This window comes from Streptopelia decaocto (assembly GCF_964273445.1).
Source record: "Streptopelia decaocto genome assembly, chromosome: 9".
NCBI classification, from domain to species: Eukaryota; Metazoa; Chordata; class Aves; order Columbiformes; family Columbidae; genus Streptopelia; species Streptopelia decaocto.
This window is the reverse complement of record NC_138664.1, coordinates 14971510-15259867: the sequence shown is the minus strand read 5'-3', so window position 1 is coordinate 15259867 and position 288358 is coordinate 14971510. Positions and strand designations below refer to the sequence as shown.

The following is a 288358-nucleotide window of genomic DNA, read 5'->3' as shown; positions in this document are numbered from 1 at the left end:
ACTAGCCAGTTGAAAGCCTATGTTGCTCTCATATACTGCACCTGTGGAAGGTGTTTAGTGTTAGAGGACACTCTCTTGTTTGAATCTTTGAGCTTTTAAGATGATGATACACCTCTGCTCCCCCATGCCCTGGTGCAGTACAGTGGATTAAAGTCATTGCCCAGTTCTGTCGTGACAGCTGGGTTGCAGAAATACTGTTACCTAAGCAGTACTCGTCACTTTGGTTTAAGTGGAGCTCTATTCCAGTGGGAATTGTATGAAGGAAAAAAGAAACCTCTTTTTGCCAAAATAAAGCAGGTGGTTTTGCTGACTGCAGGAGAGGACCAAAGGGAACAGGCCTTCCATCATGTTTAATGTTTATTGTAGAAGCTGTTGTCAGTTTTTTTTGGACATTGAGTTAGTACAAAATCTATGTCAGTAGATAATCGCTGTTGTTTTTCCCTTCGGCTATGGCAGTATTGAAATACATGTTTAAACACTTGTCCTTGAAAACTTGTATAGAAAGGGTTTTGATGAGTTACTTTGGGAAGTGTGCCCACATTAATCTCCATTAAAGAGTACAGGAAGCCAGTGGCCTGCCATGCAGCACTGCATTGAATTGCAGCGGTATCGTCACTGGACCACCAAGACCATCTTCCTTTGCTGCTGGAGTGCATGGGAGAGGGAGATACACATTTGTCTGTGGCTGGCATATCAATTTATAAGTGTGTTTTCTTTGTAAATAGATGGGCTTATAAACTGACACTGAAATGCCTTGCTTTTATCTGTACTAACAAGTAGTGTGGGGTTTTTTAAAATCATTCTTCTGTGTCGAAGTCTCATTCGAGTCTTGAGGAATGTCAGTCTTTCTTTTAGAATGCTTAACCCAAACCAGAGAACTAAGTAACAGGCAGAGATATCTCTGGAGTTCCCTGGGAATTATTTTTATCCCATTTATAGTTCTGCACATAGAGAATAATGCTACAAAAGCCCTTGGAGTCACTGTAGCCGAAGTCTGGAATTGAGCCCTGAGGATCTCAGTGGTAATTTCAATGGATGCCTGTGTTATATTTATAGATAAATGTTCCAGTTAGTATCTATTCCACTGCGTGGGGCTTTACTTTAGAAAATTAAGCATCTCTGATAATAGTGGATATGAATAGCTACCCAGAAGTTAAATATTTAGTCAATCTTGACAGGACTATGTTCCCCCTGGTAACTTGGATGACCTATAGTGATTCCCAAGGACTAAGAAGGCTTCCAACAGAGGTTGGCTAACAAGTTTGAAAAGTGGTTTGGTTTGACTTTCAGGGTGCCCCTGTACAGATACAGTTTTATCACTTGTTTGCTCTGGAACAATGTGCGAGTATTCCCAGAAAGTATTATTATTTGGAGGTATTACTTATGCAGGGAGATGTTTCCTTCACTGATACTCCAAAGAAAATATTTTGTTTCTGAATAAGCAAGCAAAGATTTCAAGTCCCCATTGTATACTCTCTTCTCTGTTATTTTCTAACACTGGTACCCCACGCACCTCAGAAATCTTGCAAGCAGAACAGAAGGAACTTTGTGAAAGCTCATATTTGGAGGTTATACCTGTTCCAGTAGTACCTTGACAGGGACACAATTTTTTTTTTCTTTTTTTTCTTTTTTTTTTTTTTGTTTGTTTGTTTGTTTTAGTTTTTGTGAGGACAGTGGTAGATTTAAGCATTCATCTGCTATTTAATTTCTTCCTTAGAAAATCACAGCTATAAAGTTCAGAATTTTTTATATTGTTAGAAATGTTTCTGTGTGTTCACAGAGCCTTGCTGGCTCTTCACACTGCCCTGTTAGTGTGAATCATTCCTCATTTAGGGAATGGGCACTTTCACATCAGGTTTTCTATTTGTGTTGGAGCCATGCAGTGAGTTAGCTGTAATAGGCTAATGATACATCTGTTTACCAGTACATAAAATATTTCTTTCAAAGGGTACCTTGTCACCAGGATCACTTGATATTCACCCCTGTATGCTGTTGAATGTTGCTTAATACTCAGGCCAAAAATTTTATTCTCTGAAGCACAACCTTATATATATATATATATATATATATCTCCATATATATATATTATTGAACACTGTGAAAGTTAATTTTCATGGTAAGCAGTTTAAAAAAAGAGGAAAAACACCTTGTCTTCTTCCAGACAGGCATTCTCGTTAAACAGATGACTGAAAAACAAAGTTTCCTCTTTGCAAAGGAAGGTAACTTCTAACTTAACAATAATTATGTAATGTATGTTATTTTTCCTTGATGAGAGGGGTGTGTCCCATCTGCGTTACTAAGAAATAGCTGATTATATTCTTGAAATATGTCGTGTGTTACTTTCCTTGTACATGTGCCTTCAATTATCTTTGCTGCAATATTTGTTTTCCCTGACCTTTTCAAATAGGATGTGTTATAACTCTTCGAGTGAGGCTGGTGGGTCCTTGGTTTTCATGTAAAAGATGGTAGGTCCTCAGAACCACCATCCAGCTCTTGATGTAAACTCCAGCTAAGTGCTGTTGCAAGTCTATGTTCTGAAGAAACTCAGACAAAGATAGGCTAAAAGTTGGAACCTTTTCTTTGATTTCAGAGACACACCTTGTTTTCTGAAAACAGCCTTCATTAAGCAAGTTATGAAAGCAGTGTAAAAAAAGCTCACTTTTGACATATTTACAGGTAAAGAAATTAGTATGGCTGTAGTTACTAAGCAGAATTTTAAAATAATGGCAGAGATTTGGCCAAAATTGCACAACCTGTCAACTTGAAATATTGAAATGAACGTAAGATAGATTTGCAATATATTCCACACAGTTACATCCCAAGAATCTCTCTGTTGATTTGAAGAGATGTATGATCTATTTTTTGTCATTCATTTTACCTTTTACATAATTGTAAACCACTGGAAACCACACTTGAGAACTTTAAATTCAGTGTTTGTGAGAATTAGCTAGAGCTTTCAAAAGGTGAAAGGGAACAAAAGACTAGAAGTGGCAATTTCTGTGCAGCCTGAATCTTGAGAAAGAGTCATCTTTCTGCATTGTTATTTCAAATAAGTAAAAAAGAACAATTAATTCTTTTTTTTGGCACTCAATTTGATTTTGTGTTTTCTAGTTTTTGTTTGTTTTAATAAATCTGGTTTTCACATAAACTACATTTTCAGGAGAGTTATATCAGAATTACTAATTGACTTAGCACTGCACGTGCCACAACTGTATACTTTATTTGTTTATCAAAACTATTACTATGGTGTTAAATCCATATTTAAGCTGATTATTGAGCTTAAGAGATCTTTAGTAAATTTTACATCAGGTTCATTGTTACAGTATTTTCACTTTTATTATATTTTTATTACTAGTGCACATTCATCAAATACATAACCAGTATTGTGGACAAAGATTAAGAAAGATGAAATCTAGAGGAAAATTAAAGAAACAAATCGTACAAGTCATATATAATATGACTGCAGCTCACCACCTATAGACAAGCACTTTCTTGCTTCTCCCCTTTACCACAACCATTGTTAGATCTTTAATTGAATGATATGTGCTTCAACAAAGACCAGAGCAAAATTGTTTGAATTTGGCATCCTCCAGCATAACAGTATTTTTACAAGCCCAAGTTAGCATCTTGTGAATGGATATTTTGGGAAATTTTATGTAGGATCGCTGTTGGATTTCACCAACCTGGCTTTGTTTCCTAGATTTTTGAAGGACAATTAAATGTTATAGAATTGAATGCCAAATAATCATGTTACTCATTTTCCACTGAATTCCAAAGAAATGAGCTGAAATTGTTCTTTGAGAAGTGGAATGTTCACTGAATTAAGAAACGGCTATAGAAATGGGACCATAATTTCAGATTGCTCCAGGATGGCCCTCAACCTCACAATTATTTTATGTAGTGTCTTGGGTGCTCCCATGTATGACACCCTGGTCGCAGCGCAGGCGCTGTCACCGGTTGGAGTGGGTGCGGCGGGTGCCGGGCAGCGCCTCTGCAGACACTGTTGTGTCACAAGTGCCCGTCACGGGACAGAGTCGCCCAGCAGCTGCACCACAGCACATCGCTCCCCAGGGTTTAAAAGACAGCAGCTGCACCTATGAACGTAAGAGGCTTGATTGTGTCTCTGTGTATGTTGTTGTTTGTGGAGTAAACTTACTGGTCTGTAAGGACTGTGGTTTGGGCTTTTTTTGGTGAGATTTTAGGCAAAGAAATGAAAACTTCTGGATCTTGATGAAGCTTATATTGGAGACAGACACTGAGCTTTCTTGGACTGCAGTAGTTCTGGACACACCCAGAAGGAGAACTTTAAAGTTTTCAAAGCATTTAAAGTAAAACAGAGAGGCACCTTCAGGGTTAGATGGAGTTACCTGCAATATTTGGTTCATAGAAATGTTTGCTCCATGTAAGCATCAGAACTTTTCATCGGATCTAGTGCTAGATTTCTCTGTTATGCGGCTTTCGGAGACAAGTGTATGTTTTAATGTAGTTAATGAATATTTGAAGAGATTAAAACTCAGGTGTTAAGTGTCAACAGCTGCAGTGCAAGCTGCTGAAGGTATGCACAAATTATGTAGCCAGATAAACCTGGTGCACTGTGAAGTGCTTTATCAAAGTCTTGTGAATGTAGTGAATTTTGAATGCAATCCAAAGGACTTGCATTGAGCATTGTTTAGTAGGTGTGAACAACTAAGAGATAAGCTATACCAGTGTACAAAGCAGCAGATTCAAAGACAGTCTTAAAGGGTATAATATTTTTTTGTTTAAGCTTTTCTAATTATAATTTATTTTATTTTTTTTCCCCTAAGTAATAGGAAAAGAGAGCTTTGCACATCAGTGGAAATATGACTTCAGAATGGTAATCAAGTTTCATAGTTACTTCAGGTTACCATGATCAGTAGCTGTGACAGGCTACATAATCTTACCAGGAAGATAAATATTGAAGCAAATTTCTGGGATTGCCCATGAGTTTACTAGATTATTTTTTCCTGAGTTACTACCATTATTAATTTCTGCTCCTTTTTGAAATCTACAACACAAATTAGTGGTTTTGTTTTCTAATTTCACTTATTCATCCGAGCCCTGCTGACAAAGAGCTGCAGTGTCTGACTACAAGAGGGCTGCCAGACTTAGATGATTTAGGGAGACTCCGCATGTAATGTTGGGAGTGTCAAGAGTAAATGTCAGTAAATATCAAGACAAGGGATAGTTATGATTAGCTTATGACTTGCCAGCGTAACTGCTGAGACTGGCAGCAGCAGTTTGAAGGTGTTAGTATCCCCTGCAATGTCAAAGGGGAGGAGACTTTAATCAGGTCCTTTTTATCTGGTCTCATTTTCTGTGGCGTGATGCACATTTTATACGCAATGAAACGCCCCTCCCTTTGATTGTCGTGCAGTGGTTGTTCTGGAGGGAAGGTTTGAATTTCCTTCCATCCTCTGGCGTGTGTGGTTTGGGGTTGTTTTTTGGTTTGGGGTTGTTTTTTTGTGGGGGTGGAGGATGCATAGGGGTGTGGGATGTGTGTGAATTTTGGTTTTTACCCTTCCCAGTTTCACAGACTTTGTTTTTTGTCTCATTGGGAGGTGAAGTGGGGAAGATTGTTGAAGTATCAAATATTTTAATGTGGTGGAGAAAGTCTTGCAAACTCTGCTGAAGTACAAGAGTGTGGGTTGTTCCAGTTGACACATTAATATCTCTTCTGTTAGAAGATTCTAGAAATTCTTTTCCTAGACAGGTCTATAGTGCTTTTAAGCTCCTTGTGGGAAGGTAATTTGACTTTTACTTTTGCAAGACTTACTGCAGTGACTAACACATTGTACACCTCATCAGGCTTTTGAAAGTTTTCCATGCCAAAATTCATGTTATTTAATCCTAGTGTTAACTGTCTAGCCATTTCAGGTATTCATTTTGCCCTGGATCTTCTGGAGGGAAAATGATTGTCACGTTTGCACTTTTTCGTATCAAAACCACCACTGCCAAAATGATACTTCTTACAATAGGCTGTAAGCACCTAAGCACTTCAATAGTTTTGAAAACAAGCTCTTAAATTGCTTAGGTACTTAGCAGTTTTTACACTATGTGCTCTTAATGATATTTCAAGAGAAACGCGTCTATGAGTTGCAGTAAGAACTGCTTTGGAAAAAACATAGAAATACTGTTGAAAGTTGAGTTTGTAATGCAACCTGCCATTGACAACAAAGATACAGATGAACTGAAAAAATTGGAAACATATGCATGGACTTGAAGCATTCTTTCTAAGAACAATCTCCAAAAACACTGGAGGTCCCTCCCCCACTTCTTCACAAAACTAAATCTATAATAGTATCTTTTCTGCTTTTCAAATGAGGTGCCATTTACAAAGTGGATTAGGGGAGTGCATATTTCTTTTTCTGTGAGTTTGTATCCCGTAACAATGTTCTGCTGAGGTTGTGTCCCTCCGTACAAGGATGTTGGATAAAAAGGTTATTGTGGAGTTAAAAAAAAATGTAACAGAGTACATCTGGAAAAAAAAAAAAACCACCACAACACCCAAAAACAGAATTATAAAAGCTGGAAACCAGGTTGGTTACAATCCATGTTACATGCATATTCTCCATTTTCAATAAGTGATAGAAAACGCTTGCCTCAGTATGTTTGGTAATTAAGAGTCAGATTGCGGGAAGCGAGACATTTGTTTCCTTCACAATTCAGAATGTCTGTTAGTAAACAGCATCCCAGAGGATCTGTCTGAATGCTTAGTGTTAGAGCTGTGGATGTGGACTTGCCTGACCTTTCAAGGCAGGCAGCTTTTTCTGAAACTGTGTGCTAAAAGCTCAAATGGTGTGAAGTGTTGCAGATCTAGACTTAAAATCTGTTTGCAGAAGTGCTGCCCATCTTTATAAAACAATCGTACAACATTAAGTGGTGAAATTGATGAATAAGTTTGAGAAAGCCTCTTATATCTATTGACGACCACGGAACTGCAGAAAGGATGAAGTTTAGCTGAGCCCTAATGCTTTCTTCCTCATGACAAACTCAAACTTGTGACATGCAGTACTTACATCATGATACTTTTCCACGTACTCAACTTGTAATGCTTTCCATGTAAAAAACCAAAATATTGAGCAATTAAAAAAAAAAAAAAGAGGAATTTTCTTTTAAAGTTGTTAAGTATTTTGTGATTTCCTAAAACAAATTTGTTGTTCTTTGAATTTTAGTTGGGAGGACAATATTTACTTTGTCCAGTTACATGCAAAGAATCCACATTTTCTAGTGGCAGGATCTGTACTTTACTTAGCTGCAAATTTCTTAAGTTCTTATAATCTTGTCCATTTCCAGGCACATTTGAATTATCTGGCTGCCCAACAGAAATGGAGTGCCCTTTATCTAAGCACAGTGATTTTCTCTTGTTTCTGTGCACCCCTCTGCATTTCACTACGTAACCTCTTGTAAATGGCAAGATACAGACAGTGGCTGACCACGTTCTGAAATGTATGGATTTAGGTTCAGTCCTAATACTGTTTTATTTCCTCGCATCTTCCTTGCATCTCCGCCCTTCCACCTGCACCCCTCAATTTATATTGTATTTCTTTACTGCAAGGATCTCTCTCCTGCCTGAAAATTCCAGTGCAGCATTTTAGGTGTCCAGCACATGATTACAAATTTATCAAAATAAGAACTGCTCTGATGCCTGAAGGTTTGAGAGTATTTCCAAACCCTACCCTCTCAAGGGCTGGTAAGGGCTTCTATGCATTTGCTGAGGTCATGGTGCAATGATAGTACTTAGAAGTAACGAGCAGTTAAATTTGCATTCAGAATGCTGTTTAACCCCAGATTTCCACCGTGCCTGTGGACAAGGCATTTAACTTTGTTGTGGCTGGGTTTGCCATCCGTAATAGAGAGGGAACAACACTGCTTTTCTCTGGGTTTTTTTGCTTGGTTTGCAGACTGTATGAGCACTCACAACAGAATCATCCTTGCATTGCTCACAAAACGGAGAGTGTATTAATGATATTACCATAGAATAGAAGTTGTTGACCCAATTTCATTACTATGAATTGTATTAACACAAGACCTTAAATAAAACTGTTTGCTTTATTGTCATACCAGTGACATACCAGGAATTTGAGATAAAAGGGCAAGTAAGTTTAATATCAGATTTGCATCCTTGGGAATCAAATCAAGACTTTGCATCCCGCAGCCTCTCAGCAAAGCACTTTGGCACTGGTGAAGTCCTGTTGCAAAAAATGGGGTGTGTCCAGTCTATTCATGTAACATGCACTGGATTTCCAGTTTGAATTTCTGTGAAGTCCCAAGAACTGAGGAAGAGATGACTAATTTAGGTCTGATCCTAGTTTCATAGACATCCTGGAAAACACTGAATAAGCTGTGTTAAATGATTTTCTCTTTTCTTTCTTTAGAATTTGTGTGTGATTGGCATTTTGCTGTACCACTGTGAAGAGGTATTTTTCACTTCAAGACACCTTGCATTAAAGGAACATGGTAGACAGTTTAATAGTTACTTTGAGGTAAGTGATGCAGTAAAACATTTAAAATCTTATTTAATATGCTCTTAACACACTGCAGTAAATATCAATTTGGTTGTCTCTTGCTTTGTTGTTAGAAATGTTTGTATCATAGAAGGAAAAATAAAAATCTTGTCCAAAGATCAAGTAGTCGAGTACATGCATACCAGACATAGCATTCTTTGGTGATAGTAAAAAAAGAATGTTCTCAGTGTTTGTTTATGTTTAAAGTATCTGTTAGTGTGTGCCAATGTGATGGCATATGTAACTGGAAACTTCTTTTTTTTTTTGATGAGGTTGCACAACTATGGTCAGTGTGCTTAAATTATGATTTACGTGTTTTAGTACCTCTGCTGCAACTCATTCGGGGTTTTATATTATGCATTCCTGAAAGAGTTTGCCAGTGGGCAAACACAGGAAAGACCTTTCAAACAGCTTTCCTGACAAAGGAAACATTCAACTGTTTCTAAGCTGGTCTGTCCAGTTCTGTAGTTGGGCAAGCAGATTCAGAGAATGCAGGCAGCTGTGATGCTACACAAACAGCAGCTGACCTCCTAGGAGGAATGAGAGCTGCATGCTCTTTGATTTGTGTGGGGATACTGTCAGTAATAGTTCTGATATAACCTTTCTTCTTGGGGATTTTAAACATTGATCTTTGAAGTGCAATTCTGACACCCTCCTAATGTGCCAGGGCAGATTCCACATCAAAACTGATCTGTTACGTATTATTGACACGACCTGTGTTATTTTTCCTGTTGAGACTTGTCCCTGCATATCTCCTCCCAAGCTGTCCCAGACTTAGGCTGTTTTGCAGACTTTTATTTGAGAGGAAGTCGGGAATATGAGACAAGAGCCATACTGCACTGGTCAGTACTGATCACTTGACTAAAATGCTTTCACTCCTATCTGGGCAGTCTACAGTTGGCCATAGTAGCCCTTCATAAAATACAACTACCATGGATAACAGCCATGCAAGAAATCAGTTTTGGTACCCTCCAGCTTTGTTCATGGAGAGCTAATGCTCACTGCCATGACAGAGGAAGATCTCTGAGAGGTGTTCCTAAATGAGATGTTAAATAACAAACATTTTCCTCCTACTCCTACGATAGAGCTGATACGGCTTCACTTTGCCCGCAGTTAAACAGAAAATGGTATTGCCAGTAAAAGAAATTGTGCATGTTTGCTCTTTGTAACTTGGGTAGACTGACAGTTTAAAGCCTGACTTTGCTTTAAAGTAGGTACTTGGCTCCAAATAGTGCCATAACTGTGAGAGCATGGGCTGTATCAGCACAGTTCTTACACAGAGGCCTGAGTTAAACAGTCAGCAATCAGCTGCAATTGGTACCTGACCTGTTCATGTAGACTTGAAAAGTTTTGCCTTATTTTGAGGACCACTTGCTCTTTTTGACTTTTCTGCACAGTAAGAATACCTGAAACAAACCCAGTGAAATTGGAGAAGCCTATGTTTGTGGCTTGGGAGGCCTAACATTAGTCAAACATGACAAATAAAAAGGCCTAGTCCAGCCAAGTTAGCCAAAACAAGCTACTGAGGGAAATAACATTAAAAAAATGAAATTGCTGCACACTGATTTGAAGCAAGAGGCTTACTTCAGGGTAGCTTAAGGATTCCTGGCAGATTTCCTGTGTGTTTGAAATAGTAGGTTGGTACTGTTGTTTCTGAGAGATTCAGTTGCAGGTACAGAAGGAAATTTGAAAACTAGCTTTATTGTCCTTGAGCACATGCATACAGATATGGATTACAGTGCAACCTCATTAAAGAGTGGTCAGGAAAAGCTTGGCACAGAGTAATCACACATATAATAAAACTTTGCATTTTAGAACTGAGAACTTTAATCTGGTAAGTAATTTCCTTTGAAGATTACAGTCCTCACTGAGTTCAGAACTCCCAATCTTGTGCCTGATTTCAGAAGAACTTACACTTGGGACTCTGTAGTCTTTCAGACTGATCAGAAAAATCCTGACCTGTTGAGGATGAAAGCGTTCATTTCCTTATGCCAAGTTTCAACTTCCTTTCACATGCATTGAGGGATTATAGGGAACAGAAGCCATAAAGGAGCAGCGAGAAGGTAGGAAGATTCTGAAAAGGAAGTTAAATATAATTTGCAGATGATGTAGGCTGGGCCTGCCAGAGACTGTGCTCTGCCTACATAGAAGCTTGTCATGTTTTCATTGAGAATAGTTAGGAGATCACTGAGTGCTTGAAAAAGGGAAATGCAGGTCAGCTAAAGACAGACTTGATGCTGCCATTTTGCAGTTTGGAGGACTGAGTTTTGTTTCTTTTTCTACCTTTGATTTCAGGTGTGATTGGCAAATCAGTTCCTTCATTCATGCCTTTGGCTTCCATCCACCACTGTGTTATTTGGCCTTGCTCTTAACTGCACATTTTGACTGTTACTGCGGTTTCTTTATAGTGCCGCACACTAGCTCTGATTTCAGCCAGCTCCTCTGTATTTTGCTTTATCACAAATGATAACTTTGTGAAATATCATACTTGCTTCTAATGGACTTTTAAAGTGTTTTAATTATTTTTTTTTTCTATATTGATGTAGTAGCAGTAAGGAAGTAATGACTTTTTCTTGCCTTTGAATAGTTTTTTGCTTTGAGAGAGAGGGGCTTAGACTATGATGATGAAGTGATGATAGGCCATGTGCAATCAATCCTTCCCTGACGATTCCTTTTGCAGTATGTTAGCAAGAATGAATACAGAAAACTCAAGAAAAACATTCTCCCTCATGGAAGAATATTTGTATGGGTGATAATGAGATGCTTAGTATAAAAAACCCCTCTTTCTGTTTAGGAGGTCTGTCTCTGAAAATAACTGAAACAATGAGAAATATTTAAAGGGTTACAGTGTAGGGAGCAAGGGAAGGAGCTGTGAGTAGGAAGCACAGCTGGATTTTGTCTGGTCCATTAGTTTGCAGATGTATTTTGTGTCCAAATCCATCAGTTTTACTTCTGCACTGTAATTCAGCAAATCATTAGCAGCTTTCCCATTTATAGAGGATCCAAAGTATACTCTTTGTAGACTGAAAACTCAAACTCCTGGTAGAAATAAAGATATCTTTATTCTACTTCTCATACCTTTCTGTTTTCTGATGAAGGGGCTTGCCAGAAGGGGGCAAAGCAGTCCCCAGTGCAAACTATAGCAAACAAAAGACTGAGCTAACTGAGCCTAACTTGTAATGGGCTCCTAGGAGTCATTTCAGTGGTGAGGCTTGACAGAACAACGTTTGTTTGGGCTTGATTCCCATCATGATTCCTTTCAGACTGAAGATGTGGGGACTGGGGTGATGCTTGGCTGCTTATCCCGAGTCTCTGGTGAGCTGTCCCCACTACTTTCCATCTTCTGTGCCCATTAGGTTATTCATTTTCCACAAGCGTTAGGCAGCTGGGGAAGAACCTATTTTCTGCAAAATTATGGTGATTCTTTGCATGTTTCCTGTGTGCTGGAGGTGAAGTTTTCATCTGTAAAATGACGAGTCAGATCTTGAAGCAAACTTGGTCCACAGATGGGTGAATTCTAACTTGCAAAGCATATGCCAGTTTGACACTGCATGCCAAGGTGTTAAAATACGCACTGCCAAAAATATTTGAGTTGAAACATAATGTTATGTGAAAAACTACCAATGGATTATACTTGGTGCACTTCTGCTTTATAGATAAATATATGTATGTACCTGGTACTGCTTGCTGTGAAGAGAATGTCATAAGAAGGTTTCTTACAGTTGGAGAATGTTTCATACAGTTTAGTGAGTCTGCTTTGGTTAGTAATGATATTCAAGTGTCTACATCAGTTCCTGCAGTATGAAGCCCAGAAACAAGTTGTAGATATGTGGTTTGTATTAGTGGTAATGATATCTTCTGTTTCACTGTTTGCTTTTTCAGACTTCTCGGTTCCCTATCAGTGCTGGGATTTCAGTTTGTCATCCCACAGCCTTCAATTGAACACAGAAAGGTAAGCATTACAAATATTCAAATTTTGTATACTTAAAGGTAAATGTCAAAAACATTAGAGTAAGAATCATGAAGCAATGCAATCTAAATCAAGTATATATAAATATAAACTTAGTTAAAAGAGGCTTATTTTGGTTAATTAGCTGAGTAATTATAGGAAGTGTTGTAGGTCACAAATAGGTCCATGTTAGCTTACTGAATCTTTGGAACATTTTCATCAGCTAAGACAAAAGGGAAGAAGAATTCAGGTTGGCGAGAGCAGCACTCAAACATGGAGTCATTAGCAGAAGCATCCAGTTGCTCATAGGTGGCTCTTTCTTGTACAGAGATGGAGATGTCTGAAACAGAGGTCGGATCCAAACCACACTCTGTTGCTAGATTTACAGTGCTAGAGATCAGAGCTGGAAACTGCTGAGCTTCCCTGTTGTGCTCTTGTGAATGTTCACTCACCATCGACAGTGGCATGTTGAAGGCAGCTTGCAGCCTGCACGCCTTCCATCCTGCTCAGCATTCTTGGCTGGAATACTTTGTTTTTTGCACTTCTTTTCAGGAAAGTAGTGGGCAGTTTGGGAGGAAGGGGAAGGCAACAATGATTATCCTCAAGAGGCTTTAAAATCTCACCTCTGAGGGAAGTTTGAATGAATTCAGGTTGTTTAGTCTAAACCAAGCCTGGTGGGAGAGGCAGATTTAATCTCCAAATACTTATAAATGCTGAAGAGAAGGCTATTCTTTCTGTCTGTGGTGGAGTAGGTCAGGCTATTCTTTCTGTCTGTGGTGGAGTAGGTCAGAAGAAATGGATTTACACTGGGGCAAGGGAAACTTAGGCTTTATGTTAGGAAAAAACTTATCGTGGTAAGAATATAAAGAAGAATAGATCATAGTGAGTGGATAAATCTAGAATTTCCATGATGGATGTGTCTGTGAATGTGTTGGACAAACGTTTGTCAGGAATGGTGTGTGGGTATTGCTGGTTCTGCGAGAGACCTGAGGGGACAGCCCTTGAATACTCTTCTCTTTATGGGCTCTGATCTTGTATCAGTGTTGTTCTCGTCTTTTAATTGGTATTCGAACACAACTGAGTAATTATAACCAAGTAATAGGTAACAACCTATTTTTTAAAAGTTTGCTTTTTATTATAGATTTTTAAATAATAATGGAACATGCATATTTATTTTTAAACTGTACTTTTTAAAGGAGATAAAAGGCAAGTTTGTGGGGTTTCCTTTTTTATGTGCATATGCCACTGTCTTTGGGGTAAGAAATTATTTGGACAATAGCTCTGCAGGTATGGACTAGAAACCTGAAGTCGTCTGATAGTTGTAGTCCCTGAAGAACAGAGCTGGCATGTTCAGCTACTTGTGCAGCCTAATTATAAGACAAGCTAAATTGAGGTCAGTTAATGATGAAGTCTGAAACGGAGACAGTCTAGTCTGCAGCATTTCTTAAGCTGCCCTAGTGCTCCATTCTAAACCTGAGTACACCATAGGATTTCTCCCTATTTTAGATCTCTTCTGTTTTTTTGTGCAGCTGAGATGGTCATGCTGCTGCTTTTTTTCAGTACTTTGTCTAATTAGATGTTCTTTTGTAACATTGACAGTGGAGAGATGCTGCAATCCAGTTTCCAAATGGCCTTAGGGGAAAAAAAATCTACTAACCAAAATAGAGTAAGTTGGACAAACAATTGCTTCATTCTGTGAAGCTCCAGAATTAATTTTGATAAAATCAGATGCTTTGTTTTCAGCTGAATGAGAAATGCCACGGGTCGGGAGTGTTTCTGTACTCGTTAAAGGGAGTGCAGCAGGGCACTAAGGGCCATGGTAACCACCTTCGAGCTGCTCTTTTTACGGAAAACAAGAGAGGCAGAAGTCTCCTAGTGACGATCTCCTAGGGCTCCGAGGCTGGCTGTCATTCTTACACTACAGGAGAGGATTCTATTCATTCCACACTGTTTTTAGACTGGAAATCTGTATTTATTAAACCTTTGAGAAACCTTCTGACCCACCCATCAGCTCCAGACGTGAGGGGCTGATAGTAGCTCTTCAGGCCAAGTCAGACATATGTCTAATCGTGTGTAAGTTCTCAGCGCTGTAGCTCTGGAAGTTGTTCCTGTTGTTTTATGCAGTAACCTGGACATGTGTGTGCTGGCGTACCTAGCCAGCAGCTCCTGGGGATTTCTGCATGGATCTCTCTGCTCTTTGGCAGAGTTCCTTCTATGTGAGAGGAGCTTGGTTTTGTCGGAAGAAAGGGAGAGGAGGAGGAGAGAAGGATTTGATGAAAAATGTGTCATTTTAACAATGTAGTGAGTAACTAAAGTGGTGTTTAGTAACTTTCATGTACACACTCAGAGGGTGTAACTTCCATATACACACTCAGAGGGTACAGTAAATGGAAACTGAGTAACTAGAGCTTATAATTATAATAAAACATTAGCTTATACTCAGTCCTTATTGTGTGTTTGTTTTGCAGCTGAAAGTTAAGCATGAATGCACAATTGGTGCTTGAACATGCAGTTTTGGAGAGTGTTTGGATTCTCTCTTGTGCACCCTGCATGTGGTTGCTTTTGCTCTGAAGGCTATAGACAGGGAAATAAGATTAGAGAATTGAACTTGGGTATTAGGCTAAGTAATTCTTTAAATATTTCCAAATAGCCTAGATTTTTTTTTTCTTATACTGAAACTTTTGGGAAAATGAAACAAAACTCAGGACAACCCCCAAAGCAGTTGATGGAAATCCAGTTGTAATTGTCTCTGGACACCCACAATTCAGCCGAGATGTTATTTTTTTAGGACTTCAGAACACTTAGAAACATATGGAAATGTTTTCTGTTTGTTTTTAAATCTTGCTAGATTTTAATTTTTTGTTTCTTCTTTTTTTGGAATCCATGTTTAAAGTCAGAGAGGCTGATATAATGTCAGATTTTGAACCAAAATCTATTTGTATATGCCTGACTCTTACTTGTAAGAGTTTTATTTAGCTTCAGTATATTAGAACTATTTAAAGTACTGTTTAGCTAGTCTTGACTTAGTGGCATATGCCTTGGACTTGAACATGAAGAAGTTTATCTTATCAGGCAGCACTTTTTTTTATTATTTAAGGGAAATTTCATCAACAAAATCTGGAAGAGCAGAGCTCAGCAGGTTGCTTTCCTCAGATGCACACACACAAATCTCTCTCTGGCATGACAGCCTGGGGACTGTTAGCCAGAACAATGAGCCAAATTACTTTCATAGCAGGGAAGTGCAGATAGTGGAATTAAGACTTGGGGGGGATGACATGACCAAATGGTGTTTTTTGGTTTCCCCTCTCCCCCTTTTCCTCATGTCAGTTTATTCTGTAATTCTTCTGGTTTCAGGACCAATACCCGTCATCCCCAGACTAAATGCAATATTACTCCATTTCAGTTCCCCTTCTGTTGTTACTCTGGGGAAACTGAAGCTTGGCCGTTAAAGTAAAAATCTTTTCAACATTAGCTAGTGAGAAGATGCTTTTTTTGAGGAAAACATTTGACTGGGCATTGTTTTTTACTTTTAGTTTTATAATTTTGGAATTAAAGCCTTGGAACCTTCTCTGTTATACAATGTCACAATTGACCAATACAGAATTTCTAGTTTCAAAAATACCTGGCTACCTGTTTTTTATATAGAAGTAGCTTTTGTGCTTTTTTACTTTAAAGAATGCGATCTCTCCTGTCAGAAGTGCACAAAATCTAAAAACAAAGAGCATCTTTACATCTTCCTACATCTGAGCTTATGCACTGCTCTGTTTGTTAATCTTATCTTTGTAAATAGCACAGGTTTGCATGATGATACAAATACATTAAACATGGTATGTTCATTAGATAGAAATTTTCTTATGCAAAGGCTTTCGTGGTTTCTTGCTGAAGACAGGGATTGTAGTATTGATCAGTATCTTCTTGGAGGTTGTTTTTTTCCATTATCTAACTTACTTATTCCTTATTCATAGTGTATAATTTCTAAATATCAAGTGTACTCCACCCTAAGGCCAAAATAGTCATCAATACTAGTAAAAAGGGAGGTAATGTTATGTGAAACCAAATAATTTACTTGCATTTAAAAATCAACCAACCTGACTGGAAATGTTTGAACTGAAATATTTCTAAATATTTTAACAATTAACTTACCTTGTCCATCAGTACTGGACATATGAACAGCCCTCCTCCTGCTCATCATGCAGTCAGGCTCTCTGTTCTCCCTCCCTGTGCTTGTTTTATTGAATAAATATTATTTAACCTCACCTGATAAGTGTCATACTGTGATCAACAGAAGGTTAAACTATGAAATGTAACAGTCCTTCTCCCAGGCAGCCACTGATGACGGTATTCCTAATATTTCAGAAGCCATTCCTGGCTGGATTTTTAATTACTCATATGTTGCTGTGTTAAAAAAGTAAGCTGTAGATGTATTTATGCCTTGTTTATTTTAGTAACATTGGTAACATAAATGGAAGCAAAGTTTGTCCAAATAAAATGTCTGATGTAAATATTGCTTTGTTTTAACATCTTCCTTCTGTTACAGCATTAAATAGTAGCATTAAAGCAATGGAGTTGCTTTGAATGTATCCATATCTTTTTGTCACTCAGTTGTAGATTAGTATTGACTTTAATGGAGGTACAGCATCTTAGCTAATAATTTTCAATCTGTGGAAGAAGTGTCAGGATTGAGTTTTACAAGCATTTCATTGGGGCACCACAATATTGTTGAAGAATTTTGGGCCTCTTTGAACTTGGTGGTGTTTCTTTGTGCTAGCTCTAAGTTAAAGAAGAAATAAACTGTGTGTATCTCTTGCTATCAGACACACAGCATCTTTGTGAAAAGCAAGTATGTATCAAGTGAATGTGACTATACTCCCCACAAAATTTGGAGATGAATATACTTTAAGATGTGTGGCGTTGGGGTTTTTTGTATATGTATGTTTTCCCCCCTCCTCTTTCTTGTGTTCCATATGAATATGCTTGTTGAATGGCCATCACTGTTAAGTCAGGAGAAAGAAGGAACGGGATCAGGAGCAGAAGCTGAGGGAAGGGACAGGCACAGGGGGAAGGGAAAGGTGGCCGGGATCTCTCACCTGGCCATGGTGAGCGGTTCGAGCAGCTCAGTTACTTGTGGAAATGAGTAGCAATGCAATGTAATGGCCAAACCCCATCATTACTCAAATAGCAGTTCTGTTCATAAAAGGGAATTTCTACAATTAACATCTGCTTCAGAGCAGCTTTCCTATCTGTAGTATGCTGGTTTTTTTGAGAGGGTGAGTTTTTCTGGTTTGGTTGGAGGTGTGGGTTGGTATTTTGTTTGTTTTCAGTAGACACAGAAGCTTTCCTTACCTCAAGGAGGAGTAATTTCTGAGTTACTTCTGTTTTCCATTTTCTCCTTAAATCTACCACACTATAGCACTGTGCTGATTGCATTGGCAGAATACATGAAATTGAATTAGGACCTTATCAGAAGTTCTTTTAAACAAACTAATCTGCCAGTGTGGTTGACCGTGAGGATCTATGCACTTTCACTTTGCTTCAGAACAGATTAAAAATACTGCATCTCCCCTGCTTGCCTCTACCCATGCCCTTCTCTGAAGTTTTAAATTGCTTAACATCTACATTTGTTTGCTGTAGGATAAACCTTTTTTCTGGGCAGTCATGTACCTCCCTAAAGTTTGTCCTAGGAATGGAACATGTATATGTGACAGGTAAAATGAAGCACTAAGACTTAAAGGAATTCTGGCATATTCTCAGATTAATTGGACTACCTACTTTGGGGGACAAAAGCATGGACACTAGTTATGGTTTTGCTGTCCTCTGTCTTTGGAAAAAAAAATCAATAAGTAGCTCACTGATGGATTTTCATCTTTCTGTCTTTCCATCTTTGCTTTCCCTGGCGATCTTGCTTGCTTGCTCCGGTGCGCTGCAAAGCGCTTAAGGTGCCAGGAATGATTCCTTCTACGGGCTGTAGGAACAGGATGGTGGAAATGTAAAGGTGAAGGTAGAGGGAGAGTCTGCAGAGAGGGTGATAACTTTCAGAATGCTATTTCAAGTTATAAGATTTTGGTTACTAAATCTGACTATGATATCATTTTTAGGATTCATATAGGAAATTCTGTGTATAAATGTGATTCTACACCTTCATTTCTGTTGTAATAATGACAGTGAATGGCAATGTCTCTTCATTTCCATTGTTTTTTTTACCCTACCACACCCCATAAAAGTCACTATTCTGTTAATTGAAAAGGATACAGCTGCCTAATACATCTGCACATGCTATAATAGAGTAAAATGTGAAGCATGAAGCAAGTCTGCTAGATCCTTGAAACTCTGGAGGGAATTGGAGTTAGACAAAGTAGTTAATATCTAAGCTTGGCTTTTGGCCCAGACACCAGGGCGAATGCCTAATAGTTGTAAGGAGTCCCATGGGATCCCGCCACAGCTGCTCACCACCTTACTTGTGCAAATCCTGAGAAGGAGAAGCACAGAGTGGAAGGCTGTGTTCTTCCTTGCAGTCCAGGTAGAGAGAAGCTCTGCCCTGAGTTTGACAGTGACTGACATGTGTAACTTGTCAGGACTTGCTGAGCAGGAACTCAGCTCTTCCTGACAGCCCCACTGCAAAGTTATTATGGTTCTGTCCTGCTGGGCTGTGTACACTAAACTGTATTTTACTAGAGCAGCTTAGTAATCACATATCTGTGTACAGCTGCCGTGTATGTGTTCCTTGCGACAAGTGCTTGCGGGTGTCACCATTTTTGATATCTTGTAATGTTTTGTTTATAAGATAACTGCTATCCATTATTGTTGTGTTTCCATACACATCAGTTCCATCAACACTGCCAACTGAAATGTGGCCCGTATTCCTCTTGCAGTTTTCCAGTGGTCAGTATATCCACTTGCCTTCAGTACAGTTGTTTAACTGTATAGATATACCTGCTGTTGCATTCATTGAAACTTTGGTAAAATAGAGCCTTTCTAGCTCGCAACATTGCTATTCTAATCACAGTGATCTTTAGGAAATGGGAGAGATGACTTAGTCCATGCCAAGACTTTTCCTTTAAAATTGGCCTTTTAGGGCAACAGAATATTTAGAACAACAGCTGAAAGAATTTTCTTGTTACCTCTGTGTTGTTACTAATTCCCGTCCTTGATGTTGTGGGTTGAAATGGTTAGAAAATAAAATTCTTCTTTGTTTTGGGAAGGGAGACAGGATAAGTATACATTATTTTATGGAAATATATTCTGTGAAAAATGGAGGCCAATGTTTGTGTTATTTTTAACCTGCTTTATCATGGACCTCTTATTTATTTATTTTAAATAAAAAAATACTGACTTCTTTAAGCTTGGAGCATGAGAGGCTTAAAGCTCCTTCTGTGTTTCTCTGGAAGAAATGAAAGGATCTTTATTCCAGTTGAATTCCAGAGCAGGTGAACTTACAAGGTCATAGATAAGCTTCTCATCTTCCTTCAGAGCAGCACTGCCTGCTAGTTCTGTCCCAGGCTTTAGATCAGAGCAATGATAAAGGTGGGAAGCTTTTTGGTTTCACAGATGAGTTCTTCTGTAGGGAGTGTTTCTTTCTGTTTTATGACAGCTTGTCCTCTGCTTCTGGAGTGATGGGTGGATGACTCACTGAGAAATCTTGAGAGAGGTGTTATGTCAATTGCTAAATAAATAAAATCCGTATTTCCACCATATGTGGATCCCAAAGAATTCTTGAAGTGTGGAAATACGATAGACGGGCAAAAGCTTTGTGACAGCTGAAGGTGACTGACCTGGAAAAGGCCTAGTGTAGTATAAGCTGAGTGACTTCGGTCACAGATGATAGTCAGTGATGAGGAAATAGTTTATAAAAATAAAGAAGCCGAATTTTTGATATGGTGGGGGCCTGATGCTTATCATCTTTACCTTACTGTAAATCAGGAGCAATCCTCCTGTAGATAAGTGATTGTATAGAACTGGTAGGAGTGAGGTCAGGAGTGAGCCATCTGTTTACTTGGAAGAACTTAATGGTGTCACAAAAAAATGGAAAGAAACCTCTGTCTTAAAACACTCGGCTCACAGAGCGCCATGGAGGTGGTCTTGGTGTGAAAAGAATTAGCCAAACTTGGAGGAAGCTTCAAGCTCTGTTGGCACAAAAACTGTTCTGGACTTTTTTGAGAGCTGTTTACTTTCTAGACTATTTAAATAATGTTAAAGTTTCTTCAGATGTGGTCAAAGTTGGTTGAAGGGGCAGTTAAGCTTTCCAGGCATTGTAACTCCCTTCAGTGATTTGTGAATACAAAGGTCTTCTATTTCCAGGCTTTTTAGCCCTTTAATCTTCACAGGCACAGATGTTCAGACAGAGTTTTTATACAAAGAAGGGAAACCCAAATCGTTTAAGCTGGTAATATTTACACTTACCACGTACTGTAAAATTCAAACGGTTTACTACATCTCTGATTAAAGGCTTCCAAAATGCACTGAAGGATTAAAATAGCTGAGCATATGAACCAGGCAGACATGTACACATTGTGTCATGATGTTTTGCTTGGCCTCTGCTCCATTTTTCTGCTAGCCTTGAGAGATCTGAGAAGTTGTTATCTGTAAGTTTTAGGGCTTCTTTGGTAGATTGTTCTTTTATCGAGCCACCAATGTTCCACATGTTTCTTGTAAGAGGCATAAAAAATATGGTTGTTGCAAATGAACATCTATAAAATGGACTGTAAAGACTTTCTGCTGGGAAATTGTCGTGGCTATATAGATATGGCCTTTATTGGAAATCAGCTGAGCTAATACTGCAAGAATATTCCTTTAAGATGCTTAGACTGGTGAAAGAATTAAACCAGTTCCATAGATGTGTTTACAGCACTGGCAGGGAAATGCGATAATGTTACAGTGGAATAGGTTCTAAACCTAAACTATAATTTCCTCAGCCTGTTCAAAATTTGGCATGCTCTGCTCTGAACAGCACTCCAGTTCTAGTTCCTGTGAGTCTGCCTGCTTTTGAAATTCTAAGAGCACAAAGACGAGCTCTTACTTTGTGGGATTGATCATTGATCAATTATATAGGAAGACAATGAATGTTCATGAAGAATACTGTGATCATCTCATCCCAAATATGACATATGCAGTTTTAATAATAACTATCTGAAGCATCAGTCAGGCTGAGCCTGGCTGCCATAAAAGCTGCCTGCGTGTCTTCTGTGACAGGCTGTGCCCCTGCAAAACCTTCAGTCAGAACTCTAATGTAAAGGAGGTGTGGCCCTGGGGTAATAGAATAAATAAGAAGAGCTCATGTTTTCCAAGTTTTCCACTTCTTTAATAATGCTGGTGACGGTTTTGTGTCATAGCATGGGTTATCATGTGTGGTGTAATGAGAAGGACCATGGAAAGCACAATGAAAAAATGCCTGAAGCCTGAAAGCTGTTGAGGAATATTAACAGGATTAGGGCTCTTTGCTCTGGGAAGTACAGGACAAATGAGATAGTAGTAGTTTAAAATAAAAAATGATGTGCTGCCTTCTGCTAATTCCACTTTGCATCCAGCTTATAAATGGGAGTTTATTGAGTGGATGGCACTGGTAGCATTTTTCTGAGCAGGTGATAAAATGTTCTTCTGGATACAATTTGTTTGCTTTTGAGTGAAAGTATACCATAAAACTTTGCAAAACCTACCTTTACACCTGTTACATCCCTTTCAGATGTATAATTAAGAATATGATGTAGTTAATTTGTTTGTGAATCCATTTATAAAGTCAGGGCATTTAACCAGGAAAAAGAATTACTGCATAACATGTTAGAAATGAAATATACGAAACATAATATTATTGTATGTAATCTGAAACAGGAAAAACAAACGCATGCAGAAATGTCTGGTTTGGTTTAGATATTTCCAGGTTAAAGTTTGCCATTGCATCGCATCCCTTTTCAGTGTTGAATTTGCAGTGCTATAATGTGCTCAGTACCTGGAAAATGCTTAGTGGTATTGGCTGCGGCTATAGCAGCTTACTTAATTCTGTAGCTGGTTAAAAGGTGTGCGTGTGTATATATATATGTGTATATATATATATCCTGTCACCAAGCATTATGAACATTATTACTGTGGAAGTCCATCATTAATTCACATTTGGAGTACTGTGCGTAGTGTTGCAAACCTGTGTCAAAATGTAGGAGTGGAAAAGGGGCTGAAAATGAGGACAGTCCAACCTCTGGCCTGTTTTCCTTACAAAGAGAGACAGAACAGACTGGGACTGCTGAATTTCAGAGACAGATCCTGGAACTGGGTTGCGTTAGTGATTTCAAATCAAACATCATGATGTGGTGAGAATGATCATTCTTCATTTACCACAATGAAAAAATTTGGGAGACACAGTGAAATTATCAGGCTGCACGTTTAACCAGAGGAAAATGAAGCACTTTTTCAATGGAAAATACAGAGTCTTTTGGAAGCCAAGATTAGAAATATGTTTAAAAAGGGATTAATTGTATTCATGGAGATTAACTCCAGTAGTGGATATAAAAAACAATTGGCATATGTTGTTTAGCTGAAGGAGGCCCTTAAATTACTGATTAGCTGGAAGCGGAGCATCCTTGGGTGTCTCTGGGCATGTCTTGGTTCTTGTACTGGTCCCTATACCTTTGCTTCTTCCACACAGGCAGAAATGTAATAGTGGGTTAAATGGGCCTCTGATATATCCACTTTTTTCCTCCTTTTCTGAACAGTTAGTTTGTATGTAAGCTATAGTTTAAGAGGGTGAAGTATCCAACAGTATTTAAAAACCGGTGTGCGTCAGATCAGTACTGCTTTGTCAGTCATTGTCTTCATGCACAGCTAGTTGGATGTGAAATATTCGTGGCTTTCAGTTGATATGACATTTCTTCTTCAGGGACATTCTTACCTAGTATAGTTTCAGCAACTGCTGCCGAAATCCCGAGATGCAGATCTCATTTCTGAATTCTGACAGAGGCGCTTGTTTATTCCTTGGTATTGCTGGAATTTTTGATTCAGGATCAGAGCGATTGCTGAATTATATGAATTCAAGATGAACTGTTTTTCTATTTAACATGCAATCTGTGTCAACCTACTGGTAGCTTATTTAATTCAATAAGATCTAATGTTGTAATGTATTGAAAGTGAGGAAAAACTCAATGCTTAAGTCTAAAGCTGCAGGAATGACAACATTAGGCAGTGATTTAATGGAGAATTAGTCTGCTTAAAAGCTACTAAACATGTTAAAATTCTACAGGGTAACTTTAAATGTCTGAAATCCTTAAAATTTGTGAGTAAGCAAGTAAAGAATATAAAGATAGATCTTTATTTCTCCTCCCCCCCCTCCCTGAAAATAGTGAATGTAATTAAGGAAGCAAGAGATGTAGTATTCCAAAGTATTCTGCTTTGAGGGTTTTCAATTTATTACCCATGATATGCAGGTTGGGGGCAGGGGGAAGAATCCAAACCTCCAGGAAACAGAGAGGTTCTTAGTATCTCTTAGGACGATAAAAAATAAAATTGTAATGCCATTGTTCCCTGGACTGCCTGACCACAGTGGTATTTTTTAAAAGTTTTTTTGGGAATTCTCTTATCTGCTTCACTCTGCCTGGAACAGACTTTTAGCTGGTTTTGATGTTTTCTTCTCAAATTATTTCTATTTGAATGATCCCGATATTGAGAAGTTCTGAGCTTCTAATTGGTTCTGATTAAAACAGATCATTTCTGATGACTTAAGGGTGTTTTTCTGGCTTTTGGTTTGTTTTCAGTTCTGTCAGGTTCATTTAGGTAAAAAAGTGTGTACTTTCTGAAGTTTTAGTCTTTATATACTTTTTATACACTGACCTCCTATATTTGTTCTATATATGAATTATGTTTTTGAAAAGCAAAGAAAACCCAAACTGCTTTAGAAACTTAAAAAAGACGACTGTTAGAATAAAACCTGAATGTAACACAGCTTATGTTTATAAAAGTAGCAAACTAGCAGCACAATACACATTGTTCACTATACAGCTGTACCTAGTGAAATGTATTACTTCCACTTACAAACCTTGTCCTGCCAAATAACTGAAAAATGTATAGGAAAGAAAGAAAGGGCTGGAAGTATGGGGTGAAATTACGGGGAAAAGTAGTTCAAATTTGTAGAGCAAAATGTTGATTAACTTGCAGTAAAGAGAAATCTTTTTGATGGTGCATTTTTAGTTAGAATGAATATTACTACGTCACCTAGAGGAGGAATCAATCACGAACCATGGGAAAGTAGATTAAATGGGTTAGTTGATGTCTCGCTTTTGCAGGCTATGTGATTCTATTAATTACTTTCAAGACTGAACTTGGCAAGGGAAATTCAGTATGCTTCCCTTGTTCCCCAGTGCAGGCTCAAACTCTTCCCTTTAGAAAGTGTGCTGTGTAATGGGCGATTCCTGAAGGCAGAGGAGGAGGGACCTAACGTCAGGAATCTCCAACTCTGCAGTGTTTCTGAGGTGTTCTGGAATACTGCAGCTGTCTCCCCTAGCTACCTGTAGTTTTGGCTGTATCCTAGGGCTGTTCTAGAATCGTTACTCCGGTACAGAGTGACTCGGAAATCACGGGACCAAAGGTGGGGAAGTGACCTCTGAGTCCTGTAGCTCTGCTCCTCTGCCCTGGGGAAGGATCGCTCAGACCTTAGTTGTTCCTGGGAGAAGTTTGGGATCTGCCTCCCTCTGCCAGGATCTCCTCAGGCAATTTGTTCTTGTACTTTGTTTGCCTTTCCACTGAGTAGTTTTTCCTACTAGCTAATTTGGATCACCTCTGATTAAATTTAAATCCACTGTTACTTGTGTGTTGGCTATGAACATGGAGAACTATTTGCTGCAAGGATAAAATGAACAGCTCTTTTTATTTATTTATGAAAACTCTTTGGAAGGCTCGTTATAGCCCCCTTTGTTTTCCATTCCTTAAGCTAAGCAACTTCAATTTATTCAGTCTTTTGTAGTAGGTTTTACTGAGTAGATTATGCCATTAATCATGTTATCTTTCTCAAAGTAAGAAAACGGAGACTTTAAGGAAAAATAGAAGTGCATAACCTGTTTTGCTACTGAAAATTCCCATTTCAGAATTTTGTCATCTTATAACTAAGTGGTATTGATGAATTTGTACATCAGTATAAGGCATTATATTGTTGCTTTTTGGTTAGTTTTATGATTATGTTTTTACTAACTAGCTAGATTACACCTTCTTGTGCTACGTCTAGAACTCTTATACTGTAAAGTTTAAGTGGTGCAAAATTACTTTACATTGCCTTCAGTCATTTAAAGTATCATTTTATCTGAAACAGTTAGTCCTGCAATGAAGTTTGGCAGCCACAAAGTTCTCTCTGCAACAGGTCAACACTTGTCACTATTATATCAGTTTCTATTTCTGCATAATGAAATATTTCTTATGTTGGTGGTGACTTGAGTTGCTTGCAGACTAATGGATTTTAGTTGTTACCTGCATAAGCATCAAGGTGTAGTGAACCATCATAGAATAGTCCAGACAAATGAAACCTGACTTATCTGATAACAAAGGACTATTTCCTTCATAATAAGTAGATTTTTACTGCAAACTGGGCTCAGACCAGAAGAGTGTCTCCTTGTAACCATTGTAATTTCATATTTGTGGTAGAGCTGCATTAATGTGTAGTGTATGTTTGAACAGTGAATATCCACTGAAAAAAATCAAAACCTGAAGAATATCTTGTTTATCTGGTCAAATTGTGAGCCAGTAGTGTTCTGTTATTGGGTATGAAAGCAAATATAACAGCCAGAAACCAAGGCCTTGTTGCATGTTATTCATAATTTTGACATTATGTGGTATTAGGTTGTCCAGGCTATTGGATTGAAAAGGCTGATGCCAAAGGGGATACCCAGAGGGGAAAAAAAAAAAGACATATTAAATACAGAGACATCTGCTCCTGTTTTCAAATAATGTTGGAGAAATGGGTAACATATCACACTAATGCAGATGCCTTTTATTATACACAACTTATAATTAAATGCAGTTTTTCCTGTGGTTGGTGATGAAAGTGTGAGAGCAGCCTCAGAGGGGGGAAATGTTTCAGATTATGTAGACCACAAGTGACTATTGTACAGCAGCACCACAAGCCCCGTGCTGCGTGGCTCTCCATATGGTAACGGTGCATCGAAGCCCGTGTTTGCGAACCCGTTCCTGCCACGCGATAGCCAGCTGCTCCGTGCTGCCCGGCTCTGCCGTGGGTGCCTCGCAGCTCCCGCAGTCACCGCGCGTGTCAATCTTTTGCTATCATACAACAGTGTTTGAGGCAAAGCTGTTAATGGAAGTTATGTGTTTAGGAGGTCACCCTTTGAAGGGGGAGAAGTGACATACATGCAGACAAGGCTGTCTTGCCAAAGCTCCATTTTGAGGTAGCTACACATTTGAATAGGGCTGGAGAGGTACGGCACACATTTGTTTGTGGACAGTGCATTTTTTGTCTCCTGATTGAAACGATATGCATGTTTGCTTGTTGGTAGAAACATTATTCAGAATATAAATAAACTATTAAAAGATGCTAATTTAAAATAATGCTCTGCATATTAATAATTGTGAGAATCAGACATTGGAAGCCTGCTTTGAAAACCTAAACCTATGATTCAGCCAGTTGGACTAAGAAAGCAATAGAAAAATCTTGCGTTTAATGAAAATTGATCTAGTTCCTGTGCGACAAAGCTTAGCACTCTGCCCAGTGCGAAACACTGTGAAACCCTGACTATGTCTAGCACCAGGGGTGGGTAAAGCTTGGGGCACAAGTCCACAGGGAGATGGGGGTGGGTGGTTGTAACTTCTGGGCTGTGCTGATACCTTGCCAACCACAAGGTATTAATATATTTGGCCACAGCTTGAAGGGTTAACTCTCCTTACAGTAACAGTCCAGCCTTTCCTAATCCTTCCTAGCTTCCTTCAAGTGAAACCCCCCCTCTTTGGGATTGTTCTTTGTTTCACTTTCCCTGTGCTGCTGAATGGTAACTGTGGGCTAAGTGCCGCTGCACACCTGAGACCAACAATTTGTCCTGTCTTTCAGTGAATTTGTTGGGGATTTCTGTGAATGTAGGACTGGGCAGATCATCTTGAATCTCTCTTTTTCTTGAAGCATTAATATGGACAGGGGGGGAAAAGTGCTAATATAAGAATTAACTGTTGCAGTATTTTTAGCTGGTTGGGAATCAGCCTATTCTCTTTCCTAAAAAGGTCCACATTAGATGTGAGTTCCTGAAATGTTATTGCAACCACTAGCAATCTCCATTGTTGAGGCGCCAGAGTAGAAGAGAGCAGTCAATGTCTGTTGACCCAAGTTCATCACCAAAAATGAACTTACCTTCTGACTTTGCTAATATTCTAACAATTTTCAATGTCCGCATTTCCAAGATTTGCATTACTCAGTGTTTTCCATTACTGAGAACGAAAGAAAATTTATTCTATTCCAGATGATAGTCAAAAAAATACTTGCGGTTTGAATGGTTGATTGGCGGTAGGAGACCTCCTCCTGTACTGGTGGAATAGGCAGCTCCTTGACAGGGAATGAAGAAGACAAGTTACTTCCTGTATTGTGCGGTTTCACTTGTGACTGCAGAGTGAATGGCTTAAAGGATATTAGTGCTCCCCTCATATTACAGTGTGAGCTCTTGTTCCTAAGGCAATCTGTTGTGCCTGCAGGTTCCCCAGAGGATAGAAGAGCAAAGCGATGCACCTGAGGACAGCAGTGCTGGCATCCCAGGCGTGTGGGGAAGCTGGGGCCCCTGGTCTGCCTGCTCCCGGAGCTGCAGTGGTGGTGTGATGGAGCAAACGCGGCCCTGCCTCCCCGCCTATTACCGTGACCGGGGCTACCGGAGGCCAGGGCGGCAGTACCCGGCCTCGGAGAGAGCTCATCAGAACTCCCGCCACCACGAGGACTCGCTGACTGCCTATCCCGGCCATGTCATTTCTGCCATCCGAACATCTGTGCCGCTTCACAGGAATGAAGAGCAGCTTTGGGCTGGCCTTCGGGCCTCTGCTTCCTCCGGGGGCCACAACAACAGCCATCTGAGCAGAGGGGCACTGAGGGGCAGCAGACATTCTCAGTCCCAGAGGCAGAACGCCAAGCCAGAAAAGAGGTATGTGTCTACGCACACGTTTTATTCTTGCTATGAATTACGTATGTTAAGAATGACATGTCAGATTAGAGTTGGTATGTTTTAAATACTTATGGAAAAGTTATTAAAGACTAAGACTGAGTTTTACAATGTTTACCTTCTTCTGTGGAAGGCTGTCCTCCCTCTTGACTACTTACGTGATAATATCCAAGGACAGATATAATTTTTCTACAGTTGTACAAGGCAAATGATCCTATTTCTGTTCAAGATTTGTTTTATGATTTATTGAGATATTGTTCCTTTTCTGCTACATTCTCATTTGACGTTTTCATCTTCACCATAATAATAGAAATCAGAACAAGTAACAGGTCTATAATGAATTCTTAACCTTGGCCGTTCTGATATTAATAGATTGAAAAAAAAATTCATCAAACTTCTTTCATAAAGAATGGCCAACTTTTCTAGTCAAAACTCTAGGTTTGTTTTGTATTTTTCAGAGAGTTTTGATTTATGGGCTTTTTGTTTTCTCTTTTCCCTTTTTTGTTTTCTACCCCTTCTTTTAGCAAAATTTTTGAAACTAAAAATGTGGTTGTTTAATACATAGAAGATTTGAAACACTGTTTATATCAGTTTCATAATATTAGCTGTCCAGTTTTAAGGCTGGGTGTAACTGTGCTGTCACAATTAATTCCAATTCTACAATTTCTGGAGAAACACTTTATTCTCTTCTTAGATACCAATCTCTAAGGTCTTTTTATGTATGTGTGAGGAGAATGAGCACGGAGAACCCCTGGGAGGGAGTGCTCCTGAAATCCCTCTCTCTTTCCTTAGAATGCATTTTCTAGCAGGTGGGAGTTCTCTGATTCTTTCCCTCCCAGCCCTCTTTTCAGAGATGCATGGAGAGATTTTTGGGGGTAGTTAACAAAAAACCCCAAACAAACCAAAAAGAACCCAAAACCCAGCACCAAACCCCCCTTCTTCATATCATCTGCTTCTTTAAGATTCTTAGGTGAAGCACTCAACTGTAATTCCTTTTTTAAAGACATCTTGCTGACCCAAACAAAAAGAAGAATGTTACCTTGAGGCAATATTCCAGCCTGACTGCAATAAGACAGTAGGACTCTGTTGCTGGTGACAAAGACATCCTCAGCCCTTGCAAGAAACTCTTCATCCAGAAGAATATTTGAAAATAGAAATTATCCTGTGAACCTCCTGTTTGCCTCAGTGAAGCATAAATTTCAAAAAGTAGGACCAGCCAGATGTTGATCTTTCTAAGCAGTGGTCATTTCCTTCAATCACTGCTTTGTCTTTCTTTCAAAGCTGTGCAAATGGGTAGCCTAGACCTATGGAGTATAACTTCAATACTACACTGGTGATCTTGTAAAAAATCAGAGAATGCCAGAGGCAGGCTTGTAGTAGCAGTGTTAACATGACTGCATTGAGGCAGAAGTCATATTTCTTTTTCTGTTTTCTTACTTAATCATTTACTACAATGCCCTTCTGTTCTCAGCTGCGCAGCATAAGAGATACAGGTTGTACATAGCTGGGTTATTACTAATACTGGAAGCTTGGCCTTGAACCATCAGCGCAAAGTCATCCAAAGCCTGTTTGCTCCAGCCCCTTGGCACCCTTGGTCTCTGAGGGAATCCCAGCTGGCCTGGCCAGGGCAACTGAGCGGCTGCCAGGCTGCTGGCACCCTGGGCGGCCGCCCGCCTGCTGTCCCTCGCTGCTCTGGTGGCCTCTGCAGGCCAGGAGAAACAGAACAGTGTGGAACCAGCCCTGCACTTGTGGCTGGGACATGAGAGGACAGTGGGCAGAAAATAGCATTGACTGTGTGCAGAAGTGAAGCGATGTCCTTGCTAATAAATGCTTTGCCATATGAAATATTAAAATGATCATAATGCTCATTATGTCTCCCCTGGATGATGGAGGCCTTTGCTTTTGAAAATTCTTGTGCTTTCCTAAGCACAGTGCAAACTTCCGTACCGCAGTCTATTTTCCACCCACACACACACTGCCCCTTGGCAAAACACTGTGGATTCAAGGTCAGTGTTTTAATCTCATTTGCGTAATAAGTTATTTCCATCTTGTGTTAGGAGGGTCCCTGGTGGCATTAAAGCCTGTTGTATTGCATAACTTTCAGATTCTTTGGTGGTGACTGTAAAAACAGAATGAGAACAAAAAATGTTATTTGAAAATGAAATTATTAGAATGACAAACCTAACAGTTTTCCTTAACACAGAAAATCTGAAGTACAAACCTTCTTTACAAAAGAAATGACTGGTTCTATCAAATATGTGGAAAATGGATTTCAAAATGTAGGTTACTCTAGACATAATTTTTATACTGTAGAACAGTGTTCGATGTTCACTAAATGGGTGCTGTTGGAAATTGGTGTCAGGCTGTTAAAAAATATAATATCTGTGTTTTCACAATATGTACAGTCAGTGTAAACATTTTGGGATATTCCTTTTTACTACGCTGCACTTTATATAGAAGCTGTAATTTTAGCAGACTTCCGTAAAACAATAAAAGAGGAATGGACATTTGTGACTGAGATAAGCTCACATTTGATAACACAGTAAGATGAAACTGGCTGGCTTCCAAGGCAAATCCATTTTGACAGCAATAGCAAAGAGGCCAAACGTGTTTGTATCATTTAGCAACAAGTGGAAAAGTTCTCTACCTGCTTCCAGGCAGCTGACAAAGAACTGTTCAGTTTCTTTGGCAAAATTCAAAATATGATTTATATGTAATAAATTTTTACGTACCTTGTCTGTGAAGAGGATATTCACATTTTCAGCTTTTGAAAGTTATTTCCCGTGTGATTCAGCTGGGCTTTAGAAACCAGGGCTGCATGTGAAGCTCGGGGAGAGATTTGAGGTACGTATGATTAGAAGCCTAATTTAAAAAGTTTAAGTGGTCCCCTTTTTATCATAGTGCCGTAAGTAGAGTTGTTGCATAATTGAAATGTGTTTAGAAATTATAGTCAGTCACTGGAATGAGGGTGGAAACACAAAAGGAAAGCCGATGGGTCTCTGGGTTGTCCGCTGGCAAAGGGAGGGAGCTCTGCTCAGCTTTGAGAGTTCAGTTCCCATCACATTGGCCTTGGTTTTCAGTTCACCTACAGAAAATGCGTGGAGCATACCATGCAATAAGAACAAACAGGAACGAGGAGATAGGGAAAAAATATCAAAGCATTTAGACATCTTTATCGAGAGGCACATATGGAAAAGTAATAAGGACATGAGAAAGGATAACATGCTTTAAGAGAGAAAACACATCTGAAAAGGAAATATCATTCATGGGCTAGGTTTTAGTACTACTTAAATGTTGTTTTTCCATTACTTTATTTTGGTGCTAGAGAAGACAAACCTGCCATTTTATATAGATATGCTGAGTGTTAGAGTGCTTATAACAACCACCTTCACTTTCTCTGGGTGGCAAGGACTTTCATGGTGGAGCAGCAAAACTTCAGTGTCCGTTTCTGTAAGCACAACGTATACTTCATATGTGGTTCTCAGGAGCAGAAAGAAAAAAATACATTTATCACCAGAATAATGAAATAAGTAAAGCAGGCTTGCAGAAATAGTGCAAGATTAAAGAAATATGGTAATAAGGAAAGGGCTTCCCTAAAACTCTTTTTGGATTCGGAAAAGAAATGAAAGATTTTCACTGAGGAAATAATCCAAAAATCATCAACTTCTCACATGGCTGTGGCTCTGTGGACTTTATTCTGCCGCCAGTGGCTGATGTGAAAGTCTGCTGTGCTGCTTTGTACCCTGGATAGGGTCAGTTTGCATTTCTAGGCCTGTGAGCAATGGAAAGGAAGAGTGGATCGTTTAATGTTAAAACAGAATTTCCTTTCTCAAAGTATTTCTTTTGCCCTCTCTCACAGATGCTTTGACCAGGCAAATGTAGGTCACTCAGCTGGCAGGTCTACAATTAATCTTTAAAGGGACAATTTGGTTGTTATGTCCTTAACCAATTTAAGCATCTTTAGCTGTCTGTTCTGATGTATTTTTTTCTGACCTGTTTTAGTCAGTTCCATTGCACAGAGGTGGACTAGTGTGTGACTGCTGGACCTTCAGGTTCAAGAAAGTATTCTATTCTCAAGTTCTGAGTCTTTATATTTATTGGCGTGGGTGTTTGCTTTTCTTAATATTTGGAATTAAACCCGGCTCACGTACTTAGCCATCCCTCCTTTCGTTATTTCTCTAACAGAATGAAAACGTCATGCATTTTACCCCAAACCCAGTATGGTTATAAAAGCTTACTGTGGCTTGGTGTGTATGCAGGAGGAAGACACAGGGAGAAGGACTTGATCCTTTTCTAAGGATAAATTTTCCAGAAAAATCTGAAAGCAGCAGCGGTCATCAAAGAATTCATTTTGGTAGCACTTGGGAGATTTAAAGCTGTATGAGAAAGATGTTTATTTTCCTTTGGAATAAAATTCCAAACAGGTTCTAATAGCAATAAAAATCACGTGAGGTATTTCCTGGCAAAATGAATAGTGAGCTGGGGTGGTTGTGGCCTCAGGCTGACTTTGTGTTGTCCCACCTCATCTGCTTATTAATCCCCCTGATAGGCTCTAGGTCTCACTTAGTATTACCTAATCAGTATCAGCTTTTATTATGCTACTGTGAGCATGCTTTGAATGGTATTACCAGAAATAAAAACCTAACATGATACTATAATTACAAGCCACCCGAGAAGCTTTTGTAATCTCAGCTGCTGAACATTTCGGCCCTTCCTGAAGTGGGTCGACTGAAGGAGAGGAGGGGGAGTGAGGAGGCTGCTGCGTCCAGCCAGGTGATGGGCAGCGCATTCTACCAGTGAATTATTGCTTGCTCAGGAAGGGACAGAAACACAATGAAGCTCCCATCACAGTTGTAATGCATCTCCACAGAGTGATGCGGTTCCTTGCTTTGAGTTTCTGCTGGTTTACCTGCCAGCTGCGTGGTTAGATCATTCAATCAAACATGAAGCTAAGGGGAAAATCTTGTAGACTTGTAACTAAATTTCCTGGGATCAGAGGCGTTATTCAACTCATAGAGAAAGAAGACTGCAGTATTTGGATTCAAATTGTGGAATGCTATCTTGGTGTGGAAAATGACAGAAATGAGGTTATACAGCACTTGCTCGGAGGTCGGCAAAAGCCAATATAGTAAGTTATTGTGCTGGACATATTGCAACTATGCCAGATAGCAGTATTAGTAGTGATCTCTGAGGATGGAAATCTTAACTTCAGATAGTCCACATGTATCTCTCTTACATTAATCCAATTAATTAAACCTGTTCCCAAGAGGCAATTTACTTAGTGACCCTATTCATTAATTCCGCTCTGTCAGAAAGATGTTTAAGTATTTTTTTTTGCCCCTACTATAATACAGAAATGACATCACTCCTGTGGTACGATCCATTTTTCTACAGGAGATGCACTTTCTAGTTATAATTGCCTACTCTGTGTCCTCTAGCAGTTGAAACTTTTAGGTCAAATGTAGTTTTAATACTCATATGCTTATATCATACACGGGGAATAGTGAATATCTACAAATCATGGTGTGTTTACTGAAGTTACCAGAAATGTAAACCAACCTAGTCAGTTCCATAATGAAAATCAGTAAAATGAAGCGAATGCCTACACCGATTTAATTGCAATGAAATGTGCTGATGAAGTGTGAATAATGCGCTATAATGTGGCAAAAGAAGTTTGTGATCCTCTTTCCAATGTGTGATGTGCTCCCAGAAGGAGTGGTTTAACTCTCTTGTGACCAAACATTTGACAAAGATAACTGCTCACCGTTTTAAAGCTATTTTCTAGGTCAGCGAACAGATAGGCACGCATTTTCATAACATAAAACAGAGTCAAAGGGCTCCCTTCTTTCATTCATGTTTAAGTGATTTTCTCCAGATTGATTTAGAGCTGGTGAAAAGTGGGTGTGTGGAATGCAAAGCTGCACAGAGCCACAGCACAGTACTGAGGCGATACGTAGTGGCTTTTGATGTGAATCAACCCAACTGTTGAGAGCTCTCCCTTCTGAGCAGATGGAAATACATTCCCAGCACCAGTAAATCATTCATTTTTGTTCAAAATGACACTTGTGAGAGTCTGCTAAAATACTGAGGTTTAACCTTGATAGCAGTCGTGACCAGGATAAGACAGTTTATTTTGTGAATATATAAAACCCGAAAGAAAATTAAAAGCAGTAGGAGGGCTGGAAAGCAAATGGTTGGATAGGACAGTTGTGGGGCCAGTTGCAGTTTTGAATTATAGAGGAAGTGCCAGGGATTAAAAATAAATATCTGAAATTATTTTAAGGATACTATTTTAGGAGTAATAAAAATAATAAAGTACATTAAAAAAATATATATCTGTACCTATTCTGTTAACAGAAACTTAGGTAATTAGGACCTGTTTTTTCCATTTGTAGTTATAATTTTGTGTCTGCAAAGGCTTCTTGTTCTCCCTTTATTTTTTTTTCTTAATTATATTTTAAATATTGGAGCGATATTTCAATAACTTCGTTGCTGATAGGAATAGCAACTTCCAGTTTTTTGGAAACAAAATCAAGGCAACTCTAACTACATTAAATACTTGAACTGTATGTAAATGAGTAGTGTCCTTTAAAAGGTGTCAATTACAATAATGTAATGCTACTAATTAGATCTTTCGCTATGATTTAAAATATGATTGCTGTATTGCCAGGGCAAAAATACAACCAGCAACACTCGAGGGACTGGGTTAGAGACAGCTGCTTAATTCCCAAGTAACAAGGGGCAAGAGCCTGAAGAACGGTCTGGGCACCCAGAGCACCCAGGCCACCTCTGCACTTAGCCAGGGCTCACCCATGGGCTGAGTTTCCTTAGCACATTGGAGGACTCATCTGGTCATTCCAGGACAGGATTCCTGGTAAAGCATCCTCTGAACGTTTTGAAAAAAGCTGCAAACTCAACCAAGCTCGCAACAAAATTGAAAGAAAGTGCTGAGCGTTGGTTTCACATCTATCCAAATGCTCTGTGATGAGATTCTGTTGTCTCTCATTACAGTGTTGTTGTGGCTGGGCTTGTGGAATAATTTCTGGCAAGAGACAAAAGAAAATTTTGGAAAAAATATCGTGGAGCTTGTATTTCTTGAGCAGTTTTCCCTCCTCATCTCTGGTGGGACTGGTGGCTGAAGGCTGGTACCTTCCCAGAACATTACATTACTCCTTGAGAAACAGAGTGAAAGGTCATGACTTGGAAATTAGGGAAACTGGTAGTTGCTTTGAGTTCATTCTAAGAAAACATTGCAACAGCAGGACAAGAAGTCTTCTGTGGTGTCATAAATGAGAGTTTTGCTGATGTTCAACCTTCCAGTGTTTCATTTACAAGAGAAGTATTTTGATACTAGGAGATAAGTTGAATGAAATACTGCAAAGCTCATGTAAAATACATTCTTTATTCTGTCAGACATCAGAAGAGAAAGAAAATGAGCTATGCTTGAGCTGGAAGTGAGCCAAGGAACCTCTGTTTAGAGAATGGTGGGAGAAATGTAAGGAGAAAGGAAGTGATGAAAGAAGGGGAAAAATGAAAATATATGTTGGAGAGAAGCTTTATAAAGAGCACTTCAGAGAACAGGTGGAGGCCCAGGAAATCTGTAATCTTAATTGTGTATTTTAAAGATGCTGCATATCCTTGGTTCAAAGAGGCTTTCTATTCAATATAAATAACCAGCCCACCAGCTCCGAAAGTACTTGATTCTTAGTGAACCTCAAGAACACTTGAGGTTCAAAGCATTGGTCTTAGCATAAACTATGAGGCAGTGATAATGCATTTATTTGCCTACCAAGGCACATGTATGCTTATGGCTAAAATTAGAAAAAGTTACTACAACACAATTCCTTTTTGTCACTCAAAAAGTGCTGCAAGGGACAAATTTTCACTATTCTCAGCTGACTTATCCTCAGCATGAGATAAATTGTTAATAGTTAGACCAACAGGAATACTAACTAGTAATCATTAGTTTAAAATATTTGCTACAATCCTTATACTAATAGCACAAAACCTGTTTTTAATACTTGTCAGGGCAAATGTATTTTTGAATTCAATGGTATATTTAGGTTGGCTGGAGTTTAAAGGGGCCCATCATTTTTGTTATCAAGATGCTGAACAGATTTGTCTGAACAATCATGAGGGGGGTGTATGTGTATGAGAATTATGCCCAAAGAAAGAAGATTGCCAGATCAGCGTTAAACAGCTGTTATGCCTCTACTTGAGATGAACCCAAGAGATCAGAGATGTCTCCTGGGTAGGGTCTGACATGAAACACTTAATGCTGCTACTTGTTTTTCAACATATATTTTTATGTTAAGCAGTAATTTGCCCTTATATGATAACTCTGTTCCTGGTGGCATTTTTCCCCTTTTCCTTGTCAATAGTACATGCAGTCTTCATCCTAACTGCAAATATTGCTGATTACTTTTCTCATCTATTTATTCCCTTTTTTTCTTCTTCGATCCAGTAAAGAACTGAACAATTTTTAATATTGTGTTTATTTGATACTAGACAGTTTAGCCAGACAGCCTAATAGGTGGTAGAGCTGGTGATATTTACTTATTGTTGCCTTTTTGATACGTTTTCCTTTCTGTTACTTCTAATTCTTGAAGGGATATTGAAGACCGTTCTCCATGCAAAGTAACATAGACAATCATTGATTGACATCTTTTTATTAGAAGCAATTAAATAAAAGGCTTGGCCTATGGATCAGCAGTGGCAGAAATCCTACTGACATAAAGATATACAGCCAAATGCCCTCGTGTAAAATGAACTGGCGTGGCTTATAAGAAACCCAGGAGCATGTTGCTTTTCTGGCTGATGTAGGAGGAGGAACTTTTCTCTAAATGAAACAGATGTAGGATATAAATGTAGCTCTCCCCAGTCCTGAGTAGTCTCTGTGTATCTAAGGACTGTGTGGACTCTGAGAAGGAAGTACACCTGACAGACCTGTGAAATTTCTGGCTATGAACGTTAATTTACAGGCAGTGGAAAATTAGCATGACTGTTCTGCTAGTACAGTCATATTTGGTTCAGCTGAAAAGGGGCCCAAGTGTGTGCAAAAAGAGCCCTGGATTTGCACAAGTGAGAAACACAGAGTAATCCTGCAGAATGAAGTGCCAGGGTTCTTTTTCCTGCCCCTTTTTTTTCAAACAGTTTGTGTTTTCTCTCTGGGAGTTGCTTTTCTTTTGATTTTTACCTATTTATTGTGTATTTCAATGAGCAATGAAGTTCTTTTGACTGCTTCAGTTCTGAGCGTTACAATGCTCGTATCTTAGTGCCAATGGTTGACTTCTCTTACCTATTGGAGTGCAACCCTGCAATCATTCTCATGACTGGTGCTCCAACTTACAGTTTCAATACCTAAGTAAATCCATTTATAAACAACATCTGCTCTTCAGGCACTGTGTTTGTCAGAAGGAGCCTAAGCATTATTCATTATTGCTGTTTTCATGTAGGCTATGTGAAGAGTTTGTACTGACGCAGGCGTATCCTTGATATGTCAGTGCAGTGCAGCATGTTGCAGGTTTTGGAAATATATGAAAATCTTTTCTAAATACAGCTGTTTTGGGAATTGTGCCGGTGGAAGGAGTGTGGGGCTCCATTCTGCTGCCAGACTCCTGTAATTATTTCTATTAATGCTAGGGAACTTGGTAAGACAGAATCTAATACTTTGCTGGAAAAGCTTTGTCAAAGTTTTCTAAAACTTGGAAGTCTAAAACCAAGCTCTTGCTCAAATCAGATTTTCAGAGTTTGTCTGCAAGCTGTTGACCATGGTTCATACACTCAACTTCACTCCTGTAGCAACACATACGCAACATCCTATTCAAATGTTCTTCTTAACCGTTGCTGCGTTAAGAAGGACAACTCTGTTTTTTAGCATACCTGAATATGTAAAATCTAATGCTGCACTCTTCTCTAGGTCTGGCTAAGTAGGCACAAGGCTTAGGGGTGTGCTGTTATTTGCCAATTCATTTTTCTTCCTTTATCTGTGTGTTAAAGGAGAGTGCATCCCAACTGTGCCCTGGGTGGTGACAGTGATGATGGTGTGCATTTAAAAAAAAAAAAGAGCTCCCAGGCCTTGCTGTGGGGAGGAGTAAGTGGCTTATAATGAATATAGGTAATAATAAATGAATGACACATAAGAAAAAGCCGTGCTGGCAGCTGAAAACTCCCAACAAGCCATCAGGGCTTGACCTTTTTCCATCAGAAAAAGCAGATCAAAGCTGGCTTGATTTAGCATAAAGCAAACCGATTCAGCAAGGTTAATTCAATTCTGATCATTAAGTTAACAGCAGATCTTGTCTGATTTTCCTCCCCCTTTTCCCCGATTCCCTTTTCCCCATTGTTTTCTCATGTGTGGATCTACATAACACTCCCTCACTGCTACATGGCATCATAAATTCCATCTGACACTCCCCAAGAATTATAAAAGTTAATTACCACCAAGCTATTTTTACAAGCTTCTTTATTACATTGCAACAAACTGCATTCCTAATTTATAAGGATGTTGCCAAGTGAATAAAAGATGCTTTAAGGCAAAACAGACAGTGTTCAGAATAGTTTCAATCCAGGCAATATTGGTTTAAATGAATGCATGAACACTGATAAAGATGTTAGTAATTAGAGGTCGTGTGTTACACTTTGTTTCCAGCAGTTTGTGTGTTGAAAGAAATGTGATATTTCCAGCTACAAAAAGTTAACCTTCCGTTTCAGAGGAAGTGTGTTCCCATGAAAATTCCAGGTCACATTTACTGCACAGCCTGAGCACACTAAAACTTGTGTTCGGTGCTACATGATGGTGTCTCGGGTTATTCTGGCCCTGACTGTTACAGGGGAAGAGGCAAGGGAGAGTACTTGCCCCGGTGAGCCTTGCTGCAACCACAGCAATAGCATCATAAGGGTGCTGGAAACTTAGGCTGCCAGAAGCGGTGCCTCATTTCTTCATCAGTGGGGACTCCAGCAGCATTTCCAAGTTACAGTGTAGAAAAAGCAGCCAAGATAAGACAGGAGCTAACAGTAAAATTGTTGTTATTGCTTTCACTTCTTAGGCACTCTTATTGTGTGCTTGTTGCAGTGATCAACCATTTTAAAGGAAAAAGGTCTGGCTTCCCTCAAAAAAAAGTTTTTCTAATTTTTGTGAATAATTTGATGAGACTCCAGCAGCTTTTGGACACTTGCTGCTTTCAACCATGAGTCTTTCTTTCAGATACTAGTTTTTCTGTGTTTAAGACTACTGTACGCCTGCCCACTTAATCATTTTTTCCAGGCTGAAGAGTCTTAGTTTATGTCACAATTTCTAGTGTGTCTTTCAGTTCTTTTCAGTTCTGACTCATGACCCTGAACTGGAGATTATCAGTCAAATGTCAGTCTCATTTTTTGACCTTTTGCATAACCTGTCCTAGTTTGCCAGGCAGCAGTTCTTCCAAGGGGGTCAGACGATGCACTAGGTGTTCCTCTGAAAGAGTCTAGTGCTTGTTGCTTCATATAAAGTGGCAGTGAGAAGGCTGTGACAGAGGCATATTCCTCTGGTCTGCACGTGGCTATTGCTCAGTTGTTAGGAGCTTTCTCCTCTTGTTGATGAAAAGTGCAGGCAACCTGACTGTAGATGATAAATTCCAAAGGATCGTTTCAATAGAGCTGCCACGCTCTGTCCACCCCTGTGAATACCACCCTGTGAACAGCACCCCTGTGCTCCCCGCAATGAAGCAGGAACTTTCTCAATGACCCGAGTTGTTGCCAAGGTTGGTATTTCAGACACTTCAAATTTGATGTGGTTAAAAATAGCAGCAACACAAGGGAAATAAATTGATTTGCACATTAAAACAAACAAAAACCAGAAAACACAATCAAAAAACCACAACACAAAACTGTGTTCATTTAAATGAGGTTGGCTTTAGTCTCAACTTCAGAAATAATTCCCATTCATAATTTCTCTTTCCTCTCCCGTCCTCTTACTGGAAGCTTTTTTTATCCTCCCTTAATGCCAAAAACCATTAGACTACTTTTTTTTTTCTATTGTAGCTACCAAAACCCTACCTCAACAATGACCATCACTGTCACAGAGCAGATTAACGGGTATAAACAGCTCAAGAGTGCTGGTTGCTTATCTGCCAGGGTAAATCAACACTCTTGTTCGCACATCCTTGAGCCAGGAAGACGGATTAAAAGCCCCACTTGGCCATTAAGCTAGAATGTTAAGTAAATGACTTCCAAGGTTCCTATGTAACAAGAGTATTGGGAAAATATAAGACTAGGGAAGAAAACAAACACAAGAATAAACAAACCCAGAGAAAAGTCTCTTTAATCTAGTGGCTGTCTGACATCTCTAACACTTCAGTTTCTACAAAATAAGTTAGTCAATTTATAAACTCTGGTTTTCGCTGCAGTTCAAGTCTATTTTATATATATTGAAAAACATAAATACATTTTACGGACAGAAAGAAAATGACCTTTTCTTAACGGTGTGTCCCTTCCTGAGCTGCAAAGGTTGCCCAAAGCAGCTGTATTCACACATTGCTCTGAAGTGGAAGGAATCCTTTTTGCCATCTTGTTCTCCGTGGCATTAGAAATCAGGGCACGGTGTGATGCTGAGCCGTACAGGATGGCAAGAAAAGTCTATTGCTTGCAGATAAAATTCCAGAATTGCTGTCTTAAATGCTATGACCCAAATGCAGTATTATTCATTTTGTGATTTTTCACTTGTAATTTGGAGCGGAGTTTCTAGACTGAGTCCATTGTGTTGCTGTGAGTGTGCAGAGGACAAACCTACCCTCCAGGAGTGCCAGCTGTTTGGGAGCACTGATACAGGTGTTTTACAGCCCAGAACACTGGGGCTTCAGTAAGAAAGAAGAGATCTGTGCGCAAGAGAGCAGACCTGAGACTTCTGTGGTTAGTGCTGGGGACTGTCAGGCTCTTGTGTATGTTCTGGTAATGTACTTTTATCCTGACAACAAACTAAGGGGTCATGACTTATTAATTAAATGTATGGCTAATCCATACTTTGTGCATACGTGCATATATATATATAGTAGTACATCTGCTGGTCAAAGAAAAGATAAACCGTGTACCATAAGAAAAATATTTTCCTGCATTTGTCATCTTTTTCAGAGGTATCTCAGTAATATTTTGATGTTCCTTATAGTTTTTCTGTTTCCACTTTTGTTTCTTAAGTAGCAAGTGAAGCAGAACCACAGGAGGCCTTTTAAATAGATACAAAATGTTTAATGATCTTCACCATACTGGATTCAAATTTTCTTCTGTCATTACTCAAATCTACAGCAGGGATTTCCTGCTATTAAGTATCTCAAGCTCCTCAAAAACATGGTTATGAATTTTAGGAGTATACAGCTTTGATCCTCTGAATTTTGATTTTAATGGAGGGTCCTAGGGATTAAAAGAACAACAGCCACCTTCCACCAAACTGCTACCTTATACCATAACTAACCGTTTCCTTTGCTAGTTGACACTCGGTGACTTCCCTTGTGACTCTGGGCCAAAGAGGACCCAGAATTTAGTTTAACCAGTAGACATCTTCAGAGATTCCCAATAGGCCAAGCAAGACTATAGCTTATATATAGTTTCCATAAAATAGACTGAAATTTCTGGTTACCTGTTGCTTCACAGTGAATAACTGACTAATAAAAAGTCATGTAAGTATCTAGCTGCTTCTTCACTCATGAATTCAGTAACTATTTTCTCTCTTTTTCTCTCTTTTTAGAAGCAGAAACAGAAATCCTATTGGTCCGGGAAAGTATGGATATGGAAAAGTGCCATACATTTTACCTTTACAAACTGATACTGGTCAGGAGCCTCAGAAACTTCGGAGACAGCGGCAGTCATCAAGGAACCATGTATTTCATCAGAGTCCAGGTCTCATGAATACCTACAGCCAGGCAGCTAGTCCTTCGTTTCCACATGGGAATCTTTATCAAGAAGAAGCTGGGCCTCAGGCTGGGCATCAAATCCTGGGGCCCTCAGTTTACCAGTCACCTTCGTTTCCTGTATCTCAAAGCCTGTTTCAGAGCAGTGACTCGAACCATCACGGCTCTGCATCACCCCAAGCGGTCCAGGGTCAGCCCCAGCCTCAGCAGGCTGCAGCAATCGTCTGCATTGGCACCTACAAGCAATACAAACTCTGCAACACAAATGTAAGTTTGCTTTTCCTATATTTAGTTTGTCAGACAGCTGGTTTTCCCTAGTATGTTAAGTGCTCACATAGTCAAGAAGTTAAACTGAACATTGCTTTTTGTTAATTCAATGAAATTTTGTGTGTACTTTTTTTAAAGTGTTGTGGGGAATATTGAAAGTAGATGTGTAATATCATAGTTACCTAATACCATATCTTCAAGGATTTTAGACAGTCACTAATCCTACCAATGCATACAATTCTAATTTGACAGAAGGAAAAACTGAGTCGCAGACAAGTTTAAGATTTTTCCATGTAAGAAATGGAAAAATGGAGTTGAGATAGACTACGTTATGAAGACTTCCTACTTCTCAATGCCGTAAGGCTATCCTTTTAGCAGTGCTGGTCGTGCTCTAAATAGCATATAGAGCCAGCACCTCATAGACTAGATCACTCCAGTATCTTTCCGTGGTGTGGTATGTGTTCTGTGACAGATGCTTCTTTTACCAGTGTTCAAGCTCTACATGCTTTGATTTTGGCTTCCTAGTTTATTGAAGAGAAAATCTGTTCTGTGTTAATTTTTAAATAAAACTTGCTGTGTTATTACTTCATTCAAAAGTGCTTGGCTGGGTGTAGCTCTGTGCTCTGGGGCAGTCTCCCATTGTATGTGGTTGGCTAGTGAGGTTTTGCTATTTCTCCTCACAAGCAGCTTTCATCTTGCTAAAATTTTCAGTTTCTAGCTCTGCCACTTTAGTATTTCCTAAATTATCTTTTCCTAATATTTGCATCTTATTTGGGCTACTACTCTAACTTACTGTTGCAAACGTCAAGAAGCTCATATTTGAATATTAGAAGCAGGGTGTTCAAGAATGGTCTCAATATGTTGACATAAGAGGACGTATTTTTCTGGGTGGGTGCAAATCTAATGCCGCTGCGTTTTAGAAATGCTGTTTTGTTTAGTGGAGATGTAGCAACAAAACATATGATCAGGATAACAAAAATACAACCTAAGCAAATCAGATGAGTGCCTTTCTGCCTCTTAGTATAGCAGTTATTGCATTCGCTTTATTTATTAATAAAGTCCATTTATCGAGACTTGGGCAGTTGATTGAAGAGAAGTAATGTCAAGAAAGTCTTAGTGTTATTTGCCTGAAATGGAAAACATGACAGGGCTAGTTTGAGCCTCTGAGAATAGTCTCTGGTACACATTGCTCTTTTGAAAAAACACTTTATGTTTTTTGAAGGAAATGGGAAATGAACTTAGTGCATGGGCATTAATTTGGAAAGTTTTCTGTGCTGAGTTTGTTCACGGGTGTCCAAGCGATACACAAATGTCCCAGTCTTTATTTCATCCCTTACTGCATCAAGGCAAAATGTTGAACAGTATTCTGCCTGACTTAAGACATGTAACAAAATAGTTTCCAGGAAAAACACCTTTTCACAGAGCAAGGGGTGAGAGGTGAGGAAGTTAGAAATGAGGTGGAGGAAGGAAGCAATCCCAGGTGGCTGAGGTATGGAGAAGGAGGGTTTGTACAAGAAATTTGTTGAGAATGACAAGTGGCTGGAGAGAAGAGGGCTGTGAGCTTGTGAATTAGCCAGTGCCAAGACATTCAGGTCAGTATGATGAGTGGTCTGGCCACTGGCAAATCTCTTTTGGTAGTAGAGGAACAGAAGTGAAAGTATTTTCGTGTTAATTTTAGAAACTGTTGTTTAAACAGAAGACTTGAATAGATGAAGAGGAAAAAATAGGTGAGCATACTGTCGCTGCATCTTTGCTATTGTTGCATGTATAAAAGCAGCTATAAAGAAATTATCATTTATATTACAAGAAACTTTTAATAACAAAGAGAAATGTAGGTTATGCAGCTCCTCCTAGGCATGGAACTCTACATAGTGCTATTATTTATTTAGTGACATTTCTGTTACCCTCAGAGAAACTGTAATGGCTACTCAGTGTTATTTTTCTCCCTAGAATGTGGTAATTAATATAATTATAAAAAAGAAGTTGCTAAGAACAGTTTTAGTATAAAGGCTGGGACAAGAGCAAAACAAGGCCAATAGTGTTTCACTTTGTTTGCTTGTTCTTCCTGATTAAATGCTTCTGCACGTGGGCTTTAATTTAATTTATCGGCAGCGACATGTACCAGTGCTCTTGCCAGCATGCACAGAACAGTATATTTTTATTTCTTTTTTAATTCTTCCTGGAGCATACCAAAAATGAAAATCTCATTTATTGAGAAGAAAGTATTCTGTTAATGGTTATCTCAGTGTTTGGCCACTCCCTCTACAGTTTCTCCTAAGGGCAGTTAATTAATAACAAATTAAGTCAATCTGCTTTGGTCCATTAGGTCATTTCCTCATTATCTTACATTTATTGTTTTTTCATTAATAGCTGAACTCATTTTACATGACTGACAGCTTGATTCATAAAAGTTAAATTTGTGGGTTTTGGTTAGGGAGAACCTGGGAAGGGCTTGTATTTGTTCAAGTGTTCCTGCAGGTCATTAAACTTATTTTCTTATTGTACAAGTGGCTTCCCCTCTTCAGCACCTTGCACATAGGTCTGTACATGCTCTCCTCAGAATACACAGCCACCTGTCCCCTCTTGGCAGGCAAGAGGCAGCAAACATCTGTCCTTTACACACAGACAGTACTGACACATCTTGCTGAAACCATAAACGGTTCACAATACAAGATTCTACAACTGTGTGCTGTGTTCCTCCAACATGGGGGTGTGATGAGTAAATCTTCCTTACTTCCCCATGCATTAAAGGAAAGAGAATTATACAGGCATATGGGTGAAGTAGAACTTGAAAGCAAACTCGTCTGCGTTGTTTGTCACAAGCACAAAGGAAGCAACTCAAATGGAACACTTATTTACTGAGCACTTTTTGTTATTAATTGTCTCAAGCCTTGCCAAGTCACTAGCTCTTCCTGAGTGCCTGAACGTGTGAGCATCAGACTCAGGGTTGCTTGTGCAGTGTGCACAAGTGATGGTTCTGGACATTCCAGCCTGCTTATTTTGCAGTTTACATTTGGTGATACAGAGTGCCCCTTTTAAAAGTCAATTTTATCTGATTTTTTTTTTTTTTTGTAAGATATACAGCGAATTATGGCTTATTGATAAAGACATGAGTTCTTAGTATGTCTTTGTCCTTAATATATGGAGACCTTATTGCAGCCTTTCAGTACTTAAAGGGGGCTTATAAGAAACAGAGAGAGAGACATTTTACCAAGGCCTGTAGTGTCAGGACAAGGGACAACCATTTTAAACCGAAAGAAGGTAGGTTTAGATTGAACATAAGGAAGAACTCTTTACGATGAGGGTGGTGAGGCACTGGAACAGGCTGCCCAGAGAAGCTGTGGATGTCCCAACCGTGGAGACGTTCAAGGCCAGGCTGGATGGGTCTTTGGGCAACCTGGTCTAGTGCAAGATGTTTCTGCCTAGGGCAGGGGGGTTGGACCGGATGACCTTGGAAGGTCCTTTCCAACCCAAACCCCTCTATGATTCTGTGCTGTCCTTGGTGGTGAGTTCAGGCTAGAAGGCTCGGCTTACTCTGCCAGCTTGTCACCTCTCCTCTTCTGCAGTTCCCACTTTCCAAATTGCACCAATACAGTTGAGTCTGAAGTCACATAGTAATCATCACTACTTAAATGCTCTGGTTAGAAAACCTGTAAAGTAAAATAGTGACTGTTTTGTTGATTCAGTTACGGTGCAGCAAGGAGTATGAAAAAATAGGCAGAGAAATTCATGTGTGAGTTTCACCATGAAGAGCAACGCAAAACGGATGTAAAATCTAAATTGTGTTTATCTATGGACTTAGGTATGTTTTTAACCAAGTCTATGCCTTTACTTCTGTATGAACTTGCAAAAACCAAGCCAAAATGTATGAAAGATTAATTGCTGAGAGGTCAGTGAGATATCTGTGGATGACATTTTGCTGAGCTTGTCCAGTTTCATTCACAGTTGCTAGTTTGCCCACTGATTCATACAGATTACTGTCATGTCTCCAGTTAGACTATGTTGCCTATCCCAGAATGTTATATGACTACTACTTAGCAAGAAGTCCGTTGTGTTTTGGAGAATTATCTGGATAGGATCAGAAAGCAATGATTACTTTTACTTTCTTATCCCTGACTCCTCAGCTATACGTACTATTGCTCTGGTAGCACAGCTATGGAAAATCCAGCTTTTGGTTCTGAATAAGAGTTCTCGACTTGGATCTGTGCTCCTGTGTGCAGAGCACTTGAGAGTGGCACCTGTGCAGGGAATGTAAGGTATCTGAGAAGACAATTTGGAAATGGAAAGAAGTTTTATGGTTGAAGAGATGAGGTGAGGTAAAAGGCGCAGAGGCCAATCCCCAGCTCTATCATGATAGGATACATTAATATATTTAATCTCCTAAAGAATGTTAACGATGATGGTACTAATTTTGACTGGTGTGAGTTAAAACTTTTCCATTGGAAGGCTTTTATGGATGCAGAACCCTAATTAAATAGGGTTGAAGTGTTCTTCAGGAATGTGTTGAGTCCATTAAAAACTGATGTGCTGTTCTGTCACCTAAGTGTATAGGTAGGCATTGGCAGGCTCCCTGGGTACCTGGGATCTTGGCTGTTTCGCCAGCTTGCTGGTATTCTGCCCAACCATTACTGAAAGTTTTCCCCTCTAGAAAATTAAACATTTCCAGTGTTTCTGGTTTTAACAAAGGTAGGAGTGGAAAAGATTAATTTTGTATGGAACAGAAAATGTCATTCCCAGACAAGTCTTTTTCAGAAGTGATATGGGGGGCTGCAAGGATGTGTGCGCTCTGTCACGTGGTTGGGATGCTCAGATACTGAGGTAAAGATAAATAGAAGAGTACATATTTTTAAGAGAGCATTTTTTATTTTTTTAACTGAAAAGCCCCTTCTTATTCCTAAAGAGCTACTGTGTGGTTTATTTATCCTCGGTTTGAGATTTGTATAGAGTAGGTGTTTGACATAAGTGGCAACGTGGGGTTATGATGACATATCTTTTCCTGAGGAAATTTAACCTTGACTTTATGTGAAGAATTTTCCCTGTGAACACTGTGGGATTGTATGTACATTTGGTAGTCTGACATTCCGTGGGTGTATAGGAAACTTTTTAAAAGCTTATATTACTTTGGGTTGTACTGGCCTTTCTTTGACAGTTTTGATGTTTGTAGCAGAATTTGAAAAATATTAATTTAGAATGCGTTGTCATGAACACGGGCTTAACTTACAAGGTACGCTCTTAAAATGTCCATCATTTGATCAATTGTCCCTTGTATACGAAGGGTCACATAGAGACATCTTTGATGAAGCTTTTGGACCACAGTTGTTTCCTCTACATCTCTGCACTGTGGCTTTATGACATTGCCTTCAACAACTGAGAACACTGTATTAGAAAATATTCTCTTGTCTGCTCTTGGTGTTTATATGTGGTAGACAGTTTTCATATTTATTGTAAGATTTAGCCAGTTCATATATATTTAGTACCATTTGTAAGTTTGGGGTTTAGTTTGACCACTCTGGGAGCTGAGTTTTCCAGAGGCTCTGTCAGCTTCCCCATATATATTTTCTTGATTTTTAATGTACAGAAGTACTTCAAAAGGTATGGTTAACAGTAGTACTTCAGTATTCTGCAATACTGCAGGAAGTATTGAGCTGCATTTTTCTTCTGTGAGGTTTATTTTGAAGTTCTGAGCCTGTTAATTGTGTTGCATGGTGAACTTGGAGAAGCATACGTACTGGCTGAACTTGAGTGAATTTGTGTCTAAGAATAGCTGAAGATTCAGACCCTCATACTTGTGTAGTAATAACATGATATAAAAAAGTTAATGTTTCATCTAAGTGCATCAAAATCAAACCCCCAATGCATCTCAATTAGCTAAAGCATTTGTTGCCTAACTTCCCAGTGAATTAGGAATGGTAGGTTTCATGTAGCAACTGGAATTGTCTGAGGAGTTACTTTTGTAATTGTTAGAGTAAATGGAATGCATGTGTCAGGGAGGAGAGGAAAGGAGGAAAAGATCCATAGTTATCCGATCACTTCATCAGTTTTGAATAGCAGCATTAGCACTTAAAACATTGAGGAGTGATTCGGAAATTTCAGTTGGATTGCTTGTCAAAATGATTTTTATGTTGTTCTGCAATAAAACATGACTGCAGGGTGATTTAGATGTGTTGCCTGGTTATTGTTCAGATACAACCTCTATGCCAAGTTTTAAAGAGGAAGCTAATCAATGAAAATTGTGACTTCAGAGTTGCAACCAGACGGTTGCATTCCTGACATACTTGTAGATTTGTTTAATAGGGTATTGTAATTTGAGTGGTTGTCATTTATCAATATAGACAAGTGTTGTGGGAGATATTTTAAGACATTCCAGCTTGTCTGTCTTTCTTTTTGTCAGTTCACATTGGCAAAAGTATTTGTCTGAAATTCCGGTGCACAATTATTCGACACTCCTATAATTTGAACAAGAAATTTGCTTTTCATTCATATGTTAGTTTAATTGTATCCAGGTTTTTGAGGCAGAGGAAGGTGTGGATGTCTAGAAACTTTGATTGGGGGAAATCGCTTGAATTATTTTCTGGGTTTTTTTATGTTATTTTTGTGAATGTTTGTTAACTATTCCCATTAATTACAGGTATAGAAAACACCTACTGGCAGATGTCAGCATCTGCTTTGGTACATGAAAGGAGTCATTTTTTCCTGCTATTTTTAGAAGATTAGTTCAGTACTGCTGATAACAATGAACAAGTTCAAGGTGCGTTTTCAAGACAGATAGCAGGAGAAGAACATAAATTACCTGAATAAAGGAACTTTCAGTGAAAGTACCCACCAGGACAGTCCCAATCCTCTCTTGTACTGACCGAGGTGAGTGAAGGAAGGAAGCGCAGGAGAAGCTGCCAAAGTTTCACAAAGGGTGCTGAAGAAGTGGTCTGTTAGCAGTGCTGTTGCTAGAGATTTTAGTTTTATGGGATTCTTAATTTTAGATTTTTAAGTGGGGCTCGAAAAGAGCAAATGGCCAAAATTCATGTTGAAAGCTGGAAGACAGAAATGTAAGATTACCTCCAGCAAGCACATGCCTAGCCACAGAATAGTTGTGCTGAAGGATGGTGGTCCAAACTCTCTCCCCAGAAGGTCTGAAAATGGAAGTTGGCACTATGTGCCCTGTGATGCCCAGAACAGTTAAGTAAGACTTTTGCATATGATATGTTAAGGACTAACTGCAGAAATAAATAGAGCAGTGGTGATACCAAAGAAAAGAAGCGAAAGAAAAAAAAAAGAAAAAAGAATGAGGCTGTGGTGCTCTGTCTCGTCTTTGCTAGTACTTCATCAAGTGTGCTGTGTGTTTGTCCAGAAATAACACCTTTGCAGGCAGCATATTGCACACATAGAGACATGCAAGTGTAATTAATAAAACAGAGTTTCTTTGTAGTGATAGGTTGTTAAGGCTGTTTATCTTCAAACTCTTGACTAGTATTTGTGGAAAGGCCAATCCTGTGGTTTTTATATCTGTAAGTGCAATGTTAGAGAGGCAATGAGGGATGTGTAGGGGGAAGGAGCCAGGGAAACATCACCTGCCTCTTTCTGCAAACCACCCTCGGTTTTTGGCTTCAACATACAGTAACTTCCCAGTGTGCTGTTTTATTTTTCTGTATTTGTGTTTGTGTAATCATTTGTTAAAAGATACCAGGAATACTAATGATCTTGATGGCTGTTTTGAGACCTCAGTTTGGGTCACTTTTTGATGAGAATTTTTTGTGGTGGTATGCAGTTTTACTTTGAACAGCAAAACTCTCTTAATGTGGCAAAGTCAAACCTGCAAAGGTTTAGAGCTTTCAGAACTAGAGTTTTGTCAACAATCCTATGGTAGGTCTTGTGTGTTAAGAAAATTATGTAATTACTTGATAATATATTATTTTACCCCAGGGTCCCTGCATAGATCAACAGCTTAGTTATTAGTGATACACTTACTCAGTGTTATTCTCTTTATTGTTCAGCCTTTGCCTCCCTGCCTTAAAAATGCTCCTTGCAGAAGATGAGAAGAAATGGCTTCTCTAAGGGCTAGTTGTTGATAACTCTTACTGCAGTGTTTAACAGTCACAAAGCTGCTGTGTCATAGCAAGATCTAATCTCTGTTGTAAGAAAGGGAGCTGAGATATGGAAGAATGAGGTTTGAAAGAAATGTTCAATAATTTAATGCCCCATGTCAAGGAATTGGGATCAGATTTTTTATTTTTTTCTGTGTTCAGTATCATATTTATTACTTGACAATAGTCAAAGCAAATTTTGCACAGGCCAAAACTGTGGTTATGATTTGACAGCTCATCTGCAAACTGGATTCAGGTATTTTCAGTCAGACCTCCTGTTGTGGTTTCACCCCAGCTGGCAACTAAGCCCCACACAGCCACTCACCCACTCCTCCCTGCTGAGGTGGGGGAGAGAATCTGAAGAGTAAAAGTGAGAAATCTCATGGGTTGAGATAAAGGTAAAGCAAAAGCCGCTCACACAAGCAAAGCAAAACAAGGGGTTCATTCACCACTTCCCATGGGCAGGCAAGTGTTCAGCCATCTCCAGGACAGCCGGGCTCCATCACACCTAACGGTTAGTTGGAAAGATGAACACCATCCCTCCAGATGTCCACCCCTTCTTCCCCCAGCTTTAGGTAGTGGGCATAACAACATATGGCAAGGAAGAGCCCTTTGGCCAGTTTGGGTCAGCTGGCCTGGCTGTGCCCCCTCCCAGCTTCCTGTGCAGCTCCAGCCTTCTCCCTGGGAAGTCTTGAGTGGCTATCAACAGTGCTTGGCAACAACTGAAATGTCAGTGTGTTATCAACATTCTTCTCATTCTCAATCCAAAACGCAGCACTATACCAGCCACTAGGATGAAGATTAACTCTATCCCAGCTGAAACCAGGACACCCCCATAACGGAAAGTACATCGTTCACAAACTGAGAAAGGATTGGATTACATAATTTTCACCAGAGGTCACTTTTTTTCCCCTGAAACCTAGTAGAGTGGCTAATTCCAGAACCTGCAGACCATCTTTCATGTTCCTTATTCTGTATTGTGTGTACTTACTGCCTTCTACAGTGAATGAGACAGAGGTTATATAAGTAACTCTTCTAATTAAACATTCGTGATTCACCCCAGAATAAGTCCATTCTGCACACTGAATGAGTCATAGATCATATGGAAAAAATTGTATGTACTCATATAGTTGAAAATGGACCTCACAGGCAAAAAGAGCTAAATGATATAGTAATTGCATGGACAATCTCTTCTAAGTCGAGATTAAACATTCTTTTAATGTCCTGTGACTTACTGTATGTAACTTTATAGTTTTAAAACAAAAACCCCTTCAAAACCAGAATGCCATCATGTGATATGTCACTGTTCACAGGACTCATCAGACCATTGCAGTTGAGCCAATGGTAGAAGGAATTTACCCTCTACGAGTACTACAGGGCAAAGAAAATGCTTTGCCGTGGTGTTCGGAGCTTTTTCTCGGCACAGGTGTTTCTGCCATTCCTACAAATGCAGCCCATCTCTGCTCTTTCCTCCTAGCAGAAGCTGTCCCACTGTGTTTTCTTGCTCCATCACACTTCTCCCTTTCTTAGTGCCTTGTCTAATATTTTCCATCTCTTCTCCCGATCTCTTCTGCCTCCAGTCTCTCCTTCTGTTGAGGTTCTCCAGATTCTCTCCAGTTCCATCCAGTTTCACTTTCTTCTTCTCAGTATCTTCTTCAGCTGACTTGCTCATGCAGTCTCATCTCTTAAATCCCAGTCCCAAGATGTATCCAAGTTTTTCCCAAAGTATTCCATGCATTTTAGGTACAGGCATTTCCATTAGGCTGCTTCCTTGCTTATCAGTGCTTCCTGCAGCAGGCTCATGGGGTTGCTAAGAGCAGAAGAGAGAGATGCTTGTGTTCATTTCCAGGGCCTGCTCCTAACACCCACCTCAGGAGCACATACCAATAATTGCTGGAAAACTTCTCAGCCCCTTGTAGCCTCAGATGTGGAACACACTTCCTGCAGATAGATTGTTCAAGTAGTTCTGCTGCAAAACTTTAAAAAGTTTTGACTGAACATGTATGAAGTATGAATATGACATTTTTTTTTTCAGTCTCTTTTGACCTGACTATATTTGGGTATATTTCCATCTAAAAGGGAGAGGATGCATTCTTGACAAAAACCCCTTGCTTTCATGGCTGACTTAATTTCACTCATTCAAATAAAACAGGCGCTTATAGTTTGAAAAAAAAAAATCAGAATATTTGAAGCATGGGAAAAATAACAACACTTCTTCCCTCTTATTTTCCTTCAGACTCTTATTGAATCAAATACTTCAGTCAAAAAAATGAGACTAAGGCAGACACCAGGACTGGAAAGTTTTAGTCTGAACAGTTAAAGTTTGATGAACTCATAAGTAAATGGACAGTGCTGTCCGTACAGCTGCTGCTGCACCGAAGCATTATAAAATATGGTAAATGTATCTGCTAGTTAGTTTAAGGTGCCTTTTTGGTAGTATGACTGAGGAAGAGAGAATATATTGCAGAAACAGTGTAAGAGTGTATTGTATCAGAAACTCATTTCTGATGGAATCAAGAACTCTAAATATGAATAATGCTTCAATTTCTGTTTCGCTTGGCTCCTGCAAACTCCCAGTAATTTTTAAGCTACATTTATGCTGCTCTACAGCTATTATCTTTTTTTTTTTTGAAAGCAAATTTTTCCTCAATGTAGGTCTTTTTTTTTTTTTTTCTTTAAAAAAAATAAAGCAAAATGCATTGTCTCAATGCACTTACCAGAATTTACCCTGGACGTAGTAACATCTGTACATTTTGTACATTTGTGCCTCATATAACACTGCATAAACATTTATGTTGCCTGGTTGTCACTTAAAATAGAGATTCTTCCCTAAGAATATTGTGGTTATTGCTGTAATAAGAGTTTTTAATTAAAAAATGGAATATTATGGTAATACAAATGAGAAGCTTCCCTAAACTTTCAGTCTTTCTGCTGGGACCATTCAGGTAGTCCCTTCTCCCACGCAAAGGCCAGTCATTTAAATGGAATGCATGCAATTGAATTTCCATTGAAATTAAAACTGATAGAGGATTATTCCCACTGAGGAAGCTGGTATAATAAAAGTGTAAAGTAGTGAAAACTACGTGGCATAAAGACTGCACTCCAGAAAGAACAGGCTGCTCCAAGAGCAGTGCTTTTTAAAAGTGAAGTACAATACTGCTGGAAACACTGGAGTAGATGTTTTATCACATTGACATAATTTCCCTCAAAATGCAAGGACTTGATATATGATCTTTGCTTTACATCTGTTGATTTTACTAGAGCTGCATCAAGTATGAGTTTGTCTCAGGGTCTTTCAAACCTGGTATTGGTGGTGCCTTTCAAAGCGGTTTGGAGTGGCTGATTTTTCTAGTATAAAGAATGCTACTACTACTATATGGAAGCAACTATCCTTAGTACATAAACCTGATGTTTTCTGAGGAGGACTATTAAAACATGCTCTATTTTTCAGATGTATTTGAGCAATGTAGACAGATGAGACACTGAATCTGGAGCAAGGCTGAAAGCTTCCATGTTAAGGCATTCTTCAGACTTGGAGCCAGGTTGTGTAAGATGGAAATAACTTTTCATTGATTTCCCATTAAATGAGGCAGTAGTGTGTAGTTTAAGCACCTTGAGCATTATGTAGTGTTTCTATAAATAGATATTTGAATGGAGGGATTCTTGTATTTGGTGGAATTTTTTATGCAGTGTATTTATATAGAAAAATGATACCCCTGCTGAGACTGAGAACAGCCCTTGTACAGAGTAGTTAGGATTTCTGTTGCAAATGCCAAGCTCCTGATGCTTGATTGGGATCACGTAAAGAATATCCTATGCACACTCCAGTCTCGATGCTGAAGTACTTCCCTCAGGGAACTGGGCACTAAAAGAAATTTGGGACAGTAAAATAGTAACTACATTTGGGGAAAAAAAAATGGCTTTGGAATGAGTTGATAATCATCTGGTCTTTTGCTGGCTCAAGAAAAGACGAGCAGCAGTCAACAGGCTGGGTCATTGGCAGGTGTGAATGCAGCTCTGACTCCCACAGCATACTTGCCTATCACTTTACACCAGGTGATACCTTGGTCCAGCATGGTCTGTTTTCAGCATTTCTCTTCCATTTTCTGATTGTTGAACTTAGATCTTGTAGAAACCAATAATTGTTTCTCAGGTCATTTTTTTGTTTGTTTGCTTGGTTGGGGTTTTTCAGAATAACATTTGTAAAATTTTAGCAATAAAAAGAAATAGCTGATTGCCTTGACACGTTTTTGGTACTTACTGAGGAGTGGTACTGTTAATTTTCCTACTGTAGCTCTTTGGTGAGCCCTTCCTTTGCTTATAGTGCCAAATGTTTCCAGTCATGCACATTAGATCAGTGTACATGCTTTGTGTGGGATGGATGAGTGGCTAACATTCTATTTAAAACCAAAGCTGGATTGAATCCTTTGCAAGTTGTTGAAAATCTTAAATAAAAGAAGTTATTTCAATCTAATCAGATGGATCTGTCAGTAAGATTTTTTTAAAAAGCCACAAACCTGTAAAGTTAAGCAGAAGTACTTCTTTTTCCATCTGTTTGGTTGATCTTTCTTCCCCATTATTAGACATACTGTGTTTTCAGCTGTAAAGTACAATAGAAGGGAAAAAAAAGATAAAGCAGTAATAGACGCACTTGCCACATTGTGCATTATGTCTTATTTGTCTGATACATTGCAAAGTTAATAAAGATGAGGTTTGGCTAACACTTTGAGGACTTTTCTAGTTAAATTCAGAGGACTTCCTTGGCGCAAAGCTGAAATCGTTAGTGGAAAAAAGGGTTCTTAATTTCCAGACAGAGATGGCGGCAGTTCCCTTCCCCATGGCCGCGGGAGCCAGGACGTGCCCTGGGTGGGCAGGCGCCAGCGTGCAGCTCTGCAGCGACCGTCTGCCTCGCTCCAAACACAAGCTCATTGCCAGCTGGATGGGATCTGGGGAGAAATATGATGATTTTGTTTTTTCCCATCTGTGACAGGCAGCCCCTTGAAAGCAGCGTGGGAAAAGAGAAAGGCTGCGACGCTGTGTGACTCGCTCCCTTGGACTCTGCATCACTTCAGCATCTCTGTCTGGCTAGTAAAGAAAGTAGTTGGTGATGATTGTCATAACTGAGCTGAATTGCCATTGCAGCAGACACGGAGGTGTAAATTCATTGCTTGAGGCAGTGCTGAGATTTCAGCAATACAGGTGCTCATTCCTCGTAAACTTGCCCAGATACTGCTGCATTCACAGATGTTAATTTTCATTCCATGTCAAGCCAGACGTTTATAGTGTCCTGTCTGTGGTCATGGACTGTAACTAGAGCTGGCTAGCACTACTTTTACTGCTGTTCTTCACATCATTTTTAAAATTTTGCGTTTTAAAGTTTCTTGCGTATTTTTGTTTTTCAAAAGCATCAATTCCATTTTTTTAAACAATCTGCCTGATATTTTGTGCCACAGATATCTAGACACATTTAATATACCTTCTTTTTTTAGTTGGCAGACAATCGTCTTCATGTTCTGTTATAATTTTAAAAAATCAGAACTATTAGGGGAGTCTCCAGTAGTTGGAATGGATGTGTTGCTGTGTTCCAGTGTGTGTTCAGCTAGACAAAAGTGGGTTACCTTGATTCTAAGTAACAGCGATGTGTGCGTGCATGTTCTGTGGCAATGCAAAGAGAAACAAGTAAGCAAGGACATACCACTTTTAAGAGTATGTTCTGGAAATGAAAGTGTGAAAGAAGAATCTTTAGATTACTGTTTCAGAAACAAGTAGTTTTACTTTCTTTGGAGATGTGTTTATCTTTTGGAAGGTCAAAGGATTGATATGATTAGATAGAACCACTGCAGAAATGAAAACTAGAGTACAACTAGATTACCTCGACTTAATTTAATATATAGTATTGCACACATAGAAAATATTAATCATTAATTATGCCTGAACCTGGAGAATCTAGAAGGACTATGGGGCCTTGGAAAAAGAGTTTGCCAGTTACTGTAGGTCATAAGAATGAAAAAGTGCCAAAAATCTTAGTCAATGTTTTAATTGCCTTTTGAGGTGGTTTGGGGATCAAAACGACCCATTTGTGCATGTCCAGAAAGGCATTATCTCAGTGCAGCTTTGAAACAGCTTTGCTAAGGGCAGGCGTGCGTCCCGTGTGAGTGCACATCTGCTGCTGGCTGGTCATTTGCTGGGCTTTTGCCAGCACTTGCTTAATTAGCCAAAGTGTCAAATATTTCTTAAAAACCTTTGCTTTTTGAAAGTTTCCCAAAAGCTAAAAAGCAAGTAGGGTGGTTTCTTTGTGTTATAGTCTTGGCTGTACTAGCAGCTCATTTCAAGCAAGCTGTAACGGTACATGACAAAGAGAAGTACTGTGTGTTGCTGTCCTTCAGCATACTTTCATACCTGCATATCTCAGATGAAATTAAGGCATAAGTAAAGCTACTGTTTCAGAAGTGCAAAGTTTCTATCAACTGCAGACACAGTGCATTTCAAGAAATTTGGCCTGAGGTCCCAAAACACACAGGGACACTTCTGAGCAGTTTTGTCTGAAGCGTTGCCTGCCTCATCAGTGCAGTGCTGGGCTGCTGCCCTAACTTCACGTTCGGAAAGTACGGGAGGGAAAGTTGGCCGGGATGTGATGATAATCATTGGAACAGCCACATCAAAATGCAGCAGTGGAAGCTCTGAAAGCATCTTAGCTTGTGTGAAAATGTCCAGCACTTTGAAGGTACTTAGCTGTATAAAGTCCCCCATGCTTCATTTACAGCATTGTTTTTTCCAGTCACCTAAAAACATACAAAATTATGGATTCTAGACGCTGTTTCTCATGTTATAGTGCACAACTGAAAGAATAATAATAATTATAATAATAATAAAAAACCTCTCCAAGCATAAAGTTTTCTAGATAATTGATGCCTCTACATGGTGGGATCTGAGACTTATCTTTGTAGATGCAACATATATTTTTTTTTGCTGATCTTGGCTCCACAGACCTGGTTTAAAAAGGAGATTTTTTTTGGTTTGGTTTGGTTTGGTTTTTTTTGTTGTTTGTTTTGTTTTGTTGTTACAAATATCCAAATAGGTCATCCTGTTTTTATATCAAGATTTACTCAAAATTTTAGTTTACAATGAAACTTTGATGAAAGAAATGAAGGAAGGACAATTGAGCTGAGACTTTCAAAGTAGCAGGGATGTTACTGAGCTGAGGTTTTTAAAGCAGCAGGGGCGCTCCTGAGTTGGCCTTTTCTTCTTGATCCACCCAGTGCTCAGTGTATTTGTCAGGCCTTTGTCCTTCTTTAAAGCAATGGGGCCTCAGTCCTGTGGGCAACTTTCAGTACGTTTAAAAACAGAAACTGTAGCTATATAAAAATTATCTTAGAAGAGGTGAGTGTCACTGTTTTTTGGCAACAACAATGAATATTTTGATCCCTTTATTCATACATTGTCTGCAGTTGGTATGACGGGCTGTACAGGAAATGGTTTATGAGCCAGAAATACTGGTACACAAGAGCATGAGCTCAAGGCTCAGAGAAGGAAAAGAAGAAACAACAAAACTTCACAATAGACTGTCAGAAAATATGTGCCAAAAAATAGGGAAAAGTGTCCCTAAAAGAAACCCTTCAGGCTGGGTTCTTTGCTGGTGCAAAATGATGGCGTTCTGCTCTAATTTAATGTAGTGGCTGTAATTTATGCCAGCTCAGGTTCTGTCCCTTCACCTTTACGATGTGTGCTATAATTGGTTTCCCTGAAAAATGTAAGCTGGTGGTTGTGGCCGAGTTCCCTTTGCTGCAGTGCTGGGTCACAGCCGTGAGGATGTGTATCCAACCGTGGGAATATAGCTTTGCTTTCTTCATTTGGCACTAGAAAGACTTTTGGTCCCACCCTTCCGATGTAGTTTGGTGGTTCATGGTCCTATTTTCAGGGAAGCTTTTGTTTTTATTTTTTTATATTTTTGTTACAAGGTTTTTTTGAGGAAAACAACATTAGTGTGTACTTGGAGCTCTCAGAAGGGTGGGCGAACAAAGCACAGATGGCCATTTGGCCAGGAACATTGTTTATTCTAGAAGATTTGTTACTGTGATTCTAATAGAAGATAAAGTAGTCCGTGAACCTTCCCCCAGGCGTGCCTGTGGTAGTTTATGGCCCTCTTGAAAACTCTTGACTTCGACGTCTCACTGATCCAGTTACAACATCTTTGTATGTAAATGGTGGGTATAAAGCAAGAGCTCCTCTGGGACCCGCCGTGCAAAGATGACCAGACTTTCCCCTATACAAATATAGAACTAACTTGCAGTTGCAACAACAGCTCTTCTTACTGATTCCCTTGCTGCTCCCTTCAAAGGCACAGTTAGTTAGCCATGCTGCTTTCATACAATATTGTCTCTAGTTTTCCCTTGAAATCTGTCTCCTACAGAAAAAAAATCCTGTCTAGTTCTGCGTGCGGTTTCTGCTGTTCTTGAATAATGTTTTTTACAGCCATTTTGGTCATCTAAAGGCTACCTGAAAAAAATACATCTGTGACCAAAGCTTGTCTGTTTTCTTCAAGCATAGAATTAACCCCACACGTTTTCTAGAAATCTTTATCCCCTTTGTGTGTGCCCACACATGGAGGAGTCTGTTGCCGTAGCTGCTGTAGTGTGAGGATACAGGCAGAGCAAAGCGATTAAATCTTTTAAGTATTTAACTTGTATTTACTTTTGAAATCTGCTTCACATCTAAACAAGGCTTGTCTGCCAAAGGCTTGCACTGCAGGTGACCTAATAAAAGATGTTACTTCTGTCTGTAAAACTTGCCCTGCCTCGATATGTGTGTGTGTATGCACGTACCTGTATAGAAGAGGCGCTCCCCACTATTTAGCTTCAAGAACTCTGATGCTAGCATTTGAAGGCACAAGTTAAAATACAAAGAAATGCAATGACTGTAACAGCAGCATGTAGAAATAAAAAAGTGGTAATTGAAGCACAGGATGAGAATTAGAAGCTGGTGTGGCCAGCTTTTAATAACTTGTGGAAGCATGTATGTTTAGTGTTTCAACTGTGTTGAATCTGAGCCCAGAAAATTAATAATGAAAAATGTGAAGCTATTGGGGAAAGGAAATGATTCAGATGTAGTTTATTGAATTTATCTTGAAGTGTCATCTTTTTGCTGAGGAAAATGACAGCTCAATAAAAACATTGCTTTTTTTGCAGAACTGTTGCTCTGTCACCTCTGCAAATTCTTTTTGTTTTACAGGCACATTTGATACTGTTGCTTAAAAGCACGCTGTTACCTGTTTTAAAGAAAAGGTGTCTCCTGATGTTAATGTTAGTCACGTGGATTAGAGTTTGGCAATGCCCGAATTAACCTTCTAAAGTGAATTAAGAAAGCAATAATAACATTACTGTTGATTATAAAGTCTCTGGGTTTTTTTGTTTAAACAGATGTGTCCTGAAAGCAGCAGAAATATCAGAGAGGTGCAATGTGCATCGTACAATAACAAGCCATTTATGGGTCGATTTTATGAATGGGAACCTTTTGCAGAAGGTAAGACAACTTGGTTTCGCATTGTTATACACATTGTGTTTTGGAAAGGCAAATGTGATTTTTACTCAGTGGAAGCCATTGGGCTTTGACCGTTTGAGTCTTGCTCATTTTGCTCTGTCTGCTGCATTTATTAGTGGCCAGACAATTAGATAAACTCACATAAATATTTCTTATATTTTACAGGAATGAAAGCATGTAAGTCCTACTTTGACTGTTATATATCGTTGGCTCTGTATAGTTTTGCAACAGTATTTCAGCTACTACACTGTTAACTATCAACAAAGGCTCAATATGGCCCTATTTCAGTAAATGATTTCTCTCTTTTTTATGCCAGTTTAGCATGTGACTCAGGGTCCTTATGCATTCGTTTCAGGACTCTCTAGCTGTCTAATTTGTATTTTCTGATGGTATGTTTGACTGTTTGGATGGGGACAATGGGAGGGATACCCATGCTGTGAACTTCCCCAGCTGCATGTTGAACTGATTGTCTGGAACCCAGAGCAGCAGCAGCTCTGGTAGTGGTCTGACAACCCTCTGGAGTCCTCACCCTTGCAGGATAACATTTCAGTCAGTTGTGGGTTATATATTATTTGTTTTGTTTGTCTTTCTGTAAACAAAAGCAACGGAGTTGCACCTCAGTTGAGATTTATGAGGTAAATAATTCTTCAAATATGCCTCTGGATTCAGAGGAATTTAGTTCATGTCTTATTTTTTAAATTAACTTTTTAAAAAAGTTGTTTTCCACAAAACTTCAAAGACCAAAGAGGATTTACATATAGCTGGTCCACAGTATGTGGACTTATTTCTCTATCTTTGTTGTTCTGAGGCCGTTCTACCACTGGGTGTGAATCACTAGCAGAGAGTGCAGTGACGACTCTTTTACCCACAGACTCCTTCACCCCCAGGCTGCCTGCGTTCTGTGCCACCTGTTCTGCGCCATCTCCTCTCCAAATGGAGACACAGTCTCACCTTAGAATTTTAAAATGCAGGATATGGGCCCATCTGCTTATCCTTTCTAGATTTGAGAAGAACAAAGTAGAAGGAAGATAATTTAAATATATTTTTAAAGCGTCTCTTGAATGTGGCTTTTATTGCCATCTGTGTAAGTAGCTACATATAATACAAAGTCACACAATTAAATAGAAGTAATACATTATGTCATGGCTTACAGCCAGTGTTTGCAGGAATGCCTCTTGCCAGAGGACTTAATCAGAAATAAAGACTTCAGTGTGCTATGATTTGTCTTTATGGCAATGCTCTGCCCCTGTATGTCCTAAAATTGATGTAGTGGCAAGATTTACCTGATTACGCACATCTTCACTCTCAGTGATTTGCTCTGGGGCAGCTGGTGCTCTGCATGTGTTTTAGTTTCCTATAGTCTTTAACTCATCATGGTAGGTTGCTTTCCCAGCTCCAAAAGGAAGGTAAAATAAGGGACTAGAAAAGGAATGGGCCGGTTTCTTTCATGATGGAGGGATTCCTCCTGCTTCTCATGTTTTTATTCCCCCTCCTTTCATCCTGATAGGTTTAGGAAAAAAAGAGTGATAACCACTGGAGATTTTTTGCTGTTAATAAACTGAGGTCATATCTATCCTGTAGTATAGAGCCTGATGTTAAGTACAGAAGTGAAAGCAGCGACCAGCACATCTGTAGGGCTGCAGCTGGGCCCGCTAGCTGGAACACAGCGCGTGTCGCTGTCACTGCATTGCTCTCGGGGACCCAGGGAGCCCCTTGCTGGACTGCATTGTGTGAATAGCTCGCTCCGAGCCAGCTTTCAGGGTTCTGTGCCTTGCCTCATTGCACAAAGGCAAAATGCCTGTTTCGTAACAATGAAGACCCTTCCAAAGATGTGCTGTAGGAAGTATTAGAAGTCATTGTTTATTTATTTTTCAGGGAACTGAAGGAGTGCTGCAAGCACGTGAAGTTCCTTTTTCCTGTACCCAGAAATGGACATTTCCATGGGTACTTGGTGTGCTGGTGTGCTCTATGTAGGTCCTTTAGTTGAACAGCTTTGATCCACAGTTGTTACCTATTGCTTACAGCTCAACACAAGTCAGTGCAGATTCAGGTAGGCCCATATCTGACTTCAAACTGATCTAATAATGTTTATTTCTAATGTAGTCATGCCTCAGTCCTGGTTTGGTCTGTTGTGGGTATAGTGAAGACTTGCAGAACTATGCCTCTTTATTTTAAATTGTGAGTTATATACTCACTCATTAAAGTCATGTTAGACATTGTAAAGTTGCCCAAAAAGAAGTTTCAGAGCTGTACAGGTTTGGCACTTTGCACCATGCATTTAGGCAGAAAAAATAATTTGGTACCTTACGGCTGAAAGCATGTTCTGCAGACAGCGTGACTTCTCCTACAATGTGGCCCCAAAGGCTTACAATGTATTAGCTTTGATACATCCCTTTTCAAGGTGCTATTGAGAAGACACAGCCAATGCTGAGCCAGCTCAGCCCACCTCCACCTCCATCTCCTTGCTTCAAACACAGCAGCTTTGACTCACCCTGCCCTCTGCCAGGAAAGATGACTCAGGGGATCTAAACCATGCCACAGTAATTTCTTTTTCTCTCCCCTGCATAGCACAGCTTGCTCCTAATGTTTACACTGGATCGATAAGGGTAGCTAAACCATAATTTGCAACCCTGTATTGATGGCGACTTAAGTGTAGTTATTATTATTTTTGAAAAATACATGTATTTTTATTTCTCTCTTGTTCAGATTGGTGCAGCTGCATTTCTAACCCCTGTTTTATCTGCTACTGGTCCAACACAAACTTTTGTCTTTATTAAAAAAGCCATATTAAAGGGACTATAAATCCTACAAACTTAGAGTATTTAATGAAAAAACCCTAGCTTGTGTTGGAGAACTAATAGCACATAATTACTTTAAGGGCAGGATTTGAGAGAAAGCATCCAGTTGTGACAGAGGGAAAACGTCACAGTAACATGACCATAAGCCCTGTAAGGAAGCTTAAATCTACAGAAGCAGTAAATGTTTTAATCATTCTGGTAACTGTACTCTTTAAATTTGAACTCATTATTTCAGAACACTTTTATTTTTAATTGTGGTGAAAAACTCCTAAACTCAAGTGTTTGATATTTTGATGGCTGTATGAAAATAATCTATTTAAAGGAGAAAACATATTGGCTCATTGCAAAAGGTAACTCAGTGGGAATCTGACCACAGGAGTCTCTCTTAGTGAAGAACAACTGCATTTTAAAAAGGAGGGAGACAACTGGGGATTTTTTTGGTCAGAAATCCTGTATAAGGCTAAAGAAGAAATAAAGTCCTCTCCAGGAAAATCTGTCTGAAACTTCCTCTTCAGGAGGGTATCTGGATAGTCTTATGCATCCAAAATACATTGTCAAATAGAGTCTTTTCAAATCAACAACTGCAGGCCCTCTTGCTTTGAGTTCTGTTTGATAACGACAGCCAGGCTTTTGTACCAGACAGTGGTTTTTCTCCCGCAGCCCCAGCCGTGGGGTGCTGTCACAGCAGCGGGATCACCCCTGTGCAGAGGGCGAGCGGTGGCTGTGCAGGGCGCTCTGCTCCGCGGGATGCAGAGTCCCGCAGGGCGCTCGGCTGTCCGCCTGCGCTGCTCTGTGCCGTGGGACCGGCCAGGGCAGCCGCGGCAGCGCCTCTGCCTGCTCTGCAAGGGCAAGAGGCCTTTGGAGTCTGGGAGGAGCTGTCATTGCATCTCCGTGTCAAACTTGAAATAACTAAAAATGTATTATCTGGGGACTTGGCTTTTTTCTTCCTTTTAAACGTAGCAATTTACGAGCAGAAAAAGACTGCAAAGTCTGAGCAGTTTCTCCTGAGAGACAATTTCACTTTCTTAAAAAAGAGGATTTTGCAAATCAGAGCCTGGTCCACTGAAAGTCAGGCATGTTTTGCCTCTAAAAGATACTGAGGCTTTGGTCTCTTCCCTCATAGTAAAAGAAATGCACAATTTTCATGGAAATAATTCTGGTTTATTTTTTGAAAATTTTTTCATTTTGTTATTTTAGAGCAAAATTTCAATGGGAAGTTTTCTAAAATGCAGACTTGACCAAGCATTTCCTCCAAACAACATTTTTGTTTGCTTTTTGTTGAAAACCAGCTTTTGTTTCCATACTGACCTTCCAGGTGAATGTGCTTGTTTGCAGGGCAGTGCGCTTATTTACCTGCATCACACTGACAGCAGGGATTCTTGCTGTTTCAAATGTGCTTGTTATTTTCCATATGCAGCTGTAACTTGTGTTAGAGCTCGCTGGACACTATCTAACAAAGCTAATAATAGGAATGAGGACGTTGGTAAAGGATCATCATGGTTGTGGCTGTACAGATGATTTAGTTCCACTTGGTAATGTCAAGATGTCTTTGGCTTAAAGCGCTGTATGGAGCCAGAGGAGTTTCTAGGAACAGAGCCATGCTCAGATGTTGAAAGCTGTTTGGATGGTTTGTTGCTGGCAGGCAGTGGCTGGAGCTGCACAGCACAGGCAGAGGCCTCTGCTCCCTGCAGGGTCCCGCAGGCCGGGCTCGGGGCAGCACCTTCCACCTGCGCCGGGACAGCTCCAGCAGCGAGAGGCATCTCTGCCAAACCTGGCAGAGTTCATTTGTTTCCTTCCACTTGCCATCCTCTTAGGACTCCTCTTCATTTTTCTGTTGGATTGCTGAGACACAGGAGTTGTGTGGAGCCTGTACAGCACATCGCCCCTTGGAGCAGGGCTGGAGTGAGGCTGATCTTCAACTGGGATAACAATGGCTGCAGCTGGAAGCAGCAGTAGTGTATATGAAGTGGTGCTAATGTCACTGCAGCATTTTCTGTGGCGTGAAAAATGGGTCCCCAGTCTCCTCCAGTCCTGTTGTTGCCAAACCTGACTACTGATGGGCACCCTGATGTGTGATTCAATATCAAGCGGAGTGAAAGAGGCACAGGGTGTCAGCAGCCAGCCTTGTGGCAGGGCGGTTGGGCAATTTCAGCCAGCTTCTCTTTGCTTGAACTGTATCAGAATCCAAACTCTGAATTGATGGAAGGAGATTTGGTCTGCATCAGTTTTATGCTGGGCTTCGTGATACTCTTTCTTTAAAACGTCTTTCCTGTCAGCTCTCCATCCTGAAGCCTGTGTTGTGTTTAAAGGAGAAATCACTGTAGAAGTAGATCTGTGCATGCTGTAAAATCCTTTCTGAGTTTACTCTTGTTTTAAAATACCTTCTAGTAACCTGACTTCTAGCTATGGATGTCTCCCAGCTATAGCTGTGAAAAATGCAAGCTCTGAAGAAAATGAAAGGTGTAACTTCCATGGGTGTCTAGGAAATACTGCAACTTGAGTACGTTGTGTCAGATAAGAGGCATTTATGACTTACACTGATTTCGTTTTTGCAGTTAGAATCACAGAATCATTTTGGCTGGAAAAGACCTCTAAGATCATCAAGTCCAACTGCTAACTGAGCACTGTCAAATCTACCTCTAAACCATGTCCCTAGGCATGTCCTCATCTATGTGTCTTTTAAACACCTCCAGGGATTAGGATGGAGACTGAAGACTAATGCAGGGCCACTACATTTATCATTTATTTATTCATGTTTTTTCTTGCTGGGTTTGGAACAACAGATTTCACTCATTTTGAAGGACAAAATACCTTCTCATAACATATCAAAATGTAGTGGCCCAACTTGAGATGTTAAGTTGCCAAGGAACTTCTCCAGGCCTCTCTAATTGATGGCACTGAAGTCACTGAATGAACTCCGATTAATATGATTTAAGTAAATAGAAAATGGAAGAAAAACCTAATTGATCTTATAAAAATCTTGGACTTTTAAAAATGTTAATAGCATTGAGCACTTCTGGGATGCAGCAGCCAGCAGGCAGAGAGGGCCAATAACGTTATCAGGTCAGTGCAGACGCTGCCTGCAGATCCTCAACAACCAGCTGTGGGCACAGAGTAGTTTTGCTGATGTTTCAGGGTTTGGGAGGTTTTGGTTCATTTGCTTGGGCTTTGTGCAGACAAGGGTATATAGACTTTTGAGGAAAACATTTATTCAGTTCTAAAGTCTCATCAATAAGATGTTTTGTAGAACATTTTCCATACCGTTAGTCCACAGAAATCATCCACCAGAACTAGTGAACTTCAGGACATCCCTCTCTGGGAGTGTTTGTAAGTCTGCTAAATTAATATCAAAGTTCTGACAAGTAACACTTCTCTTGTCAGATTTCTGGAAGTCGCTTTTTTTTTTTCTTATATGTGACTATTTGTACATAGATACCAAATATGTGCAAATAATTTGGCAGCAAGTTTTGGGGCCAGATATAAATGTGGCCTATTGGATGCTGTGTGAAGTTGCAAATCAGTGAATATTCTGGGCCAACTCTGAATATATTATACTTATTTTCAATTGTTTAGTTTTTTCTTCTGTTAGATTATGAGATGTGTATAAACAAATTATTATAGATATATATTGTTTATATGTACATTACTAGTGCAAGCATTCATTCAGTGTCTATTGTTGGATTTCATTACATCTTACCATTGTAGAAGCATTATAAAGTTTGATATATACAGAGAAACATAATATTCGGATCATCTCTATAGGTTACCTGAAAATGGGGCTTCAGCTTACCGTAATGAGAGGATTCACCTTTGAGTAGGATTAGCGAGGTAGGCGCTGGTGCCTGTGGTTTCTTGGCTAGAGGAGCACAGGCCTTGAGAAGCAAAGGCGACTGAATCCCGGCTTATGAACCCTTGGCCCTTCCTCATTTGTAGCTGCCAGCTCCTTGTGGCTCAGGATACGCTGTGCTGAACTGGTATTCTCCTAGTTTGCTGTGCAATACTTTGACAACCTGATTTTTTTCACCCAGAGGACAAGGAGAAGTCTTAACTGTTTTATTTATACTTTCTCTAGTGAGTTGCTTCTAGTTAGTGGACATACAGATGTTTGAGTATATACACAGTATCTCAAGAAATAATCCAGCTGTGCTGCAGTTCATCCAGCTGCACGGTATTATATTCAGTGAGGCAGCTGCTTGAAGTCTTAATTTCTCATTGCGATAGACCATACTTCTCTGCTTTTTTGTTTTTTTTCTGCCTCTACCTGTTAAAAATCTTCTTGATTGCTTTTATTCCATTCTGTGGCTAGCTGGGCTTGAAGCTTGTATTTTAATTGCACATACTTTGTTTTACAGGACAATTTTTTGTTTGTTTTTTTTTTTTTGGTTATTCCTGTTTCATGTGAAATGCTGTAGCCAGACAGATTCATTGAAGAGGCAACAGAGTTTTGGGAGATTTGAAATGTAATGAGTAGATGCTGTTTGTATTTGTTGATTAGCTACAACTCAAATAGTGCACTCTTATCTAATGATAGGAAACAACAGAATATAGGTAATAACAGAATTGATATTCTTATATATCATCACAAAAAATGAAGGGATTACTACCACCTGTTTTTTTTCCTTGTTTGTAGTATTTATGTAGGAAAATAAAACTGTCTAGGAGTTGGTCTCTGTGTCTTCCTGCAAACCAAAATTCTAACCCTATGCCTATCAATTAAAATATGTGTTAAACAACTATGCTGATATAATTCCCTTCTACATGCTTTTCACACGTACATTTCATATGCACTTTTCTTCAGGGTTATGATCTAGCGTGATTTGATATTTAGGAAATGAATTTGGAAAAATTTAGTGAAAACTTTGTCCTGTTTTGTATTTTCTGAGAACTGATGACTTACGGTCTTCAAATACAGTGTGGATTGACACATGAAACACACTGCAGCTTGCTTTGCTTGGCCTTTTCTGTTATCTGTTGGGCTGCTTTTAACTTGCATCAGTCTTAATGTCTACCTGTTTCAGCAACAGTTACTTAGCAAATGAGTTACATTAAGATGAACAGGAAGCCAGTAGCAGTTTAGTGTAAGATAAGGCATCCTGAAGCATATACCTGAAATTACTGTCAGGCGCTTAAGCACTGTAGGGGTACAGTTTCTCTTGACTTCTGATGCAATATGATCTCTGATTTCCTTTAGAGTCATGGTAAATCCTATTCGAGGCAGTGAAGTATCCATTTTTCACACATTACTGAAAATCTCATTTTTAACTGACATCTCTTTGAAATGTTTCTCACTTATGAAACTGAAATTTATTCAAATGCAGTGGAACAAGAAGTTCATTTATACTATGTCTCTTTTTTCCCCTTTATTCCTGTTTTGTGAATGGATCACAAGAGAAAGCAGATGGAAGTTTGCAAAGCTTTAAAAGTATGGTTGTGTTAAAGTATCTGAGGCATTTCTTTGACTTCACCAATAAATCTGCTTCCTGAACATCTGTTGTGTTGAGCTTGACCTGGAAATTGTAAATATCCTGTGTATTACTGAAATATGTAACTACTTCTATAGAAAGCTTTAATAAAAAAATATACTTAGATACTTATATATATGGAAACCTGATGCTTCCACATGGCAACTTACCTTTTATAGTTACTCCTCCTATGTAATTTTATTAATACACATGTTTTGATTTGCATTTGTAAGCAGCTTAGCAGTATCAGAGCCTGGCTTTTACCCGGGATTCTGTGGTTTGGTACAGATCAAATGATACTGCATACGTATTCTCAACTGTATTGTTTAAAGCAGGGACTATACTCTGATATACAGAGTCAACCATTTCCCTGGGATAGCTCACGTGCTTTGCATGTTCTTGTGTTTCTAGTTCATCATGCATACCTCAATTTCTCCACTTTTCTACTTGGTATTTGGAGGAGAAAATGGGTTAAGGGGGATGAGAGCAAGAAAATGTGGGTGTTTATGGATGGACACATGGATGACCCTCAAGAATCAGAAAAAGGTTGTTAGTGCCTTTAGGAAAATGAGAAAGGATATAATCCATTGAATGTTATCATTCACCGGTAGACTCAGTACCCTCCAAAGTGGACTTGAACATAAACCATGTAAACAGAACGTATTTTTAAGATGACAGGAAAGTGAGAGAAAGGAGATGAGCTGACAAGCCGTCTGTCCTAATCTTACAGGCTTTAGATAAATTTAGCCTAGCTTTGGTATAGAAGAGATGTTGTCTTCTCTATCCAGGTGACCAATATTTACAATTGCATTTTAGGGCAAGGATGTCAAAGTCATTTTCACCAGGGGCCAGATGAGCCTCGCAGTTGCCTTCAAAGGGCCAAATGTAATTTTAGGACTGGATGAATGTAGGAGTAGCTACATTTATTAAATACTAAAATTACATTTGGCCCTTTGAAGGCAACTGCGAGGCTGATGCGGCCCCTGGTGAAAATGAGTTTGAGACCCCTATTTTAGAGTATCTAACCTGCCTGGTTGCATTAATTGTGAGTTGGGTAAACATTTCAGGAAAAATGATGCCCTAATTTCAAAGCATACTGCTTAGTTCCTTTGGTGGGAGCAGAAAGTTAAGGACGGATGTTGTGGCTTTCAGGCTCAGATTTAGAAACAAAATTGTATCCAGATTGAGCAGTAATGAAGATTGTTAGGCTAGAATAGAATGTGGAAGGAAGATTTGATTTTTGTAAAGCACACGTGGAAGTGAGTGGTGTAGATACTTTTAAACTTACTTGGATAAAATTTCTCTCAACTCTCTCCACTTGCTACCAACAGCAAGACCTCTGTGGATTCAGATCAGTATTTGTATCTGCGGTATCAACACATTACCTGATACTGTGCAAGTGTCTCTGAGAAATGCTGTGCAAATGCGTATACTTAGGACTTGAATGGGAAAAAACACTAAACAACCCAAACACGTTTGTTTTTCCACTAGAATATTTTCTAATTTTATTTGTTCTTCTGAAAATGAATAAACTTCTGTTGTCCATGGGACGACTCATCTGTAAGCTTCAGAGCCAAAAATGTCACTCCAAAAATTTGCCTTTGCTGTTGAATTAAAATCTTTAACTTCCTTTAGCTTCTTCATAACAAAACGCCGATGTAAAGAGGGCATCCTATCCTGATTCTTGCGTCTCTTTTGGGATATGAAAAATGAATCTTAGTCTGAATTCTCGTAAATCAGTTCTTTTTGATGGTAGTTCCTTTTGTAGCAGATAGAGACAAGCAGGCTTGGATGCTCTGAACAGATGTATTTTACAGCTTCACAAGGAAACTATTTTTTATGACTTTTATGATTGTAGTCCTAGGAGTCCTTGTCACGCAGATCTGCACAACCATTTCTTGTAGTCTAGTACACTAGAATGGAAGAAACCTCAGAGCTAAGAGTGTTTTGCAGGTGTGCACTTCTTGCACAAACCCCAGCAATCCTACCATGTCTCCAGATCCATGAAATAGTCTGGAGAATAAAATAGAGCTGCTAGGTCAAGACTGTGTAATCATTTGAGCATATGTTATACATTAACTTTGGGGAATATTGAATAAACAGGGCAACAATTAAGCAAAGGATTATCAACATGTGTTCCATCTTTGTTGTGAAATGTATGAAATAACTATTCAACATATTTCTTGTACAATTTTCAATTTGTAAAGTCAAGTATGTAATCTTGATTTTAAACACTTTCTTCTATACAGTGGGGCTTGGTTAAGCTAGAAGGCAAAATTGAAAAATGCCTGGTAAATATTCTTTTCATGTTTAAAAAGAGATGGACAACTGAGACATAAGGAGAAAATACATAAAGCGAGTTTGGAATGTGAAATAGAAAAGAGGTTCCCTACTTTATTAATATTTTCCATGTGTTTGATTTCAGACAAGCTTTCCCTTTATCTGCTCCGTCAGCAGGGATGTCCTGACGTGGCGCTGCGTGTGCAGCAGGCTCAGAGCTCCCACTCAGGGCGCTGCTGAACTTCAAGGGAGGCGATAGAAATATGACTTTCTATAGGTCCTAATGGTCCAAGAGTTGTTAGTTAGGTTAGTGGGAGTTTTTCTCATTCACTTTGGTGGCTTTTGGATGAGGTCATTTGGAAGAAAATTCACCATGTAACTGAAAACGTGAACAGAACTGAGGTCTGACCTTGCAAAGCTTTGTTGCGGGTTGATAATATCCAGATTTCATTGTATTCAGAGAACTGGTATGTACCTAATTCAGTGAAGGCTCAGGCATTCACTAGAAATTGTCACAGTTTCTTTGAAAAAAGATGACTCAGTTCAGAGAATCCACCTGTGGTCCTTACTCTGTCCAGAGGTTCAAGGAGCGTTTGCTGAGTCCGTGCCTGATCTGTGGGTGAGCATACAGGTGGGGACTTGGAAAGGAGCAACGTCACTGTGAGATTCAGAGTGTTCTTGCTTTCCGTGGACAATTACAAGTGCACAAAGAAGGGGGTTTAGAACCATCTCAGAGACCAAATTACTTCCTTCTTCAGCCCTTCCTCAAATGTGTCTTTTGTTTTACTGTATGTGTTCCTGAGCAATTAAAATTGTGAATACTAAATGAAACTTTTATTCTACTTTTGAACCTTTTAGGAATTAACAGTTCTTCTAAAAAATAAAAATACTGTATATATTCCTTGTTCAAAAACCCTCCAAACACTGACGTAACTCTTGGAGAAACGAACTATAAAAGGGTTCTAGTAAACACAACCTCTTTCCCATCTACTTTGGGAGACTGATTTCTTCTGAGTATTTTTCGTTGTGTTAGAAGAATTACGTATTAAGATACTTTTCATTTATGGTTTGTTCATTTTGAGCCAATTCCAGTATCAACTGATATGAAAGGGGAGATAACATTAACTTCAGAGGGAGTCAGATGTGAATCTAAACATTTATATTCGTAGTTTCCATTTGTGTACTCAAAAATTGCGTATGCGTACTCTCAGGAGTAGAACGTGCACTTTTGCTTTCTGGAATATGTAAGCACAAAGTTCTCTTTTCTTAATGTACTTTCTACGATATTGTGTGGATTTTAGAAATGAAAACCTACATACACTGAAAAGGTAGATATACAGGTTCTAGTTCCTGTAAAATGTGTGGATTTTACCTGATTAGCTTTATAAATGTTTTAGCTTCAACTGATGAGTTCGTTCCCAAGGTGAGGTTTGGGCTGGTCTACAAGTGGGGCCAGAAGCAGAATGGCAGTGTGGGGGGAGTTCACCTGTCCAGAAGCTGTGGCTGGCTGAAGAGTTTAGGAAGCCTGCTTGACTACAGAAGATAGTTTCAGCTCTGGCAAGTCTTTTAATAGTAGGTTGGCTTAGTGGTGGTTGACATTTAAGCATGGCCTAGGGCACTTAAAGCATGAGTGTTTTTTCCCAGACTAGAAAATCCAGGCTCCCTCAGGTAAGGCCCTAAGTGCAGGTTACCGGTTTAGGGGACACCTGGGTCGCTGCTGGGGGTGTCCCTATGTCTGCTGCAGCCCCAGGAGCGCTGAAGTTTAAGACACGCGTGTGAGTTACAGCTGCTTAACAATGCTTAACGTGCTGACTGGTAAGATCCACACTTGTAGCGTGTGGCAAACAGAAATTAAAAGTCATTTGCTGAAGCCTCTCGTATCCTGATAAAACCTCTTTCTGTGGGATATGACTTTATCTTTTGTTTTATAGTACAGGATGAAAGCCTGCAGGGTTAGTCCCTGGAGCTCAAGCTGACTACGGAGACTCACCAAGCTCAGTCTTAGTCTGGAGTCACTGTGCAAAACTTTTAAGAGTGGGGAGGGATGGGAGGTTGTGAAGATAAACTGCTACAGAGGGTTCCTAAGGATTAAGTGTTATAGCCCATTTTCTAACATTGCATTCCTTAAGAGCCCTCTGACTGACAATTTCGAACTTCATCTCCCAATATTTCAAAGGAGCACAGAGTTTACAACTCTCATTGATCTCACTGCTAGAAAAATGAGGTTACTTATTAATATGACCGTGAGTGCCTGTGCTGCACATAATTATTTAAATATAGGCATGCCTGTGTTTCTGGAGTATTCTGTTAATGTTTTTGGTAGTGCTGAGTGTTATGAGGGGAATTTAAAAGATTTTGCCAGTTCAGCCAGCATAAGTAATTGGGACTGGCATTTATTATTTTATTATATATATGCTTGATATTCCTTCTTGTTATGATGAATTACTATTTCCAAAGCAAGCAAAGTCTTACCCACTGTGAAAGAAAAGCTTATAATGTGGATGAACATCAGAAGAAAGAGATTCCCAGTGGTAGTATATAAAATGAAAAGCAGAACTGGCTTCTATTGTGCTCTGTTTCCATTAGACATCTTGGAAGTTTTATAAGCATGGCGCATAATAAATATCTAAGCCACAGTTTGAGGTCTTTTACAAAGGAGAGACAATTCTTGCTAATATTTTACTGGATCAGTTCTCCATCTTATACCCAGATAGATACAAATCTCTGGCATTTGTCCACAGTGTCAACTTGTGAATGTGTTAATTTGCTTTCTATATTGCACTGTATAACTCTGAATTTAAATCCAAACCCACATATTTAAAATTAAGTTTGAAAGAGCCAGAGAAACTGTGCATTAAATTAGCTCATATATCTGCAAAGAGAAGAGATCTGCTTCTGAATAATTTTTGTCAGAGGCCTAAAAATACGGGGGGGCAACTCACTATGGTTGGTTCTGCTGAAACGGAGCAGTGATCCCTCTGGAGAGAGATCACAAAGAGCTAACTGTTTGGATCCATTACACCACTAAGGTGGATATCAAGTATAAAACCAGAAACAGACCTCAAAAAGTTGAGCCTGATCTTTTTTTCTTTTTTTCAAATATAATAATGTAAGTCTGGTGACATCATCAGATCTGAAAAGTAATATAGACTTTTACTGTATTTTTTTTTCATTACTCCAATATAAATGTATCCCAGTGTATGTAAAATGCATTATAGCAAATCCACAAGCAATTTCCTTCATTGTAACAAATACTGTATCTCATTAGAGCAAAACAAGCCCCCAGTTATGTTGCAGAACATCTGCTTAATAATTTCAAGTTCCTCCAGCAATGCTGCCAAAACAGCTAAAAAGTCAACATCTAGTCCATTACTTTGATCAACTGAAGTAATAAAATTATAAATAATGCACCAAATGCAGATCTGGTGAAAGGCAGCGCAGGGTGCTGGCCCTGGGCTGGGGTGGCTGGGGCTGATGGCGATGTGGCTTCAGGCACTTGGACCTGGTATTCCGAGGAGGGTGGGATGGAGAACCAGATATCTGGCTTGCATAGATTTCCTATCTAATAGTGAGAAAGTGAGATAATCTTTCTGTGTCCAGATCCAGACTCTAAATTTCAGTTTAAAATGCCCTTTTTATACCCCTGGGCTTTCTGTAATGCATATGAAGTGCTTTAACATTACTGACGCGAGCAAAAGCATCTGTAAACAAACAACAGATCAAAGTTTACGTAAAATTTGGCATGAGTTGTACTGATACTTATTATTTCTCTGCTTTGTGATGGTATCGGTTTTTGCTCTGTTTGCCTTAGGGAAACAGTCGCTGTGTGCTGTTGCAGTGTTAACATTGTGGCTGCCATAGGAGTATTTGGTGGAACTCCACACCAGTGTGACCAGTCAGGACCAGAGGGCTACGGTTCAGTACAGATCTCTTGGAGCTGACCCTGTTGGTCTGGTCTAGTTAAAACCAGATCAGGGATGTAGCAGTTCCTGACTGCGTATATTATGGACAAAAAAGCTTTTTGTTTCATTGTTCTTCCACTGTGAGAATTTAACTATTGGCACTAATTAAGGTGTCAAGAGTCAAATTACTTTTGTTCTGAAAGGCACACCATAGTTCATACAGACAAATGCAAATCCTAAGGGTTTCAACTGTACAACCACACTATGCAGATGGCAGGATTAAGTGACGATGCTGGACGTGTGAGGGATGTGATAGCCGTAAATCTTTGAATCTGAGGTTAAGAAGAAATGCTAGAATAAAAATCGGCATTTGGAACATTACCTTTGAATTCATTGCGATTTGTAACTTCTGTGGTGCCTCAGAAAGAGAAGGGAAAGAACAATAAGAAACAAAAGTGGTTTTTTGTTGGTTTTTTTTTCCCACCGTATGCCCTTAGCATAGTAGGGATAGAAGGATTTCTGGGTTTTGAAGGGATCCTTCTCAGGAGGTTCTGTGTGCGGGTTGCCTCTTGGCAGGAGCAGCTTAGACAAAGATGAAAAGATATTTCAATACCAGAGTAACAGTACTTACTGTATTCCCGAACTTCAGTCATTTCCAAGAGATTCCTGCACATGGCCAGTCATTTGAGAAAAGAGCAGCCTGATTTTGAGGTGGTTAAACTGGCACTATAAAAAGAGAAAACAAGCCACTAGTTTATTTTCACCTGTTGGATGCATTTCAGTTGAGGCTGCTTTTTAACTACCATCATGTTCCAAAGCACTTGTACAATAATATGGAGAGTAATTTGGTGTGTCGTGTGGCATAGTTTCTATTTTCCTCAAAAGCAATTTACACTGGCATTGTAGGGTCAGCTCCACCAATTCCCTTGCAATATTTCCTGGGCTTTTTCCCCCAAATTTTCCTCCTCTAAATGCTGCATTTGTAACACGTTTGTTTAGACCTTGCAAAACATGCTTTGCTTAGTTAGGTGCCCAGAAGGTCATCCATCAAGGAAATGATGCTGTTTGGTTGATGCAGCGCTCTGCACTGGTTTAGCAAGAAAAGTGTTTGAACTGAGTTGTGTCAGAAATTCAAGTTTAGGCTTCTCACTGGAGTAAACATGTTACTGTTTATTCTTGGGTGCTCTATTCTTTATGATTTGGTTAATAATGTTACTGTTATGGTTAATAGTATAACGTATCATTCAATCTGGGTAATCTGCATTGATTAAAAATATTGCATAAAGAAGAAAAATTGCTTTTGGCCCTTTTTCTAATACACACTGTTCTGTGAGGGCAGCTCTGGCTCATCCAGTAGTAACATGAATTCTGTATTCTTACCAGTGCCAGCCCAGTCACAGCAATGACTGACGTTCTCAAGGACAACACGTTTGTAGGTTTCCGTATGAAATAATAGGAATGGTGGGTTAGTGTCGAAGACCTGCAAAATACAATTCAGCATAAATGGAGTGGAAAAATCAGGAACTTTACAATGCCTGGAAGTTTAAAATCCCAAGCTGATAAACTAAAATTCAGTTGTAGCAGCTTTTAGTAATCAAAAGCATAACAAAAATATGGTGGAAAACTTTAAAAGTATTTTCAAATTCGAAGTCAGGCTGGCTATCTGACTTTACAAGCCCTATGAGTACCGCCCAAAGCATGCAGACTCTTGCAGACAAAATTTTTTGTACAAATAAGCTTTTGCTTTTATTCTTACATGTTGATATTCATTCTCATGAAGTGTACCTCTATCTGTTTATCTGAGTTTAATTTTCATGGCATAAATGTTTACAAAGAGACAAAAATAAACAGTTACCAGTAGTCAGCACTGAAATATGTTTTTTAGTTCACTGAACTGTGCACAAACAAATTTTGAAACTATGTGGCCAGGCCTAATAACAGTCTTGTCTTATTTATACACTGGTAAATCCACCCCCACAATTTAATTGAGGAATTGTGTGTGGGCAGGCTTGTGTGGTGTCGGTATATGAAGGATGTGCTGGATGTATGTACAGCTCATATCATATACCCTAAATGTTAATCAGTTTACGATGTATGAAACTGTGCTGCAATATGTATTGATATTTATTGCAGCGTTTAAAATATTGAAATATTTCAGTAAATTATTGCAATGTTGCAATAATTTCACTAAATATTTCAGTAAGTGTTTATTGCATAATTGGCTACTGAAATATTTATGTCATTCACATGTAAGCTGATGTTTCGTTGACGAAAGCACCTGTTTCCATTGGGTGTTGATCACAGTTGCTGCTGGCTGCTGAATCTGGAAGGCACAGTGAGGGCAGGACATGTTCCATACTGGCAGCACTCTAATCCACTTAACATGGGCATCAGTTGCAATGAAAATATGATGACCTGAGGATTTGCCTATATTGGCAACTGGCATATGCACCTACACCATGGACAGCTTAAAATCTGTATACATTTGTCTTCACAGCTGTTTCTAATCATATTAGCAAGACTGATCTGCGAGTACGTGCCAGAGGCTGTACCTCTGCTTTCTGCCCCAGCCATCCTCCACAGACCATGCAGGGCAGGGGCCTGGATTACAGACAGAGATTTGAAAGCAGGTGTTGAGTTTTCAAAGAAGAAAAGGCTGTGTTGTTAAGAACAAATCTGAGTTTCAAAAGGATTTTTCTACAGCCCCAGGGTACTGGATCTCTTAAGATAAGACTCAAGTAGTTGTGAAAGTACAGGTTTCATAGACATGTCCTGCCATTAGCGAAGTGCCACTTCATTAGTGTCCCTGTTCTGCTGATTATTCTTTTGTGTTTTTCTACAAATTCCAACAACAAAAGCTACCAGCTTTCTTCTGGGAAAAAATCTCTGGGCTTATTGCTTCTGAGATCGTTGCCTCTTGTCAGTTTTTTGAGATGAAGTTTGTATATGGACAAATAATTTACACGCTGTAACCTAATAGACATTTTTTTCTAGGATTATTCATGGTAATCTTTTTTTTTTTTTCCTGGAAAGCCTGTGTCCCAAGAGGCCCCTGCACTTACGTCTGACATTGTGAGACTTCAGTAAAAGCACGCATTGTATTCCTGTACCTCACTTGCCTTTAGCCCCAGTTCATGTGACACACCTTGCATGTTTAATCATTTTGTAACATATAAAACTGTACTGCCGTAATATTAATTTTCAAATATTAGACATCTCATTCCAGAGCCAGTGCAAACAGGCAGGCACCGAAGGGCCGGGTCAGCAACATATTTGGGTACATAAAAAGTAGTTAGATAATAGAAATGTTAGTATTATTTCTGAGAGTAAAATGTCTTTATCATTTAAGATGCAAAACTTTTGGGTCTTCAACATTATCCAGGTATATTATCTGCATGCAATATCTGAGAAAATCTTTTTAAACTATGAGTTCACCTGAATTTCTATTTCATGAGGAACAGAAATCAGGCATACGTATCTAACAAGAACATCTGTAAACTATATCTGATATGTAAAATAGAAATATATATATTTTAAAATAATGTTATTTAAATCTATTTGAAAGTCTCTATAGCACAAAGAATCCAATTCTATTGAAATTTTAGTATGGTTTGAAGATTGATTAATTCTTAATTTTTAAAATTTTTAATTCAAACTGCGATGGGAATTTCCTGTGTTCTTATATCTGTTTTAAAAAGTCCAAGAAATGTATTTAGTAAGTCTAATGTAGAGCTGTGTTCCGTATCTTAACACAGAATGCTACAATTTCTGCACAAAGCAATACTATAATGACGTTGGCTTTGTCTGCATGCAATGGGAGTGTGAAAGTTTGTAGAGAAAAATGTTGAGGAGGCAATATTTACTGTGTATGCCATTTGGCAGTTGTTCTTTAGGTTAGCTGTGGTCTGATCCCACGTACTTAATGCAATTTATCAGAAGGAGAGTGTCTTCCAGGTTAATTTGATTTGAAAGGAATCCAGTTTGCATGCTTAGAGATTGCTTGGCAACATGAACTGACAATGGCTAGTAGGGATTTTGGAGGGAGTTTTGAATCAAAAGGGAATTCCTTATCCAAACTAATATTATAATGTAGATACATCTATTGTATTTATTAGCATTTGAAAATGGATGTGGTGTCATTGAGAAATCCCAGTTTCATTAGGTCAGGCTCAAGAAGGGTTTTCCGGAGGAACCGCAGCTCCCTTTGCTGAGCCGCGGGGTCTCGGCTCGTGTTCTCACCAGCGCCCCGAGAACAGGCTGCTCTTCCTGGTGGAAAACAGCAGCTCCCCTCTGGGAATGGGAAGGAATGTGAAGAAGCTGTTGGGAACACATCCAGGATGCCCTTTGCATTTGGTCCCTGGCCAAAGGCGACCAGCCCCAGGGTGAGTGGCTCTGGTGGCTGATAGCCGGCGGTGAGCGGCCAGGGCTCCCTGACAGGCGGCTGCTCTCGGGGAATGGGGAGGCAACAACAGCCGCTTGCAGGGAACGTTGTTAAAACGCAAACTTGTGCTTCCCCTTTCGTGCTGTCTGCTCCACAGGGACAGAGAGTTAAGTGCAATCAGAGTCTGTCGGCAGCTGGTGCTGGAGGAGCTCAGAGCTATGCTGAGGTGATCAGAATTTTTAATCTGTAACTTCTCTGCATTTGAATTTGACATATTCTTCAATTTCATAATAATATATTTTCAAATAGATTTCATCGAAGTGTAGGGAACAATTGTCGGTTATGTTAAAGCTTGACCCCTTGTGCTTGTAATGCTTCCTTATGGTCTGTACACCAGGAAAGCCCGAAAGAATACCCGGCTTGTGTGAAAGGAGGACTGAATTATATATGTATTGAAGATGAGTTCCTTAATAGAATTGTAGGTTGGCATCTGATTTGGTTTTTACAGGTAAAAGTCAGTTGCAACTCCTAAATTCAATGGATTTACCTGCTGTAAAGAAAGAGTTGTCAGATCCAAATCACAAGTTATTCCTGAAAAATCGCAAGAACTGAGAAGATGCTCCTTTTTGTTACTGACAGATAAACCGATGTTGTATTTCTGTCTTCATAAAGGAACGATGTTCTCTCTTAAGTGTGTAATGAGGAGCCCATTCAGATGACTGCATACTTCTTTGTCCAAAAGGTCAAAGGATATAAGACAGGATCTGAGACGATGATTTCAGTTTAATTTGGCCCAAGGATACAAATACACTTTATTTTTTTTGCCCTGTAGAACTGTAATTATTTGGAAAAAGTATGATGTTGAAGACAGCCCGTGAGTTTTGGTTCTGGATAGAGAAATCAGACTTAATGCCTACAAGTCCTCATATTGTTCTAGAGACAAACCAACACTTAGCGATATAAAAAGTAGCGCGCATGATAGCACTTTTACAAGACAAGCTGAATGTGTAAATTGAATAAAATTAGAATCTGTGGCAATAATGTGAGGTGAGCAGCTGAAGTACACTGGGTAGAGTGTTGGAGGAGCGGGCTGGAGCCGTGTGCGGGAGCGTGCAGACACAGCCCGTGCTGCCGAGCGCTCGGCTCATCAGCCACACCGCACTGCAAACCTTGGAACGGTTTGGCTCACATGAGCTCACCAGTTGGAGGGCTGCCGTTCTTCGTGTCAGGGTGGAGAAGGCATGCAAAGTATTTAGGGTATGTGTCAATGCATGTCCTGTAGATCGTGCTCTGTGTACTACAGCAAGGAAAAGCACAGAATTGCTTTTCAGAACAAAAATATGTGTATTTCCTTTTTCAGGGTCAATTTTTTTTCCTCAAGCCTCTTTTACTGCACCTTCTGTCATGTGGATAGTTGTTTTACAATATACATAGTCAGACTAAACCCTTGAAAACATGACCACTGCACTGAAATTACGAAGCCTCAAAGATCGCATAATGGGGAGGAATTTTTGTTCACCTACTAATTTTTTGGTATTTTAATGAGTTACTTTTAAAAACATTGTCTCTGCACGTTTGAAAATCAAAAATCCATTTTTGAAATGGACCTAGACACTGTCTTGTATTTATCTGTGGCTTCAAGAAAAGTACCAAATATTGTGACATTTAGGATAAAGCCCAAAGAGCTGGGAAAGCACTACTGGCTGCTTTTGGTACAGAAAGTCATACTGATGATAAAATCTGTAGGAGTTAGAACAAATGTGTTACCCAGCAGAGATGTTTCTGACTTACTGTCTGGAAGAACTGAGGATGCAGTCCTGTCCACCAATCTGATGTCTGGTTTAAGAAACTTCAGAGTGAGTTTTATTGCCTAATTTTGGGCACTTAACCTAAAAAAGGGAGCTTTGACTGTCTGTATTACTGTTTCATATTCCGTGGTACGTTGCATGGAACGATGACTAATTACTTAGATGCTGTTGTATGTATGTCTTTGTAAGTACAGTACACATGAAGTTTTTTTGGCAAGATCTCAAGACAAGGTGGTGTTTTTACCAGTAACACCGAGTAAGTTTTCCCTACACAGAAGGGGAAATCTGAAAGAAAACATAAGCTAAATGGAACTGGGGTCTTTGGATAGAAATAAAGGCTGTTACCTGCAGCTGTAAGTCACAGAACAGTTGAGGTCAGAAGGGACCTCTGGAGATGGTCTGGTGGGATCAGCTACAACAGGCTGCCCCACACCTTGTCCAGTCAGGCTCTGAAATAACAGATTCAAGAAAAAACAGGCCCATTTGCATATCCCAGAATAACAATAATTTTAAAAGCTTCTTTTAAAGAAGAGACATGAGTGATGTTTTAAGGATGGTACTTCAAGCTGAGTGCTTGTAAAGTAGCTCTTGCACTCTAACAACAATTACTTGTTAAAGACATTTTCATAAGGAATTTTGTTAGTGGTCCATGCCTTAGTAGCAAGTATGTATTACTACTAAACACCTTAATAACTCCTTTTGGCAAATACGTATTTTAAAATCATTACCCAGCCATTTAGAGGTCCAGTGGGGTTTCGAACTGCACATGCAGCCTTGAATCCAGTAGCAAAGCTTTCATTCACCCTTGTAAAGAGCTATTCCTAAAACTTTCTTACATCAAAAAGGGTGCTACAGGAGGAGTCAGTTTTCAGACACACATCAGGTAGGGTCTTTCAGTAATAACAGACTAATTAGGTTAGAATCTAACCTAACTGTGGTGAATCTTTAACCAGGGGATGTTCCAGTTACTTGCCACCTGCAGGGGAGGGCTGAGGGAGGGTTGCTGAGTTGAGCACAGAGTTCCTCATCTTTCTCTTGGCCCAAACCTAAACAAGCTGTGCTGGGGAAAGACCATCCCAAACAAATCACACAGGTGTGAAAAGTTCTGAAAGGAGAATGTCTCCCAAAAGACTTGAAAACAATTATGAACGATTTGCTAGAAAACAAAGACACAAAATTTAGTTACTTTTTGAGTCAGCCAGAACAGGTAATGTTCTCTTAGGCCCTGTGCAGCTAGATAGTGTGTGCAGCTAGATAGTGTTTGCCCAATGTTACACTCTTTATTTCTTACAGTAATAAAAGAAGGATCTTCTGTTTCATGTATAAACTCACTTAGGATCCAACTGCTTCCATCATAGTTGATTATAAAGCTCATAATGAATGCAATAGCATCACAATAGGGCCCCTAAAAAATGTAAGCATACTAAGAAAAACCTTTACTATTCAGACTGGAGTTGTGCCTGTTATCATGCTGCTAGAACTAAAACCCATCAAGACAAAGCACCAAAGATGACAAAGCTTAATTCACATGATAGATAATAGCAAGATAACAATTTTCATTATTCCTTCTCCAGAGACTTCTTAGCTTATCTGTCACAATAATATTTGGAAGAGTGTTTCACATACTTGTAAAAAGCATCATTTGCCTTTGACTAGAATGAAATTTGTCATTACAAATGCCTTTGAACAAACCCTTGTCCCAATTCAGGGAACTATTTAAGCAAATATTTAATTATAAGTATACATTTAATAGCAATGTGTACAAAACAATCTGAGCATGCGATTCTACGCTATCCAGAATTGCAATCAATCTCACTATGTGTTAAAAATCCAAACATAGGTGAAGCCCAAGTTGCAGACATATGCAAATAATTTGAATCCATTTTACTTCACTAGAAGAGAGAAGGCCTATCTGCACATACTGTGCAGTAGAAATTCTTTGCTCTGAGAGTCCTACAGAGAGAGGCACATTGTTCACATCAAATATCTTGATTATTTTGCCTGAATAGGCGCAGTGCTCTGGTAGGTGCTCCCTGGCACGCTTGTTGTGCCAGGCACTCCTGGGTAGATGGGAAGGGGTGGAGCACGATGATGTCCTTGCTGTGGTGACAGCTGAGGTACGTTCACTTTCTCTGACTCTTCCAGCCCTGCTGCACTAAGTGCCATAGATGCCACTTGCAAGAAAACCATGCTCCAGAAAAAGAGAAGACTCCTGAGATTGTTTTTAGCATCCTCATTTTTAGGGCATTGAAACTTCTTAAGCGAATAGGGCATTTTATTGAAAATTCCTACCTCATCACTGGGTTGCTTATTACTTTCCATGTTGAGTTGATTATTCTACTAGCAGCTTATAGAGGGGAGTTCATAATTTCCTGTTAGTATTAAGGCTGAAATCTGCTGTTCAGCTTGTGCATCTACAATGTGGTTTATATCAGCTGTTTAATAAAATTAGAAGGCTTTTAATGACAGCAGTGATGTATCACATAATTTAAGTATTTCTGCACAAATGAAGGTTTAGGCAACTTACCATTATAAGTGCTCAAATCAGATATTTTTTCTCCTTTTTGCTTTTTCAAATGAGTTCTTTTGCAAAGAGCACTGGTAACTGTTTCAAGCGTTTTGGAACAAATTGTGTCTCATCAGCAAGCAAGACCTGGAGTTTTTGTTTCAAAAAGTTTACATGTTTCATGATTAGTGCTTTTTAAGCAAGGTATCTAGCACTTCTGGTTTCTGTGGCTGGTGGAGACTCTTGGCCCTTCTCCCCAGCCCAGGAGGAGTTGACACCACGCCCAGAGTCTGAATCAGCCCCTCTTCTGCAGAGCTTAATTTATTACTTGGACTTAAGACTCGCTCTGTGACCTACCAGAGGAATCAAGAGGCTCCCTGTGGATTCACTCCTCCTTAGGTAGGAATAATAATTTGGTTCCCTCTCAGTCATATATCGATAAGTGATTCCTCTGCCTTTTTCTTAGATGGGCAACACATGCTACTGCCATTAGATGCTGGCTTGTAGGACTATGAAATTTGTGTGGAATAGTCCATTGTTGTCATATATCCTACACTGAAATTCATGAAAAAAAGGAATTAAATGTGTTCCTCGACCTTGCAATTGGATGTTTCGGGCTAGTAGGTCAGTTTCTGGTAAGGCCTCAAAGAAAAATGAAAAAAAATGCTTAAAGAGCCAAGCATGGAGCGGGTGAGGGACCAGAGAAAGCTGGTAATTTTTTTCGAAGAGACCTTATATGCAGAAAGCTTATGTATATCAAATACATACATTTGTGTTTTGCTAAACAGTTGCCTTGACTTCAGTAGTCTGTGCAATAGAGGGAGGCGTATCAGTTCACCTCATCATGCTGCCGTGCCGTACAGTGTAGGTGGACACCTGGATTGCATCCAGCCAGCCTTGGCACTCGTGTCCATCACCACACACCTGCATGGCTGTGTGCCCTGTCCCTGCAGGCCAGAGAGGTGTTAGGGGAAGGAAATGCTCCGTTTGCGTCCCACTGGGGACCTGATCTAGTCCTTGTGGGAGAAGGCTTCCTGTAGTTGTTGTATGAGCTGCATCAAGCTCTGTATTTCATGATGGTTTATCCCTTGGCAATGCATTCTGTCTTCAGGTGGCCTTGGGAAATGGAGCTCAATAGCGTAGTCAGCCCTGCACCTGTGATTCCTGAAAGGAGTTTTGTGAAGGGCCACTAGATATCTCCAACATACATATGAATAATTCCTTTGTCTCTTATTATCAAGACAGGGAAAGTCTTGTCTCTTCTTCTGAATGCAAGAGAAGTATGGGCTGTCAGTATCTTGAAGGATGGAGTGATATTTTTTTGCTTCCTGTGAATAACAAAAAGAAATAAGTAATGCTGTCTGTGTCATGTTGTCCTGTTGTATCTTTTTAACCCTTCAGTTTGTTAATATGTTGGTGTGGTTACAATTATCGGGAATTCTGATGCTATCTAGATGGTTACACAAATCTAAGTTATTGAGCAAGTGGAATCTCTACTGAATATGATCTTGTTTTAGATTCAGAGAGTGAATAGCTTGCCTTTAATACTTCTAATAAATCACAAGTTGAAATGACTAATTTACCTCATAGAAAGACGTGAATCGCTCATTGCAGCTTCTTCCAAGAGTTGCCTCACTAGTTCTCAATTTGGAAGTGTTTCCAGTGGGCTGGAAATGCTTTCTGAATTGCTAGATTACCCATGCACACTTCTGCTATGCAGGCCAGATCGGGATTTATTTAATTCTAAGACTGCAGTATTTTTTCTGCTACGTAGGTGTCTGTCTGCAAGGTTTGCGCTACCTTTAGTTTAGTGTTGTGGTGCTGCATGTTTCCATGTGCATTCGTGTATTTTCTTTGAAGGAAACAATTCAAATAAAGGAGTAAAAATTTATGTCAAACAAATGACCTACATACAAGTGATGATGGGCTCACAGCCTAAGAATGTAAGCTGCAAGTAGTAACCATTTTGCGGAATGCCTATCTTGTCAGTAAGCACATATGAAATCTTTTAATATTGGTATCCTTTTAAGGGCCATATGGGTAATTTTTAAGCACAGGTTAGAGCCCCTGTTCTTTCTGGTGTAGATGCTGGTTGCTAATCCCAGCTGAGCCTTCCACAATCATGGAATCATTTAGGTTGGAAAAGACTTTTAAGGTCATTGAGTCCAAGTCAAACTAGTCCACGAATACAGACCAACTAAATTCACTGTGAGGAAAAAAACCCCATGTTTTTCAAAAGGAAATGACCAGTAGAGAAAAGCAGTTCATTCTCAGACTTCCAAAGGCTCTTGCAAAGGGGCAGCTCTTAAAGAATAGTAACTAAATACTCAAAGATGTAGTTTAATTATGCAGTAATTCTTATTATTGAGAAATACAATAGAAGAAAAAAAAAGGTCACTGAGTCACATATTGTTTTCAAGCTCTAGAAAAGCAATGAAGCAATGTAAAACAGAAGAATGGGGGAGAAATTGAGCAAGCTTTTAGGAAGGAAGATTTAATTTTGCCATGTGATTCAGCATAAGGAACGGCAGGAACGTGAGGGAGGGAAGTCGGAGCTGTAATCCTTGTGGAGCCATTTGCTTCCCATGTGACCTTGGTCAATCAGCTTGATCTCTGTGAGCTTCAGTAAATGGAAATAGGCAAAAAAACCAAGCTCAAACACTATGCTGTCACTTAACTGCAATTTCTCTGGTAATCTACCACAGAGGAAAGAGAAGAAAACTGAGTTTGCGGGCATCCTAACAACGAAAGCAAGAGCCCCTGAAAGTAAATGTTTCTTATTACCCTCCTCTGTACTTTACTTTAGTCAGATAAATATTCCGAGGAAATGAGGGACTGTTAATGTTCTAGAACTAAGCATGTATAAATAAATTTGTAGAATCAAACTCTAAAAATAAAGCAGCAAATAAATCAGAGTGCTGATTACTTTAGGATTTTATGTTGACTGCTCCCAGTAGCCAAATGTGAGGTCTACAGGTTAGCCTAATGTGAGGTCTACAGGTTAGCCTAAAAACCCCGAACTCCCAAACTGGAGATACTTTTTTGATCTGCAGACTTTCTGAACTTTAGTGCATGCAGTAATAGGAGTCCTGACTTGCATAAACATGTCATTGTCTGATCCTCCTTATTGGTAGTTGACATGTGAAAAGTGGAGTACCCTCTTCGGATTTGCCTTCAAAGTCTCAGTTGGCATTTCAGAGGGGGAACCAGCAACAACTGAATGAGCCTTCCTGCCATCTCATTTTCTTGTTTTACGGCTTTTCCTGTGGTTACGCACTGGCTAAGTGTGGCCACCTCAGCTTACCATCGGGAGGGGACGCAGTCCCACAGTATACAGGATCCAAAATTGAAATCTGAGAAGGTAGGCAGGCTCCACCCAATATCAAATCCATCAACACTGATCATCAGAAACAATGCCACTGTTGCTAGTGTTTTAAACTTAAAATCACCTTTCTGAGGCTGAGGGAAGAGATGAACATTGCAACCACCATCCTGAAGTAATGTTACCTTCTTTCCTTGTTTTGTATTTGCTGATATTTAAGAGCTGGTGGCTGAAGTTTTTTGTATTTTTATAGAAGATGTTTTCCTCAGGTAGTTGCATCATTTGCTTTCTGAAGGACCATTTGACTCCACATTAAATAGCCAGGAAAAATCCCAGTCTTTGGGTGTTGTAAAGTTTCTTACCCATTCTTCTCCAATGCAGTGTGACCACACAGGTCATTGGATTTGGCAGTGCAATCAAACTAAGATGACCCTGTCTCCTGAAACTTATTCCCACAAGTGACAGGGGAGAAGGTGGTGATATGACAGAAACCTCTGAAGGTGACTTCACGACTTAACAAGAATCAGGTAACAACATCCTTGCGAGCAGCATAAGGTGCAAAAACGAAGGCTTAACTAACAAGACACTATTTCAAAATAATCTCTGAAGTAAATCTGTGCTTCTCACCTAACCCAGTTTAAACATTCAGCCTAAAAGTTCAAGCAGATGCTAGATCACACAACGGAAGGGTCAATGGTATTACCTAAGTGGCTCTTTTTTTTGGAAGCATGATATTAGTGAGCATTCGCAGGTTTACTGGAAATGTATATTCCTAGATATTTATAACGAAGGAAATGAATTGTATTTGCCTTTCACTTCTGTAAGAAAATATGGCTTTAAAGAGGGATACTGAATGACCAGATTTCTGTAGAGTTTGTTTATGTATAACTTGTTCAAATGGTAATCTAGGAAAGTAATACATAAAAAATATAGTAAAAGCACCTACAGTTTTGTGTCATCATTGGTTCCTTTTTACCCTCTGACATGTATTTAATATACAGGGTGGATTATGAACTGTAATCTATTTTAGTCACATCTCTTGCTTTGAAATTGTGGAACCAGCTTTTTAACCTTTGCTCAAACACTTCAGATCTTCAGTGTAAATAGTTCAGGTTTATACCTGCATAACACAACAAAAAGTCTGATCTCACTGTGGTTTTCTCTATTTCCTGAAATTTCAAGTGCATAAAAATCTTAGTTATTTCTAGAAGTAATTTATTTGAGTAATGCAGACTAAATTGTCAATATTAATTTAGGTTGTTGTCAAGAATTGTTTTATTGATAATTGTGAAAACATACATTTTTAATGTATATTATATTTATATTATTATGAAAATTTGCCATCCTTCTTTATCTCCACAAAAATAAGTGTGAGAACCAGGAGATCAGTAGCTATAAATAAGCCAATACCAATTTCTTAATGGGAACAACAGGCGATGTTTACACTTCTCATTTGTTCCCAGGCAGACCTAATGCCTTGTGTCTGTCCACGTCTCCTCCTCATTTCCGAGTTCAAGCACTCTTTGCAATAGCATCCTGGATGTGACCTGAAACTGTGCTGGGAAACTGGCCGTCTCTGTTCCTAATGACATCAAATGCTCTTTAAAATTTCCCATTAGAACAAAAATATTCAGTCACCCCCTGAGATGGGCTACAGCAGGGACAACCCGACATGCCAAGGTTGAGGCTTGTGAGTTTTCTTTGCCAGCTGTGAATGTTCAGGTGGTTGGCAAGGAACTCCCCAACACCGCAGCAACAGGACGGCTGGTGCTCGTGGCTGGAGTGCAGAAATCCTACTAGAAAACTGTCGCTGTCTTTGGTGTGGGTTCACTGAAAGCAGGCTGGTCTGAAGTGCAAACAGTAAACCAGAAATCACCTACAGAAGACAGGTGGTATTGGCAGGTGTCGCAAGCTGCTCTGCTTGGCGGGTTTTGCTGTGCCTCCAGTGCTGGGGCTGTGGTGGCACTAAGGGCAGAGATTTGAGAGACAGCCACCCCTGTGATCTGATATTGCTTCCCGGGCTGAGCAGAGCACAGCAGAGCACAGCAGGTAGGTACCACAGCGTTTTCGTCCCTGTGGTTTTAATTTTATGTGGTTCACATGTGAACCCAGACTTTCTCAACTCTAGCAAGCCTCTGCTTTCACACATTTCAAAGCCGTGACACAACACAATGTAGCTGATGAAGCCCCCGGACCAGGCAGGTTTCAGAAGATAAGGATGGAGAGACACTGAAGGACAGTGGATGATCCCTCACAGATCCTGTGCCCGCTTCAGCAATCCTTACTCATGTCAAATGATTTCAATTACTTGAACTTCAGGCTCTTCCCTTTAATTACAGAGTTTCCCTTGAACAAGGAATGCATGATTTGATTTCCTTCACTGCCATGTCTCAATTTAATCAGCTTGGTAGACACCCACCATTTTTGGAGGGATTTGGGGGAAGGAGTGCTCTCATCCTTTCATTGTTATTCAATATAGTCACATGAAGAACCTAAATATAAACAGATGTCCGTTTTTGAAAAGTCAGCATATTGCTGAAATTGAATATTTTTGTTAGCGTCACTGTCAGAAATTTTATTGCAGAACATTCAATCTCTGGTTTGTGTTCAAAGAATATTAAGAGATTGTTGCTGCACTGAAATTTGGAGGGTTTTCAATAAGATCACTCTGCAGCATTCACTTATTTATTTATTTAGTGTCCGGACTGGCAGAAACTGGAATTACAGCGTTCCTTTGGCTACTGCTACTCACCTTGGGGACTGGGGTGGGGTGAGTGACCCGTGCTCTGTCTTCTCCTTGCCTGTTGCGCACAGAATGAGATGGCATGCCTGACTGCGTTCTCCTTTGCGTCAGATCTGTAGAGGAAGCATGAGGGTTTAAATCAGATCTTTGCAGCATAACCAAGGGACTTCTTTATTGAGGGTGGTGGCTGGATGAAGTGTCTTAGCAATGCGTGGTCTTTGGCAGTGCAAGGGGGATATGCACAGGGGCTGGGTTCCCGTTCCAGAGTGGGAGCACAGGGAAAGTGTGAGCAAAATGAACCAGGAAGAAATAACCAAATTCTTTTGGGTATTGTACAGGTTCGCTAGTTACTGGTTCAGCAAAGCAATATTTAAATACTTTGTGTATGAATCTGAATAAGTCAAAACCAGCAGGTTTGTTTTCTTGTGTATATGTGAACTTGGTGAGGAGAATGTCAACCACAATGGAGTTTGAGTAGGTCCTGTTAAAATCAGTGGTAGTTATACAGAAAAAAGTCTTCAGTCATTTCTCAAGCATGTTTGCAGCATCCTCATTTTAAAGAAAAAATTTAAACTTTTTTTCAAGTGATAATAGCGAAGTTGGAAAGTTTAACTTTAAAATGTCAAAGGTCCTATTGTCTGGGGACAACAGCATTTGCTGCATAAATGTGCATTTGGCAAGGAGGAAAGTTCTTACGGTTAGCTGGATCGACACCTTTGGCCCTTCTGTGACTCAAGCTCTGGTTTTATTTGGTGTGGGAGCTGGGAACAGAATGAAGATGCAGCATATGCAGGAAGAAGGTGGGCTTACTAAATGAAAAGCTTTGGTTTTCTTTACTAAAATAAAACATTATCTTGATGGAAACAGTGAACTTTAGTCACTGGGAAATTAAAGAAGATATTTGAAGAATGTTGGATCTGTTCTATGAAAATCAGTCTAGAAGTCATCAGTGGATCAAGTCTCCTTGGGGTATTGCAGGAACACTGGATAAAATCCAGCTTAAAATGAGGTCAGATTATACTTGCAATAATATCCAAACTATGGGGTTGGTTTTTCCTGCCTAAAACAGCTGCAGACAGAATTGATGCTGTGTGTGCTGCATGAAGGTGAGGGTTTGTGTGCCGTGCTCCTTCTCAGGTATTCTTGCTTTTAAAAGCTACACCTGTTTTGAAGACCCAGATTCCAATTTTGTCATGCTTTCTCAGTCTGAATGCTGTTTCACTCTGAACAGAAATCTGCTTTGATCACAGTGATATCTGTCAGATATGATGCTACACAATGTTGGGGAGCAGGAGACTCAACCCATCTGGATGCTCGTGGGGCTCTCATCACAGAACTATGTGATCATCCCAGCAATTATGGGAGTACTTCTGTGAGAAGGGAAGCTTTATCCTGATTTTGTAGTTTGTAATTCATAGAACATGACTGGTGAGTATTTTGTCCAATGCAATAAACAACTCTTGGCTATGGCAGGATCTAATATGAAGCATCCTTCCTAAAATGCTATTTATTCTATTCTTATCCATCATTCTTGATGCCATTAAAGGAGAAAATAATTGCCATTATTAATTTAACCGTTACAACTATAAATGAGTTTTTGGTTGAAATACTGATGAGGAGGAGTTGTGTTTTGGAAATTATTCTGAAACCATCACAACTGATTTCAGTGTAAATACAAAAGAAAAATATTGTTAATTTCTCATCTTCACTGTTAGCTAGTTGATACTAAATTAAGCATATTGCATCAGATATAATATCAGCAGGCTCCTTCTTCCTATTTCTAGTACTACTACATTGTGCCAAGCCACACGTCAGTACCATCAGTGCTCTGTCTACCAACCACCACCAAAATAGAAATGATTGTCTTTCAATGGAAATAAAAGATTAGATCAATAATGATTTTCTGACTCCAATTATCTTCTAACATGCTTAGCTCAGTTGAAATACATTTCATTCACATCTCATTCCCATGAGCCATCCTTATTGTCTTCTGAAAGACTTGGAGCCAAAGTTAAAGAGATTCTGTGGGAACTTTCTGTGACTGTGTATTTGCTGCCCGTTGCAGACTGGAATCATGGCCTTGTACTTAAGGAGAGGTTTGCAAATGGAAATGGACATCTAGCATCAGTAAAAAAAAGAACCTGACCAAACACATGCAGACTGGAGATTCAAGAAAGGTGGAAAATATTTAGAAGAAAAAGCAGTTTAAATGACTATATGTATTGTAAAATGCAGTTAAATATCTACACATTTGCGTCTAATCTTCTGCCAGTTCTACTTTTTTTCTGGAGTTTATACAGATGAGTCTGTCTGTAGGCCCTTCCAACTGCATTCTTATAATTTCTATCAAAACTGACACAATTGGTCACAATTGCTGTGAATTAGCTTGTTACTATATCATGTATTTATTTTTGGAATTGGAGAGGCAGCCTAGATATGAGTCTTCTGTGCTGTACAAGTAGTGTACAGAAACTGAAATCCCACCAAACCTCACGGGTAGAGACCTGGCCTGGTGTAAGAAATGCCAGCTAGAGCATCAAGGCTGGCTGTGACTCTTTCTCCATCCCATATAACAAGCCATGCTACTCTACGGCATTTACTTAGTGGTATAACATAAAGCTTGGAAGGTGTTTGAGTCAGAATAAGGGCTGTCTTTAGTAATGAAGGAACCACAACAATTTTCCTGATGCATCTGTGCCTCCCAGGGCAGTGCAAGTGTCTGGATCAGGCCCTCATGTACACTGTAAATGCTCTAATGCTAAATATCATGCAGTATGTCTGTGGCAGATACGTGTCTGCAGCAGTTCCCACTTGTAACTAATACGTCTTCCTATTTAGTATAGCCCATAGTCAAGGAAAATACCTCCATATGTTTTGAATTATATTGTGTCTTCACTGGAGTTCTCAAGAGTATGCTATTAATTTAATATATGATTTTGCTATACATATGTGTTGTGTATAAGCTGGTCAAGATACAGACAATAAGTTTTGGAATAGCTGAGTGTTAGCATATGTGAGGTTTATCTAGCACAAATACTTGGTAGGGTCAGTATCCACGGGTATATTGTAACCGAAGCTCACTGGTCTTTTAGAGAGCTGCAAAATTCCAAATATTTATTTCATCAGTAATCTCCTTCTCAGAATCTATCTGAATAGGTCATTTGCTTGGCAATAACTCTTGTGCAGTAATTATTAATTCCAGGAGAAAAGCAGCTGATGCAACTTGAGAGATGGTGTATTTTCTCTTTGTCTTTTCTCTGTTTTCCTTTGAAGAAGCAGTCACGGCACTAGATACAATTTTGCTGTTCCCTTGCAATGCTCCGGTAGTGCCAGGTCATGTCTGTGCCCCTGTTTGAAGAGTATTTTAGAATTTAGGAGAATGCCTAAGAGAATATTGAGTCAGGAGGGATATTTAATTGCTTTTATTAGTCTGGATATTGAATAACAGTGCAAAACCCTCTTGTGTTGCTTGTTAAGAGAAGCAGTGGATTTTTTTCCCCAGATCCTTGATTACTCACTATGGGTTGGGCGTCACACTGAGTAGGCTGCTTAGAGGACTTAACCAGCTTATTTTCACCAGAGAGCAGGCAGTAATTCAGAAGGGGGAGGGCGAGCTGCTGAAAGCTTGTATGTATATGTAAAGTGCTCCAGTCAGTACAGAACAGTTTCAATGGAACATGGATAATGGTTAACATCAGTCTTTGTACAGCTGCTTTTTGGCTAAAAGAGGGGTAATTTATATTTAAAGTCCGAGAGTGTGATTCATTATTTTTCACAATAGTGCTTTGCTGAAGTTTTCCCTTCATCCCCCTTCAGATTCTTTACAGTTAGTAAAGCTACCTTGGCTATTTCAACACAGTTTCTTCCTCCATAAGGTCTGTACCAGGTGAACCCTAAATTACAAACTGTGCTTGCCCTCGGTTTTTGGATAATATTTGTGAATAGCTAACATATTTGGCTGTAGTCTTACTGCCAAACTTGAAAGGATTGCTGCATTACTATGTTGCATCAACTCCAACTTGAGGTAGCGGCTCAACAGCTTTAGCAAATTGTAGGGGAGCTGTATTAATGTGTGTCCCTCTTTCTATGCTATGTTAACAAGCATCAATTGATGCAGACATTTAAAAATGACTTGCACATATAAACATTCATTTCCTCTCCCCCCTAATTGCTTTGGGAAGAATGAATGTAACTAGGCTGGACACGGTTTATTAATTTAGCTTTCTTGCGGGTTTGGAAACATTTTTGCAATGTCCCCCGTCTCCACTAAAATTCTGTATTGTTTGGTGTCTAGTAGCCTGGCTGCATGGACAAGAAGCAGTAGGCTGGTGTGCCTCACACATTCATTGTAAGGTGATGATAAATTCTGGCTTTAACATTTTAAAATTACATTTCACAAAAGTGAGAAACTTCATTGTTTCAGATCTTTGAAATGGTTCTGATGCTTTCACGCACAGGTAACTGTTGGCTACTGTGGTGGGGAAATTAAAAATGAAGCTTTAAACTAACAAGCTCTGTGTTGCTGCTTTATGATGGTAATGATTATGTTACCATTCAAGAGAAGGATTTTTCTAGTTTTGAGGGATGTACTTGCCTAACAGGTTATCATCCTGATATTTTCGTTATTAGAGATTCATGGTTTGACCTCAGCATCCTATTAAGACATTTCCACTGGGGTGGCTGAAGGGCCGATTCTAAGGCTGATAGAAACTAAGGTGTTTCAGAGTATGTAAGATGCTTTAAAGTAGTTGCAGCATATTTAATTATTTAAGAGTAATTTTCTTATAAAGTAAGCAAATTATGAACAGCAGCTTTTAAATCAACAGCCTGAAACCCAAACATATGTGTTTGATGTTATCGAGGCATTTGATGCAGTAGTTACTGTATAGGTTATTTTTGGCATAATGGTGATATTTCCATAAAGATTTTTAAGCACTCGTACTTACGTCGCTGTTACTCTGATAGATTCACAGCTGTACACTGATCAAGCTGAAAATGCTTTCCATATACAATTTTGATGACAGAAAACTATGTCTTTTAGTGATGCTCGCTGCAGTCCAGAGCTAGAGGTAAGATTTGCAAGACCCTGAAATTTCACAATTTACTGCCTTCCAGAGACAAAACCTGACCTTTCAGAAATAATTTTACAATTAAGGGCTAATACTCCTCGGTACAATTCTCTGGGACGGAGTCCAGCCAGGTGCAAGAAAATCTTCCTCCTTTTTCATTGTGAACTCTGAACATATGTGTATCTAGGACTGCACTCGAATATTTACATTTCTTTGGGGAGAAGCCACAGTGTGAAGTTTACTGTGCAGAAACTGCTGCAAACTGTTTGTATTAATGGTAATGATTTCCTTGATGGTAAACAACAGCATCTCAAAGTTGACTGTATGACAGCAGAAATATTTTGAATGGAAGCTACTGCTGTACCTATTATAACTAGGCATTACAGAAGAAAGAAGAAGTCAGTCAATAAACACAGGAAGGCTTGTGTGCTCTGGGGATCCTAGGTTAGGGAACTGAACCCTTTCAAAGAGCACAGGGACTTCATTCCGTTTGTCCCAGTGCCAGTCTCCAGTGGTGGAGATTCTGCAGTCTCCAGAAGTAAATGGTGCTTAATTATTCCTTCCAGATGAGATTTTTCTGTGAAATATAATATAAATCTTCCATGCTCCGACTCTGGCCCATTACCTCCTGTCCTGTTCACAGTGCACATAGGAATACTTTTATTCCCTTCTGTACTTTGTCTCCACTTAGAGACTGTCATCCCTTCCGTTTTTTCAAAATGGCACCATGATTTGAGTCTTCCGTCTTTGGTCCCGTTTTCTAGAGCGCTGGTCACTGCTCTGGATGCTCTGCGCATGGACATGGACCTGTGTCCAGAAGTGGATGCAGTGCACTGGCTGAATCTTGGAGTTACTGATGTGATTCACGGACTACCTTCTGCTTTATACCTCCTTGTATGATACTTGCTTATTTTTTGTTTACTCCTTTTGACATCTCACATTAAATGAGATCCGCTGTCACTGCTCCAGTTTCCATGTGTAATTAGTGCTTCCTCATGAATTACTCAGCTTGTGTTTGTGCAGGTGGTTATTCTGTCATAAGTGTAGGATATTGCACCAATCTCCATTACATTTTATCCTGCCTTTTCAGACCCTTCCCCAAGCTGTCAACAGCTTTTTTGAACTCTAATCCTTCCCTCCAATATTCTTGCTGCCTTTCCCAGCGTGGTGTTACCCGTGAATATCATCTCTCCATTGCATCATGTACTTCGTGCATGAAAACATAAGCTGGAACTCTATTTAGGAAAGATCTTACCAGTTTTCACTCAATAGATCCCAAAACCCAGCCAGTGAACTACTGAGTATAGTTTTCGAACCAATTTTGCACATCCCTTATAGCAGCTTCTTCTAAGTGGTGTTTTCCTAGCATGCAGAAGTGTCAAACACCTTAGAAAAGCCAAGCTAAATTGCAGCCACCGCTTCTCCCACACACAGAGCCTGTTTGTAGAAGGAAATTAAATGGGTTTGACAAGATTTTTATCTTGACAAATCCATACTGGTTGCTGCTGCTGCCCTGATTATTTTACAGGTGTTTATGAACAGTGGGTTTGAATTCTTGCGGAATTTTTCCAGGAAATGAAACTCAGTTGACTTGTTCAGCATTTCTCAGTTCCCTCTTGCCTGCACTTTGCAGCTCAGAAATTGTCTCTTTCTAGTTTTCTGTCACCTGACACACCCTCCCAAATTCTCAAAGGTAACAACTGCTCTGAGTTTGCTTCAGTAATTCCTGCAAGTGCCCAGGGCTGAGTCCATTAGGCTCAACTGCTCTGGTACTCCAGGTTTATCTGCAGGTGACATGGCCTGTTGTCTGACCACTCGAGGGTCTGATGGCAAAACCTCCATCATCAGCTCATTCTATGATATTTCTATCTCAAGAAACAAACTCAGGGAGAATACAGGGAACGAGAGGAGGAAGTTGTGTTTAGAGTATCTAGTTCTATTTACTGCATGTAATGACACTATAATTTCCCCCCTAGCTGAGAGATACAGGAGGTGAAGAAAGAACTTAATCTTTGTTATTTTGAAGTCTGACTGTTAAGAGCACAGAGGCTGGTAGTGCCAGGGTCAGAGGTGGTGCGGACCAGCTCCCTGCATCAGGGAGCAATAACTGGCTCCCTGGCCTTCCAGCTACATTTTCCCAAATCCAAGCCCACTGCATTGGTACCTTTCAGTTTTTTGCAGGACTGTTAACATCTAGCAATCAAAGCATGAAAACTTTGAAAACCTAAAGAAACAAGAAAAATTAGAAACAAAGTTCCTAAGAAATCTTGAGTCTCAGCAATGATCATTATAGTCTTTTATATAATAGTCTTAAAAATAAATGTAATGTGAAACCAAATATCCAAACACTGAATATCTGGGACTTTATCTGCTAGCAGAGGGAGAGCAGCTTTCAAGTTAGCTGACTGAGCTCCAGATCACTGGCATTCTAGTGAAAACATTGTTCTAACAAACATTCATTTTCTTAACTAATGTTTATGAGAATGTCGGAAATAAATATCTTTGATGAGTATGTAGATAAAAGCACATAATGTTTTAACTAATCCTTAAGAAGTTATTTGCCTATTAAATGACTGTGGCAGGAGGCCACAGAAATACACTTAGGACATTTTAGAGCAAATAATAGCTATATTAAAATTTAAATAAGTACAAGTCTCTTCTAGTATTTTAGAAACACTCATCACCCTGTAATAGTTTTGTTTTTCACTTAAGTCAATCCTTAAGTCTATAAGGCTCAGTCAGAACACGTTGACATGTATTTCATAAGGGACAGTGACCGTCAGTCTGGGGCTGACTTTTAGCTGCTGCTTGTTTCTGATTTTGTTCTTTCTGCAGCGGCTTCTCAGGTGGTAATTTCTTGGTGGTGTTCAGAGCAAAGAGTCCTCAGTTAGAAACCCTTAAAAAAGGGATTTACTCTCCTCTCTTGCTTTGCCCATTGACACATGCACGTGCTAAGGATCCTCTGTACATGGAGTATGAAAGCAGATGCTTGCTTTCAGGTCCAAAGCTGTCATATGCAGCACCAGCCTCTCTCAGGAGCAGAGATGGGAATGTGTGCTTGGGTTGGTGGCAGTCTGGGCTGCAGGATGTTCAGTCATTTATGGAGCTGCTTATTCGAGTGTACAGGAGCAGCTGGATAGACATAAAAAATAGTTCATTATACATATTTATATTTGCATTCATTTACACACAGATGATTGGTATAACAGCAATGCATTTAGTGACAAGAACAGCATGGTTGGTTCAGGAGTACATGGTGTCTGCGGTCCCCAACAATACAACAGGCATCACAGAGAAGCAAGATAATGTGAGCGCTTTTTTGTAGACTCTGAAACTGAGCCCATCAGCTTGATTTACTGGGTCTTCCTTGACCCGCCCCTCAATTTTAAATCTCTTTGTGTTTTATTTCCTTTATTTATTCATCAGCACACACAGACGCATGCTTTTAAAGAATCTGCATGCCATCCTTTCTCAGTAATGACAGTCTAGTCTCTTCTAGGTGTTTAAGCTTTTCACAAAAGCTTATTTTATCAACAGTTTGCTTCTGAAGAAAATAATATTGCTCAATAAAGCAAACTTGTAATCATTATGATTTTAAAAATGCAATTTATTCTCACATTGTGTAAATCAACTGTAACTTCATTTAGTTTACACAAGCACAGGTAGTGGATTTGAAGCCTGTATTCATCAAAGCTGCCATGTTCATGTCAGCACTGAAAACTGTAAATGATGAGGTTATCGGCCAGGGAGATACTACATGATTTGCAGTATGCTAATCAGCCCAGGAAAGGGATTTGTGGACAAAAAGATGTGTTTCAGAGTCATTGTCTCATCTTGCAGAAAGCAGGGGGCAAGAGGGGAGGATTTTTCTGTGTTTATCCAAAATGATTTGGCTGGGAAATTTTGGCAAATTCAGTCTGCTTAAAGAAGCTAAAACACATTGTGGACTGAAATGACTGAAAACTTTATAGTCTCTGAGTTGTATAATTAAAGTAAAATGAAAGTTGATTCCTAATTTTTAAAAGATACTGTATTATCATTTTTGCAAGTAATGATGTAACAATTTTTATTTTTAAAAGCAAATGATTTCTTTTTTTCTCTCCCAAGCTAAATAACTAACAGAAGCATAACTTCAGGAAGCATTTAGACTTTAATGCAATCTGTACTATTCAGTTTAACAAAGAAAAATTTGTTGCCAATCATGCAACACAATGAGTCAGTGAGAGCTGGCTCAGTTGGTACAGGAGCTTGAAAGCAAGAAACAGCAGTGTTGTGTTCCCTCCTCCCGCTGCTCTCAGCTCGGGAGGTGATTTTTGGTGTCACGTAAAGGAAGGCTGGGATGCACTTCAGTGCGGAGCGAATTCCGACAGATGCAAAGCTGTGCCGTTGGTGCGCAGGAAAACTCCACTGGTGCACAAATGTGAGGCAAGACTTTCTGCGGCTCCTTGTTAGGAGTTTTATTGAACACTAGAGATCTGGATAGTATATGCATGGCCTTTTCATGAAATGCATTACTTTGGGAATTTTTAGTGTTCAAATACAGAGTTAATTTTTTATAGGAGAGAGACTTCTAAGACATTTAACTTTGTAAGCATAAATATACTCCCTTAAGAGGTGACTGAAAGCTTTTGTCTGGAATGTTGCTGGGGGCTTCACAAGCCCGAACTTGCATCTCCTTTCTTCCCATCTACCTTTGGCATTTATTATTCTGAAGTGTGACATCAAGTCCTTCTTCAGTAGAACTGATTTGAATAAAAATGGCCAAGCGCTTTGTGGAAAGCCTGGAGGCGGGATCTGGAGGTATATTTACTCACGTTGCCAAAGTTTCGATTTTGTACATTTTTACATTATTTGACTTAGCAAATTGTTTTGGGGTACGAGTGTGCTGATGGAGATAGAATCATATTTTGAAACACAGATCTGGATGCAAGCTGAGATTCCAGAGGCCAGTAAGATTCTAACAGAGTCAAACAGAAATACTCTGTGCTTTCAGGTTTTGAAGACAGACAGAAAGCAGCACTAAGCTCCTTTCAGAACATCCCAAGCTAACAGCAGTTGGGACTGACAGTTCTCTGACTCCCTCAGGAAGTGGCCAGCACTTCATGGTGTTCTCCAGATGAGAAACTGCACTGCACGTAGCAGGTTTTCTTTGATTAGTGCTAGAGTTTTTAGACAAAAAAAGATATGTAGCTGGAAAATGAGGTTGTTTAAAATAGTTGTATTTTTTTTTCTGTAGTTTGTGCTTCACTAGTATGTTCCCTAAATATTTTATTTTTAATAAATTCTGTACAATATCCCTGCAAGACAAGGCATCTTCCATGAAATCCTAATATTCTAAGAATCTATCTTCTACAAACAGTTTTGAGGGGATGTCAAACCGTACAATTACTAAATAGTTGATTTAATCAGATTTACATCAATTAGCCAGTTACGCCAGCAAAGCGTAATATGGTGAGGAGAAAACCCGTGCTTGACGGGTTTTGGATAGTCCCTCACCTGTCATCTTATGAGGGTTTTACTGATAGAATTTTAGCTGTTGGTGGACATAAAGGGAAGCAAAAACTTCTGAGCTTAAGCAACTGCTGTTTGGTTTTCTTTTACTTTTCTAGTAGCATTTTCATAATTTTGATTTGACGTACCAGGAGCTGTTATTCAAAGCTTCACCAGAAGTGCAGCCCACATTAAACTGCCACCTCCTGGCTGTTCTGAGGGCCAGAGAGCAAGTCTGTGTGGCCGCTGTGCACTGTGTGCGAAGTGTAGGTGATGGCTTGTAAATACAGATAAATGCCTTTTTAAAAGCCTTTTTGCCCCACTGACAGAGAACTTTGATGGATACTTGCATAGGGCAGTGGAGACATCCAGTGGCCAATGTCTTCAGTGACTGACAAATAGATTCTGGATTCTGCCTGCCTATCCAATGAAAGGCTGATGTGAAAAAAGGGCATTTTTAGTTTTTTTTTTCCCCCCCTTTAAATTCAGAAAAGAAGAAAAGAGCTCCAAATGCAACACAGTAAAAATTAACGTCTGTAGAAGAAACTACATTAGCTGGTCATGTCACTTAAAGGGATACTGGCCTCGAGCCACTGTTAAACATACAGCCTGCAGCAGTTCTGCTGAAGGCAACAGTACTTACTCTTCTCATACTCATGTAAACCACCTGATTAAGTGCTCTCCTGAACCAAGGCCAACAGCGCATTGACATCGACAGTTTAGATTTAAATTGTTATCTTAAAGTTTTTGTAGACAAATGTGAATGTATTGATTTAAACTTCAAATGAAAAACTCAGTTTTGAGGACCGACTGAAGAAAATTATTATTAACAAATTATAATTAACAAATTATGGCTCGATAATTATATTTGTGGGATTTCCCCAATGCCTGTAAAAGCTGTAACCAGAGCAGAAAAGTACATACTCTTATAATGATTCTCTGCCATTCACAATGTAAACGCCTGATGTTTATGTCACAGAGCAGTTATGCCACTGTTATTGTGCAAAATCCCCTGTTGTATGAGGTATCCTATCTCTACATCAAAAAATCCCCCAACAAACACCTTTGAAGGTTATTACGGCAGCTCTTCAGATTTATCACTCTTGTAGAAGTAATTTGAAATGGCAGACATGACTGAGCTCATTGTGGACATTTAAACATCCCAACTTCCCCAATACTTACATTCCTCTCCTTTTACAGCGGACCCAGGTAGAACATGCATATTGTGCTGGGACAAACTTTTAGGCAGTCAGAACAAACGGTAATTTCATAAAAAGCACATCAAACTTATACCTTTTGCTGATTTACAGATGTCCAGCTGGTCAAGAGAGACTTGAATATGAGTGTTTTTTATGAAAGACTTGTTTCTAGTTTGAACAGAGAAACTAGGAAAATTGGAGTAAATTACAATGTTTGCAAGTTTCTTATTGCCATAAAGACTAAATGTGAGCACAAGATTATGGAACATCAGGGCCTTTAAGAAATATTTCACTTCACTGAAGAAAATTTTTCACTTAATCTACTCCACAGTGGTTCCCCATGACTAACACAGGACTTACAGGATCTGGGAGTAGAACAAACTGTGGTATATTCAAGTAAAGATGAGAAGTTTGACCGATATCTTCAGTTATGGCTCCATATTTGTTAAAATGTACTTGCAGTTTCATTATAAAAGCTTGAATTATTTTTTTTTTACCTAATATCTGAACCCCAGTGCAGAAAATATCTAAATATATATATATATATAAAGTTATTGAGACAAGGTGAAGTAATAAACATCTTTATTACATGAGAAAATGAAAAGTGGAAGTAAAAAAAAAAGTTTCTCCATCACTGGAATGAAGAATGGAAAACAATTTTGGCAAAAAAAGCTGAGCCATGGTAATAAAATTTTGTAAGAAGTTAACAAAACTGAAAGGGACAAAGTAAAACATAAACACAACTCATTCTGGTAATTGTGAAGAGATGTTCCCAAGCCTAATAAGGACAAAGTATCAAAAGAGACTCAAATAAAACAGATCACACCACATTAGTATTTCTGTTGGAAAGACCAAATGTAGTTACGTGATAATTATTTCCTGGAAAATGTTTGTGTATTGTTATTTAGAATCTGGCAACAGGTAGCTGCTGTACAAAGCATTATTTTTTCTGGCCACTTCAAAAACTTTTAACTGTCCATCAGTGGAAAACCTGCCTGATTCGGGGTCACTTCTTGATACAGACCTGATAGCCTTCAGTGCTCTATTGCACTAACATTCTGGTACTGAAAACTCAGCCAACATAGTCTGTTGTCTCGAACAGCAAAACCTTAAATAAAGTAGTTCTGCTTTCTTGAAAGCCTTGTAGGAAATGCGGTATTTTTTGTTTCCTACACATTTTCCTTCTTTGTATAGGAAGCTGCATAAACAAAGTTGCCTGCATCATAGTACTGCAGCAACACTTGTAATCCACACTGAGCTCCACAGGTGATCACTGGCAGATGGTTTTTAGCGTGGAATTGTCCCATTTTGGTCAGCGTCTGCCTTGGTGCACCACTCTGCGTCTGCAATGCAGCTGTCAGCTGCAGCCACAGCGGTATGCAAAGGACTAGGCTTCTGCTGGTAGCGTGTTGGACCTGGCTCTGCTTTCCTGTATGAACACGTATCTTGAAGCACTTACAATATGAAAATAAAACCTTTAAACAGAAACTTTGGTTTCCCAAAACTGTAAGTTCTGCCTTACTGATACAGTACTCATTGAATTACATCTTCTGAATGGAAGAGAGCACTGCTTTTCTTTAGATTACATCAGCCTGTAGACTTACTCTAGCTTTACTGACAAGTATGGTGGATACAGAAGCCTGAGATGTGCCAGGCACCTTATCCTACCGTTTCTTCCTCCTCTGCCATCTGGGCATCTATGGGATAACCAAGAATGTCCGTAACCTGCAAATCTATTGCTGAAATCCCACAGCATTGTTAAGCTTCAACTGAAGTAGATGTTACATGGGTAGACATGAGCACAACCCTTAAAAGTTTTTCCCGTGTCTGCTATATGCCCCATTACACTTCCTGTAAAGCAGATTCATGGCTTTTATCGTAAATACTGAACTACAGCCCATGGCAAGCTGGGCCCTGAAAATAACTGAGCTATGCAGAGACAACTTGTTCCTGGAACAATCGGTTCTGACACATGGTGGATGAGTGTATCTTGGCTCGTCATGGAGAAGCACTGAAGTTGACTTTACAAGGCAGTGTGCACAGAGAATTAAGCCTAATTTAAATTCGCTTAATCCCATAATGTAGTATTAGCATGAATGTGATATTTGCTTGCCAAGAGTGTGCATGCCACTTCTCTATGGCACCCTCAAGGCATGTTTCTCAAATTGCAGAGGTTGTTATTAACTATTTTTAGATGTTTAGGCAAACTTACAAAAACTGACAAATGGTAAAAGCATTCTGTAATGTTCTGCGGAGAACTAGGACTGCTACATAGATAACAACGGGGAGTCTGGATCTCACATTAAATTCAGATTTGGACTGAGGAACCGTCGAGGAGAGTTTGTACATTCCAGTCCCTACCTCACAGCATGGGGAATGTGAAATGTCTTTGTTGTATCATTTATTCTGGTGGCATCTACAGCATTGTCTGTGGTAGCAGATTTAACGTGCATGCAGCTTCGATTTCAGGAGCTGCAACAGAAGGAGGGAAGTTACTACATTTTGTAAGGGCAGTCAGCGTATGGCTGTGCACAATGTCATTAGTTTACTGATCAGTTGCATTTTGATTTGATTTGCACATTATTTCCTGGGTTTTTTTTTGTTCTGTGGCTATTTTTACTTCCCTTTGAACAGCTGAATACATTATTTAGCAAATGTATTGCAGTTGGAATGCTCTTTCTTGTAACATTTTTTCCTAAGAATATCATTAGATTGAAATTCCTTGCACTGGCAAGCTGCCTGCTGAGCTCTCTCTGTATACCCTCAAGCTCGCTGCTGAGCAGCTCTGCCGCCGCCTTGGCCCGCGGTGCCCTGCGCCCGCAGTCCTCCCGCCGTGCTGCCTTGGGCCAAGGCTGTGAGGACGCACAGTGCGCTGGAGGAGGAAGCTGGAAGAAGGGGACAGCTGACATGAAGTGCAAGGGCACAGTGCCCCTGGCTGCCCTGGCCCGTCCCTCCCGATCTCAGGGGCTGTGTGGGCTGTGACCAGCGGGTTGCGGGTTGCTGCTCTTGGGGGCTGTGCCATGTGCCCCTGAGCTCATCGTAGCTCACCGTGAGCACACTTCGGCCGGAGAGCTCCCTTTCGGTGCAGCTGGGACGTTTGCAAATGCTCTTTCTCAGTGAAACGGTCTGTCTGCCGCCTTCCCTTCGCTGGTTTCCCGCCACCTGACCAGGCCCAGGCGCCCCTGCGGCCGCGCGGTGGCGCTCGTGCCCGCCAGGGCTCCGCGCAGGCGCGCGACCGAACTTTCTGGAAGGCGGGGGCGGGGCAGCCCGAAGCCCCGCCCCGCGGCCTGACCCGCCCTGCGCCGCGCGGGGGCGCTCGCGTCCCTCAGGGCCGCCCTCAGAGCCCCTGTGGGCGGGAGTGGGGCTGTGCTTCGCGGAGCCTGAGAGCGAGAAGAGCACAGTTTGTCAGGGAGTATTTGTGTATGGGCGTGTTAATGTCCGTCCAGCAGTTTTATCGATCGGGGGCTGCCGTGTTGTGGCTTGTGCTCAAGTGAGCACCGCGGTCTCTCCTCACCCTGAGGTGCCCCTGCAGCCCTGGCTGCCCGGCCTGTGGTGCCGCCTCATCAGGGCAGCAGCGCCTGCTGCGGGCAGTGCGTCATGGGCTCCTGCACACCCCTGCTTTGCTAACAGTGGGACTGAAAGAAGTTTAGGCTTGTTCTTCAGAGTGTGAACCGTGGGGAGCACAGTTTTCCCCGTGGTTGTGCTTCCCAGCAGCCATGCCTCTTGGCCAGCCCAGCAAAGAGGCCTTAGTCTGAAATGCTGCTGAAGACCTAGTTTTAACTCCAGCCATTCATTGTAATGTGGTAACGTCTAAATTCTTGTGTTTTCCCTTTCAAAAATGTATGAGTGCACAGTTGAATTTTTCTTCTCAAACTTGTACTGTAATGAAATCTGCATTTAAACAGGCTGTTTAGGGGAAATGGTATTTAATAGTGTTTTAAGTTAGATTGATTAAATCACTCTTAGGAGGATAAAAGTAACTATAAATGGGTGGCAACTTCTCCACTCTTGCGTTCATTTTGACTGTGGCTTACAGTGTGAATTTGATAAATAGATGTTTTCTCTTTTTTCCAGCTTTACGCATTGCCAGTATATGTGCCATGCAAAGTAGGTTCTTTGTGTGAAATTTAGTGCATCAATGAATAGGACAAACTAACTGGAACATAGATTGGTTTTTGTACTTAATCACACTGCTCCTGCCAGTGACAGACTTCAGGTTTTCGTCTGTCCAGAAGGGTAATGATTTCTAAATTAGTTCCTATCTGCAGGGCTTTTGCGCCTTGGTAGAACAAGTTAGAGGATCATTCTATGGTAGAACGTTTTCTCTGCTCTGTGATGCAGAACAGGTGCACTTTGTAATTAAACATGGGATCTTGGTAGCCTTACCGGTGAAATGGGAGGTGGCAGAATTGTGGTGGTGTCCCATTCTCACCTTTCTGGGTCTTGTTCCTCATAAGAAAAGATGAAAAGTAAGTTTCAACAGAGAACTTGAGGAAAAGCTCCCAATTCTTGCAGTTTAGACAAGCCCAGGATATCCATGAGGTACTTAAAGCTGGTTTGGAGAGGACGTTATAAGAAATGTACTGATTTTTTTGATTCAGATACTGTTCCAGTCTGTAAAATGAAAACTAAACATTACATGTTACCAGGATTATTTACTAAAGGCACCTCCTTCAGTTAAATCAATAATGCATACCTGTGGCAGAACCTGTGTGGTAGCATTAAATTTCGCCCAAGTTCACTGTTTAGCAAGGTAGGGTAAGATGAGAGTTTCCCACAAAGACTTGGTTGTGCTAAGGTGGGCATGAGGGTGAAAAGCAAAAACCTTAGGAGGACATGTAAAACAGTACCTGTATAGTGAACCGTCTCAGAAACTGTGGCACACTTGAAAGAGCCCATTTTTGAGTGGAAATGTCTCTTGCTGCCAGCTACTTTGGAAGGTCTGCACCTAGAAGACTTACTCTATTCCCTGAGGTCAGATAGATCCTTCTGTAAATTCTGGGATCAGATGACAGTACTAAAATATGTTTCCTGTGTGGAATCAATCGCTTCACAGCTCATTGTTTAATTGACATTTTATGTCCAGTTGCCAAGCCAATGGTGTAGTTTAACCTACAGCTTAAGCTATAAAAACTCGAGAGTTGTGGCAAAATACTGGGTAAGTGAGGGTGTCAAGATACATGTGAGGTTAAGAGGCAACAGAGTACTTTTTACTAGTGTGGTATCCTTTTTTACAAGGGAATTCTAATATGTGTTTGTTATGCTGTAACTTATGCATAGTAAATACACAATGCTTAAAGAAAATCCTAATATGAAATGCCTCTCATTCAATAGGGGCAATTCAGTTAACAGATTTTGCTTTTCTTAGACTACAGTTTTTTTCATATCTTTGACATCTGGGAATGTTGTGTTTAGGTAGTAGTAGTAGTAGGAATATGACTAAGCAAGGCAATGCCTTACAGTTGGTCATGAAAAGAATCTGCATATCAAAGGCCGCAGGGTTACAGGCTGAGATGCTCATAAAGACTTCTTTTTTTGGGGGGGGGGGCGGGAAGGGGAGGGAGAGGTGTGGGGGAGGCAGGGTGGGCAGTACCGGTCAAAGTCAGTGACTATTTTAGTGTTGTTTTGGTTTTGTTTGGTTTGGGTTTTTTTTGTTTGGTTTGGTTTGGTTGTCTTTGGTTTTTGTTTGTTTGTTTGTTTGTTTGTTTTTTGTATCAGCAGGAACAGTTCCTAAAAAGAAAGAATAAAAGACAAGTGTTATGAAATAGGAGTCATATTTTACAAAGTAAGCTTGGTCTGCTTGTGGTTGTTAGTAGCCTGCATTACCTATCAAATCATAAATAAGGGAAGAGAGAGGTGTAGGGAAAAAATACCATGCTTCAGCAGTTAATTTATTGATCTTTCTGAGTAGCTCAAAACTTGGGATCTAGAAGGCAGACTGAGAATTTCAATAATATTTTAAAGGATGAAAACCAAATGAGAGGGAGGAGGAGGAGGAAGCATATGGGAATGTGAGGCTTCAGGATACTTTGAACTAAGGGGAATCAACATAGAAGATAAGGACGTTTCAGAAACCCTACACGGCTAGTTTGAATTGATTTTAGGGAATGGGAAGATAAGAAAATGTACTCTGCAGAGGTGCTACTTGATAGCCAGTGTTGTGGGTTATAAAAATAGGAATGTTCAGACAGAGAAGAGGACAAGTTGTTTTCAGTTGTAATGAATCACTGAAGCTGAATTATATTTATTTGAGAATTGTGAAAATAGTTATGTGTGAAGTGACAAAGCTGCTAAGAATAATGCTCAGTTTATCATTAAAACTAACTGTTATACTTGGAGATTGAACTGCAGGAAATACCTCACTTTTTATTTAGTAACTTACTGAACTCCTTGGAACAGTAAAATAGTGAATCTGTCTTGAAAAAATAGCCAATGGAAAAATTACCTAGTTGAGCATGGCATGCGTAGCTTCTGCAAAAAAGGGAACTAGGTAAACAGATCTTTAACCTCACTTAAAATTAGTAGAGTTGTTTGAGGATTTATCAAAAGATTGCCAGATTCAAGAGATGATGTATACAAGTGTCAGCTAAATAGCTGTGTGATGGGAAATCTAAGATGCAAATTTCATAATTGGTCTTCACTAGTCCTGTGTCTGGACAGGGAGTGATTTGAGTTGAGTTTTTTACTTTTACAGAAAACATATGTTAAATATATATTTGAAAGAATTGCACTCTTTTTTTTTTTTTTTTTTTGCTAAATAGTCAAAAGTTATGTCTTAGCTAAAGATCCGAAAATACACTTAAGTAGAAAATCTGAAAATCCTGGGAATATCATGTTGTAGCAGCTGACTGAGGTTTATGCCATCTCTGTCACATTAAATAGTGAGTATCAGTTGTATTACAGGGTATGAACTGAAGCTTGGTGAAGTCAGGGGAGTTTTAGTTTTTGATGACAGCAGTAAGCATTGTTAAAAGAAAAGGATATTCTGTGTGTATCTCACCACCACTGGGTAACAGTGCTGCTCTTGGTTGGAAAGAAATGGAAGGTATTGTTATTTCAGTTGACAGATAGGGCTGATGAACTGTGGGCAACTTCAACATGATATGATTTGAAATAGACTACATAAATGCATTACCAAGTTGATGGCCTAAGATATGTGGAGTGTTAGGCTGTATCTGTTTAAGTAACGGATTTTCACAGGAGGAGATAAGTGTTTCTTGTCCTCTGTGTTCCTCTCGCTCAGAGTTCAATGGACTGACTTCCTTCTGATGCTTGCATGTCAACAGAGATCACGAGGTTTTGAATAATGATACATTTTGTATGCTTTTGTTCTTTGCTCAATTTTCTCCTAAACTAAGAGATAGTCACTGAAATGCAACTTGGAAAAGGAAAAGAATAGATTTTTTTTTTTAAATTTGCATCTAGCTTGTTTTATGTGTTTCTTAATGCTAAATATTAGTATGATTATTTGATATGAACCGAGCAGTGGCTATACATGAGGCTAATTTGATGCACATCTTTCTGATTACAGTGTAATTTTAGAGATACTAGTTACTAAATGTTGTAGCATGTTTTTATGCTTTAAGAAGATTAAATTTGGCAAATTATTTATAAAGCTAAAAATATTCTTGGTCATTTGGGAAAATATCTAATTAAAAACTGAGATACTGTTTAAATTTTCATAAGGTTTGCTGGAATGCTTACCTTGGAGTTGGTTTCTTCATCACCATTAATTTGATGTAGTCACTTTGCATTCAGTTTGCCTATTTGTTTCTTCCTCTCAAACCTCAGTGTCAGTTTAGTGGGCTTTTCCTTCTTAAAACTACTGCTGGGGTCTTTATAATGGGGACTTTTGTCTCTTTCCACAGTGAAGGGCAGTCAGAAGTGTGAGCTGAATTGCCGTGCGATTGGCTACCGGTTCTACGTGAGACAAGCTGAAAAGGTGATAGATGGGACACCCTGTGACCAAAACGGAACTTCAATCTGTGTGGCTGGGCAGTGCAAGGTAAGGCTGCTGTCTCTAGAGAGTCTGCCCCTGCAGACTGACTATGTCATATTGAATTTCTGTAAGAGGTTGATACAACTGGACCTGGGAAATGGTGTTTTGAACGTCTTTTTTTTTTTTTCTTTTTTTCCCTAAGTAGATGTGAAAAGTGTTAACTTGTATTATTACAGCTTTTATTTCTTAACTATGGTTTCTGTCTATTGAGAACAAACTGTGGAATGCTGAATGGCTGGATTCAGAAAGTGTTCTAGCCACAATTAAGGTGACTTCCAGTGAGCTTTTTCCACATACTTAGAGGAGATTTTATGAAAGAATCAGAACAAAAAGGTTGGAAGCTTAAATAAGAGAGAAATACAATATCTTTATTTGATTAAACTTTAGAGTGGAGATTTTTTTTTTTCTGCGACATAATGGTTTATTCAGTTACGTGTTTATTTTCATTGCTTTTTAGCTGATGTTAGTGCAGCTTTTCTGATTGGTCCATGTTTGCCGTTTTTAAGAATTGGGTCTTACTGGCTGTCCATTTATCATAGAATCATAGAATTTTTTTGGTTGGAAATCACCTTTATGATCATTGAGTCCAACCGTTAACCTAGCACTGTCAAGTCCACCTCTAAACCGTGTCCTGAAGAACTCAACAATGACGGTTTCTTAGAAAATAATTGAGTGAATGGTTGTTTTTCAGGCGTTCAGAAGGAGCCACTGTGATTACTTTTTGCAGTCTGCTGTATAGATTCCCCTTGTAATGAATAAATACACTGCTTTCTGCAAGGTGCTAGCAATTTCAAACACAATGTTCCATGTCTAGAAATAAACGTTGTTTATAATCGTTCAAGTAAGGTAAGTGAAAGAAATAAATTCCTAGCAAGGGGCATTTGATGTTTGGCTGATGTTTCCAATATATGTTGGCAAAAGAAGCAAAAATGGGTCAGATGTAACTCATTAACTCAAATAATGAAAGGTCAAGTTCAGTTTAAATAGTTGGTTTGCCAGAGGAAATCGCTTATGGACACAACCTTTTCCTCTGCATGTCCAGATTCTTCTTACTTGTGCACATCTGGACAATGCCATTTCTGTTCTCTATTTCTTAGCACAAGGAAAGCTATATCTTTGAATTTCCGTTGTAGATGATAGATCTGGGTGAAGTTGATTATTCTTTAAAGCTTTCCTTGATCTCAAACCATTTCAGGAAGCATCAGAAATTTTCAATTGCAGTTCTGCTCTATGACTCAGAAAAGTGAAAAATAGATTTAGTATACCAGGCGTTGCCTCGTATAGAAAGGAAAGGCAGCGTTCAGCGGCCTAGTACGTAAGTGTTCTGAATTCTGAAAATCACCCATTGCCTCTGTAGAATGCCACTTCCTAAAGCTGCATATAAACAAACAACAAGTTACTGTAAATATGTAACTTGGGGTTCATAGAATTACAGGATAATTCAGGTTTTAAGATACTTGGGAAGGTCATTTAGTTCAACAACCTCCTCAGAACAGGGTCGGCTGTATCAGACAGCTGCCGTGGCCTTTTCCAGGTTGAGCTTTGGGCCCTTTCAGTGTTTGAGCAGTATCACAGTGGAATCTTTTTCATTGATTTCAATTGAAGTTCCCCATATTGCAGCTTGTGCCCTTGTTCTCTCAACCTAGCACTGTATGTCTCTGAAAAGCTGACTCCATCTGCTCTGTTACCCTCCCATTAGATGTAGACAGCATAAGATCTTCCCATAGCCTTCTCTTAAGGGTAAGGAATCCTAGGTTGTAGTGGTTTTGTTTGGTGGTGTTTTTTTGTTTTTTTTTTTTTCTTTTTTTTTTCTTTTCTCATTTTTGTATGGTATTGAAAATAAACTAAAAATCAGAATCTCTGTCTATTTGAACTGTTCCTCAGTGATGCTTACTTAATGCTTGGTGAAGTGATGTAGTCTTATCATTCTCAAAGAGTAAAATAGAACCAGTTCTGTGCCTTATAAGCAATAAATTATCACGATAAAGCTAAGCTAAGGCAGGTAAAGGTACTACTTATTCAGTGCACTTGTAGTGGTTCTCACTACAGCAAAGTAGAATGAGCACGGGCTGGGAGAAGTTGAGGGAGTTAACAACAGCCTTCATAGGCAGTAGTATTAACTGTACTTGTGCAGAAGGCTGAACATTGGACACTTTGAGAGATGCATCTAGTGAAAAAAACGAAAGGTTCATATTTTTTTTCTGAGGAGGAACTGAACTCAGAGATTTTTCCGTCTTGTGTTTAGTTCTTTTGATCTGTAGCAATTTACTCCTTATTTATTACTTGCAGCCTCAGGAAAATTGTGTGGTGGGCGTTAGCTGAAACAGGTAACCCGTTCAACCATGCAATACTTACACTGGGATTTTGTGTGTGTGTGTAAACCACACGCTACTTTTGTTTCAGTGTTTTGAGTTAGTATTTGAGGGAGTATTCAGAGATATGGATGTTAAACTAAAGGGAAATGCAGTATTACAGCATTACGGTGGTTGGAAGCACTGTCACTATTGACTCAGTTACTCTTTTTTCAGTGTTTTCCATGGTTCAAGATTAGAAAATCAGTGCTATGTATTTGGCGAAACTTTACCTCTAAATAGTGAATAGCATGCATTTGAAAGAAGTTTATAGTGCTATGTCAGATGAAATATGCTTCATTCTTCTTAAAAGTACTTTATGTTTCAGGATAAATTCATCTGTATTAAAATTACTTATCTTGTTCCTTATGATGTAAGGATGAATAAATGTGATACACAAATGAATATTATGTTTTATATATTGCCTGTCTCCTTGGACTCTGAGACTTCATTTCCCACTTGTATAGGCAGAGAAACTATTAAAAATAAATAGAACAATTTTACTTAATGCTGATATTATACACTGTAGAGTGAGCATAGATGTAGCTGAAGGATGTAATAACGAGAGAATCAAATAATTTAACTTCTGTACTGTCAGATACTTGAGTGTTTTTTTCTGAGAAGTTGTCAGCATTTGCAGTTAACTGAAAATGTTTCATGTGCAATGAGGCTTATTCAAATCTCTCTGGTAGGTAGCTCTTTCTTAATTGCACATTATTTTAAGTTTGTTTTTTAAGTCTCATAATTTAAGCATCTAATGAATTTGTGGTCTCTATCACCCTCTGTTGGAGATTTTGCTGCATTACTAGAATAATAACATCCTTGGTTCCCAGGACCATTGTTTCTGGTTAGTATTTTCAGTCTACCTTATTCTTAGAAAAAAAAGGATGGAAAACATTGCTATAATAAAAACAATAGTTACTTAGAAACAGAATAGAGAATACAATAGAGACACGTTTACCTTCATCTGAAATAAGATTTAAACATGTATTTCTCAGTTCACACTTTTTAACTGTTTAAAACAACCACAAGTAATATTAATTAGAAGTTCTCAAGATATAAAATGCAGCCACACCTATTAACACTGAAAATTCATGAAAGAGAAGTTTTGTCTTAGTGCCAAAACCAGATTGCTTCATACCTTGATCCTCTCCTTTTTGAGTTGTTAACCAATGTTAGATACAACAACCTTTCAAAATGGAAGTGTTGTTCAGTCTTATCAGGAAAGACCAACTGTAGCACAAGAGAAGATTTTTTAAAAAGTAGTATATACAAAAGCTCTTCTTAAGGCCTGATTGTTGTGGCCAAATCAGGCATGAGGGTTCGAACAACATTGTGCCTCTGAGTACCCCTGAACAGCATCTCAGGAACCATTTCCTTACTTCCAGAGCGTGTCTGTTTTGACTGCTGCTCTTTTGTTCAACCAGCCCCCAGAGTTGGATGTAAAAACTTTATAACCTTTCCAGCAGCACACATGATGTGTAAAAGCTTGTTTTTCAGATGTAGTCCTTAAAAAAAACTCAATATACTCTTATGATGAAATACTGTAATATTTTTTGTTTACTTTTTTAGTTGTCTGCAACATTACAATAGCTGGCAAACATAATAATGCCAGAACTACAGAAAAAGCTCATCCATAACTGAAATTATCCTGTACTTAATGGTGTAGACTAGATTCTGAATTCTAGTGAAATGAAACTTTTTTAAAAAGCAATTAAATAATTTTAAAATAAAACTAGGCAAAATAGGAAGAACTTGTGATATTCTACCTATGCAGATGGAAGAAGCATGACAAGGATCTGGATAATCAGTTTTATTATTTTCGTGTGGAATTTTTTTCTGCACATTTGAACAATGTGCTTTCTGACAAATTTTGCAAAGTGAACATTTTTGATTGACATTCATATTGAGTTCCACTTCTGTTTTTTCAAAATTTTGATTTAGTGCCACAGCTGGTTATTGCTAATACATATGCTTTGAATGTGTTTCAGTACTATTGAGTATGTGTCATTTTTTTTTCTCCTGCTTGTTTTAAATCAATGTATCCTTTTATTTCTTCTGGAGCCAGTGGGATCATCCTACTCAGTAACTTTTAAGATCAGGAGAAAAAGAGTAGAATTTGAGGCCGTTTTAATAAACAAAGTGAAGGATGAAGAAAGAATGTTCTTAATAATTTCGGCCTTGACCATAGTTTACTAATTGTGTACCTATAGGGAATTATGTTGCATGCGTGTTTTTTACATTCATTTAGGATACTTCTGGTAGAAGTCTTTTTCAATATTTGGGCAGGTGTAAGCACTGACTCATTATAGTTTTGGAGACAAAAAAAAAGGATATTTGTGAGCTGTGAAGCAAATTGGTTTTGCAGAGATGTTAGTTACCACGCAGTGGCGCACTTTGCAAAAGTATTATTTAGCATTTTAGATAAAACTTACTTGAGTGGGAACTGTAAATATCTTTTAAAGGTACCTGAACCAAGTATTGTATCTCTTCTGATTTATATAGTACATTTTTTCTTGCATTGTAGTTTATTTTCATCTTCCAGTTGATTTCTGAAGTTAACTGAAAATATCTGAGCAGTTTTAAAATGCACACAGGGAGTAACTTCAGTAGCAAAATGACTGGCAGTAGAGATTTTACATGCCCTTTTAAATTTAAAAAAAAGGCATCAGATGTTGAAATCCTTACAAACTTGATAGGGAATTAAGTCAGTTACAGGTAGCATAGCCAAGCATGCGAAATGTCCATCAGAATAACATGATTAGGCAAGGAGCTCCCATGTAGAATTCTGTTGATGGGCACTAGTGTGCAGGTAACAACTATAGGTGGCATTATTGTTTTAAGTTAGGGAACTCTTAATGACCGTAGGATCAGAGTAACAGATCGGAATATTGATTGCTTACACTGGAAAAAAGGGTCTGGGGAGGATTTGGGGTTTTTTGTGTGCGTGCATGCTTTCTTGAAGCTGGAGCCAGACTTCTTTTTCTGTCCTCATCTGTTTAGTTTGTAGGTTCTTCCGAGCAAGTAGTCTGTACAGCGCTAGCTTCTCTGAAGCTTTTCTCCTTGTTCTTTAGGCATTTAGACTTCATTTTTTATCAAAAATAATCTATGGAAGAACCTAAGACCTGGATTAATGTAGCAGAAACGAAGGCACATGGATATCTGTATCTGTCCTTCAACTGAATTAGACAAAATGTTTGTGGTTGCATGTTTGTCTTGCTTGGTTGCTCAGAAGAGGTGGTTGTATTCTTCGCTGCACAGGAACTTTGTAAAGCTCTGTGTCTTGAGATATGAAGACTTTGAAAGCAGCCTCAGAAACTGTGCCAAGTGAAACATTGGTCTGTCCCTCCGTGGCATGCTCTCACCGTCAGCACATTGGTATGAGCCTGACTAGCACAAATGTGAGTGAATATGGGTGTCAGGCATTGTTTGTATCTGAGGAGGACCAGTGTCATGAACTCTTTCTAGTTATTTGACCTTATCCTAAAAGAAGGCCATGAAATAGTGAATTACTTATGTTGTTTTTACCATGGGAGCTGCCGTGTGCTGCAGGTAATTGTCACCAAGGCTTTGCCCAGGATATGATCACACAGGGGATGTGCTCTGTGGAAGTGGAGAACTAGGTTATGGAGCCTAATGGCATTCAGATGCTGAAATGCATTTCAGAATCAAATGAAAATTAAATCTCTAGTTTGTTAGTATTCAAGGCTTTATTTTTTTTCTTATTTTTGCTTGATTTCTATCAATAGTAGTTTAGAGCACTGTGCTCTGAGCTCAAGACCTATTCAAGGAGTAGATAGGATGCATTCAAAGAAGGAAAAATCAGCATTTTGCCAGATCTTTATTTAGTTTTGCTCATCCTGTGTATGGAGCCTCTTTTGGAAGCTTTTTCTTTGAAGGAAAACTGGTTCATCTGTGAAATATACCATACAAGTAGAAGACTATAGTTAGCCTTTTAATATATACTGTTACAATTATTTTGCTGTTGGAAACAGGACCCTTCATTGTTTCTCTTCATAATGCGATGCTTGGCATTAGCAAGTCATTATGAAACACCTGCCTGGCATGAATAAGGTGTTAATGGAAAAAACAGGTTCCTGGGAGCTAAGAAATAACTCCTCTTGCTGCTTCTTCACTTTGTTTGCATAGTGTTCTATTAAATGCTTTACAGAGAGTGAGTCTCTGTAAGGTTTCTTGACCTCACTTTCTATAAAGTCTTTCTACCTACCTCCATTTATAAAGGAAAGCTACAATTCTCTTTTTTTTTTTTGCATGTGTTCTTTGGCCATGACCTAATTTAAGTTGCTTCTGATAGCTGATACACAGCAGATGCAATCACTGCATGTAAAAGATACTGAAAGATACTGCCTTTGGACTGAGCTAAAACTGATGTAAAATCTGATTACAGGAAATTGCGAATAGCAAAGCATACAAGTCCATGATGTTCAAACAAACTGAGTAAGCACTAGATGTGTGTATTTGTTCTTCTCCTCTTGTCTGTCAGCTTCTTCTCCTGAGAAGGACGTAGTAATCTGAAGTATGGAGCTCGCCATTCTTCCAGGAAGGTGTATCTGAATCTAGTTCTGCACACTTTAGTCGCATTGTAAATAACCCCAGTAATACAGATGTTATCAGGGTCAGATGTTGCTTACAGTGACATTTAACTTATTTATGGTAGTGCTGTGTTTTGGGTTCCTCCCCCTCCCTCTCTCCAATTTTAAGCCAGTTATGGGGGGACAAACTGTTCTTGATTCACTTAAAGTTGACACATTATAGGTATGGAATAAAACAAATAATGTTAAACAGGCATGAACATTTAAAATAAATTTAATTGAAAGAGAGTGAATTTATATAATTGTTTACATAATGCTTTTTATTTCTCTCCTGCACTTGGAACCCCAAAGTGAGATTTCACTGTTTTGTTGAATGCTGGGAATATTAATGGAATAGAAAACAAGAATATTGTATGTTGTTGGGCCTTGCTTTTTTTCCACTGATTAAACAGATTGATACATATCAGGCTGCAAGTGAACCCGGGTTTGTTTGTTAATCTGGCAGTATTTCCTAGGCTGGAATAATCAAATGATCTCTCCAGGGTGCTGCTGACTTTCTCTGGGTCTAGGGTTGAGTATATAGTCTCTTCTTCAGCCTTTGACTCCAAGACAGCTGAAGAATAAACCAGCCTCTGTAATTCCCTGCCAGTCATTTTTTTTTCTGTTCCTGTCCTTTAGACATTTCTTTCAGCATTGTAGTCTATTAGTCTATTATCTTTTTTTCTTTTTTTTTTTTTTTTAGTGACAGTTGTTTTAGTTCTGACTCTCTCATTTGAAGTTTCTCTTTTTGCTTGAAGCTGTTGATAGTAATTTTAAATGTCTTTCTGAGGCCTACAACTGGCAGCGGTTGCTGGGTTAGCAGTGAGAGAGATAACTTGATTGTTTTGAGTTCAGGTTACAAACAGCAGTGCCTGCAATTTAGTTATCATCCCAGTGGAGTCGTAGTCTGCACCTAACATGCTTTTAAAGAAACACGATAAAGGCCTCCAATATACTAATATGCCACTGCCAAAGGATGCTGAGAGTATTTATTAAAAAACATTCAGTAACACACCAGTCCCTCCACATGGTTGTTCATAAACAAACTTGTGCTCTTGATCACTGGTTCTACTTCTGAATTACTGTTTTTCTCCCATGTTGTGGAAATTAAGTGCAGACAAGAAAAAAGGACTATGGATAAAAATACAAAATAAACATGATCTCAAAACTATTCCTTTTTCTCAGTCCCTGGCAGATTATTAATGAATGTATTCTAATAAAAGAAGCTGTGATAGCCTGTAGTAAGATAGCTTGCAGCGTCATACTGCATTCACAAAAGAGGCGAACTCTGTACTCTATACCGTGTTTGAAGTGGAAGTGTTTTATATGATGTCTCTTATGCAGGAATTACTAATTTATAGATAATGCCTTTTAAGTAACCAAGAGAACAAAATCTGTTTTGCATTACATTACAGCACGTCAAAGGAAAAAAAAAGAGAGAAATTTCAACCAGTTGAAATTCATTGGAGGGAGATGGGAAAGCAATTGTAAAAGGGAACCTTGTAGCTTGTGGAAGACCCCTCTTCTGAGGTTAAATAGGAAAAGGAAACAAAGTAATTTAGATTTTATTGCAAAGAAACAAAGAGAGCTGCCCCAGAAATAATGCTGCAAAACTCAGATGTAGGGGATCTGCTTAACACCTGGTCAGGCCAGCAATGGGAGAAAGCTATTAAGAAGGGGACTGACTGCATCTTTGTTCTTGTTCTCCTATTTAGAACAGGGATGAAGACTTGGCAATTATTCCTAAATTATAAATGTTACCATAAAAAACAACCAACCAACCAAAAAAAACCCAACCAAACAAACCTGATCTGTAGTTTTTGTTAGAGAATTCTCTCTCTTAATTGACTGGATTATGTTTCTTGTGCTAGAGATCAGAGCTTGGAAATGTTCAAGCTATGTGACTTTCAGCATCTCATTGTTGTGATTAGGTTAGGATTCCCAGAAAGGGCTTATAGATTAATCGCTGCAGAATGTATAGAGATCCTGGAACTTTGATTAGATGCCTAAAACTAGACATTGTCAGTAGTCATCCAGTAGACTGAGTGGTATTTTGGCTTATTGCCTGTGTGTTGTATTTATGTCAGTAGAGGATGTTATGCATCAGTCAGTTCAGGTTTGGGCTGCATCAGTTTTGTGCCGTTGTCCCAGGGAAATGCTGGATGAGGAACTTTCTCGCTGCAGGCTGGGCTTTGTTTCATGCACAAAAATAAAAATCAAGAAACTGTGTTCTTGAAATTATTGTTGTCTGGTGAAGTTTATACTAGAAGACTGTCGCTGTGGACAACCAAAACTGATTTTGTTATGATAAACATAAGGAAAGCCGGGGTGGGGAGGGAGAAGTGGACCAAACAGTCTTAGAGCAGGCTTGATATGGTATGACATATTTTGTGAGAATCCTCATTTGATTGTTTATTTTCTCCCTGATTTCTTGCTGAGTGTCTGTTAGTAGAGTTTAACTTGGAGTGGGGTTGGAATGTGCAATAAGGCTACTATAAGTTATTACAAATATAAAAAGGCAGTGTATGTATGCTAGAGACAGCTTATTAGCAGATTGAAATGTTCACGTGGCAGATGGGGTCATGAAGTTAGGGGGGGCCCCTTTATGAGCATTTGTGGGGAAAAATAAAGGCATGTGTGAGAATTTATGAGGTGCTAAAACAATAATTCAAAACAATAAATGGAATTAATATTTTCATTTTCATTTTGATTTTTCTGTTGTTCTTGTTGCTTCTTCTGACAGTTTGAATCCATGGTGTCTCCTATGATGTCCATAGTCTAGAGACTAGATTTTTTCTTTGTTCCCAGTTGGATAACCCTGTGCTGGTTTGTGGCTGCACTTCCTTTGTACTAGTGCAGTGTTAGCTATTATGCAGTTGACTAGTGATATTTCAGAGCTTATCTTCACGTCAGAGTTCTTAGAAATACAATATGAAAGTATGTTTGTTGCTAAAGGATTTATAATGTTTTATAGTACTAACATACCAGCTAGTGACAAGGGTTAGTGTTGGTAGTATAATTACTGTTACTAGTGATAAAATTACTGATTAAATGGAAGCTTTATTACAGTTCAGTCATTTCAGAAACTTTAAAATTTAGGCACTATAGGGGTTTTATTTATTAATTACTAAATGACTGAGAAATTATACTATTCAGGAGCCAATAACCCAGAGGTCTTAATGAAAGTAAAAGAATTTTTAGAACACAATGTCAGTGCAGCAGAATGCTGTCTGACCTAAGCTGTTTTTTACTAAGGAGCCAAATAGCAAGTAAAGGCTTAATTTTGTTTTGGTGGTTTTTTGGGAGCAAACTGAAAATACTAACAAGAACTGTAACAGAATATTCAAAAATACCTATTATTTATTCAGGAAAATGGAAAAGCAATCTGGTCTGCAGGAAATTAAGTATTTAGGCTTTGTTTTCATTTAACTTCATTGTGATATTAGTTTAGAGCCTGGAAAGGGTCCAGTATGTTTTTAGGCACTTCTATTAAAACAAAAATTACAGTTCTGATAGACTGGGTTGGGTAACTTTGTCATATGAATAAATAAATCCTTGGGAGGGAGGTACATATAGGTAGTAGTTCTGTGTGCGTGTACAGTTTTCTTTTTATGCAGGCATTTGCACACACATGTATAGATGCACCCAGAGCAAATAGTTAAGGAGCTGTTCTGTCTTAAAATTTACTTGAAATCTTTCTTATTGCGTTAAATGACAGCCATGAAAAAAGGAACATAGAAAGACGTTAAATTTGTGGTACTGTATGTGTAAAAGAAGAGACACTTGGAAAGCAGGGAAGCTCAGGCCTTACCAGTGTCTAATGGAGAGGTGAAGTCACCGGACTATGCAGAGTGGCTGGTTGTTTCCGCCTAAGATCTAGCGTGGATTCAGATTCCTGTTCCGGTCGAACTAGAGGGCTGTTCTGCAGTAGGTTTCTTGTGTGACCCTGGATTTAACCTCTTTGGTTATTGTTAATATAGCACTGCATAAGAATACCGGAGTGTATGCTGAATGGGCAAAGTGGCACAAAAGCCATTTTTCAGATTCTAGCCCTGTTAAGAGCCAACTTTTTTTAACCGAGGTGGAGCCCAATAGTATTGTGACTTACCTCCTTTGGGTGGCTAGTATGATGCATTTTTGTCCCAAACATGCTCTTAATGCCTAGATTCTCTGTCTCAAAAATGGGAATAGTGTGGCACATCCGTGTTTTATAGGATAAATACAATGTGTGGGACCTAATGGTAGTGGCATGTAGGAACTGCATAGCAAAGTATTGCACTTCACTGTAACAAACAGGTTTCTGTGTACTTTGTATATGTTTTGACTACATTGATCTTCAGGAAGCTGTGTTTTGCCCTTAAGCAGAACAAAGGTGTGGGAGAAATTGTCAGGGAGAGCAAGAATCTGAGTCATAATCCTTTGCTGAGACCAGAGGTTAAATTTTGATGCAGAAGCTCATGTTTACAAGATGTTTACAAGATACAATTTAGTTTCACAGGAACCTATGCAGAGTTCCTTTCAGTTTAAATTTCACATTAGTTACGTTTTCCCATAAGGATTCTGAGCTTTTCTCAAAAGCTCAAAATAAAAAAGTATTCTGGATGTCATCTGGTACCACCTCAGTCTGTGAAATTTAATAAGATTAGATCAGAGATTGTAAAATGGCATACAGCTAGACCAAAATGAGTTTGTTCAAACTTGGTCGAAATTGAATTTTTAACTGAACCTAGAATTGGCCAGACTTTCTTGTGGCTTCACAGTGAAACTGGTGTTTTGTTAGTGGCAGTTCCCTCTTTTCTCTCTCTCTTTCTTTCTCTTTTAATCCTCACAAGTGCCATGGTAGTAGACTTTTCTTGAAATCCTACAGATGGGAGTTACATGAATGTATGATAATTTAGGTTTTCTTTTAAAGTAATGTAAATTTCCAACTTCTGTGGTTGCTGAGAGAAATAAAAAAACGTGACTAGATCATATGCTTAATGGCTCAGACTTCACAAAACCAGTGAGGTGAGTCCTACACCCTTATTAAAAATTCTATTGATTTGCAAATCTGTGCCCTATTTTGGGACCCCAAACATTTTTTCAGCTTGGCAGAAATAGCAGCAAAACTTGAACAGAACAGAACAAAATTGATCTTACTACAAAAGATTGACATATTTAATCCTTTTTATGGCCGCAGCTCGTCTCTACTCAGAGGAATATACTATGTTGTGGCTGGTGATGAGATAATCCAATTTCCTGGAATTCCAACAATATGGTATCTTTGAACAAGAGTATTTATACCACGCTCAACTGAGAAGTCCTCAAAGTGCTTGTGTATAACTTCCTGTTCTCTCTTTGTAGCGAACAGTGACACCTGATCTGTTCAAAGTCTCATGTAAAAGCCTACTTGAGCACATGCATTAAACAGGATAGATTTTCTTTTAAATAATGGTACATTTAAATGTATCAATAATTTCTGCTACATTACATTGTTAGATGTGTAGTTTGAGGCAGCTTAACCTGGCATCTAAGTGCATTTTGTGAAATGCAAGCTTGGACAAGGTCAAAGTTGTTGTGCCCACAGTCAAGCAATCCTAATCGTTCACTGGCAGCATTTTAGTATAGCTTGGCTTGTGTGTAGTTTTAACAAACCCTGTGTAGTGGAAATTAGAAACATAAGTATGTATGTATCTCATAGCAGGGAGAGATGACTTTGAAACAAAAGTATGTTCTATAAAATACAGAATGTTTTTACAGACATTGCCTTTTCCTTTTCATTCTAGAGCTGTGCCTATGATTTTAATAACTCTCATTTGCCACTGTGTTGACCTTACAGAAATTAGAAATTCCAGAGACTTGCTAGTTACCGATATTGGGCTGTTGTTGATGCTATTCATAGAATATGTATTATGGCTTATTCTTCTCAAGCTCATGACCACAAGGAACTATGATGACAGGAGCGGGAATGTGCTTATTGGTTTGGTTCCTACGTTAATATAAATAATATCTGCAGAATTCTGGTGAGCAACTTCAGAAACTAATTACGAGTAAAATCAGTCCTCTATGACAGAGGCACTTTCTTTCCCTTGCTGTCTGTGCTTATTCTCTGTATCCCAAGCTGTTTTCTGTAGAGAGGTGTGAGCCTTTACACACACCTAATAAACATATGTAGATCTTTCAAGTGTGCATTGGTGATACCTTATAAAATGCAAGGTGGGAGAATTGCTTAGTATAACATTTTTGAAGAGGACTAAGTTCCTGCTGTAGTTGTTAACTGCATGTTCTTACAAAGCAGATGCTTCTTCCTCAACACTGTTCTTGACACATGATTACTGTAAAGGATTGTAGTCCTGCTTTCCTGAAGAGTTGTTTTACACCACAGCTGTATCACTGATTTGTTCTCTTTAGCACCCATAGTTTGACCCAGTTTAGCAGGGAGTAAAGTCTGATGAAAGCAAGAATTGGGATTCTCTAGTTGTAGCTTACCTCATACTTCTGTTTATAATAATAACGATAATTGGAGCAGAACCAAATCTAGAATGTCTGCTAGAGATTTGCAGTGACACCGATAAGAAAGAACATTCTGTAGAGGACATAATGGCAGACTTGGAAGTCTTACACAGCTGGGGCAGTATGGGAGGAAATGTGTATGTTTCACACACATGCGCAGTACAATAAATAGATTGAAGAAAACATGGCTTTAAATGAACTAATGTTTGCTAAAGTTTGGAAGTGCTTTAGGGGTTCGATGCAAGACCACATTATTGCAGATTAGCTAAACACCAGTAACCACTTGTGACAATGCTTGTTCATGTCAAGTAAGAGATAATGCAGCCTGGAATTTCTGCAACTACAGACAAGATAATCACGTTACCTTTCATTTGCTATGGGCAAAGGGTTATACAATTATTTTAGCTCTGTTCATCTGCATTAATATTAAATGTCAGTAACTAACTGTAGCTTGAATATTGATTTTACTCAGAAAATTAATTTTCTTGGAAGAAAATAACCTTTCGAAAAAAATGTTATCTTTCAGACTAGCTCATTAATTTTTCTGGGAGCTTCCATGATCCGAAACATGAGCAAGTGGCACTGACACTCTTCCCTTGAAGAAGAGAGGTAGCCAGTAGAGGGAAAATTGTGTAAAAATAGTTGTGAGAAGAGAACCTAGGCCTGCGTCTCAACAGCTTCAGAAGCAAATGGAGCAATTTTAAGCAATTTCATTGCTGCTGAAACCTATTTTAGGCTACAGTGAATTAGTTCAGTACACTTCCATGCTGAAGGTTTAGGTGGCAATCTGGAGAGAGTCAGAAGGATGATTCTCCATTACTTGGGCATATTTTTATGTTTTAGGGACTAAATTAAGCTATTTTGATCAGCAGTTGAATGATCTTGAAGTAAAAATTCTACATTTTTGTCTTTCTAACATTTTTCTTCAGGCTCTTCAAGCCAGATATACCACACATGCATACAGGTAGGGCTTTTGTACTTTTTGAAGGTAAATTGGATTTTTAAATTCAAATAGATGCTCTTTGTATTGCTATACTTCACTCCTAGAGTTCGTTCAGTGAATGAAATGTGTGTAGTTTTTTTGTGTGTGTGAAGTAGAAAAACTTTTTTGAGTTTTCATAATTTTCAGTAAATTAAAGACCAGTATGTCTGAATTTACTTTAGACATTGCAGAACATCTCTTTTGAGGGGTTGTGTTGATATAGACCTAATCTCATTTTATTGTAGCTGTTCTGTGGCAAAAGCTGAAGAAGAACTTGGCTTATCTTTTCCACTTTTTAAAAGATAAAATTTCACACACTTATGCAGTTATTAAATATTCTTGTTTCATTATTTAAGATTCTCATAAACAGTTAATGTAGAGAAAAGGGTGTCTCAAGGTATATTCAGTAGTAAAATTGGAGAAGGACTGAATATGGAATATTGAAAGATTTGAGGGGTTATGCCTTCACTAAAGCTTATTCAAATAAAATATGAATGCAGGCAAACTGGACCCTAAATTTTGGGCCAGATGACTGCTTTGTTTTACAATATTAAACTCAGTGTTTGCTGAGAGGGAGGAAACAACTTTTAAAATAGGTTCAGGTGGCCTTGTGCATCCCTTGAGTATGACAAAGTACCATGATCTTTCCATCAGATTATTGTTGTTTTGAATGGAAGAAATATGTATACAGTGAAAGTATATTAGTGTCTGAATACCTAGCATTTAAACCCTTAAATAAGTAGAGTAGCCTGCGTGGAAACAGCTTGAAATGTCTGTATTCTTTAAGACTGGAAAATAGTTGTCATAATTGGTATGTGTTTCCTACCATGGCAAGCCTTCATTTTAAAGGGATTGTTGCAGTTTATGCTCACATTTCAAGAAATGGGGCATGACTGAAAAGTCTTTGACCTGTGGAAATCCTACCTGCACAAGGATATTGTTTTACAGCCTATAGAGTTTTATTAAAACAAATAAATTTTATTACTGCAAGATTTGTTTGTTTAGAGTTGGCTGTATGTGGCAGATGCAGTTTATCTTATGTGCCTGGAGTTTGTTGAGCTCTTTTGCCAACACAAAGTCACAGAGTGACAGACGTGACTTCTGAACTCCGGAATGTTTGCAGTGGACTCTAAGACGGCGCCAAGGTCAGTCACCTCTGTTATGGACACTAATGAATTTGTACAGCTACTAAGCCTATACTGGAGCTTGGAATTGCTTTTGTAGGTTTGTTTTCCCCGCGCTGATACTCTTACAAGGCTTTAATTCCTGTTCTCTACGAGAGCAAGACATCAAAAAAAAGTTATTGTTTTGCACATAATATTCTTCCACGTTCCATACAGCTCTGAGTTCATTGCTGTTTTCAGCAGCAAAATCAAATGGGATGAAATAGATTAGGATATAATTGTTTCTGTTTTCCTTATGTTTTAGTTGCTCGTTTTTTATTCCAGTCCTCATTTGATTTCTGCTCTCCTTCCAGTGATAAATGGAGTTGTAAATCTACATATCCAAAATAAATGTCATTGCTTGTTGCATATGATTTTCCAGAAGTAACGTGCCTGTGCAGTGTTTCTTCCCCCATTAAAAGAACATGAAGATGATCTGGCAGATTCATTGCAGATCTATAGTTGTGTTCGCTTTTAAAAGTAGCTTTGCGGAAGGTATACTTCATGGATGCTTTACTGTCTTTGTCACTTGTCCTAATAAAGAGAGTTCACAAGACCAGGTACTGGACCTAACCAGTTAAAACAGCACAAAAGTTGATTATGATGAACAGCAATGTTAACTAAGTGGATCTTGCTGGACTATAAGATGCTTGACTTCTGCTATACAGTGCTATTTATGTAGGTTTCCAGTTGTCGTTGCTTAACCTTTCAGTTGTACCAGATACTTAAAGCAGTGTGTATTTCTGTATTATTCAGGAGCTGGTATGAGCAAACCATAATGTACTTTCTGTGAATGTAATGTATTATCAGCTTAAAGCCTTGTGTTTTCATAGTTCTATTAGATTCAAATTCTACATTGAGGTATCAACCAGCCAGTGAAAACAGTACTTAAGAAGAGCTTCAGGCTAATTTTTGCACTATGAGTCATTGTTAAGAGATGGGTTCATCTTATTTATTTTCTCCTGCAGTGCAGCTTTGCTGAGAAAAGTATAACTGAAACTTGGGACCACGGCCCTCAGAAAATGTTTTCTGTAGAGTTGTTCTTCTCATGTTAAACTTTCTGGTAACTGTTTTATAAAAAAGTATAAAAAACTTACCTGTCAGGTATTTGGCCATTTGAATTGTCAAGAGTCTTAAGTTCCATTATGAGAGAGAGAGAGAATTGTTCCAGTCTTTTTAAATAGAAAGCTTTTGATGTCATTTTTTCAAATAATCTTAATAAGATAAATAAAACCATTGCCACTTCATATACTGGAGGCTTCTGCTACCTTTGCCACCACTCTACTCTGAACATCAATGATACAAAGGGGAAGAGGTCTAAGTCCTCAGTTTTGCCATGTGCATTATATTCCAGCTGTCAGGATTTTCTGTGTTTAACTTGCCATGCAGTGGCAAGAATGAACGTGGCCTGGCAGTAGCAGTTCCTGGGTTTCACAGACATTGATTTAGGGCAATTGTTCTTTTGCTTTTTTTAAAAAAACAAAGAAACCAAAAGGAATGTAACATCCTTTTTTTTTTTTTTTTTTTTTTAAACTGTGCAGTTTTTTTAACTCCATTTTCTAGATTGAATTAGATGCAAAATGGCCTTGTCTTGGGTAAGTCTTCCAGGCACCTCTTAGTTTCTTAAATAATGGCTTTAATGTTCCTGTCGTAAAGCAGATTCCAATGAGAGAGGCTATGTTTAGAAATGAGAAACAGTGTTTATAAGATTTTGTAGCGTATCTTGTTTTGGCAAAATAAAGTATTGCAGCATTTGAGTGTCTGTAGCATTTAAACTGCAAGTGAATGCAAATTAAATTAGAATATTTTGTTACTACAATTGTTTCAAGACATTCTGTTGGAAAATGCTGAAAATGGGTATTTTTTGAAGCATCTTCTATTTCTTATGAACCTTAAAGGTGGTTGAAACTTTGTCCAGTTTTGCCATTGTAGCGAGTTCAGTGGGATTTGGAGCTATGTCCCATCACTTTGAGACTTCTCCCAATCACCACACTGCTTGATACTGGGCCTGGTGTTACCCACCAATACTGTGGCAGCTATTCCACTTCCTATAGAAGTTACGGTTGTTACTTGGAGTGGAGTCCCACCTTCCAGGTAAGTAACCAGTGCAGGTGGTTGAACCTTTCTTGTTCTTTGCCTCAGCATTGAGTAACTCCCACAGGAAACACCGAGGAATTTAAAGCATTATCTCACATTCAGATCGGCTGTATTTGCTTAAGAACAGACGTGAAAATTTTGCTAAGTCTTGCTAGATTTTGGAATTTCCACATCTTGGGCATGTGCCCTCACTCTGCTCATTGAGGAGTACTGGGAGGAGGTCACGGCCAGTATCCAGTACATGTTTTAAGTTAGCCTTTTGGTTTTTTGCTTTTATTTCAATTGCTTTAAAATGAAATGGTTATTATCAAATGGAATGCATTTTAGTTTGGCCCTTTCTTTCCTTTAAAAAAAGGCATTGTGCTTATTTTTAAATTGATCCAAAGCGTTAACTTCTTACATTTCTGTGGAGCAGACAGAGAACTTGTAATCAATTTAAAAAATTAGAGTATAAGGGGCAGTAAAATTTTAGTTGTTGGTCCAGTAGAACTGAGGCTGATGTATCTGACTCTAAGAAATTACCTGATAACAAGGACTTAAAACTCTGTGACTCCACATGTTGCTTTGCTGTTCATCATAGCATCTAGCATTACAAACTTATTTCAATTTTTTGACCAAGTTTGTACAACCAGTTCATTCACGTAGGGATTTATAAAGCTCCCCACTGAATAAAACCCAGAGTGGCATTGGATTCTTGTAGAAGGTAAAGCTGCAGGACTGAACCCTTGATTACATTAGTTCACCTAGTTGAAATTATATTCCAAATTTAGCCTTAACATATGTTGTTCTAAAAATATTTTAAATTAAGTTCAGCCCATAAAAAGAGGGAGAAGTGTCAGTGCTCAGCAGCATTGGGACAATTATGTTACATAGTAAATGGATAAGTTGAGTGAAGCAGCATAAATGCACCTGGAGAAAACACGTGTAGGCTCCAGTATTAGCTTTTCGTTTAGTTATGATTTCCAACACCTTCGTTGAATAAATGTACTTCAAAATACTCAGTATAGGTTTGAAAATATCTTGGTGGAATGCAATAACTGGATTTCCAGTTAAATCCAATTGTTAGAATTTTCTGTAAAGATAGTTAAACAAATTATTTTTGATGTTGTGCATGTTCCCTAGAAAGCTGCTGTGCCTGCTTATGACTTTACTGAACATTTGTTCTCCATTCTGCGTATTTCTTTTTTTAAGAGCTTGGGTCCAGGCCAAAGAGCACAATTACACTTACATGGGCCTTGATTCCTAAACACATGCCTAACTAAGCAAGTAAGCAGTCCCATTAAGGTCAATGGGATTATGTGCATATTTGGAGTTAGGTGCAGGTTTAAGTGCTTCAATGAGTTGGAGCTTTACTGACCAACTGAGTATTGTAACAAAAAATCTTTACTAAGCACAGATATATTAATGAAAATGCTTAACTAATGTTTCTCATGGATAGAATCAGAAATACCTATTTAGTAGGGAAAAATGTTACACTAGATGAAAAAATTAGTAATTAATGACAGAACCATGAACGAATAGCATTGCTGTTGTACTGAAATAGGAAGCTGAGCATATGCTGCATTTTATATCCATGGGAAATAATTGCTGTCATCTAATACAGAGAGTTACAGTGCGAGTAGCTTATCTTATCTTGAACAGCATGATTCTAAGAGCTGTAAGTCTTAGTCACACAGGACTTTTGGCTCTGAATATTTTACTGGACTCCTGCTAACTACCAATTTCCTTGAATGACCTTACTTTATGAATGCAAAGCTGTCCTTGGCTTTTCAGTGATTCCCAATCAGAAATCTGTATTGAAACAAACAAAGCAATGCCATGACTGTTCCCATCAAAAATGGAATTAATACAAACTAAGAAGCAAATGAATGTATTTCTGAACTAGAGCCTTTGAGAGAGATCTCACAGCAGTCTAGTGATCGGCATTTACTGTGATAGTAAGATGAAGTTAGCAAGGCTGCATTCATTTGCAGCGTTACACCCATGCTTGCGGATTTTTGGACCAAGGCCTTGCCTAACAGTAAACACACAACTTTCAGAGTTTGGGAGCTGACCTATGTCTGTTGACCTTGACATAGTTTCACATGATTTCTCTGATTCTGCATGTGTCAGAGAAGTATCTGACTCTGCTTTGGAGGGGGAGGCCAAAAGCCATAACGAGACAGGTTTTGATCACTCCAGCTTGCTGCTGTCTCTTCTCTTGCTCTCTCAGAGTTCCAGCAAGAGCAGCGACAGTGCCAGAAGGAGGCTGTGGACAGGTGAGGGAGAAAACCCTTCTTATATTCGAGTTGCTTTAATAACTCCCTGAACAAGGAGATGAGAGATTTGTTTCCATTTCCAATTTTTTTCCATTACAATGGCACGGTCAAAATAAATACTGTTCAGATCTTAGCTTACATGAGCATCAGAGGACCTCTCTTAATCTTTGAAGAACTGTTTTTTTCTGGAGACGCTTTCCTCCCTCTGTCAAGTCCAATTAGGTAACTTCACAGGCTTTACCATCAAAATCAAGGAACTTTGCAGGCCTCGAAGTCCTTTACTAATCTCATGAGGGCAGTGGGCTGTAGTTTGAGAACATCTACTTTAGACAATATCAGGTATTATTATATAATTGAATGCTTTTCAAGTGCCAAATGGTGGAGGTTTTTTCCCAGGTGTAGCACAGAGTTGTTTTCAGACTTCAAATAATGGAGTTGTTGAAACTAACAGATAATGACCCCAAATGGATGGAATGCTGTGATACTTTTAATTGCTCTCTTCTGTTGGTTCTGACTGAATTTTTCCTTAGGGAATAAGGGTGTGAGTATATAAGGTTTTTTGTTTTGTCTTTGGGACTTGAGAAGTTTGGGGAAATGCATAAATTTAAGTTTCGGGATTTAATGGTGGCACGCCTGAATTCTATGTACAGCAAAGAATAAATAATGTGTCTTACAAATTCTTGCATGTGTTTCTGTATACTTGTGGAATTTTAAAGGTGTAAGTATAACAACATAGGCAGATATTAATCCCTTCACGTGATCCCAACAGAATAGTGCCAGATATTAATCTAAAACAGTGGGGTTTGCAAATGTAACTTAAGTAGCATTGAATTTCAGTGTAATGTAGCATCTAGGTTTCTGTGTTCTGGCATAGCTGATAGATTTAATAGTATTTTCCTAGGTATTTTGTGTCATGTATTTGTGCTGCAAAACTTGCAGAGCAGATAAAATTGCAAGAAAAAACAGTATTTACGTGTGTAGCTTTTTTGACTTGTATGAGGCTAGAATGTGTATACTACTCTCTCTCACTTTAAGCCTTTCCTTTTGGAACTTTTTTTTTTTTTACTATTTTGGGTTAGATTTCTGGGAATATTTTTAGCACAATGTGATTTTACTTTTATAAGGGCGATGTCATCCTGGTTTAATCCACCATCAATCCAGTTTTATGCTCACTGTAGTTGGTAATTCTGGCACCTTTTATTTATTTAATGTCAGTAGGGGTCAAGTTTCATTGTGGGCTTTACTGTACCACACTGACAGTTGAATATCACTAGTATGAGAAGGCTTTATCTTTAATTTGTTTAGATTCAGTCAGATTCCTTGAAGATATTACTGTGTTTCCAGCAGTCACATTATAGCCAGATGATAGTCCAGTCCCAAATTAGGATAAAATATCATTTTTTCTGTCCTGAGAGCTTCTGCAATGACAATTCCATATTTGAATTGCTTTTTTATTTTTTATTATTTGAGTTAGTTTTAACGTAGTGGTAGACCTGTTTTATTTGAGTCACCTCTGGCCTTCTTTGATTTAGAAGTGGTCATCTATTCTGACTGGATTTCCTTCCTTCAACAATATGTGAAACAATTTAGCAAGTTGTATACTGTCTTCTCCATTCATCTGCACATCATTTTTTCCTGATGATGCTTCATTGTGCTTCCTTTGTAAGAGAGAAAATCTTAATGTTTTTTCTTAGGGTGGGAGGGGAAGGAATTTGATAGTTTTGGCCCAATAGCTGAGTAATGTGATGTCAGTGTTGCTACTTGGTCTTTGTAAATGTCTCCTGTCTTCATATTCTGATTTCTGAGTTTTTCAGTAATTCAGATCCAATAATTGCAGCCTTTTCTCTTGGACTGGAATATTCAGGCTTCCTGCACTGTCATTCATGATGATTTTGATGAAAATTCAGAAAGCCTGTGTTCAATCTATTTGTTGTAATGAGCTTTAGTTCATGAACACCATTAGATAAGTGTATTGCATACTAGCCTTACCTAGTGTGGTGGAACCCACATTATGACATGCCTGACTTCAATGACATATAGTAAAGCCATTTTGAGATGGAAGAAGGGGGATGAGTGGTGTAACAATAGTGCAGGAGTGGTGAGCTTCTTAATAAGCCTCTGTGCTTTAGAAGCCTCCAGAATTTAGTGGATATTATACAAGCCAGAAGTCAATGATACATGCTTATTTGCTGTAATATTCTTCTTACACTCAGCATAGTATTGAAAGAATTGTTGAACAACTTTTGACAAAAACTATTTCTGTACTGTGGTTTTTGACCCAGTGAGTGTTTATATTTGGAGAAGTTTTTCCATATTTTAGAAGAATGGACACTATATTTTAAAATCCAAAGTGTGTTGGCATCTTGGTAATGGCTTGCTTGTACGTGTGGAGTGACACAAAGAAGACCTTATGGACTGAATTTATTTTAAAGCTCTCTTTACAAATTGTTTTGTCTCCAAACACTTATTGTTATGAAGCCAGAAAAAAGTTAAGTGGAAAGGTTATACGGAATGGCTGCTGTTGGAAATTTACATAGCAGTTGTAGATCCAAACCCAACAGCTGCATAGTTCCTACAGGAGTGGTGGAGTTTGGTCCATTCTTAAAGAGTGCAGGCTGGTTATGTGGGGGAACATTGTGAGAGAAACAGTCTTTGGCTGCACCAACTTTTGCACAGTAGGGAGAGTTCTGAAGGCTGTAAGGCATGTTGATTGTTCACAATGATTGGTGATAGTTTGACGTGAGTGCTCCTCTAAGCAGAGAACTGAGTAAGTCACTGAGTTGGCTTCACTGCCTGTTGTGTACTACTATAGCTAGAGTTCTAGAGGAGAACTAGATATGCTATGGCTATTTATTTTTTATTAGATGCCATTTAAAATATAAGGAAAATGTCAGTAGGCATATGTAACCATACTTTTTCAGTACAGGTGACAATACAGGTGAAGAGCACTTGGAAGGAAAAGAAAAAAAAAAAAATGCCTATAGTGCTGCACCTTCAAATTTCAGAAAATATGTTCTTTCTTTACAAGCTAACAGAGAATACAGATGTGTATTTCTTTGGACATGACAGTTTATTGGTTTTGTGTCAGACTGTGTTACACTGATGAGCCTTTAGGGAAGAACGTATTTCTGTAGCTGCTATTTTTCCTGGGCATGGCAGTCATGAAGGCCAATTGCTGGCACCTTGTGCCTCTTGCTGAAGAGTCAGTCTTACTGAGTTCGTGTTATGGGAGCCAGCATTGCTCACTAGAGAGCTTTCAGAATTTAATTCTAAGAGACAGTCCGTAACCTTCTGAGAATTAGAGGAGCTATCAGGTTGGATCTAACGTTTTGCTGTTTGTAATCTCTGTTTTCTGGCTTTGTAATGGATTTTACGATGGAAAGATACAAAGAAATACACATCAGAAAATAAGCAATCACCCAGCCTTTAATAGGATACAAACCAAATGCTTGAGAGAACACTGTTATTTTTCATTAATTTAATAATCACTTTCATGTAGTTTTTAATAGATTATAAATACACTTATTCTGGGGAATTACACATAGCATCAGAACTCATTACTTCAAGCATTTTTAATAGTGACAGAGTAGCACAATTGTACTTTCTAGCTATGTAATTACCTATGTAATTACTAAGTTATTACCTTCTTTTGTCACCAGTTCGTGAGGTTTAGTTTCTGTCTCCTCATACCTTCCTAAAATTTACCTGCCTAATACTGGAAACCACAACAAAATAGCAACCCTAAATCATTGGTGGCATTAATTTGCATCCTTTTGTTGCAGAGGATCTTAAACAGAAAAGGAAAACTCATCACCGCAATTGCTTTTGCCTCCCGCAGTGTAAAGTATGATGCTCTTTTGCATCTATGTATAATTTGTGACTTATGTCCTTGAGATAATGCAAAGGTACTGTTCCACAGGGCTGCAGTAAAAGCCTTACTATTGGTCAGCTTCTCAAAGCACCCCCAAAATCAAAAAGTTTCACCTGGAACATGTAATTTCTCTTGGCTCTTTCAGAATAGTGTACAAAATTCTAATTGGAAACTTTGGACTTAAACTTTATTTTAAAATATTTTTACTATTTAATGTCTTGAGTGTTGTCCTGATCAAAAAGATGTAGTGTCTCTGCAGAGAGTTTTAATTTAGAATCTTTCCATCCTTAATGTACCTTAATTTTTTATTTTTATTTTTTCTTCCCTTCTTTTAGTCTCTTGTGAGATAATAGTTACATTGAAGAAGCATCCCTGAGACTAAAGTATGCATATGATATCCAGTCAAAAATTTTCATCCAAAAGCCTCATGTGCCTAAATAATCTTATTTCTATCTTGCTTTGAAGTGATCTTTTGCCATGCTTTTTGGCAGACAAATAAAAGGTTTCTTAGCTCATGCTTCTTGCCATCCAGAAGCTTTGTAACCACATGATGCTGATACTGGGTGTGCCTGGTGCTGGTGCTTTCTCTCAGAAGGAAGTGCAGTCACACCAAACACTGTTACAGCTTTACACCTTCTGCCCTTCACCTGTTTTGTGCAGAGTTGTAGTCTGGCCAGTCTGAAGGAGGACAGAGTGAGTTGCATCTGCCCCCAAAATGTCATGTAGGCATTTCTTCAGAAGTAACAGTGTATGAAAAAAATTGCAAACCCTACCATGTTTAGTTGTTAAGTTGTAAAGCAGCGCTCTGCTAACTTCATGCGGAACTGTAAGCAGGTGTCTTTGGATGTTGCTCTGTGGTGTCCGTGTAGAGTGGCTGCACTGATTTATGCACATCTTTTGTGGAAGGTTTTACTAGTAAACCTCAGCTTTCATGTGGAGGACTATTTTCAGCAGCTGTGCCTAGGGCAGATATCTAGAGAATATCATGGTTCTGAAAACATTTTGGCATGCCAGCCTTCAGCTCAGTGTAATTAATTTCTATGATAAGGTTTTAGAAGCCTTATTTAGTAGTTTACAGTTTACTGTGTTCAGACAGGCTTTTCTGGAATCATATAAAACCCACTGTGACTTGAGTCTCTGGTTAATTCCTTGGCACCAGTGCCAGTGAACCTTGCGTGGAGAAATCTGACTCCTGACACAGAAGGATTATGTATCGCGGAGCTGGCACAGTTGTATAGAGCTCAGGTTGAGCAATTCCAGCACTAGTAACTTACAGCACTGTTTACAGGGCCAGTTTAAAACCTCCTGGGGCTACAGTTACCCCAGAGCAGGAGGAAATTGGCTCATGTGTTCTCTGCAGTTTTAAGAACATTGTTAAGGAAAGCAATGAAGCCTACTCGTAAGGTGGGTATATTAGAAAACAGAAAGCCAGATATTTTTCAAATTTTTGACCCTATAGCATTTCCTGCTTGCCTTTTTTTTTTTTTTTTTTTTTGAGGACTCCTGATGATCTTTTTTATTTCTTTGAAGCTCTTCTTTTTGATGGATAAAGAAAGAATGAGAATTCGATTGTATATGAAATGAGAAATGTAATCAGGAGTTCTTTTTAATAACAGTTGCAGACTTCTTGCACAAACTCTTCTCGCCTAATCGTATTGAGCATTTCTTTTACGATGTTACACCAGCTGTGGGCAAAGCATGGTATAAATGTAGGACAGTCCAATAATTACATTTGGCCCTTTGAAGGCAACTGCAAGGCTGATGTGACCCCCGGTAAAAATGAGTTTGACACCCCTGGTATAAAATGCCTGAGATTTTTGGAGATGTTCATTTTGGAGCAATGGTGGAAGCTATTTGGCAATATTGACCTAACTCAGTGGTGGCTGGTTTACCTGGTCACAGCTAAATTATGTTCTGTACTTGCACCAAATCTCTTGAAGACTAAGTTGAGTTTTTCTGCATCGCACGGCAATTCACGTGTTAGTTAAGACCATCGGCAACTGGAGAATCACTGAGTCCTGAAGTCACTATTGCCTTGTTTAGAAAATGTGTTCCAAGTACTTACTCTTGAGTGCTTTTTTTCAGTATTTGGAATATTTTACTAGATTGCTTGCTAGAAAAATAGTTTAAAAATCCATTTGTCATTTTAAATGCCAAGATTATTCTCCAAATCAAAAAAAGGTGTTAGCACACTCAGAAACCTAGCAGAAGTCTAATGCTGAATAGAGGGAACAGTCATTTCAGTGAGAAGAATGCTTTTAGAGATGTTTTTACATTCTTCTTGATTTATGGAGGAGATTTTCTCAAAGCACTGGGAAAGATAAACACAATAGAAGTGTTGACTTGCTCTAGGATCTGTGGTTCTATCGCTCTTCAGGTACTTTTGAAAATTTCCCTAAAAGCGACGTGGCTTCTTGACTAAATGGATTTAATCAGCTTTTCGTTGGATTTGCTAAGCATTGAAGATTCATTATTCAAATTTGAATGTGAAATTCTAGATCAATTTTTGCCTTTGGAAATCTTCTGCAGCAGTGCCATATTTCAAGAGCAGATCTTTCAGTGAATTGAAGAGACTCAGATCTGACAGAGTGAGCTCCAGTTTTCTAGTTACCCTTATCTTCAATGTCACTGGCAAGCTTTGTTGTAGAAGAATCTCTGGAGTGTTGTGAAGGAAGTGTTCTCAGTGGCCCTGTGGGTCAGAAGTGCATGTCCTGACACTGATACACCTCTGCTCACCAAAGAGGAGAGGCATTTATAGGAAAGCTGACGTATGTTTATAAATGTCTTTTTCTGTAGGCATTGCATCTACAATCTCTGCCTTACCTCATAGCAAAAATGTTATTGCCACTAATAGTTCCTGTCAGGAAAGCGTTAAATGTTCAGGGAAATAATGGAAAAGCCATATAATTTTTAATTACTCCAAAAACTACAGATCAAAGTCATAAATTATTATAATGTTAATGGAATGTCACTGTTACAGTACTTATGTCATTTATGGAGAGAGAAAGCTTTTTTATAAATGGTAAGTAGGGACAAACCTGGCTTAGGTTGTTTCTGGTTGGCCAAGATCTTTGAGCTTTGCTCACAGCTTTTCTATTTGATATTCTTACATGTGTAATAACTAATTTAAGGGGTTCAATTGAGTTTTGTAAGTATGCATTTTTATTGTTTTATGAAGGGTGATTCTTACATATATTCTTTAATTTTCCATTTTAGTATTTTTTTTTAACTGTGTGTAGAAGTCCTGTACTTCTAAATTTTCAAATAATGGTTACCTAAAATTGAAATGCTGCAATAGTTAGATGAATGATCTATATTTTATTATAGAATTTTCACATTCAATGAGGAACAAGAAGTCTTCCAGATAAAATTATAGTAGTTTAGCCCTGTCAGTGTGTGTGGTGCCTGTGTAGATTCTTGCTGTTCCTCTACAACCTGTTCTGCAGAAGTTTATGATGTCTTCTTTATATGCTGAAGTTGTATTCTCAAGGACCATTGATGTTCTTTATATAGTAGGATCAGCTGTTGTATCTTGTTGGAATGTGTTTGTTTGGGTTTATTTGTTTGTTGTTTTTTTTTTTTTTTAAATAAAGCGTGTTTTACTTGCTGTTCATTATTGTTTCTAAGATGGACCTAAGCTGAGTGTGAGATGGTTTTCACTGCTATTTTGTCCTTGCTGCCTGTTTGGCACACACTTTATATTGTGACCTGAATGATTATATATAATCTTTTTCAATATTTCCCAAGATAATAACTTCAAAAGTGTTATTCCTAAATCTTCACTTGGATATGAAGTGCTAATAATATGCAACTAGATGGATGTTATCTTCTTATTTCATAGGATCTTTTTAATGTATATGACAAAGCTTCAGGCATTCTCTATTAATGTTCCGTTTACAGAACAGATTATTTTCCTGGTTTTATAGCTTGCAGAAGTTCCAACAGGCACTGTCCGTATGTTCTATCCTCCAGTTCATTTGCTGGAATGCAGCAGGAAGGGAACAGAAGTTTTATTTCTTTGGAGGCAAATAGCTGGTCAGGATTACAAGAAATGGGAAGGCTGAAGTAGATTGAACAGCCTAACTTTCCTTAAAAAGCTTGTTTCTGCCTGAGAAGAGTAAGTCCTCATCCATGGGTTCATCCTAAAGCATGGATACTCTACCCATAAACCATTTGGCCCCTGTGCTTTTCTCACTTCATCATAAAACCTGTCTTCAGTTTCTCATCTCAGTTTAATCATGAGTGTGAGTCTGACTCCTCCTTCACTCGGCACACATCTTCCCATCATCAGCCTCTTCCTTTTCTGTATCAACTCCGTGTTTATGTTGGAGTTAGCCCCTGCTTCAGTAGTCATTCTCTAGCCTCTCCTTATTCCGTATTCCTCATCATTACTATTTTGAGAGTCCTACAGGAATGTTTTTCATTTTAAGCAAGGGACCACACAGATAGAAGAAGTCTGCACAGGGAATAAAAACATAATGCAAAAATAATATCATCCTTTGTTTTGCTATTTTTAATGGCCCTTTTCTGTGCACACATAGATTCATCTGGAATGCTCATAATCACAAACTTACTAAGGAAACTGCACTGCCTTCTTGTCTTTCCAGAATTCCAAGTTTCCCTTTATTCAGAGTTTTCTGTCTCAGGGTATATTGTATCAGAGGATGGGCAGCGGATACTTGTATGATGATATTTTTATGTAATGATGTTGGTTAAAAAGTAATTACTACATAGACAGCTAGCCTGTTCACTTCAAAGCAACACTGGGAATAATCTATAAAATATCTTAATCTAACCTGGTTTTGGAAAGGTTAGATTAAGCATGAAATGAAATGCTTCATGAAAATGAAGCATTTGTTTTTTTTCATCGGAGCAGTAAAAGGTGATTAGATCACACCTAATTAAAATGCAGCATTTTTACTAGCTCATGACCAACAATAACTTTCTCACTCTTTCAAGAGTTCAGTTAAAAATATTTTAAAATGTCTAACATTTTTTGCATTCTTACAGTGCTTATATGAACAGTAAGACAGCAGTAAGACATCTTCCTGAATTAATTTATGGCATTAATTGCTATTATAAGCTTCTCTCCTGCTCTGTATATCTTTTGTCTTAATTCTGACCTATGGTGCTGCAAACTGAATTAAACTACAGATAGCTATTAAAACTGTATAGCCCGAAGCAGAAATCTGATTGGTATAAGGCCATATTTTATAAGCATTAGTCCACACCTTAGAAACAATCCTTTGAAAAGTCAAAGGTTTGAAAACATGGCCAGGAAAATGCTCATTAAAAGGTTTAAATGTGGTGGACCAAACAGAGTGGATTAGAGCAAACGAAAGCCATGTGTTCGAGTTAACCATTCGTTCTATCGGTCTGACAATGTATGTCATTTCTGTATCTCAGTTGTCTTAAAATTTTAATAGATGCTAAACTGTCCACGGTATTCTAAGTCTCATCATGGCTGAGCTCTTTGCTTCTTGATAAGTCAACTGAATTTAATCTCACATGAAACAAAGTTAAGTATCTTAAATGTGCAGTGTCGTGCTTCTTCCATCAAATCAACAAATACTCCAGTGTTCTGTTGACATTGGGTAATCCTGTTGACTTCAGTTGAAAGTTTGTCTCCTTTTGGTTCTCTAGTTGAGCAGAGACTGATGTTTGTGCCAGATTTTGTCCTGTTTGTTGAACAAAAAAATGTAGAACAGAAAACATAACACGAAGAACACAAATATCTGACTAGTGAGGAAAACAAAAAGTTACTAATGAATTCACATCAGCCACTTAATTACCCATTAAAGTCATTAATATTATCTTTGTAGAAGCAGATTCAGTAGAGATGCAGTTACATTTGTCTGAAATGTCCCCTTCCTTTTTTCATCTATGACAAAGAACATTCTGTTTAATTCTCATTTTGTTTGCATAATTGACAGCAGCATAAAATAATTTCCAACTTATTGCATATGTATACTTAATTTCCCTAATGTCACTAGCTATTTGATCACAGAATCATGTCAGCTGTTCTTGCCAAATAGTTCAAGCAGAAGCTTATCTTGAGCTGTCTAATGTGAATTTTAAATCTGTTCAGTTTTACTGGTTTGTATAGTATATACTCTCTTCAACTGTAATACCAAATCACCTTTGTAACCCATACATTATGCTGCACATATAAGCTGTCAGCTTTGAATGTTTGGAATCTATGTTAATTTCTGTGTAGGATTCAAGATGTGTCTGCATAAAAAGAGCACTGGGCATCACCAGAAGTGTTTTAGAAAAGAAGCTACAAAGAATATTGCAGATGGCTAATACTCAAAGCCTTCTAAATAATTTAAAGTGTTATATGATTTTTTCCTACTTTTTAGAAACTCTTTGCAGAGTTGTCACTATTGTGATTCCCTGTAAATAACTATTGGCCTAGAAGAGAACCTCGCAGAAATGCCTAGACCAGTGCCTCCTCTAGCTGAAAGAATATTGCACAGATAAGTCACAAGGACATTTGCATGGCTCTCTAATAAGAAGACAGAGACATAAACAGTAAATGCCGATAGAGGCCTTTCTGTAATTTCCTTGGCAACAACTGCACGGATAGTGTGGTAGAGGGAAGCTGTCAGTGTGTATGTGGGATCTAGGAAAGTTTAAACATTCTATTTCTCATCTCTGTTCATTTAGGAACTGGCCAGAAGGAATGTTGAGTGTAAAATCATTACAATTTTGGAAGTGATGGTTGGAACTGCATCTGTATATCACAGTTCAGCCTAGGAGTTTTTCTGACTATGTCAGATCTCTCTAAATTTCTCTAAATTCACTAATTTCTCCAAAATAATGAAGTTTGGTCCTCACTCAATGCTGGTCTTAAAATTTAAACTTGATTTTGGTTTATATTTGTCTATGGATGTCCATCTAGAAACATAGGCAGCCCACTTGACTGTGCTTAGGTGTAAGACCAACTTTTCAGAGTCTCTGACTGTTGCCATAGACACAAGACCTCCATTAACTCTTCCCATACCTCACAATGAAGAGGAGGCAGCGGGAGGTTTACGTGTTGTAAAGCAACAAAACATGAAGCTATAAGTTTCCAGCAGTTATGTGAATGTCTTTGTGTCCTTCTCAAGACATATATTCCTTAATTGGTTCTTTCTGTCTTACTGTAAACCTAATTTAAGACCACTCATCTAATTTAGGACAACTCATCTTCAGAGAAGCCAGTTGCAGACCTTCAAGTCAGAGATTGAGTTGGCACATTTGCCTCCGGCCGAAAAAGATACTGAAGACAGCCGCAAAGAAAGATTTAGCTTATATATCAGTTTATAACAAACATGAAAACCCTCAAGAAGAATCCTGTATCATAAAGTCTGATTGTTGTGTCTGACGTTTTTATTGCACAAGTTCTCAAGATGCTGTACTTCTGCCAACACGCAAACTAATTCCTTCCAATATGTTTGATAGAGGATATATGGTGAACATTTAGTAGTTCACACACTTTTACTGTGCAGTTTTGATCTTGTTTTATGCAGTCAGATTTTGTCTACTTTTCCATAGTTTTGTTTAAACAAAATCAGAACTGTCCACTCAATTTTTCATAAAATACCTTGCTTCTAGTGGCTCGCCTGTGCATCTCATTCCAGTATGTGTTTTCAAGCACACGAGCACTCAGAATATTCGGTGTTTGCTAACTTATCTTATACAAAATACTGATTAGAAAAACAATGTTACATAGTCTAAAGATCCTTACTTTCATACCACATGGTGGCCAGACACAGCAGCTGAAACCCACATTTAGAAAGGAAAACATTTTAATATAGTGAGAGTTGATAGATGTGCATCAAAGTGAAATGTTATTTTTGTAGTCATCAACAGGCTTCAGACCTCCCATGCTAATCATAAACTTCCCAGGCCAATAAAGCTAATTTGTTCTGGTTTTGCCACTGGCCTCCAGCTCCCTTTCCAAAGGGGAATATTGCGCTTGCTGTTAGCTAGAAAATTAGCAGAAGGCTTTCTATTTCTCCTTTTCTTCAGGCCTGTTATGTGTATGATATTTTGCTTTGTTTATATGGTGTCTAAGGGTGTGTTTTAGATGTATTCATGAAGAGAAATTGGATGAAGTACCCTATTCTTCTTTCCAGTTTTTATTAACTTATACCGCAATGGTTATAGCAAGCATATGTTCATGCCTCGTCTCTTCCTCTAAAATATGTCTTCCTTTCTTCCTGGAAATGTCGACCTGAGAGAATTAAAGGCTTTTGTGTATTTGTATAATGTATTATGTTCAGTTTTACAACCTAGTGAATGCTACAGATTTACACCAACCTTTTTACATGTATGGCAAAGGCACTTTGAGATGTAAAACAGGTATGCCAGAGGACAGCCTATGATGATAAAAGTTGCCAGAATACATCAAGTCATTCTGGTCAGATCCTCTGTGAATTGATGGATGGCTGTTTGGCCATAGTTGAACAAGGCACAGACCCCAGAGGTGCTGTGCATTTGCAGTTTTCAAGCCAAAACCAAAACAAAATACCCAACAAACAAACAAAAAAGGCAGAAAGGGAGGAGGTTTGGAAATAGCACCAGGAAAATGAAGGCCAGTGCTGAATCTCCATATGGCTCACAGAGGTCACAGTTTGACCTCTCTGCTGACACAGTATCAAGTCCTGTGCGATTTGATTTTGGTAGCTCTATCTGTTGTAGTTTACATCCTAAGTGGAGCATCCCTGAGTATGCTTTTATTTTGAAGGCTAAAGAAGTTACTTATGATCATGACTTCAGCTTTTTTTCTTCAGCTTTCGTGTGGCTGATGAGTGTAATGAGCACATGTTTTAATAAACGAAAGAAAGCTCTGTGCATCGTGTGTACCCATTAAACGGTATAATGTTCACCAAAGAACAGTTGAGACGTGTATATGTAAGTTGGAAGGAGGACCTTGACATAAATTATTAGAAGAAAGTAGAATTAATGATAGATAGAAGTTAAATATTTTTATTTTCACAAAATTTTTTCTGAGTATCTGTTTAAACTTGGACTGGGTTGGAATTTTAGTTGTTAAAAGGCAAGATTATTCCCCGACCAGCTGCTTATCTACAAAGAGGGACTTTAAGATCATTTTCAAGAATTTGGTTTTGCTGTGTTATTTTCCAAATGGAAACAGAATTAGGTCCATTTTTAAGACTTCATAGCCTGTTATACGAAATTATACGAAACTATTCTAAAAATCTTAAAATGGTGTTAGCAAAAGTGTGAGACAAGAGATAGCAAAAAGTAGTATCAGTCCATTTCAGAAGAGTGGTGTGTGTATTCTGTTACTATTGTAGTGGGTTTAATCTCCTTAAATAGGTAGGTTTGTATGCTCAATTTATTCCTGGGAATTTCTGTATTACAGAGTGTCCACACAGACTAAGCCCATGTATGTTCAGATTAAGCATTGTGTGATTGATGTGAGTAGTAATAGCAGTGTTGAACTGGGGGTATGCTGAAGCCCGATTGAATTTATAGCAGAACTGCAGAATTAGATGCAGAATTAGCATATGTTCCATAACAAGTCTCTTCTAAGCAGATTCATTAGACTTAATTTTGTGTAAAACTAAATGACTGTATTTCTTAAACATAATTCCGTCCACTTTTCTGAACTTGAAAGTAATTCAAAAGCAACTTCCAGCTCGGAAAATAGTTGTGATTCTGTCAATTATACGCTTACTGTACAAATTATGACCAAGATGGGTCTAGCATGCAATACATTCAAAAGTCTGACTCTTACAAAAATGTTCTGTCTAGTCTTACTAAAACCAAAGTAAGAACAAACCTATCTTAAAACATGTTTCTAAACTCTTCTATGGTCAACTCTGATCATGTCTGATAAACTAGCAACAGCCATTGCACAGCAGCTGTTATCTGCTGTCTTTTCTCATTATGCTTTAGGAATTACATTTATGAGTTTGGCTTCAAATTGTTAGTTGCTTTTTTGTGATTTTTTTTTAATTTTTATGCAAAATGACCAGGTGACCTCAGCAGACTTCCTTAATTTTAAAATTTGTTGGGAAAGTTTGATTGATTTGATTTCAATTCTAAATGTATACATCACTTTCTGTTCTAATGTAGCTACAAGTTCTTTTAGTAATATGGCTGTTGTGTGAAGGTGAAAACTAAGTATTGGTGCTGATGTTGGATTTTCCACACAGGTCTTTACTGTGAAAGCCCTGCTTGCTGAGGATGTTCTTGTATTAAATAAGCCTATGGGCAATATAATATTGCAAGAGGAATGCGAAGGAGCATTAATATGGCTGAGTGAGGCCCTATATGTTTTCCTTTGAAATAGCTTCACTGCTTGCCAAACCACCTTGGCAGTGAATAGCATAAAGGCTAGATGTGGAATTATATATACATACTGTTATTTTTCTTTACAATGAAGGGAATATAGTCTGTGACTCCTATGCAAATTTAAAAGGCAATGATTGCAAGTGTTGGGGTTGTAGGATAGAGGTATTGAAGAATCTCTCTGGTGATCTCTTAATATACTTAAAGATGATTATACTCTCCCTAATAATACATATAACAGTGATCTTGGATAAGGATTTCTAGGATTTTTTTCTTTCTTCTTAGATATATTGGTCATTTTCTATATATGGGCATCAGAATTATTTACTTTAATAAGTAAAACTAAGTACAGTGTATGGCTTTGAAGCCTTTGCAGTTAATTTTTTAGAAGAAAGCAAAAGGCCTGTTTTTTTTTCCTAGAGAGAAGGGTTACAAATTGAAATCTAATTACTATACACTTCTAGTGTCTCTAGGTTGCAAAAAATCTTCAGAAGTGGCAATACATTATATGTCCTAAGAATTAGTTCACATAGAATCTGCTGATTCTTTTCTACTAATGACACGAGACATGAAAATAAGAGAAAAATAAGCTATATGTGGCACTTACATTAAATGTTTTACATTTAAGCTTAGTATTCACCTGTAAGACCATGGCCAAGGCTGTTTACAAGTATCTGTTAGAGAAGCAGTGACTTTTATTTCCCTGTAAGATACTGGCCCAGTAGCTTTTTCATTGTCTGATGTTAGCTGAGAGATGGTGAGGAAACAAGAACTAGTAATGGGTATTCCAGAGGAGTCTACTTGAAAATGACATCAGAGAAAGAAAGATAGCTGAGAACATGGAAGTTAAAGATTGCAAAAGCTGTGAAAAAGTAAATGGAAAATACTACAGTTAGATTAGCGTTAATCTGTTTGATGTAAAAGGAATGCTTGGAAAGTTAAAGAATGAGATTTTAAAAGCCTTTTTAAGATGAATGCCTAGTCTTCCATGATAATACTTCATAAGAAATACTTTAATTCATAGATTAATGCTTGATTTAATCTTTGTCTATGTTGGCTGTGGATGAGTAGTCTCCAGTGGTCCATGTCAGATTGAATTTGTGTAATGCCATTTACCATCACATTTTAGCAGGTATACTAAAGTATTCTCTTTATCTACTTGCACATAATGCATTTAGAAATTTGAAACAATACATATTTTATATGAACTAGGCTTCTATTCTAGCATGGTGTGTAGAATTTTGCGCTATGATTTTTTATCTGAGAAACATTTAATAAGAGAGAAGAGTATCACTCATGTTTAGTAAAAAGGAGAGAAAAATCTGTCTGTGGTACTATAAAAACAAAAGAAATGTTTACTGAGATTGAAAGAGAAGCAAACAATCTCCAGCCAGTCCCACCTTTTCTGGTGAAATATAAAACTCTCACTTACTTTGCAGGCCTGAGGACACAAAAAAGAAGAGATTCTACACCTAACAGTTCAAAACATTATTTCAGTATTTCTTAATGTGTGTGGGTAAAGAACATAGCTGAAAACCTTAGCATTACACTTTATTTGATGTATTTCCTTGGAAAGGGGTAAGATGACCTTACTTAATTGTGAACTTACTTCGAAAAGTAGTAATGACAAATCTGCAAACTTACATAGACAAAACTGCCAGTTTAGAAATGGATGTTCTCTTTTTGTTTGCCTGTTTGTAGTATCTGTGTAGACTTTTTCCAGCTGACGAGTATTAATAATAAATAGCATTCTTCATGGAGCTGTCTAGTGTCATGGCAAGCTCTCAGTTTCAGGTGGTTTCCAAATACATCAGCTGAATAGCTTACCATCCTGCACCAGCTTGTGCCATTGGGTTGCTATATATCTTTGAGTAATTCTTTCTTAAATTATTGGACAGACTGCTGGCATGAATGATGCCTTGTTGGCTTGACTGCTAATTTAGGAGACTTGAATTTAGGAGACTATTTAAAAGAAAATTCAGTTCTGTGTTATACCACAGGCTTACTTGTTAATGTGCAGGCCTCTGGGTATCAGAAATTTTCTCAGCTGAAGAGAGCAAAATAACAGTCTTTTTTTTGAGATGTGTTTTTTTCTGGAATTGGTTCTGTCTGATGAGGTGAAGTTTGAAATATCTGTAGAAATATCTGCTTTAGGTCATCAGCAATTGGATTGATCAGCAGATTTACAAGAATCCTAATCCTTATGTATTATGAATTAAGATGCCATTTTCTTTCTTATTGGAGCATGATTGTAATGTGCATCTGGCTAGTGTGTTTTTGTGATTCTGAGTAACTGATCATTCATCTTGGGGTAAAGTAACTTGGACAAATTCCTATCACTAACAATTTGGACCATTAGACTGGGACACTATAAGTCTATGTGTTCTGATCAAGTTCATGAGTTCTCTTGGGAAGTTCACTGTTAACTACTGGAAGCTGTCTTAGCTCTGTTGGGATAGCCTGGAGGTCTGGATTGTAGGACAGTTGTGTCCTTTTGGCGCCTTGAGAAATCCCTCTCCAACTTTCTCGACTGTTGGCTATTATGTGACACTCTTTTCTTACAGTAATATGCACAGTGAAATGAGCAAACTAAACAAAATCCCCAAAAACTCTAAATGAGCAAACAAACAAAACGTTAAAAATGGGAGAGAAGATATTTTTTCGTTTTTAATTTTGCAGCTGTTTTGGATGCTTGTGCTTGACAGTGTATATGAAACAGCTGTGATAGGTGGTTTGCGAAATACATCTGAAAAAGGCAAGTCTAAGTCTAAACTAAGCATGCTACCAATGAAACAGCAGGGTTATAATGCTGCTAGACTAGGAAGAAAGCTAACTGGTGAATACTGTTATTTGTGTCATTGAACATGAGCTAGTGTGTGGGGCTGTATATAAATATCAAGTGATATATTCATTGAGAAATAGTTCATTGTGAGGAAGTCTTCCCTGAAACATTGGCTGGAAATTATTTAAGGCACAATCCATATAAATATGAAGTTACTGTATTGAAAAGACTTGGAACTGTGCAGGAAATCTTCAGGAGGAAATCTTCCTTCCACACTGGAGGAATTTTCTGTGGTTTTGTTCACTTGCTTTTTGTTGCAGTTCTGATTGTTTTCCAGCCGTGTGATGGTGTTGGCTGCACAGATGTGCTTTTACAACCAGATTTCTCAAACAGTCAAGTTTTATGTCTCTCTGCGGACCTTTAAGATTAGAACTGGTGTTATTGCTAGCTTTAACCCATGTAGACAGTCTGAGTATGGGGATAAAGTAATCGGCACCATTTGCATCTTTTAAAACATACGTAGAGAATGTTTTCTCACTTTCTTTGTTCTATGTGGCCTCTTAAGTTCCTTTTTTTGTTGTTGTTCTTAGTACTCATATTTATTTACAACTCGTTATCAGCAAACAGTATTTCCAGATTTTGTGCCATTATATTGAGATTTTACACTGTATACTGTAGTTTAAGCTGTGTAGCTAATAATTGTAAATAACTGCTTAAAAATAAAGTGGCATGCTAACAAACATTAAAAAATTTTTTCAGAATATTGAATTATTTCGTGCAGTCATTTTGGGCCTGACTTTCCTCCTTATATAGTAGAAAACTGTTTCCAAATTTAGGCATGCCATTTGTCCCATGAGAAAATTCGACAGTACTGACTGAACTTGTTTCAGTTGTCTTTTCCAGGAGGACACATTTCAAGTTAATTACACTGGACATGCTCTGGGTACTCAGAGGCTTATCAGCTGTTCATACAAGGATATATCAATTTTGTGAGTTGCTGATCCTATAGTAAATTAAATATTTGAGACAGAAGAATGCATAATTATTTTAAGATCCTTGTTATCAAGTTTGAGATGCATATGAATTTTCAGAATTCATATACAAGACATGTGGCTTAAGATTTAACATAACCTGTAGCTTTATTATTTATGTTTCCAATTTCCTGTGTTGCAGAAATCAACCATGCACAAGAATTGCCCATTTTCTCTTTGTAAATGGCATGTGTGGTTGCAAGATGCCTAGAAAAACAGAGTGAAGTCCAGGTATCTGCTCTACCTATGTGCTTCTCAGACTTTGAAGCATGTGGAACCACTTTCCGGAGTCCAGGCAGCTGGAAAACTCCACATACACTGATAGTTAATTTGCTTCTAATGGGCAATGTGTGCTTAATGGGATTGCTTTAAAACCAAGCACATTTATAAGATAAACTATCAAAAAATCTATTATGTAAACAGTCAGATTTCCTCAGAATTTTGTTTTCATGAAGAGAGTAAAGATACACATTTTCTTTTTAATTAAAAGAGTTCATTCATTTTTATATGGTATACATCTGCAGAGAAAGAGAAGCCTTGTTCTTTCACTCAAGCTATGCTTCTAATTTGTACCTAATTTGCACCAGCAGTGTAATTGACCTGTTGGTGCTGTGAGTTCTTGACCTGACATGGACTTCAGTGATGAAGAGTGAGCATTTAGTCTACCAACAGGGTAGATTTTGACCTAACTAGTGTTAATTCTTTTAATTTGCAATGCAACTAAGGGCAGGTTGTACGCTATAATATGCTTAGATCAGATGGTCTTACTGGATAAGGGGTTGAATTAGGAAGGTGACATCAAAGAGAACATGAAGAGATTTTGGTAAGGAATAATTGCATCTTTGGCTCAGGAGTTTTGTAACTAAATGGGAGAAGTTGGGATGTGATTGCTGCCCAAAGTGTAAGTTACATTACAATGAGATGAGTTCTCTCTGTTCGCTTCAGGTATCTGGGTTGTCTGGCTTTGGAAATCTTCCTCCTTCTTCCTGTATTTGATTTCAGGATGAGTGCTTAATCCAGTGTGTTTTGATCAGTGCTGCAAGTCTTCAGCCAAGTATATACATTTCCTTTGGCAGCACACAGCTATTTTCATTTTCCTGTCAGAAGAGAAGCCTGTATTTCCATATGCTACAGAAAATACAATTTGATCATCAATACAAGTCTTCCAAGATTTTTTTATCTTTTATTCTTCTTTTGGATCTGAAGTAAGCTCTGGTTCAGTACCCCTGTGACATCAGAGAACAGAGGTGCCTGTGCTACAGAGCTGTCCTTGGCTCTGGTGCTCCAGCTGTATGACTCCTGGTCTGAGATTTATTTTTCTTTGTTGGGAGGAATGCTGAACTTAGTCCTGTCCCCTAAACAGTATGTGTAATGTGTGCAATACTGGCTCCTTTCTCAAGGTTACCTCTATTTCAAGACTCTTTGTATGCTGCCTGATACAGTCTCTTATCCTCTTCCTTACTTGGTTTCTACTGTTGCTAGAAATGTGATTTTTGGCATAGGCACAGACTTTCAGGGCCCCTATTATGCTAACCAGCCTCAATGGCCCTGGCCAGCCTCACCCCGGCAGGCCTCACCCCACGTCTCTGTTCATGGGACCAGTAGCTCCAGTAGAATTCAGCCCTGGGCCCTCAGTCCCTGCTGGCGCTACCTTGGCAGCATCTCTGCAGCGCTGCCTCAGCCGTGTGTGCGCCTGGCTGTGCACGCTGCTGATTTGCTCCCTGATGCAAGGACTGACTTCTGACTGTCTGTTGGACTTGCCTTGTCACCACAGACTTGTTTGGTAATCCTGATCTGCACTGCTCCGTCTCATGGTGGCAGTGGAATGAAGTCCTAGCCAGTGAAGGCACCTGCCTTGCTACCCATGCTTGACAACCGCATCCTCATCTCTTTAGGGTGCAGCCAGCTGTCACTGCTCCCTGACAGGGGTTTTGAAGGTTGACTGATACTGTTTTACTGCTTTAGTTAAATAGTAAGCATGAAAAATGTTGGCTAGCTTTTGAAGAGCTTTGTTTTCATCCTTAGTTGGCAGGAGATGATGCTAATTTGCAAATGTAGGTTTTACCACAGTATTTTTTTACACATTTCCTGCCTGCACATTGGACTAGTGTGTGCTATAGTTGATCCATTCTTGAGGAGGACTCACAATGATTTTCAAATTTCTTTCTAGATCTGTTTTCCCCAGTCTAAAAGAACGTCATTATGGCTTTGAGATTTCTACCAATGTAGAAAAAAACAGGACAGGTCAAGTATATGCATGAAAAGATGTTCTACAAGGGCTTCCTCCTCTGAATGAGTTTCAAGAACATTTCCAAGCAAAACTGAAAATTATTATTACATTCACAATCCTAACTGGTTAGTTTTCTCATGGAGACAGCTTATTCAGTTGTTTTTATGATGGCACGTTTGATGTAGTTGTCATTTGTCAGCTGGACACTTGGGAAAATGTGTGTTAGTGCTGAAATCTAGTTTTAATGTGTTGTAGTTTTGGACCTGAAAAAATACTCTCCTTTATAATTCTGATTTCATAGGAGGATTCCCAGTGTAGGTCATGGCCTGTTATATCATGCAGTTTGGTGCTTTTTTTGCCAAGAACTCTGTTTATTTGTTTTCCTTATGAAATAGTAAGTATACTTACATGACCCAGAGGCCTCGCCTCTTTCCTTATTGTATCTTTAAAATATTTTCTACATGTAGAGTTAGAAGTATCAGCCTTTATCACTCATGAAGAAGTAAAAAATTTGAAAATACCATGATTCAAATTTATACTTGGAATGTTTTCTCTAGGAGCAGGCTTACTTTCAACAGGTATAGACATGCATTATTTGTGTAATTTATAATTATTATTTAATGTTTTTAGGGAGATTTATGTTTTCTAAAGGACATACAGGCCTAGTCCCATTTCTTGTTTTACATGAAGTATGCAAATATAGCAGTGGTACCAAGTAGTATATTTCCAGTTTTACAGTAGGTGTTAAGGAACCAGTTCAAATATTTTAAGGGTAAGGCATGCTTTTTCCTTCCATCTCTATTTTTATGTGGCTATTCACTTGCTACACTTCAGCATGAAACACAGACCAAAATGCCTTATGTGGAACTAGTGTGATGAGAGGTAATTTTCTAGAAATCTGTGTCTGCTTTTTATGCATACAGAGATTAAATACGATCCATCGAAGAAGTATTTTCCTTTAGGTTTCACCACTTTTTTGTGTATAGGAAGAGGTAGAAGACAGCATGGAACATGTTAGGTCATGTGTTATGAAAATAGGTAAGAAAATAAAATTAAGTGTGAGGAGGACCAGAATATGGTACTAAAAATCATGTCTTGTTAGGAAAACAGAAGACATTGATTAACAAACGCAGAGAGAAAAAGTTTTGTCACAAAATGGATGGTATTCTTAAAAATAAGAAGTGCAAAGCATGGTGTCCACTTGTTTTGAAGTCAAAATGTAGTGTTGGGCAAAGGAAGGAATGTCTCATAAATGTCATCTTATTCTACTTGCACTATGCAACTGCTGTCTGGGGAGGCAAAGAGGTGCTTTGAGAAGTTGGGATATAAACCAGAATTCTGTCATCAAAATACAGAAAACTGGAATATGGCCATGAAAAATATGCATTCTAGCCCAGCCCTGGGCAGGTGACAACCAAGGGTCTTTTTCTCCCTCTATCACATTGCAATGCCAGAAAAGAGAAAGGGATAATAGATTTAGTACTGAAGGAAAGATTCAAGATGATAAATCCATTTGAGGTTAATACTCAGTTCTTTGAAGGTGGACATTTCCAGTAGAGTCTGGCTTTGTAACCAAAAGTCTGAGCTTTAAGAAGTTAAGAGTAGGGAGAAGAGGAAGGAAATGCTCGTATTTCCTTTCCAGGATTTCAGTGTAGCTTAAAAGCACCATGCACTGCCAGTACCGTGGTAGAAAGAGACAGAAGATGATAGTGAAGACTAACATGCTATTACTGAAGTAACTGACACACTTCTAGTGATGTAAGGTAAGCTGGACTGACCTAATTATATACAAATGCCTCTTTGACACTTTGTAACGCCATTTCCACAGGATGCAGTACCTTTTTTAATGGTGTACTTTCCAAACTGATCTGATCATATCTCTATTTCCTCACAACAAAGAAAACAAAAATATGAGAAACAAAGGAAAATCCAGAACTTGGAGTGACTTTAGATGATAAGCAAGTGGATAAATGAGGATTGTTCCATTGAGAAAGGGAAATAAACAGGAGTAGAAGCTAAAAGGCAAGTTGGAAAGTGGTTAATAAAAGAATTAGGGCACAAAGCAACTGTATGGAATAATTTATTAACAACTCCTTAAAGATCTTTTTTCCACAGCATCCCTTTGTCTTTTCCATAACTGTACAGAGAGATCAGAAACGGATTAGACATACAGATAGATAAGAATATCCCTAGCTTTGTTATGTAAGTTAATAGTGGAAGGCATTCTGCCGCATGCAATGGTATATATCGATAGCCAGTCAATATTTCAGTTTCGGAAGGAATTCTTTTATGGGCATAATTATTCCCTTAAAGGTTCCTCTGAACAAGAAATTATGTGAAGTCAGATGCTTTCTTAATTAAAAAAATCAAGCAAAAGGGTACAAATAAAACATTGGGGGTTACCTGGAAAATCGTTAGTATCTGAAATACTTAAGTGAAAACTTCAACCAAGAAGAAATGCTGAGGTGCACTGAAACACATGTGAAGCCCTGGGACTTGTTTCCTCCAAACTGCTTTGTGTCTGGGGTTTGCTCTCATTGGGCTCCTTATACTTAATACACAGCTCACACTTTGACTTCCCTCCCAAGCTGTGTGGGTTTTGGTTTGTTTCATGGCATGTAGAAAAGTCGAAATATGCCTTCTTGGTCCCTCTTATACCTATTGTTATTTTGTCTGTTCTTGGCCAACAAAGATAGAGATGCTGATATAATTTAGATTCAGTGTATGAGAATGCCTCTTTCAAAAGGGCTGCAATAGCAAGGAGAAGTGCTTTAACTGTGAAAGGGAGAATATAGGAGGGAATCTCTTGCCCTCTTTCTTCACTCTGTCTGGCCAGTGACATGGAGAAATGAGTGAAGTGGATGAAAAAGCCTCCATGGGGATAAAGAAATCCCTTTGTGATTCAGCTGCAGTATTTCCTGACCACAAGAAGGCAGGGCAGCAGGTGGCATTTTTCTAAATGCATCCTCTTCAGCACACCGCATCTTCTGCAAGGAAGATCTGTTCTTTCTGCAGTCTAAATTGCCATAGGGTGGCAAAAGAATCTTCTCTATTTCAAGTGTTAAATTAAACACAAGCATTGTTTTTAAAAATCAAGAAAACTCAGAGAGAAATTTTGAGTGAAGTTTTATGGCCAGTGTCTCTCAGTGGTTCAGGCTAAAGGACAGCAGTAATTTATTCTAACCTTAAAATCTCTGAATAATAAATTCAGAAAATAATGCTTCCTGGAAACAATGCAATGAGATCATTATTGGAAATACCTATTTGACATCTTTGAATAAAGCAGCCATCTTTACCAGTGACTTGTCAAGCATATAAGACTTTCTCTGTTAAACTTGAGTTCTTTTTTCGTTGTTAGTAGCCTGTAGATCACAAGGTCAGGAAGATGACCAATTAAATAAAACCGAATCACAGTCTGTTTTTCCATTTCATTTTTCTGTTGTTATTCATCAACTTCTTACATCATTTGTACTAAATTTCTTGTACATTCAGCCTTTTTTCTAAACCTTTACATGGAACATTGAAATAAATAAACAACACCTTAAGTAATAATAGAAATGCAGTGTCTGCTTAATTTGCTTTTCTTGTTAGTAATTCCAGGAAAATGATGTCTGGCCAAAGCAAATTATCAGAATGCTATTTTAAATACTTGTTTAAAGAAACAGTTAAAAGGCTCATGGCTTACACAGCTGACTTGTTTCAGCCTTTATCTTACTTTTAAATACTTTATCAGTTTACATGCTTCAGCTGAGTACCAGTGCATATTCAGTCAACCCCCCGTTTCCTCCCAAATTCAGTAGCATTGACATTGCACCTGAAGTGACAAAACGTTAATTAGACTGATTTTCACTTGTATGTATTAATACTTTGAAAGTCACAGAAGTCATCCTTCCCTTCTGAAGTGATTCAGCCTGAAATGTCTACTTTTACTTCATGTTATCTTGCTTTAAGGGTTTGTGAGTTAAGTTCTACAAACGTTAAAGCTGCGGGAAATAGAAAGGAAGTCTTTAAAATGTTTGACTGATGTTTTCTCTTACTGGTACTTTTGTATAAGGAATTTGGTCAACTTTCTATGCAAATACACCTTTTGCAGAAAGAAGTGACTGTGAGTGATTTTACCTGAGCATACTGTTCATGATTACACATGGAATTACAGCAAGGCTGAGAGACCTGGAAGAGAAATTGCTTGCCTTTGCTAAGTTTAACAAACTTGTCCTTGTTTGAGAGTTAAGTGCGATTGCCTCAGGAGGTAGGTAGTAAGCAAACTTCATAAAATGATCAATTTTTACAGCCCTCTTGAGACTGACAGCTAATTTGTTCACAAGTGAAAGTCAGTACTTTTTAAATGAGAACTATGCTATCTAGAGATCCATTGTGTAGTTTAAGTTCTGAGGGTAAGAGGTATGAACTTTCCTAAAAAGATTCTGATGGCTTTTTCTGTCTGTGGCTTTTAAACAGAAAAAAAAAAAATCGGATTTTCTTTTTAAGTTATATACCTAAAATAGTTGTGGTATTGTTTTGCTTTGTTTGTATGTTTCTATGTAAAAGCAGGGATGCTTTTGTGTTGAAATCAGCGATATTTTATTTCCTTTCTTTCATTTTAGTATTGCAAGGTATTTTTGTTTCTCTATCTGCTACCGCAGAACTTTGTATCTGAAATAGCTCTTCAGTCATAAGCTCATTTTTTTCCTATTCCACCGCTGGTTTTGTAATCTCTAGTGTGGTCATTGTTGAGGTTTGGAGAGAAATTCTGATCTTGGTTGCAGCAGCGCAAGTTTGGCATAGTGTTAAGTTTCAAGTTACTCTGTGCTGTAAAGAAAGGCTGTGGTTGTGAACAGGCACAATTCATCCAGTTCAGTTGGATAAAGCTTGAAAACATAGTAGCAGGTATGGACAGATCTCTTGTCATAATATGGAGAACAGAACACCAGCTTCTGGATTTCAGGGAATTCTGCCTGTATGTTTTTGTAGAGGAAAAATGAAATGCATATGGAAATCATTAGTTATACAACTTATTAAGTGGGAATGTGGCACAATTTTCTGTACTCAGAAACCTAGTAATATTCAGATAGACTTTGATAAGGTTTATTAGTATTTACAGAAGATATACTGCTTTCTGGAATAATTAGCAGAGAGAATACTAAAAACACAGTTACTCCTAATTTTTTAGTTTGTTTTTTTTTTTTACCTGCCATTAAGAAAGAGAGGACTGGCAATTTTGTGCCTATACTGTATATTTAGTCACAAAAATTAGTTAACTTTGCCTTTTTCTGCAGTTCTTCACAAAGCTGGAAGCAGAAGTCGATCTGCGTAAGGCAACTTTAATCATTGGAGTTTCTGCTACACCCTGCAAGATCTGAATGGTGTATTTGTTCTTTTTAAACATTTTCAAGCACTGAAACTGTAGTTTTAAGTATCATAGTTGGAGCTCTCTTGTTGGAAGTGTTTTGAACTCTGGTTTAGTTGGCAGTTTGCTCACTATCCTTTTTCCTTTTGTGGTACATCTAGATATTTAAAAAAATATGGAAGGACAGGTTGGCTCCCTGACAGAGTTTTGATGGAAAATTTCCTTAAGTTTATTTGGCTTTACATTTTCAGTCAGAGACCTTGCCATAGGCAACCAGTGTACAAAGTACCTTTAATGGCAGCTCTACATTTAGCTGTCAGCACAATGGTACAATCTGCAAACCTTCAGCTTGTCTTAAAAAGCGGGGAAATTCTTTTTTCATTTAAGTCTTGAAGGAAGGTGTTGTATTTGTGAGATCAACATAGTAGTAGAGTGTTCTGGATTGTTTTTGTCAGAAAGTACTGTTAAGGTTATAGTGTCAAATTTTCAAAAACTGCAGGTTTGGCTGTCAGTCCCCGTTCTTTCAGCTCTCTGGCCAGCTGCCTGTGATCATTCAGAAGAGCCACTCTTGAGCTCCGTACTGAAACTCTCACTCTGGCCTTTGAAATCTTCTCAGGCTTGTGCCGTTCCCCTGAGGGGAGTCAGCTGAAGGGGCTTTTTTGCTGTGGAGCCCTGTGCGGCTTCTCGCCAGGCATGCCCTCGCTGTCAGCAGTGCTGCTGCCAGAATCAGGGCGCTGCAAGGCTGTAAAACCATGGGGAAAAACAAAAGTTGACCTGTGATAGGTGGTCTGCTGATCTGAGAGGCTGAAAAGGACAGGTTTTTCTGTAGGTGTAGAAGAGACACAGTGAGTCCGGTTAGGCAGGAGAAGAGATTTGTCTTTCTGGACAATAGTAGTAGTCTGTAAAAGGAAAGGCCTGAAAGAGTAGATTTGCAGTGACAAGGATGTCTAGTTAATATAGCTCAGATTCTACTATGTTGGAGAATCAGATACCCAGATTCAAATACAGCAGAATTTGGACTTTAAGCAGCAGTTGGAATACTAATATTTCTATGTTGGTTTAGGAGTTTGACTGTATTTAATTACAATTCTGAAAGCTCTCTAATACATGAAAGTCTTCTGTTGATAAGAATTGTTTGAATATTAAAAGACAGAAAATATTTGCAACTTTTCACCTCTCATAGCAGAGGAAAAGAATGGCTGGTAAAGCTAGTTTAAAAATATGGTGAGGAGTCTGACATATTCAGCTGTATTTACAAAGCTTTCCAAATTACAAAAATAAATCTAATACATACTAATGGTCTGCTTCTCAGTTTCACCAAAAATTTTACTTCCCACCTCCTAAAATCTTGATATGTTTTAAAGTACCTGTATTCTGGGTTCATGTGGTTTACTGTCTGACATATGAGACAAGGTTATTCTTGGGTCATATTTTTGAGATTTCCCCTGCAACCATAAGCATAAGAAATATGTATTTACATGAAAGATGAGAATATAGTATGATTTCTTGACTTCAGGGGTTGGAACCTTTAGAAAGACATAATGTCTCGTATTCCCATGATAAAATACTTAACTAGACAACAGTGAAGTTAGAAGTTGCTTAAAATGAGAAAAGGAAGGAAAGGGGGTACAGGACTGGAGCATCCTGTATATGTTATAAAACAGTTGTTCTCTTCTGTTGTTGAATGTGATAGTTCATTGGGGTTCAAAACTTCTTTTATATCCTGTATTTTTATGTCTGTGTTGCTTAGTTTACCATAAGAAAATTTCTATTGCACAGAGGTTACAATCAGGCATACTCAACTAAAGGGAAGACCTCCAACTTCTATAGCTCTGTTTGCAATTTCACTCATTTTGGGGACAAGCACACAGTGGTCTGCTTGTGAGATGTAATATTAATAGTTCAGCTCTGTATCAGGCTTTTGATACTGCTTTCTTCTTTACTTGAAAATAGGTCTTACCCATCTTCTAAAAGAAAATACTTCATTTTCAAAGGCTTGCACTTCTGCTTGCTTAAGTCAAAGCAGGTTATTTGATGTGTTGGACTGTTATAAATCAAAATTTCATATATTCAGCTATAATATGAAAGAGAGATTACATCCCTATCCTGCTCCAGGATTATCCTAACGGATGGGACCATTGCAGGAAGCAGCTGTGAGATTCTTGAGAGAGAATGGACAGTTGGGTTCCCTGTGGGCCAGGAGATTCTGGCCGAATCCCTGGCAGGATCAGGCCATTCAGGTTGCAGAAATGTGCTGATGTAGGGCTGACTGTAAAACCATAGGCTGCTTCCTGATTAGATTTTAATTTATGATTTATTTCTTATAAATGTCTTAAGTAAAAGGAGGTGCTGTACCTTTAAGTAGCACATGCTGTCTAACCATCAACAGGCATCTTTTGCAAGCGGCTTCAGCCTGTTTCTCCAATCATGCCTGCCTAAGTCAATAACGCATTGCCAAACCTCCTCGTGCTTTAAAGGTTACCCTTTAGCTTGTTCCATGAATCACAGCAGATGCATAACTTGGCAGTGACCATTTCTGTCCCTCCCCTTCTTTGCTTTCTACCAACTACAGCCCCCCAGCCCATTGCTGGCTGAGCCCCCTCCCCCAGCAGGGAGAAGTCATTACATGAAGAGATCAACTTACCAGTTGTCTTCAGAGCAGTGGCGAGAGCAAAGCTCCTGGTCGTGCAGGGACTGCGCTAGAAAGGGGGAGAGGGAGACGGAGTCGGACCTAGAAGATCTGAGGGCTGTGATACTGAGACACAAGTGCATCTGCTAGCTGTTAGTACTTGGCAGAGGGCTTTCTCCTCCAGGGTAGCTCTAACTTTGGGTAATAATGTTTGTCAGCTACCTGATACTAATGTTGCTCTGCTTTCAAACAGCAGGGTTAGCAAGACCTGGGGGTGAGGTAAGCAAAGTATAATGTCTTGTCAAAAATCGTGTTGTCAGAGTTGTGTTTTCTTCCTATCTATTAAGACAGATTGTGAATTATTTTTGTTGCCATGTTTGCTTCATGTGTAAAAAGCTGTTACTTTGTTTTGGGTTAGTTTTGAGGGTTTGTTTGAGATTTGTTTTGTTTTTTACAAAAGCCTATAGGTCCTAAAGGAGAGTTAGATTCTTTTGATTTGATATACAGTATACTTTCTGAGAGAGATGACTGTAATTTGTGGATTTTTCTTTACTAAAATACAGAGAAATACAATACTCTGCAGCAGTAGATGGTAGTGTTCTGTTCAGATTTTCTACAAAAACTTTTTAGAAGGCTATAGTTTGGGGGTGTGAATATGTAAAAACTCTAGGCTCCATTATTTTACTAACATTCTTTTTGGCAAATACATGCAATGTTTAGTATGTGGTAGGGCAGAAAGGTCTTTATTTAGAAAAAAAAAAAAGTATGTCATATCACTAAAGAAGGACTTTATGCATTCTTAATATGAGAAATCTGAAGTAATGGAATAGAACAGCTCTTGCTGTGCTCTGAAAAGTTGCTACTTGATTTACGAAGAGCAGTTTTCCAGATTGTTGTTCTCATCAGAGCAGTTTTTCATCAAGTTCTTATTTCATATGAAAGCAGAAAATTTCAGCTACTCATTTGTCATTTAGGAAATAATTCATCAAGCATAGTACCATTAGATACAAAATATTCCATCTAATGAAGTTACTAGCCAAATCACGTGGTACACATTGTGCCTTGCTCTAACTGAAATGAGATGTATAGTGATGCATTTTAAAGGAGTCATTGGGTAGTTTTGTTCCATAATATGCCTTCCTGCAGTAAATCTTCTGAAAACAGTGATTCTGCTTTAGAGCTTTGTCTTTTCTTAGCCCTGTCATAACTTTATAGTAGCCTAATAAAGTCCAGAGCAATTACTTTCCCTGGTAAAAGAAAGTGGAAATGAACTGGAAAAAACACCTTGTCCAACGGTGTGTGGTTGACACTCTCTGTAGCTCATATGTCTAGACATAAACTGTATTTTGCTTTCAGGCTGTTTTAAAAATCAAAGTTGTAACAGTTTTGGTCAAGAAAATGTATTTTCATGAAATCTTGTGCTGCCTTTGATCTAATTAAAGCAGGGAAACATTCTCAGCAGAGACTCGGGGAATTTAAATGGATTGATGATCAGAGCAACTGGAAGCTGATCATTGCCCTCTAGTTGTCACTTACGTTTTTAACTTCATGGATGATTGTTATTGAGCACAGAAAATGATAGATGGACTCACCTTGTGCACACCGAGGAGCCTTAAAATGTGTGGTGGCTCATATGGAAAGTATTTCTGTCACCACTGTGTGCACATGTGGACTTCAGAGATCCATATAAAGAACAAATCTAGAGCAGCAGCAGTGTTGCCTGCCAATTATCCTCGTTAGCAAGTAAAATAAAAGCAATGCTGTGTTTTTACCTGGAAATGAATTTCTGCAGTAAAAGTGCAATGTGGAATGTTTTAGCACTGTGATCCATATGCCAAGTACTTGAAACTGCACTGGTCTTAGTTTTTCAACTAATACAGCAGACAGAATATGAAAAATGGCCTGTTACTTTATCAATGAGTCTTAGGTTATAGGTTTTAGTAGGTAGTGAGAAATTCTCTCCTTTATTATGTTAACATGGCTAATTTTGATATTTATGCAATAAAAAATATACTGTGTCTACTATTATTAATACAGTAATTCTTTGTCCTGTATTGTAAGAGACCACCCGATAATATTGTACATTGCCCTGCTCCAGCTGCAGAACCTTGGCTACATAAATATTATTTCTCTAGGAAATTACTCCGTTAAGATTTTTCCTGTGATGGACAGACAGGGAAAATAAATGAGAAGCCATTTTTATAAGGAACCTGTATTGTAGTTTTGTGCTCCTTGAGCTGTTCTATTTACTTCTCTGAATATTTTAATTGATTTATAGGTATGTATTTTCAAAAGTTCTGCTCATAAAAGTGTCAGTTTGTGATAGATTATAAAGTCAATGGGAAGATGTTTCTCTTGCCAGCTCGTGCTCTTTGTATTTTAATGCTGCAGAATTTTGACTGTTCGAGAAACAGTTACAAAAATCCAACTGTTAAGTTTTTACCCTTTTAATTCACACGGAATGCCTAGCACTTGTTCTAATGTGTGTATAATTATGTTCTGCTTTTCATTTGTTGGTGAGTTAAAGATTGACTTGGCATGAAGTCAGTGAAACTGCATTGCATTACTTTTCCATCCAGGAGGGAAATAAGATTATATAGCTTTGCAGCTTACACCAGGTTTGCAGTGGTCAAGACCAAAATATTTTTTGCGTGCTTCTTAGGAAATAAGCATGACTATCTTCATCCGTAGCTGGAAGCTCTACCTGGTACCTCCTTCCAGGAGCAGCCTTGCTAGAGGGTCAGAATTCAGGTTCCTTCTGTCTGAGGTGTCCAGGAGCAGTTGTTGTCACCACCAGACTGTACTGCTGTCTTCTGGGAGTGAGAAAGAACTAGGCTAAAGTGGCATCAGGTGGGAAACCTGTTATGAGGACGATGAAGCAGGGTAAACATGTGTGATACTATGCAGAATGCATGAAGCCTGAACTCCTGATTTCAAAACAATACTTAATCAGGGTTTCCTTCTTCCCCCTTCTAGTCTGGTGGTTTGGAATCATCTCTAGAGTGAAAGTCTTTGGTTCGACCAGACACATTGGGCTTGAGGAATATTTGAGCAACGAGAGTCTTCCTGAGGAACAGCCTATTCACGTATTTTCAAGTCTTCCTAAGCATATGATTTTATTGTTTTCTATTATCATTTTAGAAAAAAAAAATCGTTCTAGTTGACAAAATGTGTACTATTTACCTTTAAGAATATCTGAATATGAGCACTTAACATGAGTGTAGAATATACTTCAAAAATGTCCTTAAGGTTATTTTAATATATTTTGTGTTATAACACAGCATTTATTTAATCACAGATATGAAATGCTTCCCTTTGGAATTTGAGCATACAGAGGGTAAAAACATCACCTTCTACCTGCTAAAATGCACAAGGGAGTCCGAGCAACTTTGAGTCTTTCTATGGTTTACATGCTGTCCCAAGTTGCAAGACCAGGAAGAAACACACAGAAATGCAGAGGTCCCTGTTGTCCTGAGGTCTCCTTTGGCAGCAGCTGTCCTCTCTGCAGCGTGTCACTTGGCCACAGGAACCAGAGGAGCAAAGTAGACATGTCAGTGTTTTAAAAAGTCATTCAGTTCTGTACAGGTTCAGGTGTCACAATCCCCACTATACAAATGAAACCCACTGCAAGAACATTTACAGGTCCAAAGCATATTTAACTGAAAAACTGGCAAAGGATTTAATGACAAACTTTAGAAGATCTATATGCATTTTGGCACTCAGAGACAAGGTTCCCTTTCTGGCCAAAAGTATACTAATAAGTTATGTGAAAATGAATACTTTTAACATTGTAGGTAAATGGATGTAATTCATGCCTAAAAATAAAATAGATTGTTTTGGTCTCAAACAAGACTAAAGAGAGTTGCTATTAGAGCTGGACTATTTCTCCAGCTTTTTGTCTTTCCTACCTTGTTAAAGACCTCCGATCCTTATTGTAAGCTTCAAGCTGTGATTTTCCTTCTACAGCTTCTCATGTGTGTGTATACATGTGTATATCTGAATAGAATTAATTCTGTACTCTACTGGGCTGTGGAAGAAAAACCTTAATAGAGCATTAAAAAAAAAAATCTTCAAGATATGGGTAGGCCTGTGTAGAATTCTTTCCTGTCTGCCCAGTTGGTTTCTGAGGTTATCTGGGGGGTACAGCTCATCCCAGCATTGCAACTTATTTCCGTGTGGTACAGTGTGAATGGAGCTGATCTCAGAAATAGACTGCATAAGCAAGAGGGGAAAAAAAAGAAAAAAGAGGTTATGGCCCTTTTGACACTGTTTCTTGACTGACTTTCTTCTTGTCAAGGAAGAACTCTCTTCTGACTTTTTCTTGTTGTCATCGATTCTCTTATGATTGTCCTGCGAGATAGAGGAGTGCTGTTACACAGCTTTTACTTATAAATTCCTGGGCCACAAAGGTAAAATACCATTCAGAAGCTCAAAACAGTTGTCAAAAACAACAGCTTTTAGATACGCTTGACAAATCATCCTTTCTAGCACCTTAATGGTTTTGTATCCTAGCATGGCCAAGAAATGAACTAGTTAACCTCCATCTGCTCAGCCACCAGGCTACAGTTACCAGTACACCTTCTGCAATTATAGGCAGGGAGCACATGATATGACCCAATAAAGCAAGCATTTCGATCACTGACTTTCATGGGGCCAGCATATAAGAAAACATAATTTCTTCTACTGACATACTGACAAAAGTAATTTCTCATCTCTATACCTGAGTTATTCCATCTGCGAGCCAAGGTTAATAGGGCTTCCATTGATTCTCCTGAGAAATCGCTATGTCACCTTGACTAAATTTTCCCATAGAACATTACCTTTAACCCTTCTGTTTATGAAGCATGAGAATGTTTGAGACTCTTTGTGGACTGGTAACTAAGGAGGGATTGAACCATTTATTTATTTAGCATACATAAAAGAAAGTTACTTGGGTTTACTTTAAAATTACCCTATTCTAAGTTAGAAAAAACAGATGGTAATTTACATGTGGCTGACATCACCAGTAGAACATCTGAAAGTGAGACATACCATAGTTGAAAAATAATCCTGTCAAGTAAATATCCACAGACGTGGCCAAATCATAAGAATATGCTCTGTATTGCTGTTGAAGTAAGTACTACAGAACAGGTTTATTTGACCTCTGGCATTCTTGCCCCCCTCTTCCTAGATTTATTGTCTGTCTCAACTGCAGCATTAGCAACTTAAACCTATTTTGCTTTAAAAACTTTGATGTAAACTAAGTGTAGTAGGATGTTCTGTTTAAAGTTAATTACATTCTAGCAAAATGACCCAAAATGTATGCTTTCCTCCTTTGTGATTAGGGGGAATAAATGTTCATACAGTTTTCTTCTCAAGATTTTGTGGGGCTTTTAGTTCTTCCTATCCTGCATATTCTTGCCTATTCTTGTGGGAAAGACAGGACTGCAATATTAGCAGAGCGGTGTGTACTGGCAGAAGCCTGTAAGGATACCTCCTTAATAGGTCTCAGATCACAGGCCTAGATCCAAAGCCTCTTGACTTTGGGCTCGGGTTCAGGCAGCGCTGAGTTTCTTGTTCCATGCTATAAACATCTAAAAGACAGATTGAGGGCTACAGTAATTCCCACAGTAATTACAGCATTGTGCTCAGTCATACCATAGTTAAGCTAAATTAATTCAAGTCATTACCAAATAAATGGTTACGTGTGATGGATGAGCTAATTTGTTTCTTAGACATGGTTCATAGACCATTTTCTGGAAAGCTGTCCTAGAAACTTGTTGGATTCCATATTAAGTAGACATATGTTTTAAAGAATTCACCGCAAATTTTACACCTGGAAATGCTATTTTACCTAGAAACTAACAGTTCACAATATACTTTCTTTATTGTATTTTATTATCAGTATCAGTTCTCTCGATTCACTTTCTTTATATTTTTTCCATCTTTGCTTTTTGAACTAATAGTTCGCTTAAAATTGAATATTAATGAATGTATTTTTATCACTGTAATGTAAATGCCTTTTCTTCTGGCACAGCAAGTTTATCTTGAATTTCCTAGCATTTTAATATTTGTTCCAAATGTGCTGAGCATATAAATGGAACAATGAATTTAGGAGGTGGGTAGTTTATGTTAGAATGTATTGAAAGGTACATGCATTCACAAAAAACAGAAAAGGGGGGAATAAAATCTAGTAAGTAAGATAAGTCCTTATAATGGTTTTTCAATCAGAACAATCATTGTGTAGAGAGATCTTTCTTCCAAAGAACACTTCTTTGGTTTCCTATCTCTTTACAGTAAAGTTATAAGGCTCTGAATTTTTTTAAAGTGCTCTGATGTATAATAGGGCACAGGAATGTGTTCCAAGACTCATAAAATGTTTAATTAAAAGAATGGAAGTTCTTGTAAACTCCTGGTAGTTGCCTTTAAGTAATATCACTTCTTAAAACACCTTTTTTTTTTTTGCCTCCCAGCATCTGAGATTATCTTTCATTTTGTGTGCAGCACTGTTATGTGCTGTATGTGGATGATGTACACGTTTTAAGGAAACTAGCTGATTAATAGAACTACCCAGCCTCTTGCCACCAGGGCCATTCTGGGAATGAGAGCTGGCACACAAAGAGGCTGTGCTGAGGAACTAAATGCCCTGCTCTTGAAATCAAGACTCTAATTTTGCCACAGGCTTTCCTGCAGGTAAACTGCTAGAGAGGGATCACTGGCAGTGCTCACTGAGCTGTGGCTCAGAGCCTGTGAGTCAACAGTCAGAGGGAATTATGCAGTGATCAAGAATATAAAGGAAATTTTCACTTAATGGTTGCAAGCATTGGATAGAAGGGGGCTGGTATCTGTGACGCATAGCACTATCCTTACTTGATCTGTAGCTTTCTTGGTTGTTCTTTCCATGTCACTTAAGTATTCATTGCTGCCAAAAGAACAGAGCAGGGATCAAACATCATCTGCTGGTGTGTTGAAGGACCCAAAGGCACCATCATGGCAATTATATCACTGACAGCAGCTATGTTGCTTCTCTTTAAAGACCCTTTCTAAATGAAAGACATGAAAGTGGAGCATCAGAGAGTATTAAATTAAAGGTTTGCCTGTGTATGTGATTGCCTGGAGCTGTCAATCTGTTTCTTCACGGGTTACAGGTATTATTTTCCCAGCATGTAGGTTGTGAAGAAGGTTTTATCAAGAGACAGAAGTTTTTGACAAATTTCCACTCCCATCTATTTGACAGACACAGAAGAGTGAGGTGAATTAGGAGTCAATAAATTAATTCTTCCAACTGTACCTGCTTTTTGACTGCAGCATAATGGTTGCTTCCATTTTTCATGAGATTTCTTCCCCAAATGTCATGGTGGGAATAAATCCTTTTACATTTTTTAATTAAATTAGGAAAAAATCCTTTTGTTGTTAATATACATCAGTTAGAAACCACTTATTTCATTGAAAAAAATTTTAGAACTGTTTTTTTCAAAGATACCAGGCAATATGTAAATCATCACAGGTAAAGGGTAACATAGTAGTAGAAAGCTTGGTATTTTAATAGAAGATTACCTTCTTGATCCTTGGAAGTTGAAATTATAGAAGCAATAGTAAAAACATGTGGGGATGCTGCTTTGTAATCTCAAGCAGCTAACAGATTTACCATAAGAAATTACCCCCTCTAAGGAAAGATCTCTCCTCTCTCTTAATGTAGTAAATTCACTATAATTTTGAAATGAGTTTTAAGTAACTGCTGCAGAGACAACAGAAACACATTTGATAACATTCCATGTATGGAGGGTATATTAACATCTGTACATGAATAGAGCATTTGAAACACGTGCTGGACTCTTGCTTGTAAGTACTTGAAAACTGAGATTTATTTAGTGCTCGAATGAACAGGTGATGGTGAAGTATTCTAGCCAGGGGCACCAACTGTTTTGATGTCAACTGTGAGCCAATATCCTCTAGAAAAGCACAAGGACACAGAATAACTCTATAAATGACTTTTCTTATTTCCTCATTAAATGGAAAATTCTTTGGTGAAATGGTAGAATTATGTTGTTTGAGCAAATCTGTTGAGCTGAAGACAAGTTTGTTAGGTATTTGCTGATGTATCAGGTAGAGATTTTCTGGGTACTGTGGAGGAACGGGAAGAGACTAAGTAATAGGGGTGTTGTAGCCCCACGGCACTGAGGACAGCATATGTGTTAACTATTCAGTGTTATCCTTGGGCTGCCTGGTAGAGCGTATACCAAATGCTAGTAACATGTTACATTTATTGAGATGCCTGGTAATTGGTGCTACGGTGGCACTCAGAAGAACAGTGCATTACCAAAGAAACACATAATTACAAATAACGTAAGAAATAGAGATATTTCTTCACCTGCTTTATTATGGTCCAGGAAATTAAGAAAGCTAAAGCAAAGCAAAATGATAAGCAACTCCACTAGCAGAGCATTCTGATAGTGGAAGTCAGAAAATACCTAATGCTGTCGTAGTGTGGCTGTTGAGGCTTATCTCTGGTGAGATCAAGTTAGCAGAGACTGGGTTGTGTGCTGCCTTTTCTTTCTGAATGACTGCCACTTCTAGTTGTCAAATGGAGGGTGAGAAATGCTAGGAGTGACAATTAATACATGATGCTTAATTTGTATTAGAAGAAATTGATTTCTAACCACATTAAAAAGGTTAATAACTAGGTAAAACTGTGCTTAGGGTTCAAATAAACATAAAGAATTCTAATAACCTATCAAGAAGAAATTAGAAAGATTATTATTTTTATGTGCAGTAACTTCTCTTCACATAGCTGTGTTGATACCAAGAGGCTTTAAAGGAACTTTAATCTTGGTGAGAATCCTAGTGAGGCCAGGAATCTATCAAATGCAGTTCTGATTTCTTTGTTCTCCTAACAAACTACCCAAATACCCCTCTATTTTAAAGGTGATAATAAATGTTATTTGTTAAGCATGGGTTTTTACTGTCCATGCTATTTGCTTTAGTAGTGGATACATTGAGTCGTTAGGCTAATTTTAATTTTGTCATTCTCACTGCAGTAGATTCTGCTTGTGAGAAAATAGATGTCTAATTCTTTTCTGATTTTCCTGAAGGTAATTTTAGGAAAGAGGAATCAGTAAATATCTGTTTACAAGTCAAGATACAGTGTACTGAAACAGTAGGGAGATACTTGGAAAAAAGTAATGCATTTTTCTGTTTTGTCAGAAGTCAGTATTGTGATGCACAGAGGTCCATTAGTCCTTGGTAAGAATGGCAGTTGGTGTAGCCCCAGCCATGTATGCAACCATTCATTTTAAGAAGTGATTGAGAGCAGATGAGATCTGCAGTTGTTTCCAGCTGCTAAATCAGCATTAAAGAACTGGTGAAGCTATATTTTAGTCAAGGCAAAACACTGTAGAACTTGTAAGCACTATAGCAGTGTTCTTGCTCAGTTTCAGGACCAACCTCTCTGTTGAAGAGAAAGCTGGCAATACCTAGTAAGCAAGTTAAAGTGTGTAGAACTTGCATATCTCCCTATAAAGCATAAGAGGTTTATTCTTGGATAACAAGCTGATGTTGCTAGAAAATGCTAATACTTCTGCTTCCAGTCAGAAGTAATTTCTACTTTATCATAAACAGCTTGGCAACATTTAAGAAGTGAACACTTGCATAAAACATGGTTTGCTTTGAGAGGATTTGGCTATGGATCTATATGAAAGTAAGGAAATTACTTGAAAAACAGTCAGCCTTGTTGGAAACTGTTGGTATTAATGTTGGTATTTAATGTGTCTCAATTATTTAAAGCCTAACCCAAAAAAGGAAATAAACAAGATGCATCTTTTTTGTAAGTTTGTCCAATAGTTTCCTCAGTGTCACTGTCATGGTATTATAAAGTACTGCCTTCATGAAATGACTTATTTTGTACTTGAATCCCTCGTTGAGCTCTACCCTGCCCAACAAACAAACCAACCTAACCACAACCCACACTGAGTTGGTAAATTTACAGATATGAAGAGATAGTGTCAATCAAATGTAGCTCTGTGGCTGTGTGGTAAAGGTAAGGTAGTATGGAGAGGATTAAATATAACAACTTTTCATACATGTGTTCTGCTTAATAACAAGCAGTTTTATTAGTAAGATTCAAACGAAATAGAAGTATAATGAAAGTGGTATACTGATAATAACTATTACATTTATCAGATTTTATAAGCCTTGTCCTTGATCACATTCTACTTTTATCTTAAGATACTTGAAGCATACACATGCAGTTAAGCTTTAAAGTGTAGATTATGGCAATGACATCTAGGTAGGCCTACAACATTTTCTCAGTTAATTTCTGTAAGTTCGTATTTATTCCAAAGACATAATTTTGCTGGAGATTTTCTCTTTGGTTGCCTGTGGGGATGTCTGCATAGAGGTGCACTTCCCTTGTGAATCTCTCTCCATTTTGTCTGCTTTTAACTTTCTTTATAAGTTATGGACTTCTGAGATTGAAGATGTTTAAACCATGAAAATTAGTAACAGCTGTTTTTCTATTTAAAAAAATTATCCATGTGCTTACAGACATCTTTAGCTGTACCTATAAATGCAAGCATTTAGTCTCTTTGTGGCCTCTCTGCATTTCGGCAGAACTTACCATTGAAAAATAATTCCTGAATGAGACAAAAGCTGTTTTTCAGGCATTCTTCTATGAGTTGTTATTGACAAAGTGTCCTTGATGTGCTATTGGTGTTTATTGTGTCCCTGATACTAGTGAATGTGAGCGACTCCTTTTAACTGTATTTTATAGCATCTTCTGGCTAGAAAATGTAATGTAATAATGCTTCTCAATTAAGTCTACACAATTTGTAGTGGATTGCAGCCTTGATGGGTATTAGCGTAGGCTGCATAAAGCCCACAATCCAGACCACAGTTTGTGAAGTCATATCAGCAGTTGTAGAATATTATCAAATGAATGAATGGCTTTAGCACTTTGATGTTTTGTGTTGTGGGTTTTGTTTTTGGTTTTTTTTTTGTTTATTTTGTTGGTTGGTTGGGGATTTTTTTGGTTCTTTGTTTGCGGGGAGTGTTTGTTTTAATTTGCTTTTTTACATCTGTCCCCTGGATTGGCTTCTGCTAGGGACTTGTTGAACTTCTTCAGATAAAATACAGCCTGTGGAAACCTTATAGTTTGTGGTCAGAAGTCAAACTCAACATCATGTCCTTGAAGCTCTAAAAAATGTAACTGAATTTTCTCTTTGGCATTTATCACTTTTAAGTATTCTTACTGTTTGGTCTAGACAAAAAATAGAAGCATTAATAGTCATACTGGAATACAAGATTAGAATTGTCCTTGTGGGTAAGCACGTCCAGCTTTCTGTTGCAGGTCATCTTATAATCTTTCTTCTAAACTTGACAATTTCCATCGTTGTTCCTGGGTTTTTTGCCTTCTGTCCTTGAAGGTTCTGAGATAAGTAGTTAAATTTAGGAATATGCCTTTTGTTTTGAAATAAGCCTACAAAACTTGGATACTCTGAATATTTGACAGTTTCCCAGAAAATATGTAAGGTCATTAATATCTCAGTAAGGCCTTTTGCATTTTCTGTTTTAAAATTTGAGTGATTTTGGAAATGATTCTATAATAGCAACTAGGAGAAAAGGCACGCTTCTGATTTTGGTTTTTTGTGTGTGTGTCTTTTTGGTGTTTTTTTTTTTTTTCCTGTTTGGAATGTCATCAGAATTTTTTTGCCAGCTTCAGTTTCTTCCTATCAATACGTTTAATTCTGTAGCTGCTTCAGGTTTGATGGTACAGGCCAACCCTGATTTAAGGGGTCTTTCCAACATGGATCCTCTGTTGTCTAGTTTGTTGGATTTTTCAGATATTTCAAATAAAGCTTTTCTGAAGTTGTGACATTCAGAACAGATAACTTCTTTATGGATTCTCTAGCCGAGGCAAGATTGGTTTACACTGTTGACTTTTTCTGAGTGGCAGTGCTTGTACAATCACTTTCTTTTCCATCTCCTATTACCAGTAACTGTGATGCCTGTCTCAGACATATAGGTAAGCCATGAAACTGTTCCGATCTTAAAATGTCCCATTGACTAGTCCCTATTCTGCCATATATTTCTGGTCTTGCTTCTGTTTGACTTAAGAAACAGGAAACTTCTGGTAGTGTCTGTAGCTGCATTAGTGTCACCTAAGTACTGCCCTGCCATAGGTGTCCTTCCTTGGTAAACTCGGTTTCATGAGAACAACTACAATCTTAAGGCTGGTTCGTTACCTGGTGGACCTTACTTTTCTCATTTGTTAAAGAGAGATAATACTGAATTGTTAGATGGTAGAATGCCTACAATGGAAGCTGTATGTCATGACATTCTGAAAATTATGTCTGCTTTCAAGTCCTACATGCCACTCACTTCTCTAAGGTTCACCTTGCCAAACCTACCTTCATCTGGGAATCCTGAGGTAAAATGAGGGAGTCCCAAGCCACAGGGCAGCATCAAAGTGTCCACAAATGGTCTTAAAAATTGCTGGTGTCACTAATCCCTTATTAGATATAATGAGGCTCTAAAATTTCTTTTTGAATTGCCTTCATTAACCTGAGTCCTGTGTAACTTGGAGAGGCAGATTTTAAATGTCTTTGTTAACATAGCAAGAGAGGTTATTAGAGGTTAATCCCTGAAGCATGACTTTTTTATGCTGCTATAAATTTATTTGTGTATGTTAAAAATACAAATGGTTTAAAGTTCAGCTCTTACAGTCTGTCTGGAGCTTAACTCAATGCACAATCATGGCACATTTCCAGCTGGTGGATGTGCCAGGCTACAGAGTTGGTTTCCCTGTCATGGTGAAGCTGAAACCATGCAACTCCACATACTTGAAGCCAGTTTACTGTTGAATTGGCAGCAGTTGCGGTCAGGCTTCAGTTGTAAGAAAATGCTTTATTACTTCCAAGTTTCCCTTTCAGTGAAGAACACTTACAAGACCATAAAACTGTCTGTGTGTGTCTAAGATCTATCATGGCAACCTGGCAGAACAGCATCCATTTTTCATCGGAAGAGTTAGTGGTTTCCAGTTATGTAGATGGCTAAAGCAGTAATATTTATTTGGCCCCTGACTTGTTTCCTGTTGCTGTAAGCTTTATCTCTTCTGAAATGCATTGGTCTGTATCAATAGTGTGGAGAGTTCAGTTCCTCTACTAGTTTTAAAACAGGTGGAGACATAACTGATGGGAGTATCTGCTGCAGCATAGTTCGGCAGTCTGGCAAAAAGAAAAGGAGAAAAGTGCCATGGAGGTTAAAACTCACTTCTTGTGTAAAGTGGCACAAGCAGATACCTTCTTGCCCTCTTAATCTCCCAGATAAAAACCATCCTCCCTGCTTTGGTGTATGGTAACTGCGCATGCAGTCCATTTGCAGGACCATTTGACTTCACAAATTGCCTAATTTTGGACAACTTCGCCCAGACTTTTTTTAGGCAAGTACAGCAGTAGCATCATACTAGATTGCCACCTGTGGCTTCCTTCCCAAATGGAACATCAATGTGTTTGTTAGCTTCTTTAAGATAAACCTGGGGGAGAGAAGCCCTTCTTTTCCTGTTACCTGAAAATATTAAGGATACAAAGATGACAGATTTCTTTTTACTGAAAACAACTTCTTGTGTGAGGAAGATGAGAATCTATGCCTGTATTACAGATCTGATCTCTTCTGGAAATACTGTTTTGCATCCATTTTTCCTCCCTTAAATATGATTAGTTTAGATTTTGATACAAGAATATAGAAGAATATTATTTGGATGGGAAAGCTGAAGTTTTTCCTTTCCTACACGTCCTGAAGGACTTGCAGTAGGAACAGCATGGGAAGTGAAGGCTGTCAGGTGGTAGCCCTGTGCTCCGAGGTTTTGGATGGTGAGAACACTTGCTGACTGATCTTGAGACATAGGATTTTAGTGCAAGCAACTCTTCCATTAATGTAGCTTCTTGATATTTGGAATGCAGGCTTGTGTGCCTGCCTGCCCTCCCCCCTGGCAAATCCCTCTTGTCTTCCACAAGCTTCTCTTGGTGAAGTCCAGCAACAACTTTTGTCCTATGCAATTGTCTCCCAAAGTGCTCCTACGAATCCAGATTGAAATGGGCCTGCTGGGGAGGAACAAAAGAATAAATGAATGGATTGTTTAAGTTTTTAGGTCTTAAATGTTACAGGGGGATTTTTTTTTTTTTTAAATAATCTTATTTCTGTATCTAGCGGAGCAAGACTGCATACTGTTTTGTGTGTAGTTCCTCTAGTTCCATCAGTACATTAGAAAGGTTTAAACTTTCTTTTGAAATGTACTGAATAGGAGAAAAGTTGTTTTTAAAACTTTTCAGAGTTCTTTACATACAGCTTCATAGAATCATAAATAGTTTGGGTTGGAAGGGACCTTCAAAGCTCATTTAGTCCAACCCCCCTGCAATGAGCAGGGACATCTTCAACTAGACCAGGTTGCTCAGAGCCCCATCCAGCCTGGCCTGGGATGTCACAAGGGGTCGGATTTGAGCATGAATTGAGGACTTTCCACCAGTTAGCAAACCAGTTAATTTTTCTGAAGATTGTGTGTAGAGAGCATTGCAGCTTAAATAAATCTTTTGAAAAATACTGTGTGTGGTTGACACGCAGGTGAGAATGCTTTGTCTTGCTTTCTTACAGGTGCAGAACAGAGAATACTGGGGAGAGGTGGAAACTTAGCATGCGAGAGATTTATGTCTGTTTCCTATTACTTTTTCAGTTCTGCTGCCTGGGTGGAGCCTGAATCCTTAAATCTCCATTCAAGGAGCAAGGGAGAGGTCTAAATATCTGTGATAATTAATTCCAGGTACCAGATCCAGCTGTTTTGCATGCATACTGGCAGGGCAGAGGGGTAAGACAAAAAAAAAAGTCAAAAGGCAGAACTTTAAGGTGTTACATTTTTTGATAGTGTTATGTCATGCAGCTTTATCAAGGTGTCATGCTCTAAGTGAGCAAAACAGTTCAGTTACTTAATTTTACAAAAGTTTTTGTGGGGGTTGGAAACCTACTTATGAATTTGAATCTTAAGCTAAAAAGTGGGGAAGAAAAGCATGCAGAAGCAAATAAAAAATGAAGCATGATACTTAAAATGTAGTTCTGTGGAATGTTGAGGGTTGGCGAAAATTGGTTTAAAAGAATAAATGCTTCATTGTAGTTTTTAATTGTTTCACTTCAGTTTGAACCAGTTTTCACTCTTAAACCATTACTGGAGGCCCCACACCTCTTTTCTCACAAATACTGGTGGTGTTTAGGGTTGTCCAAATCTGAGAACACAGACAGAATTCACACAGATTGCAGATACATATGTGTGAGAGAGAAGATGCTTCATGAGGCAAGTGCAAGCATGCTAAGATGCCTTGAAGACCCAGAATGGACGTGTCACAACAATGATATTCTACCTATTAAGTAACAGAGTGTTTTGTTTTCTATGAAACGTTTCTCTGAACCTGAGTCTTCCTATCTCTTCGAGATAGCCCACGGTTTTCTATGAGACATACTGAAGTGTCCCAGGGGTTACAATAGGACACAGGTAAGAAGAGGTGCAGAGCTTCCCCTTCATGAGGTACACAGCTCTAAGCAGAACTGCATGTTTGAGTAATCATTGCCTGCCTTTTTTCAAGGAGGTTTTTTTTTAGGTCCCAGATATTTTATTTCTTTTTCTTTTGGTTGCTCAGTAAGAAGTTGTGCTGAAAAGCTGTAACTGCGCACACCGTTAGTGTCAGTGTGGTCACTCAACTCTATCAGCAGTTGTGCAAGCATTTCTCTATTCCTTTTGTCAAATGTGTTCTGCAACATAGTGCAAATAAAATGAAATTAAGATGCTCATTTGTATACTGTAAAATAATTTATGATTTTTGTGGCTGGAAAAGTGAGCTACTTACATGCAGCAGTGACTTTCACTCACATTCTCCTCAGCCCACAGAGCCATGCATGTTCTGAGCCAAACTCAGCAGTTCTTACTCAGGCAAAACTCCCTCTGATTTCAGTGACTTCAGTGGGAGTTTTGCCTAAGTAAAGACTGAAGGGTTTGGATCACCAAACTTAGAACATAGAGTTTTCTAAACCTTGGGCCATATTGCACAGGAGATAGTCGGTGTTTGAAGGAAAAAGGAAATAGATTTTTTTTTTTCTACAGTAATTTCAGCCATCTTAAATTAAAAGCATTCCTTTTAAGAAAGCCTGGCTTCTAAACTCTGCCAGTGTCTGGGCCTGGGGATGTTAAGAATTACATTTGAAATTCTTTGTATTTTAGTGCCAAGTTTAAGGAGATACTCGTCAATGAATTAAAGTATGAGTATGATCAGTGTTTTTGTTATACGGTAACAGGATAGATGTTCTGTGAAATATAACAGTGTACTTGCTTTCTCTTGCTTTAAGTTTAAAACAAAGATGGGCAAATACCTCACAAATATGAAAACCTTTAACCAAGTCCAGGAAACATTATTTACCTAATACAAGAAATATACAAAGAGCCCATCTTAAAATTATTTACCGCTTACAATTTGTTTTAAAAGCTTGTGCAATAAAATGCAGTTAGAACAGTTTTCATCATAACAGTATTTGCTGCCCAGGCACCAAGATGAGCATATCGTTTTTACATAAGCAGTGCAAAATAAGCTTTAAATATTAACAAATCATTAGCATTTAATACCTTTCCCTCATGCCTCTGTTCAAGCAAAATGCGAAATATTGGAGAAGCAAGCCTAGAGTATTTACATAGCAAAAATGTGGCAATAGCATCTTTCTAGGTATTTGTACAGCAGAACTGAAGTTTTTCATGTGAAATTAGTTTTTGTGCTCTCATGCTTGTAGAGCCCAGGTACATCATAAATGCGGCCCACTGAAATGTTACTGTGGGCCAAAGTGGTGGGTGATCAAGAATTAAACAGGAGTATATGCTTTTCTAGGAGCAGTTTGTCTGCTGTATTTGGTGGTGGTTAGATTAGGTACCACAGTAGGTCTCATCTGTGGTGTTCTGCATAGCGCTGGAGAACATAAAGGAATGTGGAAACAGAATGGGGAAGCGGTGATGAGACCTCATGCTGAACCCTGGCATTCTGAAACCCTGCCTCTGGATATAAATCCTGCGGTGTATCCTGTGGCCAACGCCAGGAGGAGGAAGGGAAGTCTGCCAGGGAGGTCTGGAGCCACACAGGACTGTAGGGAGGAGAAGGAAGGGCTGGATCCTAAACTGTGATAGTTTATTCAGGCCTACAGACTTCATAGTCCCTTTTAAACAGTGGACGTCAACCCAAACTATTTGTTAACGTTAGGCAGACTTTGAAGATTATGTGTCAGAACTTCAAAGTGCTGCTAATTTTGCTCTAGGGTATGGAGTAGAATATTTAGGCTCTTTCTAATTCTAGCATCAGGTTTCTAAAATTCTCTACAATATGACTTCTCTTTATACTGAGACTGTGTGCATTATATCCAGAATAATAGGAATCGTTCTTTTGGAAACTATTATTCGCATATGGGCAAACAGACTGAACGTCCCAATTTCTTTGAATTCTCATCTGTGCATGGAGGTTTTTTATAAATAGATAGTAGGAAACATCATATATTGGTTTTTTTACAGCTTCATATGAAATCTGGGATAAATTCTTCAGAAAGAAAATATTTTTAAAATAATATGGTAAGTACATAATAGGCCAAATTCTGTGGTCTTCATAAAGTTTCCTGACTCTACGTTTTGCAAGCCTGTGCTCCTTGCATAAACTCCTTGAATTTCCTGGTCATTGATCCTGCTCAGTGTAGTAGAGGAGCAGAGAATTACTTTTCCTCCTGTTCTGTTAACTGTGTGCTTGAATATCTATTTGCTCTTATGCTACGGAGCACAGAGTGGTGGAAACTCTTGGCGCTGCTTCATGTACAGAGTAGTGGAAACTTCTGGCTCTTCTTCATGTTAGTTTGCACTTCAAGCAGTTTGTTCAGCATTGACATTGGAATATGGAGCCTTCTTTTCTAGCATACTGGTTATATGGTCTGACAGGTACAAGACTCCCCACCACCATATAGCTCAGCCTCACTTCTTGAGCTGGAGGGACGTTGACAAAAACACATCTGGGCTGATCCTGCAAAGGCCTGGGAATTCATGGCAAGAGCCTGTGTTCTGTTGTACCAACAGGAAAAGGAAGGGTCAGTGGGACCTGCTGTAGCCACCTTGCCCTCCTGCTTTTGCCAGAGTGCAGAGTGCCCCTCTGGTGAGTTGTTCTGGTCTTGTCATAAACATCACATTCCTCAGTTTTATTGCAATGAACAGGGTCTTTTGTTATCAACATAGGCCATTTTTTTAAAACTGGTGCTTTGCTTCTGGAGCTTATATGTGTTTTCATCCATACCAATCTTAATATTTTTGGGTACCATTCTCTACACAGGCTTCTGTGCCATTTTGAAGATGTCACTCAGTCATTCGTTATTATGGTCTGCATCTATGAAAATATTATGAAGACACTATATGTCTTACTGTCTTTTGGAATATTTCAATAAACTGCTGTTGTAAGAGTTTTTGCGGTGCATTCTCTAGACATAACTGTAATTCAACTAATGAAAAATAATTGAAAATTTTCCATAGGAATAGAATCACTTGCAAGCCATCAGTTGGCACCAGAATGGCGACTAGTCTTTGCAGTTTGCTTATTCTCTCATTCTATCCCCTGCTGATCTAACTGCTAATCTTGTAGTTGATCTTTTTATCTTAACACTGACTTTCCTCAGCCAGCACTGATGTCTTTACAAACTCTTCTAATTTCACAGCCAGTCTGTTGTCACTACAAACACAGTGTGGTAGTATTATGCAACATGCTTTTAATTCCTTTACGCTTTTTAAGAAGATTCTTGGCTTCAGTAAATTTTATTAAAACAACATTGTACTATTTCTTTTATGACAATTCTGGAGTTTCATCTGAACTGAACTATCAGGCAAATTTTTCACCTATTTAATTTGTTAGTGATATAGACATAAGCAACCCAAATGCAGTCTAGTGTGGAAACACATTTATTCATATACAATGAGTTGTCTGTATTGCGTGACTGCAAACACATACTGCATAATAACGTAGTTATGATTAGAATAATGATTTTCAGCAAATTCATGATGGCTTCTTGTCGGCAATTTATATAACCCTTCAGATATTTTGGCATAAATATTGCATGTTTTGATACAACTCCCTGATTCTTTTAAGGGCTTGTGAGCGCATCATCCTGTGACTTTCTGGTTACAAAGTTCTGTAAAATAAAACTGCTCAGAAACAATTGCTGTGGGCTCTTTTGTTCGGGTGAATCTTGCAGAAGTGAAGACCCAGATTGTGTGGAATTGTAATTTTTAATGTTTTGAAAGTATTAGTTGCATTTAACTATTTTTTTTTTAATTTATTTATAACTACGTAGCTGACTTAGGTCAATTTTAGGACTCACAGAAAAGTTGCGCTTCATTTTCTGATTGACTTCCAGTTGATTTCTGAGGACAGCTCTTTTTTTTTTTTTTTCTTTTTTAATAGTGCTATGGTCTTATTGATGAATTTGTTTTTCCCCTTCTTTCTTCTTCCTTTGTGCTTGTACTTTCTTTCAACTCTAGTTTGTTACAGGTTTTTTAATACTTAGTTGTATTATTGCACACATTTTTGAAATAATGTATGTTTAATGTATCATTAGATGCATAGAAATTTTTTTTTTTCAGTCATTGTGCTGCTTTGTGCACATATGATCAATTTACTGTGTAATACAGCTGGTGAAACAGTGGACACGGTTAGTTGTGAATGGTTCTGTGTGTAGATTGTGTGCGGGTAGCACACTGTCGAGGGTTAAGATTGCGGGGTGACAATAAAACCCTGGCAGATGTATTGTTAACCCCCTCTCCCCCCCCACTTCCCCCTTTTGCCCCTCCCTCTCCCCCCTGCCACTCAGCACAGGCGATCGGGAGGGAAAGAAGGACAGAGAGAAGAGAGTTGGAAAAAATTAAAGATGTTTTACTAATGCTACTAATAAGAATAGAGAAAATAATACAAAATATACAAAACCAATCTTGAAAGTCTCAGCAACTGCAGAGCTGGCAATCAAAGTCCTGGATTAGACTCTGCAGCCAACCGGAGCTGGATTCAGTCTCTCACTAGGCCTCAGTTCGCAGGGACGACCAGCAAGATCCTCTCCTAAGGTCGGCCATAAGCAGAAGGGAAGAAAAAGGGACGAGATCCTTGTGATCTCCCACTTTTATATGAAGTATTCACGTGAATGGAATGTTTCTTAGTCACTTGTTTTCTCGTCGCCCCTCTCGCGAGATGTCCATCCATGCTTATCAATAAGTTTGCATTCCATTGCTAGGTTTACCAAAACATGTGTCTGGTTCTCCAGGAAAATGCAGTTAATATGAAGGCTTTAGCTGACAGGCAAAATTCACTGAAAGAGAAACTTGTTTTTAACAAAACCATAGAAAATGTTTCCATAGAAAATTTTGTTCGCTCTGCTTACTGGTGCAGAGAGCTGCTGGGAAAGCCTACCTGCTGTGAGACAGTGCTGCTCCTTGGTGTACGCAGGCTGCTGGCATTGCCTAGGTGTGAGCTGTGTGTCTTGAATATTTACATAGGTACGAATGCAGAAAACAGATGCTTGCATGTGTGTTGGCAAGTTTGATCAGGATATTGATACAGTAGAACAGCAAATACAGCTGCCAGAACTCCGTGCTCTGGACTACTTTATGAATTTGTTCCAGGTGGAAATTCACCTCTCTTCCTTCTCTGCTTCCTCAGCTAGGAAACCAAACTGTGTTCTCTTGGCTGGTTCTTTCCTTGCTTGCCATTGCTACTTTGTTTGCTGTTTTCATTTATCTTTTTGGCTCTTTCTCTAATTGGAGGAACCTAAGTTTGCCAGAAATTTTATTGGCACCATACTACCTGCTCTTGCAGTTATTTGGTTTGTGCTGGGGAAAAGAGCAGAGTTTATTTTACGCACTTTGTGTGTGTGTGGCAAGTGAGTCGGGGCAAACAAGTGACTGTCTAGTTAAGCTCAGCAAGCCTGAACAGAATGTGTTTGTCGCCAGAGCATTAAGTAGCTGTGTAGTGAAAAACATTCTGTTCTTTATTGCTATTATTTTTCATCTGGCTAGAGTTTTAAGCACTACTAAGAATAAAGATGCAAAAAAAGTTACCCTTGGAAAGATGATGAGGCTGGTCAGTTCTGCATCTTCTCTTGCAAGCCTCGTCCTTTATCAGTGGGGAATGTCTGCTGCTTAAGAAATGTAGAGTACAGTAAGCACATAAGCCTGGCAGAAGTGGAGTATTAGCTCATCAGAAACTATACCGAAACATAAAGCTAAAGGTTTTGTTTTGCATCATACAAAAAAGTATATGTAATTATCCCATTGGCTACAATTTCCCTGACTACTTAACCAATGTTTTAGCAAATATCATATAGGTATTAACATAGGTTAGCAGTTGTTATTCAGCAGTAGTTCATATGTTTCTGCATGTGGAACAGTATAAAATATTTGCAATATGTGGGACACCTGAGATAACTTCCAGACAAGTGATGCTTTTTATTGGCAGTCACCATATATTTTATGTTGTGCATATTGGTAACTATGATTGTATTGGTTTACATAGTTTGACCTTTTGATAATTTGCTTTACTTTCTATTTCATATATGTGTGCACAATATTTAAACTGACACAACCAGGATAAGGTGGTATACATGTGCTTCTATGTTAAAGTTATTTGTTATTAGTTAGTATTTAATTTGATTCAACCTAGACTAGAATTTCTGTGGTAATTAAAAAGCACTGGAGAAGGGGACATGTAATAATCTGTCTGCCAGTATTTTGCTTTGAAATGGTAGGCTACAAAATTCACTGTCATTCAAAACTTTGAAGTCTTCATAGCGTAACGTACCCGCTTCTTCAGTTTTGCCTGGTCTGAAAGAAAATACTTGATTTCAGTGACTGAAATACTGGCTATTCCTTTAATTGAACTGATCCTAGAGAACTGCACAGACTGTGGATTAATTTTGCGTTTGGGTACTGACAATTTCTTTGGCAGTCAGAGGAACAGAGTAGAATTTAGGTCCCCTCAATTCTTTATGTAGAATACGTTTTCTGAAACAAGCTTTTCTAAGCAATGGGAGTTTCCACCATATTCTCAGCAAATAATATTAACTTCCATGTAAGTAGAGCTGGTCTTGTTTCTGGATTTTTCTTTTCTCCTAGTTTAAAATAACAAAATTCAAGATACAGCTTAGTACTCTTTAGCAGAAGTGTTCTTATTTGGGACCACGCAAGTCTCATGTGCGTTAGTCTAAGATACTAATTTTCAGTAAGGTTTTGTTTTTCCCACTTCCTAGAGCTCCTTACCTCAGAGAAAGCTTCTCCAAGGTGTTTGGATGGTTTTACATGGCAGAAATATCTTTGTTCTTCTTACCTGACAGTCTTATGTCTCTATGGTTGCCCAGTGGTTATATCGCAGTGGGCATTAGAGAAGATGTTTAGGAAAATAATAATTAACATTTATAAGAAATTGAATACTATTTCAAATTCAGAGAGAAGCTGTGAGCAATTTAGAGTCTGATAGGGATACAAAAGCTACATTCTCTCATTCAATTTTATGTGCAGTAAAAGCTTAGATGAGTAGTTTTGCTCAAAATGGATTTTAATCCTGTTTTGGTGAGTAGCATAAAAATAATTCCAGGGTTTTGGAGCTGTGGCCTTCTAGAAGATAGAGCAAGCAGAACAGTCTTAGACAGGAGAACAGTTGTCTGGGGTGCCTGGCTTGATATCAGAGAATTTGCACTGTTCATATTGTGATGGGCTTTTGTATTTACACTGGAGAGTTGGAATTGCTATACCAGCCTAAATATTAATCAGAGTGCCTGCTGGTTGCATAGGACCAGTTTAATAAATTGCAGTCCAAAGGCGCTGGGAAATTTAGCTATGCGGCTAAATGCAGCTCATTAGCTGTTGCTGAATAATGTTTTGGAAAAGTGATACATTTTTTCCACAGAGTTTGCCTGATTATTAAATCTTTTTTTTTTTTTTTTCAATAAATGAAGTAGCAGAATCACTGTTGAGTTCAGTACCCAGATAACGGTTTTAGAAGGTAAAGTACAACACGTTTTATTGGGCTTTCAGCATGATAAATACAATCAATTTCAGTTTATAGTGTAGAAATCAAGCTAGGAAAATACCTTTTGAAAGAACAGCTCATTTATTGTTGCTGCAACACATCAGTGCTAGAGAATCCCTTGGCTTTTGGGGTACTATCAAAGCAGATAGGGGTACCATTAAAATTTCCTTTGTCTTGTCAGGGGGATGCCACCTCCAATGCAGGGCAGGGAGAATGCTGGATTGAGTCCCTTGCTCTTGAGTATTAGGATGGCTTTGCAGGTCGGTAACGCAACTTGTGACTTCATTAAACCATAGTGAGGATAGAGATGTAGGATGTATGTACACAGACTAAAGGTGAAAACATGGTGAAATAGATCCCACTTCCTACCATGGACTGTGTATGACTTTCTGGTATTTAAAGAGCTGCCGTTTTTCTTCAGAGGAGGGCTGAGGTGAGGCCTTAGGAGGTGTCTGTCAACCTCCTTGCCCAACAGGCACAGGCCTAGTACTGTTGTAGAACATGAACATGGTCGTGAGGCCTTCAGAGCAGTCCAGGGGCCACTGTGAAAACAGTTGTAAATGACTGGGAGCTTGGAGCGGCCATGAATGAGAAATAAGGAGGAAGCTGAGAATACTGCTTGCCTGCATGTTGCCCAATTTAAAACTCAGACTCTGAAGCCTAGACTTGGTACTGCCTTGGGGCAAAAGAGCATTTATGAATGCTTTACCACAAAAGTGGCAAGCCAGACTTTTCAATAAAATCTGTGGCATTTTCTTACTAAGAAAGAATTTTTCTTACCTGCTGATGGTGCCACTCTACCTACTCGGTATGGGTGCCGTGTCAGGGTATGTCTATACCTCTCTGATTTGGAGCACCTCTAGCTCTTGAAGTCTCACCTTGGGAATGAATATGGAGTTTGCGGAGGATAAGGAGGTAAGGAGAGTTTGAGAGCATATTGAAAGGTACACTTTAATATTGTCATTTTCATGTGTTCAGAACAGTCCTTGGAGGTTGGTTTTTTATAAGAAGCAAACCCCTGCTCTCTCCAGAGATTCCATGATGGAGTCACCTTGGCTCTCACAGAGACCAGCAAGTGTTTAGAAGCCACTGGATGTCAGCTATATGCTGAGCAGCTGAAGTGTTAAGACTCGGGATCCTTTGCTATAGTTTCTGCAGGTTCTGGCTGAAACTTGCCTTTGCCTCCTTTGTCCTTGTGCTGGGAGAATACGCTTCCTGTAACTTGAGCTCCAGCTTCTTTTTTTGGCCTTTTCCCGCACCGCCTGTCTTTTCTTTGGTTCCGTACAGTAAAACACACTGTTTCTGAGCTGCTTCTTAATGCTTCAGTGACAGAAGGCTGTTTCCATGCACTTTCCTTCCTGACAGTAGCAACTGCAGGCAAGTTCTTGACCTTGCTTGGAACTCTGGAGCGTGCACAGTATGGCTGGGGTATTTTTTAGTGTTGTGCCCATCCTTAACAAAGTCTGTGTTGACTAGATGCCATGGTGATACTCAGGGGTTTAAATCTTGACTAGACATGGACATTGTTTCTTAAGAGGATGAAAGAGCACATCCTTGATTTGTATCAGCCTGCTTCCCAGTTTTGAGCCCCTGATCTTAAACAACAAAAGTACAAGAATTTCTGAGTAAACCAGTTATATGTTGTCTTTAAAAAACACAAATTTTTGTGTGCTCCTATTTTTTTTTTAAACTATAATTATTTGTACTGTTTATTTTCTTTGAAAAGAAATGTTCAGCTTGTTTCAAGTACCTGGCAAGGAAATTTTCAGTGTGGGTTAAATTTTAGCAGAGCTATAACCATCTAAAAGCAACAGGGATATTATTGGAAAGCATTCAAAAATATTACCTGTTACTATAGTTACCAGCTCTGCCTTTTATTTTAAGCTGAATTGTAACTTGCAAAATTGCTGTGGTAAAATTTCATCAGTGCACGTGGTCTCAAAAGTAGGTACGTGAAGGTGGAAAGAAACTAAAGACATAAGCCAAGCAGCAGTGAGCATAGCGGGGTGAAGAAAGGTCAAAGCGATGGTTGAGTTCATAGGAGATCCCCTATGCATGGAGTTCCTGTGTGTTGCTGCTGTTTGGGTCATGTACCTCATCGTTCTCAGCAGCACAGTTCCAGGTATCATAGGCATAATTAAGCCTCCAGAGGTTTGGGGTTTTTTTAAAAAAAAAAAAAAAAAAAAGGCAACACTTGTTATGGGATTTCACATTTTATTAGAATAATTAATTAAAGCTGTCCTGGGAGATAATAGAGAACACTATTTTCTGTGCTGCTTTTTTTGTGAGCAACATAGTGGATAAAAAGAAATACATGCAGTTGAAAGGGAGGGCTGATGCTTAAGTGTTTATTGCACAAATATATTCTGGCTGTGTTAGCTGCTGTTTCAAGATCAGACATCTGTCCTTAAAATATTTTGCTGCTTGGAGGTTTTTTCTTTACCTTGAAATAAAGCCAAGTTTTTCTTTCATAAAGGAGAACACTTGAATAAACATAACCCTAGTATAAAGCCAGTTGGGACTAGTCTACTGACAATGACCAGAGTCCTTTTCACGTTGGGAATTATTAGAAAGACAGTGACTCTAACTTGCCCCATCTCAAGGGTAGCTCACAGAGTCTCTGTTCTTGACTTCTGTATTGTTAAGCAGGATGGAAGAGACAGAAGTTTACAGGAATGTTACACTAGGTCACTTTTATATATGGTCTGTTATTTTTCAGAAAACATTGACTATTTCTTTCTTTTAAGTTTGAAATTGCAAAACATGCAAGTATTTGTTAAATACAGTGTACTCATAGAGACAGTTAATTACGCATGCCAAGCAGGTAGAACTTGTAGAGCTGCTGTTACAGAACAGAGACAGTTGAGAGGTTTGAGAGGCTGTGTGTTCTGGGAGCAGGGCTGGCACGCAGTGGTACTTAACTGGGCATTGGATTCTGCAGAAGTTTGCATGCGCTTCTTTTCTATTAAAAAAAAAAAAGCTTGCAAGAGTTGGATTCTCTGTATGTTAGACCAGGTCACAAGAGTTGCAATGCTAGTAGTGGTGAAACTAGTTATTTAATTCCTTTGTCCTCAGTTTACCTGTCTATAAACTTTGTGCAGTGTAGTATCTGCCTCAGGGATTTTGAGTTTCTGCAATGCACTGAGAACTTGGATGAGGTAACCAAACTGTTACCTATTAGAACTGGAAATTGCTGTTTTAAGAGATTATGTTTGTTTAACTTTTATTTTGTTCTTCAGTAAAAGAGAAAAGGATTGAAACAGGTTAGCAATGACTATACTTTGCCTCTAGGCATTTTCTTTCTAACCCAAATCCTGCTGCTTTGAGAGACTTTTGGCATTCCTTTATCTCTCCTTATCAGTGGAATGGACTGTACTGAATCAGGAGGAATCAACACTCTTATGACACAGACTGCAATAAGTATTTAAATAAAATAAAAACTGGCTATGAGCTTGCACAGTAAAATTCAGGCCCATCTCTCATCTGAACCTCAGCATCCATTTTTTTAATCTTAATTTTTTGTTTATTAATACTTACCCACACATTACCTAAGAATTCACTGATTAATGCCTTGTGAAGGCATTGTTTTAAAAGGAATTTAAAACAAATGCCTTGTTTTGATCATTATTAGCAACTTAATGTTGCTGCCCTAGCTCGTTTCAGCTGTGTGAGCTATTGATGCACTGTGTAAAGGACAATCCAGAAGACGAGTGTGAAGACACTTCATATATTCTGTTTGACCCCTAAAAAGATACCTGTAGTGTGAATCCTACCTCGTGTAATGTATTTATAGGAAGCATCCACAAATTAAACTTCTTTCTATCCTAGTGGCGAGATTTGTGTTAAAGTAGTGATGGGGATACAAAGAATGTAGCAAATACATGGTAACTGTGTAGTGACCACGGGCAATAAGAAGCCAAGTCACTTCCTGAAGTCCGACCTTTGTTGCATATTTATCCATTTTCTAGTAATGCAGGACACATAGTATTACATTCCTTTTTACTTTTTTTCCTGTTTTACAGTAATGTATATCTGTGTTTGAAATTCAGATGATGTTTGTCACAACAAAACTTAAACTCAGGTGTGAGTATTTGAACAGCTGTTGAGTCAAATGTGGGGTTGCATTTGTGATCTGAAATCATCCATTATAGTTTCAAATCTTGTTTCTCGTTCAGGCATAGCCTGTTACTGTGTGCTGCAGCTTGTGCATTCTTCAGCGTTTACAACTGGAACATAGAATCTGAATGAAATAGTGTAGCTCAAAATTTTGTTATTGTTAACCTTTCATATAGCACAGTAATTGTTTGAAGAACTGCATGAATCTAAAGGCAGCTCTTTGAACCAAAGTGCTCTGGGAAAAGAGATAAATCAGCTACCTCGAAAATCAGAAAATAATCCAGATGCTGTGGCTGTGACTTTTACAGGGCATTCCAAATGGATGATGCTCTGGGGAAGGATTTCACCTTGTAAAACTGCCCGCAGTTTTCATGTCTATTTTGACCTGTCAAGATATTCAAGAAAGAAGAAAAAAAGATGTTGAGAAACAGTTCCACTGCAACAGGGAAACAGTGTTTGAGATCCAGCATTCATAAGTGATTTGAAGAAAGGTAGTAGCAAAGGGAGTTGGTTACCTTCTGAAAGCACTTTGGAAAACCATTTTGAACTGCAGTAGGTGCAGTTAAGCCAGCGGAGATGACAACTGAATGAAATAGCATGAGCAATGTTTCAGCAGGAAGAACACTGAACAAACAGTCTGGAAAAAAGGTAACTTGGGTGAGAATGATTGAATGAAGTCCATAAAACTTGAGAGTTCATAGAAAATGTGAAGAGGAAATGATAGTCATTGTCTTTCTCACTACCAGAACTAGAAGACATTGGCAGAAGTTACCTAGTGTTAGTCTCAAAATAAAACAACGATGTAGTTAAACCGTGGAACTTGCTGACATAGGGATTAGGGTGCTAAAATTTAGGAAGGAAGCTAAACATATCCAATAAAGGGCTACTAAATTATATAAAGGCAACCTGGAAAAATATACTGTCAAAATAGCATATATTTTTCCTGATTTTAAGATCTTTCCTATGCATCCATTGTAGATGCCTTTGAATAACAGACCTTTGGTCTGACTTGGCATGACCTTCTTACATTTCTAATACTATAGCTGAAGAGTTTTGGTAGTTGAATCTAATCATTCAAAGGGCCTGATCATTCACTGCCCTGAGATTCTTCTGAAGCTCTTCATACTTGGGCTTTTTTGCTAACCTGAATATCTTCACATTAGTAAGAAAATACTAAGAACAAGGAACTTCTAGTGCAAATGAAGGATGAAGACATTATTGGCATGATGGTGAAGTCGAACACACTCTTCTGAGGCAGGCATTAGGCTGCATTTTTTTCCTTATTTGTATGCCAATCAAAACAAACTTATACAGTTTTCTCTTACTCTGGGACCTTGTCACTGATGTTTTGCAATTTTTCTCTCTGATTAACAGAAATGAAGGTATTTGGATGTTTGCAGCATTGAAATACGTCAAGATCCTAAATACAGCTTTTGCTTATACCTGACTGTAAGACTTGATCCTGCAAATATCAAGAAATTATACTAGAATGTAAGAAAATGTTTAAAAATCTTGAAGGGAATTAAAAACTGTATATTGAAAGTGTCAAGACTGTTGTTAGTATAAATAGTCCAGATTCAATACCATGTGGTCAGCAGAAGCCATTCGCAGAATCTTGTAGACTCAATAATACTCTCTAGTTATACAGTTCAGGAGGCAAGCAGTAGTTAATTTCCTTCGTAACAACAAATTACAACCTGAATGACGAGTCTATGAGAATAAGTTAAACTGTATTTTACTGTTCAATGTCTAATTTGGCTGTCTGGTTCTATTTTGTTTTGAAGAGCACTGACAAGTGAAAAAAGAGACCAAGCAAAGCTCAGTGAAGACCTGGACTTTGCTTAAGTGTGGTTTATTTTCTCTTGCGTCATTAAGGAGTCTTTTTGTTTGAATCAGGCTCTTCCTGTAGCTGCTTTAGTACAAGTGGACAGGAGAGCATTTTCTTCCCTGTGCCCAAATTTTACTCTTAAAGCAAGTATGTTTCCCTTGAATTACCCTGATGAGGGAAGAGGATGGAGTGTCAGAACAACTCTCTGCTTAGCATATCCAGTTAAGGCTGTTCAAGAACTTAATAACAGCGTGGAAAATTTGTATTTAGTCTATATTGTCCAGGATACTTCAAGTGTTAACCTATCTATCTCCAAATAGGTGTTCTTTGGTTTGGAAGTAGTTATTCTAAATTTCTAGTGATAGAGTAGTTTCCTCATGGTGAATTCTAGTATTTCTTTTTCATGTCTACTTCGAGATGTTTAAAACAGCTTAGATAAGTATCAGCTTAAAAAAATTCTTAGGTTTCAAGAATAACTCTTTTGTAATACAAGCATCTAAATCTAATCCCTATGCAAACTTAATGAAGTTGCATACAGAGGTAACTGAGAAATGAACTTGGCATGTTCAATGCCATTATCGTTAGAAAGAGTATTCTTAGGTTTTCCTTTTCTGTGAGAAACTGATTGATTCATTGTTGGCTGAATAGGTTTAGGAGCCTAGAAAGAGGGATTTTGGTCTACAACTCCACGTTTGAGGAAAATCAGCATCCTAAGAACCGCACTGTATCAAAGAAAAGAACAAATCAATTATGAAGAACCAAATGCCCTGATTTCTAGCAGCAGAATGTCACTTAAAACATTAATGTCATTATTTGGTAATGTTTGAGCATGAAAAATGTGTAATGATGTAAACTGATTAGTCCCATATAAGCAGTCTATTAAAACAAGTGAGAAGGAGGACTGTTTTTTGTCTAAAATTACAGTATTGTACACTACAGTACGAAGCACTGCTTCCTGGCCTAAATTCTGGTCAACAGGAGTATGTAAAGCTCCAAAGCTTTTAGATTCTGCTTGTCTTGCAGCAGATTTGCAATAACTTTCCCCACCTCTTGCCCCTTTCAATGTTCTAAGGGCTCTTATTTCCTATAGGGCAGGCAGAATTTTTGTTTTTCAGGCGTGCAGGCTCAAATAGAGCTTTGCAAAGATAAAATTTAGGTTGGTTTTTTTTTATTATTAAAAAGTAGGAAACTTGAACCTGTGTAAGTTTGAAAGATTTCTTTTCAAATATCTCAATTACAGCTCTGTGTAATATATAGTTTCTTCATAAAGAGAAGGCATTTGCATTTGTGCAAAATCACCCATGTTGTTTAAATGGATGTAGAATGGGAGGATACTATATAGCTGTTGAGCCTCAAGAAAATGGAGAAAATAGAATTGTATTGAATGGAGGATTGCATGATGCTGGAGCTGTCTGTTGCGCTCGGAGTAGCTGCTCTGCCATGTCTGAGTTTTCAGAAGGAACAGGTATTTTTCCAGCTCTCAGATGGCCAGTCCACATGACAGGATAAAAACAGCATCATAGAGGTCATGACACCATAGAACCTTTCTTCCAACAATGAGATCGTTGCCATGGAAGCAGGGACTCTCGCAGCTGTGTGGGCAGAGACAGAGGTTTGCCGGTAAGTGCTCGGGAGGCCACTCTAAACTTCAGTCGTACCTGAGACTGCCCTTCAGCTCTCTTCCTGATGTTGTCTTCAAATATTATTACTGTTTGTCTACACTCTTTCTGATGCTCATGAACTAGAAAATAATAATGGTAGGTACTGTAAGACTTCAGGAGAAAAAGCAATTTTTAAGCCCAGCAAGGAGTAGATGCGTGATATCAAGGTAACAGCTGTATCTTTGGATGGGTTATATTGTGATTTATACTTGTTTTCTAAAGTATCAAGCTTTTGAAGAGAATTGTGGAGACCTTTCATTTAATCCTGAAATATTGCCAACAATAATACTGAGATACAATCAGGGTGGTGCTGGCTTATGCGTTAGCTTTAGCCATTTAGATAAGAAGTGTTTTAAGAAGGCATAGAGTTAACATCAATGACATAAATGGCATTATTTTATTTAACTGTTTGTTGTCATTGCCAACAAGGTTAAATTAGGCTAGATTTTAAGAACTGTTTCATGAATTTTCAGACTGCACTGTTACTGGATTCAGTACATCTATACCTCTAAGCCCTGTCTGCAGTTTTGAAGGCCCTAGCCTTATGATCCATATCATAAACATATACTTCATCTTTGTGTACAGATTCTAGGAAACAATATACCCTTCTTCAAGGACTGCAATGTGTGGAGTTGGTATCTGACCTTAGATAATGCAATGGTTTTCTGCCTTTCCAGTTGAGTTGTATAAATAAAAGCATAAAGTTTGTTTACTCTTGACGAATCTAGGATGTCAAGTAATTCGGCATATTTGGAACAGATCAATATATTCAAGCAGATATGAGTGCTTCATTATATGTGATTTGGAATATTTGTTTCAGATTAGATTTAGTCTGGTCTTAGACTAAAGCAACTTTACTATCCTCGTGGTTTTAAGCTTTCTGAAGTGCAAAAGCAGTTAGTGCATTTCAGAGATGCACACACAATTTGAACCTGTTTTACCTCTTGAGCATTACAACTGTTTTGGATATGGATCTTCCAGTTGCAAGTGTAATGTTCAGATGAAAAAAATAGTGAAACTTTGAATGTCAGGTACTTTTTGGTTGGTTGTTTTGTGTGGTTTTTTTTGTTTTGTTTTTTTTTTTTTTAATCACAGTGTTCCTGTCCTTAATGAATGTGAGCAACTTGATCCACTTGAAAGTGTGAAGATATGAAACTGAAGGCCCAGGTAGGGCTTGAGATGTGCTCCTGAATGTTCTGGCAGCAGATAGGCCTTTGAACAGACTGACCTTGGGCTCCAGGTGTGCTGAAATTAGTCTCCTATATTGTGGTCATGTGCTTGTGGTAGGATTCGGTGCTTAGAGGCTCCCGAATGGTTAAGGCAGGTTTATTGTAACCCAGGGAGAAATGAGTGCTGCTGACTAACTTGTACACAATCAGATGTAGAAAAAGGCCTACAGGCCTTGCACTCACCTTCAATACATGTTTTTCAGTTTCCAGTGGAATGTTTTTATTATGAGTCATCTTAATCTCCTTCACTCTTCAGTGTTAAGAAGGCCACTTCAAAACACTTGAGTAATGAATTGCTTTAATAAGCTATTTGTAGACATCTCAAAGTTGAATAGCTATCTTCCTTTGATAAGGTGATAGCCAGCTATGGTGTGTTTCAATTTCAGCTCTTTATGGCTGTGGTACTGCTGCCTATTAGCTTGATTTCATAGACCTTAAATTGGTTCTGTGTATAACAGAGCTACAAGTCCCCTGTATAGTATCTTTCCATAGGACAGCAACGTGAGAGAAATTGTTTTGCTGACTGTCAGAGGTGTCAGTGTGAGATTCGTGCTTTATATTTTTAATACTTTTTTATTAGCTGTTACTAGTTGATATCTTTAAGACTATCTTTTCACATTAGTACTTTTCCTGGATGGCTTTACTTTTTCCATTGTAACAAGAACAGAACCTTTTTTTCTCTCAAGTAATTCTCTAGCCAGCAAGAAACCATTGAATGTCATAGTGAAAGGGTCTTTATATGTCTTTATGTGAGTAGCTTTTTTTTTTCATTAAACTGCTGCATATCTAGATACTATAAATGTCATTTGGATTCTCAAGGTTGTCAAAAATGAATAGTTTGTTTCTTCTTGCTGTCTGAAATTTATCTGACAAAATTAGGTTCAACATAAAGCACAGATAGGTAATGAAAACAGCTATTGTGCAGGTAGAAAATCTGTGACTAATTAAGTAGATGGCATCTGGATGTGACCACAATCTATTTGTGAAGGCCTGTAAATAGCATCAAAGATTTGTGACCATTAGGTCTGTGGACAGCAGGAAATATTTGAAAGCCAAAGCAGGATCAAATGTTTGGGTAAAAATTACGGTTATAGCTAACCACAAATCAAATGAGAGCTGTTAGAATGTTGTTTGTTATCCTGTGGTTGAATGTAAATTCTCAGCATTGCTCGTTTGATTTGTAAAGCAAATGGGGGTCAGGCTGCACCCTTGAAGACATGTGAGACGTTCAAGTAAGACAAGTAGGTTATGCTGACTTCATTGTGCTCTGCCTGTGGAAGCTTTCTGAAGGTATTTCTTGCTCTACAAGTACAGGCATGGTTCCTTACTGTTGAACACCCTGTGTATTTTGTTTCCACGGAACCTCACGCTTCTGTTTGTGCATGTTAAGTACCTCATACAGTAAAATGCTTAAAGAGCTGTCTGGTGTAATTTGCCTGCTCTTCTGTTAGAATGCCATGAAGCATGTGCTTTTTGGCTCCCTTGGGGACCAGCAAAGCCGAAAAAAGTTCCTGGAAGTCTGTATGCTGCTTCTCATTTCCAGTAGCTCTGGTGAATGAGCTGTACGTTTGGTGGGAATCTCACCAAGAAAGCAATGTACTGGCATGTGTGAGCTATTACACTCTAGCAGTCATAAAATCTTCATTGGCATCTCATTTAATACCTGTCCTGGACAGATGGCACTGAAAGGAATAATCTTCATCTAACTGTAGGAGCTAAATCTCTTAAGTTCATACGTGAAGGTCAAAGGTCGTAACAGTGGCCAAAGAAAACCAGTCTTGTTATCCTTAGCTTCTAAACATGTTCAGGAGAGTGTCATCCAGCCAGTCTTTAGGCAGCCTTGCTTAGGTCCTCCTTAGTGGAGAGGAAGAGAGATGTCTCAAAGACAAGAAACAAGAGCTGGGGCAGAAGTGTCAGAAACTGTCTGTCTGGGAAAGGAATTTAAGTCCACTAATGCAAACCATAATTCTGTAAGATGAGGAGGCAAAGCTTTCAGATACCAAAGCAATATGTCTAATGATATATCTAATGATATATCTATCTAATCTAATGTACCTCCTGCCTTGAAGGAAGGGATTTAATGAGCGGCACTTCTGTGAGTTCCAGTTGAGTTAAATTAGTAAAGTTGAGACTTTCTTTGTTAGTATCTCTTGTGATGCCTTCTTTATCCAAGCTTCCTTTTACATGTTCTGAAGGGGGCCTAGAATGTAAATACCAAGCTAAAGCAATACTGCAGGTGTTTAATGACTTATTTAGCCCCTCCAGACCAATATTATGAATGACTTTGTGGATAAACTATTAAAATATGTTCTGGAGTGTGTCACATACTCATAATGTGCATTGCCATAGAGCCCCATAGACAGAGCTGCACCATTTTGTTGTAGCTAAGTACTTCAACCATTCTGGTGTACCTAAGATCTGTTTTTACTAACATTTATGTTAAATTTTATCCTACAGTTTTTACCTAGGTAAAGGTAATAATTTATGTACCAAAATAGTATTTTTTTTTTAGTATTCTTCCTTAGTATCGTGCATCAAATGTTTTTAATCGTGCTGAGAAATTCAGAAGATTCAAATTACTCAAGCAGGGCTTGAAACTCTGTGTCAGATACGTATTTTAATGTTTGAGCTTGATTTTTCATAACTAGTCCTTACTGCTTCTTATTAATTTTTCTGTTTTACTTGTTTGAATTTGGGTGTATTTGGTGTTTGTAAAGGTGTGTTGACTACTCCCTGTGAATTTGAGCCATTGGAAACAATGCACCAACGTTAAGTTGCACGTGCAAATGAAGGGAGGGGTATAGATCTTCTATGGGGTACAAGCTGAAGTGAAATAAGGCAGCTGAATTTGTGTTAATATAAACTCCTAGAAGTTGGGAGTTTCAAGTGAATAGAGTCGTCGTAGTGATAAAAAGGGACATACTTTAAAGTTTATATTTTTTTTTCTCAGCCATTTACTTACATAGCAATGACTTGGGGGCAAAAATATTTTTATGGTGTTGCTTGGTTATAAAATAAGTAGGAGCTCTTAGACATAAATATTCATCTGGAGAAAATGAGCAATAAGTTGTTCTTGCCAAATATCCTTGGCCTCTCTTACTGTTTAAAATTTTGAGTTTATTATTTTGAAGTAATTTTTGCATTTTTGTGAGATGTCCATGATACAAATCATGCTCTGAAGATACTCACGGCTTTCTTTAGAAAAAGATATCTGGTATTGAAAGAATAGAAGTATCTTTGCTTTACATTTGTTTTAGCTTATACATGGTGTGGCTTTTAATAGTAGTGCATAAATGAAACCTTAATTCTTGAAAGTATAAATGTAGATGTCTACATCTAGCCAGTTCTAATCAAGTTTATTGCCTATTCTGCAATGGCTACTTCTTGTAAAACTAACATAAATATAAATGGAATTAATAAGAGATAAGAAAGAACCACCGCTAGCTGGTGATGCAACTTGGAACAGAAAATATGAAAAGGAGGTGAAGTAGATCATATTATGAGATGTCCAGTGGAAACAGCTGATAACTGGTATTGTTTCGTTTTGATTGTCATTAATTTTTTTTTTTGTTTCACATTTCTTTGTATCATTTAATGGTATTTTCACTTGTCTTCTTTTGTAGGAGGCAAAGGTAGAAGTAGTATCAGTTCGAGAGTTTGTCCTTCGTTTCAGTTTTGTATAACATTTTATTTCAGGTTAAAATACGTCCCAAACCAAAAGAAATCTTTGGATTCACTAATAATTTTTAAGAACATGTTATCAATAACAAAATAGCAGTAGTTGTTACTTACATAGTTGAGGCTAATTTGAAAATATAAGCAATACAAACTTTGTGTTTAGGTATAAGAAATTAACTTTTTATTCCATGGACCTTCTCCATTTTGATTACACAAGGATTGTAAGTGCCACCTTGTGGTCAGTGTATCTTGTTATAGGACACAAATTGGTGAGGTAGGATAGTAAAATTCAGTTTAAGTTTTCTTTGGGGTTTTGAGGATTTTTATTTATTGTATAAAATGTCTTTCTCTTAAGTTTCTTTGTCAAAAGGCTAAACTGGATTACATGTGTAAATCTAGATGTTGTCTTACCCACATGGGTATTTGATGGGTGAATAACAGATTGATAAAGCAGCAAAGCCTGTGTTCTTATTTCATGCTTTTCTAAGGGTGAGTGTAGTGTTTGCTAATTTAGTTTAAATTTTGGATCAGTTCTTAGAGACTCCTGAGATAAATCCTGTAGTTAGTTACAGTTCTGTTTATGTGGGAGAATGCTGTAAATAACAAACAAGAGAGTCAATATGCAGTTTGGCCTCAGGAGCACATGTGCTGACTGCTGTTTCAAAAATTGCAAACCAGTTCTATGAATAGGTGTCGGAAAGGGGAACAGATTATCATTGCTAAAAACACATGTGGAAGCTTCTCAGACTTAGCGAGGGAAGGCACAGGTAACCTCTGACACAGCAACACTGGCATGGTTCTGAGAAGCTTTGAAGGTTACATCTAAATGAGGGGACTGGTGTGTAAGAGAACTCCCAGAAAACCAAATATTTACAGCTTTAGCCTGAAAGCATCTGTCACAGACAGGAAAAAACAGTATTTGCATACTAAATGCTTTGCTAAATAGTCAATAACAGTGTTTGCACGTGTGAATTTAACATTGAGGTGGGTAAACTGTTAGGTAAATTGGGGCTGATAAATCTTGTAGTTCTGGCTGCAGCGGCAGTGGCCATTTCCAGTGGCAGAAGTGAAAGAGATTCAGGTATGTGTGAAGCAATTACTGAGTATAAAGGGCTATCAGTGACAACGCTGACATTTGTTTTTCTTTGTATCGTCCAGCTTTTTGAAGTTTCTGGGTAGGGCTGAGTTTTGTGTAATGTAAGATGACATTTGAGGACTGAACAGTAGAATCATAAACCAATTTAGAAAATGGACACCATTATATTCCTTCAGAGTTCAAACCCTTTATAAGACTAGACACAGACAAAGAGTCTCCAAGGAGACCTCCTGAGTTATTGTCTGAGGTGAAAGGGCTCTGCAAGGCCATTAATCATGCTGCATTTGTAGTACTATGAATCCCACAACTTTAAGTTGAAAATCCTCCATACTTAAAAAAGGCCATGAAGTAAATTGTGATTCCAGCAAGCTATTCCTGGTTAATCAAGAACAATAAATTATAGTTACTCATGTGTCTTTTGTAGATGGCATTTCACTGGAGACTAGAGCTAATTCCTAGGCCCAGCTCCCACTGATTTCAAAGGAAGCCTTTCCACTGATTTCACTGAGTAACTAATATAATACAGATATGTTTCTCCATGAAGTTGATATTGTTGGACAAATTTTGGAATATCTGACCACTTGCTGCACGTATACTATGCTTATAAAACTGGAGGGAGAAGGGGAGGTTAGAAGAGATGCAGAAGAAAACATTCTTACTAATCCTTTCAAAGCTCCCTGGGTATTCTTGGCTCAAAAACCTGCTGCATTCGCTCACCTGAGTGTGTCTAGACCTTGGTCACGAAGTGAGATGTATTATATGATGGTAATGCACCATCTTTTAGCACAATTGCACTACAAGGAAGCATATATTGTTTGTTTCACCAATACATTAAGTTGAGCAAATATTAGGAGAATTACATTCACAAAGAAGAAACTGCAGTTTAATTAGCTTGAATCTGGGCTCTGTTTTACGTTTTTCCTCATTGTCTTCCTCTCCTTTACCCCAGCCACTCTGTAACCATTTGCAGTCAGTTTGAATGGTGGGATTCAGGTATTTTGTGTAAACACAAAAGATTGTATACATACTCAAAAACATTACTAAGCTGTGGTAACTAGATCACCCTGTATTCTGTATCCATTTGAAATGTTACGTTAGCAGCCGAAGGAAAAGAGCAGGAACACTGTTGAGCTGTTCCTGTTTTCAAGAATGTTAGTGTATCAGTGAGCAGCAGCAAGACAGAGGTGTTAATGGTAGAAGAAAGGAATAGCTAAGACTGAATCAGTTCTTCCCACCCTTACCCCTGATGCAGTAAGAAACAAGATGTTGCTTATAGTAAAAAGTGGCAAAATGAATAACACTGGAGTGTACAATGAAATGTTCTCAGGATCAAGAGAGCACCGAGAGGAGAAGCTCTGTGGCTGGTAGGTGACTGTTCCTCCTCAGGACTCTTTCAGCTGCAAAGATTCCTACAGATTTCAGTGAACTTAGCAGAAACCTACATAGCATATTCTGAGCTTTAAATACTGGAAGGAGAGCTTCCTCTGAAGTATTTGTCATTGCCTTTTCTGTAAGGTATAATAGAGAAATTTATCTTGTTCATTGTATGTTTGTAGAAGCAGAAAATACAAGTTACTAGAGGAGCATTAGAAATGTAGTGAAGCTGCTATTGAAGTGTCATTCATACAGGTCATTGTTCTACAGTTGGAGTCTAGTTAATAATCCAGTTGATGCACAAACCAGAAGGGAATTAGTCTTGCATTCCCATAACCATCTTGGCCCTACAGTGCTAGGGAAAACGAGACTTCTTTCCTGGTTTCTGCATCAACAGGGTTTCTAACTTGGTTCAATTTGCAAAAAAATTTCCTTGAGGAGTGACACATCAATAGCCGCTTAAGTTTGGATACAGGACGCCAAGTGAAAATAGTGGTATAATGGGAGGCGTGGTCTGGGACTTAGGTGTGCCAGGAGTTTTGGGTTCTTCCACAGACCTCCAGTGTGACTGCAGGTTTTTCTAGCAATCTTATCCTTCCAAATGTAAAAACAGTGTGAAAAGGTGGCTGCTCATACACCCCTTCTTCTGACTGTGTCCATGGGTGACTAATTTGTGGCTCTTGAACAACTTAATCGTTGTCTCTGTTTTGGTTAGGACTTCGTTGTGAGTGATGGTGGACTGTGGTGTTTGGAGGGTGGCCTGATAGTCTGCATCTGTATGTGGGGGCTGCCGGGTTTTCTTTGTCGGACATGCTGGTGTTTCCCTTGTTTCTGGCAGCTGTATCCTGTTGTGTTGTGTGCTGGATGGGTGAACTATGCTGTGTTTTTACCCGGTTTTGGGGAATGTTTCATCTTTAATGCCTAGGTACAATGATGCCTGAAACAGCAAGCTCTGACTCAGGCATTTCTGTGCTTTGCACAAATAAACCCAGGTTTTATTCTGAGGAATGCAGAGGTTCTAATTATATGTGGTTACTTTTCTGCTTTCTAATAACTTAAAGATAGTGTAATCAGATTCAAGGTGTATTAAGTATCTGTGGCTTATCTTAAAAGTGGCTCTTGAGGATTTGGAGCTTCCCCTCTAGCCAACTCAAATTCCAACCTGTATTCCAGAAGTCAACAGCAGGCGTTTTGTCTGTGCGCTGTTTAGCTGTCAGCCATTCCAACTGCTTGTGCACATGGAATCACGAGTTCCTGCTTATCTCCAGGCTATACTCAGGCCATAACCAGTATGAAAATTCCAGGACATCATATCTCTTCCTTGATTGCTGATGAAGTTCTTTGTATGTTCTCACAAAACAGAAGCTGATTTTTTTTAATAGATATGTTGGGGTTTTTTTTATGAAACTGTTACAAAAATATACAGCAGCATTGGTTTTGTAAAAATAGAGTTATGTTCCTGGTCAGTGAAGAGGTCTCTAAGTTAGAATGTCGGCTATTGGGAGCATGTTTTACATATCATACAAATGGTGACCTCACCCCAGTGGCCTGGGGGCAATACTAAGTTTCTAATGTGCATGTTCTATTATGTCCATTTCATTACCGGTTGAATTAAGATAACATCTTCCCATTTCTGCTTGAAAGGCTTGGCAAGTAAAAACATCAGACTGTATATGGAGAAAATATCTGACATAGCAAGAAAAGCTCAGACTGCCTTAGAAGTTTGGCTAGAATATAGGAAACTGTTTATTAAAAGGAGGATGAAAGAAGGTCAAAGATGATTCTCTTAACAGCAGAACCATTAATGATGTAGAGCAGGAGTGAGTAAGGCTCTAGCATTTGGTAGAAATAACCAAGAATAATGGAGAAATTGTCTTGTTTATGTGTTTTTACCACCTTTCAACTTCACTGTAAGTCGCTCTAAGAGTCACTTTAATTATCTCTTAAGAGTCTTAGCTTTTTCCTTTTTTCTGTTAAATCGTTGCTGTATTTCTAGCTTATTGTGACGTCTTTCCTGACCTTCAGCTTTAGCGTGATCCCAGATTTTGGGAATGATTTCTTTGTGCTAGAACAAGCATATTCTTGGTAGACCTGAATAAACATGTTTAGGAGAATGTTTAGTGTTTAAGTGTGCGGGGGTCTTGATAGATAAAGACCTGTTGCTGAATTAGTCAGGCCCAAAGGAATCTCAAGGCCGCTTGGAGAAGCAGAGTCTGCTGTGAGAAAGAGGGGCGTTCCTCAGTCAGCGGGGTCCTGGCGTGGCGTGAATCATCGGACATATCATCAGTGAGACTCCAGAGCACGGACAGCCCACAATACTCATTTAGCGAATCCATGCTTGGAGCGTGGATGCGTGATTAGAATATAGTTACGTATATAAGGAGACTTGTTTCTGTAATAAATGGCTTAGCGTGATTCACATTGAATCGACTGGTTTGGCTAAGTCCTTATCTCGCTCTAACAAATGGTGACCCCGACGTGATACTCTGAACGGCGTACCACTGAAGTTGGGGAAAAGCCCTAGAGCGGCCCAGCCGGAGGCGGATCAGCTGGACTGAAAACCGGGCGGAGGGTAAGGATGCTCCGCATTAATTGAAGAAGTCACCGTAAAGGGTGAGCGGCTGGGAGCGGGAGGAGGGAAGAGTGAAGTTATGGGGCAAAATAAATCCTTTGAGGAAGAAGCCATAGTTAAACTCCTCCTGCCTATTCTCTCTATGAGAGGACTTAAATAAGAAGAAAGTAACATATGTAGACTATTAATTCGGTACAGAATTAATGGCTACCCGGGAGAAAATGAGAAGGCTTTTAAATGTTAACTTTGGAACGATAAAGGGCAGAAATTATGGAATAAGGTCAACAATGGAGATGATAAAGAAAATAAATCATTAGTGACTACATAGAAGCTTAAAATTTCCACCTTAAAAGACTTTAAGGCCGAGCGGGCTACCGTTGCCAGAATTTTTCCAGCGTTGCAGCCTGATAACAAACCTAAAAATGACTGTGAAGTTTACCCGGATCGTGTTTTTTGACCCCCTCCCCACTCCATCCCCCGTTGTGCCGTCCCCCCGATGATACAGCAGTCTGGGGCGGGGGGAGGAAAAATGCCGAGCGGGTGGCCTCCTGTACCGTCAACAGCAAGTCCAGAGGATTGGACTCAGACAACTTGCTCAAAGAACCTGTGACAGATGAGAATGCTAAAGTCGTAAACAAGTGTACTATCAGTCCTTTTACCAATTTTACCAATCTGCTTTTACTGTCTTTCAACCTTCTAACTCCTACGAAAGAGCAGAAGGAGTCGCCGGATGAGAACTGGGCAAAAGAACTCTGTGAAAGGTAACAGCTATAGATCGTTTAGGACAGAACAATGCGGATTCTTTGAAAGGGGCAGGTATCCCACAACTCCTGGAAGAGACACTAACTGACACACCACAGCTACAGACACGATAAATTTCTGAAATCCTGAGGTAGTCAACAGATCTTGCATATCAAGCTATGAGAGAGGTGTCTGAAACCAACAAAGCAGCCAAATAATTTGCAACTGTTAATCAGTGTCCCAATGAGAATTACATGCAATTTATTGACTATCTTCAAGACACCATCAGTAAGCAGGTTGAAAACTTAGAAGCTGAGGAAGCACGAGTGTTGAGATTAGCAGTAGAGAATCTAATGTTTGCTATCAACATGTTATTTGCAAGTTTTACAGTACATATTATGTGCTCCTGTGTATTGCCTCTCTGAAAATCAAGCAGCTTGTCAGGAATGTGAGTTAATTGTTTTCAAGCAGGCCTGTGCGTTCCCCCCGCTTCCCCTCTCTCCCCCTCCCTCCCTCCCTGTTCTCAAGGTTTTTACTTGCAAGATGGGGTCAGGAATAATTGTTTTCAGTTGTGTTCCTAAAAAATCAGTATTGGGAGGTGTTTTAAAACTTGGGAAAGCACTCGGAATTATAAGGAAGGAAGATCTTGTAAAACATTGTAATTAGTGGTGGTTGCGGCATAAGTTAAATGATTGGGAATAGTGTCCGGGGAATAGAATCTTAAAGTATAACACCTTGTTGCAATTAATGTTGTTTTTAGGGCGAGAAGAGTGGAGCAAAGTAAATCCCTACAAGAGATCATTAAATCATTTCAGACAGCTGAGAGAGTTAACTGATAACACACAGGTCACAGCAAACTTGTTAGAGTCTGCAAGATGCTTTCCTTATTAACCTGTTTTCTTTGTGGGTATCTGTTTAAGTACGTTGCAATTTTGGTAGGTCTGTGCTATATGGTACGATAAGTTCACAGTTTGTTAAATCATGAGAATCCGTTGACTGAAAATGTGCATTTTGTGATAATTCAGAAGATCATGAGTAATTTAATTCTTTACTGCGTGAATGTGATCGTAAAATTTTGCGTGTAGTAGCTGTTATTTTTCTCTCCAGCATGCTACCTTTATTCCAGCATTCAGACTTGCGCAACTCTGTGACAGGCTGTCTCTCATGTCGGTGCACTAAATTTGGCTTTTTCGTATGCACATCAAGTAAAGAATCCAGGTTTTGGAATAACAGTTGTAGCGCACCAGATGAGACACTGGAAACGAAACAAAGCAAAAAAGAAGGCCTTGCTCAGTCCAGCGGGGGGGCCGATGGGCTCCGGCGCCACTGACTCTTTTTGTCAGGGAGACCCAGAGGTACCTCCGCCTGGCTGAGCAGTGAGCGGCCCAAAGGTGCAATGCAAAAATTGAGATATTGCATTAATTAGTGTGACTGTGATCCATCTGCATATTTGAACTGGGTATTTGGTTTTCACATCTGAGCTCAGTATTTTGGTTTGCATATTCATATTTGGTACCAAAAGAATCTTTTCTGGGGAGATAATTACAAAATGGGAACCGGTTCCACTGCTAAAATTCCACCTTGCTCCCCCTTAGGATGCATCCTTACACATTAGAGTAATTGCTTATATTGTTAGAAAAGCATTTAAATTGTTAAAATGCTATGATAGATGTGAATTTAGAAGAGGTTGTATTTAAAAGTTGCTAGAATATTAACTGATTTAGATTTAGGAAAATAGAATAATGGATTGATGTTTATTATACTGGTTTATACTGTTTTTTGACATCTCTAAATTGTAAAAGGTAAATGGAGCTAAGGAATGTAACTATTGTTGAGCTACTTGAAATTGCATATAAAGTGTATTATGGCTGGAATGAAATGGGAAAACAAAAGACCAAAACATCCCAGGCCTGTGTGCAGCTCATTGTAACTGAGGAGTTTCCCAGAGCCTCCCACTTCGTACCAGCCATTATGCCAGCTGCGTGACCTTGGTTATCTCTAAACTGCAGCAAGAAGAGAAAGAAAAACAAAAATGGAAAAACCTGGCTGCCTGCTTTTAAAGCAGTGAAAGGGGGGTTTTCTCTCCCCCCCACAGCAGCGATGTAATACTGAATGGAGCAGTCCGAGGGTGAAGTTTAAAGGCATCCTTAGCAGACCCATAGTTCTAATGAAACTGGAAAATTAAACCAAAAATCTGTTGATAGACTTATTCTGTGGTAATTAGTTGTAAGAGACTTCTTAGTAAATTCACCATGCTAGCTTTTGAGGTCATGGGAGAGAACGAAAGAAAGGCCATTTTTTGAGACCAATAGAATGCCAAATTTGGAACAAAGTTTTAATACATGAATTCTTATAGTTGCCAGAAAGTCCTATACCTCTCTTAGGTTAAGATTTGTTAAGTAAATTAAGCTCAAATAACGTTTTCTGAGAATTCTGTTTAGTTGCACGGCCTACAAGAAGCTGCTGGGATGGTGCAGATCTGCTTGCTGCAAGTGAGAAATCTCCAAGGAAATCTCAAATGCTGTATTTCCACTAGTATTAACAGCCAATGTTTCGATAAAGCAAATTCTACACTGATAGATCTGAAACAGGACTTCGATCCGGTAAGGGAAAACAATATCCAATAAATATGACAGCCAAAATGGAGTTAGAAACTTTGAGGAATGAATTTACGACAACCTTACAGGCTGACTGCATTCGATTGGACTTGCAGATTTGTCTATAGCTACAACATAGAAACAACCTGTGGCTATTGTGGGACAGTATGATGAGATTGCTAGCAAACTGATATACCGACTGTTATATACCAATTGTCACTCTGATCAAGAAAATGCAGGGAATGAATTTCAGTCTTAATAGGCCATGATCCTTTTGTCATATATGTACCATTTGTGAAATTTAACTCTGATTTTTTATTTGTAATCTATGTCTTTATAAATTGCACTAGCTGGTTTTCTTAACAGCACAGCTTTTGGCATGCCTAAATGTAAATTGCTGCAGAACCTGCAAGTCTTTAACATCAGGTCATAGGCCATACTTGTATTTGATCTGAGCCTACATACTTGCAAAGTTTTTGTTGATGGTTCTGGGAAGTCCCATAAAGGTGTAGTGGTTTGGTGTGGAGATAACAATTGGCATCATTCTGTAAAAATTACTGAAGGTTCAACCCAATTAGTAGAACTTGGCACACCTCTAAATTACTTAGAGCTTTTTAATGAGGAACCTCTAAATTTGATTTGTGACTTTGAGTACGTAATCAAGATCTAACACACGTATCTGGTTCTGAACTTTTTGTTTGTTTGTTGTTTGTTTTTATATAAAAAAAGGGGGGAAGTAGGGGAAACACCACAAAACCAATTGTCAAAAGCATTGTATGTGATGAAATACTTTGCAAGTATGACCCAAAACCATGCTAAATCAGAAAGAACCTACATTAGTTATGGTCAAATCACTAGTCAATGGAAAAGGCCACATCAGTTGATAACCTGGGGAAAAGGTTATGTTTGTGTCATTACAGGCCGAGGATTGAAGTGGATTCAACAAAGATTCAACGGATGCACAGGAGGGAGATAAGTTGTGAGGACTGATTCAGATGTAAACCATGGATCCTAATTCAGTGTTACAGATGCTCGCAGACCTGGTGGTCTAGAAGCCTATTAGCAAGCAGGTGGTGTACCTTCTGTGGAGAATGGCAATTTGAACAATCAGCAGGAGATCCAAAAGGGTGATATTATGATTACATAGTTAATGCATAGATAAGGTAAAATTATGAGATATCTCTACCATAGTAAACTAAGTTTAGCAACTGATAAAGTTTTAGAAGGGTTATCAAGGTTAAGCTATTGATCTTTTAAATAGGTTAAGATAACTTTTAAGATATTAATTCAATTATTAGTATATGCTGATGATATTAAGTATATTACTCTATAAACTGCGCAGTTATAGATATTTAGGAGGTTAAGAGAAAATATTGTATTAACTTGTCTGGTTATTTTGAATCTATTAAAATAGTGTGTTGATAAGGTTGTTATAGTAGAATTAAGGTTTTAAGAATAGGCAGGTAGTAGTTTGATCTTATTAAGTAAGGTTTGACTGCATTATATGTAATTGTAATTATGTTGTTAATCACGTGTTCTATGTTGCAGTATATTTCAAAAATGATGCACTGTGCGGTTCAAGGGGCCTGACTAATTCAGGAAAAGAAAGGGGGAAGTGTGCGGGGGTCTTGATAGATAAAGACCTGTTGCTGAATTAGTCAGGCCCAAAGGAATCTCAAGGCCGCTTGGAGAAGCAGAGTCTGCTGTGAGAAAGAGGGGCGTTCCTCAGTCAGCGGGGTCCTGGCGTGGCGTGAATCATCGGACATATCATCAGTGAGACTCCAGAGCACGGACAGCCCACAATACTCATTTAGCGAATCCATGCTTGGAGCGTGGATGCGTGATTAGAATATAGTTACGTATATAAGGAGACTTGTTTCTGTAATAAATGGCTTAGCGTGATTCACATTGAATCGACTGGTTTGGCTAAGTCCTTATCTCGCTCTAACATTTAAGGAAAAGCCAAATGAAACTAACTGCAAACGGAAACTAAGCTGCAACTGCAGAACTCATCACATGTATCACTGCCGATCTATTATGGGTCAATTCCTTCTATTAAGAAGGAAAGAAATCAGACTATTTAGCCTGTAGTGCAGGCATGACAGAATAAGGGTCATTTCAGGGCAGGTGTGTAGCTGTGTAGACACAAACACACACATTTTATTTCCATTTGTTGTTTATATGGATGAAGAGCACAATAAATGTTGTTTGTTTTTTTCTGTTGTGCTGCTGTTTTGCTTGAAGTTGCTAGTGCTCATCCTTGGAATGGATTACTCAGGTGCAATTGCAAGAAAATACAGTAAGCTACAGAAATAACAAGATACCCAGAAAAAAACCCCAAAGATTTCTAAAAAGGCAGATTCAAGTCTTTTCATGGATCTTAGAAGCACAAAAACAGAAATAATATCTATGTACCGAGAAAACCATGTTTAAGTCATCTACCACATAACCTTGAAGTTACTGTCTATTTACATGTCAGCTTTAAAGGATTTTCTCTTTATTGTTTTTTTCTGCATCATTTAATGGACGAAGTTCAAATAATAATTTCAGTACCAGTCTGTCTTTAACTGTGCTTTATCTTGGCTTGGTTTAAATTTATGTTTCTTTATAGTGCAATATATGCAGATTTACAACATGAATGGTGGAAATGCCAGACTCCTGACATTTGGATCAGAGTGTGTGATACCTAATTTAAAAAGACATGTAGTTAGAACCCATTCAACCATTTTCCTTATCTGAATGTCAGTGAGAAGCCTAAATATAAATTTTGCAAAATCCTAAATGAGTCCTAGTAAATATCTTCTCAAAAAATCATATCATTCTGAATTAATTCTGTAGATGGCTTGTTTAAATGAGTTCTGACAAGAAGAAAATAATGTTACTGTGACATGGCTGAACACCTGCCTGCCCATGGGAAGTGGAGAATGAATCCCTTGTTTTGCTTTACTTGTGTGAGCGGCTTTTGCTTTACCTATGAAACTGTCATTACCACAGCCTATGAGTTTTCTCACTTTTACTCTCCTGAGTCTCTCCCCCACCTCAGCGGGGAGGAAGAGCGAGTGGCTGTGTGGGGCTTAGTTGCCAGCTGGGGTTAAACCACAACAAAAGCTTAAATCCTAACATATTCAAAATATTTTCGTGAACAATATGATACTTTATAGAAGGGAAAAAATAAAATGCAAATTAGAATACTGAAAAGATATTATCTCCTAGCAAAGGTAGTTTTAATCGTCTTGGTGTTTCATTATTTTTGCTGGATTCACTGTCAAAGGATGTTAAACTCCTTTGGAAGGATGACCAGAAGTTTGAGAAAGGAAGTATTAGTAGTTCTGATACTGTTACATTATACCATGCTGTAAGACTCACGTACCAAGTTTGTCAGAACATGGAGTGGAGAAGCAGTAACATAAAGACATCATCTCTTGTAGTTAACCCCCAGAATCACCCACAATGCTAATACTTAGTCTCAGTACTTCTGTTTATTCCACAGAGCAGATGAAAGAGTGTGTGTTTTTTGGTGGCTAAATCAGTGATACCAAGTTGGAGATGTATTATAGTATTGCTGAAGCTGAACAGCAGGTATGGTGGTCCCAAGAAGCTCTGTTTCATAGGACAATACCATATAAAACTTAATTAGCAGTAGCCTCGGCAATTAGTAGAACTAGGATTTATTGATAATATACAGTGGTAAAGCCAATGTCCTACCAGTAGCCAGGTATTCTTCTGCCACCCACTTCTTTAGTGGTGCTTTAGGCCATGCACCTTGCTTGATTCCTCTTCTCATGCTTGTTAGCAGCTGGATCAGCTGTGGTACATCCATAACTGGCCCTGACCCTTTTCTTAGAATTTTTGACTTATGTATGACTTCTGTTAAACTTTTTATTCTTCTGTCTTCCAGCCCCATGGATGCCTAGGCTTCAGATTACTTATGTATTATAACTTGCAGCTAACTGTCAATATAACTAATTTTTGAAGTTAATGGTGATAATACACTGCAACTCAGAGCTGTGGCTTTCCTACCTGATAATACAAAGCAGCTAAAGCAATGGACGCGAGTTATTGTCATGTTTTATTACTTATGCCACTCTACCACATAAATTGCAATTTTTAATAGAATCATTTAGTACTGGAATTGTAGCATCTGTTTTCCATTTCAAGGATCAGCACTTCATGTTTTCAGATGCCTGGCACCAGCCCTGTTCTATTGTATACATAGTCCGAAATCCCTATTAAGTCCACCACTGAATATTTCATCCAGATTGTCCCTTGTTTCTCTCAAGAGTTTTTATTTAAATTAATTTTGGCATACAGTTGGCTGTAATTCTTGAGCAGTGTGTTTTATGCTAACTAGTAACTTAGAGTTTCTTGAACCACTTTGCAAAATAGTTGAGCAATACAGAAAATGTGTAGATAATGCAAGTCAAAAGTACCACTTCTAAGAAACAACACTTCGCAAGAAAATGTTCAAAGGGACAGATGTGTTCTGGACCTCTTCATATTGGTAGCCAAGGAACTGCAGTAGTCCTGTCCAAAGCCACTTGGTGGGCAGAATGCATTTACCTTTGTCTTCTCATTCATCTCCTATTCACAGTCCTAATATTTGTACATTCATAGTAGGAATGTTGTAGGTGAGGTGGCTCGAAAAGCAGTATCTGCTTTTGGATTCCTTAAATGTGTATTATATGATGAAAAAGAACTCTGAATTCTTCTTTGACCAAGGCTGCATTTCACCACTGTGAGGGTTTACTGGGCTGTTGAGTTGGATGTTAATTTATTTGGCACCCACTTTACATCTCAAGCTTGCAGAGTTGTACAAGGAGAGAGTCTGAGATCTCAGAGCTATCTGCTTATCTAGCAAAACTTCTGATTTTTATATCTGTTGACATAGTTAAGACTTAGTTGTGTTTCCACAGCAAGAATTGGAAGGAAAACTCACAGTGGGTTCCAGTTTGCATCACTCTTAACCTCATTTTTTCTTGCTGGTGTATCACAGTGTATTACACAATGGGGTAAGGGAATTTGTTTGCTGTGTACACATATGCTTAAATGTAACGAATACCACATCCTGAGAGAATTTAGAAGTTGGTTCATATTTTTATATGAATTTATGTTAGCCAAATAGCAAGGTGATATTTATTAAATTTATAGCCATAACAGGGGGGGGGGAAAAAAAAAAGCTGAATTATCTGTTCAGTACAGTTACATGGATTCTACGTTTTTGGTTAATTTGGGTGAATTCCGTTTACCTGCCTGGTTCTACAAGGATGGCTACCATTCCAGATCTCTGCACAGCTTCAAGCAGCTGTTTAAAAGCAGAAAGGAAACAGAATCAGCTTGCCAGAAAGGTGTTTCTTTCATCTTCCCAAAATGACTCTGGACCAAGGCCCAGGATATCATAAGTACCGAGTCCTGGACCAGAGTAGGTGTCTGATCCAGTATGTCATGACCTGTCAGTACTAGAAATCTACGCTTCATACAGTTAGAAAGGGAGATTCCCGTGGAACGCAGGCTCGCTATGTGATATCCTTTCTGGATCTGGAAATATTAGAGAGTACACAGTCATTTGTATATGTCTGCTTAAACTGTATTAAGCAAATGTCAAGGTTTTCTAGAATATATTAGTTATAACTGGCCTTTTCTTCTGAAACCTATGCAGTACTCATCTTTAAAGCGCATACTTTCCATGGAAGCCTCAGTAACACCCCAGGAAAAATTTTTCTTTGCAAAATTGTAATTTATTGCTAAATAACTGTTCTGTTGGTAAGTAAAATGCATGCAGGAGTGCACTCTGCATAATCTAGACCATTTATATAGTACTTATTTTGTTATATAAATTATCTTGTGTTATTTACTTATAGTATTACTATTTATGTTACTTATATACTTGTGGTTCTGTGGCTTTTTCCTCATTGTCAGTGGGTGGTTTCAGATTATTAGGTCCTTGTCTCCAGTAATTCATTCTTTTTATCTTTCTCAGTCCTTTCTGTGAAAGAGCATTTAAACATTACAGGCACTTTTTGTGACACAGGCTCCTTTTACCCTATATGGGAAGAATTCCAAGTAGTACAGCCAGAGATTGACAGCTGTTTTCTATTAATATGTCAGTTAACATTTGACTAAGAAAGATGTGGGAGTTTAAAACAGGTTTGCTATTTATTCCCCCCACAAGAAACCCATTTGTAGTGATCGGTTGTGTTTCTTCTGTGAACAGGAGTTCTGTTCAGACTGACCCACACTAGTTCCACATTATGATCTGAATGAATAAAACACAACTTTCTCTATACTCTTTTATTTGCTAAGAGGAAGAAAATTGTATTAGCTTGTGTTGGACTCAGTAATGATGGAGACCACCATTTATGCTAGCAATTCATATTGTATAACACCTCATACTTGAAAGGATTTCCTCCATAAAACAACTTGCTGGCAGTGGAAATTTCCTGAAAGTCACTGTATAACACAGGCTGATGCTAAGTACCACTACATTTCCATCCAAAAAATATATGGTAGAGAAAATGAAAATACTCTCAGCAAAATATTCTTCCAGGAGGACTAGCACAGATTACTCAGTCACTGGGTACAGCAGTTTTAAATTTAGATCGCTCACATTTTTCAAATTGTTTAAGCAGGTCTGAAATAATATTCTATGATTTGGTATAGTGACACGTGTAGTTCCTGTGTTTAAGCAAATGCATTACTTTGCTAACAATAAAATGCATTTTGAGGCAAAACACAAAAATACAACTTGTACATGATTTTAAGGTGTCTACCAAGCAACGCAAATGCAAGATGTTAAACGAAGTGTTCCTGTTTGAATCCAAAATCTCTTTGAAATCACGCAACAATTTGCTCACACTGGATTTGACAGGGTGGACAGATTTGTAGTTATCAGGTTATCGCACTGTGAAACAAAGAGTGCTGGGGAATCTTCTTCATCCTCTTGCTTCCTGACTACAAACAGGTACCATTGTCAAGCTTCATATGATCCTGGCAGTGATGAGTTAGATGCTTTTATTTGTGTTTCTTGGATAGTCATTAAAAAGATGTTGGGTGTTAAATATTTGTATTGGAACTACGCAGACTCTGGCTTGTACATTAGAACATTTTTTCGCAGCAAGAACCAAGAGTTAATATTGAAAATAGGAAAGAAATAGAGTGATGACAAGGCTCAAGACACTCCCTATGATGCGAGTTTGTGGTATCAAAATACTCTTTCTCTTTCCCCTCTTACTTGGATGTTTGCTTCCAGGAAAGACCATAAAGAAATTGTTAGCCATTTTTTCATCCAGAATTTTGCATGAATTTGCAAGTCTTTTTGACAATTTGAAATAGTAGAACAATACTCTATCATTTATTTTGAACATTTTCCATCAAATTACTACATTTCATAAAATAAGTGATAGGATTCTGTTCTGCTGGCTCATGTAATATTTCATTCTTATCTGAATAAGAACAAAAAGTTCTTTCTTGCCTGTGCCAGTTAATCATATAGGTAAATTGTAAGTGTTCATCATAAATGTTATCTACAGTCTATAAATACAAACCAGCAAGATCAATGAACAGAAATGTTTCTGTATAAGAGGAGATAGTCCTACTGTATGTGCACTTTTAGAGTGCAGTAAGTTGGAAAGGGTTTTTTCTGGCTTGTGTCAAATTTGTAACATTTTTTTCTGCCACTTAATTTACATTATTTTAGATTATTTTATATTCTTTTAAACTGTCCTGTCCGAGTGGGTGTTACTGAGTGGGCTGAAAATTTAGCTACTCAGTGAACAGGAGGATTGTCTAGATGCAGTAACTGCCTTGGTGCAGTAGAAAGACTTCTTAGAAACCTCTCTTGGTGAGAGCAGGCTCAGTGCTCAATTTTAGAGGAGGTTAAGACAACATTTTATATGTAAAGTAGTTCTGCATTTCTAAGAAGCCCATTTTGAATCACAACAAAATTACAGCTCCTCACCTCTTTTCTGACTAGCAGCTACCTGTTCTGTGTTGTTTTTTTCTTTCAGCTGAAGAGGGTGTAATCAGCAATGATCAATGCATTAGTGTTCTTTACTCCATTTGTATTTTTGCTGACAGTCTGTAAAAACCTGTAGGCTAACTTGAAATCCCCAAGTCTGTGAATCCTCTGGGTTTTCTTGCCTTTTTGCATACTGAAGAACAAGGGAGAAACTGCTGAAATGCTAATTCACTAAATCTTTTCAGGATTGAAGGTTCTCTGAAAGTCATGCTGTCCTTTGTTGTTATGTCTGAAGTCTGCAGTTGCAAGATCTTGGAAAAAGAAATCTTATTTTATTTTGCAGAGCATTGGCTGTGACGACTATCTGGGTTCAGACAAGGTGATTGACAAGTGTGGAATATGTGGAGGGGACAACACTGCTTGCAAGGTTGTGTCTGGAGTTTTCAAACACACACTAACAAATCTGGGCTACCACAAGATAGTGGAAATTCCTGAAGGAGCTACTAAAATCAACATTACTGAGATGTCAAAGAGCAACAACTATTTGGGTAAGTTGCACCTCAGTGAATAAAGCATTCTTTGAGCGCTAGTACAACTGGGGAAGGGAGGGTTATGCCAGGAAAGGCCTTCTAAGCAGCATGAAATAGATGTCAAGAACAAGAGAGGAGAAGGGGTGGGGGGAATCATTAAACAAACGTTTTGATCAGAACTAACTGACAGTTTATAATTTTGGCTTGATCTTGCATGGCAAACACCATAGACCTGCTACCATCTATTTCCCTGTCTGTCTGACTTGGCTTTGGTGTTTCCTCTTGGTTGGTTCTACCGTGGTGAATATACTTCCCACATTGTTAAACTTCTCTGAGAGGTCACAAATCTTCTCCTTAATTCCTGCCGGAGCTGTAACTAGTTCTGTAACTAGTTCTATGGGCAACAGTCTGAACTGTAATGTACAGGGTGTTTCAAAAAGTTGGACCCCACTTCAAAGCAGAAAGATTTCAAAATAGGTCCATCTTTTTGAAACACCCTGTAAACTCCAACATTTAACAAAAAAGTGACTCTTCAAAGGTGAAGAAATAAGCTACCCACAGTCCAAGAAAATGAAATGCTGTAGCAGGATCTTATCAGTTCTAATTTGTCCTGGTTTTACCCAAATGCATTTTTGATACATTATATATACTTATATATACTAACATTCATTTTTTCATGTGAACAGTTTGTATGGCATCCATCAACACTGTCTTGTTTGCTGACAAAATAAACCTGCAATTCTAAGTAAAGAGCTTCCATAGATGTATATTCAATAGAAAATGGGTGAGAGTCCAACTTACTTGACAGGACAGTGAAAGTAGATGTGTTACTAATAAATAAAATCATGTAGCTGAATATAATTTTTCTGTCAGATTTACATGGCAGCATCTGAAAACAGCTGGCAGAAAAATTCCCAGAACTATTTGAAAATGGCCTGAGCCACTTGAACATTTTTGTAATGGGCTGGACAGAGAACATTTTTTGCTTAAAAATAACCAGGCTGTTGGCATGTATGGGAAAGTGGCAAAGCTTTTCTTTCCCATGCTATTTCTTCTCTCCTTATTCCCTGAGCTTTTGGTTTATGCTATCATCTTTTTTTTTTTTTTATCCATTTCATATGTTTCATTTTAAAGCTCCTGGTATGGATTTAGTTTGCTAATTTTACCAGCTCCCTCCCCTGTTAGGAATTCTTGAGGCTGTTGTTCCAACTAGAAGGATTACAGCCTCTCTGCTTACGCTGTTACACAATAAACTTGCTTTATTGAGGCAGGTGAGTTGTACCAGGACAGGAATGAACATGTTCTAACAGATCAGAAAGCTGAAACTAGAGAAAGATTTATCAAGCAATTTATTGAACAAGAGAAATGGTAATTAGGAGGTTGGTTTTTGGCATACTGGTGGTCACGAGTTTCTCACTGATAAAGCAGCAGTATGTAGACATGCACATTTTTATACAGCACGTAACACTGGCAGAGCTGGGAAGCTTGAAAACTCAGATCTGGTATTTACAGGTTTCTCTATATTTATAGGAATAAGCAAAAGTCTTGAAATTTAAAAATAATTTAAAAAATCTTAAACTCATAATTATGCTGCAGCAGCAACAAGAAAAACAACCCAGCAGCCATTCCTTTAAGCATGTAGCTGAGTGCTTTGCAAAACTGAAGTTCATGTTCTGTCCATGTTCTGTCGTCATCCAGCTGTAGCCATCAGAGCTGCCTGTAAGCAGCATTCTTCTTGTTGCAAGGACTGGAAGTTAGTGCTTTTGGTTTTCCTTTCAGTTTGCACATTTTGTGGTTTCTTCAATGCAAAATCATAAGTCAGCTCAAGGTCACTAAGTTTTTATTAGAAGATGACAGCAGATGTTTCTGGGAATCCGAGTTATCCTGCTTGTCTCTGTTCAGGAGACTGTCTTGAGTTCTGTGTGGTTTCATGACACAGTTTTTACAAAGCTCCACACCTTTTCACTGCTTTGTCAAAAGCACTAAGCAAATGAGCAACCAGGAAAGTATGTTTCCACAAGGAATTATTTCTGTAAAATCCGGAGGTTCTAGAGAAAAAGCAGGCAAGAATGTGAGGCTTCTTGCCCAAAGAGTTTCAAACTCAACTGAAAGTCATCCAGACATTTGAAGGCTTCTCCATACTGCTTTTGTAAACTATTTTGTAGTGATCTATTGCTCATTGTTGCAAAACCTTTGACCCTCATAAAAAGCATAGAAGCATGGTTCTGATGATTATGCTGAATATGATGGTAGCTTATTAAGTTTCACCGATTTGAAGTATGACATTTTTGGGTCTAGCACACAAGCTGGAATGATTGCAGACTTAATTTTTAAGTTCTTGCTACTTGAAAACAACGAAGTTTTGTTAAAAGAAAAAAACGTGACAGTGGTATATGAAATGTTTTAATTCCAGAAACAATTACATTTCTGGAACATGTCATTATCTGAGTAGTCAGAATAGATTATTAGACTGTTTCAGTTGTTCAACTGGTTGGTCATGTAACTTTGTAATTAACTTCTCACCAAAACAACCAGATTTCTTGTGCATCTAGTGATCGATACTATTTTATTTGTGTATACCTTAAAAACCTTCTACAGCATTGTTTGGTTTACTTATGTTTTTTTGGTTAGTGGTGTGGGTTTTTTTGACTGTTCTCCTGTTTTCAAATGAACTAATTTCTTGCAGCACAAACATAATGTTTTATTCTCACCCCCCCCCACCCCCTCATGCCAATGCGGTAAAAATCCTTTAGGTTTTCTATTTCTTGAAGATCTTTACAGTGGGGAGAGTGTCAACATGATAAAGGAAAACTTTTAAACAGTCAAATTGATAATGGCCTGTGACTCTAATTGGTATTTCTTAAGGAGCCAAAATGAACTACCTCTAATAGACCCGTAAGGCAGATCAGAGAGTCCCCGGGAAACACCTTGTATTTTTTCTTGTGTGCATGTGTGTGTATTCAGAAAGAAAGCAATCTCCAGTTTGGGACTGCTAAATAATAGCTATTAATAATGTAATAATCAGTCTGTATATTTACTCAAGTATTTTTTTTACAGTAAGAAGCAAAAGCTATGTATTACAATTTGGGTTTAGACTCTGTCTAAAGTGTAAATAATGCTACAGGCTGTACAGTCCTGAGGTATGTACAAAACGATTTGCTTCTCCAAGTAGGTTTCAGCAATATTTTCCTACTGGCTAATGTGTTAGACCTTTCAGCAACAAGAACTGCTGACCTTGGACAGACTTTTCCATTGGCAAAGCACTTCTGTCACGTGCTGGTCTTGTACAGAAAGAGACAGACGTACTTTTTATCCCACTGGTAATCATCAGCTGGCCAGTTCTCATACCCTGAAACGGGAAGCTTGCCTCTGAACTAAGTAGGACCATAATACCTTAAATGGGACCAGTACATTACAGCACTTAAGCTGCAAAACGTGTGGGTTTGAGTATAAATACTTTAGCATCTTTGGGATTGGGATTTGAGATAATGGCAAAATTTTTAAGTCAAATTACAGGTATCTGAAGTGATTATTTAGAAAGTGCTTTTTGCATGTTGAATCTTGAGAACCTGATTCAAAGAAGCTTGTTGTTATCCATATCTGTAGCCTCAACAGCAAGACAATATGACAGGAGCAAGGTATCAATAATAAGAATTAAATTTTAGCTTCATACAGGAGTGGAAGATAAAACAGTTGAAAATGTATTCCTTTTGAAATACACTTACCCTGTGTAATGAATTTATTCTTACTTGGAAAGAATCTGGTAATATCCCGTAAGTCAAGCAACAGTTTCTGTGTAGAGCAGGTGTCTGAGTCTGGAGTCATTAGACTGAGGTGCAGTTCTGCAAATGGGACCGGGCGCTGCCGGCCGCGGAGGCAGGAGAGGTTCATGAGATAGCTCATGGAAGGAAAGTATCTACATTACAGTTTTGGCAATTCTCTTAACATTTTGTGCCTTACCTGCATGCTGTTTACTACAAAGATGTTTCATAGCGGAATTTATTTCATTGCTAATTGTAAAGCTGTTTACAGTTCCTTCAGGGAACTGTGTTATGTATTTCAGTTGTGGTTTGCATGGAATTAAGTTATTTCGGTCACTAAATGACATAGGGAGATCCTTGGATCTAATCCATTTTCCCTGCTTTCTGCAAAATGGTACTCTGCTATTCTAGCATCTTCTATTAGCACACACCAGTATACAGTGTTTGTGATTAAAATAAGATTTACATTTTTTTAAACCAAGTCCAAGAGATGTTAATAGCATTCTTTTGAATATTGATTTGCCTGAACATGAATATGGATTTAAGGAATTCATCATATGAAAACAACAGTGGCTGATACTAAAGGCGCTGTGAAAAGATTCTTTAAAAAATATTTGGATTCAGTGTTCCCTGCAGCAGATAACATTCAAACAGTGTGTCTCAGGATGAGATATTGTTAGCAGCTCTTGAGCTTAAAATAACATTTTGAAATCAGTTTAGAGATTCAGATTTACAGCAAATGAAGGAGTTAGAACAGAGAATTTAGAAGATGAACATAATTAGAGGCACTGCTATATCATGTGATAATATTAAAAGTTTTATAATTTATATATTAGCAATTAACTCATTGATTTCCTTCATGTGGTGCTAATTAGATCAATAAACTTAAAATATCCATTTTAATAGACTATAAAAATATACATTTTAAAAAATTGCTCCTAATTATTTATTTTTTTTAATTATACAAGATTAAGGGTTTCTGTGCACAAAAGTTACAACAGATACTATATAATAATATGGAGAAGAGAGGATATGTGTTTGAATTTTCAGGGCTTGTAATGAATATGCACAAATGCCAGGGGAGGGGAGTTTTCTATTTTCTCAGTTACTTTATATCCAAGGGATCTTCTTATAGTAAACTTGTGATACAGTGCTCAGGTGTGTGTTGTGTTCAGTGGCCATGCCAGGTAAGTAGTGAGAGGTACCAGTGCATCACTGACAATTCTTACATACGTATTCAGAAACAAAATCTGCAATTTTTTCATTAGAGTTTATGAAGTGCTGCAACCCAAAGCTGTGCTGCTCTCTGGTCTCTCCAGTGGTAATCTGGAGCACAAGTCTGAGGAAGGGCGACTGGGGGAACTGGGGCTGTTTAGTCTGGAGAACAGGAGGCTGAGGGGAGACCTTATTGCTGTCTACAAATTCCTGAAAGGAGGTTGTAGCATGGAAGATGTTGGTCTCTTCTCCCAAGTAACACAGTGGGATGAGAGGAAATGGCCTCAAGTTGCACCAGGGGAGGTTTAGATTGGATATTAGGAAAAATTCTTCCCGGGAAGGGTTGTCAGGCATTGGAACAGGCTGCCCAGGGAAGTTGTGGAGTCACCATCCCTGGAGGGGTTTAGAAGATGCGTAAATGGGGTTCCTACGGACATGGTTTAGTGGTGGACTTGACAGTGTTAGGCAATGGTTGGACTTAATGATCTTAAAGGTCTTTTCCAACCTAGACAGTTCTATGATTCTTTTTTTACTGTGATGGACTTGTGAAACCCCCACAAGGACTTTTGACATTGTGTTTCCTATGGTGTATGTTATTCATTGAGTGCATCCCAATATGTGTCAAGTTTGTTCATTAGATTTGGAGTATCTCTCTCTATAGCTTACTGAATGCATTACTCATAAACTATGTAATTACAGTATCTGGATTAGAATAGCTGGGGTTTTTACCTTTTGTCCTTGGTTGTCTTGCATGTTCTCTGCTGGAATTAAGCAACAAAGACCTTTCTTTCTACAGTCGACGATGTGCTCCAAACTATGAAGAAAAGATTTAAAGAATCACTTCTTAAATAAACTGAAATTAAGCACAGCAAATTCAAACCATAAGGAAATTTCAGAGTAAATTATTAATATCTGAAGAGGCAGTTAGAATCTCTGTGTAAACTCAACCAGAACATTTTGAATAATGTTCCTAAACTATGCTTTTTATGTTTAGGAATCTTAACAAATCTGTTGCTTAGTTATTTCCTACATACTGAACTGAAGAGTCAGGAAATACTACATAGAAAGAGGAACAACTTGCTTTTTTGGAAAATGCTTGCAAAATCAAGCATTCCTATGGTAATGTGGTAATATCGATAACTACTTATTTGCTTTCATGCCTTATCTCCTTGTTTTCACTCTCAGTCTTTTCCTGCAGGGCTTCAGATTTTGCTTTTAGTTAGAAGTTTTCTGACTCTACAGAATTGGCCTTTAATAGAAGCTTAACCAATTTTGGCCATCTCAAAAAGTTCAATTCTATGTCAGTTTTAGAAAAGATCTGATGAGCAGAGGAGATTCTGATTTTTTCCACTTCACTTAGGTCACTTTAGTTAGCATTGGTTGGTTAGTTGTAGGTGTATTGATTATCTGAACTAATAATTAATTGAATTAATTGCTCTCTGCATGGACATGTTTTAATTCAAAACTAACGCAGGTCTACTAAGAGAATCGTCATTCTGAACATAGATGTACAAACAGCCTCAGTACTGAAGTGTTGCATGCTGACCTATCCAGGAGAATGTTTTTCCATGACTGCTGTTTTATGCACAGATGCTCAGAGACTAATCAGACAAAAATGCATTTTTAAGCAACTACCCAGTCCAGTGCTCAGGAGTTAATATTACACATACTGCTGACAGATTCACTTCAGAATTTATGTTTAGACTACATATGCTGGCCTGAGACTTTCAATGGGTTGCATTTCTTTAAGCCAAATGTAAGTACAGTGTTATGGTTAGTTGTTTGTGTCAAAACTTGTTTATATGAGTGATTTTTGAACATTTCACAGTCTTCTGCAAACTATAATTTCAGTGGAGGCAGGGCCTACAATCTACTCTTATTTTGGGTCATGATAATTAATTACTTTGAACACAATTGGGGTGGCTGACATGTTGTGTTTGGAGGATTCAAGACAATGGTGAAGAGGCATGAGGTGTCTGGTTTATGCCTGGAGAAGACAGAAAACTTAGAACCGTATTATGTCAAGAATGCTTGGGTTAGTCTGGGTTTGGATCTTGCCTTCTGCGTCATATTCGTGTCACAATGAGTGTGGTTTTTCCCTATTGAAAAGTCAGAGCTAGGATGAAATGTTCACTGTGTTACATTTAACAGTCTTTGTACTTTCTTCTGTATACTAATTGCATTATTGATGATATTCTGTTTATTAAGCTGTTCCTTCCTACAAGGTAATGCTAGGTTACAGGACAACTGAGATTACTGGCCCCAGTTACACATGTGTTGTCACGTGAGTTGGTCCATTCTGGAATTTGGAAGGCCTTTTCTGTTGTGGTGCTAGATAAGCATCTAGGACACACAAAGCCAGGGAGAGTGTAGGATCTTTCACTTGTAAAAGCCTTTATAAGACAATGATTTTTGAAAACAGTATGAGCTTATCATCGAGTTTAAAAGAATCAAACCAGAAAAATCCTGAACCGAAGAAGCATGGTCAGACAGCTTCACGGAAGGTATAGGTATCAGTATTGGACCTTTGAAGTTCAGCTTATGTTTGAGGATAATGCCTGTGTAGATAGGTTACCAAGGAGAATAAAGACTGTCACAAGTTTGATTCTAATGCAAAAGAGTTAAAAAGTAATAGGAGGTAGTATACTAAGACAGATAAAAATGTGCAATAGCTGTCCTTCTAACACTTCTTACCTGAAGTTCATCACTAGGATGCCTGGTTCTTCATGCCCACACCTCTACATTTACATATCCTTTGAATTATTGTCCTTAAAATAGTTTCAAATTGATTTTCTGCAGGGAGAGTTTCTTTCACTGAATACATTTTCATCGTATTGTAGCCAACATGTATTACTTGGCTAGGGTGATCACTTACTAAACCCCTTGACGTTGTTAAGACTTTGGATGAAATTCAACCCCGGTGTTAATGAATTCAGCTCCACTGAATTGAAGTTGCACAGGAGTCTTACCTAGTCTAATGACCTGTAGTTGAACCAGAATATATTTAGGATGTTACTTTTTGCTGACTATATATTTTTTCAGTACTGCTGTTGCTTAAGTAATTACACTTTAGGGTTTCTGGCTAGGTTATCTTATTATAGGGAATTCCAAGGTGACCTTTTCCCTTCTGGCTTCATTAAACAGTGAGCTAATATCTAACATTCTATATAGAGGTCTGTAAGGTTCCAGGCACATTTTGAAAAATACAGAAGAAATTCTTTCTCAGAAGTTGGTTTATTCTTTTTTGTATATCAAATGGCAGATCTTAAAAAAGGTGGACGATGTTACTCATCTGGGTGATGGGAAATACTCTTTCCCCTGGCCTCAGGCAAGTGGTTAAGCCTTAAATGCTAAGATAACTTATGTATCACAACTTTCCACCACTGTCTTACAAATCTGTCTTCTGCATGTCACTTGCCATCAGTGGTTTCACTTAACCGTCTTCTAAAGGAGTTTCTCTTTGCTTGCTGATTGTGGGAGATCTGCTGAGAGAGAGCCCTACGGTGGGTGCTGAGCGAGAAGCCTGGGTGCCTGGCCCAGGAGAGACTGGTGGCTGGATCTTAAGCAGAGTTCTCCCTGTTGCTGGTTTTCCAGGTAAACAGTCTCTGGGCCTTTTCCTCTTTTCTTTTTGCATCTTAAAGAATATAAATATTTTTTTTTTCTAGCACCCATTGGCTAGGCTTTTTTTTTTTTTTTGGCTCATACCTGCTCATTGATGACAGTGGTTATGACCAGTTTTGGACATCATAGAAATCATGTTTTCCTTTCCTGTTTTTCTTGCTTCTGTCATCAATTGACAGAGGTGTTATTATTTTTTTTACTGTTTGTTTGTAAGCGATGTTCTTACAAAAGCAGCTATCACAACAGCAGTGCCCTAGCTGAAGCCTGCTGTTGCTTTGATGATGTGCCCTGCAAAATACATCATCTGAACAGCAGCCAGGAGCAATGAGTCTCACTGAGGTGCTTGTTTCATAAGTTCTGTATTAAAGGAACAGTTTTTTCCTCCTCTTGAAATATGGAAAGATTGTTTTGAAAGGAAGGGAAAGGGATAAAGAGAAGTATGCAAAATAGTGAGAGGACAGTTGGAAAGGCTGGTTGTTCAGTTGGCCTTGTAAAGCGCCCAGCAATCTGGTTGCTTATAGAACTTTGCAAACCCCCTCGGCCTAGAAGCCTCTGGAGAACTGACTCTGCAAGATTTCCAGTGTTTCCTGCTTCTTGTCAGACCCCAAACTCTTTAATTTCAGCCTTTCTCACAGTGTTTTCATTATACTTATGTTTCCAGTTATGGACAGAACCAAGGAACTTGAGTGCAAAATTCAAAGAAAATGCATTAAAAAATGAAAGAGGACTGTTTGAACAGTGTTTATTAATCTGAACCCAATTAGCATGAACTTCTTAGGTCTCAAAGCTTTAGAGTATTCTTGTCGTCCAGTTGATGCCAAACCATCGAGTGGTTTGCATGAAAATACTCATTTTAATACTGGTCTTAGTGCACAATGTTTGGACTATCAACACATGGCTTGTTCAAGGCTTCTTAAAAAATCTAAGCCTATCTGAACAGTGTGTGTTAATCGAGTATCTTGTGATGCACACACTTCACGGCACTGACCAGCATTCAGTAACATGGCTTCTCCAGTCACTAATGCAACTGATGTTCTGCTTTCCCTCTGTTCTTCCTTTGTCTCTAAGATGACCAACAAGGGACCATTTTGGAAGTGCCACATACTCCTTGGAAGTCATTAGTTTTGTGAGTTGATTAAAGTCCCTCACATGTAATTTGTTGCTCTGTTGTTTTCTACCTGGGGTAAACACTACTTTGACTAAGGATTTTCTTTTTTAAAGTTATGATCAAGGTGTAGTCATCTTACCTTACAGTACTTCTCTTCTTACAAATTTTAATTCAAAATGAGTTTTGTACTCTGACTTAGCTATACATAAAGAATTACTAGTATCAGTCCAAATTCATAAACTATGCATAGGCAAATTCCCAAATCACATGAAGACACATCTCTTCCTTTGCTTGCCAAGAGGAGTGGTTGTTACCAATTTAAATAGCTGTCCAAATGCTACACAACAAAACTTAAGAAAAAATGGTTGGGAACCTGGTTTCAATTGTCATAGGTATTTCTGTACAGCATTCTTTGATTCCCTAATCTTATTTTATTCTGAGCAAAATTCTCTTTTGGATAGCAAAAAACCCTTTCTTTGTTCCTTAAGCATCCCTTGATCTAGTCAGATAGAACATGTTCTTACATCTTTGTCTGATTCTGTAAAAGAAACATATTTTTATCGTTTTTTTTCTGTTGCTTCTCTTATTTCCCTTTGAACTTCTCGGTTTCAACATTTTTGTTTCTTAGCCTTTCAGAAATTTCTTTTAGTAAAATAATCGCCCAGTAGAAATTCTACATGATTAGTGGCTTCATGGTTGGATCCAATAAAGAGATTTCATCTGCAGAGAATATTTTTTATATTGTAGCATTAAATTCCATAAGAAATCCAAGTCTTTTCTTAAACACAGTATATATGGGGATTTAAAACTTGATTTATAGACTGTGTGATTAAGTTAGTCAAGGGAGATTAAACTTTATCCTTTATTTCTTAACCTGCCCAGTGTCTTTGTTTTCTATTGAATATTACTTCAAACACTTTGTGTCAGAAAAATTTGGTTGCTTAGAGGCCTTATGGATCCAATCTTCCTTTTGTATTTGTACCCATGGCTGCAGTAATTACCGCATGGTTGTGGCTCTGTTTCTTTTATATGTTTGTGTTATAGTCAGATTTTTGTGATTCTGAAAATGTTGGTAGTATGGCTGGGTCAGGTGAGTGTCTGCTGTGAGAACATGAACTTGGTTTCAGTGAGCCACTTGGCAGAGGTTACCAGCTCACACTGCTAATCTAGACATGGCTTAGGGACCCCGAGATAGAAAAACTGAATGTCTGTTGACCACCAGTAAACACAAAATGCTGAAAAAGGGATTTATGAAGGGCATGATAGTCCAGCTGCAGCTAATCTGCATTAAGAGGTTAATACTTCAGCCCATCTCATCCACCTACACCAGGATGTCTGCTGAAGATAACACGGAGCCTTGAGCCAGCGTGCTGTCAGCTGGCGTACGTGAGTGCTGTAGCGGGAGGCTACAGCTCTTTCCTCTGCACCTATAAAACTCTTGATCTGGAGCTGGTACAGCGCAAGGAACATCTGAGTGTAACTTAAAATAAGAATTCTGTGTAATAGTTCCTCTGGAATTATGGGAGGTAAACCTCAGGGAGGGGCAGGAGCAGGGCTGTTTGTTGAGCAGGAGGACTCTAACCAAAGCATGGGAACATTTAAATGATAAGCAATACCAGAGCTTTGGAAAACTTGGGAAAGAGATATATTTTTATTGGCAAAAAGAGGCCCCGTCATTTGTCTTGTAAATTGCTTGTAAGGACCTAAGGCAACAATGTCTTAGTGTGTAATGTGTCTGCAGATGTTCAGTCAGACTGCAGAATAAAGATTCCTCAGTAAGTGGAATTATAAGTTTACTGTTGAATTTCTGTCATAACACTTCATCATTCTCTTTTAGGTTAATATTCCAGGGACTGGGGGGATTGATTTTTTCCTTAAGCATCTGGCAGAGCTAGGAGAGGTTGCTATATATTAATATATGCAGAATTATAGTTCCCTCTGATTTTTCTGTTGTCCTTACAAAATACTTTTTCTTTCCTTCAGAAGCCTAATTATTGTAGAGGAAGGCCAAGCTATGAGGCTTGATTTGAGCTTAAATTTACATTATAAACAGAGACCACCTTTCTTCAGTTGTCTTCTGCTAATAAAAAAAAAAAAAAAAAAAAAAAAAGACTGAGAGGATGCTGCAGTCTTAAATTTGTGTTAAGAGAGTCTAACTTTCCAACATCAAAAGCGTGTAATCTTAGGAACTTAGAGGTTTCTTCAGACTGTCTATCTATTGATACAGTGAGAAATTAATTTTTCCTATATCCCATATCTCTTATAATAGCACCTCATAGTTTATTTGTAAAGCTTTTGAGTCTCTAGTTCAAAACAGTTCTTCATCAGTTGTTTTGAAACTGTTCATACAGTCCTAATGAGCAACAGACTTAGTTTATTGTTAACTACCAACAGTTATCTCTGTCAGAGGGAGAGATATTGTGCATTGAAACTGCAAAGTTTGTCAGTTATTTATAAGCAAATGTTTGCTGGTTTATGAATGAAAAAGAGGGTTCCTTGGCCATGCCTCTTAGTGTGGGCTCGATTGTGAGCAGTGGTGCAGGAGATACATTTTGGATAACTGCAAAGAAAATACAGAATTTTGTTCCATTTTGATAGTTTGTGAAGAAGTGTCACGTATTTGTAATGTAGTATGTTGCCATGAACCTAGTAGGTAATTTAATTTAAAAAGATAAACATGGGAAATTCTGTTAATGTCTTTGGATTAACCTTAAATTACAGTGTGCTGTTGGTGGGTCTTTGCATGTGATGACTGAGTCAGGAGAGGTGTTTACCTGGAGCCCAGGGAGAAGTATGTCTGATGACCATACAACAAACAGAAGTACTGTTTTCACAAGCTATTTAGGTTGGTGCAGCTTGCATCTTTGTTCTTTGCCTTTATTTGTCTTCAGTTAACAGACTGTGAAATGAGCATGGTAACAAGTAGAACACAGTGTTATTGTAAAAATAAAGCCAGATCATTATTTCGGCGATTCACACACTTAAGAAAACAGCAGTATGACTTTCTGTAGGTGTGTTGGAAGATGGACATTATCTTGTATTTACTGAGAATCAGGTGAGCCTGATGCCTTAGGATGTGTGATACTCTGTCCTGCTGGAGTTGTGTTCCTGAGTTAGATATTGTTGGCTGAAGTTGAAAGTTAAACTGAGAAACAAAGCAAATAAGGAATCTTAAAATCCACTGTTCTCTGTTGGTTTTCGGTTTAGAATGTGTGCTGTGTCTTTAGCATCCCGGTCTCTACTGCATATACTTTTGAAGCAAAGGTGAAATCAAATGGAAGAGTTTTGTTCCCACCTTGGAATGTCTCTAAAGATTCAGGAGGAAGAAACAGCAAGTGCGGAATAGGATGTAATAAGTTGTGTTTTATTTCAATATCATCCCCAATGCAGATGAAGCAATAGCAATTTAACACTTCTCTGGGAAGTAAACTAATGAAGGCTTTTTTCAGTCCATTAGCTTCATCACTTCTTTTAAGAAGAAAATAATAGTAATATAGTCAGGATTCCTCCAAAGTCCAAGCAAAACCAGGCATGTTGGAACCCAGCTTTCCTTCAGAATTAGTTAGATGCATCTCCATTGGCCTTAATTCTGCAGGTGCTGAGGAGTATTCTAAAGAAGCTTAGAGACCCTCAACTCTCCTTAGCATTAAAGTGTTAATAAGTTATCTGTTAGGCTGCAAGGTAAGAATGCAAAACTGAGAGTGCTGTGCAGTGAAACAAAGGAATACAGTGACAGAGCATGTTGCGCATCAGATAAATGATACTGATCTTCTGCAAAGTATTTGGTTTCACAACAGAGATGAAAGTGAGGGTGCATATTTGCATCCCCAGCAGCAATAATAGTGGATTCAAGTTAAATATTTATTTTTGACCTCTTGACTGTCACGATGATCTGGCTTTCATAGAGTCCAGATCAGTATATGAAAAATCCTAGAACTGACCTTCTGGGGGAATGCAGTAAGGGGCCAGACCTTTCATGTTGTGAATGGCTTTGCATACATAGTGCCTAAGTGTGCAAGCAGAGCTGCCTACATTTCTCGTTCTTTGAGAGGCTCCCAGACTTCAACAGGGCGTTAAGATTTTCCAAAAGTATGTCAAGACACTGCCTTGTAGAGTTAATAATAGATAGTAGTGCAGCTGTTTGGCGCTTAAAATCTATTCAGCATGGTAAACAGCTCCAGAGGGAAGGTGGGAACAGTGACCAAAAGTTCTTGCTGTGCAAGGCTGCCCTCCCTTCACCTTCTCTCGCTGATGTTTTCTGCTGAAATCCACTGGTGTATGGGTTTGTATTTCATGCCTCCATCTAGAATTTGGCTAATGGAACAAAAGCTCCTTGGTTCTTTGAGAAAATTGTCACAGAAAGTGCTTCTTATCTTCAAAGTGTTTTTCTGACATTAATTAATTGGATCCTCGCGATCCTGTGAACAGGATAAGGAGCGGCCTGAAAATGCCCATTAAGCACCCCTACTGCAATTAACTGTGTTAAACAGTTTTGGAGCCTAGCTGGATAAAGTGTTTTTTCTACTGCCCAAATAACTTTAAAAGTGTTTGAAAAGAAGTGCACAAATATTAAAAATGCTTTTGAACTTTGGGCAGACTCCTATGTCTACGTGCTTGTGGATGTAACAAAGCTGCTGTTGAAACAAGCAGGGGCAGATCCTCAGCAGCCCGGGAATTACAATGGTGCCATTGATTTCATTGCAACGGTGCTGCCGCAGCCAGCTGAACAACCTGGCTCTTTGACTGGGAAGTAAAGCAATATGTAGCAACACCTGATTTGAATAAAGAGCTTTAAAACTTAATAATAATAGTGGTAATAATACCTATAATGAAGATATACTTGCAAACACATGGAATAGATTTTGTGTGAGACAGAGTCAAGAGAAAGATGCGTTAGACGAATGGGAAAGAAAGGCAAAACAAAATAAAGTCATCTGTGTTTGTGGATCTATCCTGGTATGAAAATGGAAAATACTTTATCTCTCCACTGAATTACCAAAAATTCTTTTCTCTCTCAAGTGACCGTTATCCTAAACTCTATCTGACAGTAAGTCATTGTAAAGGGAACCAATATGTGTTTCAGTATTTAGGGTGGGGTTTGTTTCTGTCTTCTCCGAAGTTAGTCAGGAAATGCTCTTAATCACTGAAGTTACTGGGTGGATTTTTGATGGGTTTATAAATGAAAAATATGCAGCGTTGAAACTCACTGGACTTGGAATATACACAGATCAATATTGCCCAGAACAATCTTTAATATTTACTTCACATTGTCAATTCATGGTCAGATAATTTCCCTAGGAGTTATGGTCCTTAAATAATGTGAGGGTGATATTTAGTTTAGAAGTAACTAATTGTTAGTTAAGTAGGCTGTCAGCTTGGAAACACTGAAACAGGGATTGATTAAAAGAAGGCAGACAAATATGTCTTTCAGTCTGCAGTTTAAATGAGAAATGTTACCTTCACAGTATCAGACTTATGGTATCTTCCTATTTAGTGTAAACAGAAATGAACCTAAGAGATGGAAGAAGAGCTCCTGAATATATTATTAGTCTATTATGTTTGGTATGTTACATAAAGCTGAGGTTGCAGTAACATTGGGCTTTTTTGGTCTTTGGCAGCCAGGGTGACCATGAGGGGGTTTGTGGACAGCTCAGAGTGCAGCGATATTTCTTGTCTTTTGAACAGGTGTTAATGTGGACATATTGGTGACTCCCAGGCCTGTATGTGTGCATGTATGTATGCAGCCACAAACACAGAGACTACAGATTTGGAGCAATAGTATAGATCATCTTCATTCTCTAGAAATTTAATCCAATTGTGTGTTGTCCTGTTTCTGCTGCTTTAATATCGTATCCTGTCTGAGTAAGCGTTGGAAACCATTATTGGTCATTGATGGGTGGATTAAAGATCTTGAGCTGTTTGCAGGTTGTGTTGCTGGGTAAAGTGCTGGGCTTCCTGCCCTGCTCCAGGGTGGTGACAGTCTGTGTCCCAGAGTGACTGACATGTAGCTCCGTTTTGATGAGGCACCTAGCATCCATCTTTTCTGGAACGTAATAACTGAAAAAATGTCTGATAAAGGCTTGCAGCCTTTCTCTTCACAATGCATTTAGAAGTGGGAAGAAACAGTGTATTTACATCATGTATTTGAGAAGAGTATTGAAGAACTCCTTTGAGAAAAAAAGAAGACTCCATCGGCTCATCGTGGGCAGTGACCCTGAGCTTCAGAGAATTTCCCTGTTCAGAGAACGGTATTTGCTGCTTTTTGGCTGTGTGTGTTGCTCAGCTAGTGCGTTATTTATGTTGCAGTGGTTTGTGGTATTACTCTGTGTCTTTTTTTACCTTGGCTTTGTTTGGTTGTTTGGTGTGATTTTGGGTTGTGGTTTCGCTTTTTCGAGCAGAAGAGACTGTCAGTGCAGATGTATGCAATGACTTTATTGGCTTGAGTGAAAGACATGATGTTGGATCAGCTGGTTATGGTTTCTTTGGATGAGGTGGGCAGGGCTTGTGTTTGAGTTTAGATTGTGGAGGTTTTTGTCAACTAGTATTGAAACAAAAAATGAGTAAATAGGAAAGAAACAAAAGGAGTAGAGAAAGTAAAGAAGATGCTAATTTAAAGGAACTATAATGGGAAATGCCAAAACCCATTCAAACAAAAACTCACTCTACCAATGCATTCTTTAAGGTGCTAGGGAGAATTTTAACCTGGATTTACATAACTACCAAAAGTCATCAAAGGATCTGTAGTTTGCTGTTTACTTGGATTGGTAATAATAATCTCTGATATAGACTTCTTTGATTCACTTAAATAGTTTAGACTTACGTTGTGCAGTTTTTTTAAATGTAGGTGACTCGATAGCTTTATTGAATGACTGTTTCTCAAATTCAGTGGCTTTATATTATATAATAACCATACAAGGTGTGGGAACATGGGCTGTTACTACCAGTTGTGCTGTGTGGTGTATAAAGCAGTTGCACACCACATGCCCATCTTCTAAAGGATCCTAGAGCCTCTCCTAAGTTTATGTAGTTGACCCTCTTTGGCTTTCTCTCTCCAAAAAAAAGTGTTCTTCATATTTTGGTCAGTATTTACACCATTTCTGTATTGGTCAGGAATAAGAGGTGAGTTGGAACATCCATTGTATGCTTCCAGTTTAGCAGTTGAAATTAAATGAAGGCTGCACAACAAGCTTGGTTGGAGAAGTAAGAGCCATAAAGAAAACTACTGTTTTAAAAAGGTTATTTTAGTTTACTTGAGCTTATAGTTCCTGATTGTCAACAAATTTTCAGTGATGCTTTATCATTAATATTAATAGTATGGTAGCAGGGTAGCTATCGAAGTAGTGCTCACATGATTAACTATTGGAATCAGTGCTATGAAGGATAAAAAAGCTGCAGTGGGAATGTATGTGTTGGGTGAAATCTTTTCCTCTTGAAGCTGAGGAGTGCTGTGCCAGGGGCCTCTGTGCTACGAAGGGTCACCTGAGAAACAATGTTCAGCGCTGTGCAGGCAGAGCTCAGCCTGAGCAGAAGATCTCAGACCCTTGATTCTGGGTCACTGTGGCTGTAAACTATACTGGAGGAGGGAAGAAGGAAAGAGGATTGTTCAGCAGAATTTACAGTGCAGTGCAGCCGAGTTTCTCCCAAGCCATGCCCTTTCCCGCTGGAAAGCAAGCCACCAGCATGCTTGTACCCTGGTGAGACATCGTGGAGGAGAGTGCAGTCGAGCTTTGTGCTGGCAGTGGCTCCTTGAAGCAGCATGAACATTGACCAAGACAGTTCCAGCCACTCTGGCCATCTCCTTCTGTTGCCAGCAGGATTCTAGACTGTGGGCCAACGTGCTGGAGTGGCACTCGATCCCAGAATGACACTTGAATTCAGATTTGTTTGCAGAATCATACCACAAGGCATTTATGTATCGCAGTGTATGCAGATAAACAGCTTACCTTCCAAGAAGTGATGGTTTGCTCTGTTAGTGTATGAGGGAATGGGATGGTCTCTCTCAGGTACTTGTGCAGTGGAATACGATGTGCATAGAAATAGTGCAAAGTGTTTCTCCTCGGGGCTTCAATCCTAAACGGTGTGAAAAATGCTGTCTGAAATGCAGAAAAAATAGATTATGGATTATATAATTTATGGCTATAGCTTATAACTTTTTATAGCTCTGAATAGGTGATACTTGAGAAATTCCATTAAAGGGAGAAGATAGAGCTTATAAAACTTTAATCTGAGTTAATAAAAGACATAAAGGCAAGGATTTTTATTTTCTAAGGTGGAATTGTAAAGGAGAAGTAAGAAAATTGCTTCTGAAATGTTGAATATGTAATGTTCAGCATGATTAGTTCATTGTGGTCATATTTCATGGTTTAGGAGCATGAACTTGGCCTGTTGCTGCTACTGAGATTCCCCAAGCTCCTCTGGAAAATCTGGGCTTGTATTAGGGTACGTGTGTAACAGTCTTTGCTCGGTGTCCTCATCAGGAGACCTATGGGACTGGAAGCAGAAGGTCTAGAAATCAAACTTGAGAAATACTAACAGCTGTCTGCAGAGCAGTTTGCAAGAGATCTACTTGCACAGCATGGATGGGAGAAAAGAACTTCTGGGTAAAAGGAGGAAAAAACCCAGCTTTCTTGTTATTTAAGTTCTTTCCCACATATGCTTGGAAAAACTTTATTTAGTTCCTAATGGCAAAATAATTATGTGGTTTGTACTAGTAATACTTTGCTCATTTTCCTCTATTATCTCTTCAGAATCTGGACTCCGCTGTTTTATCTGTGCTGCAGACAAAATACTGCCATTAATTAGCCAGACTTACTTAGTGTTCTGGGGATAGACCCACAACTTTTGAATTAATTATTTTTTTTTCCATGTTTCCATGGAAAGTTTCATCAGGGAAAATTTTTGTTTCATTAGCTTTGTAGGTTAGCTTGGGAATAAAGAACAATGACACAATGAGAACTGATACACTGAAATGATTTGTATTTGTGATAATCCTATGATGCTTTTCATTAAATAATTCAGTCATTTTTCATTGTTCTTGGCCCTATAAAAATCATCATTAAAATGAGATTATTTCCATTTTTGTCATGTCTATAAGTTTCTGGGCTTAAGTCCAGGTATCAGTTGTGTGCTTCACATGGTTTGATAGCTTTGCCAAATAAATATCAAATCAGTTCAGTCCCAGAGCATCTTTTAGATGTTTAAATGTGCAGACCAACACAAACAATAACATGTGTAAGACTGCACTGAGCCCTTATAGCCAGAAAATAATGTATGAGAAAATATATACCGATGCTGAATTGACTTGCTGTACTTCCAGCGTTCCTCTGATCACCCAGCTTATTGTGCCAGGAATTCATCTTCTGGCAGAGTGTTTGCAGGTGAATGCAGACAGCCTTTCACTAGTGCACACAGGATTTTTCTTTGCCAAGAGCCAAATGCTTGGACGGATCTGTAGTAAATTAACGTTGTTTTAAGCTGAAGATGGAGGTTTACTATGCTGTTGTCAGCTTTTATTGGAAGAGAGAGTAGGTGAAGAACTGAACATCTTTTCAGGGCTGAACATAGACAGTGGAACTAAGTCTGTCTGTCTCGTTTAGTTTGTGGCCTGTATCCCTACTGTAACGGCAACTGACTTAATCAAAGCTCCTGTATCCCTACTGTAATGGCAACTGAATTTATCAAAGCAAATCATCTCCCACCCATAATAACCTCTGGTCTCTCTCGATGCCAGTGCCCTGTTCAGATCTACCTAGTGTCCCAGCCCTGATTCCAAACTGGGCACATGCTGCTGGCCGGGCGTTATAGATCGCTGGGGGCTCGTACTGGAACCTGCTTTTCAGTGGGGAAAAACTATTTTACATTCCTCGTCTATCCTGTCATCAGCATTTGTTCACGTGTTACTATGTCTGAGATTTCAACACCTTTGTCAGTCTTGCCTGAAATCAGACACGAGGTTCAAAAGGCCTCCAGAGAGTGGGGTGACAGACGTTGAGCCAGAGGAATGGATGTCTGAGCTAGGGGACCCAGCAGTGCTTTGTGGCTTACAGATCTGTGTGTTTTGAGTTACAGTATTGAACTTCACCATGCACAGCATCCAAAATTCTTGAGAAATTCCACTTGAAATTCGAAACAGCTTAGGAATATCCATTAGCTCCAGTTTTTCATTGCAAGGAATTAAAGCTATGTAGCAAAATAAGAAGCAGTTCTAATTCTTTTTACTTCAGCATTTGATTCTCATGAGATACAGTGCTGTTTTTCTGCAGAGATATCACAATCTGATGTTTTAACTTAGCTGTCTTATAACTATTCCAGTTCTTGGCAATTGTCAGGAGTGCTAGTAGGTACAAAACATTTTTTGTTATGCCAGCTGGAGAGAAGAGTTGGGTATTTGCACGTGTGCATTTCACTGCTCTGGCCCTTCTGACTGAGGTAGTGTCTAGTTCAGAAGATAATTCAATTGCATTTATCCACCCATAGGACTTACTCCAAATATGTGCTGAGTTTCTGTGCTGGGCTAAGTAATGTGCAGCTGCATGGTGCCAGAAGGCTCAGCCATCACGTTCAGAGCCATTAGCAGCCAGTCTGATCAACTCCTAAAATATAAGAACCAGATTCTAACTGAAATTGTGTAACTAAGCCAAATACTATAATCTGCAGGTTCAGTGGGAGTTGCATAGCTAAAATATCACATGCTACATTGGAAACGTATCCCTCCTGGAGATTACTAGTCCCAAATGTTGTTTGTTATTTCTAAATACTTGCTTTACAGCTATTGCCAGTGAAGAGTATTTCCCGATGTTACTGAGGTATGATAGGAAATACATAACTAAAAATTCAAGCCATGCTATTTCATTGGGATGAGACTGAAATTCTTGTTAAGCCTTATAAGAGCTGAAGTTCTGAGACTTCCACTTAGAAACTTTAACCTTAGTTATGCTCTGTCTTATTTAAAGAAAGAAATTAAGGATGTGTAAGTTAGAATGTGAAAAGACTTTTTGAAATGCTTTATAAAAAAGAATTACAAGTTACAATTGTAAGTTACATACATGCTGTTCAGTTGCTATGTCCTTTTGAACCGCTACAGTTCCCTTGAGGTGCTGTGTTTCCTAAAACAGTGTATGTGCAACTGCATATGCATTTAACATAGTTTATCTACACATACAAGACATGCATGATTCTTACTCTGTTCCTCTGGGTTTTAGTGCTGTCTTTTATATTCTCCCAGTTTCATATGAGTCTACTTTTGTGCCAGTTCTTCTGTACTAACTCCTCAGTATTTTTGGGACCAACCTGAACAAGGGTAAAATTATATACCATTGGAAACAGCAGAATATTTACGTTGACTGTAGTGGAACTGGGAATTTGGTCATCCTCCAGCCTTTTCCAACCTTTCAAATTGAGGGAAATTTCTGTGCAAGAGAATGAGCTTTTTACAGATTATTTTAATAGTACTTAAAGTGTATTTGGGGTATATAATTATAGGGAATGGCTAGGTAAAAATAAGCTAAAAGCTCATCATTCTTTATCATATACTATCATTGTGCAGATAATTGTGCAAGTCCTTTTAGTTTAGCTCTTTCACAGAATAATAGGAAACTGCTCATTTCCCGTAATTGTTGGGATGATACTTACCTTCAGCAAATACTGTGCTGGCCTTTTGATAACTTGCCCCTTACTTCCACTTCAGGGTAGAGGACTGAAATGTACTACTCATAAAATACAATGACTTTGTTTAGGACTGGTCTCATTCCTTACAAGATTTTTTTTACTCATTGCAGTCTGTACACTTTGATACAAATTGGGAATTGAAACACTCTTGGTGCAGAAGTGGATTGTTGTATCTTTAATTGTGGTAGTGGTTATTGAGATCCCAACACGCAACACTTGCATATATAGTTAACAGCATACCATTGATGCCTCCACGCTTTCCTGACTTCAGTAAAGCCTATCATGCTAAAGAGGACTAAGCAGGTTTATTTTTGTGCTAGAGACCTTGTAAACCTAACACTAGTGTAAAGATACACATCATCTCTGTTGTTTCCTCTTATTCTTTTATCTGCTTTTTTTTCCCTTAATATTAGTGTGTCCTACAATAAATGCTTTTAGAAACTAATTGTGTGCTCTAGGTGAGCTAGTTAGAGTCATATCTCAACATTTGGCAGTATTGCCTCTGTGTAACTTATTCCCTGTGGAAGCATGGAAATCCTGTGTTATTAATGCTGTACTTATGAATAATAATATTAAAAGTCATCAATCACTCAAAAACACCTGTTTGAAAAATGGGAAAAGGCTTTTCATTAAAGTAATTTTAAAGAGAGGAAGCAATAAGAGAAAAAAAACTGAAAATGAAACCCAAAAAGCAATTTATAAGGCCTGCTTATGCCTTGCAGTGGAAGAATTGCCAAAATGCTGAAATTCTGCTTTAATTAACCTTTTCAGTTGCATCATCTAATCTGCTTCCTGAACTCCCTATTTAAAAAGCTCCAGCCCATATACAGACATACATTTACAGTTTTTCTCTACCAGCTGGGTGAGTAAAAGGATGTAAATCAATCCTCTGGTTGATTATCAGTACTATTTATATCTGTTTTCAAAAGGTCTCGGGTTAGATTTTCATTGTTTCACACTGGTCTCCAGTGGGACTGAGTCTGTGTGCCTGAGCAATAGTGACACTGAAGCACAATAAATGCCATATAATCACATATTTTGCAAATATCATGTCATATATCACTGTATGTGTGTTCTGCAGTAACTCATATATGCCAGAGTATTAGAAGTCAAAGTGTGAGAATACTGTAGTTGGAGAGTGTGTCTGTGTCATTTTACTTCTCATCTTATCAAAAAGACCCAACAAAAGAGGAAGGGTAGACTAGCTAATGTGTTCTCCTTTCAGTTGCCTGTTACTAATACCTATTGGAGAAGACTGTATTAAAAACCGTGGGGCAATACTGGATGATCTTCTGAAGATGTATGCCCTTTTGTAACATGCAGATTAAATCTGAAATTTGTTTGGAGATTTTATCGAAGCTGTCGAGACTTTGAACCCGCTGCCGTGTCTGTGCCTGAATAGCTCATATGGCTATATGATAAATCAGTTTTGTTTCTCAATCCCATAGTATTTACTGCAGCACTACTTAATCACCTGTTCTGATTTGCTGTTCCTGCATTTTCCTTTTGCTGATGCACCAGCGTGGCTTTTGCAGTCAGAGGCAAAAGAAGAAACAGTCAGAACTGAGTGAAGAGGAAGATGCATTGGCAAGAGACAATCAGAGAGGAACAGGTTAATGAATACTCCAAAAGGAAAATGACTGCTGCAGTGGCAGAAAATGAGCATTTCTGTTTGCAGAGATTAACTGTAAAATGTTTACCTTTAAGCAAGTAAATAGTATTTTCTTTTTGCAGGTAGAAAAGAAATGAAATATTTTTTTGAAAACTATGGTGGGATTATCTGTAAGAACAGGTACTTTAGAGAGTCTGAGCAAGATTAAGCTTCTGGCTCTGAGGAAGATCTCAGACCCATCATGAAATAAAGAGATTACATTGATAGCAGTATTTTACTGCAGTGTGTTTCTTTACTGCTGTCTTTTTTTATCATAACATAACTGCCCCTTTACATTGCTGTTCTGTGACTGTTTCTCACCACGCAGTCACACGGATGTTCCTCTCTGAGAGGCCCGCAGCAAAAGCAGCAAGACTGCATCTGTTGGTTAATTCAGTTAATTTGGATGTCTGGAATATGTAAGAACAATTTAAATTTCTTCTCTAATATGTATTACTTCAGAATTAATGGCACAAATTTAATTTCCCATCATTTAGGCCATGTGTGTAGGCTTTTAAAGTTTTTCCCAGCAGTATAAATAGTTGTGTATAATGCTGAGAGCGTTTTAACTGAATATCACAGTTGCTGTGACAGAACAAAGAAGAAACAGTCTCTAGAATAACTAGGTCCTCGACCGTAAATTTCTGTAAGTTCAAAGCTCATGCTTTGGATTTGCATTAAAAAGTAAATTGCCAAGCAATATACAGCCAAGGATGATAGTATGTTTAGTTGTCTGTTTTAAAGTCTGTATTTAAAAGCAAATTCTATTGTAGTAAAATTGAAGGTCTAAGTAAAGCTTTTAGAGAAAGTCATGTCTTTTCTGTGTATTTAAACAATGTCTGATATGGTTTCACCCTCAAGATATTACTGTGTTTTAGAATATATAACTGTAATATTGCATAAAATTATGCACATGTATGTGGCAGGACTTTCTGCCCTTAAGGGTTTAAAATTATAGTCGGATAGATAAACAAAGTAGGAAGAAGAAGGAACAGGAGCAGCTAGAAATCAGTGACTTGCCCATGATGACAAAGGGAATGCCCTGCACAACTGGATATTGAATCCAGATTTTATGCTTCCTTGACTAGTATATGATCTGCAAAGTCACTTTTTCTAACATAAGAGATCCTTCTGGCATTTTGAGAGAGTTTTCCTTTCCAAACAGTGCCGCAGATTGGGGCTGTGCAGATGGTCTGGGAAAGAAGTTGTGTTCTGAGAAGGAAATGGAGGGACTAGCCAAATGGCTTTGTGAAGAATAACTGGAGTATTTGGCGACCCAGGATATTCATGTGTCCCCAGATTGTTTGGTGCTTCTGCATTGTATAATGTACTGATTTTCTGTATCCGCCTCTGTGTTTTGTTCTGTCTGAATGATGAAATAGTCAATTCACTGGAGAGGAAGTGGAGGGGAAAGCGACTTCCTTGGATCCCCCTATGGTCAGTGTGTGCGGCTGCCTGGCTTAAGGGTACACAACAACCTATGGGAAACTGTCGAGAAAGTTTGCCAAGCTGTCTTTGATTTTTCTTTCTTTTCTTGCAGCATAAACATACTAAATGTTCTGACAAAGTTTTCTAAGCTTTTTTTTTTTTACCTTTTTTTCTCAAATACTAACATAACACTGTTCTTTTCAACAGCTACACAGGTTTGTCCTCCGACCTCAGAGAACACCCAACAGTGTAATGCAGCTTTGGGGATTTGATTTGGCACCAGTATGTGAAGGCGATTTACTCTGATCGATGTCCTTCTGTTTCTGTCCCCATCCTCTACAGCATTGCGGAGTCGATCAGGGCGGTCCATCATCAATGGAAACTGGGCAATTGATCGACCTGGGAGATATGAAGGTGGTGGGACAATGTTCACTTATAAACGCCCAAATGAAATCTCCAGCACTGCAGGAGAGTCATTTTTAGCTGACGGTCCAACAAATGAAGTCCTTGATGTCTATGTAAGTTACTTGATTGAAAAAAAGATGGTCAGTTCATCGTTAACATGTAACTCTAAAATTGCATTCATTATCAATATTTTGTTACTGGTTTGTTCCTTTCATTTTGAGACATTGTTTTTGATATTATACTATTGCTCGCTGTTGCTCCCATCTTGCTCCAGATCATAGGAAACCTAAATAATGATAAAGCCTTTTTCTCTCAGACTTCATTGATCAAGTAAACCTAGTTTTTCATGTTTGGTAAAAGAGAGATAAAGCATACAAATACCTGGGGGGGTGGGGAGGCTGAACTGGATTTTCTCAGGATACCTTCCTGCTTAAGAAAATTTGGCCTAAATTTTACAGTGAAATGAAGCAAATATCTAAATCAGACAAGGCCTCTCGCAGAGTGATACTGTTTCAGTTTTCTTTAAAAGAAACACAAGTCCAAAAAACTATAGAATGCGGGATTTGAAACCGAGCAGTTTTAATACAAAACTGTGCTAGGAGACCATAGATAATAGGCATTTGGGAAAGGAAGAGAGAAGACAAGTTGTGACTAAGAGGGGGGAATCCAATTGAAAAAGCTGTTTACGTCAGGTGGGACAGGTTTTACTGCATCATGTTGAAATAAAAAATATAACTGGAGCTGATTACAACTTATTCAAAGATAAATGGTGTATTCTGAGATGATACACTTTCACAGGGGGAGGTCTGTACATTGAAAAAGCTAGATTAACTGGTGAGATGGTTGTTTCATCCGACTACAGGGGTTTTTGCCTTGCAGCGCTAAAGTGATTGTGCTGGGTTATTTCATAGAAAAATGAATAGTAAGTACCCCGGTTACTCAGCTGGGAAAAGTTAGATGTTGGCAAAGTTATTCTCCATCTGCTATATGGTGTATTAATAAAGCAATGTAATAATTATGCAAACATTACTTCTTTTTTGATAATTTCTGATTGATTGCAATGTAAGACTGGCAACAGCCTGGAAGATTAAATGTCTGGGCTCCTAGATTCTGCGATGCAGACTCCATGTTTTTAAAATACATGTGTCAGTGAGTAGGATGCTGTGAGCTGAGGTTTGGTTTTGAGTTTTTATTGTCAGCTGATTGATTTATCATATTTTAATGTTTTCATTTAGGCTTAGTATCTTTTTTTTTTCTTTTGCAAAGAATATAAGAAAGCTGGTGTGATGGGCACAGCTTTAGCAGTTTTACTCTGTGGCTGCTACTGTGGGTTGCCAGTTCTAATTTGACTGGACTCTTACCTGAGATGTTTCTTGTAGATGTGAGGAATACTGCAACTCATTATAAGCTGATGGTTTAGGGTCTTTTTCAGTGTAGTGTGGAAGTATAAAAATGGATAGTGATAGATCATCAGTATAACTCAGTGTCTCTTATGGGTTTGAAATTTGTAGTTATGTGGATACAGATATCTTTTTTCAGATTTTGTCTTGCAGTTCCTGACACATGTAATTCTCTTTCCATCCATACTCACCATCTTTATGCTCTGTGTGGAAAAATGAAGAGTTTTGCAGATGGGAATTCCAAATGGCTTTCTATTCCTTTTTCCTGAGATAATGCTATCTTTCTTCCACTCTAAAAATGGAGAGGAAAAAGCTCTCTAAATTAGAGCAGGTTATAATTAGCAAGATAAAAAGAAATGCACGTTTTGTCTAAGTGTGAAGTATACGTTGTTACAAAGACGTAGGTCCACTAACTCAAAGCAAAACTGTTGTATAATTCCAGGTATTTCTCTTCAGGAGAACTATGACAATATATTCATAGGGACTTCATCAGCTAAGCTCTTTGTAACATGTGCCTTTCAGTTGTTTTGAGAAATGTGATGAAAAAAACATGGGAACCATTGGAAAGCTGTTCCTGAAACCATCTTAAGAACAGGGTCCTGGTTCTGCTGAAGTCAGCTTCCCAGTGCTCTGTTCTCTTGGGACCAAACACAAAGAGGGTGTATTTTTTGGATAAAAAAGTTACATGGGAAGGACCAACCCTTAAAAAAACAATATTACAGGCAATGTGTTACTAGATGGTTCAGAAAAGTGAGTGATCTCTGAGGGACAGAGTTTTGAGGAACAGCTATTATATTTGGCAAGGAAAAAGTTATTTCGACACCAGGAAAAACAACAGTCTGAACCTGTAGTTGGTGTTGATTGGTGTGATGGATTTGGTGAAACCTGGAAACATACATGTGCTCTGCTGGGACATTAAGCCATTGGCAGAGCATGACTTTCTTCTTTTTGACCCATGGTTTGTCAGAACCGCAGAGCTAGTACAAGCTCTGGTGGTTGATCTTGTGTGTGTGAGGAGTTTTGTTTGTTTGTTTGTTTTCAAAAGGTACTTTAAGTGTAATCTGAGGCTTCTACCAGACCAATCCCCACAAGGAGTTCAGAACTTCTAAATCAGCAGTGTGTAGTGTCAGTAGAAGCAGTACTGAAGTAATCAAAGCTCAACAAGTGAAATTAGCAGCTGATGGCATCTCAGCATTTCTAGCGTGAGTATGCTCAGGTTCTCAGCAGCAGCAACATAACATTATACAAGCCAGTTGGGTATGGAGTGTGCTGCTAACAGTTTTTAAAAGTTTTCATAAAGTCAGATCTTGCTCAAGCCTGACTGCATAAACAGGCACACCAGAAGTGACACTGACTTTCAGCAGTGTGCCCATGGCAGTTCACATGGCCTTGCACAGCAGCGTTGTGGAACCACTCAGCTTCATTTTCACATTTAAAGGAGAAAACCTTCTGGTTCCTGCCTGTGTTTCACAACAAACACCTTGACATAGTGGTAGTTGCTAGCTGTATAGCAGTGGGAGTCTGTCTGCACTTATATTACATCTTCACTCAGTTGAAAATTAGCATGGGTGGATGCAGCAGGGTTGCAGAGGTGCCCTTCAGCTGCTGTAACCAGTTTGTGGGTCTTTGTAATCTGTTCACTTGATCTTTATTGAGCAATGCTTATGGTGAGAGTGGCACAATGTTAGTTATTCAGCTAGTTGATTGTTGAGCCTCCATTGAGTCCTGCAGAGGTAGCTGCACAGTGATGACAGGAACAGTTTGATTTGTGAGACAGTACACAGAGAAAACATGTATGTGCTGCGTGCATGTGCTCCATCCAAGCATAGCTGATAAACCTTAAAAAAGATAGTTGGCTGGATTTGTAGATTAGGCTCTGTAGTATGCATTCTTCTCTGCTTATGTTTCCTTAAAGGTATCTGTAAAGCTCCTTCTATTTGAGGATGTTTTGGTGACCGTAGGACCATCTCTTGTGCTGCTGAGGCTGGTGTGACCAGCGGCCAGGCCAGGGCTGGTGCAGCCCATAGCTGCACCTTGGCCCTGAGTGTGTCAGCTTTACATTTCTCACGAAAGACCTAGAGAAACAGATCCTCTGCCATCACAAGCGAGCTCAGTGTGCAAAGGCAGTAACCTGTATTTTCTTATTTTTTCCAGAAACAAGTATATTTTTTTTGGCATTTTTTGGAGGCAGGCATTAACCCTTGTTTATATCCTGACCAATGATACATAATGCTACATAGTTGATCAGTTCAAGTACATATATAAGTATTAGTAATGTAACAAGTGGAAGAACTGAATATATGGCTGTTTTTCTTTTTAGATGATACATCAGCAGCCTAACCCAGGTATACATTATGAGTATATCATTCCAGGAGACAATGTCATTAGTCCTCAGTTGCTTGCTCACAGGAGGCCAGGTAAAATGCCACTATTTCCTATTATTAAACATATTTTGTTACCCAGTAAGCTAATAGAGAAATTAATACCATTAAATTCAGCGTAAATGCTGCCATTCGTGTGGGAGAGGCCCAGAATTTCAGGCATTATTTATACTGTAGTAGGGACTCTGGTCACATGTTTCTACTTCCAGTAACAATTTTGTTGTAAAATGTTAACCATGACTTTGCATGAGCTGGAGCTCAGAAATGAAGTAGAACATGATTTTTCCTTGTCAGAGTTTGAGATAATTTAAAACAAGCCATTCACAGTTCCTCTTTTCTCTCCCACCTGGAGAGGATCTAACACAAAACTGTTGCCTTCCCAAGCTAGAATCTGGACAGCTCGTGCTCCTGAGTCGTGGGTATGTGCTGTGTGTACTGGTGTGGAGTTCTGAAGGATAGTACAAAATTTGTAAGCGAGTTTCATCCTACTTTTAATGTTCATGACATGCCTTTACAAATTTCTAAGTGCATTTGTAGTCTTTCCATAACAAGAAGCAGCTGTGCTGTGACATGCAGAGGCACAGAATACAGAGCATGGTTAAAAAAAAAGGCTTTGGGAAATTTTGACACTGGGTGCATTAACTCTACAGTGTGATTGGAGATTCTTCAGTTTTTAATGTATTTGCTAGCTGAGACTTGGTTATCTTCGTTTAAAACAACACAGTCTTTCCAGGACACTATTAGGAGGTCTCTGCACAGCAGATTAAAGCTGCTTTGAAGTTTAACAATGCTCCAGTTGTGATAATTAGTGTTTGAAAACAAAGACTGATATTTGCAATTGAGACCCATTATTTTACTTTTTTGTTATTGTCCATCATCAGGGGAGCCCTTGAATGGTCAGTTAGGAATGCCAGAAAGTACAAATCATGAGGATGAGGATTTGCGCAGGGAGACAGACACTCTTACTGCACAGTCCGCTGGAACTTTTCCAGTTATTCAGCCAGGAAGATTTCCCGCTCATCAGCCCGAGCACCAGGTGCCTGCTGTGCAACCACCAAGACAAAACCGAGAACACAACTGGAAACAGATTGGGAAAACTGAGTGCACGACTACATGTGGGAAAGGTAAGCGCAGACAGGAGGGTTCCAGCGTGGGAGGGAAGCAGCATTTTGACTATTCAGCAGCTCTTGTATGCACAAGGCATTGCTGGACCTGGCGTTTTCTGTTATCTTACAAGCAAAAGACATGTCAGCCCTCTACTATTATGTGTGCTTATATTAGTACTTAAATCAGTAAAAACAACATCATTTAAAATGTGAAATACACAGTATGTAAATTAAAAGGGAATTAATGGCATTTGCCTCCGAAAGGAAATATTTCAAGATTTTACGGCAAACTGCTCTCACACCCTTAATACACAGCTGCTTTCCTCAACATTCTTTGGCATTCTTTATCCTTCCATTTGGCCTCTCCAGCTTTATCATATACACCCTCAGTGCTTGCTCTGTCTTTGTCAACAGATTTCTGATCTTTATGGGAAGGTTTCACAGGGATTCCATCAGCCATATCTTTGCCTCATTGGATGTTGCTGGAACAGCAATAACATGACTTTAGAAAACTGAGGTTTTCATAGAGGAGAAGTGGGAAGCAAGAGGGATGGAAAGGGACTGGCAATTAGTGAGCCTTTCCTACAATGCCATGCTGTACTTCCCGTTTCCTAAGGACTTCTCTTAATACTACAGTGTAAACAGTACAGCATTCAGCTCTTATATCTGGAAATTTTGGATAAAATCTTAGTCTGTATTTCATGTTGTTAAGTTATGCATTTCCTTTCTGTATCAGTGTTGGACGCTACTGTTATGGCTTATACTGCAGAGTCTTTTGCAATACATCATCTAATTTTCTTCTTCATTTCAGGGTCACAGTACCCAATTTTTCACTGCGTCAATAGAAAGACTCACGAAGAGGTATCTGAGAGTTACTGTGACAGCAGCACCAAACCCATTCCAGAAGAGGAGGCCTGCAACCTCTTCCCATGTCCAGCTTTGTAAGATATTACAATTTAAGTCAAGTGAAATAAGCCAATGTCATTGAAGTTTTGCATATGAAAGAGGCTATTCAGTAGGAAACTAGCTTGAACTTCTAAGCACTATGAATTTGTGTCATAAAGCTTAGTGGATATATTTCCTTAGTTGTTGGTGACCTTCTTCCCCTTCACAGGGAGCAATAGCATTCGGAGAAGACAAAGGGAAGTTGGCAACAAGTGAGTTTAGTAATTTCTCAAAATGTGTGTGATTGTTCAGGCATGCACACTATATATGGTCTCTCTGTGCATACATTTTTTCAACTGACAGGCTTCTGCACATACGTGCCTAACGAAGAGGCTGTGTAGGTTGTATCACTCCACATTGGATCAGTGTGCTCTACTACCCATCTGTTCATTCTATGGTGTTGTATTTAAAAATGAGATTAGGCTGATAGTGCTCACAACAGCCACCTCATAAACGTCATCCCCCTTTCCTGGAATTCAGTATTTCTTCAGCTCGAAGCCTGGATTCGGAAGCAGTAGTCCTCCTTTCCAGCACACTCACACAAACAGCTCGCGTGTGATTTCCTTCTGCAAAGACACTTGCCATCAGGAGACTGTGACTTACAACTGGCTAAGCAACTTCTTTTAAATAGGCAAAAAAAGTGCCAGGGTATATACCAAGAAGCTAAAAGGATTAAACCCAGTTGCCATTATAGCAATTTTAATTCAGGTCAGCAGCTGTGTTTTCCATCTCTTCAGTTCTCTTCAGAGCAGCAAGTGGCCACTCCTTATCCCATGGAAGTTTCTAGTGGTCTAAGTGCTGGTAACAGTGTTAGAGATGCCTGACAAAGCAATTTTTTAGGCTATATTAGATACTCAGGAGCTTCTGAAGCTGTTTACTTGGAATTTTCTTCTCACACCGAGCATTATTCTCCCCTTTTTCTTTCTAATAGCTGTATTAGTTCAGCTTCATTTGTTTACACAGGATAATGACAAGAATATAAACAAAGATAGGCAAATATTTATTAAAAAGAACAAGGGGGTGTTGCTTGCTCTCCACAAGAGTTCTGAAATAAAATTGGCCAACGGTTCAGATACTTCCCTTGTCTGTGTATGCCTTCATGCTTGAGATAAGAACAGAAAGGGGAAAATGACATGTTTATACAAAAGCGACTAAATAAATATAGTGAAATCTTGGAATGAGAAGCATATATCTAAGGATTTTTTTCATCTCTAAAATTAAATGTCATTCACTGCTTATAATTTGCTATTTCAGTTTTACTGATGAATGGATGCCTGGGTGCATTACGTGATCTTTGTGGTATTGTCATTTTTAGAGCCTTTTCTGCAGAAAACTTCTATGCAACACATCTTAAATTTTGGGGAAGTGTCATTAGAGCAATAATATAGATAGATACTTTAAAAAAAAAGAACAAGTATTAGTGGCTTAATGTTTGTGATATGTCATGAAACCATGACTTGTTCAATCTGTATGCATGCTTATTATTAACAATTACAGGTAGATTTGTTACAGATACATAACTGTGTCTTCATAAAGGATTAAGTTAAGCATCAGAATCATGTCATTTGGGTTCTGTCAAGATTAGTATTAGAGAAATCTTTACTGAAAAAAACACCTTTTTTTTTTAAATTTATTTAGCTGGGATATAGGGGAGTGGTCTGAGTGCAGCAAAACTTGTGGCCTTGGTATGCAGCATCGACAGATCTTATGCCGGCAAATGTACGCCAATCGTACCTTGACAGTTCAGCAGTACCGCTGTCATCACCTGGAGAAACCAGAGACAACCAGCACTTGCCAGCTGAAGATCTGCAGTGAATGGCAGATTAGGACAGAATGGACTTCAGTAAGTATGATGGATTAATGTGGGGCATGAAACCTCAAAAAACAGAGTGAACAGTTGAAGAAATAGCTGCAGTCTGAAGATGAAGTCTGCGAGGTATCTTACTGTAGGGAATATATTTGGCATGGTAAATAGTTTCAACCTGTAAAGGTAGCAGACATGATTAAGGATTTGAAAGCAAGGAAAAAACAATGAGACTGCCTTTGGAAGCTCTGCTGGGTACCCTTGTAGGCAGGTGCTGCAGTGTTTAATCTTCAAATTCCTATGGATTTTCCCCTTTAACCCTAGAGGACTCATCTAAACATTTCATGCATACACAGCAGAAAATGGTTTCGTTCTTGCTTCTTAATCTGGATGCTTTACATCAGGCAAAGATATCAATAGCTGTCAGCATTCTCTAAGGTAGAAGGAAAGAGAGCAGGAGAAGGCAGTCCTCTGTTGTAAGAGGGATTCAGAAGTTCTTTTTCTTTGCATTTCTCTTGCTTCGTATCTGCTTATAGGTCAAGATCAAAATAATGCAGAATATGTCAGACTGCTATTCAAATACCAGCAGTTCATTTTGATGAGGAGCAGCATGGCCTGTTGAAGACAGGGTTTAATTTTAGGTTTTCCAAATGTATCTGAAAAGTGTTCTGTAGAATACTACAGGCTGAGAATATCATTTAAAACTACTAATGCATTTTTATTCCCTATTCCTAGCAATCTAGAGTAGTTGTGTAGCTTCTGTGGATGTGTTAGCAGGAGTTAATGAGCTGTACATTCCCAGCTCCCTGATAAACCACTTTTATTCTCGCACAGAGCCCTGATGCAACCTCCCTTGTGTTACAGTGTTCAGTGCCTTGTGGAGTGGGGCAGAGGACCCGGGACGTGAAGTGCGTCAGCAACCTTGGAGACGTTGTTGATGACGAGGAATGTAACATGAAGCTGCGGCCAAATGATATTGAGAACTGCGACATGGGTCCCTGTGCTAAGAGCTGGTTCCTCACAGAGTGGAGTGATAGGGTAAGGCTTCTCATTTTCTTTGTGCTGCCGTATCTTCTAAAACAACTTAGGTGCATAAGAATTAAAAAATATACATCTGTACAGCTCTAAGAGGAGTGATCTTATTTTCCATGTTTATTCTTTATCTGCGAAACAGGCAAGAGCAAACAAAAAATAATTATCCCAAGGGCATCCTGAGTTGTGTTAGATACAAGAATGCATAGAAAGGGGAAACGTGTGGGTACGTGACCAAACATCTGGATTTAGAATTGGTTCTGTGTCTGAACTTGCCAAAATATCAAGTGTACTGAGATTTATTATTCTGCCATGCTTAGCCATGAGTTTCGAGATTCAGACTCAGAGTTTCACTACTATTTTTAATGGATGGAGGTTTGAGGCCTGATGTCTAGGTTTAAGTTCAAGCCATAAAACAATTATTCTATAGCTGTGAAAAGAGGGGAACAGCTTCATAAACTCAGGCAAGATTAATTCAGGCTTTTGTACTTTGTGAACAGGGATGTTTGTTTTTGTTTTTGTTTTTTTTTTTTGCAATGAGTTGGATTCTCCATATGAAAGCAATAAAAACAGTGGAATTTACCTCATTTCATGATTGAGCTCAGAGTTGTTGTTCAGTAGTGATATTTATACACCTTCATTAAAAGGCTTACAAACATGGGCTAAGAAAACCCTGTATTTTGGTCCCTCGTGTGGATGCATGAGTATCAATTTCATCTGTAGACAAGTTGAGGCTACAGTCTGTAAAGCCCTGGTTGCATCTCCTTTTTCTTTGACTAGTTGTTTTGACAGGCAAATAATATAATGTATAATTGAAGCTGTAAGATTATATTCATAACTTTGTTGATTCATTATTTAGATGATTTTGAGGTAGTATCTCTGAAAGCTAGGGATGTCTGGTTCATAGATAATCCATTAGTTTGGACACAGATGTTCCATGTTTTAGATGCAGAAACGGTGGATGAACTTCACAAATAGGACAGGTACCTGGTATGTCACATAGTTTTTAAAAGGCTGATCAGACTCTTGCTACAATTAAAAGCTGGCAAAATTTTCAGCCTCTAGACAACTCAAATAGATATTTATAAAGAAAAAGAAATTATACACTAATAAAACTTTGTTGTTGTCATTTGAACTTGTTTTTCCAGTTGCTAGTCACACAGTGTGTGCTCTTCTATAGCATGGACCGGAAGTTATCAGCTAAGGTATAGATATAAGTGCAAATGGCGAAGTCTTTGCTGTAGGGGAAATGGCAGTGTTTTGTTTTTTATTTTTAAGCTTATAGAGCTGTTCTTTGTACAGTGCTATTAAAGTGATATTTTACAAGTAAGACAGAAAATTAATTCTACCCTCAAGGACATCTTTCTTGAAAAAGCTTTGCCCAGCTACTATCAGCTGGTGCTGTTCCACCACATAAAGCGCACACACTCCAGTGAAGACTCTAGCATCCGTGTTTTCTTCATTGTTCTACATTAATATTTTGTCCACTGCAGAGTTAAAAGTAGTTTTTGTAGCTGAAGGTTATGACTGTGGAATTTTATTATGCTTATTTGTATGTATTAAATGAGAAGTGAAGCAGGTAATGTGGAAATGTTGGAATTTTTTCTTACCACAAACATTTTAGGGTCAGAGAGTAAATAATTCATTTTGTTACCTTCTCAGCTTATGTAAGTGTACAAATTAATTTCTTCCAAATGCTTGCTACTGCAGTTGGCATTATTCACCAGTGCTTCTGCCAGCAATGGGTTTGGAGTTTGTTTCACGAAGAGAATGGAAGGAACGGTTTATTTCAGGAAAAAGTAGGTTTGGGCTACAATGTGCAGAATCTTCTAAGGTTCACACACACCTTATAACTCGGATGTTCAGAGGTTTAGTGGCAGTGATTCCAGTGGAAGTCAGTGGAATACAGGAGCAGTCAATGGCTTTGCCAAGTCAGGCCTTTGGCCATTAGCTTTCTTATTGTGCCTTGCAAGGGCTGTTTTTTAGGATCAGAAGTCTCTCCTTTGTAGAGAAGTGTGTTTCTGTTGAAAGACAAGAGGAGAATTCTGTCATGGAATGGAAATGGGCATTCCCAAGTATATGGACTTTGCATGTGTAATTTCCCCAGTCAATTCTTTAAAAAGTACTGTAAGCCAAGCCACACTTCAGCAATGAGCATAGATCAGTGATGGGCAGCCACAAATCATAGAATAGAATCATTTCAGTTGGAAGAGACCCTCAAGATCATCGAGTCCAACCGTTAACCTAACACTGGCACTAAACCATGTGGTTCAAGTAAGCAGCCAAAGTTCAAATGCTTAAAGAAAGCTTGTTCAAACCTCTTGAGTCCGCAGAACTGTGGTGGAAATCTCACAAGAACAGACCTTCTTTGTGAGATTTATTACATGCCTACTTCAAGTCCCAGCTGGAAATACCACAGAACAGTCTTTCGCATTGTATTTTGACATTTCAGCCGTGGCTAGAAATAAGAGGTAAAAGAACTTATCATAACTTTGGAGAAGGCTGGAACTTTGAAATGGTTGAGTTCAAACTTGGTTACCGCCATAAGAGAAGGCCTGGCCTGTACTTTTCTGAACCCTGTCTGCAAACACGTAATGTGAACTGTTGCACATGCAGCAAGTACAGGTTTCCAGAGGCCTATCAGAGATTGGTTAGGCACATGCTTTCTCTTTCAGCAAGGGATATGTCAAACTTCCATGTCTGGATTTATGTGATGTAGGGGGCATTACAATATAGCCTTAGTTAATTAGCGAAACATGCAGAAAAAGCACAGTAAAATAAAAATTACAGTTATCTTTGCTGCCAACAGATGTTAAATTTCAGGGCTTGATAACTGCGATATATATTTGCGCAGAATTTGACAAGGGTATTCTTTAACACAGGAAGAGCTGAATAGTCACATCTGAGTTTTAAGAAAAGGACAAGATCTAGTTTAGGATTGGCAGAAAGATTTTGGGTTTTTTTATTTTACTGAAACCTTGGAGAGTTTTAATTAATGCAAAATCATGCTAATTGCCTTCATTTTCATTAATAGTTTTGGTGGTTCTGGTTCTAAATTCAAAGATTATAGCATTAAACTTCCCTAAATATAATTTCTGCAATACAACAACATATGTGCACTTAAAAACCTGCAAAGTACGTACAGAGTTGTGTGTATGAGTTGTGTCTCCTTCCCAGGGTGGGCTGCATGGAGCTTCACTCCATAAATAACACTTGGCTGCCTTCTCACCATATTCTCCCATCTTTTTGTCTCAGAATGTATTATGTATTTTAGGCCCACCTGTTTCCTCTCCTGGCATTGACCTTCTTGGATTCAGTTTCTGTGCAGATTGATTCTTTATACATATAATTAATCCTAAGTAATTTTTAAAAGCCCTCCATGTTCCTAAAGCAATGCAGTTCTTGTTTTATATTGATAAAGAGGTATCGAAGTCCATTGTATGTATGTTACACACACACTTTTACCTGCACAGCTCATGAGTTGTACAGCCACCATCTGCACACTGGTGGAACATGTAAAGGAAGGAAGGAAGGGAAACAAATCTTCCTTAAGAAATAAACTCTTATTTTCTGAAAAGTATATGCTCTGTTATTTGTCTTTAAAGTAGATCCAGACACCATATTCTGATATCCCCCAGGCTCAATCTTGAGAGAAACATAAATTTTGACTCATTTCAGATTACAGGTTAAAAGTTACAGCAAAGTGAGACTCACCTTACTGTCTTTACATTTGTTGCTCTGTCTTGAGTATAAGTAAGAGAATTAAGTTTCATGGCTTTGTCTTCTACATGGTATTTAACCCTGTTTGATTATACAGTCTGGACAAACTTTTGTGATATTTTGACATGCTTTCGTAGAATGATGGCTTCTTATCTCATAATTCTCTTAAGATGTGAGGCTGTGTTAAAACGGTGCAGCAAACTCGATCCATTAAGCAGTAAAGCTGGTGAACCTTAGTGAACTTAACAAAAAAATTGGATTGATGGGAGCAGATGAGATTCTTGCAAACATTTCACATGACTGATTCTTTGACAGCTCTAATTGCTGGAAAGTTTCTTCTCTTATGGGTCAGAAGTGGGAAACTGCATTCTCCTGATTTACAGCAATGGGAGACTCACCAGTGTTTCTTTCCAGCTAACCGGAGCATTCCCCTCTTGCATTTTTGTTTATTCCTCATTGCCATCTTCTCTGTTCATTTGTTTCTCATTTTATGTTTAGAGCATACTTAGAAAAGAAGCCAAAATACAAACAATTCTTAGATGTTAATGAGATTCTGAGGCCAAAATAAAATCTTGGGAAGAAGAAAAAATGCTGCACATCAGGGAACAAAATCAAAACAGGTCAAACCCATGCTCTGGATTTCACTCTTCATTAAAAGGAGTAACAGCAATGCTTTTGTAACATCTTCCATTAGAGAACCGTAGTGTGCTTCGTAAAAATAAACGCTTTATTCCTCACAATCCTAAAGCATTACCTAATAGATATAAGTGGGTTGACTAGTCAGATGCGGAATGAATATTGTAGCTCACGCTCTTCTTTCACTGTTTTTATTTACATCTGGATGGCACATGTAAAATCTCCTGGGTCCTTAACAACAACAAAAAAAAGTCCCTTAGCTCTTAAGGGAAGTGATATTTATTGTGCGAGCCCAAGTAGTGAAGAAGTCTGTTTCCTAATGTTACTTACTTCAGAGAGCATTAGTAATATGTAAGTACCAACTACATATAAAGAAAGTAACAGTGCATATGTAGAAGCAATCATGATCCAGCTGAGATTTCCAAAAACTCTCAAGACCATATTTCAAAACTTTTGTTACCTTGGAAGGATACTATGGATCTGCTAGACTAAATACAGGGATAGTTCGGCTTCTGATCCAGCATCTACTGTATACATAGATGCACTCTAAAGGAAAATAACTTAAATCCAGATACCAGAAAGTGTTTTGGCAATACATAAGGATATTTCTGACTAGCCCCCCTGCTCGCAACAGTTTTATGTCCTTTGAAAATCTGCCCCCAGTCTTGGAACTGCAACAGAGTTGAGTTTCTGAAATACAATTCTTAGTTTATTATTGGGAAAACAAAGGTTACATAATCCTTCTAAAATCCCTGCTGAAAGGGATTTTCTCAGAGTAGGTCAAGTAATGCAAAGGAGTTTCATAAATGTGTTTCAAACATAGATTTGCATTTTTATTTTTTGCAGTAGCGTAACATCAGGAGGATGATTCATAAAAAAAACTTGACTGTCTTGTGGGGAATAATTAAGATGATGAAGGTTGAAGTGTGGTAGACAGAAATCCTGCGCAAGTGGGGATGTTTTACTGGAACTCAATTGGTTGTTATTGAAAACTGTAATTAAGGGCAGCAGTGCTGCTGAGACCTGGGTGAAAGGACTCTGGAGTTCAGATGGATTTCCTGCTGCCTCTCTCGCGCTCTGTTGCCCCGGTTGAGGGTAATGAGTAGGCCTGGCACTTCAGTGAAAGGGACCTGGCACTGTTGAAGGGTTTTTTTCTCTACTGTGCCCTGTGGCTGTGACTGAAATTCAGGCTTCCACTTGCAGTTTTCCAAGTTTGCAGGACTTGGCCTTATTTTCCTGGACTGCTGTTACAGTTGATTTCTAACAGCTATCAGAGCACTGGATTAGGGTGGGTTTTTTAATTTTATTTTTAGTTTTTAATGGGAATGGAAAGCTTCTGAAACTGAACTCATGAGGGAAGGACCTCAGGAAGAGGAGAAATGGCATACTCCTTAAAACGAGGGAGGGTGTTCCATGGACTAAGGTTTCTGAGGAGTTTCTGCCAATTAAAACAGGACAGTGAAACAAAATATCTTTAATAATAGGACCAGAACAGAGAAGTTGCAGCTTGTGAAAGTTCCTCATGTCATACAGTGTTAGCTTGTGGCAGTTACTGTGTATTAACGCAACAAATCAATGGCACAAAATTGAAAGCGGTGGGTGTGTCAGTTGTGAAAACCAAAAGGATTCATTATCCAGACGCTTCCTACTCCCTGCCTTGGGCCTTGGAAATCATGGCTTTCACTTTTACTGAAAGGAAGAAAAAAACATGAAAACCCGAATACTTAACGCAGAAACATTCAGGTTTAAGTTTGCTTTGTAAATCCTTTGAGAGCAGTTAATCTGTTGTAAAATCTTGAGCAGAGGGTGGGACACCCCTATACCTTCCCATTTGGTATTTCCTTTGTTATTTGATATGTCAGGCTAGTTCATGCATAATCATTTAAAACATAAGACTATGGAGATTTTCTGGATGACTTTATAGACTAAACTTGTTTCCAGCTCTGGTTTGTGAAGCAGAAAAGCAAATTAGATTGTCAAATGAAAATCACTTAGAAATAAGAAAAGTATTTGCAGAGTATATGCATAGTTTTCTATGCATAATATAATTGAACATACTTGCCGAGAATAAAATATTAACAGCCACAAAATGTGTTTCTGTACAGTGGGTTTGAAAGGGAGCCATTTGGCGGGGTTCACCTGAACAGTTTACCTAGGAGAGGACTGTTTGAAATGGGCTTAGTTTACTTTTAGTTTTCCTAAACAGGAAAATGTTCGCTACTAGCACAACTTACCTCATTTTTGTATTTTCAAGTTTTTGCCATTTTTACTTTGAAAAGACTTCATTAGCCATCAAATATGCTTTGCTGAGGAGTCAAGTATATTTTACATATCTGTGTGAAGTAGAAAATTTTGTTGTGCTCCACCAAAAAAAAAAAAGTTCATTATGTTAATTATAGGCATCGTTTCAGAGAAGCTTAACTAGTCAATCTTGTGTCTCGTTACCAGTTCTTTGAATCATTCTTAGTTTTATTCAATAATTTTTTTTTAAATGTTCCAATAGAGAGTTTCATTCATTCACAAGAATTGAACTGTTCATTGTGGAAGCAATACACAGTTTCTCCTAACTAATTACCTTGTATGTTAAAAGATTAAGATTAAGAAAGAACTAAAGAACAAAAAACAGTCTAACACAAGAATTGATTATTTCCCTGGCATGTTTATGCTTTTTAAATGTCAATAGTTGGGTGCTGCCCAGAACAGTGGAATATTGAAGACTTTCCCACTGAAGTAGATGAATCACCAAACTATAAGGGCATAAATGGAATTTATCCTGAGTGATTTATGGATGACATGCATCCTGTCTCCAAATATGTGACATAAGAATCTGCCTATCACTGATTATTAAGATCTTTCACGATTTAGCAATTCGAAGTTGAGAATGGTGAATGTTAGTTACTGGGAAGTCATATCATTAGAAAGCAACACTGAATTTACATAAACTTCTACAGCCACCGCCTCTTCCTCCCCGTGTCCTTTTTAAAGAGTGTAGGAGTTCACCTGGCTGACAGCGGGAACAGTCAGAGGAGAAACTTGTAGAACAATTCAAAGGCTGAAATATGGCTGCTTATTGAAATTATCCTTTCTTAGATCTATTAATTGGTATGTAAAAAGATGAATAAAATGCAAACTGAAAGAATTTACGGACAGGAAGAAGGAAAAGTAAGAAGGCTAATAAAAAGCTATAAAAAATGGATTCCTTTCTTCCGTAATCCTTCAATTTCTTTCATTTGTGACCGTAAAAGGTAAGGTACTACCTGTAGTGTATTCAAATGCATGAGACTGTAAGATGATTTGCTACAGCTGAATTACAAGTAAAAATAATTGACTTTGTATAAATTACTATAATTTCATGCTTGTGCTTCTCCTCATGTCACTGTGCAGTCTGGAGGACAGATGGGTGAACATGTTCTCACTTTTGCTCCCCAGTGTTCTGCAGAGTGTGGTGCTGGAGTCCGAACGCGTTCAGTGGTTTGTATGACGAACCACATCAGCAGTTTGCCTCTGGAAGGCTGCGGCAATAACAGACCCTCAGAAACAACTCCCTGTGATAATGGACCCTGTGCTGGTAAAGTGGAGTGGTTTGCTGGGGGCTGGACACAGGTAAACTCTATATCTAACAGATGTTTGCTTTCTGCTGGTAGTTTAATTTTTAAAATGTATTTTTGTGCAATGAAGATGTATGCTGGAAGGTATTTCTACCTCTCTGTGGAATACTTGGATGTTTTTTTTCTTCTGTATTTTGCTGGATTGATGTTCAATACTTTTCAGCACCTGCTGGTTTTTTACTTTGATGAAAATAAGATTTTGCTCATGTCTTCCTCTGTACCTTCATTTTTATTTCTCATCTACTGACCCAGTGTATTTATAAAATGAAAGATAACAGAAAGCTGCTTAGCATATTCAGGTGATTGCTAAAGGAACAGGTTTGTGCCTTTCCAAGTTTAGCCTTTGTGCTCATGCATACCTGCAGAGATATATATATAGCGAGAGAATTTCCAAAATATAAATAAGACAAAAAACAGTGGCTAAACCCAAAAGTTAGCTTCAGTATTGTTGTGCTGAAATTTGTGATAATAGGTGGAAAGAACAAAATTTCATTAGTGGCTTCTATCCTGATGCTCTTTCCTCAAGGTAAATTCTTTGCTTGATCCACATCTCAATAGTCCTTCTCATTCTAAATGAACATTTCAGAAGCTGTCAGCTGGTGCCCAGACAGTTCTGTCCCTTTGCGTGGCCTCTCAAACAGCCTTGAGAGCCTCGGGACTGCTGGCACCAGCACTTCATCCAGCTGGTAGGGAAAGGTCTCTTGGCTGTGCTATTAACTCACTGCATTTCAGATTCCAAGATTCCTCCAGGTAATAAGGAGTTGAGAATTAGAGTGGTACAGCTACTACTATGCTAATGTTTTTAAATGACAATTATTTGCACTGTACAACAGTAATAACAAATTCAGATTTAAAACAGCTGCTGTTCTAATGACAGATAACGTCTGGGCCTTGTTATTGACACCACTCTATGCAGGGGAATAAGAACTTTATATCCATGCTTGCTAGGACAGAGAGAAGCCTTCAGTAAGGTCATCCCAACTCTCCCCTTTCTGTTCGGAGTAAGAAAGTTTCTGTCTTTAACAATTGCCTGTTCTTATAAGCTAGTTCACCTTCTCTCTTTGCATGAGATTGAATTGTTTGATGCATATCAAGGGTACAAATCTTTGCTGTATGTTATTTGAAAAAAGTGTCTGACAACACCTATTCTGCTGGCCAAATCCTGACTTGTAAACACCAAAGTGAGAGCTGACAGTCAGCAGAGCAGGAGGGAGCACTGGTGGATGACTTTCCATGTTATGCTTCACTAGAGCTAAGGCTGAATGTTAATGTTTTGTCTTTTGGAGGAACCGTTAGAAGGGACAGAGATGTGCAGTATTAAAGAAAGTGCAGTTATGGTCTTTTCTGTAGAATTTATTTGGGTGCATTCATCTCAAGGTTCTTAGTTCAGCTCAAGGTTTTTGTGGGTATCTGGTAAAGGGATAAAAAATTCCACCCAAAATATTAACGAAATCCCCGCATTTAATAACATTTAATTGGTTTAGGCTGGAAAAAGCCTTTGAAAATCATAGTCCTTTACACAAAGTAGAAACCAATATGTTGCTGGAATCACCTTCTATAAAAACCTTTTTACAAGTGCCAGGAACAGTATTGTGTGTGTATTTAATGTTTAAATGGGCAATAAGAATCTGTGTGAGTCAAATTTGCTTTTTGGTACTGGAACCAACACTGTATCACATCAATACTTGCAAACATGAAAAGAACACCCTGGCAGATCAAGGCGTTTTCTAAAAGCCACACAGAATGTGGGGATTTGTAAAGCTGCAAAACGGTGCTCTAACCTTGTAACCCTCAGAGGTTCAGTGCAGTGCAAACAATCCTGCTTCAGCAAAAAGCACTAACACTGTTTATGGAGAAAGTAAGTTATGCTTCTCTTTTTATTAGAAAAATAAATACCAGTTTCTTTCTGTTAGCTACAGGTAAAGCTACACTTCAGATTTCTCTGAAAAGCACACTTGCAGTCATATGCCTCCATAAAAATAATCAGAAATATGTTTTGAGTCTGTGGTACCAAACTTGGACTTCACACAAGTACAGCTTTAAGCACTATAACCATTTTTAAGATTAACAATTAAATATGTAATACCTGACACTTAGTAGTCAGGTGAGGAATGAAGTCATTACTATATCCTTCAGCCTTTTCTTGTCTTGGTTCCTAACTGTGACTGCTGGCTACTATGTTAGTACTGCATACAAATAATCCAAGGTTTATCTAGGCTACTATTCTGGTTCTGAGAGATAAAAGCCTTACTACAGGAACTTAAGGAATACTTCACCCTTTTCTCTTCAAGTCATTCACATGCCAGTGATGGAAGGAAAGATACAAGTAAGTTTATTTTACTGAGGAAAGAACATACAAAAGTTCTTTCATACAAAAATGGATTTTGGATGTTGGTGTCTAGGTGTGTGTCCAAGAATAGGGAATAAGCATAACTTTACAAATTTACCTGGTTTAGTGTTAATTTAAAATGCAAGTATATATGCGTTATGTGTGTGTGTTATTTTATTTTAGAAACAAATAACGTGGAGCAACACGTTACTTTGGAAACAAGTTGAAGGACATGAGTGGAATAACGAATTCCACCACTTTTTTTTGTTCTCTGATACAGTGCTCTAGTGAATGTGGCAGTGGAACTCAACAGAGAGAAGTCATTTGTGTTCAGAAAACTGAAGGCAGTTTTGATGTTTTGAATCCCTATGAATGTTCGTATTTGGAAAAACCGCCCAGCCAGCAGTCCTGCTACCTCAAACCCTGTGGATCTAAGTGGTTTCACACAGAATGGAGCACAGTAAGTCTGTCATGCTTTTCTATATCTGGTTTTGTTTCATGTGTCTTTCTGTGTATACTGAAAGGGAAACCATTGGGATAAAACCATTGATCACAAAATCGACTTAATCTTGCTCAGGAATGATACTAAACAGAAAGCATACTCTTTAGTACCCAGTGAAGTTTAGCAAAGTTAAAAAGTATCTTAGCCAGGAGGAGACACTGCATAGCTGTCTTTTCATCACCTCCTGTTTTATTAAGTTGCTTTGCCCCTTAGTGCACTAAGAAGTTCTTTTAGACCTCTAGTTTCATGAAGACTAAGGAACATTTAATAAAGACTGAGGGATGTATTCAGTTTTACCATAATATTTTACTGTAAACTCTTCACTATAATACTTAGAACTTTGCTAAGAGACAACTTAATACAGAGCTTCATAGATGTTCAGTTTCCCCTGGAAATGGATCAGCTGCTTTCACCAGTGCCACAAAGTGCTTTGGTTTCACCTGTCTTTCCATCATTTACTGTACCTGACAAAGCTTTTTGGATTTATACAAAAGAAATCTACATTTTTCTCCTAAATGAAAATCAGAAAGTTCATTCTTGTCTTAGAATGAAAAATGATGTGAAAACTACTTAGATGACATCATATCTGATGCAGTAACTTACACCTTTCCTTGAGCCTTAAATCAGCTTCAGAACGACAGCACTGAAATGTGGAAGCACCTTAGATGCCTTCAGCTTGAGTTGCCTTAGTCAGGAACCTTTGGAAATACCTCATCCACATGACATGAAAGAGGAGTTATTTTGGTTTTCCCTTTTACTGAATGCTATTATTTGACTGGCCTACTGGCAGCACGAGAAAGCAGAAAAGAAGATAGAAGGGTTTGTGTATAGTGTGCTGTATGTAACACCTAAATGCTGTCTTGGTTCCATTTTAAATGCATAAGATCTTTACAAACCTGAACTGAAGTTTTTGTTGGATTTGGGATAATTACAGTGTTCTATACAGCCATGTAACAAGAGTAATTATATAAAAAACCCACAAGTGCTCTATGACTGTGACCACAGGGCTGTGTCTTTTCTAAGGTGGGGAAAGGTTGTACTTAAAGATGAAACAGCAATTTAGGAATATATTATTGAGACTATTTTAGATAGTTTACTACAATATCTGATTTTATGATAGTGATAAGTTGTTTTTGCCATGTTAGGAAAATGAATACTCACATCCAAAAAGCCAGAAAGAAAACATTCATACTAGTTTTGGGCTGTTAAGGTTTTAGTCATTATAAATGACCCAGATTTAATTAAGTTTGTGAGCATTTAGGTCAAACTGGACAGTGAGCCAAATCTCAAAGACCTCAAAATTCTTGAAGTCAACAGGGGTTTTGCTTCAGTATGGGCAGAAATATATAATAATTTGCCTTAAAAATACCATGACAAGCAAGCACAGAAGTGTCTGTCTTTATAATGGACTTTGAAAGAGCACAGAAATATTTTCTTTAGAAACTCAAAGAAACCTGTAACGCTTAGAAAAACTGTTGTGCTGCAAGAAGGGAAAAATAATTGAGTACTAGAAAAAAGGCAGTTAAAGTTATTCCTGATTGTATATAGAGGGAGGAAAAAGGGCAGTGGAGGGCAGTACAGTCAAGTAGTACAGTTCAGTGCAGGAAATTCTTAAAGTAAGAAATGTGAACACTGTGCAAAAAGTACATTTAGGAGATACATATAAAAAAGCAGAGAAGGACAAGACTAATTAGAGAAGCAAGCAGCTAACTAATAAATTCAGAAAAGGAAATACTGTAGTGTGCTTTCAGTTGCACGGTGCCTACTATGTTTACTTGTCCAGTTATTGCCTCCATAATAAAAAATGTTTTTGAACCTTTAACAAAATTGCCCCTGTATGCATAAGGACTTTACGGTGAAGTTGATAAACAGCTACAGTGATACCTTGGTCTGGCTTCAGGGCTCCCATTTTTTTCTTGCTGTATTTGCACATCTCATATGGTCTTCATGAACTTCAGCTTTTGTGTTTCAGTGTTCCAAATCCTGTGAAGGAGGATTTCGGGTTCGAGAGGTACGATGTCTATCAGATGACATGATAGCCAGCACTCAGTGTGATCCACAGCTTAAACCTGAAGAAAAAGAACCATGTAACACACAAGACTGTATCCCTGAAATAGGTAAGGAAGAAGCAGCTTCTGTTCTGATGGAACTCCATCTAGTGGAGAAGATATTTAATAATCTTGCAGAGGTTTTAGAGTATATTTTCTTTATCAGGTTGAGGGTTTCATTTTTACACAAAATACAGTTCTTTATGGTGTAAGAGTAGGTTTTCATTTCTGATTAAAAACTTTTTCCTTGTAACATGTAAGGAAGGGGCTCCCTTTTAAAGTTGCTGAGAATGTGAGAAATGCGCTTCTGTGAAAATGGTACATATAGGGTACCTTGTGCTCATTTTTACATCTGCTATTAGGCTTCTGTCATTCAGTCTTTTTCTTAACAGCTCAGTCACATACATCGTATGAAAATCTTAGTTGTCACTTTAAAAGTATTTCTAACCCTGTTGATTGTAAAAGAAAACTTCAAAATGTGAACAGACCACATCCTAACACCTTAGAAAAATGGGGAATGTTAAGAACACCAACTTTTGTCTTTTTTCCTGTCACTATTTTAAACTGTTCATAACGTTCGTAAGGAGGGAGATGGTTTACTATTTTCCACTACTTAGATTCATCAGTACTTGAAAATAGCATTTGCAGGTTCTGCTGCCATCTGTGCACTGCCACATAGATTAGTACCTGTGAACTGAAAAATGAAGTGGACATAATGCCTAAGTGAAGAATACTGGAGACTTTCCTATCATCTGCATTCAAGACAAAATATGTAGTAACAAGAAAAAAAAAGCGCAGTGAAACCCCCCAAAACCACACAAAAGTATAAAAGGAAACAGATGCATTTCTTCCACATTTTTATGCATCTTTTTATTAAATGCAGAAAATCTAGAATAATCTAACTTATTTGCACAGGTAGTACATTTTAACCTGGCAATGAATGTTTAAATATGGGTCCAAGGGATTTTACATGGTAAAAAGAAATCGATTGGATAGTTGTTCCTCTAATACTCTTCCGTTTCTTCTCTCTTCCTTTTTCTCCACAGATGAGAACTGCAAAGACAAATATTACAACTGCAATGTGGTGGTTCAGGCCCGGCTCTGTGTCTACACCTACTACAAAACAGCCTGTTGTGCATCCTGTACCCGTGTGGCAAACAGACAACCAGGGTTTCTAGGACGTAGATAACAAATACTCCTCTGCTCAACATGGCAATGTCAGTCTTCAGATGGAGCTTGAACAGTGTTACTGTTTTGACTACAGCAGGTTGTAGCTTCTTAGAGATGGTTTTCTTATATTACTGAGTCCATCAAGACTGTGGTTAAATCTCACACCCTTTCAGTTACAGTTATTGTGCAGTTATCTTTTTTTAAATGTTTGTTGTAAAACCATGATCTTTTTAAAGCATTAATTTTAAATGATACTATTATTTGCACCTGCTCATCAGATAATTATTTAAAGAACATACCAGCCTTAGTATTGTGAAATTAGTAAAAACTAAATCAATCACAGGCAATTACCGGAGATATTTGACCAGTGTGGTTGCAGCTGCTGCATTATTTTCTAAGTGCTTACTCTTACTTGGTATTTTGGACTGCCTTAAATTAGATGACAAAATCAATGAAACATGCACACGAGAAAAAGTACTTCACAAAGAACCAGACCCTTGAAGAACAATTTATCATCAGTTTCTTAGCACCCTGATGTGTATTTTTAATTACTTCAGTCCATTCATAATAAATTACAGTCACTGTTAAGTTTTCTCAGTTGTACTTTTAACTAACGTCCTGTCCCCAGGCAGCAAATATATATACACTTGACTGCCAAAAAGTGCCTTTATATTTAATTCATAAACTCTGGAAATTACACTTTTCTAATTTCATGTGGATTTTAAAATACATTACCTACCAGAGTGCCGCTAGTTTCTAGCCCTTTAAGTCTTTAACAACTGCAGCTGTCAGTGAGACATTTACCAGAAAGGCGAAGAGCCTTTGCTGGTATAAAAAAGTGATTGTTTCCATTGGCAAGCTCTCTTTCCTGTAGGGCAGTTATTTCAGGGAACTGGTAGGTTGCCTAATGTCTTGTCTCTGCACTATTCCTTAACAACTACCATACCAAAGTACTTTGCCCAGACCTAGTCTGGATATGTCACCAGTTTCAGAAACAACCACCAAAGTATGCAGGTCTCTGTGATTTATAGTAATCCATTGCTCTTGGAATCAGGCAGCAGGAGGAGTGTAGTAGTCAAGTACCTGTAAAAAGGACATTTTAGCTATTGACATTCTTCAGGTTTTGATCCATTATTACAACATACTTGTCTTTTTTCAGTCAGTGTTTCATCCCGCAGATCTATTCATATCACTCGTTTTTTGCTACTCAAGAATCGCTCCAGACTTAGAGATGAATTTAGGTGGTGATTTTTCATTTCTGCAATTACTATACTCAGCCTTGGGACTTGCTAACAGCAAACAGGATGTGCTGTGCAGTGCAGATGAAAGTTTTTGCGTTATTCTCTAGCCTTTACAGGAAAGGTCTTTCAAATGTGTAAATAAGGCTGAGGGGAAAAAAATTAACACCTCCGCTTAGTCAGCTGTTTATTACAGCATACTGCTTGTAAATTAGATACCCAACTATGCGTCTGTTTCTAAGGTACCTGCTGTCCCAGTTGAAAAACAGTTTTAATGATCTATGTTAAGTCGCTCCCAGTGGTGTGAAATAACAGTGATTAAGGTGTCCTGCTGCTGCTGAAGAACCACGTTGGAGCCTCACGGTGTATTCTTTCCTTCTTCCTGCTTTGGTGGAGAGGATGTAGAAGAGAGGATGGGGCACTGGGAGGCAAAGCCTGCTGGTGTGGGACCAGTCACATCAGTTTGTGTGCTGGGAGCCACAGGAAAGCAGAACTCCTGTAGTCTAAAAGCTGCCTCGGATTGAGACAAACTGTAGATTTTATGACGTGGTCACTCGTTAAAAATGTATTTTGGTCATGATGAACTACTACTGTTTGGCTAAGTGAAACAAAAAAGTGTTTCCCCTAAAATTTGTAGTTACTCTTTGTGACTATAAACCAGTAATGTCATTGGCTCTTTCTGTGCACCCTGATTTGAGCTTTTTCACTGTAATTAATTGATATAAAGCTGCTAGAAACAGAAATGCTAATTAGAAAACCTTTAATTTGAGTTCATGAATCTTTCACGGTCCTATTCCCTTGTATTTCGAAGATTTCTCCATGAAGATAACTTACAGATTGATGATCATTTAAATTACTCAAATTCTTGACCAAAGAATTATATGGAGAAAGTGCTGTATAAACAGGCCTGGAATCCAGTATTTGCAAATACATATTTTCATCTGGATATCTCATTGCAGCAAATCTTGACATACAGTATATAATTTTTGCTGTTGTCTCTCTTGTCCCAAGGAAGTGTCTCCCGTCAGCTTGAGGGAAATACCTGTTCTGTAAAAAGCCTTTCTGAAAACCACAAGGCGAATGAAATGCAGAGAGGTAATCATGTTTGCAATGAGTTCATAGAAAACAATCTGCTTGCACACACTTTTGCCTGTGAGACAGTCAGTGACTCAGCACATAGACAGGCAATCCCAGTCTTTTAGAAAATAGGTTATTTTGCTCTTCAATATGTGGCTATTGGGTTGGTTTACAAAGATGATAATACTGTACGCTACATTAAGCTGCCACTAAAATAAAGACAATTGGTGAGAGCTGAAAGATATATCAAAGAGTATATACATACACATAATAGTATAGCCCTGTGTTATGTCTAAGCTGTACAGCTTTGTGAATTGAAGGCAGTGAGTTACAGTTATACAAATTGTACTTTTTTTTTTAGTAAAGGGACCTTTTTCAGATGTACCAGATAAAACGAAAAAGATCGTTTCACCTATTTAACCATCTAATGATAAGGAAACTGCCAGAATGTTGCTGAACTTAATAATTTATCATCTCTTCTCATGTCAGCATAATCAAAATAGATGTTCCTGCAAAATGAACTGATGAACCCTGCGTTTCAGCACTTTAATGTACTAATACTATCTACACAAAGTGCGTGCTATGCCAAGGTTTCACCATCACACAAAGTGCACTTTTGAAATTGTGACTACAGTAAATGATTGTTTGAATAGTGCAGTGCACAAATTTAGGATGATGCCTGCAGAGGGCCCGATTTTACTTTCACTGTAAATCAGAGGTGGCCTTAATGAATGCGGTAGACTTAGAGCAGGCGTAGTACCAATATAAAGAAAGAAATTATACAGGCTTCTGAGTTGGAATGCTTTAATTTCTTTTTCTGATATTTTAACATTGGTAAAAATCCTGCAAAATGGTGGAAAGAAAACATGCTTCCTTGCCTTAAAGAGTTTCATGTACAAAATCCAGTAAGACCAGAGTAAGTATAGGAGCTGTAGATAATTGAAGGGTCTAAGCTGTCTAACTGCTTATTGGGGTAAAATCAGCATGCAGCATGTCTTGCAGACACACAGCTGGCCAAAATTGACTCTATCCAGGGCAGGCTCTGTGTCTCAAAGCACCCTCCTTCTGAAGTACTGCTGGTGCAGTTTATTGAGTTATCAAAGGTCCGTCAGGGTTTGCCAGCTCCTGCACAGCGTCAGATCCAAGCAGATGTGGGTAGAATTGCTTGTGCATAGCAACTGCATGCCAAGTTTGAGAGCACGAAGTTCTCCCTTCTTCTCGCTCACTGAGAGAACTGAAGGTAGTGTGGAAGCACGAGGGATGCTCCTCTGGGAATGAGCCTGTGTCTGCCTTGCCCAGCAGTGAGGCAGTGTTAGCATTTGCTTTAGTGTCTCAGACCTTCAGTCCGCAGGGCTCTGAACTAGGGAAGATCTCGTTAGCCAGCAGGCGAGTGCAGGAGCCATGGGTGTTCTGCAAACCTGCTCGCCTTGGAGTCCAGCCAGAGTGCGTACCCACCAGCGCCATGCAGGACTACCTCAGGATCCCTGCACGGGGAGCTAGGCTCTTCCTCACTACACACATAAGCTGTGGTTTATTTTTTTTTTTCCCAATACTTGAGCAGAAGGAGAACTTTCTGTATGAGTAAAGCAGTGTTTGACATGATTTTGTTGATTAGATCCCAGTTCTATGACAATACGGTGCAGTTCAGAGTTTGGTCCTTTTATACAGAAAAAACCCCAATGTGTTGCAGAACATCTGAAGTTAATTAAATGTTAACACAAGGACGTATTATAGGTTACTTGTTCACACACTTGATAAAAGTGATCAGTATAGCCCTGACTGAAGTGAGTACATGAAACTCGTACAATAAAAGGCCACGTGGGGCAGCAGTAGTGCCTGGACTTTGTCTGGACTTTGTCCGAGACCTAGAAAGCACCAGTGGTCACCACTGAGGGAGGAAGAAGGTAGGTGCTGGAAACAGCTTAGGGCTAGTAAAGGGGGGCGTTCTGCCTTCCTGAAGAAAATATTTTTCTTTCACTCTTTCTAATTTATGCCACTGTAAGTAGTAAAATGTGCTTTTCAGGGCCTTGCTTTACCTCATCCTCATCCTGACCTGTCTCCCTTTCACACCCACAAGTATTCTCCTCTTCCTTTTATCTCACCTCCATTCCTTTGTCCTTTGGATGACAATATTCAGTTTAGCCAGAATTACTGAAAATTCTGAACTGGCCATTTGGTTGATAAGAGTCTATGTTAGAAACAAGCCCAGCTATGAAGAGAGATATATTCCTGCCAGGCCAGAGAGAGAAGGTGTGTGTGTCTGTGTGTGTCTGTCTAGTGTAACATGCATAGAATTGAAGTACCTACTGAATTAATTCCTGTGCAGTGAACCTGTGATTGCACAGCTATTGAGGTATGTAGTGGCCCTTCACTCTCACATCTCTTGCATTAAAAAAAAAGATAATTATCATCTTCATGCTCAAAAAGGAAAAACTGTCTGTCTGTCTGGTTTTCTCAAGACTTACGTAGAGTCCCAGGCTTCTTTAAGAGCTATTGGGCAGATAATTCAAGTGCATGTCTGTAATTGGAATATAAAACATGAAATTTTCAACACTGAAAATAAACTGCCTTTATTTGTATACTGACAGAACATGTTTGTGGAGGATACATTAGCTGCTGTTAGGAAAACAGAGTAAAATAATTATTTCTATATCAGAAATGAAAAATCATCCACTAAGCATTTTCAATATATTTTAAAGCAAACTTATCATCATTATAATATCTCAGTAGTGTGGGTGAAACTCAGACCTGGTGAAAGGGAGAAAATCCCATTCAAGAGAACTCACACCTGACCTGAACCCAGTTCTTTGCTTCTCAGCTTTTAGCAACCAGTTCTTATTCCCAATCTTCTATATTCCCATTTGTTCTAATGGGTTATATGTAACTACCAGGATATCTGGAGAGGAGGGGAGCTTAATTTTGAGAAATCCTTTCCCTTCCAGTGACAGTCTATGGTTGCTGCTTGCCCTGAACTGTGCGGTCTGTGCTGCGTCCGGGTCTCTTGAGACCAGTGGCCTTGGCAGGGGTTTGGGTACATGTGAACTTGTGAAGTCCCCTTGTAGTCACTCAGGATCTACACAGAGGATCAGGAAGGACTGGAGACAAAAGAAACCCTAACGTTTTTAATATGTATAAAATGGTCTGCTTGACCCTCATAATTGATATTGGCAGAAGGATATACTTTATTATAACTTATTTTGTTGTTATTTGTAAATACAAGATGTCTATGGGAAATATGTAATTCTGAGCTGTGTCTATGTAACAAGCCACTGCACCAAAATATTTCAAATATTTAGAATAGGCAGATTTTTTTATTAAAAGGGACCTAATATGTATTTATTTACATATACCATTCAAATTTTGTCCAGCTCTTTCATTATACTAACCCAGCTTTTTAGGGAATTTTATAGCACAAGTATTACATATATATTTTTGTATATATGTCATACTGTAAATCCATAATACAATTTTCTAAACTTTCTGATTAGCCAGTTCCTTGAATGAATTAAGGGGGGAAAGTATAGGCAAATTGCTCTCTGACTCGTTCAGGAATATGTATCCATGGCGAAGCACCTGAACCAGAACTGTACAGCATCCTTTTCATATTGTATACATTTTCTCTTTGATGGAAAAATGTTAACTATTTTTGTTTATGACTAATTTATTTTTTATTATTGTGAAAAATAAAGTAATTCAAGATTAATTTATGTGACATGATTTATTTCTTATTTGGCTGAAATGTTCTTCCAGAGTTTCTTGAGATAGTTCAAGTATCATCAAGGGCATGGCACACTAAGGGAATCCTGACTCAAATTTAGGAGTGGCCAAAATCTAATGTCACAGAAGGCCGTGTCCCCGGTGTGCCAGCCTGGCAGAGCTGATGGTCGCATCCTGACCGCTGCCCCTCAGGGACGTGTCGGTGTTGCAGGGGGAGCGGCGGCTGTTCCCGGGGGTCTGTCAGGCCCTGCTTATTTCCTCGGCAGGTTTGCTCCCGGTGTACTCCTCACTTTATTGTCCATTTGCAGGACGAGGCTCTGTTGCTTCCCCGTGGGGACTCGGCGGAGGAGGGGTTTGTATTGCAGGAGGCAGCAGAGCCTGCAGTGGCTTGTTGGAGCTGGCATGTGCGGTCAGGGAATCTTGCAGTTCTTTGCAATTACATCTGGTTTCCAGTTAGTGCTTTACCAGTGGAACATGAGGATGTAACAGCAAAATAATCTAAGTGTGGATGCAGCAGAAGTGTGTTTTTACGGTAAAACAAGTATTGTGCATGCTGAGAGAGCGTGCAGGGCCTGGGTGGGATTTCTGTTTGCAGCTGATGAAGGATCGTACCGTTTTTTCCCCGCTCTGGCATCCCCAGACCGGCCCTATAGGCAGTTAATTACAAATTTCATTATAATTTCACTATAAATCAGTGAAACTCCAAGGGAGAAAACACCTGAACGTTTTTGGAGATAACTTAATGTGATTTGACCTTCCACCTTTGCTGTTATGAGAAACTCTGCACCGTTCCGGTGTTTTGAGTTCTGCATTTTATTCCGCGCTGGGCGGCCGCTCGTGTGCGGACGGACCGGACTCTCCCGCCCTGTGCCGGGGGGGCGCGGCGAAGCACGCGCTGCCGCCGCGAGGCGCCGCCTCGTGCCCCGGGCGCTCAGAGCGCGGCGCTGCGGCGCGAGCCGGGCCCGGGAGCAGTGCGGGCGCGCGCCGCCGCGGCCGTTGGGCGGGAACGCGCTGCCTGAGGAGAGAGCAAAGAGGAGCGGAGCGGAGAGCCGGGCCGGGGCTGGGCGGGAGTGCGCGGGGCGCGCTGCTCGCCTCGTAGAGTCGTTTTGGTTGGAAACGACCGTTGAGATCATCAGGCGTCAGTGAAGAGAACGTGGGTCCCCCCGGCCGTGTGTGCCGACAGGGTGAGCGGGGCTCGCCTGTGCTGCCCTCCCCGCGCCTGCGGGACACCAGCGCTTGGCCCATCTGATGTGTGTCTGTGCGAAATGGACATTTGTTTTTTTTAAAGAAGAGTGGAACTTGAATCACTAACCCATAAAGTTATACGTTAATAAATTTCTTGTTCTTCTCACACATGTTCTTTAAAATGAAATGTCAGTGTAAAATGAGGAGTCCTGTAGCAGATGCAGTACTTCTTTTTTCTCACCTTTGCTCAGAAGTGAGGTGATCACGACAATGTGGTGATTTGTTGGAGCCTTCAGACCTGCGTTGCATGAGAAGGATTTTTTATTAGCAGATGTCGGCTGTTTCAGTGGGTTCACTGGTTCCCGTGGTTTGTGCAGAGTGGACCTGTGTAAAGGTAAATACAGAGCATGTAGCCAAATTACGTAAGCTGTATGCCACCCTATACTGATTAATTGTTGGGTGCTAAACATTCATCTTTAATGCCTGACTGCTCACCCTGTTCCCATGTTACACTTTTAATTTGTCGGTTCAGAATATTCTTAAGCAAGCAGTCATGTAGCTATAGCTAGCCACATAGTCTTAAAAGGAAATGGGAACCAAAGGAGACCATTATTGAAAGCTTATTGGTGAGGTAAAAAAAAACAGAATTGCTCTCAAAAGAAGCCAAAAACTTAATTTTGCCTCTCCATAGATGCAAGTTCCAATGAGGAATAAATACAGAAAAGTCAGTGCTATCTTCCTGTTCTGTTTTTTAAAATAGCTACACTGATCAGAGCATTGATTAAGAACCAGCTGCCTTTGATTTGGTTGGTTTGGGTGGTGGTTTTTTGAGCTGTATACGTGTATACAGAGAGAGAGAGAGAATGTAGGATAACAGCTATCCACAAAAAATGTGAAGCTTTCACAGAATAGCTGAGGTTGGAAGGCACCTCTGGAGACCTTCTGCTTCAACCCCCCTGCTCAACGCAGGGTCAGCCAAGCAGGTTGCCCAGGGCTGTGTCCAGTCAGATTTTGAATATCATCCAAAGGTGTTTTCTTAATTTCAGGTGGGATTTCCTGTTTGTTGTTCAGTTTGTGCTTGTTGCCTCTGGTCCTGTCACTGCACATCCCTGAGAAGAGCCTGACTCTGTCATCTTCAGTCCTTCCCATCAGGTATTTATACACATAGATAAGATCCCCCTGAGCCTTCTCCGGAGGGAACAGTCCCAGCTCTCCCGGCCTCTCCTTGTAAGAGAGGTGCCCCTGTCCGTTCATCACCTCTGCGACCCTTCACTGGACTTCCTCTGCTAAGCTTGTCTCTGTCTTGTACTAGGATAAATCCTTGTACTTAAGTGATGCTGATGACTTACGCTTTAATATTTGAAGTGAGCCAACCAGGACACTGCACACAAAATACTATTCTCTGTAAAGATGTAATATAATCTGCCTAGTGGGAAACTGCTGTACCTAGCACAAGAGAAAGTGATGAAAAAAGCATTCAGAATGAAGACAGCAGAAATGTAAAAGATGTACTTAAAACGTGCTTAACAGCCTGGTGATTAAGTGCTGAAATCCATCAGCCTTCTTGGTATCTCTTCTACTTGCTTTTTTTTTTCTTTAAAATTTCTCTGGCTGATTTTGTGTTTGTTATTATAATTGGCCATATGCTAGCAGTCCAGGCTTTGGTTACAGATAATGAGTTTTATTATTATTATTAATAACAATAATGAATTTTGACTTAGAACTTCCCAGAGGCCTTGTTAAAAACACATACACACCTTGTTTATGCTGTTTCAGTCTCTTGTTTGACTGAGTTACTGTTCATCAACTGTTACTTGTATTACAAAATACATTTTATTGCCATTTTATGTTAACTCTTTTTTATCAGGTGGGTACTCCAAATATTGAAAAGAATCTTGGACTTTCTCTATGTTGAGACAAAAAAAGGATAATTTTTATGTTAAGGTCTCAGATTTGAGCTTCTTTATGAGTTGTATCCATACTGTAACACCACTTCTCTTTGTTCTGAGCTTTCATTTTCTGGTTTCCAAGGTGCACCTCCTTCACTGTATCAGCAGTCAGTCTTTTCCTGAGCAGTAGGTTAGATGCAGGTCAATAGTTCTGATATGTTCCAAGGTGTCTCCTTTTGAATCCTGCTACTAGATTTTATATTGATAGAAGAGGAGGGAAATTACGTCTTCCTTGGTCCTCTGGTTTTGAAAACTGGCATTTATGTGAAACACTGCAAGAGACTTTTATCAGGGGGGTGGCTAGTTGCTGCTGACTTTTGTGCGGGTTAACACTTGCAGCCATAAATGCTGAACTTGCCTTTAATAGAGCTTTTTTTTCCCCACATGCTTATCTTAAACAAATTTGAGAACACTTCAATGTTTGGCTAACTCAGATAATTTATATGGTAGATTGCTAAGGAAAATAAGACCTAAGTAGAATTGTATTAGATCTTTAAATCTATTTCAACTGGCAGAAGAAAAGCAGGTCCATTAACTCCAGTGATTCTAAAAAGGAAGGATTTTTTTTCCTTACTGGTGGTGTGGAGGCATAGCCTAATTAAGTCTGGCTGATGTTACTGCTCCTTACCAAGAACAAATTACTATTCAGCAGGGCATTTTCTCTCAATGTTTTTTCCCTATGTAATTTATGTAAGAGGGGAGAAAAAAAGCTGTAGTACAATTCCTTATCATTATTGCTCTTTTATTTTACTAGAAATCTATGATTTTTTTTAGAAATGTGTGGATTTCTAAAGACTTAGTGAATGATACGGAAAAACTGCAAGTGAGAACAGATACATGTTAAGTATAAATGAACTTGAAACTGTCATCAGTGCTTCCAGTCTGCAGACTCCACTTCTGAACGTCTGCCAAAAGGTGCTTTTGTCTCTGGAGACTTTTTATCTGGTTAGGGACCAATGTCCAGGCCATACTGAAGTAGGGTGGATGCAGAGCGTAAGAGGTGAGAGTCTGGAGTGCTGGTTACTGTTGGTGGTCTTCGGAAAGGTGGAGGGAAGTGCTCCATAGCTTCTTTCTCTGAACCGTGAAGAATGTTAAGATTGGAACATCAGTTGTGTTGTCTTCAACCAGGTGACTTCTAAAGTTGATGTGCCTGAGAAGATTTGATTGCAGTCTTGAGATCCAAAGCAGAAATTTTGCTATAGAGTTGGAGCAGTTACTGAGTGGAGGAGGGGAAATAAATAAATGTAGGTAAATACCTGGCAGAGATTCGGGGACTGGATAACTTCTGTAGATCTTTCCTTCATTGCACTGGGTTATTTTATTTTGTTTGTTCTCTGTTACTCATTTTTGGTTAGGTTATATTGAAAGAAAAGCGAATATTTGCAGAAGGAAGACTCTGACTTTCAAAAGAGGAAAAATCCAATAGGGTATATCAGGAACCAAAAGTAAATTTAATATTAAAATAACTTCGTGGTGCATTCCTACTTATTAGTTGTGTAATTTTGAGTAAGGCATAGAAAAGTAAATATTTAATGTGCACATAATATGAAATTTATGTAATACATCTGCAGTTAAATTGCCATTACTGGGATATATGTATGCAAATGTATCAAAGAAGCATACCAGTAATTACCAAGAAAATCACATTGTGTGCTTTCAATTTAATTGGTGTCCAGCAACTGTAAAATCATTAGTCACTTTGCACTAGACTAAGTGCTGTGTGGAACACAGGTCATCTTTCCTCATTGTGATAGGTAAGCCGGAATCCAACAGTTGTATGAATGAACTGTACCTTTGCAGATTCTTTTGATAAATAAATGCAAATAATATAATTCCCCAGCATTCCAATTTGGTCTTCTTGCTGTATGTGTTTAAAGACAAACCAACCAACCACCACAGAACTTAGTGGATGATCCTGTGCAATTGTGTGGATTGTGGCATCTCTAGTTGTAGTTCCTGAACTTTAAGTCAGACAGCTGAATGGCAGTGGATAGCAGCGTTATATTAACCCAGTGGAAGCCAGAGCTTTTTGGGATAGGGAACTGCCTGCATCAGGTAATTGCTTTTACTTTGTATTAAGATGTATGACCACAAGTCAGCCCTTGTGAGGAAGAGGTAGCAGCTACTGTCTGTGTTTCTCAGGCCCTGGTAATGGTGAATACATGCAGACAGTTTCTACTGCCCAGTTCAAGTTATTAGCTTGCTGTTGCATTTTAAACATGTCCCTGTGGTGCGAGGCTGAATAAAGCAAAGTTTGCCAGCAAGAAACAACCCTTTAGGTATGTTGTTGTGGAGCTTTGTGAAAGTATTCTTCTTGACTTTGGAAAACTCTGAAATCGGTAATAAGAGTTTACAGAACCAGGAATGGTTTTGCTTGGTAACTGAACCAACTTGCTCAGCACTGAAGTTTGGCTAAGACTTGAGAATAAAATGTAGTAATACTTCATAGTTTCATCCTAGAGATTGGTGATCGGTACGCTCAGCTGTGTGAGTGCACAAGTTTGCAGACAGACTTTTCTGATGTATTTTAACTATAAAATGTGAAGAATTGGGAGCCTATGGCAGCAGTAAACCTTTATGCTATTTTAACAGCAGAGTAGTGAAGGAGAGAAAAAGGAAAAATGTACATGCAAATGTTCTACTAACTTTTCTATAGTTGTTAGTAGATAACCTTGGAAAAAGCTGTTTATTTGAAAGATTGCTTCCAAAAAAAGGAGAGAGAAATTCTGTGCATGCTTCCCATTCTAACACTTGGAACACAGTGTCCATTTTTAATGGTGTTCTGGCTGTAGCAATTTGACACATAGTTCTTTTAACTTAATATGTGATTAGTGCGTCAGTTGGTGGTTTTCATTAAAACATCACTTTTACACTAAACTGTAATAATTGGATTCTCCTTCCCCAAAACTTTTTTTTTTTTTTAATTTGGCGTAATCTTCCTTAGTATTAAAAACAAACAAACAAACAAACAAACAAAACACTAAAAATTACCCTATGTTTTCTTGACATAAATTGCTAAGTTATGCTGTTGTACCAGGTCAGTAAGTGCAGCCTGTGGGACTTGGATGCAGAACATAAAATACTTTTAATGTTGTTAATATAAGTAAAGAATGAGGACAACAGACACTGTGTGGGAGACATGCAGACAATGCATCAGCTTCTTGTCAGTTCTTGCTGATGTATACTCCCATGAATACATATGCTATCTTCATGTTTTATGCAAGCACTTTTAATAGCAAGATCAGAAAGCCAAATCGTGAATTGTAGCTGTAATCTGGTATCAAAAAGATGAAATAAAATAGAGAAGGGTTACGTTACTCTATAATGCATTTGGAATATGAAATTAAATTATTAAATGCAAAGTGGATAATAACTCCATTTAAAAAGTCACACTCAATGAACAATTACAGGTAACATTTCCAGTAGCGACTGTATTTGGACAGCCTGATTTCACGCGAGAGTAATTATTTCTCTCTCAATAGCATTGACAAGATCTATACTGAAATCTGATGTCACATGGAAGGTACTATTGGTGCATTGAAAGGAGTCTGGAAAAGGGAAACCAAAATAAATGTTTGCCTCTATCCACTATGAGCAATTTTTGAATGAATTAGTTTGTTTATTCTAGAAGAGGAAAACTGGACATGGATTTAACAGTTCACAGTGTGAAATTTTTTTAGGTTTTTCAATGTAATTATTTTGATCATTAGGAGGCTGGTGATCAATAAGAGAGTCTTGCAAGGATGGGGAAAAAAAAAAAACAAAACAAAACAATTTAATTTTGAAGAAGGAAGATTGCATTTACCATCTGTAAAGAACAGAATTATTTTCTGACTGGGAGGGATATAGTGAAATTGTGGTAGGATAAGGATAGTTTAGACAGATGTCTATTTTTGAATCTTGCCTCAGGACAGGAAGGTGGACTAAGCAGTCTTTTGAAACTTCTCTTCTTGACTGTACAGTATAGCAATAATGATAATAATAAAGTGATTCTGTTTATATTTGTTATTCTGTATGCTGTGAAATAGGGAATAAGCTGTGCTTAATTTTGGGAAACGGGCATATTTGGAGGGGGGGAGTGCTGACAGAAAAGACTGTTGTTTTGATTCGGATCTGGCAGAAGTCGGTAGGTAAATGCAATTTATATACAACCTCCCCTTGCTGAGACCATCCAGTTTCTTTTGGTTTTAATGAGCTATGAACTGAGTACTTGTTTCTGTGCTACAGAACAATAGTTTAATTGTCATTCAGCTAGATTCATATCCCACTTCAGGGGTGTATTTTTGTTTGGGGATTCATATTCACTTCAGGATATAGGGTTTTTTCTGTGTGTGGGATTTGGTTGGTTGGTTGGTTGTCTGGTTTTGTTTTGTTTGGTTTTTTTGGTATTTTTTTAATGAATATGTTTTTTGAAATATGTATTCATATGAAGTGCATTCTTTTATGCATTCTCTAGTTATGAAAAGTGGATCCTCCAGTCTTGTATTTTCTGGAGACCTCTGCTTCTTTTTATGCACAAGCCCTTGTTCTTGTCATGCTGGAGATAAGCATGTCTGGCCTGGGAAACCACAGGCTGAAGTTTTACTTTAAGAGTATTTATTTTTCCAACCAAGGCCTGTATTGCTTAAAGCCACTCTGTCACCTATTCTTCCTGTCATCTGCTTGCATGCCTCTTTTGTCCTTTGCAGGCTGAGTTTTCAGTCCACAGACACTTCCTCTTGAACAGTAAGATAAACATAAGCCAAAGCTGTTTCACTTAAATATCGTATCTTCACAAATTGCTAGGGTATGCCACTCTTCAGGTGTGAATTTCTACAGTGTTTCTGTGAAAATAGAGACTTTCTTTTCTGTTGAGAGATTCCTGCAATATCAGGACCTTCAACGTTTTAGCAGAGTGCTATGGTTCCTGAGTTGTCACTTTTCCTAGAATTGCTTCAATAACATTGAAATTTAACAGTAAATCCACTGTGATTATGTGTGTTTCTAACAAAAAGGCTGAAGCACTTGGCTGTCTATGTGAACAATGACTTATCAGACTGAGAGTGCTCTAAGCCTCAGTTGCCGCTTCTGCCGTTCCTTTTCAGTTTCTGCTACTAAAAAACGGTGACTTTGTTTTCAGAAGTGCAGGGGGAGTGACTGCCTTTCCCTCCTCCTGCTGCCAGCTCTAAAGTAGTGGTTTCTCCACATTAACACAATATCAGTACATTTGGCATTTTTTCAGTCCAATGTTGGAAAGATGTATAATTCAGCATGAGTCTTCTTAGATTCATTGATAATAATGCCAGCATAGCTGCCGGTGATAGAGCATTTGCATCTTTTTATCTTTATCGCTCAAAACAAGAATGCAATAAAATACTTGAAAGGAGTTGTCAGCTTGTTTGCTTATTTCAGTTTGGCTCTACTTCCTCTTAGTTTTCTGGAGGAGATGCAGAGCCACTTTTTACTAAAGGACAACAGTTTTATTTTTTCAATTTAAATTTATTAATATTTTTTGCAAATGAAATTCTGCTACTCTTTGAAAATGGCTTCAAGTATTTTCTGTGTTTTCATTTAGATAAATTTAGCATCATGGGACCTTGTATTTCAGTTAGATGCCCACATTTTGTGGTTTAATGTGTGTTAATAGTCTGCATGGTAACATTTGAATATGCTTTGAACTGAATACATCTCAAACGCTGCCTGCTCTCTGGGCACAACCTTTTTTTTTTCTGCACTTACCACCAACAACAGAAAAGTTGAGTAGGTATTTAATTCTAAAGCTTAGATCCTTTCACTTTCAGAGTGTCTACTCGTACAGAGTACCTGTATGAGCTGGTCACTTCCTTTTTACTTGATGTAGATCGATACAGTCTGAGGCAGCATGTAGCCTGCAGGCACTTGAAACAAAGCTAGGAGATTTTTGAAATAAAACTTGATGCACTCATTTTAATTTAACTTAATGCAGTTAAGAAAAACAGTGGTTTCCATGACTGGAATTCTGATTTTTAACAGAGCAGAAGGAATGGAGATTGTGTTTCAAGATATAGGAATTATGTTTCCTCTGTAACTTTCTACTTCAGATTTCTGTTGGCATATGTTTTATAGCTTGTTAGTCAGAAAATCTTAGCTGCGATTGGAATTGAAGGTGCCTCACAATAGGGAAGGCCAAATGACAATGAGTAGTAACTACAGCTAATACCAGTGTGAACACAGTGCCTTTCATTTTCAGAACACTGCAGTATGCTTTCCAAAATTTGGACAGTTGGGAGCACAAATTCTTTAACAGTACCTTGCCCATTTCATCGTGAAGAGACTTCACAAGGAGTTCTGTTGGAGTAGTGGCAGAGACCTGTAGTAGTTCTTTTGTCAAGGAGCTGTAGGAGTACTGAAGCTCTAAAGAAAACCCTCTCTGCCACTAATCTAGATAATATTTGCTAGGGAAAGGTTCTGAGCAGGGATATGGATTAGGTGGTTGATTTCTATTTTCTCTAATGAAGGGAATATAACACTTTTTCTCTACAAAGAAATCCAATATATAGCATGTTTGCCCAGTGTACATAAATAATTGTACTAGTCTGAGTCAGATTTATAACACTGCAATATCACACACACACTGTGCCCCTCCGCCCCCACAAAAGAAAAGAAAAAAATCTGTATCTCTAGGGTGCTCTCCTTTTCACGAGGTTTTTATAGGAATTATTACCTATTCTTTCTCTCACAAATTCCTGCCTCCCAGCTATGGTGGTGAGAATATTGTTTGAAAACTAAATGAAAAAATTGACTTTTGGAAGCTGTGTGCAGGTACACTCAGAAGATGAATACTCAGGAATGAGAACTTGCTGCATTATACATTGCATCGCGAGAGCTTAACTCTGTTTCCAGATTATACAGAGAAAAATTCTGCCATGTGTCCAGCAAGCACACACACCACAGGAGCCTCTGAAGGAGATGAAAGGGCTGGGCCTTTGCGTGCAATTGTCTTTCACCACAGCAAATGATGCAAAAGCAACTTTATAAATACTGTAACTTCCTACCGCAGAGGTTTCTTGTCCTTTCCTGCGGATTCCTTGATGGCCATTTTCTCAGTTCTGAAGTAGAGATGGCTCTGTAGCCAGCGTGTACTTGAATAATTGTGTTGGTTTTTTGTTGGCTTTTGTGGGATTATTTTAGCAACATTTCTCCTTTTGGTTTACAGTGAATATTCTGACACTGTTTAAGGCAAGTACCACAGTTTGGTAATGTAATTCTTGAGATGTTTCAGATACAGTAAGGTACAGCACATAGATGCATGTCAGTATCTCAAGGATTAAAATGGTTTCTTTCTCTATGTTCTGGAGAATTCCTAGTCCAGAGATGTTTTGGCGTTTTTTACCAGCATTTTTTTCATCATATTTTTGTTATGTTTTAAGAAGTAGCTGCAATCAATGGCAAGTATCTGAATGCACTCACAGTGATATTCCTAAAATACTATCTTAAGCTACTTATATATTCATTCCAACATGCTACCTACTGATGATGAGTTTACTACCAAACACAATGCCTACATTTTCATACCGGTATGAGTTGCAGCTGTGTTATTATCTACAGAATTAAAAGTGTATTGTTGTGATCTTCCTTTGCGAATGCAGAGCAGTAATGATAATAAACCTAAACATTGTTATCTTAATTTAGAAAAAGAGAAAGCTGAAGTAATACCTTTAGGATTTTAAATTAGTAAAATACTAATTGTCCATAGTATACCTTGCCCTTAAAGGTTCTCAGTTTTTTATGCAAGAGGTATAGCATCTGTAAGTAATTCATAATGTAGTCTAATCCCTTATGTGCCATGGAAAGCAGAAAGCAATAATAGTTGCAGTTAAGCAACTTATATATTGATAATTGCAGCTAAACTTGCTCATCTAAGCATTTAATGCCAGCTGCTAAATAGGATTCGGGGTTTGGTTCCATTACAGCCTAGCCCTGTTGAACCCAGTTGGCACTGGTAGTCTTTATTTCTTCTGAAGTATGAACTATGAATCACTTCAGTGATTTTTTTCTTGCATCTGTCTATGGACATTTAAGTACAAACATTCCTCTGGAGTTGCTTCTGGCTGGAAGTGTTACAAAAGAGCTGTTAGGGGCTTTTTTGCTTTCCTGTGTTTTGCTCTGGTTTTAAGTTTATAAAAACTGTTAATCTAGTTCTGTTGGTTTTCTTGTTCTGGCATGTAAATTGCCTAAGTTGACCAATTCATTGTGGTAGGTGATCTAACTTGAGTTTCTCATCTGTGGTTGTGTTTCTGACATGCTAGAACTGATTATAGTCAAACCAATTTTACAGCAAGTCCTGTTTGAACAGTATTCCTGTGCAAAAATTTTATTATGGTTCATGACAAACATGATAGACTACTTTATTTCATCATTTATATTTGAGCATTTTTAATCTCAGAAATATTTTTTTTCTGTCAGGTTAGTTTGTGCAAAAAATGATCCTATCACACTGTGCCAAGTGTGACTTATACACCAGCATTCTCAGTTTCTACAGGGCTTGTGGCAGTTGAACCCACATATCTCATCTGTGAATTGCTTTGTTTTGTCTTTAGTGAGTTTGCTTTAATCCTTGAATCAGCTACAACATTAAGCTCAGACAAGCCTTTGGGACTGAGTAGTTCTGTGAGTATTGATATAGGCTCATAAGGAAGGACAGTTTGTCTTGTAGAATTTTGAAAGTATGTTAGTGACTGAACTCAAAAGGCTCTAGTTTAGGAATACAATATCAGTGTAAGAGGCTTAGTAAAGGAGTGGAAGTTTAATCCAAAGTGCTGATTATACTAAATAATTTACACTAGTAAAGGCTGAAGAGTTCCAGAACCTAGATGCTAAAATGTGAGATTATTTTGAGCTACTTTGAATTTTAAGTGATCCACATAGATGGGGAAATCTTAATGTTGCGTATGAAACCATGAGCTGACCATTAAATCCTCAGCTCTGTGGAATCCTTAGCTCTGTGGAAACATCGTGCACTGGTAAAAAGCAAATGTGGATGTCTGGAATTGTTGGGAAAGGAACAGAGAACAATGTGATAGTTGAAAAGGCTGTAAAACAATGAGATGTTGATAAAGGTTTGTGAAATAATGGAAAGAGGATATAATCGGTACATTTTTATAACAGAGAGAACGTACAATGCACGTGGTAAGCTCAAACAGATAAGATGATACTTTTTCAATGATGTGTAAGCTATGAAACTGCTTTCCCAAAGCATGTGCAAATGCTGAAAAATCTACTGGAGGTTAAGTAAATTCATGAAAAATAAACTTACTGAGTGATTTTAAGTACAGAGACTGGTTCATAAGGTCTCTGACTTCTGAATGGTTGGAACTGGACCCTGGTTCAGAAATACTTGGTATCAGCCCTTGTCTTCTTATGCTGCTTCCTATGGTGTCTCATTTTGGTTTTCCTTCAGCTTATTGTTTTCTGATGGGGGGCAGAGAGGGGTTGGGGTAGGGAGCAGGAGTGAGGCAGAGTTTGTAAAAATGCGGCTGGGCTGCCGGTACCTTTTGGTGTGGCTCACTGTGTTCCTGTTGGAAGTGTGTGAGATAAAGTCTGAAGCAATGTGTCAGTTCTACTTGTTAAGTAAGTCCAGAAAATTATGCCTTGCTACTGTGCTTAATCAAAAGGTATATAGAATATATATTTGAAAAGAAGTCCTACATGCCTCTTTGAAACAAATGTTTCCTTTATTTAGTTTTCAACAATTTTGATTTTTAGAATAAAAGCAAAACTTAAAGAGAAAGCTCCAATAGCTATCTGTTTTCTTTGAGACGATCTGAAATACAGGTGCTTATCTCTAATCTGGTTCTGCTCAGACTTGCCAACAGCACTAAGGGAACTGATGAGAGGAGTCAGGGAAAAGCATCAATCAACTTTGTTATGTGTGTGCTAGGAAGTCTAATTGTCTGATTATTGCTGTAGCACCACAAAAGCTGGGTGACAAGTCATAGAATGGCTATGTGGTTAGTAGGCTTTGACTGTGGCAGCTTCCCTGGAAAGGAAAGGTGGCAAGTGTTACATTTAGGCTGAGTCCTGTCAATGTATATAGCATCTTTTTCTTCTGCTTTCTTTTCTTGCAGTGTGGAATTGTGGATTAGTATAAAACTAATTCCACAAGCATATAGGAATACCTTCTGTGGTCAGGCAGAAGCACCAGTGCAGTGAACATACAACAAAATCCCTACCGTTGCATGAAGAAAATGCCTCTTTTATATCCACAAGAAATTAATTAGGAATTATATAATTTTGCCATTTATGTGGCTGTGGGCGGGGTCAGTAGAGGGGACTTTCAGAGTGTGAATGTGTCAGGAAATGAACTTCAGTTTGTGAGTATTTATAGGACATGTCCTAGCTATAGACCCTGGTGGAGTACAGATGCTGGGGGAAGAGCTGCTCTTTGCAGTGTTTTTCCGTAGCGCTCAGAGCACTAACAGTCACCAGAATCTTTTTAACCTTTATTACATAGCTATTGAAAATATTCTTTTCCCTGGTAGGCTGCTGGTGATGTTGCTCAAAAAATGGTGGGGAAGAATGGATTGATATTAAATGTGTGTAGTAACTGATCAGTAAATCCAGGGACTTATTACAAAAGGAAGATTTTCTGAGTGTTTATGTGGTACATTCCTTTAAAAGAAAGCTGGTAAATGATTAAGGATTGTTTGAAATCAGAATTTGGAATTAGGAGTGGGGGATTCTTGAATATAGAGGCATACTTCATTTTTTTCTCAGTAGGATTTTAAGCGTTGCTGTCCTTGGCAGAGCAAATGGGCTGGAAGCAAGTCAGAGAACATGGCTTATATCAGTGAATGATGCCTGGACGTAGGCAGGGAGAGCCAAGAGAGTAAATGCAGCTGGCTCTAGATGTAAGTTCCTCTTCCAAGATTCTAACCAATAATCATACAGATTAACTGTAAGGAAGAGTTCGAGAAACTTTATCTCAATAGTTTTTTTTGTTTGGCCTAAATGGCGAGGTTTTGGTGGTGGTGAGGAGGGGAGGGATCTGCAGACGTGGCCTCTGTCAGAAGAGGCCGGGGGTGCCCTGTGCTTGATGCAGTTGGCTCCACAGTGGACCCACTGCAGGACCTGTGTGAGCCCGTCAGTGAAGCTGGTCGAGCCTCTCCAAGAAAATATTTAAGAAAGGCCAGAAAGTGCCCAACAAGAGGAACAATAAGGCCAGAGTAGTAGGAGGTGCTCCATGGTGGAGCAGACAGGAGCCTCAAAGGGAGTGTGGCACATGGATGGCCCACAGCACAGCAGGTACTGCCCCTGAGGGACCCAGTGCAACAGGCAGGCTAGACAGGGGAGGGGAGGCAAGACTGGGGCGAGGGGGAATGTTTTCTGTGTTTATTTAACTGTTTGTTGTCTTTGTTTCTGAATATGTGAACCAGTAATTAATGTGTTAACTGACATTAAGTTAAATTCCCCAAATTAAGTCTGTTCTGTTTGCAATAATAACTGGTGAGCAATTTTTTTTTCCCTGTCATTGTTTCCACCCTTGACTTCTCTCCCTTTTGTTCTTCCTATTTTCTCCCCTGTCCAGTTAGTGGAAGAGTGGCTGTGTGGGTGCTTGGCTGCTAGCTGGGGCCAAGCCACCACATTTTTGCATGTTCATTTCAAAATTCATGAATTAATTGTGTCTTTCTCTTTAAAATATATAAATATTTGCAGGATTATAATATGAACGACAGAACACAGTCTGAGACAAATTTACTCATGCTAATAAACATATTGCATTGAAATAGAAGTTCTGATTAGATTTCTTAGGGCTCTTAGTCGCAAACAGCAGTATAGTAGTAATTCAAATGACAGACTTCTGCATTCTTAAGCCTTGTTATCTTGCATTTCCTCAGGAATTTGGAACACGTGATGGTGACAGAAGATGCACTGAGTAGCAGATGGCAATTGCAGGTGGCTAAACAGTTGTGTAAAATAATTCTCTCCCTTTTGTTTGGGATAACTTTTAACTACTCAGGATATTATGGATTTAAAATTATTACATTCCTTAAATCTGAGGTTATATCAATATGTAGTGAAATAATCTGTAATCCATTTGCTGAGCAGGTGCATGCTCCCGCTTTCTGAGAATAAAATAAGAAGTGATCCCTGCATGACAAAAAACTTTAAAAACAAGAAGTCAGAATGTCCTGTTCAGAGGATTAGATGTGTGAGTAGATAATGGAAATTTCTTTCAGATGACTCTTCTAGAAATTAAAACGGAAGGATGAATGAAGTCATAGCAAAAGGCTATGATGATAATAAATGCAGATGAACACTTGAGATGAAAATTGGCTCACATCTTTGCCTCTGGCAAATTTGCAAGGAGGAAAGGAATTTCATTCTATTAACTGGCATGATAATGCCTACGTAAGTAATTTATGAATCTGAGGTATGCTCCCCTGGAACTGGTTCTCTGGACTGAAAGTACTGGGTTGTCTAGTCCCGAAGAGTGGAAGGCAGGTGTTTCCAACAATGGGCTATGTTCTGATCTTTTATTTGCCTCTTGTGCAAATGTGTAAGTAGTTACTAGCTTAAGTGAAGACAATAATTTTTTCCTTTTCTTTAACTGCCATGATCCAAGTCTGGACTTGTGACAATAACATGTCTCAATGCTTTTTCAGCTTTTTTCTCTCTGTGTACCAGAACACAAATGTCCTCAGCTCCTATAGGAAAACAAGCCTTCATTAGAATTTTTAGAATCCCATAATGTCCAAAAGACCAAACTTTCCCACTTTTTCAAGTGTAAATGTATTCTGATTACTGTTGGTTTTCTCAATTTGATCACAGCAATAACTGTCATTACTGAAGGAACAATATCGTGACTTGGTATCTGCCAAAGAGACCAGACTGTAACTTTTTCAAGGGTAAACAAAACCTTTTGCAGAAAGAATTCTCTTACCACATGCATACCATAGTACCCTTTTTATTTTGTCAGGAGTTATTATGTTTTAACAGAAGCCAGACATTTTAAATATGACTTGTTTGCACTTCTACACTTGGACAAGATTTAGAAGTCTGTTGTGACTTTTGGTTTAAAAGACTGGGTATTATTTGACTATGGAAAAGCCCCATCTGTGGTTCTTTTGGTGCTGGAGCAATTCTGTGCAGCAGGTCTGTTGTGTGCTTTAAAGTCAGTGTTAGGAGGGTTGTTAGCTTACCCATTTTTTCATTGAAAGTTTTTCTTTTATTAGATTAAAAAGAGAAAAAGTATGTATTCTTGTAAAAATTGATCTATTTATTTGGAAAATGTATTATCTTATAGGTTCCTGTATCTTTTATTCCTTTTTTTAGATGAGTCATTTTTATTCTTTTTTGGATGAGTCAGTGGCCTTGTCTAGCAAACAACTCTCTGGGTAGATAACAAACAAGCAAGTCTTTAAAATTTGAGAATTTTTCAGTTTCTTCCTTTTTTTTTAAATGTGAACTTAGTAGGAATCCCATGTATTTTTTCAGATGAGATCAAGTTATATGTAAGTTTCTCTCTGGAAATAATTGAAATTAATTGAATTTTTTTAACATTTTAGTAAAATTTTAACTCACTTCTGGCACCATTAGATATCATTTGCAGGAGTGTAGGTAAGAATGTGGCCGTTGTTTCTTGATCCTTAATCTGGATTATAATAAAATAGGTTTTCCATCAAAGGCTAATATCTCTCCAACATTTGGACTCTGCTTTGAGTGAGTCTGAATTTGATTAACATAACCAGGGGATCCACTGCTACACTCCTATTCACTGTTAACATGAAGCACACAAATTTTTCTCAAAGTGGAAATAATTGTGACCCAAATCGAGTTGTGTTGAGGGTTTGGGGGATGGAGAGGGAAGACACAGTACTTTGCAGAGAAGTGCTTTGTTTTTAGCTTGGGTATTGCTAGCGTTGCAGGTTTCAAAGTAAATTTTGCAGTGTTAATCTATGAAAATACTACCATTGAAGTATCTAGAGAGGATAAACTTTTACCCTCCATTGGATGCTTTTAAGTGTTTGCAGTACATACCAGTTTCTTGATAAAACTGGTTTTCGTGTATTTACTCTCTAACTTTAGTTCTATCTTTTGATCTTTTATGGATCAGTAAGTCAAGAAGCACTGGTTGTAGCAGACGGGCTTGCTTGGGAAATAATTATCAGAAGACTACTTGTAATGCAGTGCCTGCCTAATACGTATCAAGGGTATTGGGTGATTCCCATTAGTGGCTGAATCCTTTGCTGTGAACATTTCTGATCTTCCCTGCAACTCTAGTGACTTTTTACTGCTGAAATATTCTTAAACAAAGGAGGCTGAGAAGCATTCTGAAAATACCAGGACTACACCAGTTAACATTACTTCCTATTTCTTTGCTTACACAGAGGGCATAAAAGAGCATATACACTGAACTTACATTCAGAGAGTCTTGGAGGAGGGTCCACGTGAGACTGGCACATCTGTACACAGCTGTTTTCTTCTGTGCCCTATCTGGCCCAGTCCAAGGAATTTTACATTCGGTTTGTAAATTGTGAACACTGCTAGGGAAATTTCACGTTTTGAAAACATTTAGACATCTAGGGAGCATCTAGGGAAGCCATCAGCAGTTGATGAAAGCTTCTGTACTTGTATTCAGACATGTAAGAATGTAATGAGATGCAGAACATGTTTGTGTTTAGATCTGTTGAGCACAGATAGTTTTTGAAACTGCCTCAAGGCTGTAAGTTATGTGTGGCAGGGCAAAGGAGAGGCAGGGATTCACAAAAGATGGTGTGCCAATGATAATTTTAAGTTGCTTTATTATGATGTGAAGAAGGGTATAGTTTGCTAATGGTACCTAGTCCTACCATACAATTCAGCTGGGTTTCATTTCCCTGGAGGATGGCATGTGTTCATACAATAGTCTGAGTTTCCCTGAGTAAAATAAAATGTTAGGTGCCAAACAGATCTAAGGGAAGGTGTTAGACGATATTTCCAGGAGTGAAAAAAGCTGGGATTCTTTATGTTCCCATGGATAATTTTCCCTTTTTTCTGTTCAGTCAGGTTGTCTGCAATATGCAAAGATTAAATATATGTTTCTTGGTATGCAGGTGTATTTCGTATATGTAATAGATGCCAGGAATCATGCTTGTACAGTTTTAGCTTATTTACTATGCTTGATTTCCTCATATTTTGCCATCAAATCCTGTTTGAAGAATATTTGTTTTTATTTAAGAAAATTAACAAAAGCTTGAGAGGTTGAGAAGTGCATTTATAGTGACAAACTAATACAAATGCTATCAAAATAAACGTTGTTATAGTTTCTTCATCACAAATCATGGGAAACTAACAACTGTCCTATGTGAAAGTAAAATTTCCACAAATGGTTATCCCGAAGGGAAAAAAGTAATCTAAAAGCAGTGAAAGCTTTTAATTGCGTATTTAATCTATATGCTGTTAGTAATTTAAGTTTATATACCTATATAGTGCTTAAAATTCTCAATTTTGAAAAATCCTGACCCAGACTTTCATGGTATTTGTAACGGAGTGTGGGTGGGTGTTCTGTGCAGGCTTCAGTTCAGGGCCATAGTTGGGAGAATGACACAACAGACCAAGGTGGGTTGTTTTTTTAATGTGGTTTACAAAGTTTCTTCACCTTATTCCAGACAGCTGTGGAAGCACGGCCTTTATGAGAGTATTAGTTACACATCTCTACTTCCAGTCTGAATGACACATAGCTGGGCTGAATCTGAGCTTGTTGTTTCAAGTCTATTACAAATTAATATTTTTTTGGCAAATTTAGTGGCTTTTTTTCTTCTTATTGCATAGAAGTCTGTTGCAGGAATTCTAGCAGTTCAGGCCTGTTGACTCAGCTGAATAAACAATGAGTCCTAAGAGTGAAGAGCTTGAGTGTGAAAGGATGACCTATTTTTTCTGTCACATCAATATGAGTAAGTGTTCTGAGAACAATAATGTGTTAATCTGCATACTACAGGGGCTTAACCTACCTGAAAGGAATCAATCAGAGAACCACTTAACATGTATAAAATGTAAGCAGGGCTCAGAATTTGAAATGGCATCTCCGAAAGTATATATGGGTGGTCAACTTTGCAAGCAAACTGAACTTGGAATAACCAGGATTTTATCTATGAAAGAAATTTTCTTGCTTTAGCAATGCAGAAACACATTTGGAAACCCTTTTTTGTTGTTGTTTGATATGTGTAAATAGGAAATATAATTAGCCACCTAATTTTAGTTAATTTGGATATTCTTGTTTCCTGACTCCTAAGATTTGCATACCAAAGTGAGCAGCAGTCTGGTGTTTGGGAAGTATAAGACTAGAATACTAAGCACTGTGTCTCCAGGGATGGAAGAGTAAATTAGGTGACTCTGAAGCATCTTCTGAAGTAGCTGGTGATTGGAAAGCATCACATTGAATATTCTATCCTAAATTAAATGAACATTTACATAAATCTTAAATCACGTGTTGCCTTTAAGCCATGTTTGTGCAGCTAGAGCACAAAGGTTCTCAAAGCTCCCAAGGAGAGCACTGGAGGTACTGTAGGTGATTTCCTTTGGCATGAGTCTACTGCAGTGCCTGAAAAAGCCTATCCTTTCATTTTGTAGAATATAATGGTGGACTTTAGAATATTAGAATATAATTTTGGACTTTATATTCATCCAAAAGAAAAATATGCTTTTTAAAAAAAGCTCTGTCCAGATTTGTGAGCAGGCCTATACCAATAATTACCTTCAAACCTTGACCCTTGAACAGAAAGTAACATCAGAATTTTGTTAACAAGACCAGTGGCCCAGAGTTCTCAGCTAGAATGAATCAAATCAGTTCTAATGAAGGCAGCTGATTTAAACTGATTTGTTCAATTTAGTAATCATGCTATGTAGAGAATCACATGAACCTGTTTTGGTTAATGAGTTCTTGAAACAGAAGAAAAGCAAATGGCCCAACAGTCTTGTTTCTGGTATGGCCTCCAGGCTTCCAGAAGGCGGTGGCATAGGACCTGTGTGGGCTAGTATTTCTATGTGGACTAGAAAATGATGAAAGAATTCTCCCTGAATGAGGTACTACAGTGAAAATAGATTTCTGTTTAGTCTTTTTTTACTTAATTTCTTGGTACTATTTCTATTCTTGTTCTAGAAAATACAGCAGTGAAGGTTGTGGCAGGAAAGTACCACATCTTCCCTCCCCTTTTCTGAGTCTTTAACTGTCAAATGGCAGAGACTGACTTGCTGCTTGTAGAGTGTCTTTCTTAAGCTTAGGTGGCTGTGAGTTAGTACTATGGCAAACATTGTACCTTCCTACTCACCCACTGGGGGATTTTGTTGAAAGGTGAGCATGAAAGACTTCAGTTTCTTTTTAGGATTTTGAAGTGATGAAAGATGGATATGTAGGGGATAACAGTGGGAGAATTTCATGTTCTCTAAGGCAGAAAAGGTGTAATTCTTGCTAAAATAAGATTTATTTGGAGTTTTATTTAAGACACAGTGGAGCTCTGATATGATAAAAGGCAGCTTTGTGAAGATGCTCTGAAACCTGTGACTGTTTACTGTTGATCAAACAGTCATAAGTGAAACCATCAGAAAGGTGTCAGTGAACTAACTGGGATTTGGGAAGGATTTGGCTAAAAGTGAATCTTCCAGATGAAGGAGGAGAGGAAAAAAGAAAGAAAAAACCAAACTGCAAAACTACACAATCCATAAAAAAAAACAAAACAAACCCTGTCTAAATAGCTAATTAGATATGCTGACTGTAACGTGAATACTAGAGAGCTATGTTTCACTCTTTCACAGAAATTAATCAAAAGCCTAACATTGCAGTATTCTAAGTTCTTTTCAGGGGGAATATGTTTGCAGCCTTCATTTGGAGTTTCAATTCATTTGCAAACCATTTAAATTAAACTAATGATGTAGTGGTAAGTTTTAAAGCAGCCTGACATTAAATTAGATTTCTTGTGCCAAGATGCCTGCTTCTGAATTCTGGGAACACCATCCTTATTAAATAAACCTTGATATCATTAACGATTCTGCAGATGTTTTTGCTATTATATGATATATTTGCCTTTTTTATTGTGTGTCTGTTACCTTACAGCCATGTTACCAGATTGTGCTTTCAGAACTGGGTAACTGCGAACAAAATTGAAATTGGTCCTGTGTATGTGGAGCTTGTGATCATTGGACAATAACATTCAGTTTCAGTTGTAGGCGCTTACCTTTCTTTGCTCCATTCTAGACTTTTGTATGCTATACATTCATGTTGCCATTGGTTTCTTTAATGTTTTTATACACGGTGTCTATGGAAGGAACTAATGACTACAAACCAACAGATTATTTGTTTCTGCATCATATAGTTGTGCCAAAGTGTTGCTTCATTTGGAGTGTTCAAGCACCTTGATGGGGCATACACAGTAAATGGAAAATACAGGGAGTCTCATGCATCTCAAAAGCTATGGTCTTGCTTTAGTTAATTTGAATTGCTGTGTTCCATGAAAAAAACATTCCCTGCAACTTAAATTTTAAGAAACTAAAGATGTTTTCTGGTTGTACAGAGAGGTTTTCTGTTCTGTGTTTTTTTTCTGATTCCTTGCACATCAGGATCCTGATTTATGGCTGAAGTTCCTCGCAAGGCACATGTTATGCTAATAGTAAATGCGAACCCAAAGAATTCATAAAGTGCTAAAAAAATAAAAAATAATTTCCTGAACTTCTGATGTCTTCATATTTTCATCTTTATGATTATTTGTAGGTGTATATTGCCATGGAAACTGGGTGTAAGATTATGTACAGCACATGTGTGACACAGGACAAAAATATATTTGAATTTTTAAAAGCTCTTCTGTTTAAGTGAATGGGAACAGGACAGCCCCCAAAGATGTCTCTAGTTTTAGTGAAAATTCTAAAGGCGAGTGACTGCTAATGTTAACAGAAATCTAACAGGTGATAAAAGTTCTTTTATAGTTATGAAATGATTTTGAATTGTGCAGTTTGAGAACAAACAGCAAGTTAAATGGTAAAAATGTGCGTAGGGGTTAAGGGGTGACTTGTCCTTTATTTCAGCTTTCCAGTGTGACTTAAAAATTGCTGTCTTGAAGCCAGTGATCTAAATCAATAACTTGCAAGATGGCTTTAGTAAGGGTGGCTTCATTTATTTTATTTTTTTTATAGACAGAAGGTCTATTGGAAGTTAAGAGACTCAAAAGCCATCAAGAGTCTTTCTAAGTTTGGTTTAAATCATTTTAAGTGTTCCTCTCTCCTGCATATAATGACTCAGTGAGCAAGAAATGATGGATGCCACTTAATGACTCTGCAGAGTGTGACTAAAATAGAAAGATACTTCACATTCAGAAAGTAGAAATTATATAATACAAGATGGATATTTCCTGTGTTTCAGAAATAATGCATGCTCTTCTTACTAGCAAGTATAAATCACAGTGGGAGAATATGCATATGTCTTGTTTGCAATGTGAGTTTCCTTCAGTGAACTTTTTTTTTTTTTCTGTCTGTGATTCATCTTTTGAAACTGGTTTGTACCTTATTCAGCATCTTCAGGGCCATGTAGGGAAGAAGTCCGTTTTTATTCTGAAAGCAGATACTCAGCATCAGAATGTATCGACTCAGCATCAAGGTGAATCATCAGCTCTCCTTTGGCAGTCTGTTTTCTGTTTGAGTATTTATCTAGATATGTTGGAAACTTTAAAATAAAATTAGCTTCAGCATAAAAATCTTTTGCCAATGTTGAATCAGCCATGAACATTAAAAGGAAAATATTTCATGTTGGCTGCAATGTAGGATTTTTTTCTCATTAAGAACCTGAGTAGCAGTGATATGACTTGAAATTGAAATTAATTAGTTTCTGTTGAAGGCACTTATTAATTCTTACTATTATTATAAATACTTGGGGAACATGATCCAATGAAACAGAAAATCAGATGATCAGTGAAATGGTACAATAATGACTTCATGATATTATTATGAAGTCAAGTCAAGCATTTCACAGTTCTTTAGAACAACAGTGATTAATTAGATAATTTTGACTTCCAGCAAAGCATTTACAAATATTAGCAAGTATGTGGTTCTCATTTTTCATATCTAGACCTCAGAAGCATTTTATCTATGATTCTTCTAATTTTACATAGTGCTGCAGGGTTTCAGATTTTTTTAATACTATTGAAGCGTGTATCTTTGTTTAAGTTGCTTCTCACATTCTATTGAAATAGCCCTGGGGCTCAGGAGGAATGCAACACTGCAGGTCAGCTTTGTTGGTGGCAGACAATATACAGCCTTGGAGAAAAATCCTAACCTTGCTCCATTTTATTTCCTTTATAATGCATAATAAAACAGATGAGACCCTCTCACAAGCTTCTGAAAGACACTTAAGTAGTGTTTGCAGTCTCTTTAAAAAGGAAATTATATAAATGAGTTATGGGTTTGTCATTGTCAGGCTGTTCCCTAAGGGCCGAGGGCTTTGCCAGCCAAGGCAGGTGGGACAGGAGTGGGCATAGTGGCTGTGTTAAATCAGAAGTCCACATCACCAGAGGAATTTGTGGTGATGAGGCAGGTCCAAGGTCAAGCTAGAAAGTTGATTGGCACATCAGGATTACGCCTGGTGATGCTAAGCAGGGTCAGACACAGCCCAGTCATCAGTGGACATTGCCATGGTGATGACACTGAGTCAAGGTCCAGCTGGGCAATGGGCCCGCAGGCCTGGATCCTGATCAGCAGGGTTCATGGCCAGGCACAGCAGCGGCCGTGCTGGAGACAGGGGTCACTGTGAGAGCTCAGGCACGGACTAGTGGGCCAAGCTGAAGGGGGGCCCCTGGGCCCACCTGCATGGGGCGTGGAGGGAGCCCCCAGGTGAGGCTGTCAGAGAAAATGTCCCTCAAAGGAAAGGAATGAGAAAATAGCTCCCAAGCAGCTGACTACTTAGGCACTACAAATTAGAAGTTATTCATTAGAAGTTATTAATTGAACATTAACATAAGCAATCAAGCAGCTGCAGACTTTCCAGGACCGAGGTAACAGGCTGATGGCCGAGTTCCTGAAGTATCTGAGAACTCTGAACAGGAGCAGAATTAAACCTTCAGGAAAGATTGTTTAGCCCAGTCTCCTGTTCCCTTGCCGTGGTAAATACTGATGCTGCAGTGAACCATTTGCACTCAATTCACTTCTACATTTTTATGATTTTAGCAGAAGAAACGTAACTTTTGAAGAACTTGAATACTATGTTTGTCTCTTTTAGTGGTGGAATTATTATTATTACGTTGGTTGTGGTGGCAATGTTGGTGGGTCTTTTTCCTCTTGTTAGGATTAATAGTCAAAATCCCAGTCAAAACATGGTGGAGTTTTTTTTTAGCGTAGTATAGAGAGTTATCTGAAGATTTCAATGCCAAGATCACACAATAGGGAACAGGGTACTATGCATTCTATTTTTCTGATTGAAAGTTGCCCAAGCACAGCCGTTGACAGTATGAGGTCAAGGCCATTTACAGAAACAGCATAGGCCCATTTTCTCATGAAACATTAGAATTGTTTCTGGTTTAGGATAAATTATTAATATTTTAGAGAGAGATTCACAGAATCACAGAATGTTCATTTGGTTTCTTTTCTTCAGTGAAAAACAGGGTGATTAAAATACACAAAACAATAGTGTGTGCAGAATGTGAAAATTTCTGATGGAAATTGCATGTTCTCCAACAGCAAATCCAGCCCTTTTTCTTATCCCTTTTCAGTGATATTTGTCTGAATCATGTCTGTCAATACAGGTGAACTTAGCACAATATGCTTTTCTTTCTCAG

General features: G+C 38.5%; 2 protein-coding genes across 4 annotated transcripts; both read left to right on the top strand.

Annotated features, from left to right (window-relative positions):
- The first annotated feature begins 4033 nt into the window (after positions 1-4033).
- Positions 4034-87290, top strand: LOC309443580 (thrombospondin type-1 domain-containing protein 4-like). Its single transcript, XM_082060659.1, has 7 exons — positions 4034-4102; positions 8397-8504; positions 12408-12477; positions 28129-28565; positions 42301-42730; positions 60225-60327; positions 87186-87290. The coding sequence occupies exons 2-7, from the start codon at positions 8476-8478 to the stop codon at positions 87188-87190; spliced, it is 1074 nt and encodes a 357-aa protein (XP_081916785.1). The 5' UTR covers positions 4034-4102; positions 8397-8475; the 3' UTR covers positions 87191-87290.
- Positions 87291-157510: 70220 nt separating this feature from the next.
- On the top strand, positions 157511-263458 carry THSD4 (thrombospondin type 1 domain containing 4). 3 transcript variants are annotated; one of them, XM_082060658.1, is made up of 14 exons: positions 157523-157589; positions 157691-157716; positions 160414-160523; positions 209717-209921; positions 234697-234872; positions 238480-238576; positions 239422-239664; positions 240458-240587; positions 242230-242434; positions 243260-243433; positions 251213-251386; positions 254001-254180; positions 256195-256339; positions 257317-263458. In XM_082060658.1, the coding sequence occupies exons 4-14, from the start codon at positions 209897-209899 to the stop codon at positions 257457-257459; spliced, it is 1692 nt and encodes a 563-aa protein (XP_081916784.1). In that variant the 5' UTR covers positions 157523-157589; positions 157691-157716; positions 160414-160523; positions 209717-209896; the 3' UTR covers positions 257460-263458. The 3 variants fall into 3 exon arrangements, with proteins under 3 accessions (XP_081916782.1, XP_081916784.1, XP_081916783.1); XM_082060656.1 differs by lacking the exon at positions 160414-160523 and having other exon boundaries at positions 157511-157716; XM_082060657.1 differs by lacking the exons at positions 157523-157589; positions 157691-157716; positions 160414-160523 and adding an exon at positions 192864-203273.
- Positions 263459-288358: the final 24900 nt, after the last annotated feature.

Bases quoted from the DNA above. Each gene is read 5' to 3' on its own strand.
- LOC309443580 (XM_082060659.1), top strand. From the start codon at position 8,476: ATGGTAGACAGTTTAATAGTTACTTTGAG. The intron at 12,478-28,128 runs GTAAGCATTACA...TTGTGCCTGCAG, and splicing joins CTTCAATTGAACACAGAAAG to GTTCCCCAGAGGATAGAAGA. The intron at 42,731-60,224 runs GTAAGTTTGCTT...TTGTTTAAACAG, and splicing joins ACAAACTCTGCAACACAAAT to ATGTGTCCTGAAAGCAGCAG.
- THSD4 (XM_082060656.1), top strand. From the start codon at position 157,645: ATGTTTGTCAGCTACCTGATACTAATGTTGCTCTGCTTTCAAACAGCA. The intron at 239,665-240,457 runs GTAAGCGCAGAC...TCTTCATTTCAG, and splicing joins CACGACTACATGTGGGAAAG to GGTCACAGTACCCAATTTTT. The intron at 251,387-254,000 runs GTAAACTCTATA...TCTCTGATACAG, and splicing joins TTGCTGGGGGCTGGACACAG to TGCTCTAGTGAATGTGGCAG.